This window comes from Chanos chanos, chromosome 5, assembly GCF_902362185.1.
Source record: "Chanos chanos chromosome 5, fChaCha1.1, whole genome shotgun sequence".
Lineage (NCBI taxonomy): Eukaryota > Metazoa > Chordata > Actinopteri > Gonorynchiformes > Chanidae > Chanos > Chanos chanos.
The window spans coordinates 30,439,090-30,675,751 of record NC_044499.1 but is presented as its reverse complement, the minus strand read 5'-3'; the positions used below and the strand labels follow the sequence as shown (position 1 = coordinate 30,675,751).

The 236,662-nt window shown below is 41.3% G+C and overlaps 5 protein-coding genes across 8 annotated transcripts; 4 read left to right on the top strand and 1 right to left on the bottom strand.

The window, feature by feature from the left end:
- Positions 1-29,342: 29,342 nt before the first annotated feature.
- LOC115811928 (zinc finger MIZ domain-containing protein 1) lies at positions 29,343-135,807 on the top strand. 3 transcript variants are annotated; one of them, XM_030774349.1, is made up of 23 exons: positions 29,343-29,453; positions 71,985-72,057; positions 100,351-100,470; positions 104,678-104,791; positions 107,607-107,712; positions 125,847-125,982; positions 126,520-126,634; positions 127,370-127,587; positions 128,039-128,237; positions 128,750-129,016; positions 129,229-129,402; positions 129,496-129,570; positions 129,796-129,964; positions 130,696-130,837; positions 131,204-131,414; positions 131,891-131,996; positions 132,308-132,468; positions 132,813-132,880; positions 133,004-133,072; positions 133,213-133,457; positions 133,804-133,967; positions 134,149-134,436; positions 134,747-135,807. In XM_030774349.1, exons 3-23 carry the CDS (start codon positions 100,402-100,404, stop codon positions 134,852-134,854), a joined length of 3,204 nt encoding a protein of 1,067 aa, XP_030630209.1. In that variant the 5' UTR covers positions 29,343-29,453; positions 71,985-72,057; positions 100,351-100,401; the 3' UTR covers positions 134,855-135,807. The 3 variants fall into 3 exon arrangements, with proteins under 3 accessions (XP_030630209.1, XP_030630208.1, XP_030630207.1); XM_030774348.1 differs by having other exon boundaries at positions 128,732-129,016; positions 129,499-129,570; XM_030774347.1 differs by having other exon boundaries at positions 128,732-129,016.
- Positions 135,808-139,475: 3,668 nt separating this feature from the next.
- ppifb (peptidylprolyl isomerase Fb) lies at positions 139,476-142,170 on the top strand. The gene is made up of 6 exons (XM_030773649.1): positions 139,476-139,689; positions 139,970-140,000; positions 140,270-140,358; positions 140,495-140,591; positions 141,229-141,304; positions 141,597-142,170. The coding sequence occupies exons 1-6, from the start codon at positions 139,540-139,542 to the stop codon at positions 141,730-141,732; spliced, it is 579 nt and encodes a 192-aa protein (XP_030629509.1). The 5' UTR covers positions 139,476-139,539; the 3' UTR covers positions 141,733-142,170.
- Positions 142,171-146,985: 4,815 nt separating this feature from the next.
- Positions 146,986-172,100, bottom strand: LOC115813337 (zinc finger CCHC domain-containing protein 24-like). Its single transcript, XM_030775978.1, has 4 exons — positions 171,864-172,100; positions 166,871-167,071; positions 149,067-149,231; positions 146,986-147,099 (listed from the first exon to the last, which is right to left on the bottom strand). The coding sequence occupies exons 1-4, from the start codon at positions 172,098-172,100 to the stop codon at positions 146,986-146,988; spliced, it is 717 nt and encodes a 238-aa protein (XP_030631838.1).
- Positions 172,101-176,574: 4,474 nt separating this feature from the next.
- Positions 176,575-185,610, top strand: anxa11b (annexin A11b). The gene is made up of 15 exons (XM_030773438.1): positions 176,575-176,649; positions 177,976-178,300; positions 178,624-178,661; positions 179,182-179,343; positions 179,895-179,982; positions 180,433-180,527; positions 180,657-180,770; positions 181,291-181,381; positions 181,510-181,589; positions 182,032-182,088; positions 182,215-182,308; positions 182,785-182,880; positions 183,606-183,664; positions 184,013-184,135; positions 184,454-185,610. The coding sequence occupies exons 2-15, from the start codon at positions 177,985-177,987 to the stop codon at positions 184,511-184,513; spliced, it is 1,473 nt and encodes a 490-aa protein (XP_030629298.1). The 5' UTR covers positions 176,575-176,649; positions 177,976-177,984; the 3' UTR covers positions 184,514-185,610.
- Positions 185,611-188,850: 3,240 nt separating this feature from the next.
- LOC115811621 (disks large homolog 5) lies at positions 188,851-231,893 on the top strand. 2 transcript variants are annotated; one of them, XM_030773911.1, is made up of 33 exons: positions 188,851-189,173; positions 195,353-195,421; positions 196,829-196,997; positions 197,577-197,720; positions 199,513-199,696; positions 205,881-206,140; positions 206,853-207,165; positions 207,840-208,070; positions 210,784-210,965; positions 211,322-211,447; positions 211,928-212,060; positions 212,280-212,407; positions 212,507-212,682; positions 212,950-213,053; positions 213,545-213,637; positions 215,979-216,875; positions 217,105-217,225; positions 217,647-217,791; positions 218,295-218,425; positions 218,866-218,955; positions 219,047-219,215; positions 220,446-220,608; positions 220,854-220,987; positions 221,175-221,339; positions 221,525-221,705; positions 222,221-222,369; positions 222,718-222,888; positions 227,736-227,932; positions 228,449-228,592; positions 228,958-229,085; positions 229,527-229,636; positions 231,105-231,214; positions 231,694-231,893. In XM_030773911.1, exons 1-33 carry the CDS (start codon positions 188,873-188,875, stop codon positions 231,795-231,797), a joined length of 5,922 nt encoding a protein of 1,973 aa, XP_030629771.1. In that variant the 5' UTR covers positions 188,851-188,872; the 3' UTR covers positions 231,798-231,893. The 2 variants fall into 2 exon arrangements, with proteins under 2 accessions (XP_030629771.1, XP_030629770.1); XM_030773910.1 differs by having other exon boundaries at positions 210,781-210,965.
- Positions 231,894-236,662: the final 4,769 nt, after the last annotated feature.

Sequence of the window (236,662 nt, the reverse complement as noted above, 5' to 3'; positions counted from 1 at the left end):
AACCTGCATGTCTTTGGAATGTGGGAGGAAACCGAAGGTCCCAGAGGGAGAACATGCAAACTCCACACAGATAGGACCCTGGCTGCCCGACTGGGAATTGAACCCGAGACCTTCTTGCTATAAGGCAACAGTGCTACCCACTGCGCCACCGTGCTGCCCCCCTGCGACCTAAAACATTTTATTTACATTGGGCAACTACTACACAAATACAAAATGTTTTGTAGTATATTCACACCTATAACTTTTTTTATTATTATAAGTGCATTATAAGTTATTGATCATCATTAAACTGTAGAAAAGTAATTTAAAACACCATATGGGATTTATACAAAGTAGGACTCATGGAGACCAAAGGAAATTCTTGTTTAAAGCTTGTAACAGTGTTACAACAATATAATTGCAACGGTTATTACAATATAATTACAGAGATCACAATAGAAAACTTAATGCATATATTGTCCAACACAAAGCTTTGCAGATGATGACACTGGAACAAAGGATAAAATGATGAAAGTCCTGTCAACAGTTATCCCACATTCCAAAGGTTTACGGAGTCAGTGGTTATGACGTGGATCTCTGCAGACATTATCGGGGACATGCGATAAGCTTGACATCTGTGTGAAAGGCCAAGTTTTAAGACATGATCTACAAACATTTTTCCAGCCTCTTTTGAGCTTAAAACTCTCTGATGAAGAGTTGGGTCAGGCCGTGAACATCTCCATGAGCAGCACCAAGCACATCAATTCTGTTTCATTTACTTCTACAGCAGTGAGCAAACACTTAATGACTTTCACTTAATGACTTTGAAAGAACTGGACTGAGGTAAATGCCTAGACATCAGAGCATCAACATTTGAGTGAGTAAAACTAACCAATATGTAGCTATGCTAACCCTGCCATTTCAATGCATTTGACAAGTTTCAGGTCAAACTGGATGCAACATTTGTAAATAATGTTTAAGTTAGCTTGAAAAGTCACTCTTTAATAACCCTGGCCTAATCACATCTGCCTGACATGATGCTCATCTGTTCATTAGATGGCTCACAGCGGCAGAGCTGGAAATCTCCACATTAACATTCAGGGGTTCAGAGTTTGAATTCCACAGTGGTTGTCTTTTGCAAAGAGAATCCAACCAGTGGTGTCACACTTAGATTATTTCATTGCACCAGTTGTGCTCCTGGGAAAGAAAAAAAAGGCACGTCATAGATTTCTCACTTCTGCAAAAGATTTTCTTATTAAATGAATCTATTTAAAAACAAAATCTTTCCAAAGCATCTTTTTGAGTTCTCTGCAAAGCCCTGACGTGAAAGAACTGCAAAACGTTTTTCAGAGCCACCGTTTAAGAACCAGATCGATAGATTAATGCATAGACCAATGAATAACACTTTTCTTATTCATATTCATATTCATATTCATATTCATATTCACATTACCAGTGCATCTAGATCAGTCACAGGCTTCCAATCTCACTCTCTAATCAGATCTATTCCCGAAGTTTTCTGGCCAAATTGTGACATTTATCAATAATTCAAGTTCACAATTCATCTCTCACCAGACAGGTTCATATTTCAGTACCACACAGCACAACACCAGGAGCAAAACAACCCTTACTTTTGCCCTCTTCAAAAATACAAATACTGCCTATTGCATCTGTCTATCTATCTATCTATCTATCTATCTATCTATCTATCTATCTATCTATCTATCTATCTATCTGTCTATCTATCTATCTATCTATCTATCTATCTATCTATCTATCTATCTATCGTTTCCTTTTTTAGATTATTTGAACTCAAGTCAGTTTTTTGCATGCTTCATTCCAAACCTCCATGTCTGTATACCAAAAAATGGTTGTTTCTGCAAAATTCTAAGCGCAGGTCTCCTGTTTTCACACAATTGCACAGTTCACTTTTACACCACACACAGTTCTATTCATTAGGCATAGGTGTCATAGTGGCATGTGTGTGTAGCTCTAACATTCAAAATCTCAACTCCAATTATCAGTAAACAACGCTCACTTTTCCAGCTGTGAATGCCTGTTGCATGCTAAATGCCTGAAGGTTCCTTTGGCAGCCAGAGAAAAAGTATGATCCACACAGGCCTCAGGTCAGTTCTCAGTGGGTACATATGTAGAGAGGTCAGCATGGGACAAAGTGTCGTGAAGTGTGTACAGCAGTCAGTCACCTAGGGGTCCTCACAGTTAAGGCAGCATGAGTTCACACAACACAGCTCGCCTGTGCAGCTTTCTCTGATATGGGGAGGAGAAAGCAAGGTCGGCTACAGCAACTTACTTACGTCACTGGGACAATGGACAAAGTTGCGAAAAGGCGATAAAACGTTGTTGTTGCAGTTGTTACATGTTTCTGTTATTGACTAATGAGCACTGTTTGTTTTGCAGCAGCTCCTGTACTATGCACTGAAAAACTACAGTCTGTACTTGAATATTCATCACCCTATAGCATGGGTAAGTAGAAAATATGAATTTGTTTTAAATGTGTAATGTGATAAATATAATATTAAATGGAAACTTTAGAAGAGCAAAATGTAACAATGCAAGTAAAACAAAAATGGGCAGATTGTCTGCCCATATTTGAACTTGTTTCTTACAATTCTGTGTGATTGCACAATCAAGCAGACAAACAAAAAAATATGATATATCAAATAAAATATAATTTCACATTACTTCAAAGTCAAAGTTATTATACTCTCTGAAGTCTTTGTAAACAGTCTCCTGCAATGTTTGCTTAAAACATGTGTGTTTGTGTTATGATAAACGATCTTTTGGTGTGTGATTTACACATGTCAAAAGCCATTCTTGAGCTGGTTATAAAATCATATGACTGCCCAACCACTGGACTTAAGCACCAACCAAACACTTGTTCTATAAGCCAGAACAACTGAGAATATTAAAAACCAAGTCTCTCAGACCGCACATTTTATTAATGATTTTGTGACCAAAGGTAGAGTTGCACATTTGAACAACGTCTGCTGAGATGCTTCGGTTGCAATGAAATATAAGAGTTTTTACAAGAGCTGGTGAGAGTAAATTCCATGACCAGCTCACAGACTGGGAAAATCCAGCGGAAGTTTCTGGTGTTCAAATTTCCAGAAGAAGTCTGTGCTGAACACAGACTGGTGTATGTTCATGTCAGAAGAAATAGCATGATTTTTTTTTATGATATTCTAAGCTGTTATGTAAGAAACAAACAATTTTTTTTAAAAAAATCGTTTTAGGTAAAAATAGCATGATAGCATTTCGTATGAATTTTTAGTAGACTCTTTTTTCAAGGACTCAGTGTTCAGTCTAGGAAGGTTATTTCTGGGTATAAATAATTATTTTCCCTGTGTAGTCTGGCAGCATGGTTATCTGCAGCTGGTACTGATGTGCTTTGTTAAACAGCAATAGATTTTTTTAAGAAGCTCTTGTGTTTGGCCTCTGAGCACTGCTTGCAGTTATGGACTTTTTTTTTATTGGTTTTATTTCAAAGAAAATGTTTCTCCATTACAGTTTTAGACTCTTTTTTTCATCTTACTGATATTTATTCTAATCACATTTACCTTCTGATCTGTTACTACTGGCAATCAGAAGAACGAAATGTCAAATCGAACAATGGTGTTACGGAGCATGATGGGAGGGAACTGTCCACTGGGAGGGGTTGGGGGGTGGTGGGGGGCAGGTTGCTTTTGGATGGCTGCTTGGTTTGAAAATGGAGACAGAGCATGGTACCCCTGAGAGACCATCAGGTGACTGTCTCACAGTGCAGGAAAGCCTCCCACAGACAGGCTCTATGGTTCCAAGATACAGCCAATGACCCCGTGCAGAGCCAGAATCCCTCTGCCCCTCTCTGTTTGTTAGTGGTCATCATTCGCTGATAGTCACTGATTATCTATTTGTGAGTATTACCTCACACAAAGTACACTCCTCTAAGCATGGCTAATCAAAGACATTAGGAGCTCTACATGTATAAAAACACAGTGGAGGGCTGTGAATTAATCAGAGGAGGTTTGTGTCAGACTCACTGTAGCGTTGCCACATGAGAGAGGAGATTTACGAGAGTTTATGGTTGTTCCAAAAATGTTCAAATTCCAAAATTTTCCACTAAGTCACCAAGAAAACTGGGATCAATTTTTGAAATAAACAAGCCAAAGTAATATGTTACGGCATTGGCATTTCACATTGCTATGGTTGTGATGCTCTCATAGGCAATCAATTCAAGGATCAAGACAAATCATGACTCCTTAAGGTTACTGGATATGTTCCGCACTATTCTCTCAGCTGGCCCCCTGGACATTTCCTGTGTTCATAATGGTTTAACTGACGCACCACTGCATTCATCCAAAACTGGAACCAATAACTACCCTTATGCCGAAAGTCAAGTCATCACGTATTCGTTCAAATGTTTTTCACTTTTGTTGTTAAGGACTAGAGGAAATTCATAGCTTCTATTTGACTTCTTTATGTACAGTACCTTTGCACCACAGTATCAGTTTAAATACCAGTTTACACACACGCACACACACACACAATTTTCATTTTAGGTTGTATGGTCCCTTCAACGTAATACTACATAACAAATCATGTGCAATAAGGACTAACTGATTGGACTGATAGTAAACAGGGGGCGTGTCCGTATGAGGCCACACCCGGTTTTACTTTAGAATTTGTTCTGTTCATGAGAAATGAGTTACAGGAACAATTTTACCAAAAATGAAAATGGCTTCTGCTTATTTCACCCTGTCAGAGTGATGGTCACATCAAGAAACTTTTCTATGTCGTTTATGAAGCTTTTGTAAAAGACAGTCAAACAGGAGTTTAATGAGGAGCACAACTTTATGCTCTGACTGAACAACTCAGAGACTGAGAGTTTAGGTAAGTGGAATGACTACACCAACACACACACACACACTTACCGCCGACACCACCACTCTGTGCTCCAGCCTGGACATTGGCAGAAGTGTTTTTATGGCAGGGGTGCCACCCCGTGCCTCCAGCCCCTGCCCCTTTTCCCCATCCAGACACTTGCTCTTTTCCTCCTTATGAATTATTAAAGACAGGATGCGTGTCAGTGAGACTGACGTGGAGTGCCTCTCTTTTACTGAGTACGAGTTTTATTTAAACCCCAGGAATTAATGAGACCAAGAAATAAGAAAAGCCGCGTCATGTTTATTTAAACCCCAGGAATTAATGAGACCAAGAAATAAGAAAAGCCGCATCATGTTTGGGCGGTTGGGCCAAATGATGTCTCCAACATTTTCAGTTTATTTCCCGAAAAGAATAAGCAGTTGATTTTTTGGGGCTATTTTAGGCTGGAACTGAAAGGTATATTAAAGGCCTGGCTCTCAATACACAAAAACACACAAAAACACAAACAAACACTGTTTAAAGTGACTGGAAACCTCAGAATCGGGAAACTGCAGAAGCTGTAAACAAGAACATGAGTTACAAGAATTTAAATTAGAATGTCTATTTTCAAACATTCATGTTTGTTGGCTCAATTTTGGACCTGAGACAGCCTTCATACAAACATTACAAAATCATTTATTGAGTGTAATAACTTTGTTCCTGTTTTTTTTTTTTTTTATCTTCTGAGTGTATGACAGTGCTGTACAGCCAAACACAGTGTGCTGATATTAACATTTACCTGATTCAGACCTAGGATGTTCTGTGAGGTGGAGAATTTTCTGTGGTGGTGCAATAATAAGAACAACGGAAAAAATAATGAGTTGTGATATATTCTGTGCTGTTCAACGTACTAACTTAATTATCAGCTGTCCCTCTTAAAACAACAACAACAACAAAAACATGAGCATGTCTTAGACTTTTAAATGTGAGTGTGGTACAGATTTGATCAATTAGAGCTAAAGCCATTATTGTGAACTTGCCTAAGGAATGAGAAGTCATCCTGTGTGGTCATTAGATTACATTAGTCATGCACTTCCATGTGTGCCTCACGGCTAATGCCTAATTTCACACTGCCTGCTAAACCCGGGGTTGGAGGGGGTGCTGCTTATTTGAAATAAGACCCCTTAAAAGAGATAATGCACCCCCCCCCCCCAAAAAAAGGCATTTATGGCTTAGGGGGTCATTTTTGTAGGAAATTGATACAACTTTATGTTAATGGTACATCTTGTGAATTTACAAGTCAATCAACAAACGATAAACAAAATCATGTGACCAGCACAACCATTGCGTGGTTTGCTGTGTATAAGTCAAATGGTTAAAACTTTTCTTCTTATATAATGTTTGAACTGTGGCAGTCCGGGGTTTTTATGTGATGAGACAAACTAAGCTCTTCATAGCGTCTGTGTATGACATCATAATACCTGCATAAAAATTCATCTTATTCATGTTCATTTAGGTATATGTTGTCATAGCAACCGACCAATGTCAAGTCCCTAGGATACCAATATTGCATGGCTTCGGTGCTTTTTCCACGTTAGTGTCACTTGTGCAGTAGTTATGATGTATCATTGGTTTAATTCTCAGATTCATCTGACTTAAGCAAAGCGTGACTAGAATCATCCAGTGATAGGTTTACTTAGGTTGAAGTTGTTTTGGGGGCGACATTCTTCTTTAAGAGGACAGTAGACAACTGTTGTTTTATCAGTAGGAAATATTTACTATGACAGGATGGCATAAACAGCAGATAGATGTTGTTTGTTGATCATAGTATACTGAGAGAGGTGTCAGTGCCGACAGTTAATAGTATTTTAAGTGCCTGTAAAGAGAACAGAGGTGTTATGGATAATCATTTAAAATCATGGTAAGGTGTGTCACAGTCAGACAAAATGATTTGTACAATGTTGCATTAAACCTTCCAAATGGTTAAAGTAACAGTTTAGGGTGAGCTTGGCATTAATAAGGTTTTATGACTGTGTACTATTTTGTACACATTGTAACTGATGTGATATACATTAATAAAGCAATTCTCATACGGATGTTTATGATCTTAGGACAGGTTTTAGAGTTTCCAGTAAAACAGGAACGCTGATCCCTTGGCTTTTTATTTGTACTGTCTGTTACCATGCTGAGGCTGGTGACAGTCTTCTCAGCTATGGCAACTGTTAAAAAAAAAGGCATCATAATTTGCATTTGCCTGTTCTGCAGTAATTTTGCTGAACTCAGAGGATGCACTGTCCCATTACTGTCAAAAGGAGCTAATTTATGTAAATGAGACCCTCCATTTAATGAATACCGCTGCTGATTAGCATCTGTTTGACATTCCTACACTCATCTGCACTGACAGGCTGCTGTAGAAGTCATTGACTTTTCACGTGTGATTATTTTGAAATCCTTTCTCAATATATAGATTCTCACTGCAGCATTGTGTCAGCTCGATGCCTTTGGTGTGAAACTATAGCCTCCTTTACTAAAATGTCAGGTCATTACGTTATTGATCTTCAAATCATTAATAGAACACATTGGTATTAGCATTTGCCAATGGCTAACATTGCTCTGTGGCTAAAAAAAAAATGAATGCAGAAAACAGACCGCAGGGACTCTCTTTTAAAAATAGTTTTATAGTCTTTGCTGAAAATACCATTACCCAAGACAGAACTGGTTTACATCTAAGCCAGAGAGCTGTGTTAGAGGAAAAGAACGCTGGACTCACCTCTTTATGCAGTAGCCACTCATTAAATATTTCATTGGGTTCATTAGAGGTTTTTAGTGGCTTGACTAAATTAAATCCACACTCTATTCTGTGGTGATGGGTTGTCTACCAAATGAACCTGCCCAGTGCTGGCAATGCCCTCTTAGCCATTCCCCAAATCCTCTCCCCTGTCCTTCTGGTAATGTATTTGCAATGCCGCACTTCAAGGTCTTGAGTGAGGGTTGGGGGGTGGCCGGAAAGAGAGAGAGAGAGAGAGAGAGAGAGAGAGAGAGAGAGAGAGAGATGCCTACAGTCAAAATGTCAATTACAGAGGCTGATAAGAGCACGACCCAGTCTGATGATAGTCTACACCTACACCAGAGAAACTGACTGCTGATTTTCTTCCTCTTATCAGAAGAACCAGTGACCCCAAGGTTCACAGGTCTAAAATTCACTCGGTGCTATTCGATTGCATCGGCTTCCCCAGAGTGTTGAATACGCAGCTCTGTGAATTCATTATCGCGTTGAGTTATTTGACTATGAACTCCAACCTTTCTATGTTAAGGGTTAGCGGACCACTGGGCAACCTATGGCACTGTGTAGGAATACACTAGAACCTTTTTTAACGCATTCCACCTAGTTTAGAATGTGCGGCTTCCAGTACTATCGTCAGTCCCTCCCCTGCCCGTGGCATGACCCATGACCTTTGACCCATGACCAGTGTGCCAGTCTGGGATGGTGAGGAGTAATGCATGTTATCATATACTATACTTTTACAAACCCTTTTACAGGCTGCTGAATGGGAAGATGTGGAGACTGCAGCTGTTCAAGAACTCCACCTCTGCTCTGAAGTCTGATGGTGCAGGGGCAGATCTGTGCTGTCTGTGACATCCAAACCAACTGATGGTGACTCTGAGGTCATGGCCTCAGTGATGGGGTGCATTGTGTACTTTTTAATTTTTTTTTCAGGATAGAATAAATTTCATGTTTGCCCTTGTTGTGATCAAATTAGAAGCAAAGACTATGCTATGCTATGTGAGTTGCAAAATTGTCAGAAGTAGGAGAGGGTGCGAATGATTTCAGTTTCAGTTTGGTTAAGTTCCATTCAGCAGTGAGTATCAGTGAGTACATATATATATATATATATATATAGAGAGAGAGAGAGAGAGACAGATAGATAGATAGATAGATAGATAGATAGATAGATACACACACGTGTGTGTGTGTGTATATATATATATATATATATATATACATATACATATATATAACCACCACTCCTCAAGTCAATTCAATCCATCCATCCATCCGTCCATAAACCATTATCAAGATCCTGTGTGCAGCTTATGAATAAATAAACTGGATTAGGAGCCTTACTTGTGTGTCTTTCTCTCAGATTTACTCTGACCACATGTGTGAACCTGACAGAGTTTTCCCAGGGATCGGCTTCCCCACAACGAGAGGGAGCAGAGGCCGCCCAGCTCTGCCGGCGTTAATCACTGTGGCCGCTTGCTGTCTGCCAGTCTCATTTCCAAGATAAGATGCCATTTGCATGTGATGCCGAGAGAGAGGCCGACACGGAGAAAGCTTCATGCAAATCGCTTGGCAGCATCTGGACTCTCACTGGCTTACTGTGAACAACGAATCATTGCTATGCAACTGCACAAATGTAAACAAAGAGTCTGAGCAGCCATCCGCGGAATTCAGATAAACTGTTGACACTTGGATGAACTGACAAACTTGTTTCTTTCTTTCTTGTGATAATTACATGATAATGACATCTTAATTTATTTTTTCAAATGTGGACAGATTAACAGCTCCATTCCCTCACCTTCTTGCCTGTGGCCTAGAGCCTTACTAAACATGAAAGAAACAAAAAAGATTGTTCTTTCACTTAACAATGTTGATTTGTCATTGGCTGAGCCAATGCTGAGTTCAATGTTCATTTCCTCATATACATAATGTGATAGATATGGAGAGCTTGCAAGAACTGGGACCAAAGTTTTCTACCAGTCAGACAATGATGTGGACATTGTTGGCCAGTTGTGTGGTTTTTTTGTCCTGTGTCTCTTTGCAGCTTGTGTCTTTACTTTACTGTATATTTTGGCTCCAAGAAAGCAGAGCTGGCTAGTTTTGCGATTCTGTTTTTGGGCGCATATTCTGTAATTCAGTTTTGAGTGAACTGGCACCATTACTTACTGACAGGATTTTGGTGGAGATGTGTTGGTTTCCTGTTCTCCACAGCTGGTCTAAATTTTCCCAGAATCCACTACAAAGTTATCCTGTCAACACTGTAGCACCTCTACTATCTGACTATCAAAACACAGCATGGAATTCAACTAATCCTCTTTGAAGCCAATGCTTCAGGTTGCAGTCTACAGCAAACTTTTCTTCTCTACAGAACATTATATAAACGACTCAGAGTGAAATAAAACTTGAGCTCTGACCTGGCACAGACTAAAAAAATTCTAAATATACATGGAAGTTATGAGAAGAAATTGAGCAGTCTGATATTTTCATTAGTCTCTTTCTTCTCACAGCATGGTTTTGAATTGATTTCTCTGGATTTCTGCAGCCAGTTTATTTTCAGGTGACCTGAAACAAGCATTCCTAACTCTACTTAAAAATTTCACTGTTTCAAAATCAGAAAATTACAATATCAGCAAATCAGCAAATGCAATATCCATTACAAGGAAATGTGATCTTAAAGATCCCATAAGCTCTGTGGGTTTAACACTGCGTTTAACAGTGTTGGCAGCAATGGTGCCAGTCATTTGGATGCAATTTTATCTTGTCTCTCATATTATCTTGGCAGAAATTGCAGCAGTGTTGTGATTGTGGGCTGAATACTTCTTCATCTACCAAACAGAGATGACGAGCAAATGAGCTGGTAACACAGCCGTGTTGCTGATCGACGCTGCGCTACTTAGAGCATGACGGCGTAACAGTATGAGAATGAAGAGACTGACTGGAGAGTCACGGCTGCTGAAATAGTCTAGATGATTCTATAGCTTGGTTAAATCTTATGTATCCACTCCTGGAGGCTTAGTAAAACCTGTGCCATTTACACTACTGTCTGTTATTGGCATAATAGAATGGAAACATTGATGTGAATACAGGGTCCAAAATTAGCACCCGACACTCGCAAAATGCGTAAAAATCTATGTTGGCGAATAAAATAAATGAGGTCAGTCGCCATTGGCAGGTGACTGAAACAGGCCTACTTCACTACAAACTTTCATCACTACAACACATTGACTACGTTTCGCAATTCTTTGATTGGCCCTCGTTGTCCACCGTCCACCTGGTAATTACATTGTTTTTAATGACATCATACCCAGTTGCGTAGCCAGAAATTTATTTTTGGACGGGCTTCAGTAAAAGTGAGCAGGCACGACTTTCACTCACAGTCCATCACTAGTCTACACATTCTATATAACCTACTGCTGAACTGAATGACAGGTCAGACACCCCGTATCGCAACTGTAGCATACTCAATAACCAAGCCAGTCCAGTCTTTCATTCTTTTTTTGCACTGAAACGAAATATGTAGTAAACCACAAAATACTGCCGCATTTTCAGGCTATTATTCAAGTGTACTTTAACCAGAAGTGGTGTAAAAGGCATGCCCCATCACAACAAAAGTACAATATGATGCTGTCACAACACTAGCTGGGTTTCCATACAACTGTTTACAATACAAATCAATGCTTAAACTTCGCATCAAACCTTTTAAGTCACATAATAAATTTATTCACTGGAAAGAGGTAATTAGCATAAGGTAAAATGATACTGGTTGATGGAAACAGGTTTAGTCACATCAGCAAGGGGTTTGTTGCAATTTTATTACGTATTTCCGTTAAAATTGCCCTAGACAAGATTTAAACCCACAGCTGTTCACAACTCCTCCTACCATGACGAGAGTGTACATTTTTAATCCACATAACACAGCTGATAGAATCTCCTTAGCCGAGTTTTCGTGAATGCGATTAAAATATGCGAATGTATTGGGTGGAAAACCAGTTGCTATGGCCTGTTGAAGGTTTACATTGCTGGAACTATTGTTAACTGGCTAGTACAGATGTCAGTCAAATCCATCAAGCATTAGGCTATACAAATAAAAAAATAGAACACATTTTCTTTATTTCAGGAGCATTTGTGAGGATATTTTAGTTATGTTGCCAACAAATTTAACAAACAATAACACATTACTTTTTTAGTATTAAATATGTCCATCCTAACTCAAGGGGCCTATGTATCTTTTGGGCGGCCTAGCCCTGTCAAGCCCATCCATTGGCTACGTGCCTGATTGTATCTGCACCTGATTGCAGTTCTGTGGCCTGTTGAAAAATATTTTGGCTGGTAAATGTTTTCAGTTTACCAGCCATTGGCAGACAGACCAAAAGGTTAATTTTGGACCCTTTGTGAATATATATAGCAATCTACATTGCAACAGAAGTATGTGCAGGGCATCTTGTATAATATAATGAGAGCAAATATCTGCAAATGGCATTTTATATAAGGAAATGAAAGTAAAATACCTTTTGGATTAAGTAATATATCTTTTCTGTAGCTTTCCATCATTTGCAGATAAACTGTAGTGTGTTCACTCAGACAGCCAACAGAGGGCAATGATCAGTCTATCCCTCTGCCCATGTTCACACAACATAGCCGCCCTGACACATAAGAGAACACAATTAGATGGTTATGTCTCCGTAAGTTCAATAGCACATGGTAACAGTGTTGTTGTTGCTGCTGCTTTAATTAATTTATTTATTATTACTTTGATAACAGTGATACCTGCCCACGTAACATCTTTGAAGGTTGACTAAGCTTGAAAACTGACTAAGAGTGAAAATTCAGCCAGAAAAGAAAGTACTGGAATGAGAGCACCTCACCTGAAATCTCACAGTATTTCAAACATGCATAGAACATCTACTAGATTACAGATAAATTCACTGTAATGACAGTGTTGTTATTCAAATCTTTGCCATCTCTCTGCATGTTTTGAGGATGTTGTATTCATAAAATATCAACTACGATAACATTACTCACACTGTTCAAACCTTTTTTCTTTTGCTGGCCAGTTATTTAAAACACTGTTGATAATCTGTAATTACTGCACTGTTATACTGTTAAACAAGAGAGGAAGGAGAAGACGTAGTATTGTGTATTCACCTCATGTTAAATTAGCTCCTCTTTGGTTTCCTGTCTGAGTGTTATCAGGGATTCTGAGATGACACACTGATGAGAGATTTTAATGCCGTTCTCCAGGAGAGAGAGACAAGCTACGTCCAATGATTTATGAGGAAGAGAGAGTGTCCTGTGTGTGGGCTTAAACCCAAGAGTTATCATTATCTCCACGTCTTTCACTCTTTCACTCTCTCTGCTCTCTCTCGTGCATCCCCCCCTCTTTCTCTCTCTCTCTCTCTCTCGCTTTCAATCTTACTAACCCTCTCCCCTCTTCAGCCTCCCTCTTTTCCTCTCTCTCTCTCTCTCTCCACCTCTCTCTCTCTCTATTTCTGGAGTGGTGCGGATGTGGCTCTGCAGGACCCCGCTGAATCCTGTGGGAGACTTTCCTGATTCACACACTCCTGTGCCAACATACTGTCTGCTTTAGCACAGACCACCAGACCACATCTAGCATGCTACTGTAGGTACACAAAGCTCCTGTTGGACCCAGCAGGCAAACACATATAAAAGCTCGTTTAAACTGAGTGCTCACTCGCATACACACAGAAAGAGAGAGAGAGAGAGAGAGAGAGAGAGAGAGAAAGAGAAAGAGAAAGAGAGAGGGAGAGAGAGAGAGTAGCTTCTTTGGTAGCTGCAGTAGCTTTACCCTTGTTTTCCCCCCTCTATCGTGACGGTGTGAGACAAATTGCCATGTTGTATTAGCAGTACTGTAAAAGATGAAAGTGCAGGGAGGCAGGCAAACAGCCACCCCATTACAGCTGCCACTTAGACACCAAACACATCTATTACACCAGGAGTGCCTGGCTCCTGGCAGATGAGAGAGAGAGAGACAGAGAGAGAGAGAGAGAGAGAGAGAGAGAGAGACCTATAAGCTGCTTTGCAAGGCCATGAAAGCAAAATATTAATGCAACCCTTCTTACAAAACTGCGTCTGTATATGAATGGACTTCAACCCTGTATGGATTTAACTTAGGGGATTTATCAGTGGACTTGAGCCTATTTGTTATTTAGTGATATTAATGATTTGATTCGTTATGAATGGATGTGAAACATGATATGTCTGAGTTGTATTGTGATAAATGAAGGGGAGCCTGTCAGACCTACATATCTCCAAACCCAAGTATTCTATATTCAGTGGAACTCAGCTCTCCATCTAAAGTGACTACAGTCCAGTCGCATTTGCGTGTTCTGTCAGAGAGCCTTTGCGTTAATGGTCGTGTATTTTTAGTCTCTGTGATGGAAGAACGCTCTTTGTTACTCACTGTCATTCACAACATCACGTCAGCAGTGCAAGATTCTACTAGAATCACACATATGCTGGTGGCACGGTTGATTCAGTGTACACTCACTTTCGTCTCTGACTCTCTGCCTGCTTCACCCGCTGTTTTTTTTTCCCTCTTCTTTTCAGCACTGGCTTGAAGTTTTTCCTCAGGGCCACGGCAGACAGGGGTTGAGTAGCGTTTCAGGCGACAGACAACAGGCGTGGATGTAATATTCTCTTTCTCTCAAATCACACTAATTACTTTAGTTTCAAATCCTTTTGTTGTCATGGCAATTGGGTTAGGGGCTTCACCAGCCATTAACACATAAATGGCTTCATGCTACTGAGAGTGATGAACAAATGAGGTTTTTTGATTGGCTAAGAATTATTTCAGTTAGCAGTTATCACATGCATATGAGTTTACTGGAGTAACACAATTGTTGTGTGTGTGTGTGTGTGTGTGTGTGTGTGTGTGTGTGTGTGTGTGTGTGCCTGTGTGTGCACATGATAAAATATCAATTCTTGGTGAAGGATGGAATTGAGAGAGGGTATTTTTTATGTTCAAATCCATTAGAAGGACTCTTAACCCTAATCCAGATAATCTTATTTAATCATTATGAGGTCAAGTTACACATTCGGACGTGATCTGACTTTGACTTTTCACACGGCTACACAATGTTTATATTATTTAGGCAAAATGTACCATTTTCTTTATTTCCTTTTTTCTGTGTTTCCTCAGAAAAAAAAACCCAGCCAGGATTGAGCAGTTTAATATGACTCAATAAACCGTATCTGATGCGGAAAATCTTACTACATCCTTCAAATTATATTTTGACATATATATCAAAACCGTCAAACAATATTTTTACGTTTTTACAAGACTACCTTCATAGAGTATGTTTATACTTATGGCTCCACCCTCATGCAGTATTTTCACATTTTATAACCTCAACCTTCAACTGGTATTTATTTCTACATCTTCATCTTAAGACACATTCACATTCTTCTCTGCTTTGTGAATAATGCAGATAACATGGAACATCTTTCACCTTATGTTGATGACCTCCTTATATAACTTTGTATCTCTTAAAGTGTGTTCCTTCGTTTATTTCAAGAAGCTGGCTTCAAATAAAAGGGCTTGTTGATCACACGGATCCGTCTCGCCATCCACCCAAAGCCTAGACTGAGAACCCAAGAGCCTCCCAGCCCCTCCCTCTATCAGTCAGAGGAATGTCAAGGGCAGTCATATTGGTATTACAGACTGTGGTTTTATATCTACATGGTCATTGTGGCTCTGTGTGTCCTCTCTAAGACCAGAGGTTGACTCCATACAATATAAGTGATGGAGGATTTAGTAAACGTTGCTCCGTTACTCTGAGTCGTGCCAGAGCGCCGAAGCATAGAGGCCTGCTCACATGACGGGCTAGAGCAGAGTAATGGATGTGCTGGGTTCAAGGAGAGGTCAGGAGAAAAAAAAATAACATGAGCGACTGCCTATGTCAAACAAAACATAAAGCATGAGAAAGGCAAGGTTGTAAAAGAGCTTTTATCGCTTCAAAACTGGCAGTGCAGCAGAAAAAAAGGGGCTGTGTGTCAGAGTGCTGGGTCATCATTACAGGGGGGAAAACTCCTTTGAATATGAATCTATAATATACTCAACTCGGTCTACCATCCCAAGGCCTCTGCGTTCATTAGTGCTGAGTGTGTGTGTGTGTGTGTGTGTGTGTGTGTTTGCTTGTCGCAGTGCCCTTAGGATGTCCTTGTATCCTGAAGTCAGGCCTGTGAATTTGAGTAAACTGAAGCTGAGTCTGTGCTCTCAGGCAGTCTGCTTGCTGTCATAATTTTGCACTGGTAATTGGGTCTGACATTAATTTATAAATGTAAGACGTTGTAAAAACTCTACATTATGGGGAAGATGCCTCATCCTGGCATCCTCAACCTCACTGCCAGCAACACAGCAATGATCAGAGCTTCATTAGAGATGTTCTACCTCTACATTTCCAAATAAACACTGTTAATACGCTCACTCTCTCTCTCTCACACGCACACACACACACGCACACACACACACACACACACACACACACAAACACAAACACACATTAACACAGACAAAAAGCATTGCCAGTCATGCTGATTCAGCACGCGCATGCACATAGACACACACACGAAAAACAATTATCACCTGTGCAAATTAACAAGAATTCCCTTAATATAATCAAACACCTCTATAAAATTATGTAATTGCAGAGCTGTTCATTCATTTCTGCTGACACAGTTATCTGATAATCGCAAACACTGTGCTTCTGAAAACCATCAGTCAAATCTAGTTAAAATTTACTTTGAGTATATGTCATTATGTTTCAGTTTAACATTTCAAAACAGCAGATGCAAGAAATTGTTGAACAAATTAATTTAACCTAAAGACATTGGGAATAATTTCCATATTCATTAATTTTCAACTCAGTTTTTGTTTCAACCCAAGTTTTGCGATACTGTTAACCTCAGACATACCTTGAATTTGAGATTAAACCCATTGTGTGTGAGTGTGTGTGTGTTGGGGGAAGGTTTTTTTGCCTTTATGTCATTCATTTGTATGTTTGGAGAACAAGTCATTCTGATAAAGCTTAGATGATCTGCTAAACATCCAGGACATAAAACAATGCACTAAAAATACTTGTGAAAATAGTACAAATGCTTTTGAAAACAGTGAAAATTGTATTTCACCTGTCATAGTTAGTCTTTCGTTTCTTAACATTGCCGTCAGTAGACATACGGACATTGACATTAACTGCATGACCATGCAGACGTCTTTATGACACTTGTGATCAAGTCGACGCCTCTGTGACTACCTCGGCTAAGTGGGGTCTCATCTACTAAACACCAATAAGAGAGAGCTGTACAAACACGCAGCAGCTGCCTGGAATCAGTGTTCAGACTGCTCTCCAGTCAAGCATTCACAACAGATGAAGCTTTGCTCTGGGAAGTTTGTTCACACTCAAGAATATTTTGAAGCTAAAAAACATCTCCATGGCAATCAGCAAATAAACACTAAAATTTTTATGTTCAGGAGGCAGGATATTTTTTTTCTCCCCAAGCGTTACATATAATATTACATGGAGCTAAATAAAGCATTGAGGTAAAACTAACCTCGAAATAGCGACCCCAGTGACTGTCCTCAGGAGTTATTCAATGGCAGTTTATAAGCTGTCAAAGGGCTGAAAAACAGGGACGAGAGAGGTGAAAGAGCAGCTCCTAAAACTGATCATTAGCAACAAGCACGGATTAGCTACAGATCATCGATTTTTGCTCGACCATAATGAGCTTAGGAAAAGAACTTTAGAAAAACTTCTGCTTTCCCACATTTTGCTGTTATATATTCTAGTCTTAAAACTTCAGCATGAGGGACATTTACTGCTGTGTATAGCTATATTCACCAACAGTTAACATGCTAATGCAAAATCACACAATATGAGTTTGCTTTGCCAATACAGTAGAAATGAAGAAAGATATGAAACAGTAACTGCAACTGAAAGTTTTATTGATGTGGACAGGAAAAGAATTCTTGGTTTGAGGAAAGTCGAGGAGTCTTTTCCTAAATGTTGCTGTTGCTGGTCTGATGACCTTAATGGTGCCTTCTCCTAAAAGCAGTGATGGTCCTCCTCATGAGTGAATGTTCCTGTGACTGTTTTTTTGGCAACCCTTGTTCTGCATGCCTCACAGGCTGAAGCCTCAGTGATCTCATAACTCTCAGATCCTGACGCCCCCGTGAAGTCAATTTTAAAATTTTTGTTTCTTAATAACGATTACAAGTATTAAAATAATACAGAGAATGACACAGACAATACCTTTGTAATCACTGAATTATAGAGTTGCAGTGGGGAAAAGGAGAACTACGTCTTACCTTTTTGCTGCTAATGCAACAGCTTAAATCAGTCTCGTAAATATGCTCACTGGGTCCTTTTTGATCTCCTTTGGAGGCGGAGGAGAACTTTAAGTTGCCTCCTCCCCAGCTTCAGCAATACAATCCAACAGGGAGTTTGCATTGCCTGTGTCAATACTGATCACACCACCCATGTCAAAAACTGTCTTCCTGACCACAGGAGATTTTTGACAGACAGGCCACTCTTTCAGGATGGGTGTGCCAGGGAAAGCACAGGATTTGACCAAGAAACTCTCAGTGGATGACTCTTTAGTTGTAGATAAGCCTTCTGCATGAGCCAAAGTGTCCACAACATTTCATCAGCAACAGGTCTATAGTGCTGCCTCTCCCGCTTGAATTTGCTCCTCTGCTTCCTCTGCAAGGCTATGGTCTTATACTTCTGGGGAGATACTGCAGACAGGACTCTCTGTGGAGACAACTGCCTCTAGGATTTTGGCAGGTTATGCAAAGAAACTCTCTTTGGATGATCTTGAACTTGCTGTGTACACAATAATCTCCTCAACAGGAGAACTCTCTGATTTCTTCTTCTGTCTGTACTTCCTCTTTCAGGCAGACGTCACAGATGTCACCAAGCGCCTTGCTCATGCAAGTGTTCAGAATCTGTGCATGGTTGTCTTTGTTCTCTCCTTTGACCGGGGAGCCTGGTCTTGGCACCTAATTCACACTTGAACCTGGACATCGAGTTACACATGGTCTGCACCATCTTATCAGCTGCCTTGGCACAGACGTCAGTGTTGCTGGAAATCTTTGGTGCTTTTTCCCCAGTGGCCACTGCAATGGCCACTTCTCCCCAACAGCACTTATCTGGTACACCACCTCAGCGTTCTGAGGCTAGAACAGGACCTATGATCCCACAATCTCACAGCAATGTGTAATTTTGAACTGAGCAACAAACTCCCTCGCAGTTCTTTTGATGGTCTCCTGCATCTTGATGCTTCTGGGTCAGCTGAAAAAGAAACTCCAGGGGTGGCATCTCCAGTCTGTTTTCAACTCCAGCTTCACCTTCAGTTACACATGCATAAATTGTGTACTTATTTTGGATCAAATACACACAAAATAGTCAACCTTCAGTAAGAATGTATAATGTTTAACTGTGTATTAAACCCAATGGAAAGAAACCTCTCTGTGCTCTACTTCTCCAAAAAACTTCAGCACTGTAACGTACTGACCCTAATCTGGATTCAAATGACAAACATCAGCAGTAGGCTGTGGATACCCTCAAGGCACCTGAACACATGAACAAATAATCCAACTGCCTAGACATCCTCTGTAGGACAGTTTTTCCTGTGACACTGTCCTCAGCAGGTTCAGTGCCCCAACACTCACCCTCTTAATCCTCAAGTGTTTAACAGTGGTTGTGTGTCCTCATCACTCTTAACTGGTTCAGACTGGTGCTTTTGTCAACAGATTACTCAGTTCCCACTGCACTAGACTGCCGGTTCACACAACTGAAGCTGTTTTTTCTCCCTGCAATTTCAGGTAATGCAAGCTGCAGGCAAGCAGACATTCACAACAAGAGGACTTCCAATGCATTTCATGTGCACAATTCATATGATGAAAAAAAACTGATGCATTTGTAAAAACAATTCGAAGTGAAAAGAACAGCCTTTTAATTATTTGCAGTATTATTCGACTCAATTGTTTTACGTAAATGTGATAAGAACTAAACTGTTTCCTTTTGGGCCACCATCACAGTGTTGACTGTGATCAAGTCCATAACAGTGTAACAGTAGAAAACTACCTAACATTATGAGCAAGTTGGAATTTGCATGTTGGAATTTGTAATACTGGCTAAGTTACAATGATGATTTGCTCAATGTAGCTACTCCTAACCTTAATGCTTTGCTAGTTATGTTAGTTTAACCAAAAAGTAACTTACTTTTGTTCTTTCACAGAGGTTATATCTTCCTGCACAAAATGCTCCAAAAAAGTCCATTTATGATTCTTATCTTTGCAACTTTATGTGGGCTAAGTTTAAGCTAATTCATTCTGGCTACATATCTCCAGAGGAGCAGAAGGGTTTCACAGAAAGCAGCTGGAATTGCCATGATTGGTTGATACTGATGGAAGGGGGGTATGCCTAATATGTAGCAGGCTGCTTAGAATTCAATGCTTAGGGCTCAAAACACCACTTACCATTTCACCTTTTGATTGACCAAATAAGTAGCTAAATTAGTACAGGCATTGTTTGGGATAATTAACAAGAATGGTTCTCCTATAAATGCCAATGAAAATGGCATGAACAGGTTCTGTTGCTATTACACTTTGATGAACACTAATGGCTGAAGTGAGGAAACACCAGTGACATGCAGGGACAACTGGTGATGAATATATCTATAGTGTATCAGTGAGGTGTTTTATAAAGTTCCATTTTGGCTAAAATGCTGTCTACCCAGGCAGCTGTCTATGTAGGTAGTAAGGACAAAAGCAGCGCACGATGTAATGAGAAACAACCATTGTTTCCTCTATAGCTTTTATCAAACGACTACAATCTAGGCAGTTTTAGAATAAATAAACACATGAACAGTTAAGCTAACTTTTCTCAGATAAAAAACTTTTTTCATATATTTCCTCCTCTATGTCTCCCCCCCCCCTTCTTTAGGCTTTATTTGTTAAATATTTGCAGGACACTCAGGGGGCGACGACGAGCCGAGGTGGTTTGCAGCGCAGGCTCCAGCTGTCTAATGTGGTTTTTACAGGACGTACAGTGATTGGATCAGCTAGAGCCAAACAACAGTTGAACTCTTCGATCTAGCTCATTGAATTATGGGAGCATTTATGTATAGTGTTTTGTGAATCATCATTTATTTGAATTGCTCTATTTATTATGGAATAAGTTTTTTATTAATAAAATGGAGTTGTTATAATGTCACAACCTGCACCGCCATTTTGGACTTTTGTTTGACATGTCTTTGTGCTCCTGTTCTCTGTCTGTCTCCGCCCCTCACCTGTACCTGTTTGTCTAATTATTACCTTGTTAATTTGATCCAATCCTGTTTTGCCCTGTTTAGTTCTCCCTTGTATTTAAGTCCTAGTGTTTGCCTTGTCCATTGTCTATCGTTGTTTGTGTTTTAGTGCACACTGTCTTGCTGCACCTTTTTGTTATCGGGTTTTGTTATCAGTTCGCACTTGTATTTTAAGTTTCAGTAGAGTCTTCCGTTTTGGTCACCTTCATCATCGTGTCTTTGCACTTGGGTCCTGCACCACACCACCAGCGTGACATATAATAAGAGTTGCACAATTAAAATATTATAAACAGTATATTTTATTAAGTTTGTAATCTACGTAGGCTATGTTTTTTGTTTGTTTTAAAGATCTGCAATATTTCGAACATTGTTAGTATAATTGTTATAAACTGAAAGCACTTTAAGTTGAAATGTTTAACTTTTAAATTTTGAATTGTATTTGACTGTCAAACGATGCAGGTGTGCATATGTTCCTAGATGGGGTCGGATCAGGTGTGCAGGCGTTTGGTCTCTCTCGCTCTCTCTCTGCTGAAAACACAACACCCTGATAAAGATGTTTTCTAAACAGAGGACCTGCACGGTGGTCCCCTTCAAATCGTTTCACAATATTACAAACAACCTGATAAACTTTATAAAGTAGCCTATATGTTGTCCATCTAATGACAGACTGCCGAAGACGATAAATAGGACAGTCTTCCAAACCAATAACAGTCACTAGGGGAATCAAATTACAGTAATTCTGATTAAGTGTCATCGTAACCACTAACTCTTGAACAATATAACAGCATGCTGTAATTATTCGGAAAGCATTGAGAAAACACGTAACCTGTTTTGATATTTTTTGTTTCAGTAATTGTGCGCGTGAGGCTTGGGGAGCACGATGAAACCTACCCGCAGAGTCTCTTAGCCTACCATTATTAGAGAATAAGTATTTTTATCTAATTAGATCAGTTTAGATTTAGGTTTAAACTACAATTCCTAAAATATGAGCCATGAGTGTTCTCGGTGCATTCCTGAAAATGATCAGTTACGATGATAAGAATACCTTGGTATAAGTACCCTGATATTTCTGGACACCGTTATTACCCAATCACGTTTTATGCAATGAACTGTGTACGAATACACTCTCAGCCCCCATTTAACGGCTTTGCTCTCTGTACCTGCATCTCTGCTCCTGGACCAGTGGCAGAAAATCCATATCTCCCTACAGAAGGAGAACTTCCATTAGATAATAGATATGAAATCTGTCTTTATTCTGGACTCTGTCCTCGGTGAGTGCAGATCAATAAAAAGGCACCCTGGACTGCTTACAGTAACAATACACCCAAAGGATAAGAGGGAGAAGACTCCGAAAAATAACACACTGCCAACACAAAGAGAGTGTGTGTGTGTGTGTGCCCCAGTAGGCCTCAGTCATTCATGACACAAACTGCTGATTGTATTTAAACGAGGATTACTGAAGGTGTGTGAGCTGGTGTTGGAAGGTACACTGCGTCCAATTCGTAACGAACATAAAGCAAAGCACTGACGGTAAATGGAGCTTGTTAGCAGAGGAAGCTAATGAGTGGTGTTTGCATGTTATCAGTTGAGTTAATGCTAGCTCTCTGTGTGGTTTACTTGGACTCGCCTTGCAAATATAATCTGATTAGAATCTCAGATTGACGTACGATAATGCGTTTGCTTTTAAACAAGCGTACATTTCAGAGTGATGGATATGTAACCGCGGCACTCTCGATTAAAACTATCCAAATAGGTTTCTAAAAGTGGACATAAAATGCAAATCCCTGACACGGGAAAGAACGTACTAGGAGGAAATTGACATCTGAATGAATGAACGTTCATAACTTCCAGTGAGGTTTATCAGGGAAAGAGAAAGGGAGGGAGAGACAGAGAGAAAGAGAGGAAGAGAGATTTGCTGTGTAGCATTCAGTCAAAGAGAGAGGAGGCTGAGATTATGTGCCTGCATGAGCAGAGAATTGACAGTCTTTGCTCACATTTCGCTTCCAATTAACAATTTATTTTGTCCACATCACAGAGCTGAGTGTTGAAATTGCATAGTTCAGGACGATAAAAAAATATATGTCCAATAGCCTGATTTCTCCAAGTGTCCCTTTAGACACACCTATGTTCAGGCAATGTGACTTAAAAGCAAACCTGCTATGGTGAAAATGTGTCTCCACACCCACTGGATTCCAAACTATTACACCATGATATAGGTATTCCTTTTCCTTTTCACCTGATTTTGTGAATGATTTTGAATGATTTTGTGAATGATTTTGTGAATGATTTTGAATGATTTTGTGAATGATTTTGAATGATTTTGAATGATTTTACACTCAGAGACCCCTCCAACATTACACCATGGGTTTGACTGAAGTCTCTGTTCTTTCTAAAGATTCAGGAGGTGAGTTAGCAGGACTCTGGTCTCAGGTCTGTTCTATCATCTGTGTTGGCCAGTATTTATCTCGGGACTGGTTTAGTGACTGTGCTAGTCAGGTTTTGCGGCAGGTCAGTCTTACTGGTTGTGTTAGCAGTGGTATGTAGCAGGACTGTCTAACTGGATTTGTCCCAGAGCTACATTACTGGCTGTATTAGTCAGGGTGTGTGGTATGGCTGTCTTACCGGTTGTGAAGGCAGCGGTCTGGAGTGTGGCTGGCTGCAGTCAACCTGAACAGGACATGTCTCTGGGGAGGACAGTGGAGGCGTGAGGAGAGAGATGCAGAGGGAGGAAGATGGTGTCCATTTATTCACTGAACCACATCATGCTCCAAGAAAGCTCTTAAGGAGCTCGCTTTTAGAGTTCATCAAACACACACACACACACACACACCTCACAGCCCCATATCAGCCTTGTGTTTCTTGGAGACCTCAGACCCCTTTCAGGGTGATATGGCACCGACAGCTCTCTGACCATCTCAGTATCTCTCGCTCTCTCTCTCTCCCTCTCTCACTCACTCACTCACTCACTCACTGGGTGCTTTCAGACCAAACTAGGGACTCATTGAGAGGAACTATCCACTGGGGACCTCCCCCAAGAATTACATACCTTCAAGGGCTTTTTTTGGGTTGCATTCGCACCGCCAGTAGGGATACTGAAGTAACGTAAGCCGGCCGACAGTTGGTATAGCAGCACTTTGGTTGGTGTGGTCTTTTATTTTCTTGCAATCCCGTTTCAGCCTCTTAAGTTTCCCTCTACATTGCTTTACTGTGTGGTGGATGCCTACCCTAACAAGTTGAGAGGAAATGCTAGCAAAGATTTTTATATGTCTCTTAGAATTGATGTACATCTCACTTCTTCGCATATAGGCTCAGTAAAGCCAGGACTTCACTGTCAGTCCATTTGTCTGTGTTTTTTTTTTTTTTCATTTTTAATACTAAGAGCTGTTGTTTACACGGCAAACATTTTACACAGATTTTTAAAAATGGTGGTTGTAATACACGTTGCAGTACAATTATGTCTGGACCAATCACTGTATACTTACATCATTTATGGTTCCTCTTATGCTGGGAGAGTACCTACCCTGAAGCAGGAGCTAAAAAAGTCCCTCAAAATGGCATTCTAAGGACTATGATCATCCTCAGTTCCTGCAGTGTGGACACACAAAAAAGGGGGTACTTCCTCCAACAGTTCAGTATTTCCTGCGGTCCGAAAGCACCTACTCTCTCTGTGTCTCTCTCCCCCACTGTTCACATTGTATAAGTTATGACATTCAAACTGAAAATGAAAGTTTTGTTAGAAATGGTGCTTGTCAATAATACTTGATATATCAGAATAAATATCTGATATCATTTTGTGTGATCAGCAGTATTTACAGAGAATTTGACTATAACTACACAAAAATAAAATATTTATAAACATTTCAGTTAACACCACAGTTTACATTTTCAAGCTGTTTTATCAGCCAATCAGTCTGACTCACAGAGGGACAGATGATTGGATCAAGAGGAAGAACACACACTCTTCCTGAACAGTGACGTGAACGGGTCAGTGTCTTTTTCTGTTTGTTTTGATGTGAATGTCTAACTTGTAATTATACACCACATCGACCTGTCTTCAGCTTCAAATTCAGTTTTGTGTGGTTGCTTCACTGTTACCTAGGACATTCGGCACTGGCCTGTACCAATATCCAATCATAATTTACCATTTCAGTAATGACCCCTCACTCTCTAACTCTCACTCTCTGCCCATGTGAGTGTAATAACAGCACTAGAAATAGCTAGTTAATCTTCTGTCCAGTACTACAGAGACAGAGGGAGAGAAGGAGGGAGAGAGATAAAGAGGAAGAGAGAGAGAGTGTATGTACTGTAAGTTTTTTTTTTTTTTTTTTACCAAATAGCTTTGAGCTGCTTCTGAGTCAGATAAAAAGTTAAGAGTGATGGTTAGGTGGAAGTCTTATTAAATGATTATATTTAATGACCCCTCATGGGGAGCAGAATCTTATGCAGACCTAAAGCATAGAGGTGTTATGTGTAGAACAACTTTATTTATGTATAACATGGAGCACACACACACACACTGACAGTAAAAGGCTACTTATTATAATCTTAAATGTTTCAGTGAGTCAAGATGTAATTTTTCATATCTTAATATAAAAACATGCTTCAGAATTTTCAATATTATGGTTTTCTGTCTACCTCTCACTTAGGCATTGTTCCTCTCTCCTTCTCTCTCTTCTTCTTCTCTCTCTCTCTCTCTCTCTCTTTATCTATTGCCTTTCCTCTCTGTGGCCTAAGGGAGCATTTGGTTTTCTGAGTATTCTTCCTCCTTTGTGAACTGTCATTGATTGGCTCACCAGTCTGTAAAACAAAGCAACACAGGACTGAAGCAGTGGGCCAGAGCTGGTCTAGCTCACCCCACTCTCTTGTTAATTGAAAACAAGGCAGCATGGATGGGGGAGCATGCATGGGTCCCCCCCCCCCTCCTCTAAACTGTCCCATGGCACTGAAAACACATCTGCTCTCTCGTTTTCACCTGCTGCACTGTAGAGAATCTACAGAGCTTCAGTTACACGCCCTCTTGCCTTGTTTTCTATGTTTTTTATTGACTCTTCTTTCAAAACCCTTGTTGACAGGACTGTGATGTCTGGCTCAGCTTCCGTTTGTTTCTGTTTCCCATAAGAATGATGTTATTATGGAGAAATAAATTAACACTATGATTATCTGCCGTTACATGTGTCATCTTATTATCTTTATAAATCCGCTAAGTCTAATATTGCACTGACTAATCTAATCATCAAAGTGTTCATATGAGATTCCCACTCTGACCTCAAATCACACCAAAACATTTTGGGGGGGAAAAAAACCAACAATATTTTATTCCCTTGCATCACTCTGAGGTCTAGTTTTGACATAAAGCCATGAGTGAAAAATAAGGATCAATATGAACACTCTCCCTATTTACTGTCTTCTCTGCCATAAAAAAGTGTCTTTTAAAGGAGCAGGAGCCCTGCAGTGTGCTGGTAAGTATGTACAGAACCTCTGGAACTGGAAGGCAGCCAATGACAAATGCACAGAGGATGTGGGCTCCCTTCCCAGGCATGCTGAGGCTCATTCATACACCAGGTGGGCCCTGTAAGAGGCAACACACACACACGTCCCTCTCGTTTGTCTCTCCCTCTCTCTCTCTCTGTCTCTCTCCCTCTCTGTCTCTTTCTTGTTCTCAGGACTGACGTTCTGCTCTGAAGTTAACTTAGCTACATTATAGAATACTCTTCTCAGGATCTCACATCATAAACACTACTGTCTGACACAGTGATAATCACTGACATTGTTTTGAACAATGAAGTGAAATGATTTTTCTAGAAAGTGGGTTGTGTGTTTTTCAGCTTCGTTCTGAGTAACACTCTACCACTGCCATCCCCCACAACACACACACATACACACAAAATACTAAAACAACAAAAACAAAAGGGAATACAAAAAACATTAAGAAATACATCTAAAGAAAAAGAGGCAGGTTTCAAATCCATCATCCCTGGATTTGATGCCATTAATCAAGCAGTCATGTATATATAGACCCACTGAAAAGTGCTCAGTATTATAATTGCAGAGGAGCGATAAATCATAAATGAAAAAAAAAAAAAAAAAAAACTATACCGGCATCCTGTAGAATGTCTGCCTCCCAACAACACTGAGGTTTTGAACCCAAGGTTTCATTTTTCTGCACCTGTTTTTATAATGTTATACATGAACTCAGTCAAGCTGAAGTTGCCCTCTCCGTACACCATCCATCTTCCTGGCAGGCATCTGGCTCTGGGTCCCTGTTTTCGGGGGGGGGGGGGGGGGCAAACCTGGGGCCTACTGATGCTTTATAGACCAGGCTAAGAACACACACACACACACACTCTCTCTCTCACACACACATTACTCCCCTGTGTGTTCTATTTTACAGCAGAGCTCTCAAAATGATTTTAAAACACTAAAAAGGACTTTTAAATAGTAAGTACTGTGCTGTGTGATAAATATTGCGATTATTAATTAGGTCGCTCAAGCATGTTTGGTAGCTCCCCTGCCCCCAATCCCCCAGGGCAATCAACTCAGCATAAATATAATTTTACATTGCATTTAACGTTGTAGTTGTAGTTGTATATACTATATTGTATGTTCTTATGTACAGCGCAAAACATAAATATGTTGAGTGTAACAGCCATTAGCACGTGACCCATATACACTTTACAACTGCATCCAGAAAAGTGCCAGAGTCGGTCCCATCTTCATGAGTTACTACTTAAATTACGCACTAAAAGCCTTAATGCCTGATTTTAGGGGGCATCTGACTTGGGTGTCATTGAGTATCATCGGTTACTTCATAACAGTGCAATTACATTCACCGTCACCACGGTGATACAAATGGCTCCTGACTTAATGGAGATTCCCACCTATTTATTTTCTTTACAGGAAACCCCACAATTAGCATTAAAAAACACAAACACACATTTATTTAACCTATTCACTTCATTTGAAAATTAAATGTATTAAATGGGCAGTTCCACTTAATCAGACTTCAGTTTCTTAAATATATACATGTCAAATTATTTTGGGATCTTAATGAAGTTAAATATGATTTGAACGTGTGGAACTGTTAAAAAAAGAAAGGAAAAAAAAAGGAAAAACGCATGACTGTTTCTAGTATCCAGTTTCCATTCCATGACACGCAGGGACAAAAATAAATTCTTTATTTGCTTGTGTGGAGATTGTAGAAATGCTTGTCTCTCCAGATAAGTAGAAGCGGGCAGAAATCAATGCAGCCTGTCACCTTTAGCACGACAAATGGCGCCTATTGTTCAGTTTAGCCTCCCCCCAACTTTAAACTGCCAAAGAGCAGGCTTTCAGACAGAGGGTTAAGAGACCAGCATCAGGCCAGTGCAGTGCCGTACGGCTAATTAACCCTTCTAAAGCACTGAAAATAATACGTTGATTCTCAATACTGGGGTCATACAGTAAACTGTATTTCTATCCCTACGTGACACTTATCAAGCTTCCGATGCGTTACGTTAGCTTTCCTTCAAAAAAATAAAACCATTTCAATTCAAGTGCTTTTTAAGCGTTTGTACGTGTACGTGTGCGCTTGTGTGTGTGCGCGTGTGTGTGCGTGCGTGTGTGCGGAGAGCATGGAACAGTCACAGTTCCTTGACGTCACCGCCTGAGCCAAACCTGCCGCTGCTGTTGCCTGTGCCGCCGCTGCCGTCTCAAACATGTCTTTGTTATGCAGAGCTTTCCACTGGCGACTGGCTTACTGCAAAACATGGAGAGCGTCGTTTCCCTTGGTCGGGGAGAGGGCCACTCAGCGAACATGATAATAACGACCGTCATAGCATATATATGACCACACGATAGTCATCTATATGATAATTAGGCCTATATGAGGGAACTAACAGAAAGCTGGGAAAGTTTCACGCTTAACGGATATAGTATTGTTGGTATTTATGAAATAAGTGTGTTGTGTACGCTCGTAGGTGTATTTGTTAAATCGCTCTCTGATTCCACGGTGAACTCCAATATAACTAAACATCAGACAGATCTATCTAAGCTTCCTAAGTACTAAAGTGCATTTGGTACAAGTCGGATAAAGAACGCGGTTATATGGTGTATTATATGGTGAAGCTGGTATATATATGCGTGAATATATGGGACACCCACTGGACACTGAGTCTCAGCATTTTTGTTTTTCCATACATCATATCAACATTTGTCGCTGTCGGTTCGTGAACACCGGCTGTATTCCACTCCATTTCCCCTGCCTGACTGGCTCGTCCCACTAAAATCCAGGACACATTTTACTCCCAACCACAATGCATGACCCTGTGGTAATAGAATAGCCAATGTAATTCGACACTTCAACTTACTGTGCTCTCGCCTAGTTGATTCAGTTACTCACCCTCTGACGTCTCGCTCATTCTTAATTCTTGTGACGAGAGAAGGGAAGATATTTCAAAACAAGACGGGAACGAACACAGAGGACTTGATCCTATTATTATTTCTGGTCGCTCGGCTTAAATCGGTAAGTAAGTTCTATTTTTGTTTCCGTGTTGACTCTCGCACCTTTTGACCGGGATGGTTTTGTTCTCACTTGGATGAGATTGTGTTCCAACAATGGGGTAAGCACTTGAAGAAACATTTAAAGAGCTTTCGGTGTGATTTAGTCACGGGTATTTTTTAAACGCGCATTTCCCCGGGTGCGCCAGATTGTCGGAAATCTGGTACAGGGTTTTCATCTCGACACCAACAGATCCGGCGGTCCAGCTCTCAGCGGCGATCTCACATTGTGCAGGTCTTGGTCGTGGAATAAATCAGGACACAATCTAGCAATATATGTGTGGTATATCTGCTGCGGTCACTTCTGGGAGATAGCATTGGTTTGCGCTTACGGGACGCAAGGATTGTGTCAGACGTGCAACAAGGCATTTAAACCATTTGTATGCCATTCATAAATTTTAGTGCAATAGACTGAACATCGGCTCTGGGTGCATCTTTAAACGGCGTGTATGTTTTCTAAAAGGGCATTTTTTCAATATTTGATTTATTCAGTGATCGTTTTGTTTCGGAACCATCCTGTGGTTGTTAGAATAGAAAACTTTTGGGTGAAATCCGCGTGAGTGGAGATTTCTGTGAAAGCGATATGCAGCGGTAATAGGTGTTTCACGAATTGTCACGCGGAATTGTGTGCATGTGTATATGACTCTAGTCGTGGCTTTCTCTCGTACAGGACGAGGTTTCCTTTCATGGCCGTACATCTGTCCAGGAAGCAAAAGAACAGCCGAGTGGGGGAAAAATGCCAAACAGAGCGGTCTGCCTAGACTGCTTTGCTTTCTAACCGTTGTCAGTGTATGTGTGTGTGTGAGGGAGAGATAGAGTCAGAGAGAGAGAGAGAGAGAGAGACAGAGACAGATACAGAGAGAGAGAAAGACACAGAGACAGAGAGCAGCCGGTGGTATAACTCACATTACTGAGAGAGCTGTAGTTTTAATGAGTCAATACTATGACTTTTAAAACTTTTACTGTAACTCTAATTTCTTTTTAAACAAAATGGTATTCAAGGTCTTCATCTTATGTCTTCTTTTAAAAAAACTTAATTTGTGGCTGAATATTATAATAAGGAATCTTGTGAATCAACACATGTTGCAATAAAATACTGACACACTACAACATCATCAACACTGTTTATTTTATGTTCCTGCCAGATTTAACAGTGAGATTATTATATTCCTGTCTTTCTCAAAAAATTGATCTGAGTACAGTCACTCCTACCACAGACTGATTACACAGCCCCCAGACTAACTCACTTAGTGCATGACAAGAAGACCTCTCCCTCTCTCTTTCCCGCTCTTGCATTTCCCCATCTTTACTGTGACCCAAGTTGTACTGAACTTGAACATGTTGAAATGTGTGGTATCAAGCACTTGACTCATTGAAAATGATATCAGCTGTACAGCGCATGCGACAGAATGCTGAAGAGGTGATGCTGAATTATCCTATGTAATAACTTCACTATCCACTGGTGTTAATGCATCGCATCCATGGTCATACATGTGACGTGTGATTTTGCATAATTTTGATGAACCATTCCTGTCTGTTAGGCTCACAGTAAGGCAGGACCCACCTTCAAGCCTCCAAAGCAGTCTGGAAAGTGGGACTAAATGCAGGAAATCAGTGTGTTAACATTGTGGCTGGTTCAGTGTGTCAGTCCTCCACAGCAGTGCTGGTGTGGGCTGTGCTTGGATGACTGTGCTTGACTTTCAAGGGAACAGTATGTGGTCTCAGCTCTGTGAGTGAGCACTGAAGGAGGGGGACTTCAGTCCTGGATCTCAGGCTTATGTGGGGTGGATGTGGATTAACATGGTGAACTTGTATTTGTACAAGGTGGTTTTTTTTCCCCGCTTCTCTCCATTCTGTTAGGTGAATCACATGGGTGGAAGTTGGAAATTACTCCACTGCATGGGAAACGACAAAGATCAGAGAGAGAGAGAGAGAGAGAGAGAGAGATACAGAGAGTCAGTATGATTCACCAGCTGCTATTTCAGAGTTGAGCTTACTTTGACACTAGGTCTCCCAGGTCAAGATTACACTGAATGAAAATACATGAATGAATTTATCTTACAGTCAGTATATCACACACTAAGGATGTCCCTTTGCATTTAATATTTCAGTTTTAATATGAAAAAAAAGTCTTAGCATAGGTGATATTGTGCTATGAGATGATGAACAACATGAAAGGGGCTTTAATAAAGATTTTAGACTGCTGCGTATCTCTCTCTCTCTCTCTCTCTCTTGCTCTCTCTCTGATATTGTTTGCTGGCAATGAAAACAGCAGGTAGAACACATATAAATCGTCCCATGACTCTCCTCATGACATATGCCCATCAGTGGCAGAACATGCTACAGATTTGCCAGTAAATCTCATGCACACACACACACACACACACATGCAAGTTTTGCTATCCATGTTAGGAGACACTGCCTTGTGCAACAGAGCACGGGATGGGACTGATTAAAAACAGTCTCTAGTAAGATTAAGCTTTTGCTTTTAAAATATGGTTTAGAATTATTGTACTGTTGCTCAGAGCACAAATGTCTTTCGATCGTTTCATGTGTTGATATTTGAACACATTCATACAAAGGATATATCATTGTATTGACATGTAGTGACTGGGTTATTTCTAAGATAGAAAAAAAATGCTTAGCACCTTTTTAGCATGGGCATTGGTTTTTAAAGGGCAAATTCCGTATAACATTTCATGCTGAAATTGTGCCAAGAAAACATTCTTTTCTTTTAAGGGAAGAAAAAAAAAGCAAAGTAGGAAAACATTCATAAACGGTTCACATAGGGGAAAGAAAATCAGCCCGGGGAATAGTTGCATAATTGCTGATATTATCGAAGTCTTCATCTGTGTGTAAGGAGATGGGTTCTGGCTGCAGTAGGCAAGGACTGGCCAGTCTATTGCCTGCTCTGAAGTATTGTGTTGGTTTTGGATCCAGGGGGAAGACACAGCCTCTGCGTGTCAGAGTAATCGAGCCAACCTCCACTCTGCACCTGGACCCCCCTCCCAGGGGTCTCCCTTACCCCCCTCAACCCCTCAACTCCTCCTCCCTGCCTGAGAGAACAAGGCATATATGAAGAGATGGAAAAGATAGACAGACAAAGAGAAAGATGGAGGAGAAAGAGGGAAGGGTAATGACTGGTACATAAGTCATGCCATTTAATTTGTTATTGCTTTGCCTTTTTTTCTAAGAGAGAGAGAGAGAGTGAGAAGGAGGAAGGGATGGCCGAACCCTCGACCACAGGGCATTTAATCATATTAGGGCATGCAACCACTCTCTGTGTGTTCTGGGTGTAGCTGCTAACGGAGTTGCTCTGGTGGGTTGTAAACAATGTAATGAACAATGCAAAGGCAGTGCGTGTGCGGCAGAATATACAGTGTCTCTCATTTTATTTGAGAACATGTTGTTTATTAATATATCTTGTTTTGCAGATATTACAGAGACTGGGCTTATGTACACACTATACAGTACAACCTTCATGTTAGGGAGATTTTGAAGTGAAGCACGATGTTGTAGTAGCAGAAAAACAGATCAGAGTATTGTGTCAAAAACATTTTGTATGTCTCAGGAATCAGTGGAGTCTGATGTCTGAAAAAAAGCCATTCGCTCATTTAAGAATGTCCGAACAATAATTTTCCCTCAGTAGGAAACGACATCATATTCAGTTTGTTAGTGCTGGATTTAAAGTTTTTTATCCCAAATCCACACTGTTTACTTATCATGTAAGTGTTGCACTTGTTTTAACTTTTTTTGTTGTTGTTGTTGTTTTTCTAAGAAAATCTCCAAACCCTATAATCTCTCTCGAACTAATCTGTCCTCTTCTCATAAACTGGCAGAGGCGGTTTTTCTAAGAGCGGTCAAACACAGCTTGTGTGCGAGAAAGCAAGGGACCGCTGCGTCACTTAGCGTTCCCTGACGTCTCGCGTGTGAATACATCCGAACTGAAGCGGAATCAAGCTGCAGCACAATCACTTTTAAGTGTGTCGAATAGATTAAATAACTGAGAATATTTTCATTGGTCCCATTGCCAAAGGGAAAATAAGCAGTAATATTGAATTACTGTTTTTAAAGAGACACTCAAATAGTACCAAAGACCTTTGTCTAAACAGCACTCTGTATGGGTACTCTGTGCGAATTTATGTTGGAATTAAATAACAACTTGGATGCAGATGGTGTCTGGAAGCACAAATTTTACATTTTAACTTGAAAGGTACGATAAATTTTGACAGGTTAATATACAGTGCACGTAACCATACCAGTAGCCTACACATTTACATTACATAAAGGCTATTAGACGGTCTCATTTTAGACTTTTGTTCAATACTTAAGGTAGACCTATTTTAGGTTCAGGGCGTGTCAGTATGCCTTTTTAAATTCACAGTCATGGACATTGCTGTTTGGTCTCTTCTGCGTTCACGGTAGGCCACACATGGCAAAAATTCACAGTAGCATTGGGATTGATTCACACCACTTGATTGGTGAAGTCTTCATATCAAAGCTTGACAGTGAAGCTTCGCATGATACTGGTCTTTTAAAAATGGAGTAGACTAGTGCCAGAATCTATGTGTAAGACTATCAATTCCTTCTGGTGAATGAGTAAAGTATGGAGAATCTGAGCCGCATGTGTGCTACGGGTAATGGGAACGCCCCTAAAGGCCTTGCCAGTACCAAACTTGGCGTTTTTTTTTTTTTTTTAATTGTATTTTTGCCGAAAATATGAAGGATGTAGTGTTATATAGAAGCCTAGTACATTCCTATGTCCTCTTATCTGATATCTGCGGAAATGCTCGTAAGCCTACGGGATGTCAGTTGTAGGGGAAGTTGGAAATAGCATCACGGCAGAACTTGGCCAAATCTTTTCGAAGTGTCGTATCATCAATATCATTTTTAGCTGGATGATGTTTGTTACACACTTCGCACCTGCATATGGCTTTGATTTTGCTGTTAAAAGTAAAAGAGGCATTGAACCATCGTTTATGGAGCAATGCGCTTTTAAATTATGAAAGATTTTAACCATGCTCTCGATATCCGTGCGGGGAATGCTTTAGATGACTTTATAGCAGGAAGATCTTTTGGCGCTGTCGCTGTTCAGTCTAAAACCCTTAACCTAAGGACATGGTGATTTACCGGCTTCTTCAGAGGTCTTGGGCATGACAACCTGGTCTCTCTTTGAGTAAACAGTGAGGTGGGGCTGAAAAAGACACTCGCTGCAAGTGCTGGTCCGTGACAGCTTTGTAATAGCGTTAAAAACATTTTAAAACAAAAAGAGAATTAAAAAAAGAGAGAATTGCTACATTTCTTATCAAACATTTATTAGGGCACTTATTTAAAGATATAGTGAGTAGCGTTCATCATTATTGATACTACACAGAAATTTTACAGAACGGTGAGAAGCTAGCCTTGGTGCTGTTCCTGGGTCAGTTTGCTTTTGTTCCAGTATCTTTTCTACACAGTGGTAAAGGCTTCGCTGGTAGTGCCAGAATTTTATTGGTTGGTGACTGTGGGTTGGTGCAGCTCACTGGTCTCTGATAGGCTATATTAACTGGGATTTACTAATGACCAGAGAATTTAGTCTCTGCTCTGCCTGTACCACCCCCGCAGTGTTCTGTTGCCCCAGCAACACTTGGTCATAGGATCATAAACGAGACCAAAGTAGAGGTTGTAATAACAGTAATAGTATAATAGCCATAATAACTCTATATGCATCATGGTGTTAATAGTAACATCACACGAAGTTAATTGTGATTAATGATATCTGTTATAGTAAGAGTGGAGTTTGTTAAACAGAAGAGGTAGATTAAGAGTTGTAAAGCCACTGTAAGCTGGAGCTGTGGTAACACAGTTAATGGTTGTAGTATGTGAGTGTTAAGACTGACAGCGTCGGTCCTGTTGTAGCAGGAGCGAGCGTGAGGGTTCAGGTTGGGTGTGGAGAGTGGGGTTGTTTGCTCATGTGGTGTTTATTGTCATGCTGGTTTTGCCTTCCTGCTGCAGCTCAGGTGCAGTGTGTGCATCGGTCTCACACAGTCTCTGCTCTACTGCAGTCACATCTGTACATGAACACCAAGACAGTAATGGAAGTCTCAGTGCTTGATAGAGCATGATGAATCGAGAGAGAGGGAGAGAGAGAGAGAGAGAGAGAGAGAGAGAGAGAGAGAGAGTGTGTGATTAAGAACAGGGACACTGTCATACAAATGCCTTAGCCACTGTTTTTGGCGTGAGTTGTAGCCATGCTCTTTAAATAACTGCTCCATAAACAAGCTCCTGATGTCCACTTCCTCCAACACCATCCGGTGATCGTCTCTTTGTTACCACAGATTTCATCAATGCTAACAAAGTTTTCCTAAAGGGATTACACCTCTCTGACCCCCCCCCCCCCCCCCCCCACACACACACACAATTACACACTCAAATATACACACCCACGAGCGCACACACACACACGCGCACACACAAAAGGGACGGATATAAAAGACGTTTTCAGTTTGCAGGTGTTGCGGAGTTTTGTTTGACATTTCGCGATGACAGTCCAGCTACACTCACAGTGCACTACAGTCATAGTGCAAAATGTAGTGATCATATGACTGTAATGTTTTTAGTAGAGAAGAACAAAGCTGCTGATGGCTGTTCTAAAGAAAGCCTTTTTTTCCTTTTTGTTTGCAAAATGTGTAATAGCACTCTACTGTCCAAAAGCTTTTTAAATATCTCAGCAGATCAATTTGAGTATGTCCTTATTCAGTCCAGACCCATCTGTTGCCTAGATGTATTAGCTAATCTAGTAATTATGGAATATGTAACAATTTGACGCTCATAATTCTCATATGGATAGTTTAACTGTATTACAAACTGGACAGAGTCTTGCCTTCTGCAATTTTTCTCATTTCACTTAGGGTATAGATTGTTTTATGCAGACTACATAAGTGTAGTGCATTTTTTTAATTCATTTTAAAACACTTTTCAATACCTTTATGAAAGTACAGTGTGTAACTCTGTTTTTTGTCACATTTATTCAATGTCACACAGCAACAAGCTGTAACTGATCATCTTAAACACACACACACACACCTCTCTCACACACACATCCCTCTCACACCTCTGTACATTCTTGGCAAACACTTGGTTGCCTGCTGAGGTCTGCTCTGCAGCTTACAAAAACATTGACAGCGATGGCTATTTTTGCCCTCATGTTCTAGAAGCAGGGCACAAGTGAGTCAGTGACTCTGTGAAGCAGGACAGGGGAAAGGGGGAGAGTCCAGCGTACCACGTCAGCCTGTCTCTTGTCACTTAGAATCAGACCCAGAGGCTCTAATAGAGAATGCGTGGATAAAGACTTTGCCAGGGCCTGTAAGACACATTGGTGTGGTGTGGAAGTTATGGAAGCTGCCTTAAAGATGGATCGATATGGGGTGATGGTTAAAGTCATTGGTGATGTAATGGTTGGATTTAGTCTTTAAACATTTTTGGTTTCAGTCAGCCTGCCTCCAAAATGACTCTCGCACGTTCGAACACCAGGATGTCGCCTTTCATCTCCTCACTTTTCTCCCACTGAGACTCAGAGAGAGAAGAAAGGGAGAGAAAGAGAGAGAGGAGACCCTGTAGGTCCAGCTCTGTCTGAGGAGAAACTGCTGTCGTCTGTTGGTTGATTGGGGAACATCAGCTGTGATGAAATTTGGATCTCAGCTGTGTCAGATTCTCTGGAGCAATACAAAATCAACTGGAGGATGTGTTTATGTGCTCAGCTCAGGAGAGTGAGAATGTATACACACACACTCACACACACACGTGTGTGCGCGCGCATATATATATGTGTGTGTGTGTGTGTGTGTATATATGTGTATATATATGTGTGTGTGTGTGTGTGTGTGTGTGTATAGCTGAAAAGTGCAGCATGGGAGTGGAGCTTCAGGAAACATAAAATGTCTGTCTTTTTTGTTGCCTTTTTTGTGTAAATTGTGTGTGTATGTGTGTGTACATGTAAACCTGTTGCACAGAGTTGTGGATTGTTGTTGGTGTGGGTTCAGAATCAGTCTTTAATAATCAGTTTACAACTCGGTCCTGGGATTAAGAACGAAACAGCAGATTGATTGTCACCTTTTAAAAGTGATAGAGCGAGAGAGTGGAAAGGACTTGTTTTTTTCCTAAGAACTTATGTTCTTTCGTGCCTCCATTTGCAGTGAGGAATGTGTGTGTGAAACCAAATCTGTGATGATGTCTGGGGGTTGGGTATGGTGGTTCTGGTGTGTGTGTGTGTGTCTGTGTGTGAGAGAGAGAGAGAGACGTGTGCCTTCCTTTATTCATCAAATGCTCTTGTGTGACATTTGGTGACAACATTGGTTACTATTCTCCCATTCACTGCCATTTACCAGTGGGCACCCACCCACAGAAAAGGAACTGAATTAAACACTTCACTGCTATCTCAGGGAATCACCACATCCTGTCACTGACTGACTAAAACAAGACATTCCCATCCAATAAAGGGCTGGGCGTCGCCAGCAATGTACAGGAGACTGACTTGCACCTGGCCACATTCAGGTGAACCATTTGTTCATGACATGTTCTTGATTTCTTGCCATTTTTTTGTTCTCATAAAAAAGTGATTGTGTATCCTCCACCCATTTTGGCAGCGTCTCATCTCCACGAGCCAGTTGGGGAAAAAAAAAGCTGATTAGCGGAGTACTGTTCTATTGTGTGACGTTTGTGGCATGTGCAGGACAATCACGTGGGTGGTAAATTCATTTATGCTGGTGGCCCAGACTGTCACAGTCAATATGTTTTACTTGTCACTTTGTAAACCATTACCAAGGATTAAAATGTGTCACTGACTCAGAGGACAAGCAAGAGGAGCTAGCTATGTCCCCTGTAATCATATAGAGATTGCTGCTGTGAGAATGTTAGTCCACCATATTGATGGAATGTGGGTTTTTTTTGTTTGTTTGTTTTGTTTTGTTTTGATGAGTTTTAAGAGACTTGGTTATCTCATCGACATGTGATCGGACTAGATTTCAAAGGCTTGGGCACGCTTCCAAGAGTGAAGTTACACATCAGAAGAACACATGACAACTGATTCTCGACAACTTTTCTTTTTTTGTTCTTCATAATTTTTTTTTTTTGATGTTTCAGGATCAAAGCAAAGAATGATAGTATCTCAGTCATCAGCCAAAATAACACAAACAGTAGCACTTCACAGCAATGTTAGAAATGTTTTAATTCAAATTTTGGACATAAATTATTAAGCAATGAAAACTCTTTGCATTTTAGGCACACATCTCCTATTTATTTTCCACTGTGTAATCAAGTATTAGAACATGTATTTACACTTTTGTTTAAGCCTCTCAGGGCACACATCATTAAACAGGCCCTCATCAAGACTGTAATTATTTCTCTTTAATCTTCTGAGTCTGTACTGAAATGAAACTTGATCCACTGCACTTAGTAAAAATCAATTCTTCCCTCTGAAGAGAGTGAGTACACAGGAAAAAAACCCAAAACAAAACAAAAAAAGCCGTCTGTAACCATCAAGCTGTTAGTGTGTGAACGCAAATACTGGTCTAGGATCAGTTTGGATTTCACTAACTCCAACCTCAGAGAGGAAGAAAAGAAGAGGAAAAGTGGTTAACATCTTTGGATGACATCCGCCGGTGTTGAAATCTTCTAGAAATTTGGACTATTGAGACTTAGAGTTTTCGGGTGTTGTTGTCAGGAATTTTCATTTAGAAGGCATTTGTAGTCCAGGAAAAGTCCTAATCCTTGCCTAAAACACTACCTATTTTCGTGCAAAACTGGACAACTGAATTTTGTTTAAAGTGATGTCTTGTGCTTTGTATAGCTTATTTATATTTCACTTGATGTGCTGATTTGGGCCATGGATTTGAAATCAAGGATTTAATGCAGTAGTTTTAAGTCCAGTCTGTGGAGCCCACGAGACAGGACATTTTCATTGAAGCTCTTTGTTAACATAAACACTCATTTAACTAATTAAGGGTGTGCTTAATTAGTTAAATGAGTGTAACTAAGAGAAGTTGTCTGAGGTTTGTTAGTGATGGATCTGTCCAAGGAGTCCTTGAGGCTGGATTTTAAAATCACTGCTCTAATTTATACTGCAGAATGTGTATAAATAATTTGCAGAGGTTGTATGAGAAGCTCCTTTGGAGGATTTGCTCTGTTGATAATAAGTGCTATGTCAAGGGTAGGAATTAAACGTAACTTTTTTCAGAGAGGCTGTGGAGTTAAGAGCAATAAGAGATGCTTTACTGAGAGCATTATGCATTTTCAGTACTTTTCAGTGGAGTAACTGGCATCTCTTAGCATGATTAGTAGTAAATTCTTTTTAAAAATGTCTTAGTTCTAAATCATTTCTCTTAAAATCTGCGTTTAAATCTCTGAAGGGACAGAGTCTCTCATTTATGTAGTTTCATATTTGTCTCCTTTGCCCTTGTAAACAAACTCATAAATGGGGTTATAATTACATTACATTATAATTACATTTTTCTCTAAAGTTGAAAGCCAAACTATTATTTTGCTCTGCTTTTTGAGACTATTCTTGGTCTGGATGAGAAAGATCGAAAGATATTTAAACACAGCCTGCTGACCTGTGATATCATCCCGATATCACATTCGGACCGTAGGGTTTGTTGGGTTTGTTGTTTGAGATCAAATAGGCCTACAGCACATATCTGAATATATATGGGATTCTTAGGGTATTGGAAACTTGCCTAATTTACGACTTAATTGTGTAAATGAATGATGGCAGATCTGGTATGCTTTAGAAAGCCTCTATCAGCCGAAAACCCCACAGGCAAAAAAAAAAAAGAAAGGAAAAAAAAAGTTTCTTCAGAGAGGCAGGCTCAGCTACACGCTCGAGAGCTCTCGTGCATGCATATTTATAACAGCTACACTTTAACTTGCCTTGTAAAAACTCAGAGGACCCCTTCAATATAGGGAAATCTGTGCTGTCTATGGCAAACTACTGTGGGGGTAAATCGCTCCTTTATCAGCACAACGCGGTCTGATGATTATTCGTTGGGCAAATGGCAAAAATAAATACGTGGTTTTATGTCATTAGTAATTCTGTTCCCAGGACACAAGGAATGGGTGTCGCTGTCTGTTTTTGCCCGGTAAGCACCATGTTCTACAGCGCACGGCTGCTGATGCCCGAAAACATGTCCGTCTAAATTGAAAATGCTTCATTTTGACACTTCCTCGATGCACTCAGCAAAATGGATTTGATACACTTAATCCGTTTGGCAAATTGACCAGCCTCAGAGTGGCAATATCTTCACTATGTGCATCAATTTCAGCTAATGGGGTTCCAGAGAAAACCTAGTGGAACTTGCTCATAAGTGCACTGTCAAGAGCCTCAGTCACATTGTGCGAATTGAACACGTTGGCTCCTTTCAGCTGGGTTTATTCGCCACATTAATACTGGGAGTATATGTTAATTTTACACTCTGCCCTCATCCTTGTTTTCCCACTTAATAACTGAACCAGCAGCCAGTCAATTTTAAGAACAATATTACAGAAGCAATTCGGCTAACGCAGCCTGTTCTTGAAACATTAGGCCTACTCAGCGCTTGGTTGTCATTGCTTTTTTCCTCTTTCTTCATGGTTTATCTCGCACTGTTATGTTTTGTTTGACCACAGTGAATACGGATCATATATTTTGGTTAAAACCCAAAAAATTGTCACAATCATCAGTTTGGCCAGTCAGAACATGATGATGTCATTTTTGGCAGGCTGTGGGAAAAATCTGATATAATGTAGGAATTTGAATAAGAGGACGACTGCTGCTCAAAGTTCACATCTTCTGTAAACATACAGTTATTCAGCACGCTGTTAGCTCGTGAGGGCAAGAAGAGGACTCAGGGCCTGAATACAAATATATTGTGCCGAAGGAAAACTCGCGCCACCGTACCAGATGGAGTGTCATTATTGCTTCATGGGAGTGTTTTGTAGGTGTTTTGTTTGAGAGCCAATGATGGCATCATGGATGATTTTATCTAATGAACACCCTCAGAGGCAACACTGGTAATCTATGACTTTTGTGTGGACTATGTGAGCAGACCAGGTTTTCTGTTCAACCATGATTTTAATTGCATTTTATCTGTACTTGTACCCACTTCTTAGTTCTTATGATACCTTTACTGAAACTGTTCAGTTAACTTACAGTATGTTCAAGGATATGTATACACTAGACACAAAGAAACATGTGCACTAACAAAATCCCTCTGTACATTTTGCTCAGTGTGATTGTCCTGATTTGGAATCACAAGGGTTTCGTTCCCACCATGGTTCAAAATCACAAGGGTTTTGTTCCTGCCATGGTTCAAAACCTAGTTAAAGGAAGGTAAAAATGTGTCTTCGACACAAGAAGAAGCTCATACTTTAATCACAGAGCTTCCCTGCAAACGGTAATAAACATCTAATTTCTGTTTGGGTGCTGTCAAAGGCAAGGGGAATTACACATCTCATTACATGACTCCCTTCCACAGTTACAGCTCTCGTGTTTTGTTTTGTTTTTGCTTTTTTCCACTGACTGCTTTTTCGCACTGGCAGAGTGATTTGAATAGTGTTTTCCATTTTTCTGTTCACTTGCCTAGGTGGGTAAGAGAGGGAGCTGTGTACTGTTGACAGCATTTGTTTGTCTGGGTATTTACTTTTGTCGTGCCTTAGCGCTCTCATTTGCCCTCTGTGTTTGACCAAATGAAAAACTCAGAGACATGAAGGAGTAGTGTTTGCCTGTCCACAGACACAGTTGCTTTCTTTCTTTCTTTCTTTCCCCTGCCCTCCCTCTGAGGTGGCTGTGTAAGAAACTTTTTTTTCCTCTCTGGTTCTCCCCACAGGCGGACACACAGATTTTGTGCCTTCCTTTCTCTCTCTCTCTCTCTCTCTCTCTCTCTCTCTCTCTCTCTCTCTCTCTCTCTCTCTCTTTCAGGCTCCCCGACTGCCAACTATACATTTCTCTCTAGAGCTTCCTTTTGTCATGTGAAACTCACACATTTCCATCATTTCCCATTTCACAGCAATAGCACAGAATCATGCACATTACAGATACACAGTCCAGCACACACACACACACACACACACACACACATGCTGTTCAGATCAGTGCATATGGATACCTCTTTTGTCTGAGGAAGACTTGGTATGGAGATAAGGCAGTAATTGTAAAGTTATGGGACGGATGATTCTACTCCTCTCAGCTGAGAGAAATCTTAGTGATTCATTGACCAGAGAGCATGAATCTTTTGCTTATCACCGCATGGAGTCTAAATTTGTATTCTTAGTAATTACTATAATCTAGCCGTCTTTTAAATGAAATACACTTTGGTAGTATGGGCTATACTCCTTTTAACACCACACTTTAACCAATAATACAAGCCTAATCCTCCTAATGATAAAATGGGCTTTCTGTTGTGCAACAGAGGCCTTTCTAATAAAATATTGTCACAATGGCTCCAGTTGATCCATTTAGCTAAGACATGCATTTAAATGCTTACATTACATGAGTTACATATGGAGTATATCACATGATTACTGTTATTATAATGTGTTTTCATATTATTATGCAAAATGTCATGAACAGGCAGTTCATTATAAATGAATATTATCACTGTTGCTTATTAATTGTTAATTAAGGTATTAGTTCATAATTAAACGGTATAGTCAATTTGGTTATGCGTCTGGTCTAAGACACACTTAGAATAATGTAGCTCTATCTAGAAACACTTTATAGGCCTCATTCTTGGGCTTCTGCTTCTGTTTTGCTGTGTCATTTTCTCTTCTCCCCTCAACAGATAGAGAGATGATAGACACACAGTCTGTCTGATTGATTTGTGGTCACTAGAAACATACAGTAACACCAGAGGTCCTCAGAAAGGCACAAAATAGAGGACACACACACACACACACACACACACACACACACACACAGACTGGAGGACCAGATTATTGGTTATATCGTTCAGCCAAAGACCAGCACACACAGATTACTGCAGACATCATAGCATAGCTCAGTGATGCAGTGTCAGTGATGTGGGCTACAAGTAGAGGCAGTGTCAGTGGTGTGTGTGTAACAGGGTTTGTACGGTCATGAAAAACCTGGAAAAGTCATGGAATTTGAAAATAGCAATTTCGAGGCCTGAAGTTGTGGAAAAATAAATAAATAAACCCAGAACGTTTTGGAAAAGTCATGGAAATTTCCATCACAGATACCTGTTTAATGGAATATATGTGGTTCAGTAGGGCTGTGTCGAATGCCACTTTTTGCCAATAGAATTTTAGCCAAGCTTTTTTGAAGCTTCAAATGTCTGTGACGTGACGTCATCGTTTTGGCCTGTTGTTTCGGAATACTCCACTCTCTACTCAGTAGTATGAAAAAAGAAATGATGAATATGAGGAGATTCAAGTCACACTTTTTTAAAAGTGTAACACTCTTTAATTGACATTATTTACATCATCTGATCCAGAGTTCACTGTCTTCGCATTGTCGACGGTTGGCATTCCTTCCACAGCTGAGGATGCCTAAACATTCAGAAATAATACAGTGATTATCTGTGCAGTAAGATAAACTAAACTTAGGTGTAACTAATGATATTGTAGACCTTAATTTACTAAGATAGACATTTTACGAATTCAGAAATAAACATACACTTTTCAGATGGTTTCCCAGATTTGTTGTTGAGTGATGGTCCATGAATGTTATCTTGCATATCTGGCACTCTGCTTTTTTTTTAAATCATCATCAATAAGCTTGAGATGCTTCCAAACCAGGGATTTTATTTAACTTCTTTTTTTTGTCCAGGACTGAGAATTACGAATGAACATTATTCCTATTTTATGCTCGAATTTATGAGGCCTTGATAGGGAGCAACACAAGGCTTTCGTTGCTGAAATTCAAAAAGTGCAAATGTGTTTACTGGCAAAATTGTTTGTTAAATGATAATAAAAGTAGGCCACTTTGACATCTAAATTTCTTGTATTACAGTATTAATAACCGTAAAACTGCAACCGAGCACACATCCTAATCATAGAGGGCTTAATTTCAATCAAATGCCAGTTCAATGAACAAAGCTTCAAATTTTTCAGTACAACCCTATGGTACGGTTAAGATTGACTGAGAAAGATCTATATTGGTTAAACAATACTTTAATATTCGAGCAGATCAGTCACATCACTTTACTTTATGTTGTTCTCTGTATAGGGTAGCGTCAGACTCTGACATAAGTTTCAGCTTGTACTTTAACGAAATGTAAATTCGCACAATGCCAGGAAAAGGGTGATTTAATCATGTCTGGCTTCAAACCGCACAGCTTGTCATTAATTGTAGTTAAAATATACTGTGTTAAATTTTGACATGGATTTTTTCTTATTTTTCATGTATACACAGACTTTTCAGAGAATGTATGGTCATGAAATTTTGCCTCAAAGTCATGGAATAGTCATGGAAAAATCATGCAAGTTTATTGGTAAAAATGTGTATGAACCCAGGTGTAAGTAGAGGCAGTGTCAGTGGGGTGTAAGTAGAGGCAGTGTCAGTGTGCTGTAAGTAGAGGCAGTGTCTGTGGGGTGTGGATTGGGCTGTAAGTAGAGGCAGAGTCAGTGGGGTGTGGTTTGGGCTGTTAGTAGAGGCAGTGTCAGTGCGCTGTAAGTAGAGGCAGTGTCTGTGGGGTGTGGTTTGGACTGTAAGTAGAGGCAGTGTCTGTGGGGTGTGGTTTGGGCTGTTAGTAGAGGCAGTGTCAGTGGGGTGTAAGAAGAGGCAGTGTCTGTGGGGTGTGGTTTAGGCTGTAAGAAGAGGCAGTGTCAGTGGGGTGTGGTTTGGGCTGTAAGAAGAGGCAGTGTCAGTGGGGTGTAAGTAGAGGCCGTGTCAGTGCGCTGTAAGAAGAGGCAGTGTCAGTGCGCTGTAAGTAGAGGCAGTGTCAGTGGGCTGTAAGTAGAGGCAGTGTCAGTGCGCTGTAAGTAGAGGCAGTGTCAGTGCGCTGTAAGTAGAGGCAGTGTCTGTGGGGTGTGGTTTGGGCTGTTAGTAGAGGCAGAGTCAGTGGGGTGTGGTTTGGGCTGTTAGTAGAGGCAGTGTCAGTGGGTTGTAAGTAGAGGCAGTGTCAGTGGGGTGTAAGTAGAGGCAGTGTCAGTGCGCTGTAAGTAGAGGCAGTGTCAGTGGGGTGTAAGTAGAGGCAGTGTCAGTGGGATGTGGTTTGGGCTGTTAGTAGAGGCAGAGTCAGTGGGGTGTGGTTTGGGCTGTTAGTAGAGGCAGTGTCAGTGGGTTGTAAGTAGAGGCAGTGTCAGTGGGGTGTGGTTTGGGCTGTAAGTAGAGGCAGTATCAGTGGGGTGTGGTTTGGGCTGTTAGTAGAGGCAGTGTCAGTGGGGTGTAAGTAGAGGCAGTGTCAGTGGGGTGTGGTTTGGGCTGTTAGTAGAGGCAGAGTCAGTGGGGTGTGGTTTGGGCTGTTAGTAGAGGCAGTGTCAGTGTGCTGTAAGTAGAGGCAGTGTCTGTGGGGTGTGGTTTGGGCTGTAAGTAGAGGCAGTGTCAGTGGGGTGTGGTTTGGGCTGTAAGTAGTAAGCAGTAAGGTAGCTGTTAGGTGAACAGGTCCAAAGTGCACTTGTCCTCTGTGCACAGCGACAGTGGAGCATTTGTGTAAATGAAGCCATTGCATGCCCTGACCCACTCGCTTATCAGGAAACAGTGCAGTCTCTCTCTCTATCTCTGTGTGTTTGTATGTGTGTGTGTGTGCGTGTGTGTGTGTATGTGTTTGAGAAGTAAGCAGTGTGAGTGGACCAACAGTGCTCCTTACTTGATTATGTAAGTGGGGTCTAGGGGGGGACTCACTGATGACTTCCTTCTCTCTCTCTTTCTCTCTCTCACTCTTTCTTTTACACAAACACACACAAAAGAATTGTGAAACTTCCGTTCACTTTGAAAATATGTTTTCAGTTTTTCCTCATTCTTTTTAGCAACACACACACATAGTGAAAGAGAGAGAGAGAGAGAAGGCTGGAGAGAGTGAGGGACGGGGAGAGAGCTGGCAGAGGCAGTCAGGTAAAGGCAGGGTCAATATTGACTGAGTGACTGAGCAGTACTGGAACAGGTGAGTCTTCACAAACATCTGTGTCGTGACGTCAGGCTAACAGCAAAGGGCCAGACTCTAACAGGGTGGGATGGTCATGCATTCTCTCTCTCGCTCACATACATACACACATATTGTTTGTGTATGAGCTTAGGGGCCAATGTGTGTGTATATCCTATTCCCTTACCAGTGTGGGCCACAGACTCAAGCACATTGATACACACACAAACACACACTCCTACTTACATTAGCTTTTTTTCTTTTAACTTTTGCTTTCTTTCCCTGTCTCTCTCTGTCTTTTCTTTACCTCTCTCTCTAACAAACCCGCACACACACAATCTTGTCGCTCCGTTTCAACTTTCTCTTGTCCTCACCCACACAAAGAAATGTGTAAAGCAGAAGGAGCGGTGAGTGAGCGTTTACATTGCATATATTTGCCATTTTGGGAGCTGATTTTCCTGTCTTTGCACTAATGTATGCGCAGCTTAGTTACCCCCATGCAGTTGAGTGTGTCCCACTTCTTTCTTCTTCTGTTCCTCTGAGACACGCACACATGCACACACATACACACACGCACACACACATACTCAAATAAACCACTCTGAAGGCGCTTGTGTGTCAGACCTAAGATGGAGCTCCCTTAGCGGGTAAATATTTAGAGAGCAAACATTTGGATACTAGTGGTTGGTAAAAGAGGACGCCAGGGAGATGTCTCTCTCTCTCAGGATATGTAGATTGAAGCCTGCTCTTTGAATGGTCACGTCAGTTGTGGATAACAACCTTAGACACCGTGCGCTGTAAGAGTACCAACGCCTAGTTTCAGCTCCAGACTCTCTGTGTGTTCCACAGCAGGATATGATCAGTGCGTTATCCTATATGATAATGGGTCAATTTCATAATGAAAGAGACAGTGCACTAACATAGATATGATTAGTACTAGTGATAGGAGCAGTTGTAGTGATAGCTTTACTGGTACTAACAGTAATGCTATTTATGGTACCGGTCGTGGTTCCAGTAGTAGTGGGCTACCAGTGGTAGTAACAGTAATAATAAATATTATTAGTGTCCTTGGTGGTAATGGTATTGGTAGTGTTATTGTTATTATTATTATCATTATTATTATTTCATTTTCATTTCAGTTATCGGGTAAAGCTGCTGGTACAACAGTAGTTTCACAGCATTGTGGTGATTCCAGTGTAATTGTTGTTTGTGTGTTTATTTGTTTGTTTTATAACAGGGTGAAAATTAAATCCTTTGGTTAAAAATAGTGGGAGAAGCCTTGATTTTCCATGTGTTAAAAAGGCTCTGCACATCCAGCCTACTTTTGCTTTTGGTGTTGTTGACAGCTGTTGGATGTGCGTGTGGTTGCCAAAGGAAGATGTAAAACATGCCGTGTGCTACCTGCTTCATTTAGCAGATCACTGAATATTCATCACACACACACACACACACAGAGTCCTATAACCTCTGACACCCCCACCCCTTCCCATTCCACTTACTGGTTTAGAGCACTTTCACCCAGTCATGCAAAAAAAAAGTGATGCTGACTTAAATGAATACACACACACACACACGCACACGCACACACACACACACACAGAATAATTCACAGTCTGAATTCTCTCCTCTTTCTTTATCTCCCGGTGAAATAACTGAAAAATGTACATTGTTTGGTTGACTTTCTGTATGTGTGTACATATGGAGATGACTGTGCACGTGACACGTGTTTGTGTCAGATTTGCTTCTCTCAAAAGCTTGAGTAAAGTCATTCAGGAAAAAGATAGAGACTGAACCCAAGAGAGAAGGAGGGAATAAAAGGCCGTGGAGGAGAGGTGTGTAGAAGAGTAGAGTGTAAAACCCAATACTCAATGTTTGTAAGCCTTCACTTCACTTAGTCACCTTCTTCCTCACCAGTTCCCCTGTGTCTCTGTGCTCAGGCTGTGGTGAGTTGTTTCTGTGTTGGGTGAGGCTTCAGGTTTGGACTTTTCTCAACTGATGTGACTCAAGTCTTGTAATAGTAAGAACACCGTGGGCCTTACCATGTTTACTACAGCAGCTTGAGTAAAGAGAAGGGAAAAAAAAAAACATTCCCTATCTCCTCTCTGCTGTGGTCCAGAGGACCCCCCGCCCCATGCAAACACACACACACACACACACACACACGGAGCTCTGAACTCTGGTGAACTCAGTGATGCAGACGGTTAATATTTTGCTAAAGGTTGAAATGAAATATCCATCATTTAGAGCAGAAGAACAGTGGATGGAGGGCTGTAGTGTCTATGTCAACTCACATCAGCTCTGGCTACTCACAAGATTTATAAGCCACTGCAGGGGGAAATCAGCCTTTCAGCTGTGAAGCTGGGACACTTTGTCTTTTTTGTCCTATCTGGACTCAAACACATCTAATCCAACCACTCAAAGTCTTAACTCCAGTGTAATTAGCAAAACCAAATATATGAGAGAAGGACTAGAAGAGAATCCTGGATCCCGAAGACACCTTTTCAGGTCCAGGTTTGGCTTTTCTCGCCCTTCAACAGTATACGTGATTCATTTTAACAGAGCGGCTGAAATTAGAGGGACTCAGGTGTGCAAGTGGTCGGCAAGGTGAAAAAATAGCAGCTAAGGGAACTAGAAAAGACAGAGCTCCCAGGCTGTCTTCGCTATGGATTGAGATTTAATATCCTGTCCAACTGCTGGGAACGCACAGCTACGTTAGATTACTATTGATTGCCAGACAACCTGGCTACTAGACCAGAGGTTAAATCTAGGGACTCATTCTTGTTTTGGCAAGTCAATTGAGTGTTTCGTTGATTTGTTTGTGTGAGTGTACGTGTGTGTGTGTATGCGTGTGTGTTGTCAATTTTGTGAGGTCTTGTGTGAGAGCTCCAAACCACAAGGCGGTGGAAAAAGTTTCACTGCAAAAGAATTACAACATTTCTCAACAGACACCTCTGTTTTCAACAGAAATAGAAACCCAATGTATAGCTGTATGTGAAGCTTAACTGTAGAGAAAGAAGGCAAGAGGAACAGAGGGAAGAGGAAAGGAAAAAGAAAAGAAGAAAAAAAGAGAGACAGTAGCCATGGTCTGACGGTTAGGCAGTGAAAAACAGCTTGCACCTGTGGTTTTTGTAACACACCCGATCTTTTCCCAGACAAATCCAGGAATTTGCTGGGGCTTCAAGGAGGACTCTCCTCCCCCCCACCCCCCAGACCTTCCCATGCCACACACTGATGACATGCTTGGCTTTCTAGCTGTGGGAGAAGGGGGGGCAGTGGGAGGGGCAAGGGGGAATTGAGGGCAGCATGACTGTCCTGATGACTGGGAAGAGGTTCCAGTATAGTGATTGTTCACCAGTCCGAACGTAATGGGAGACTGCCGCCAAAGAGACCCCCAACACAAAATGCCTCTCCAGGCCAGAGGTTAGTACATAAGAGGAATTAACCGGAATATGGTTTCTTGGTATGGAACTCTCCAGCTTCATCCAACTGGTTGTGTAAGAGCAGGGTTTCCTCTGTATGGACATTGCATAGGTATTGTATAACACGGTGGAAAGGATTTCCTCATGTGGATTTACACAGGTCATTGTTTACTTTATATAAGCCTATAGAGATCACATTAGCTTAACAAATACGTCTAACTCTTTGTCTTCTTTCCTTTGCATGTGTGAGGTGATACTACTAGTCTGAGGAGTTTTCAATGGAAAAGGCCATTAATGATTGATAAACCCAGCAAAGCTGCCTACAGCCTCACAGCTCAGAACCCATCAATGATTCAGAGCACTTTCAGTATCAGCGTGCTTCTCACAATGGTGGTGAAGCAGCACCTCCACCCCAGTCTGGCCCCAAAGGGCATTTTTACACTGCTCCCACCACAGGAATGCTTATTGGACCTTTTTGATACCATAACTCAAAGCAGATGGGTAGACTGACTCTGTATTTTGACTCCAGATTAATTAATCTCACAGTTGCCCTTTTGGTCGTACGACAGCTAAGAAACTGACTTAAGATGTTCCATAGGTCGGTCCCAGTCAGTCTGCAATGCATTGTCGCATTTTAGAAACTACACATAAAATGTTTGATAATGAATAAAAGATATCCATATCTATAGGGATTTGTTGTTGAGCTGAAATTCGAATCAGAGTTTTGCTCAATGTTTGTCTGAGTCTTTGAAAGCTTTATCAAATATAAGAAACATTTGGAATGATGTGAGATTGGCGGCTTCCTGCTCTGTGTATGCGTCAGTTTGTAGCACTCAAATTAGTATCAGTTCATGTGTGTATATATGAAATTGACACAAGGTGAGAGAGAGAGAGAGAGAGAGAGAGAGAGACGGAAAGAGCTTTATAGAAAGACAGAGAGAGAGAGAATGTGATTTTCAGGCCATGCATTTTTTTTTTTTAAAAAGTGCATGCTTCGCTGTGTTTCTGAAAAAGGGTGTGCTTCTGCAAGTTCCAAAACCATCTTGAGTGCTGGTCTGTGAATCATCATTGACAGAGGTGCCAAAACACATAAAAGATGAGGGGAAGAGGAAAAAGGAGGAGTGTATGAGTTTTTCTTCTCTGCCATGTTGTTTTTTTGTATTATTTTCTCTCTATCTTTTTTTTTTTGAAGAGGCATATTTTTCTTCTTGGCAGAGCAGATCCGGTTGCCGAAGCTGGTTGTCAGGTCAGTGTGTCATCCTGTCATTGTTGTATGCTGAAATGATTCCAGACTGTCATTGTTCTACACACAAGCTCTCTCTCTCTCTCCCTCCCTCCCCTCTGCCTCATACATGGAACACGGTTTCTGTCATTTGTCAAGTTAGCAGAATCCAGCGGTCTCTCACCCGATGTCATCTGTCAACACACAGTGTTTTAGGATCTGCTGATTCCCCACATGCCTCCTTGGTAAAACAGCAGTGTTTTAATGGAAGGAAAAATAGGCTGTTCCGAGGGATGTATCGACCACAAGGTCTCTGCATTTGATCCCTTAGATTTGTCCTTTTTTTTCCCTGTACACTAACCTTGCTCCTTCAGAGTGTACACCTGCTCAAACCAAGTCTAGTGTGTTCGTGCCTTCCTGTACCAGGTGTTTTGTATGTTTTGTAGATGTTTGATTTTTGAAACATGTGAATGTTATGTTATTTATTTATTAAACATTATGAACTGCTTTCAGTAGCGCTGGTCATGCTGTATCCATGTGTTTTATCCAAGATGTTTTCAGATGTTTTTTTATTTTGTGTGGGTTTCTTGAGGCATTATGTGAAACCAAGTGCTGGTACATAAGCTTGAATCAGAAAATAGTCCATGTGAAGTCCAGTACCATGACTAATGTTTCTCTGGCTCTCAGCAGGATACAAGGGGTGTGGTAGCAGAGAAATGTGTGTGTGTGTGTCAGCATGTGCATGTCTGTCTGTGTATGTGTGTTTCTGTTAAAAAGGAACAGTCTATCATTGATCAGAGAGTACTCTCCCTCTCTCTGTCTCTCAGTGTATATCAGCTCCATGCTGGCATGGAGGCTGTCACGAGAACACAGCTGGGGATGGAGGTGGAGGGGGTGGGGATGGAGGTGTAGGGGTGATGGTGGTCTCTGTCACTGCTCTGAAAACACTGCCAGGCAGTCGTGACATTTGCCATTTTAGAGACTCAGTGGCACTGTCACATTTACACTGAACAGCTGACCGAGAGCTGGGGACCGTGTGTGTGTCTTTCCTCTGTCAGTAACGCTGTTAGCCGTTTGAAAAACAGACATGGATACACTTAACTGTTCCAGAGTGGAGTAGTTCTGGATGGTCCATTTGAAAGTTTACAGTCTGTTACAATACAGCCTGTCTGATTGTTTATGAATAAGTAATGCTATTGGATAGTAATCACTGTTAAAAATCACGTAATAACCATATGTGGATTTACACGAAGCTCTAGATATGACCGAGAACTGACTTGACTGAGGCTCACAAACAAAAGTGAAGCTTGCTGTTTAACAACATAAATTAGTGCATTAGCCTAAACATCAGTGTTTGTGTTTAGCCGTCCCAGTCAACATCGTAGAGAAGCGTCCTTTTTGCAATATGAATCGCTTTTTAATATGTTTTTGGCACAAATTGTCTTAAGCCTTAAATGAAATGATTCTTGATTTCTTAAGAAAACCAACAATTTTGAACTATTATTAATTCGTTATGCTCTCTCTCTCTCTCGCTCTCTCTCTCTGTAACATCACTGCCACATAAACCGTTCAAGGGGCGCTTTAGCGCCTCCAATCAATCCGCCGACGAGGCGCGATTCAAATGTAATCATCCAAAATTAATTGAATCTTTAATTTACCCTTGATTGATGCCGGGGAGATGGAAGCATATGGTCGCGCTGCCGTTAATGGATTCTCACTTAGAAAGTTGTGCCTCAGCAAGCCGCTGGCCATTTTCCGCCGCTGATCATTTCTCAGAATTTGGGGATAGCAAAGATACCTGCGCCACACTGTGAAGCTTAACCCACGCTGTCCTCCCCTCCCCTTGTCTACACGTCAGGAATATTGTCAGTGCAGCTATTAAGACTAATGGCGTTATTGTTGGCGGTGGTAAACGCAGTTAGAGGGATTCATGACCCCGTTGTGCGAGGGCTGGATGGATTATATCCACTTGTGTGTTTTTCTGTCGTGGCCCTTCATTTTTTATCTTGGTCACACTCGTTTGATGGGCAAAACCGGAGAGAGAAAGCGAGAAAGACAGAAAGATAAATACGCTATAACAGTGTGCGAAAGTTTTAAAAGAAAACCGCGTGAGAGAGAGAGTTCACGAAATGTGAGGGCAGTGCAAATTTGGCTTCACGCTGTAATTACCCCTGCCGATGTAAGTGAATGACAGACACCTATTTAACAGGGTCATGTAAGTTAGTAGCCTATTTGCAAAGACGGCTAGGACGAGTCGGTAGCAGAATGTATGCGCAAGGTTACATTCACCGTGAAGTTTGGTTTCCCTCCCTACGAAGCTTCACGAAAATGCAATCGATAGGATCGAGTTCACACTTTCATTGTGACTTGATTTTTCTCTTCCTTTCTCTCTCTCTCCCTCCCTCTCTCCCTCCTACCCTCTTTTCATTAAGCGTAAAATATCCAGTTGTATGCCACTTCATCAGCAATAGTGCGATTTGTTGAAGGCCCCTTTACCGCGTGTACTTTAGGGGGTTATGAATCCCACTGCCACTCTGCCCTCATCTGAACAACCTGCTTCATGCATTGAAATGCTTGACCATTATTTACATAGAGGATAAAGAAAGAGTCACACAGAATTGATGGAGTAATCCACTTCCACACTCATTAGTCACTGAGAATCCAGGCAAAGCAAGTAGGGTTTGATGCTTACCCGTCTGAAGGAGCTAATGGAGGTAGCTTGTCATTAGGAAGCTCTACTCCATGACTCTGGAGACCATTTTGAGGATGGGTAATTGATTATTGTGAGTTCTGGTCATGGACTAAGGACTGCAGAATCTCTTTTCTGTTTGTTCGTGTAAGAGATTTTAAAGTCATTTAATTAGAACTGAGTGAAAAGCCAAGTCACAGCAATTGTCTCTCTGGAGTGATTTTTGTTTTTCTGCTTGTGGGGAGTGGATTGTGAGTTATGGCTGTTCTAATTAACTTCAGGGTTTTGCCTCCTTGTGTTTGTAAAGTAGTTGTTAATGCATGCTTTTCAGGACATACAATGTTATTCTGCTCTTCAAGCGGACATCTTGCTCTATAACAACTAAGATTTTCAAAATGAAATCAATAAAAAATAACAAATACAACTGTATTAAAACCTGTTTTAAGTCCGCAAGAATGTACTCCGCATATTTGCCTTGGTATTTATAACATGTGTGTATGGCATTGATATATATTTATTTAAAACATCTTTAAATCATTGTTAAACCCATTGTTAAACAGAGTTTTCATGCATTACTCACAAATTCTTTTTTGCAATTGTAATGTGTCATTTTTAGGTCAGTTGTTAGTTACAAGCTCTTTTTGCCAGAAACCTAAAAAATATTTTTCAGTAACAAAAAATTATTTGAATATATTCTATAAGAAGCAAAAGCAATATATCTGGAGACATTTTGTGATTCCACCGGACATTAAATATGTTTTAAGTTTAAATTTATGGTTACACCATCTGCCCACACCCTATTGCCCTGCTAGACATTTGGATACAGTAACTGATATTTACAGATTAATTAGATGTCTTTCACTGGTTTCATTTGGCTTTTCCTAGACAGAAAGAGAGCTATTCAGCAGGTAAAGGGTAAACAGAAATCGTGTTCTCTATAATTCATGTTTTATTTGGCTGTATCTCTTTCTTTCTCTCTCTCTTTCTTCCTTCTCCCTCCCTCTCCTTTTCTTCATGCTGTGGGGTTGAGTGGGGGGTATGCTAATGCTGGTGGTCTATAAGTCTCTGTGGTAGTGTTGGCCTTGGTACCATGCTCACCTCTCCGCTGTAATTGGCTGATAATAAGCTTAGTCTTCGCTCCCCCCCCCCCCCCCCCTCTTTCTCACACACGCATCCTGGTTCTTGCTCTTTGTCTCTGGTCAGTCAGCCAATCCCTCCAGTGCTAATGGAGAATAGACAGGTGGCTGGAGCTACGTGGCCATAGCCGCAGGACACTCATTTGCTTTGCAGATCAAGCGAGTCACTGAGCTTCTGGAAATGTACGCCTCACAGAACAATATCACCCTCTACAATAAACCTGACGTCTGCGCTCCAGCCTCTATTCCAAACCCATGTCTGTGCTCCACACTCTACATTGAACAGATGTCTGTGCTTCTGCCCTTACCTGAGCTTTGCTGAGTTCTTTAACTGTTCTATAATCTGTTACTGTTTTATTCTGACACTTCTCTCTCTTGCTTATTTGGCCTAATACATTCTTACCTGTTAGATAATGTTCCCTTTGCTATGCTCCTAAATATGCTTTGCTGTTACTCCGACATATGTTTTGGCTGCTTTGACCTGCTGTACCTGTATCTGCCTGTTAGATAAATTTGCTTTCATATACACCTTTACCTTATGTCTTCCTGAGCAACATTCTTAACCATGCTATTATCCTCACTCATACCATATTCCTGCCTGTTGTAGACTTGGCTATTCTACTGTATATGCCTTCACACATTCCTTATTTCTGGAATGCTTCTGCCTGCATTAGACTCAATCTCATGTCATTGATTATATTAATGTCTTAATGTCTGTTTTTCACCATGGTAAAAATGTACAGCTATTGCAGGACGGGAGTTTGTCGTACGCAGTTTCTGCTCTAGAGATTGCTTGACCTGATCCAGGTTAATCTAATTGTCAGATTTCGATGGAGGATCCTTGTCTAATACATAAGTAGGCGGATGAGCCCAGAGGGAGCACGCCAAAGTTCTTGGAAGCATTGGATGATGGTTTCAGAGAAGTGAAAGACTGGTGTGGTTGACATGGTGTTGGGAAGCCAGGTTATAAACAAATTTACACAGTTATTGTGTAACCAAGAAGTGACAGGCGTTTGAGATTGTTCGATGTCTTACACAGACATTTGAGTATGGATGTGAAGAGCACAGAGCACAGGATTTAAACAGCAGAAAGCTAACGCCACAGAAATTTTCACAGACCTTCCTTTTTCACCGCTCATTCTCTAGGCGCTTTCGCACCGGAGGAACTTTTCATAGTTCTTAGAACTGTTGGAGAAAGTACCCCCTTTTTGGCGTGTTCGCACCGCAGGAACTTAGAACGATTTTAGTTCTAAGAACGCCGTTTTGAGGGGCTTTTTTAGCCCCTACTCCAGGGTAGGTACTTTTGCAGCACAATAGGAACCTTGTGACGTAGGTGTACAGCCATTGGTCCAGACGCAGGTATACGATGATTGCAACCGCCATTTTTAAAGATCCGTGCAAAATATAAAGTCTTAGAACGTATTTCATTTAGCTTTTGATATTCATGTCTCAAAATGTCTGGAATTGTAGGAGGGGGCACATGGTTTTTATGTTTTATTTTACCGGTATTTTATATCCCCCAACAATGACCATTTTGCAACGTCCAATGTATATTTGTACATTGAAGAGGTAGCGTACACTCCGCTTCGGTAGGTGCTTGTGTGTCCGCTTGTGTGGCTGTGATCCGCATTTTAACGTAAAATAAGAATGTGTTTATCCAGTTTACGATTTTAGGGCTGCGGCGGGGAAAAAAAAACACGATGCCGCGAGCAAGGGTCAGGCATAAGCGCTATGCTAGCACCCGAAAAGTACTATGCCCATCAAGTCATTCACTGCTACTGCGGTGGTAAATGCATTGGGAAATTATTTTCTCCATTGGACTGGGTCTATCGCCATACAGTTTTATTTTCGTTAATGAGAAGGCAGTTATAGGTTATCTAATGTGCAATCAATATTTCTGTCATTCAAATTCAATAAAACTCATTGCGTATACTGTAGTCTAGTTTGTCGATTTCTTTTGCCGCAGTAATGGTTCTTTTTTTCCTTTTGGAGGTATTTAAAAGGTCTTAAAAGTCATTAAATTTGTACTTCAAAATGTGCAGCTATCCTGGTTAGTCATAAACAACAGCTCTTAGCTGCTATACCGTCGGCTGGCTTACGTCACTTCAGCGTTCCTACTGGCGGTGCGAAAGCAAACAGAAAAAAGGCCCTAGAACGAATGTAGTTCTAGGGGAAGCTCCACAGGGGGTAGTTCCTATCAAATTAGACCCTAGAACTGTTCGGTGCGAAAGCGCCTTCTCTCTCGCTCTTTTTCCCTCTGGCATACAAAACTATCAAACCACAATCAAACTGAGAGAGCTTAAAAGACGATATTTTATTAAAGCACACTGAAGGGTTGATGAATGCAAATCAAATTAATTGGATTAACGTAGAGGTACATGAATCACTTTTTTTTTGGTTATGGCGCTAGTGAAGGATGTATGTTACTCACATACTTGCTCTGTGAGTAACAAGCACATATCTAGCCACTACATCTTCAGAGATATGCGTTACAGAGATAATGAAGGAACTCTCCGATCTTTACCCAATGTAAAATTTCACTCAACTACAGAATGTGACTGCAGAAACAGCGTCAAATGCACGAGACGCTTGTCAGCTCATGCTAACAACTGACCATCGAGAGTGCCTTTCCTGTCGAGAAAGGTCTGCTAGTTTGTATCTGGGATACAGCCTACGCGTAACCTCTCGCATTCCTCTCCCCATGTGTTTGCTTGCACGGTTATCCTTGTTGTAATGAGAGCTGATTGTGGATGTCAGCTTGAGAGAATGTGTATGTCAAAGGCTCAGTGGCAATGTATACACTCTGACCTCCTCATTCTCTACAAGTGAAAGGACTCTAACCTCCGCGGCTTCCTCGGATCACGTGTTACTTGTTCACAGCAGTAGTTTGCCGTCTTGTACTCAGCTCCTTTCGATTCGTGCGTCCCACGTCGTCCAGCAGAGAGCCAAAAATTTGACTCAGTTGAGCGTATTTGGATTTTCGTTTTAAAGCAGCAGTTTAGTGAGGTCAGCATGACCATGTTGAGTACTGTATGGGATTACGAATTCCCGTATGAATGGAGCAAAGTTCTTACAGCTTTGTACCAAAACTAATGGAAACAGGATGACCCGATCCTCAGCAAAAGAGTCTTCAAGGCCAAAGACAGAGACACCATGATTTTATTTGAATAAATATATTTTATTATTCTACCCCTGTGACTTTTAAGAGAGTGAAAATGTTCCGCTTTGCCGTTGTTATTCTCATATGTCGAATAAGACAGATGATGTGATACATCCTTGATTTCTTCTCACTTTTTGCATTGAAGTAAGAGTGAGTGCCTATTGCCGCAACAGTGAGGACATGACGCTGGGCACTGCGTGTCCCCATGCAAATGAACATGGTTTGCAGCTGCTGACGAGGGAAGGTGAAAGGATGTGAGCATTAGCAAACAAAAACCTAGATTAGCCACTTCCCTTTATGTGTGAGCCTGGTTCTGCACGCTGGTTTTTGGGGTGTAGGTTAAGTAATTGTCCTGCTAGAGTTATGGGGGATTTTGCTGGGACTAGGGGCCTAATCTGGTCAAACAGCCTTTTAACTGACATATTTACCTTTCCATTCGAACACGAGAAAGCGACACCCGCACCCTCGTTTCCTGCGCAGACCATGATCTGTCCAATAGCTAAACTAAAAATTTACATTTTTTTCCCCTAGTTATGGTCATTCACTTAGACAGGTGAAGTTTCACTTAGAGTTTTTGATTGAATGCCTTTGCACCATAGCAAGAGGCCTCATGTTGTCAGGCTTCATGAGAATGAGGCGGGTGGGGGGGGGGGGGGGTGTTAAGAGAAAGATTAAAGGCCCTTCTCCAGCCTCTAGCTGTTTGTCTTTTGGTGAAACCCTTAGCTAGCCAGTACAGCATGAGCCTGCATCCACTGAGGGGTTTCAAGACTCCATGAGGACCCAATTAAGCCTGGGAGGCCCTTTCTGAAGTAGTAATACCAATGATAAATGCATTCCGGTGCAGGCTCCAGAAAGATTTTGAGACGTGTTTTATTGTCTTGGCCTGCCTTACACGATTTAATGTTCCCTCCTCTTTTTTTGCCGTATCAGGAAGATTTTCAAGGCATCACCTCATATAACTTTTTTTTTTCACTTGAAGGTTGCTGTTATCTCTGGAACGTTCTGATGACTTGGCAGTACATGAGAAACTGGCAGAAATGTGATTATGTGCTCGTGGAATTGGTGCGGCTGCCAAAAAACCCCGAGAGCGCTGTTTGAGATTAGACTGGTGTGGGTATTGTTGTTTATATGTGTCGGTTGGTTAGGAAGAAATTGTTCTCGCCAGATGTTGGAAAACATTATAGTTGCCATGAGGGAAAGCTACCAGTTTCTTTTTCAAAAAATGTTTTTTTCTTTGCTACCTTTTTATTATACAGTTTTCTGTTAGAAGGCACTTGAGTAAATCTAGTCAGATCATGAGATTAAGATGTCTTTGAGAATTGCCGCTTAGATACTGCCACAGGAGTCAGTCTCTCTCTCTCTCTCTCTCTCTCTCTCTCTCCCTCTCCCCATTATTGCATTTTTGACTCAGTTGTCACCCTCTTCCATATCAGATGCTTTTGGATGGCATTTCTCTACAGTGTATTGACGCACAATTGACTTGACCATCGGCGTTGGCAAACACTGTTGATCGTCTTTTTTTTTCAGTTAGCAGGCAATTTATCAAGTACTGCTTGTGGCTTGGTTCCTGCCTCTCAGACTTTGCCTGGCTGGCTGACAGAGGCTCGGCTGTGCCCGCCTGCCTGCCGCAGAGCCGAGTTATTGTACTTAAACAAATCAATTCTGTTGCAGCTGAGATTTTTCCTCTCTCTCTCTCTCTCTCTCTCCTCTTGTCATTATGAGCTGTTTTCAGTGCAGAGCTCATTGATTTTCTGCAGGCCAAGAAAGGCTGTTGATGAATAGCATGGAGTTATCTGAAGGGAAGAATCTTTTTTGGAAATAGAGGTACACGGTTTTCCAACCCCTCTTTTACCCCCCCCTCCAGTTCTTTTTTTTTTGGAGAGAGAGAGAGAGAGAGAGCATTCCTGCTTTTCCACCTTATCCCTGAACACAAGTGTTGAAAAGAGGATTTCAATAATGGTAAGCATAGTGGTGGATTGTGATTTCCCACATTACACCTTGAGGTTGGAAGCAATTTACAGAGTACGTTTAATCCTGTGCTGGAAACACAAACAAGTCCTGAACTTGTTTTGAACAAAGTGGAATTCCAGTGGGGGCTGAAACAGCTAACATGTACTGTGCTTGCTTTAGACTGGTCGATAAAAACGGGCACGTCGTTACAGCACACAGACCAGGCAATGAAGATGGAACTGATTGTTAGATCATGGTTGGTAGGTCTTTTATATCAGCCTACCAATAGTCTCCAATGATCAGGGCTGCATTAGATCAGAGATGGAACCAGATTCTGGATCAAATAAGTAAAAACGCTTTTCTACTGTCGCGGTGCCGGTGCCTAATCTAGAACGCATTTCCAGCGAAAAAAGACTGGCACCAGCACGGCTCCCAAAAATTGCTGGTCCAAAAGTTTGAACCGCTGACATCAGTGACTATGCAAATGAGAACCACTCAGTTCTGCATGTGATGTGTTTGGTGCGTCATGTTCTCTAGAGAGGCAGGAGTAACAAAATAAGTCTGACCAAGATGGCGGAGGCTAAAGGCTACATGTAGCATGAAAACATGAATACGATTAAAAGATGTGTGGGCAACCGTTTGTGTCTACATCAACACAGGTTGTTTTTCACGTTACATGAATGTAGCCGGTTGTCAAACCTGTCGAAATGTGGACTGGTTCTCAAAAGGCACCAAGGCTCCACACCGGCACCGGCATCCTGGTGGAAAAGAGTATTATTTTAACTGGACTGGGTCTGGTTCTGATTCTCTTCAGTGCTCCCTTTTTCTGCTCTTGGTCTCTTAGTGAACAGAAAGTAGATGGGAGTTTTGATGAAGACTTTATATGGCATTCTTGAGATGATTGTTTTGGTGTTGATTCAACAGACTCTGACCTCTTAAAACTGCAGTAACGTAAGTAGAAAAGGATGTAAGCTAAAGGAGTTATGTAGGAGCATTGGGACAGGGCCCAGTCAGTCAAATACCTCAGATACCTGCACGATCCAGGTCTGAATGGAACGACATTCTCATTCCTTTATAAAGGTTAAAAACGTCCTTCGAGGGTTTTTTTTTTTTTTAAGGTTATTTCTGCTCCATATCTGGCAAGTTACCAGAACTCAATGGCATATTTAAAAAAAAAAATCTATGAACCATCTACTCCATTACAAAAACAAGATTTTCTGATGCTATTGTAGGCCCTGCTCACATTGCACAAGATTTGTTTCAGTCATTTTTGTGGAAGTAACGTGCATGTGCTCTGGTTAGCTGGCTGTGGCAGTGAGTCTTTCCCTCGGTGAGCGTTTGCAGTTCTCAGGCGATCACGTGGTGCGACGTGGCCGCCCTGTGTCCCCTCCTCTGGAGGCAACGGTGTGTGAAGGAGTTCATTCAAGCAGAAAAAAGAAGAGAATCATATTAACCACAGCTCACATGGAGTTGAGAATGTAGATATTTATGAACAGTAATGATTTATTGATTAACCATAACTAAAGGGAACGACCTCAAGATTAGCGCTGGTTGCGTAAAGGAAATGAAACCCTCTCTCTCCCTCTCTCACGCACACACACACACACAGTCTCCCTCTCTCTCTTTCTTTCTTTCTGTTCTTTGCTAAAAGACCACTTAAGAGGGAAACACCACCTGAGCCCAGACTAATGTCTAAACATGGATTCGTCCCACCATCATTAGCAGGGTTATGAGAGCTCTAACTTGTAGCACTACATGAGAACTATATGTATGTCTGATATTTTCCTGCATAGAACCGTAACACAAGAAAGATTTTGATCACAGGGAACGTGGCTTGTTTTATTTTGAACCTTTAAGTGATAAAATAAAGATGGTTTGAAATTAAGTGCTAAGATGCCGCTGTGTTCTCATTACAGCTTAATCTATGTTCAAAACTGCTAAGTGTGTTTGAAATATCAGGATTGATCCTTGAACCAAGATGATTCTGCAGTGCTCTAAAACTACACTCTGACGTCTGAAAAATAACATGTCTTCTCTCAGAGGGATTTAAATAAATATGTCTTGTGACTGGGTCATTGTGAGATATATGTCATTCTTTGTGTGATTCAAGAGCAGTTTTGCCAGGTGATTGGTGTGGTAGACTTGATGGTGTGGATTGCAGGCGTAAAGAATGGATAGAGATGGTGCTTATGTTTGTGACAGAGGGATTAATCCGCATAAGATGTGAGTGAATATGCACTCTCCCTTGGAAACACAAATGAGAACTCTATCTGTTAAAAATAATTGTGTAAACAAACAAAATAAACAGCATAAACTCATTTTTGTTATTCAGCTGTTGGACTTAAAAGTCATATATTGTCTTGATGGCTACACAAGGTGTAGTAGCTGTTGAAAAAAAAAACTATTTAGATGAACACACACATTAAAATACTTCTGAGGTAGGCCGTGTGTTGAGATGGGCAGTGGCTTTTGTGCAGGTTACCTTTGCTCTGGTTTTAATAATGTTTTGGACTGCTGTGACGGGCTTCCCTCTCTCTGGCTTAGGCAGAGTTTGAGGGTAAACCCAAATCAGAGTTGGTTCATTTTGACCAATACAGGGCTCAGATGGCAAGCTGCTTAGCCAATCACGGGCACATATCCAGCCACATATAAAATGCACTTTTCCGTCGCTGACGTTTAACAGACCAGTAAAAATCTTTTGGGCCACCAGCTCTCTTTTGGGTCACCTTAGCAGGTTTTACATAAGACATCATTTGAACGTTTTTAACAATTTATCTGTGTCGCTTTATCCAGCTGAGGATTTTGAATGAGTTCTTTTTTTTTTTTTTTTTAAGTGGATTGGTCTTATGCAAGTTTATTTTAAATCTGGAGGAATTAGGACATCCTGGGCCAGACTGAACCAGATGAGTGGTTTAATCTCGATTAGCACTGTGTGAAAGCTGAGAAACACAGGAGCCCGAGGAACATCTGTCTCTCTCTCTCTCTCTCTCTCTCTCTCTCTCCCTCTCTCCCTAACACACACACACACACACACACATAGCCAGAGGGGCTGAGCAGACAGATTATCATGGAGAAGTCAGGCAGGAGAAAAAGAGAGAGAGACAGAACTGTAGCAGTGCAATGCATTTGCACATGTTAGCATCCATTGAATAATAGCTGATTCTGTCTAACATCATTAAAGAAAGGTCACACAGTCTTGTGGCTATGAGTAGTAAAATGTACACTGTTTTTTACACAGTGCAGAGCAGTTTGGTTTGGTTAACAGTCTGATAGACAATTTGATGTGTTTTGAGTAAAAAAAAAAAGGGGGGGGGGGGGAGAAAAGGAGAGTGAAGAAAAGAAGGACAGGACAGAGAAAGTATTCTGTCAGCTGTCCTCTCACTCACGTTTCTTCTCAGCCCAGAGCGCAACATTTTCCTATGGAATCAAAACGGATTTTCTTATCAAATCCATCTCAGTGGCAGAATCGCTGCTTACCCCTGATAACACACATGTTTTGTTGTTAATTTAACAGCAGTTCTAAAGTCATATGAGACTGAGAATGTCTCGCGTAAGTGAAAACTCACAGTGCGTGAGAGAAGATATGTCATTAGTGAAGTGAGAAAACAAAACAATTATCCAAAAGCCCTAATATCTTTCTATTATTTCTGAAGTTCCTGTATCACTACAATGTTTTTTTATTACTTAGTAAAATGTATCTATCATGTGATTCATTTTAGTGTGAGCAGATGATGGTGATGATGGTGATGAAGATGTCAGTGTTAGTCCTGGCACTTTGCCTCCCTTCAGTATTTAATTACCGAAGGCAAGCTGTTTTTCCAAGGCTTTAGTCCAGTTGTGCTCTTTTTGTTGGTCAGAGGGGCCTGAGTTCGGCACAGGCATTCACAGTTAACTCTGCTTAAGGAAATGAGGAAAAAAAGCTCTTCCTGTCAATAGCCTCTCTGTCTGGAAGATCTGGAACTGATAAACCCAAGAGCTCAGAGTAAGTGAACAGGAAAGCCAGAGTCCCGGTCTGATGACTGAAAATACATACACACATACACACACACACACACACACGCCCGTGCGCATGCATGCACGCATGTGCACGCGCACACACACACGCACACGCACACACACACACACAGACAAAATTTCACAAACACAACACTCATGAATGTATGGCCTAACATATACAAGTGTTCATACACTTACAAACACTAACCCTAACCCTAACCCTAATTCAAACTGAGGTGAAATTATTGTCACTCTTTTTGAGAGAGAGATTATATATTTATGTCTTCCACGGTCTTTTTCGTGTTGATTTGGTAAGACAGAGGAGGAACCAGCGTCATGTGTGAAAATGGCTAGGCCCAGCAGGAAACAGATGTATTGTATTTTGTACAACCTCATCAGATATGGGGTGGGCTGTCCCTCCGAGTGAAAGTTCTCAATGTTCAGGTCACACACCAACAATATGGACTGACGCTGTTGTGAGGCTGATAGAAATATGCATGTGTAATATTAAAACACCTCTTTGAAAGACCTTTTGGAAAATACCATACCTTTCGGTCAGTTAGACAAAATCCATCCTGTTTGTTGGAACTTGAGCATTTGATTATGTAAATAGTAGACCTGGTAGACCTTTTTTTTCTGCATGCGACTTCTGCACTTCACTACACGACCAGTGTGTGCATAAGAACTGTTGCATCTGAGAGTGTCAACAATGCATGTGGATAAATATTACACAATGATAGTAACCCTGGTGTGTGTGTGTGTGTGTGTGTGTCTGTGTGTGTGCGTGTGTACATGTGTATGCTTGTCTGTCTGTCTCTGTGTGAGCGTGTAATTCTGTCTGTCTCTATGTGTCTGTATATGTGTGACTGTATGTTTCTGCGTGTGTTGTGGACTGTTTCTGTGCCCACCTGCATTGATTGCACACAGAAAACTTTAGTTCCTGGATAAACCAGACTTTTAGCTGAGGCATTTTTACCAGGAAAGCTCCCGTTACTGTTAGAGTCAAACGCAAAAACGCAGGTCACGTAAACAAAGCTCAGAGCAGACGCAACAGGGTTTGGTCAAGGGCAAACCATCTGTGCACCGGGTTGTGTGCTATGTTTGTCTTCTTTCATGTGCGAGATGTTTTATGGCTTCCCTCAAAACGCTTATGTGAGTGCTCCATGTTGATTGGAATAGTTCAAGACTGTTGTCCTTTTACTGTTGTATTTTCAAGTCATTTATCACGGCTTTGAACTTGCTTAAAATGAACTTAAAAGTGATGTTGGTTTGGCGTTACTAGCCACAAAGAAGTATAGAATTTCCCTCTGGATTGTTCACGCGAGGCGCACATAGGCCATCGGACATGTCTGATGAGTCTTTGTTTAGTCTCTTTGGTGAGTCATGACATGTGTGTTGTGAATATCTAAGTCATCTTGTTTTCCTCATAAGGAATTACTGGAGACATACTGTACTCCGACAATAGCTGGAACACCGTGACCCATTGGATTAACTAGTGAAAGGCTTGACTGTGTTATGAATGCGTTAGTGTCTTGTCTTGCATTTTCTTACGCATGTGACTAATTGTCCGCCAGTGTCATCATATTGTGTTTCCCTGGTCATGTATTCCCCTCCGCAGTGTTACCAGTCTTTCCTGTATCTTTTTCGGGTTTTCCCGTGGCTTTTTGGCAGAGGGTTCACGGCATCACAAGTGTTTCATGTGACCACCGAAGACGCTGCAGTAGAGATGACGCGTAGCGTTACTGGTCAGTTAGTCATAAACGGAGATGTAAAAACACAACATCTGCTGCCAGACCAGCAGCCTCCGCCGCCTACCCCCCATTTTTGTCTCCGCTCTCCTCCGCACAGCTGTGACCAAACGCTTCTGCCTAATGTGGTTTGCCTCTGGTGGGAGAGCCGGAGGTTGAGGAGAGGGTCAGAGATCTGGATGGACAGAGTGCAAGCTGTCTTGTGTTAAAGAGGTTTCCGACATTGCTGCCACAGTCACCTGACAGGGTGTCCTCAGACTTCACAGAGACGGGAAGGTTGGGTGACGCTAGGCTGTTCTCCTCTATAAATAGACTCATGTCTTCGCTCCTACCAAGTGAGAACCAAGCTTTGGGTCAGCCAGAGAGGCTGTAGCCTCAAACAGTCCGTTCTTGACTTGCTATGTTCTCTTGGCCTTCTTGTGGCTTGGTCTTTGCTGTTGTGAAGGGTATTGGCTGGTTTTCATCAGCGCCTGGGAAGAGCGGCGCTCAGGCCTGTTTAGAATGTATCGAGTGTTCTGTCCCGGTGACTGCTGGTCCTTAGGCACGTGAACCGCGCGGATTGTTATTGATTGTAACGTGATATGAGCACAGTCTCTCTGGAGATTACACTGTGTGAGTACAACCTTGTTCAGTGGCAAAATGTTTTGAGAGAATAATGACATAATGGATAGCGTCTATTTTGCAACCCAACAAACCCTTTTTTCAGTGGATCATTTTGCTGAAGAATTACAGTGGTATTACAGACAAAATAAAGGAAACTCCCAATAGTGTGTACTTTTGACTAACCAATAAGGAGCTTTATCACTGTTTGCATTCAGAGCAGCTTCAGTCTCTTGGAAAACAGACCCTCTACTATCTCTAGTGCAATATTAGTCCATGGCTTCGCAACGAAAGGCTCCACCTCTCTAAGAGATGGAACGGAGGGAATCTGCACCATGTTCTGTACTCCAGAATGTCCCATAAAGTTCAGGGGTGTGTAGACCTGGAGAGGGGGTAGACTGTGGAAAGGATTTGTCTTCATACTGGTGTGCATGAAACTGCCCTTGAGCAAGTTTAGCAGTGTGATTTGGGGACATTATCTTCTCAGAACAAGAGAACATCCTGAGGAAACAAAGTTTGCTCTAAAAAAGGGGGCTACATATTGCTTGGCGGTAATCCTACCATGTAGAATGATAATCAAATCCAGTGACTCCCACGAGATGGCTGCCCATACCATACCAGATATCCCAGCATGTTTAACAGTTGGGAACAGGCAGTGGGAGTTAAAGTCTTCTTCTGGCTTTTCTCAAAACATGAACCCATCCATATGTGTGGAAAAAACCCCCCACTAAAATCCAAGTCATCAGAACATATTACTTTCTTTTGCTCGGTAGTACAGGTATTGATCTCGTTAGACCAATGTAAACAGCCGTGTTGCCCACTTGACCTTCGTCACAAGCGGTTTTCAAAAGGTACTCCAACCATGAATATGAGATTCATCATGCTTATGACAAAATCCTTTCATTGAGGCCAAACCACACTGCAGGATGTAGATTGAGTTCCGTGGTTATTTTAAAGCAGTTGTTTTGGCGTTTCTAGCAGTTAACCTGTCAGTGTCTTGTCTGTATGCCTCTACTTGTGATATGTGTTTTTTTCTGTTACTGTTTCTGTTCTGCTTCTCTTGCCTTTTTCCCTTTTTTAGCACATACCTTTTAACAGTCTTCCCCTTGACACATGTGGCAATTTTGTCCTATCTGTGACATGTGCACGCGCAGTTTGGATGCCAACTATTTGACCTTAATGCCAGATATTCTGTGTTGCATCATTAACACACGTTTTGAATTTCTGATTAACAGCTGACAAATGTCCTTAATTGATTTTATATAAAAAATATCATTTCTAATTGTATGTTTCCCCTTTTGTCTTCCCTCTGTTGATTTTTCTATGTGTGTGTGTGTGTGTGATTTGTGCCAGGGTGTGGTATATAATATATAGGATTACCAAGAAAAAGATATATAAGTGGGTTTTCAAAGTCATGAAATTAATGCTTATTTGAAATGAGAAAAAATGTCTGATTGGTTGTCAGATTTGTTCCCCTTCCTGTGATTAATGAGCATAATATTCTATGCTTCACCAGTCATCAAATTAATTACTGGCCCTCCATAATGTTTTAAAAACACTGTCGGCATGGATAAACCAGGGGCTGCTGATCAAACCGGTGCCCTGCTGTGTGTGCTTTTCGCTGCCCGTTCACAGAGGAGAGATGTGTGTTCACATAAGTGACGTTACCAGTTCTCTGCCAGCTGAATGGCTCTTCCGCAGCTTCACCAGCGCACACACTGTTTTTACACACATACACACACGCACACACTGCTCATTTTTCACTGCTAAACTATCTGTTAGTCTGTGTGAAAAAATATGTTTAGCTGATCTGCATAAGCAATTGATGATTTCTCAGTGATTAATTCATGCGTTGAACAAGCTTCAGTTGAGGGAAATTTACCTGACTCATTTCATTGGACTGATGCTAGTATCACTGCACCTTTTTCACTTTCCTTTGTCAATCTGCACCAGTTATATCAGTTTCACTCATGTAAAGCTGCAGCAGAAAGCGGAGATTGGTTTGAACTATGGATGGGCACACGCAGTGGAACAAGGGGATGGTGGCAGTTTAGTAGAGGTCTTATTAACTTCTCATTCATCTGAGAGAAATTCTCATCATTCTCTCTCTTTGTTGAAATTTAAAGGACAAATGATGTAGTGCACAGCTGTATAACTCAATGAGAGTAATGATGAAGATGGAGATATTCTGTGTCAACACAAAGCAACAGATTGAAATGGTAGATTGGGATGTTTGACGAGAGGTACTGTTCAAGTAGGCTATCAGCTGGTACAGTCATCTAAAGGCAGCGTGTCCTTCACAGAGAGAGAGAGAGAGAGAGACTAAAAGGAAGAGAAAGCACCTGAATGAAAAAAGAGGCATTTCTGATGTAGGATATTTTGAGATAAGAATTCTCCTCTTGGTCTCAATTGCACCATTGCACCTTCAAGATCACATTTTTATGCCGCTGCAAGAGAGAAAGCTGAATGCAAAAGAAATTCAAACTGCGGAAAAATCTGAATGTTTGTGATGAAACTCTGCAAGGGCTCTAATGAGTGGAGTTTGCATTTTGACTTTAGATTTCATCACAAAAAAGACACTTTCTGGTGCATTCTGAGCCGACAGAAGTAAGAAAGTTGTGGTGTATATTGGAAACCACTGCATACTGTGGATTCAAAAATGTTTAGGTGTATGTTGGCAAAGACCACTGTTTTTAAATGCTTTTTTCAGCTGATCATCCACTGTCATGTAGCAATGATGCTTCATTTGAGATAATCTAAAAAAAACAAGCATATAAAATAAACTAATTTAAATCTGCACACACTGGGCAGACCAAACTGGTCTTTTGCTCATATTGATTCAAACAAAACAGTTACTGCCTCAAGCTACTTACCATTGAAGCTTGGCAAAGATCTTACAGCAGCAGGATATGACTAGTTCCCACTGCTTTGCTCCCCCCCCCCCCCAGCCAAAAAACATCTGAGGCCCTCCTAGCACAACAGAACACCCCTCTGCAACCAGCACAGCACAGCACACACTCGCGCACTGACAGAACAGTTGCTTTTAAGAACTCCCAAAAAGCTGACCCCAGTGACTCCTGTAAGACTAGAAGAGAATGTACGAAAGAGAGGAGAAAGATAGAAGGGGGTAGAGAGAGAGAGAGAGAGCGAGAAAGAGAGAGAGAGAGCACAACATTTAGACAGCTGCACGTGTGGTGTCAAGAATCTTTGTCTGACAGGCAACTTTAAACTGGAGGCTGGTTTGTATTTTTATCTCCTCTGCGAAAGCCTACAGAATACTGCCAGACGACAGCCCCTTTATCATGACCATCTCATCTCTCCCCCAGAGATAAAGGTTGCCCCGGTCTCTGTACAAAACAGGACTAGCTGATGCATTCTAATTGTACACCAACCATACAATATTAGATACTAGACTGATTTACAGAGTTTTTATCATGAATATCATTTAATATCATGAAAATGCCTGTAGATGTCATAGTATTGAACAGATAGACTGAAAAAAAGAATAATACCCTCTTATACAATCTACAGTTTTGATGTAAACACAATGTTGTTGCAAGTGACAATGTAATTGACATTAGAAAAAAACATGTCCTGTGGTAATTCTCTGGTTGGTTATAACACAACAACACATGGTCGATGTCTGAAGTTCTGCCCACCGTGGCAAAACGGGACTGAGCCACAACCCTCTTGGCAAGTCTGTCTCTCTGACCTGATTCTTGACTTGATCCCAACTACAGCTCTGCTCTATGGCTGGGTCTGTTCAAGTTGGCTCTGACCTGCTCATATGATTTTGTGTCACATGATGACTGTTGAAACACTCAATGACTTCTGGTCTCTCAATTCTTCACTGACCTACCCAGTAGACAATGAACAATCTCAGATCACTAAGTTTGTTCTTATCAAAATATTGACAATTGTATATGTCCTATCCAGACAGTAGCTCCTTTGTCTTCTCCGAGTACAGAATTTGAGGCTCGAACAGCAGTTTCTAATTGGATAATAGACTTTGTTGTTCTCCTTGACCTTTAGTTTGCCAGTCATAATGTGCATCTGAGTGTGTTTCATTGGGAAATGTGGTCCCTGAGGCTCGGTGGTTGGAATTGATTATTCAGAACTGCCTGTTGCATGACTTGTTGGCTGTTGTGTTTAATGACATCAGAGATGGCATCTGTTCCAGATCTAATCCTGATGGGAGACAATCGCAGCACATGAGACTGTGTGTGTGCGTGTGTGTGTGTGTGTGTGTGTGTGTGTATGTGTATGTGTGTGTGATGATTCCCTCCCTGTCTTTGTGTGTGAAAGAGTGAGAGAAAGTGTGAACAGGAGAAAGGGTGGTATTCTCAGTAGCTTTCCTATGGAGGAGAGCGAGTGAGAGAGAGAGAGAGAGAGAGAGAGCCTGTTGGTTTGGCAAGCAAAAAAAGGTTCATTTATGGGTTGGTCTACATCATAGATTTGTCATTTGTCTTTAGTGTTGGTTCTTGATTGTGTTACACAACGTGATAAATAAGTATGCTATTTAGTCTAAGGTTTGACATAGAGACAAAACTGTAAAAACTATGTCAATCCGAAAGCCGCAAGTAAGCAATTCTACACATCAAAACGTTCAAGGAAACATGCTGTTGCATAAACAACGTTTGTAGTAACTTAACCAGTAGATGCCATTGTGTGGAGTATACTTGTCCACTCGGTTGAGTTTGTTGGAAAAGTATTTATTTACACCAATTTTCAGATCCTGCCAAACCACTGTTGCTTCACTAATAAGAATAGCCGGGATGATTGGACTTCTCAAAGAAGATCAAGACGTGCATGACAAATACGTCATCATTACATGTAGATTGAGGAGACAGCCTTGTCTTGACTACACACAGAATGTTACTGAGAAGATATGTGGAGCTACAAGAGTAGACGCAGATATGTTGCAAAGGCCATAACCATTAAACATTGAATTAGTAATCTGGACATGAATATCTTATAAGGAAATTTGCAGATTAGAGCAATCCAAAGGACTGACTTCACATGCTCATACCTAATTATGGCCTTCACAGAGTTCAAAGGCTAATAAATCTTCAAGTGACATTTTATTAAGAGTCAACTACAGGCCTCAAATTGAATTTGTTTGCATCACAGGCATGGTTAATCGCTGCCTTTAAAAGTTTGTGACTCCATTAGTTACGGGTTGGTGGTTGTTCCTTAGCTGTTTGCTGCAATTCCTTTCAGAACGCACACAGAAAAGAGTTTTAGAGTGGTGTATTGATGTAGTAGTTTACGGCAGTGTGTTTCTGTTTCATAATCTCAGCGGAAAATCGTCTTTTCTCTCACTGATGTCTAACGCGAAGAGATGTTGGTAATATTGGAGATATTGCATCATTAAAAAGATCAATTGTGAATGCAGACCTTATTTAATTTTCCTTAGGGCATGTACTACATAACGCCTTGTTCTGTACACCTTGTTTTGATATTTCAAGATATCAGAGATTTCTTTTTGGTCTAAATCATGCTTCTTGTTCTTATTGTTTTAGGTGAAACTTGTGATCGATGGAGATTTAAACACTGAGCTGCTGACTGCCCTTGAAAACAAGACAGAGAACACAGGTAAGAGATATATATGTTGTTTAATATTGTGAGAACAGGCGAGAGGAGCTTATGCACGTATCTGTGTGCACTTCCATTTGTTTAACTAACTTGGGCGTCGTAAGGTGATGGTCCACACTGCCTTGGATAGTAAGCAGTAGATTGAAACAGACTGGACTGTATACCTTGAAATGCAGAATAAATCCAAAAGAGCAGGGTCTCTGTCTCTGTAACTTTGGGTTATTGTAGTGTTTGCTGCTGTAATCTGTAGAAAGCTCCCTAGGAGCATAATTACCAAGGAAAAGTACCCGCTAGACTGGGAACCCTTTGTCTTGGAGTAGATCATCCTGAAACTACACTTTTTCTTGGCTGAACAATCAGTGTCTTCTCTCTCTATTCTTTCATAGGTCCTTTATTGCACATATTACACTTTTATCTGTCCGAGTCTGGCAGAGCTGAACTTTATCAGGAGGCGGCTTTGAGAAACACAGTCATGTAAGTGCTACAGGGCGGTATAAATTATGAAGTTAGCACTGAAATACGAGGTGTTATTTTGTAGTTAATTTTATGGAGTATGAATTTTGATACAGCCGTGAGACAGAGAGTTTGAAGCTTGTGTTGTGGCAAGCTAGGCAAAATATTAATCTTGGGTGACCGAGTCCTGCATGAATTTGAAATAATTGATTTGAATAGTGCTGAGCAGCGCAAAGGTGAGCGATTTCGGTTGCATTCGCAATATGCTAATGAGCACAGGAAGCTCAGGGACTGAGAAGGGGGATTTGCTCGAGGACGTTAAGAACGACCATCACGCTCGATAACTATGTGTTCAGAGATTTACGGTGAAATCGCGGGGAAGGGTTTGATAAGAGGCGCCATCATCATGGTGCTGGTTCTCGTTAGCAGAATGTTATTTATTGTGGTCTGTGAGAATACATGCCTACAGTTGGACCGGTGTGTGTTTCCAGTCAACTAGGGCCAGTAGAGATGCGGAGACAGAATGCTTGTTGTGGTATTTCCTGAGGGTTAGTAAACACACACACGAATACATAACACTCACAGCAGAGAGAGAGAGAGAGAGCACAGCACACACTGGTATGCATAAAGGATTTCCACATTTAAGATTAGACATTGTCTGTAATTCATAATCGTATGCTTGTTTGTGCCGTGCAGTGTGTTTATGCCGCACACTGTCGGGTGGGATATGCTGTGTATTGTTGTGTGGACAGTGATCTGAAGTGTAAATGGTTCTATCCGGTCTGTGGTTTGGCCCGAGATCTGAACAACAAACAAAACTGACTGGATTGATGATGTAAAGGTTTTCTTCCCTGGACCTCCTCCTCCCCCTCCCTTTCTACACGAGTCCTTGTCTTTGAAACGTTTCTGTTGCATTTGATAAATAATTGCCCTCGAAGCAGTGTTATTTTCATTTCAAATCACATTATTATCAGTCAGATGCAGAAAATGAATATAAAGACCTAATCTTAATCATTTCTGGTGGAAGGCTGCAGTTCATTTGTCTGTGACCTTTAAGATTTTTTTTTCAGGTTTCCTGCTCTACATTTTAATGTAAATTGTTATCACGGGCGCACAAGTGTGTTTCATACATTTTGTGCCTGTTCCTTAAATTTGAAGAGTTTGTGTTATTACTTGTTAAAACTGTGCTTGAAGGAGTTCTTGGTTTACTGCTTTAGCCTGTAAATCTGTGTGCCATTCAGTACATTGCATTGAGGCGTCCGTGCCTGATCTAAAACTCAGTAACTGAACATGGTTGGAACATGGATTATTTGAAGTCTCCGCAGGGGATGTAGGTCAGCTGGAAGAGTCCATCTCCTCTAATGGTGTAATCCTCATTTGTGCTGCCTTTTTGCCAGAAACACAGCGTAGGGCTTCGTGTCAGAGCGCCGTGCCCCTAGAATGACACTCACTCGCAATATCCCTCGTGGTATGATCAGTCTTTCTGTTTTCGAATGGCGTTCTCATGCTAGTCTACATTGCGTCTTGTAAAGAAAGGTTCAAGCTTTATTGCTTTGGCCGTTATCTGGTGACTGTCATGCTAAGCTGTGGTCTTTATTGATAGATGTATAATTGAAGGGTTTTTTCCTCTTTGTTTCGGCTGAATGATGACCTAGGGAACTGAGTCAGAGGAGCAGGTAGACACACACGAACTGAGAAAGAGGGAGAGAGAGAGAGAGAGCCCTCTTTGCTCTGTGGAGAAGGAAGTCATTCATTGGCTTTCTCCTGTCTCAGCGACAGGCTGAGTTGAAGTAATGATAGCTATGGTGACAGACGGCGGGAGTTTAGATCTCTGCGACTCTGCATTGCCTACGGAGTCTCACTCTACCCCAGTCATATCATTCACTTCACTCTATCACAAACTATTGAAAGATCACTTATTCTCAACAATAGACCTGAAAATTACCCCTCTGTGAACAGAGAACCTCCACTGAAGGCTCAAAGAAGCTGAACGTTCTCTCTCTCTCTCTCTCTCTCTCTCTCTCTCTCTCTCTCTCTCACTGTGTGTGTGTGTGTGTGGCTCTGGCTGTATGCTAGGACCTCTTACATGGTGGAGTAGAAACATCCGTTTTCCATCTTAGGAAAAAAAACAGAAACAGGATTGGAAAAACACCATCAATTCTGAGTAGTCAAATGCAGATAGTTTGATGATCAGTGTCTTGAAATTCAGGCTTTGCTCAGCCTGGCAGACATAGAACCACCTTTTGTCATTAAATGTAATGTAGTTAGTGTGTATGGTGTCATTCAGATGAAATTGATGGGTCTCCCAGTTTTAGAGGCACCAATGAAAACCTCCTACTCTTATGCCCTCGATAAAAGGGAAGTGTAACAGTGGCTGAACAACTCTGACGCTCAGGTCTTTAGCCATGAAGGTGACAGGTTTAGACCTGAGTATCGTGTTGTTTAGTACTGTTTCTCAGCTGAATGTCAGCTTACGTTGACTAGGCTTTTTCGCCGCTTTAGGATCCACTGGTCTGAATCCGGGGATGCAGAGCGGCGTTAACCACATTTGATTTCTGATCTCTGAGTTCTAGACATGCAGGCTTATAGACGGAGCAGCTGAGTACCACGTGGACTGAACCATCAGACAACAAGTCCATCATTAATTAGCCTCTTCCTCTGTCTGCATTCCTTTGTCATCACACTGCACTCCACAGACAAGTACTGTCTGGGTTCCTCTTTCTGTACCCCCCCCCCCCTCTCTCTCACACACACACACACCCACACACACACACCACACACGCACATACACACACACACACGCACACGTGTTCTCTCTCTCTCACACACACACACACCCACACACACGCACCACACACGCACATACACACACACGCACACACGTGTTCTCTCTAACTCACACACACACATGTTCTCTCTAACACATGCACACACACACACACACACACACACACACACACACACACACAGACACATTGTTCACTGTTCATCCTCTCTTATGGCTGTTTGCTGCTCCCACAGACCAGAGAGCTATTCTCAACCCACGTGATTTGTGACATTAATATAAAAACATAAACATTGTTTCATGTAAACTAAGAGCTTTTCTGTTGCTCTCATACTCTATGTACAGTCAAAACAGCTTCCTCAATGTACTGGTGTGACATTGCATGTGTTACTGCCTTATTAAATACAAACCTAAGTGCATTGGCTAAGTGGCTAAATACATAAAATTGCAAATTAACTCTTGATCCATATTTCTGAGAGGCTTGTTTTCTTTAATAAGATCTTATCCTTTGTTGATAAAGTGAGACAGAGGTATGTCAGTATCCAGTGCAGAAAAGCAAGCATGACTCCATCCTGTTTGTATGAGGGCAGGAGGAAGAGAGAGAGGGAGAGGTTGAAAGAGAGGAGAGGGAGAGAGAGGTGAGGGTGGCCTGTAAATAGCCCACCCTGGTGTTAGAGGAGGAACGTGGAGTAGCAGCTCTCATGTGTGGTGGAGCAGGAGAGACTGTGGTACTCGTCTCTTCACGTCATACAGCCTTATCCAGGTCAAGTCTGCACAGGGACTGTGATGTTAATGTATAGAGAAGGTCTTTCTCTCTCTCTCTTTTTTTCTCTGCTCTCGTCTTCTGTCTGCTCATATCCCTCCAGCCCGTCCTGTTTCTCTCTCTCTCTCTATCTCTCTCTCACACACACACACACACACACACACACACACACACACACACACAGGCTGAAACCTGAAAAAGAGAAATTCACAGACTGAAGAAAAAGAAATGAGGTTGTCTAATTTAGATTTTTTATAAAATATAATATATAGTCTAACTTAGGACATAAGGGTGCAGTACTGTGTGTGTGTGTGTGTCTGTGTGTGTGTCTGTGTGTGTGTATGAGAGATAGAGAGTGAGTGAGTGCGTGTGTGTGAGTGTGTGTGTGCGTGTGTGTCTGTGTGGGTGAGAGAGTCTCTCTGTGTGTGTGTGTGTGTGTGTGTGTGTGTGCGTGCGCACTATGGAAGTAGGTCATTGATTGGGATCTTGGACACTGATTCCTGGCTGGCCTAGAAAATGCGCCATAATCAGAACACTTTCACGGCAAAACAGCTTTTTAAAGTAGCAGTCATTTCAAGGTTAGGATTAATGGAGTCATCAGAGAGCATTTCCCACTGTATTCAGTGGAAATCCAAATAAGTTCTCTCAGAATACAAACACAGCTTTAAACTCAGATAAACATGGCTGCTTTTGATTGACACAGTGGACAACAAGAGCTGTTAGTGTTTTTATTACAGTAATTACACACAGAGACAAAACGCGTGCTGTGTTGTTATGATGAACATTTATTCATGATATTTATTTTATAAAGTTGTTACAAATGTGACAGAATGTGTGCCAAGGCAAACAAGGTTTGCAGTATCACAAGTCAGCATAAAAGTGTATCATACATCAGAATATGTAATCAAAGTTAACATTAGACTCTAGAAGACAAGTTTGGATTGTACATCCATCTCTGCTCTTACACGTATGATTAATATATATGATTAATATTCATGGTTCTCATTCTCTCTCTCTCTCTCTGTCTTTCACACACACACGCACACAGCATTCTGAAGCATTCGGAATTAACGCTATCTTCTCAATTACGCCCTCCAGAGACAGACAGGGAAGGAGAGAGAGACAGTCTCCACCACACAGAAATGACAGTGCTGTCTGTCAGCTTACCAGCATGTCTCTCTCTATCTCTCTCTCTCTCCCTCCCGCTCTTTCTCTCTTTGTGATGGAGGAAGGAAAGGGGTGTGACAGTGTTGTGTGTTGACTGGAGCATCTCCCCAGGTGGATAATGTTTGTGAGAGAAAGCTGATCAGACATGCACTGGAATCTGGGGTGGCAGCAGTGTGTTTGTGTGTATGTGTGTGTGTGTCTGTGTTTTGATTGGCTTTTCCTGGTTGTTGTCGTTGTTGTTTTTGTTTGGAAGGGAAGAGCTGTTATTTTGCTGCTGCCTTGTGCTGTGTCTGAATGAATGAAGCAGTCAGAAGAACTACTGTGGACAACAAATGGATAGATGTAGCATTAAATAATAGGTCTTCACTATTGTGGAGAAAAAAGGCATTTGTTTAAATAAGCTCCCTCCAGTGCTATTTAATTGGACATTTGTGTAAAAAGTGTTCTTTGTGTGTGTGTGTGTGTGTGTGTGTGTGTGTGTGTGTGCATAAGCCCACGGTGAGATCCTGACATCTTTCCTGAAAGAGTAGCAATTAGGCAATTGTTCATTAACTGGTGGAACGCAGACACATACACACACACACACACACACACACATACATGCACACACACACACACACACACACAAAAAGGGAGATAAGTTCGCACAGTAGTATATAAGTAGTGTTTTAGAAGCCCTCAGTCCTCCAGTGGAGTTGCATTGTGAGGTGGGATGTGGAGTATATGGTGAACCCACAGTATGCTCTCTATGGTATGGAAAAGACACACATCTGTTGGCTGATGTGTTTGCATGTGTGCACTGTGAAATGCAGAGCTCACACACCGCAGAATCCTTCCCTTCTCAGCACCTCACTCCGTATCGCTCACCTCGCATGAGGGAACACCAAGAGTGTGGGCAGTCACCACGTTTGCATTCGTTCCTCCTCTGGAGAGAGAGAGAGAGAGAGAGAGAGAGAGAGAGAGAGAGAGAGAGGGATGTAGGAAGAGATGGAAAAGGCTATGGGAGATGACATCATCTGAAACAGCTGCAGGCTGGGCGTGGGGATGGGAGGGCGGGGAAGGGGAAACGGTCGACCAGAAGCGACAGAGAGAATGAGAGGTGACCTGATTGCTCAGATGGCCAAGAGATGAAGGGATGTAGAGGAGGAGAGAGAGAGAGAGAAAAAGAAAGAGAGGATCCTGTGTGTTCCATCATGATCTGCACACTGGAGCATGTCACGCCTCACAGTAGCTGTTATGAGTGATACACATACACACTCACATACACATACACACACACATACACACACACACACACACACACACACACACACACACACACACACGCACAGCAGTAACTGCTCAAGCTGGTTTTTTGCACTAATGCTTTGGCTGCGGTATTCCCCTTAACCAAGAATCCATTTTGGCAACACAAAGCATTCTCATATCTGTCATCGCCAAAAAAAGAATTACAGTTGTTTTAGTAATTGTATTCTGCATAAAAATATAAAAAGACGCATGGGATATCCTTAGTCAATGAAGAAATCAGTTCTAAAAAATGAAATGAAATGAACAAATAATAGTAAAGTTAATAAGCCTTGTGTCTCAGTGTGACCCTGTCAGAGAGAACACCAGAGGGAAAGGGAGATTCTAACCATGAGCCTGTGTTCCATTTGCATACCTCTACTGCGTGTTTTTGTGGAGAGACTTTATCAAGCCCCTGAGGCACTCCTGTAGAGAGAGAGAGAGAGAGAGAGAGAGAGAGAGAGAGAGAGAGAGAGAGAGTGTGTGTGTGTGTGTGTGTGTGCGCGTGTGTTAGTTGCTGAAAAAGACACACTCAACCACCTGGTTGACATGGCGACTGTGTGCAGTTATGACTGCAGTATTTGTCAGATCATTATATACTTCTAAATGATTAAAAGCCATAACTCTTGGTCTGATATTTTGAATGTGTAGAGCCCTTAAATACCTAAATCATTTACTTCATTATATTATTATATCATAAATTAGGCAGTTACACTTTTCTCTCCATCAGAAGCTTAAACACATACTGACCATATACTCAGTGTTATTACTTTAAGACTGAGTTTGTGCTCTGTTCAGTGTTGGCCTCAGAACTGGCTCCGCTGCTCTAGTGATGTGCATCCATGTGCTAGTCAAACACGTGGTCAAGACAGATGTTAACCTCGCCGCAGATCCGTACATGTCAACCAGTAATGGCTCCTCTCCCACTGATTGGCACTTAACACGCAAATCTTTAACTACCACATATAGCTAAAGATTACTGACAGGCTTGTACCACACCATGGTTGGCTATTACTCATTCTCTCTCTTTCTCCCTCCCTTTCTCTTTCATCCTCTTTTCTCTTTGCAGTTGTTTATGTCAGAACCCCATTCATTGCTACATGACCGTAGCTTTTTTGATTTTCTCTCTCTGAGGTAATTGAAAGAGAATTTCCATGGCGTAAGTCACCACTCTTTCAAATCTTTTTGTGTGCGTAATAGACTTTTCCAGAAAAGGATTTTTCGGCTCAGTAGGCTTGAGGACCCGTGTTTTTGGCGTAGATGTAGTTTGGTGTGCGTTTTATTCTTTCATGGAATATTAGGCTGCGCTCCTCAGAGACACCAGGGATTTCATGTAGAGATTGGTAAACATTGGTTTTCAGTCATCCAGTGAATGAAGCGATGTAGAACAGAGGTTGAGAGAAGAAGGGAGTGAGAGAGAGAGGGAGAGGAAGAGAGAGAGAGAGAGAGAGAGAGAGAGAGAGAACGAAATGGAAATATGGAATATCACAGATGTTGGTCTGTTTCAGTGTTGGTCTGTTTCAGTCAGAGTATGAAAGACAAAGAGAGAGAGAGAGAGAGAGAGAGAGAGAGAGAGATTAGTCACGCTTGCGGTGCTCTCTCAGCAGTGCTTTTGAAGTGTCTTTTTGGAAGCTGGAGTTCTTCCTACACTGAAAGGACTCCACCGGTCCTGCATAAGAGTGACTTTTGTTACAATGGCAGCTGCCTTCACTAATATAATCTTTCTTGAAAATGAGCATTCAGCCACGAAATGTGTCTCTTCACATTCCTGTAGTTACAATGAGTACAAGTGCCCTGAGTCCAGTGTTCAAATTCAATTAGACTTGTGGCCAGTAAGTCAAAAGCGCACTGTGATTATTTCACTTGTGGAATTGGTTCACAGCCTGAACCTCACAAACCTTTTCTGCTGACCATCATAGCATCAAGATGTTTGTATGCGCTCTCTCTCGCTCCCTCTCTCTCTTTCTGTGTGTGTGTGTTTGCGTATGTGTACATTTGTCAGTTAGGGGGAGAATGTGTGTGTGCCAGCTTATGTGCATACCTCTGTGTGTGTATGTGTTTGTGTCTATGTGTGGTTTGTAGGCCACATGCCCACGGGCTAGTTGTTGTTTTTCGATGAGGAGGAAAGGCTAGAGAGAGGCTCTGGTTTCTCCCTGTGCCACCAACCAACCTGTCTAACCGGCAGCTGCCTCGTAGGTCACACTTGAGGCATGCCTTAATCCACACTTGTTTGGGGCCTCTTTTTCACACTCTCTCCATCATCTGCATCCCCTCACTTGGGAAAGCTATTTATATAATCTACATTCTGCTAAACCAAAACCTTTACAATGCAGAATTTTTTTAACATGACATGTGTTCTCTGATTTACTTTGGGACCACTACAGATCAGGTCCCCCAGCAACCCAGCATTTACTATTTAATGTAATACTGTATACTGTAAGTACTATAGGTAAATATTGTAACATTGTGTCTGTATGAATGGTATATTTTACATAAATATTGTAACATTCTATCTGTATGAGTGGTATAATGTAACTTTTGTCTGTAAATAGTGTTACATTGTGTCTGTATCAGGGGTGGGTACAGTGTAAATTTTTGAGGTAAATATCGTAAGATTGTGTCTCTAATGAATCTGCTGTGAGGGCATATTGTTATATTGTGTCTATTCAGGTCCTGAAACCAGGCTTGTGTTTTGGCCCAACCCTCTTGAGCTCCTCTCTGATGCAGGTGTGTGGGAATGTGGTTGTGATGACTAGCTGGAAACGTAGGATTCTGATTATTTTTACTTGTCTCTGTTTCCTGTCTTAGACGTAGCAGGACATCTCAGAGAGAAGTCTCATGCTCCCATATGTCCAGACATAACGCTGACCCTTCAGGTGCCCTTAGCTTTGTACAAAGGAGTCTAAATTACATAACGACCTAAAGATTTAAACAAGATGAACTTCCAGGACACTCTCTTTGCCCTTTGAGAGTTTTGATAGATGTTCACTCTAACATTTAATTGGCTACCATTACTGGAAGACCTTAGAAAAACTTATCACCTTGAATAACCAAATAAAATGTTACTCCCTTAATTCAGTGAAGTTTTCATGGCTGAACATGGCTTAAACTGTTCAATTGTTCTTAAGCTTCTCAGCCACGTAACTGTTCACCCACGTAACCTTTCCACGACTCGGTGAAGGCAGTTAATTGGGCATCAGTGATTTCCAGTTTACATACATTTTTACTGTGGCTATTGCTATCTTGAGTTGTTTGATGGACCCAGTTGAACCCTTTTGAGAATTACAAATCAGACAGGTCCAGAAGAACTATTCTGACATTCTGTTTTCTAGATCTTCTCTAATTTTCATGCAATGTTTGGTGGATGTAGCGGAACCATTTTCAGTTTTTTAAAGGTAGTAAGTAAGACTGTTTTGAGATGTTAATTGCTCTGTAAATCCAGTCATCAGTGCATTGGTGAATAGCTCTTTTAATTTTATCCAAAGCAAGGTGCTACATGCCTTAGTCACTGCGGAGACTGGGCTGTTGGGAGAGCAGAACAACTAAGGATAAGCTTTTAAATAACATTTAGAGTTAGCAGAGAGAGGTCAGCCCTCAAAGTGAGCTTTATGCAACCAAATGGAAATCTTATGAAAAATGGATGCACATCTGAGGAAAATTATATTTTGTTTTCAGTTGGTTGTGTCAGAAAAAACTGATGTAGGTGCATGTAAAAAAAAAAAAAAGATTTGAATAATGAGATCCTCCAACACAGAATTAGCTAGAAACTCAGAGCTGGGACTGAAAACCAACTTTAAACGAATGTATTTCATTAAAAACAGAACAGGACTTAAAATCAGCGAGCTTCGTGACGTGACAGAGAGTTAGACCCAGAGCAGAGTCGGAGAAATTTTTTTGATCTCTCTCTTGGTCCCCCCTTCTTCTCTGTTCTTTCTTTCTTTTCTTTTCTGGGAGGGCTGGGGTTGTGGTTGTGAAAGTCTCTGGTGTGCTTGTGGTGGCCTCTCTCACCTCTTTCCCTTCCCCTAACAGGAAGTGGCTAATTTCCTGAACTTGATCTTCCATCAGGGCTGTGCTGGGGAAACATCTGAGCAAAAAAAAAAAAAAAAGAAAGAAAGAAAGAAAAGGAAAAAAACACAAAGAAAAGGGGAAAAAAGTTAGAGAATTTCTCCTGTTTAAAAAGTGTAATGATGGCAGCCAAGACTCGGCAGTGCTGCTAGTTTTAACGTTTTACAGGTGTTGGAATATAACCCCACTCTTTCTTTTTTTTCCCCTTTTTGAGACAATTGGAATACCTCAAGATTTGGGGGTAAATTTGAAACCTCCAACTGGGTTTTCCTCAGCTTTCTCTTTCAAATCTATGTTGTCTATTTTCCCTACATTTTACCTGTCAAACTGCCTCTTGAGACCATAACAGAGGGTGTACCCAAGTGACACCCCTAGTCAAGACACTGGTTGACAAGGTGTCCTACATTTGGGATTGGCTGTAAGGATCCCAGCAGCGCCACCCTTGCCAACTGTGGTCGGGGAGTCCAAAAGAAGACAATTGACTGTGGCCCTTGGGTGGCTGACTCAGCGGGGATCAATCTGCCACTCTTTCTCAGCAGTGATCACTCCGGCAGTCTGGCTCTGTTCTCCAAGCCTGTTACATCACCTGACAATACTGTACCCACTCATAGTGTGGAAAGACCAGGGACTTTCATTCAGTAACATTTTGCCTCCTCTTCTTTTTTTTTGGACGGCGGAGGGGGGGGGGGGCAGCTAGTTAGATCCCAGATAGTTAAGTAATCTATATGGTGATGGTGTGTATGTGTGTGTGTGTGGGGGGGGGGTGTTAATTAAATTTGACAGGTATATTGTTTGTCTCTGTAATATTTCGTTTCCTGAGACTTGATTGAAGAAGAATTTCTCGGTAAGTGTTTCTTTTGTAATGATATTGAATGTAAGGGCAGTCATTACCTTTCCTCACACTCTTCCTCTCTCTCTCTCTCTCTCTCTCTCTCTTCAGTTGACTGAGTGATGAGGGACCTTCTCTTGACTGCCGTGCTTGTTTTGGCAGAACACTCCACAGTGGCCACAGAGAGCATCTGCTACTCTGCTAAATTGTGCTCCTGGCCAAATCATTTCCCTCAGTGTGCTGGTCAGTGAGTGTGTGTGTGTGTGTGTGTGTGTGTGTGTGTGTGTGTGTGTGTGAGAGAGAGAGAGAGAGAGAAAGAGAGAGAGAGAGGGTCCCCTGGGTTTTTTTTTTTTTTTTTTGGTTCTCTGCAGGTCATTACTCACTCAGGCTGAAGGCCAGCCTCGTAACTGACCCTTACACTGCTGAGAGGGGCTTTCGCACTGACTGCTTCCCATTGATTCAGTCCTGCTCTAGCACACACCACGTTTCACCTTTCTCATTCAAAATAACCCCCCTATGCCACTGATAGATTTGTGCCTGTAACCAGGCAGTTTTATTTACGTCAGTGTTTAAGGTTTGCACAATGTGTGTGTGTGTGTGGCATTGCTTGTTTCTGAGTTTGCTTGTCTGTGTTGTGTTTTTTAAGTTTGGTTTGCGCACGTATGTGTTTGTGATTATTTGATTACAAGGGGTAGTAATAACAAAATGATAATTTCCAGACCACACTCAAGCTTCCTGCACAGACATTAGAGCAGGGTATTGATCTGGTTCCATGGCTGCATCAGGGGCAATGGGCTAAAATCAATGCTTGATTTTCTCCCAGGCAAGTCTGTGTGTGCGTGTTTTCTTCTCTTCATACATTTCAAGCAACCCATGCATCCATCTATATGTCGCGTCTTTCTATCGCCTGGGAAACGCTGTAAGACAAAAGACAGTCTTGCTCTCCGTCCTCTTGTCTGATCCCGTATTCGCTTGCTACCGCATCTCCAGCGGACGCATCAAAGGCAGCACGCTCTACTGTCCACATTGCCTAACGTGTCTCCTCAGACGTCCAAAGATGATGTCACAGTGTTTCTACGATACCAGAGTTCATGATGTGATGTAATGTGTTGTTTTAATGTTCTTAAGGTAACATTTCTATGAAAAGTCAAACCGTGTCCGAACAAGCGGCGCGTGCATGGAATAATGAAATGCGCCCTTGTTAACAATTCAAACATAGCACTCATGCTGCTCGTGTTTAGTTTGAGCAAATTAACTTTTGTAGAGTGAGAAAGATGTACTTGAACCGGTCAAATCAAAGTTTTTGTGTGTCCAATAATTAGATTTTATAGCGTAGGCTACTTCTTGTTCTGAACGTGGGGCATTTTTTAATTGTTATATTTGCAGTCATTGCGTTACACAATGTTCTTATGGTATATGCAAGCATTATATACGAAGGGAACTGGTGAGGACGTAACAATCGTGTATTCCGGGGTTAATTTAAAATAACAAGATGTGGAGAGGTTACGAAGTGTGTTATGACTGTTGACAAGGTGGCTTGTAGGCTACGCCAAGCTGTCACGCTAACGAGATCTGTTGAGTACTGAGGTTCATATTTTCCTTTTATTTCTCTTTCCTTCTCACTTTTTTTTTTAAATCTCACCTCGTTCTCTGCCAAGTCTCACTGTCGGCTTAGACTAGGGAGGGAGCGAGACTGCCGAACCACTAGCCTGATCTATCAGTTCTAGCACTGTTGTGCACTGTTACGTAACACTTCTCAATTCCACCGTCGCCATTCTCACCTCGTACTCAATACAGATTGTGTTAAAATTCTATTACAAACCGGAAGGGAGATGAAACAAAAAGAGAGAACAGTCTGTCTGTCCCTGTTCAGAGTTAAGTGCACATAAGCCAGCTCAGATGTACACTATCTCACAGTTACTCACACACACACCACACACTCAAAAAGACACCAGCGTAAGCTCTCTAAACTCGCACATTGTGAATCGCCAATTGCATCTTCGTAAAATTATCCAGGAAATTGTTTTCGCTGCTTTGATAACATAGGTGTTTATATGATAATGGGGTGTGGAAGGAGAATAAAGCAGAAGCAGTAAAAGCGTTAGAGCATTATAAGATTAAATGAATTCATGCCTGTCCATTCTGTTGTACTGTAGTGTGCTGAACTCTGTCACTCTCCGTGTTTATCGTCTCCGTATGCATTCGCTGTTTGTTAACAGGGCTGCTTTGATTGTGGATGTGTTAGGTAGATTTGTGTTTCACCCAGAAGACAACTAACACTTGAGACAAGCATATCAAAACAAATCGAGGAGTGAGAAATAGACAATGCAGTTCTCACATGTTATTCATAGAAACTTGGGCGTAGTTTCGTACTGTGCAGGTTAAGTGACTTCTCCTCAGCACTCTTCTGAACAGGTGATTATTGATGAAATTGTGTGAAATTGATTAAGTCTCAGAGCATGAAAATGAAAGACTGGGCAACATGCATAACAAATACCCATATGTTTCATGTTTATTTTCTCAATTTTAAGTGGCATATTTATTTCTAATAATTTTATCTAAGTTACGTACGTATATATGTATGGACGTATCATACGTATGTATATATGTATGTATATTTGTATCTATGTGTGTGTGTATGTATGTATGTCTTCTTTTTAACATGACAAAAACAAAGTACAGGGATACATTGCAGGGTGGGGCAGGGTTGGGAATGAGTTTGCCTTGGAAGAGGGTGGGGAAGCAGGACGGACAATTACAAAAATTCCCAGAGTCTTTTTTGATGTCGGAGTCAATGAGGGGAAAAGATACAGGAGTCTCAGCGTAGTTCCGACTTCAGAGTTCATTAATGAATTAGTTCAGTGATCTACTGGCTAACACATCTGCATCCTAGAGAAATGTCACCCCTCTGCTTGCTACACCTCTTTGTCAAGTCATTTTTGAGCAAATGTGAAAGCTTCAAGGAATGAGAAAACCCAGACCATTGCTGTGCTACTGAAGCTGATATGTTATTTGTATGAAGATTGAGACATGGTTACCAAGTTGCATAGCTTTCACACTCAGTGTCTGCTCGGAAAGCCTAAGGGTTGGCAAAAAATAAAATCAAATAAAAACATACATCAGAGTATTATTTACAATGTCAGAAATATTTTCAGCCTTGAATGATGTCACCGAGTCTGGCTGTATGCACAAATAGCAAACCTCCATATATTTATCCCTGTAAACTAAAGATTTCAGACTACACTTAGTATTGTTTTATTTTGTTCTATTTTATTTTATTATGTACCTTGAAGACTTCAAACAGTTTTGTTTCTTCAACTCTCTCTGACTTCACTCAACACCATTGTCTGGTGTTGTGATGAACCTTTGAGGTTTCTGTGGTTTTTCCAGTGTTGTTAGTGAAGGAGTCAAAGCTCTGTCAGATAAAACTGACGTCCTAAGAATGAATGACAAAATCCTCGTATCGGTCTAAAACAGCTTAGTCATATGCGGCTTTGTTTACCGCTGCAGTTCCCAGGCTGTAGTTGTATTGTGCTACAGTTGCTCATGTGTTGTTAAGGAAGCGTTTTGGGAAATGATTTGTGCTTGAAGTTCTTTTTAAAAGTCTCAGAGTGCTTACGCTGTGATCATAATCTGTGTTGACTTTGCATGTGGCTTTTTTTTATCCAGTCAGGAATCAAATCTGAGTTTGTGGTTCTTTTGTGTTAAAATTGAATGCAAAAACTGTGACTGGTCGATGACAAGGACAGATGTTTGAGATATGATCAGTGGGTTTGTTTAGATTATCTGTCTCAACTCAAACCCCCTTTTCTAATTCTGATGGTTTCCCTTGTCAAAAAAAAAACAAAACAGCAACTTTAGTCAGTCATTTTAGGGACAGTCTATTTGGTTTTAGCCAATCGGAACACAAATGTGACTACAAAAAAACTGTAAAACATGCAGGCTTGTAAAAGTAAAAGCTTCGTGTTCCCTGCCTGTTGATTTGGTAAGAAGTTGGCTTTAATTTCAGTCTCGGAAAACTTACTTTCCTCTGAGGAAGGGTCAGTTCTGCTTCTCCTGTTGTAAACAGTGGAAAAGAAAGGACAGAAAGGAACACCTCCAGAGGTTTTTTTTCCATCTCGGAAAATGCACTTTTTGGCCTGTTTCTTGTTACATGCACATATACAACCATCAGTCACCAGTACTTTCGGGACCACGTGTTGTTCAATTCTCAATCCAAGTCATGTAGTTGTTTTTTGTCAAGGGAATTACAATACTTTTTATTAGCAAAGTGTCTGTCAACTACAGTAAACATTGCATCTCACTGCGACTGAATTCTCTTTTAAAGTCTATTGTTTTCACATTGGCCGGATGTTAACACTGGGCCCCAGTAAGAACGAGACATTAATTTTATTTCTTTGGCTCCCAGCACGCATTTGTTAATCTGCTGGCCCACAACCAGCTGCAGAGGGAACCACCTCTCCATTTCGCAGCTAATGGACAAGTCAAGATGGACTCGCATCTTGTGCTGTAGGTTTTGTCTAAATGGAAAACACATTGTCTCCAGTTTGTTTGTTTGTTTGTTTGTTTTTCTATTTTGGAGTGTGTGTGTTTGTGCGTGTGTGTAAAAGGAGCAGTGTTGCTGTAGCAACAGGCCAAAGGCTAGCCCTCTAAGTCAGGAGAAGGCCCAACATACCACCCTCCAGTATCAAAATACAAACTTATGGGTACAGTCTCCATCGACTTACGAGTGAAACGTGTTCCTGAAAAACCTCCACGTTAGGCAAATTCTTGTAACTTGAAAATGTAATTGCCAGTCATTTCAATGGGAAAAGTTTTTATGTGTTCCTAAGCCCCCCAAAACTGACACTCAGAATCAACATTAAATCACATGAAATGGACACAGTTACTTAAATAGTAATATAATTTATCATAACACAAGCTAACAGGTCATTTTCCCTTTATTAAAACCTGTATAATATGGATGTTGACCTTCTTTCGGTAGTTTTTTTCCCCACAGCATTTACACACTGTCCACTTAAGACCCTGGGGCTCGTCACAGTGTGCACTGCAGCTGTGTGTCAATTCTTGTACACTGTCTTGTCATCGTTACTGCATTTACTTTGTCCTGTAATGAGAACATTGTCCTGTCCACCAGAACAATGTGTATTTTGCTTACCAGTGTCCATGTAGAGGCCATGATAATATACTGCTCTGAGAGAGCAAACTTTCTCTACTGTTGTTTTTCTTCTGAGTTGCTATAACATGTGACGCTATAATATATTTACTATTTCAGCTGTTTGAAGAGCACCGGTAGTTAAAATCTGTTGGTGGCTCATACTAATGAGGCAAAGTAAATGCAAATTTGTCCACATTAGTTTAAAAAAAAAACTCCATTAACCAAAGTAAGGGTATTAAATGAAAGTCCTAAAGTTGAATTCTTGTAACTCAAAAGGGCATGTCTGGGAGGAAAACTGTTTATTGGAGAGTTCAAAGAGGCAACAGATATAGCAGTTCTCTCTGAAACCATTGTATTATTCTTTTACCTCTCAAGATGTTCATTGTTGTTAATTGTTAATTTCATTCACAATTAAGCCTATGTGTAAAGGGACACGGAAGAGGGGTTTTTTTTTCAGTACTCTTCTTATGGTATGTGGACTATGTAGTCAAAGCGAGTAGACGATGAATTTGTGAAACTATTCTTTCACAAATTGACTCTTGAAAGCAAACCTTTCCTTATCATCACGCTAGAGACTTTTTTCAACAAGTACTTTGCTTTTTACTGACACTGAGTTTTGAGAAGGTAATTCATTCCAGGGAATATAATCCTGTTGGACTAGACAATATGCAAATAAGACATACAGTATATTTAAAATGCTCTATGTCAGAAGCTCTGCTGTCCCCAGACATGAAAGCTGGGAAAAGTCTGTCATTTTAAACTGGCCAATTCCCTTACCCATTGCTACACCATTACTGCCTCTTGTAATGTGTTTGTTGCAACGTGGTTTAGCAAGTGATCAGTGATTAATGCTCACTGATAATGGGGTTTACCAAAACTGTCGCCATTCCATAGTTTGCTATTTAACATGTTCTAGTCTTCAAACTACAATATGAGGGATATGCATTCATATATAGGGCACAGACAATTAACATGTCAAGGGGAACCACATAATATTACTTTGATTTGCCATCACAGGATATAAAGCAGTAAATTAAGATGAAAGAAAATCTTTTGTCTGAGGGGACTGGTAACTGTTGCTTTTCCCAGAGCAAGTGACGATTTCATAAGAGAATGTTTCTGAGGCAACTGTCTGGCATCCCTGATGGTACATGCATCCTTAATATTTCTGTCTTTATATTGAGGGAAAAAAAGAGTGAGTTTGTCTTTTTTCCTTCAACAGGACAGCCATAAGTTCACAAATGGAGCAAGATATCAAGTATTAAAAGCTGATAATATCTCTGTAATCATACAAATATAGAAATCCAGTGGAGGACAGAAGATGGAGATCTACTCAACGTTTTGTTGATCCCATAGTGGTTGAAGGGGTTGTTGCATATGCTCCCTCAGCTCTCTCTCTCACCTTTTCATCTGAGAAGCACTTAGATTTGTCTCCTTCTCAGTTTCAGAAATGCATTCTGACAGTGAGATGGAATCATCCATATCTATAATGATCTGCATGACAGTGGGAGATTTGTTGCAGGCAGTTCTACCCTTTGGGGATGTCTGTGTCAAAGATTGCACTGGGTTGGGCCGAGAAACTCTCCGTGGATGATGTCGATGCCGAAGGTAACATTTCTTTCGGCAGACGACATCTCCACAATAGTCTGCGCGGTAAGAAAAGTCCCTGGTGTTGTTTCTCCCCCCAGCAACTGCTCTTCCATTTCCTCTGCCTGGGGTATAGGCCACAGAGGTTTCTGGGGGCTGGTTCTGGTCAGACCACTCTGAGAGGATGGGCGTACACAGAGTTCTACAAACCGGGTTCTGCAAAGAAACTCCACAGATGATTTTGAACTTGAAGCTGATGTTTCTTCAAGAGCCGAAATGTCCACAGCGGTCTACTCAGCAGGAGAAATCTATGATATTGTTTCTCCTTCAGGATGTTGCTCCTTTACCTCCACTGCCAGGTAGAAGTCAACAATACCTCTGAGTGCCCTCAAGCAGCTGGAGCCAGTGCATGCCGGTTTTCAGTTCCGACCCTCTCTCCTTCTTCAGAGGAGTTACCATAATTGAGTATGTCCCAGATGGTCTGCACCGTCAGATCAGCTGACTTGGCATGGTACTCGTTAGTGTGGTGTTAAGTCTTTTGTGCGTCCTTTCCCATGGCCGCTGCGATAACAGAGTTAATCTGGTACTCCAGAAATGAGACCAATACCAGGGAGCCCACGGTCCCAAGGTGATAAGATGTTTTGAAGGCACTAATGACTTCCTTTGCATGTTTGTGATGTCCTCCTGAACATATGAACAGAGATCATACCCATTAGTCTTACTCTCCAAGGAGCTCAGGATGACAGGAGAGAACTTCACGTTTGAAGACAAAATGCAACGGTCTTTTCCCGTCTTTCTGCTATGCAATAGCCGTGGTGAAGGCTGACAGATACAACTGAAAAGTACAACACAATCAAATTATATTTATAACCCATTAATTTCAGTTGTCATAATTGGCAGTTACGGTTCACCTAAGCGTGGCTTTTGCCCCCATGTCAGCTTTTGTAAGGACAAACTCTTATTGTGGAAAAACAAGATGTTCCTTTATGTCTAATTTCAGTCTTTGTCTTGTTGGCACGCATGGTCCTGCTTGTATGTTCAGCAAAAGTTCTGATGTTGCCATGGCCACCCTGAGCAAGATTTGAACCTCTGTAGATTTTTTAGTGAGCAAGTTAAAGGCTCAAATGGACAGCCCAATCAGGAGAACATAGTCTGCGAGAGGAAGTCTTTGCCACTGCATCACCCTGTCCCCAAAACTTACCCCCTTAAACTTCTCACCCAACAGAGATTTATGGCACCAAAACAATACATTCATCCCTAAACAAGTAAACATTTCCAACGTGGCAGAAGGTAGTCAGACATCCTTGGAAGTGAACTAAGTGCTAAGAATGATAGCTCAATGCGCTGTCAGACGCCTCATTATTTTCCTCTTTCATGTTTCTGGTAAAGAGTCATTGCAGACTTGGTCAGTCGTAGAATGCCTTGACCAAGGGAAATGACCTACATGTACACGCTGCTGTTATTACAATACCATTTGCATTACATTTACATTTATTTCTTTACATTTATTCAATTAGCCAACACTTTTATCCAGTGTGACTTCTGAGACAGAATACAAGCCAAGCATGAAAATCAGTACAGTTTTAGCCAAAAAATGTGACTTTGTACTCTTAAATTAAGCCTGTGACTCAACAACATAGATCTAACTAATACACCCGTTGGTGTACTCCTTGCAAAGAAGAGACAATGAACAATAAAAAACTTAAACTATCTAATGGCTTTTAATAATTACAGCACAAAAATGAAAGCATGAGAGGTCCGTGACTTGTTCTTGACTTTTGCCTAATGTTGTTAGAGAAGACAGCACAGACTGTTGTGTTTGTGGTGTTTAGACTACTGTGCAGATCCAGGGTGATGAGAGGCGGTAGATACTGTACTAACCCCTATGGTTTATTCAATAACCATAGACAATCAAGCTCATACACATGTACTCCTCAGCAGTGCAAAGAGCATGGGCCACCCATAATTATAGACAGCCATTCTGTTAGAAAAGGTTTTTCATTTTTTTTCCCCTCCTCATTGCTCTTAATTAATCATTTTAATTAAGCGACTCCTCTGTCTCTGCTTTCCAGTGGCTGTGCTAATTAGCTGATCAGGACTTTTTTACAGCACGGGGCATTCCTTCTCACGGCGCCAAACCTGTGTGTATCCTGTTATTGATAGCTCCACTTCAGTTTTTTTCCTTCTCTTTCTCTTTTCTGTTTTCTTTTAAGCTTTTTAGTTGTCGAAGCGCTTTCTAGATAATACAAATAAAATACAAAAATGTTATTCCAGGATAGCAGATTCAAAATGAATTTGGTGCACTGTACCTATTACACGCTGTCAACCAGCCAAAAAATTAGCTGTTATTAGCAGTTGGCGCAAATAGCAGATCTGTAGCCAAGAGTGTAATGTTAGCCAACTGGGCAATTCATAGACCCTAATTGCTGACGTTTCCTGCAAGATTAGCAACTTTTTCGTTTCAAGGCCAGGACTGTTAATGATAGAGCATACAAAACAATAGACCTATCAGAATACTTCTGACATATACCCAGGGTGGTTATCCTGCCAAAAAAAAGTGGTTTTTCTGCATTTTTTTTTCTGACACAGTAGGTGCATAGGATTTTCCAGCCTGTCCAGACTACCGTGGCATATGCACACAGGTTTATCTGGACTGTGACAGTCTGGTTTTAAACTGTACCATTCCACAAACTGGTATGACTTGCACTGGATGGGAATCTCCACACAAACCATATGTCAGCCTTATTATAGATCACTGAGTATCGATCATACATGTGGCCAATTCAAATATATGAAGTGTCAAATGCATGTACACTAGGCCAGACATTTGTGTCTGAGTAAAGATGAAAACGAAAGTCTTTACTTTGAAATGTAAACAATGCTGTGTCTGGATGGGGCTGTGTCATTTAAAGCATCCTGCAATTTATGACATCATCACGGACGTGGAACAGAATGACATCATCAAAGGGTCTCCACAGAAAAGATGCCTGTGATAATGATTCTGTGTGGATCTGGAGAGAGTGTGTGTCTGAGAAGGCTGTGCTTCTTCACATGTGCACTTGTGTGTGTGTGTGTGTGTGTGTGTGTGTGAAGTAAAATTTTCACTTACATAACACTACAAAACTGCCTCCTCTGTCCCCCTCAGCATACAATATTCATCAGTTGCTATTTATGGCCCAGGCTAGCTTATATAAAATGAGACACACTTTCTCGTGAAACATGTGATCCGTATTACAGGGGCCACTCTGGAAGCCTGGTACAGATCCTTTGACCTCATTCTGTGCTTAGAGCTATAATGATTCCCTCACAGTCTTACAAAACAGCCAGGACTACAGAGCAGCACAGGGACATACACTGTAGAGGTCTGTGTTAAAAATCATAATGTTTTTTCTCGTTGAGCAGTGTGACTTCAAATCTTGATGCCTTTGCGCTGTGTTTGAGTTTATTTTTTAAAAAATTGTGTTAAAATATATTTGCTCGAAAAAATCATAGTTATAATTAAAAACACATTTCAAACTTTTAATCTGCACATTTTTTTTTCTTTAACAGACTGCCAGTTATATTTGTGTGTGTATGTGTGTGTGTGTGTGTGTGTGTGTGTGTGCCTGTCTGTCTGTGTAGCCTTCTAGCCTGTGAAATATCAAAACAGTAGCATCATTGATTTGTATTTTAAACCAGCTTGTGAAAGAAAACAAGTTAACATACAGTCTGTGGGCGTAATTCACTGATGCAGAGGTGTGTTACTCAGAAGCACAGAAGTATCAACAAACACAACAGACATGCATAGAAAAAAAATATGACCAGTATGACAGAGACTAAAAACTGAATGTGGAAAGGTACAAATGGCATCTTTGAAGCCCGGTGGGACATTTAAAAAAAATTACTAACTTATTTATATTTGTTTTTATTTACTTATTTACACACTCTCAGGTTATAGCAAGTGGTACTTGGGGCAGAGTAAGAATCAGTGCAGCTCTTCTGTGGCCTGGCATTCGTCAGATGCTTTTGTGACACCCACACCCTCCTGCCTGTGCCTTGATAAGAGAGATTTGTACAGTGGATTTATAGTGACTTTACGCCTTTCTACTCCCTAAATCTGCCCCTCTCCTCTCCTCTCTCCTCTCTGCTCCCCTCCTCTCTTGGCCAAAGCTCCCTGGACTGTCCCAGGGCAGAGGGAGTCAGTTGAAGAGCAGACTGTCCCCTAACACTAATGACGTACTTCTGAGGAGTAAAGGGTATGTGTGAAAGCCTATCTAAAAAATCCCTGGAACATGTTTTTTGTTTTTGTTTTGTTTTGTTGACTGTTTGGTATAAGGAGAAAGCATTCGATGTAATTTGATAAAGCAATGTTTTTATCGTATGAATATTTTTCTTACACAGTATTTCATTTCCTGTAGAAATGTTTAATCCCTCATAGACTCAACTGAGTACCCAAAAAAACAGGCAAATGCATATGAACAGAGCCCCAAACCCCCTCCACACATACTTATGTTCTCCTCTCAACCTCTTTTGAATTCCTTCTCCGGTATCTGTCTGCCTGCCTGTCACTCCCCCTCCCTCCATTATCTCTCTCTCTCTCTCTCTCTCTCTCTCCCCCTCTCTCCCTCTCCCTCACTCCCTCTCTCTTTCTCCCTCACTCCCTCTCTCTCTCTCTGTGGGTTGGATTAAGACTGGTATGTGGGAAATGAACAGAGACTCACACACCATCCGAATACATTATCAACCTACTGACTGGCAGCGACACACACACACACACACACAGAGAGGGCTGCTGCCTCGGTATGGTTCAAACGCAGGGCCTTGGTTTGGCAGGGAAATTCTGAAGTACCTTTTACTGTGTTAGTAATCTGAGAGAAGAAGCCTTGAGGGGGTGGTTTGATCTGTTAACAGTATGTAAGCTGTTAAAACAAGTCAGACAAGGATGAACAACATCACTGAATGAATATTTGAGAATTAAATCAATAATTAAGTCAATTCTTAAGTAGTAAGTGTGTGTACTCTCTCTATCTCTCTCTCTCTCTCTCTCAAACACACACACACACTCACACACACACACACAGTGTCCCTCCAGCTGCTTCCTTCTCTCTGTCTCTCTGCAAATGGCCTATTGGGACAGTGTGTGTATATATATTTATATGTATATATGTGATGAGTGACTGTGTATGTGTGTGTGTGTGTGTGTGTGTGTGTATATATGTGTGTGTGATGAGTGGCTGTGTGTGTATGTGTGTGTGTGTGTGTTAAGAGGGCCGGTCAGCAGTGCTGGCGGGTAGAGTAACACAGGGACAGTGGCTGTTGGCTGGGCAGAGGCAGCAGGGTTCAGAGTGGAGGGGGTTATTGGACAGGAGACACTGTCATGTGGCTCATTTGTGCTCTTCTGCTTCCTCTGCTCAGGGAAATCAACTCCCCTCTGCTCTCTCTCTCTCTCTCTCACTCTCACACACTCAGGCACACACACACGCGCACACATGCACACGCGTGTATCAACTCTCCACTGCTATTAGTACAGACAGAGAAAAGGAGAGGAGAAGCCATGTGGCAGGGGTCACAGAGTTAAAGGAACACACATACACACACACACACACACACACACACAGAGCCTAGCTGCACTGATGCACTTTGGGTTAGCCAACAACAGGGGTGGGTGGTAGTAGCATTTGCTGTCTCTGGAATGAGGGAGTAGTTTAAAGGGGACCAGTAGGGCACAGACCAACACTTGTATCAGCCACACTACACTGCCTGAAAGAAGAAAAAGAAAAAGAGGAGAGAATTCATTTCCCTCTCTCTCCTTTCTCTTTTGCTCTGCTTTCGACTTCTTGTTTAAGTTGCCTGTGATGGGCTACAGAGCAGAAAGGCGTTGTGGGTTGTTACACTCCATCAGAGGTAACACATTGCTTAGTGGGTCCCGCCTCTATGATTAAGATGGTGCCTCTCTTATGGTTCTCTCTCTCTCTCTCTCTCTCTCTCTCTCTCTCTGTCTCGCTCTGTCTTTCTTTCTCTCTTTGTTTTTTCTGCCACACTTCTCTAATCCCACTGCAGATGTGCTTGATGGCTGAATGCAGTGTGTGTGTGTGTGTGTGTGTGGCTCTGACAAGAATCCAGCCAGTTCACTTACATGAGCTGTCAGAGAGAGAAAAGGGGGGAAAAAGTGTGAGGGCAGAGAGAGAGGAAGGGGAGATTGGAGAAGGGAGAGGTGAAAGAGGAGATGGAGGTAGAGAGGGAGCGTGATGGAGAGAGAGGAGGGGGAGAGGAAGAGATATTGAGGGCTTTGAACAGAGTGAAGTCAGTGAAGCGTTTTGATTGGCTTGTGTGAGAGCGCCTGACACAACTGCTTGGGGTTAGAGCTTGAATCACAGAGCAAACCACTTGAAATATAAGAAAACTATTCCCAAGTATGTTGAAGAGCCACATGGGGAGGACCATGTGTGTGTGTGTGGTGAGGTGCATGTGTGTGAAGGGAGATGGTGGGGGGTGAAGGAGTCACTGATAGAAAGAGCACAGAAAGAGAGGGGGGGGGGGGGCAGTAGATGGGATAGGTCACTCTTATATCCAGATTTACTACTGGGATGCTGTGGGGACCTATGGCTGTGTGTGCCTTGTTTTGGTTTTTTTTGGTGTTGCTGGGGTTTTTTGTGTGTGTGAGCTAACAATGAAGAGATGGGGAGAATGTGTTTCCTGCCTGCTCCATTCTCAACCAGACCTTTGTCCTGTGATCCTGATCTCAGAACAGCACCTGGACCTCTCCCGCTGCTCCCACAAAATAAGCTGTAACCACAATAAAACGCTGTTTCCTCCCCACCAGCATTTAGACTAATTAAAACTAGGCCTGTCCCTTGCCACCCCTAAACACGACACCCTTTAAGAGGGACGCGGGGGAAGAGAGAGAGAGGGGGGGGAGGCGATGTGTGTGCATGTGTTGGGTAGGGGGCTGGCTTGTTTTGCTGTAGTGGTTCATGAGTTCATTTCCTACATGGTTTACACCTGATGTGGTGCTGAGGGAGTTACTGCTGTCTCTGTTCCATTGATGGAATGAATGCACAGGAGTTTCTTCACATTGTGTGTTACCTTGAGTTGAGCTTTCAACTTGATCCTCCTTCATCTTATCTGTGACATGCTGTTTTTGTGATGTGATCAGAAAAGTACAGCTTTTTGATTGAATGGTTTGTGTGTGTGTGTGTGTGTGTGTGTCTGTGTGTTTGTGCAGACACATTGTCACATGGGCTGTCATTGCTTCAAGAGTTTGTGATGGTATTATGACATCACACCAAAATGTCCCACCTTTTCCAGGAGGACAGCTATGTTTATGTCTTTATACCTTTATACTTTTTCTCCTTTCTGCCCTCCCAAGCCTTTCTCCTCCCGCTGCTCCAGAGTTCATGTCAGCATACTGTCTTAGTTTGGCTGTACACATTAAGACCAATCCCAAATTCGTCTTTTTATTCAATTCAGGATGTTTGTCATTTCTCTGACCAGTTCTGTTGTTAATTATTTTCCTGGTGTCTGGTTCCTGTTCATATAATTCTAATATGAAATTTGAAATGACATTTCACTGATATTGTAAATCAGCAATATGACACAACAGCCCTCCCTGCACAATTACATATCTGTTTTTAATATGCACAAACCACCGAAAAATGATCCATCATGTATAGAGAAGACAGTCGCTCTCCGTTGTGTTTAACCAGATTTAGGACAAGTTCATGAAGAATACCATCTGTGAGAAAATAGAAGCGTTTGTTTTGAAATGTTTGTGTTTGAAAGCAGTAAAGTGCCAGCTCGTTTCTTGACTCTGTTCTGTGTGTTTTTGGGCGGTGAGAGAGGCAGCCATGCAGGTAACCTCTCTTCATAAAAACAGCGATTTCATCTGGCTCCCCCCTGAGGCTTTCTCCTCTGCTCCCCTCACCGCTTTTCTCGTTTTTGTTAGCTAGCCTTGAACAGGATCTGAATCGCTCAGGTACTTTTTCCCTGGACGTGTGGTCACATCCTGTTCTTTTGCTTGTTCTGTTAGGAAAGATTCGCTTTATTAATCAGCTAAAAGTCCACAAATGTTGGAACAGTTGGCGTGGGTTTCCTGATGAAATAGCAATTTGACACCTCATGGGTACACCCTTTCACACACATGTTAACAGCCAACAGCACATGAACAAAAATAAAGTGCATGTAACAAACAGTGGGGTTGGTGATGACATAAAATCATCCCCTACGTGTTAAAGCCCTAATTGGCTGTTTAATTTGAGATTTCAAGTTCGTGTTTAATTGTCATGACTAAGAATGAAGAAAACCTCTTAACTCACTGACTTGCATTCTGTCTTAGTGCTTATCGTTGTAAGAGAGATCTATGGTAAACCAAAAGGATCAAAAATCATGTGGCTTCACATGCCTGCTTTTATGGGAACAGACAACACACACCTGCACTTTCACAGAAAAAAAAATCACCTCTGTGTTCTCAGAAAACAGGATTGACTGAACAGGAGTTGAACTTTAGTTTCTAGTCCAATACTGGTTCATAAGTCCAGTTCTCCACCCACTGTTTTGTTCATTTTCTCCACTGAGAAGTTCATTTAGTGGCCATAGGCCTCTTTTTTAAAACCTGCACCTATCTGAACATCTCCATTTATACTGACGAACTGTTCTCTTTTACAGGCTGCTGACAGACTTGATGGGTGTTTAATGATGTTTTACACAGTGATCCTGTTTGGAGTTAAACTAGTTCACATCAGTTGGCCAATCCCTAGAGACAAAGTTTATTCACTTACATTTTCAGGATCATATCTGTCTTGAGCAGGTAAGAAATAATTACAGATAGACAAAGTGTTTCTTCACTTTCTCTTGCTTTTGTGGTTTTAATATCCAGATAGAGCACATTTGTACCTTTGGAGTGGCTTCAAAGCAAAAAGTGTCATTGCAGGTGAAATTCGTACACCCAAGGCAAAGTCACATTCAAGGCTGTGAAATAGAGAGATAAAGAGAGAGAAAGAGAGAGAGAGAGAGAGACTGATGGAATAAATGAAGTGTTAAATAGAGGAGTGAGATGAGGAATCCAGAGAGAGAGATAAAAAAAAAGGAGCTATAGAGACAGATAAAGTCTAGGAATGAAAGAGAGGTGGTGTCCAGTATCTACCTATTCATTTTTTTTTTGTCATTCCTTCTTTCCAAACCAGCAGGTCACTTTGAGTTATGGCTAGGATATTGGCTGGGATATTTATTTGACGTTGAATGTGACGATAAATCAGTTTCCCTGTGAGCTGAAAAGATAACCTTCAGTGTAGGCCGTAATACTTTTCCAGTCCACAGAGGGCTGTGAATCCTGTCAAATTGCTATGTAGGCTTTTGGGTTTTTTTGTTTTATTTTCTAATGAATGGTTCACTGAGAGAAAGCTCTGCTTTGTGTTTTTCCTCGATCAGCGGTGTGTTTTCATCACTCATTGCTGTTGAGAGAGATAGAGTGAAACAGAGAGAGTGAGAGAGCGATATGTTGAACGTGTCTGGGCGTCTGAGGATTACAGATAATTGTTAACTCAAGGATTACATAATGGTGGAGAAATGTCAACATGGAGCACATGCTGGTATAGTGTTCTCACTGTAAAGAGGGAGTGTTCCCTTTCTCTCTCTCTCTCTCTCTCTCTCTCTCTCTCTCTCTCTCTCATACCAGCAGACCCAGGATAATTCACTGAGCGTAGTGTGTTGTAAAATACCCCAGGCTATGTCAGATACCCTATTACACTATGAACTACGACTCTCCTTCTTCTTCTTCCTCTTCTTCTTCTTCACTTTTTTCTGTACTATTTTGTACCCTCCATGAGTTTTTCTTCTTAGTCCTCTTCCTCTTTTTCTTTTTTTAACACCAGGAGATACTCTTGACTCTTGTTGGAGGGCCACTCAGGGACATGTTTGTATCTAGTTTAGCCACAGTTCCAGGCTCTCTGTGTTAGACTGTCAGTCAGTGTGGTTAGAGCCAAACGCTTCGACTTCTTAAGAGTGCAGCCATGTCATGGGGGAATGTCATTCAGTCAAACCACTGAAGCACTTGTCACCTACCAAATCAATAATTCTCCCTCCCCTCTCCTTCCTCCTCTCTCTCTCTCGCTCTCTCTCCTGTCTGTCTTTAGGCTGTGGTGGGGTTTAGCCTTCGCTGCCAACCCCCCCTGGGGAGAAGAGTTGTCCTCTAATGTCTGTCTCTTTTGTCTCTTTCCTGCCTGCAGAGAGCCTGAGTTTGATGGAAGGCAGGTAGAAGCTTGAGGTTGACCAGCAGAATGAATTCGATTCCGTCCATGGACAGACACATACAGCAGACCAATGACAGACTGCTCTGCATCAAACAGGTAAGAACAAAGAACGTTTCAGAAAGCTCTCTCTCAGTGATTTGTTTGTTCAGGCTTGGTTTTCATTACAGCTATGGTTTTGAGGTGAACTTTGTTTTCCTTGTGGTTCGTTTCTCTCTCTCTCTCTCTCTCTCTCTCTGGCTGTTTACACATGAGCATTTGGATGAAAGTTTGTCCTGAATGGTGGCAGAGGTGATATGGGTGGAGTTGCGTTCCGTGTTTCAAAACATTTATAAGCTGTAGTAAAACTTAATTATCTGGTCATAGCCAGCCAAGTGAATTATATTTTTTATCTCTGTATATGCCACTGTGGAAAGTGAACTTCATCTTAGGAAGAGTTGTCCTACCACACAAAGCTTAGCCCTTCCATTTGTGTGCAGACAGTGTGTTTGTGTGATGTAGTGTCTGGGAGGTACAGCTTCTTTGAATGAATGGTGTTTGTGTGTAATCACCTTCTGGTTCTGTCAGTGAGTTAGACCTGTAATATGTTCACCTCCTTTCTGAACCAACTGGTCTTGGCCTTCAGAAGACCAATCCCTTATATACCATTAGCAGTTATGAAGAGAGAGGGAGGGAAAGACAGGAAGGGAGTGAGAGAGAGATTCTCCATTTCTTGTGTTGTTTCATCACGAATTTGAAATATCCTGATTAACGCATTTCTCTCAAAAATACTGAAATCATGCTTCACTGTTACTTCTCTAAAATGTTAATGCTGTTCTTAAGCGTGTCTCTGACACAGAAACCTATTCGCCAAGCATTCACACACAAACGCAAACAGTTTCATCCGTTGGTGTATTGTCATAATGAGATTTTCTACTGTTTAGTACAGACATTGACAGCTGGGTCAAAACTATTAACCGCGCAATTCGAAACATAAAGAAACTCGTCTCTGCCATTGACGTTGATATTGGCTAAACATGTCAATTAGCGTGGTCCAACCCTACTTGTTAGTTGAGTGGACCTTGTAAACGGTTAAACTGAATTCATCCAGTGAGTCTGTGCTAGGCTAATAGAGGCGCCTTTGTGTGACTGACAATCAGGGCCTGGCACCGGGCATAATACGTAGCATTTATGCCTTGCCAATTACACTACCAGTCACCCTATTCAAGCTCCAGTTCGCTTCCCTCAGTGCTCGGAAAGATGATTATCAGGGTACATTAGAACAATTAGCTCCCTCTTCTCTTCCCCTCAACACCATATCACAATCGAGGATCTGCCGTAATTAAGGAAATATTGTTCGTCAATCCAGCTGCATGCTTCAGTCTTAAGCAGGCTTATTCAGCGATGAAAATTTTCAATGAGAGACGTTATCCATCCACCTCGTCGTTATGTCTCTGTCTGGGTGGTCCGAGTTCGTTCAATCGACTTATTGATTTTGCATGTTTTTGCGATTTTGCAGTCTGATGTTTTGTTTGATCATGATGTGATTTCGAGGCAGGGTCGAAACTTCTAGACGATGGAATGCTCTTGTTTCGTTATGAAAAGCGAAACGTAACATATAGTTTAAAATGTCTGTATGCCCTCAAATAGCCTACCACCGAAGTCTTTGTCGTCAATTTACTTCAGCGAAGTTACAGCAAGTGTCCAACTGCTCCCACCACGAATTAAGCCTCGCTTTAATTACATGATGATGCTAATGTGTTACGGCGCGAATTCTGATTAGTGTCTGTTGAGTTTCACTCATTTTGGATCAGTAGCTACTAAATGGCTCTCTCTCTCTCTCTCTCTCTCTCTCTCTCTCTTTCTCTCTTTCTCAAACCACAACCATCCCCAAGGTTTTAGATGCTGAGATTATGTATCACTGCTGGTACTGTATTGTATTGTTACATCAGTTAATATGTAAGCTTGCATAAGAGTGCTATAACCAGTTCCTGAAGGTCACCAATACTCAGCACTGAATTTTACCTGAAACATAAAATTTGCTGTGCTGAAGGTGTACAACAATAATTCTATAAATTCAGCATGGTCTTACGATGAGCTGTTGTGCTAATCAGTATGAATTGGCCTTGGTGAGTACCCTTTGGTCTCGAGGAGATTCTCGGTGGTCTGCCTGTTCATGTTTGTGTTTTTGTGTCTGTAATTGGCCTTGGCTGTACAGGGAGGTTTGTCCATATGGGTGTATGTTATAGGGATCACTTTTGCTCAGAGGGTGGGTGGGCACACATCTGATGCCCACCACTGGGATGTGATTGGTGGTTAGACTTGGCCAGCGAGTGGGTAACATCTGCGGTGTGACACTGCCAACCGCTCTGTCTGAAAGGCACCCTGGGAAATAATTGTTCTTAGTACAAGGAGCAGTAATCATTTCAACGAGGCATGGTGGAGTTGTGCTTTTTTTATTCTCCTCTCCTCTCCTCTCCTCTCCTCTCCTCTCCACTGTCTAACACTCACACTCTGTCACTCTCTGCCCCCACCCCCTCCACCACCCCCAGACTCTTCACCCTTAGTACACATATTGCATGGTTGTTTGGCTCTCAGAGACATCTAAATTTAGCCTGTCTGTGTGTGAGGTCATCATCCACACATTACCAAACAGCAGAGTACACAAAGCTAAACATATACCTAGATACACACACCCACGCACGCACACACACACACACACACACACACGCTGATCCCTGTTGCAGATGAATTACCCGGGGCCAGCTCCAGAAATGAACTGGACTGGTTTCATCCAGCCCTTGTCAGTGGCTGCCTCTGTAAATTGATATGAGAGCTTGGCTAATCAAATGCTAACCTCTGCTGCCCCCTAAAGAAGACTGACAGGAAGCTTCTCCTGGGTGCCTGCTCTCACAGCTCTGCCCTGGGCTCTGTGTGGCGCGGAGGAAAAAAAAAAAAAAAAAAGAAAAATCAAAGTAGATGGAGATGCAGCCTTTAGACGTGTAACACACCTCTGCTCAGACACGTGATACATCTCTGCTCTTCTCCTCAGACATGTAACACATCTCTGCTCTTCTCCTTAGACATGTAACACATCTCTGGAAAGCCTCTGTTATTTGTGTCATATTGCAACATGCAGAAAATGTAAATATCCCAGACATATCCATTTTCAAAGAAACACATCCAAAAAAACTTTTAAACCATCTTGGTTTTTTTGTCTGAATGGGTTTAGTAATTTCCTACAGCGTAAGCAAAACACACAGGACACTGAATATATTAGAAATGTTATTCTTATATTAAGTGGTAATAGAGGATTCTATAATTGCAATAATGATCATAATTACAGTGCTTAAAGTGGACTTAAATGTAGAGCACAATAACATTGCTCTAGATAGCATTTTCTAACTTGATATCACTTCAGCGTTCTTCAGACTGAATTAATGCAAGTGGACCTGCTGGGACATTCAGTAACAGCACCCTCATTTGTGTCCTGTCATTGGATATACTCTCTTGGTTTTATCCTCCCTGTGAATGGCTGGCGGTTGACTGTACCCAGCTTTGTACCGTGAGGGACTCAGTTTGAGAGAGGACTCTCAGAGAGGTTGAGAGAGAGTGAAAGAGAAACCTTGAAGGTCACAGCTCCTATTGTCTGACGGAGGGTTTACTCTCCAATGGCTTAGGGTTAGTGCTGCTATAAAGGGGGGTTGGGGGGGGGGGGGCTCCTCCACCGTTACCCACAAGGCTGCCTGGGCCATTCAGGAGATTTATGGTTGAGTGTTAGATGTTGGCGCCACCACTGTGGGCTAGACCAGCCAGAGAGCTGAGCGGTGCTTCCGTGGAGAGAGGAGGAGGAGGAGGTGTAAAGGGAGGGGGGGTGGAGGAGGCGAGCCCTCAGGGTAGTAGAGCACCCTGGGGCAATGTATTTCCTGGGACATGTTTTTTTCCTCCTCTTCCTTTAATTAAAAACAAAACAAAAAAAGCTGTGATATTTTGTTATCTGGCAAGTACTTTTTAGCCTAGTTAGGTATCTGTCATTTTTATTGTTCATTGCATTGAAACAACATGAGCTGATTGTGAATTTGTATTTCTTAGTAATAGGAGCTGTCTAGCCAAAATACATTAATGTGACATGGTACTTTGATAAACTGCATTGTTACTGGACCATTAAACGGACATAATTTATTTAGATAACATAAAGTGAACTTTGCTATGACTAATAAGGAGATACTATAACAAGTAACAGGACCTACAATGACTCTACATTAGACTCTTCAGTCTTTGATCTAATGTGTTTGTCTCTTGCTTATTTATTTTGTTTGTTTTCCAGCACTTACAAAATCCTGCTAATTTCCAGACAGCGGCCACAGAGTTGCTGGACTGGTGTGGCGACCCGCGAGCCTTCCAGCGACCTTTTGAGCAAAGCCTGATGGGATGTCTAACGGTAAGGGGTGTCACTAGGTCCTGCGAGATTGTGTTTTACCTCCAGCGTTAGCCCCTGAGGGAGAGACTAATCCTAGACCAAAGAGTCCGGTCATATACCAAAGTCCAGAGGAGATACCATCTGCTTTGAAGCCTATCCTTCTGTAACTCAACAAGTTCTCACTGGCAGTGTGCTCTCAGCTGGACTGGATTTATCTATCAGAGTTAGAGAACCATTGTATTAGACTTCAGTATCAGAGTACCACATATCCTTTTCACTTCACATACATAGCTTCACCAGTGAGAAATCTTATGGTCTCTTCCCAGGAAGTTGGAGAATCATTACCATAAACTGGATTTTTAGTTTTCTCCTATTGTTGCACGTGAACATTTAAACACTGTCCATACAAGGTCAGTTAAAACTTCCTTATGGGTTTGAGATGTAGGAGAGTCAGCAGACATGAACATGTGTTTTGTGGAAGCTATTTTAGACTGCTCTGTGGTCAGCTTTGAATGTCATTTTCATGACATTATAACAGAAAGCAGCTCACTGTTATTTCTAGTGCTATAGGAATCAAGAGAGGAGGAAGTCTGGTCAAACCACAGAACAGTAAATGCTCTTTAAGTTAACAGGAGTTTTGAAGTGTCCAAATCCCCTGTTTGAACGCCATTCTCCCCCATGCTGCAGAGTGCCCCTAATAGCATTTGTCCAGATTGGAGAAGTAAATTACTGGAGACTCAATAGTGTTCCAGCACCATTTGATTTTAAGTTTATGGTATCGAGTTTTGCATGTAGATGTCAGGATTTGGTAATTAACTAGATAGCAGTAAGATCAAATGCTCTGCTTACTCGTTTCAACAGATGGTATTGTTCAAAGAGGCTTCTGGAAATTGGAGATTCGTTATATAGTTGACATTAGACGATGAAGAACCTTCCACCACCAAAGAGTCCTACAGGATATGTAGCTTACACTCAGAGGTTGTCTCCGGACACTAAATCTCAGTTTCACTCCAACCGTTAATTACATCTCCTCCAAGCGACCTCAGTTCCAACCTCAGTGACAATGAAATATTGATCAAATACAGTCTCAGCAACGCTCATATCCACGTCTCTCATCGCCTTTGAAAATGTAGTCCCATCTTGTTCAAATACCAGTTCTTCAGTTTGTTTTATTTATTTATTTATTTATTCACTTTATTTTTTGTTCTAAATCTGATGCTTTTGCTGATTTTGAACAGTACATTATTTCTCTGAATAATGTGACTATTCATGTGTAAAATGTCTGAGCTTTTTTTCTGCAGTGTCACTGTTAGACTGTCCCTTATACTCAAAGAGCACTTGAAGTTTAGTGTGAAGAACTGCCACACAGATATCCAGATCTGTGTACATTCCTGTATAATACTATTCAACCAAGTCTCTAACCCTGTTTAAGGGGGAAAAATGGCTTGGCTGACGCATTACATTAAAAAAAAACATGTCCATCAGAAACTCTCTGCCTAACTATTAAAAGTGTCGTTTCCTTTGAACATAAACCATCTCAAAATGTAACCTCAGTTCTGTTAACAGAACCATTCTTTGTGTTTTCAGCGCTGAGTCAGTCACACAGCCTTGCATGCTGGTGAATGATAGGTGTTCTGCTAGAGCTAATGCCTTGCTCTGCCCACTTCACAATCTTTGGTATATATATATGTGTGTGTGTGTGTGTATATATATATATATATATATATATACACACACACACCCCATAGAGACACAGTATGGAAATATCACTGTGTCCCGAGCGGTGGAATTCGCTCCATCAATACGCTGTAAATCTTATCAGTTCTTTAAAAGAAATGAGACAGAGGCTTAACCGTGCATCCAAAACCACGGCTGTTCCACCAAAACCATCTATACAATTAAAGCACCGAATTAAGAACCGTGTGTTGTTTTGGCTTCGTGTAGGATTACAGTTAAAATGCAGCATCCCTCACATGTGAAGATTTTAATTAGGCGACTTCGGCACATATATCTTCATCTTAATATGCATTTGCTATAAATGTGGACAGAGATGTGCCCCGATCTTTTTTTGGTGTCAGAAAACAGCAAAGCTATACTTATACAAAAAGTATAATGACAAGCTTTCAGAGAGAAGTGTTCAGAGCTGTTGAAAGAAACTGCCGGGGCAGTGACGTAAAAGTGTGGTCAAATGCGTGTGTGTGTGTGTGTGTGTGTGTGTGTGTGTGTATGTTTAAGAAGGTCAAAGAAGCAGAAAGTGGTCTCCTTTGCTGATAATGGAGAAGACAAATCAAAGGGATGTTTTACCATCTAACTCTGATTTACTATACCTCCTGTGGTAAGGAGGCTTTTCACTTAAGGCTCTCTCTCAGTAGGTATCAGAACTCTATGGCGTCAGTGGCCTCTTTTCAAAGAGTCTCCAAATGTCAACTGCTTTTGAATTTATTAGCATACTTCTCTCTGAATCATTTTTTCTCTGAGCAGTGACTCTTGCCAAATGGTGCACAGTCATTTTAAAGCTCATGAAATCTGTTGTGTCATAGCTGAGGGAGGAGAAGACTGTATGTGCTCATGTTTGTGATATTAGACATCAAAGATTACACCCCCACCCACCCCCCAGGCTCCACTCTAATGCACTTTACATTAGTAACTGTGAGACTCTATTCTCAAACTAGCATCCTTATTTTTCCATTTACTGTAGACTTGAAGCTCCCCCATTCTCATCTCTCTCTCTGTCTCTCTCTCTCTTTCTGTCTCTCTCTCTTTCTCTCTCTCTCCCTCTCTCTGTTGCTCTCCCTCCCTCTCTCTCCCTCTCTCTCTCTCTCTGTCTTTCACTCAGGTGGTTAGCAGAGTGGCTGCACAGCAAGGGTTTGATTTGGAGCTGGGTTATCGGCTCCTGGCTGTATGTGCGGCTAACAGAGACAAATTCACCCCCAAGTCAGCCGGTAAGATTTTAATTCTGTTCCATGTTTTCAGGCTCTATCTTTGTGCTCTCTGACTCTTGGCTTTTCTCTGACTGACCAAAACACTCAGTACAATCATCTGAAATATACTGAACTTTTTAAATGACTGTCCTGTGCTCATAATGATGCTGATTTGTATTAGTTTTAGTTGATTTGAATGGCCACTTTTTGATTATTTAGGGATCAGTTTGATCACCAAAATGCTAAGATTCATGTGCATGCTTGCGTGCGTGCGTGTGTGTGTGTGTGTGTGTCTTAAAAGCATGGGAACATTGTAGGAGCATATTGAGACATATGGAGGAGATATATTGAGGTGAAGTGTGTGCCCTGGTAACTCGAGGACAGGATCCTTAGCCCAGGCAGGCATTCTCATTCTGTCTATCCTGTTCCTATTCTGTCTGTCCTGTATCATTTTGTCTTTACTAGATACATTTAGTATTGTGTGGCCCATTATGGATTATGGCACTGTAAATGATCAGAAAACAAAACCTGACTAATTCTACACTTTCTGTGCCAAGACCATGCAGATATGCTGTTGTCTTCTTTTTTTTGGGGGGGGGGGGGGCGCTTTTGCTCACAGTGATTTTTTCCCCCTGTCTAAGCCTGTAATGATGAAATCTAGTGGAAGGAAGATAATGAGAGTGTTTGCAGCAGTAATGGAAATGGTCTCATCTTATTGTCTGAGAATGCTCTTCACCAACCTTTGAACTCACTCACTCCTGGAGCGCTGCAGACGCAATATGTGGATATGATATGTTTTGACAAGTAGAAATTGTTTTGTTATAATTACATTGAAAGGAGAACATGTCTATTAGAAGTTATATGGAAAATTCCCATTGTCTCAATATCTATGAGCTGCCTTGATTCCTGCACCCTATACTGGTAGCTCCCTGGGGAGGGAGTATTTTAACCAAAATGGAACCCTACCAGACAACTTATTGAGATACTCCAGTTATACAGCAATTACACTGGTTGTTCACACTCCCTGCACACAACCAATCTTTGCTCACCTCAGCTATCAGCAGTACTCAGAGTATAATAGCAATGGAAACTGTTCTTGATATTTTCACTGGCATTTACAGGAGTACCAATGAGTCCCCATAAGTCTTGCTAATTGTAGTTCTTAACAGCTTACTGCTAGCTAGCTAAGCTAACAGTTTGGTAAGCCAGTTGGCCTAAAAACAATAGCCTGAGACAGCAGAGCTAACTAGCATGCATTTCTACAAATATTCAAAAAATACAGAATGACCATTGAGATAACACAAGTTACACAGCTCAACAGGTATTGAGACACACTCTGCGTGTTACTATGGCATCAGTACTTACAACTAACATGGACAAATTTCGGAATATTCCACTGTGTTCCCCCACCAAAAAAGCATAAACACAGTTGTGGTTCTTGCACATTTGTAGACTGAGGGAGGAAAAAACAGTACTATTATAAAGTGTTGAGCGCAGCCTGACAGAAGGTTCAATAAAGCAGAAAGCGAATAAAGATGTGGGGCAGTGAAAGGCAGTGGGTATGGAGCAGGCTATGCTGAGGCCGCTAGGGGGAAAAAAAAGAAAGAAAGGGTGATTTGTTGCTATCGCCTGTCTTGATTTAAGAGGAAAATCCACTGGCAGCCACGGGAAATAGGACTGTGTATGGAACACTGAATGGCAGCATGCAGACAAGGCCAGAGGCTTTGGAACTACGTCAGAATCTTTGTTTTAGAACATCCCTGGTTCTTACCTTCTACTTCTGATATAACATAATGGAGTAGCCATTAACAAATGAACAATTGTGAACATTAACAATTATTCATTGAGTGAATGGTTAAGTTTTCAACAGTTTTCCTCTTCTTTCAGCATTAGTTCAGATGCTATGAATCTTTCACTACACAGCCCCATCTATCCACCCCGTGTATGAAGCTCCTACTCCATCTTTTACACCCTACACCTTTATTGGCTGTCAGCTCTTCGCCTTTCTCTTTTATGGGTTTGTGAAAGATAATCCGTTGGGCTGCAATAATTTCCCGCTCCAGCAATCACTGGGAAAGTAGTGAACAAGATCTGAGTTCAGACAGCACCCAAGCTGCATTTCATACCTAATTATGCACATGAACGAGTATTCTGAATGGTTAAATCGAGAGACTTTTTTTCTCTCTCGCTCTTTCTCTCTCTTCCTGTCTGTTCTGGACAATGTCCAGAATTCCTCTGCAAGAGCTGTACTCAACTTGCTCTCGAAGACTTCTGGAACATCAGCTCCAGAACAGCAGCCATACTCTGCTTAGGGTGGAGTCCCGGTAGTTCTCTTGCAAAGAGGGACTGAGTCACATGACTGACATGGGATGAAGACATGGTGTTTGCTGATTCTCAGAGAACTCTGATAGTCATTATTTTCAATTCGGTGGTTTGATTTTAAATCTGATTCTCCAGACAAGCAAATCAGCATGTGGACAAAACCAGTCACACAGACTAGTCAGGAACAATGAAGGTTTGGCAGTGCTTGGTGCTGGACTGAACTGTTTGATTAAAAGTCCTCAGGGATGTTAACTGTGTTTGCCAGCTGTCTTGAGAATGACACAAAATGGACAAGTTTAGTGACAGTTCAGGTCAGTGGAGCTCTGAGAGTGTGTGTGTGTGTGTGTGTGTGTGTGTGTGTGTGTGTGTTTCACACTGTTTACCCCATGGTAGAGGAGACTGATCTGAATGGAAATGTTATACATCTAAAGACTTAATCAAATCTGGAAAACTGTCACAGCATACAAAAAAACAATCATCAAGTGGGTCTCATATGATGTGTTCTTTTCAAAGTAATTTATAAGCTGTGAAGTCTTGAGCTGTGTATCTAAATGGTACATTTGTGTGTGTGTGTGTGTGTGTGTGTGTGTGTGTGTGTGCGTGTGTGTGTCTGTGTGTGTTTGCATATGGCACTGTTGTCAAAGCAGAACATTTTTGGTTCCTTCAGGGCAAAGTGTCATCTGCTGCCCCCACCCGAAAAAAAAACATTGGCCATCCTCTATTAATGGACATGTCCATTTACCCCTCTGATAGAATTATGGTACAGTCTACCATGACTGTTAGCCTTCCACTGCTTTAATCATGGCTTTTCCTCTGTGGGGTGGAGTGGCACATTCCAGATCACTTATGCTTCAGTAAAAACACAGAATTCCTCTGTAGTTCCTGTGGGGAAACTTCATTTGTTTAGGACAGACAATAGGTAATGATCAGAGTTCTCTTGTGAAAGTTTTCAGACTAATAAAATATGTAAATCTTAAATGTGTAAATCTTTATCTTAAATGATTTCAGTCATTTTATGCAGCCAAAATCAGTGATACATCTCCAGCCCAATGCACAAGGCTGCTACCTACTTGAGAAGCATGTATGTGTTCTTGTTATTTGTTTGATTTAAACTGATTTTAGAGTATTGCTAAAGGAAAAAAAGTCTCACATGGTTTTCAACTAGTTGAAGCATGAGCAGGTGCTGAGGAATGTGAAACGTCTGCTGCTGCTGTCTCTCTCTCTCTCTCTCTCTCTCTCTCTCTCTCTCTCTGCAAATGAGAAGCAATTCATTAGTCAGGAAAGAGCGGAAAAGCTATTCTTCAAGGACTCTTAAAAGTGTGTTTTTGACATGCTGCAAAGGATGGAACACTCAGGCATTTCAGCAACTTTTTTTTCCTCTGGACAACGTGTTTGCTTTTCTAGTGATATGTAGTGGTCTTTCTAGTTTCCCAGTACGTGATGTAACAAACACTTATGAAAATTAAAAGTGCAGTGCACATCAGAAGCTCTTTGACATCGGTTTAGGTTTAATTGCCTTAGACTCAACTGTTGAGCCAGACTGAAATTGTTTCTTTTTCTACACGAACAACAGACATTTTTTTTTGGATGGCCTTTTGGATTCCAAAGGTAGATGTTTAAATATGAATTTTCATCTGACATTTTATTCATTAAATGCTTCTTAGATACTTGGCTATTTTTTGAACTGGCAGTGAAGGGACGCTTGGTGCTCATTTTGTCAGTTCTCAGACCTTACATACACACACATTTGTTTGTGTTTTCAATCACAAAATAGGAATACTTTTGTGCTGGTCGTAAACTCGCAGACGGACATGCTGTCAGTGAACTGCAGAGAAGAATCTAATCGTGCACAGAGCAGCCAAATCCACACACAAAACCTCCAAGTCTGTCATTTTCCCCAAGAGCTTTCCCCCACCACGCTCCCTATGCTCTCTCTCTCACTCTCCCTCTCTCTCTCTCTGTCTCTCTCACTCTCCCTCTCTCTCTCTCTCCGCTGCTCTCTCTCTCTCTCTGTCTCTCTCACTCTCCCTCTCTCTCTCTCTCCGCTGCTCTCTCTTTCTCTTCGTCTTTCTGAGAAGTAACTGATAGTTTAGTTGTGGCTTTTCCCTAAATCGAAAATAACATGGAGGTCGACAAACATTGTTGGTGGCCTAGCCCAAATGTGAGCCTCACTCAAGGATTTGGCCGCAGTTCAACAGACTGTCTGTGTGCACAAAGCTCCACTTAGCATGGGGCGGACACTGAGAGAGAGAGAGTCTGTCATAGGCCACGAACAACTGAAGTGGCCTGAGAATGAGAAAAGGCTTGCGGTGCTGTCTCTATGCTCTTGGTCGCTTTGTCTGGGCAAAATATGGATTTTTTTTTATTTGTTTAGTATTATTGTTTATATCTTAAAAAAGCTACAAAAAATTCGCCTTGTGATTGTGGACGATGATCTGTTAATCATGATGGGGAAATTATTTTGCTTGGTGTTGGATTTTTAGATTTACTCAAGAATCTCTAGTGGTTTTAATTTTTATAGTTTGGGTTTGATTACTGTGCAACAGAGTGCAGGCTGTCTCTCTCATTTTTTGCTGGGGGGGGGGGGTGTGATTTGTTTCTCCTGAAAAGGTAGCCAAGTCACTGACTGTAATTATTTCATTACAAGGAGACTTATTAGAGTACATTTGAACACTCTAAAATACAACACTGTCTGCAAACATGGTCAGTCGCATTACAACAGGGCTCACTTTGATGAAAAATGATTATCTCTTAAGTGTCAGCAGATCATTTGTCATGGAAACTGTGGTGTTGTGAAATCGCCCACCATCCCCTACCCCCCACCCCTCACTTCCCAACACCTTCCCCTCTCAGTGCGGAGAGAAGCTCTGCTGTGGTGGGGAGGCCTGCGTCTGCCTGGGACAGGAATGCTGTGGACAGGTTGTAAATACAATGTTGGCCGGTCTGGTTTTTGCCAGCTCTGCTCACTCTCACACACAGGCTGCAGAGTGCCCCACAGTCAGCAGTGACAGATGACTACTGATCATAAACTATAAATCACTCGCTCGCCGCGCTCTGGCCTGTGCCGTTACACGTCCTGACAGAAGGGGTCAGGTAGACGGGCAGGCCACATTAGACACGTTCAGTCCTGTCTGGAGGCTTGGGAGTCCTTGGATTTGTCTGTCTGGCTCAGTTCCCTCTTCCGTGGTCCCTGTACTGTGTGTACTGTGGGTGTATTAATTGATAACTGGGATTAATTTAAAAAACACTGCTGAATGAAGAAACCACAGTCCTCTTCATAAGAAATGCATTACAGACAATTCATTTAAAACTCTTCATTTATATGTGCCTCTTAATAATAATAATAATCATAACATTATTATTATTATTGATGTTGTTGTTGTTGTGGTGGTGGTGGTGGTTATTGCTGTTGATGTTCCTTAGCAAATGATTTCATAGATATGGTAGAAAATAGGTTATGACTGTTAATATGAGTAAGAAGCTTATTAAAAGCCTAATTATAGTTCTTAATACAACAGTTACATTGTCATTATAAACACAGCTGTTAATTGTGAAGGCGGTAGGTCTTGCTTACTAGCCAGTTGATTTAATTGATATCTGCCAGCTAATTTTTGTTCTTTTACTCCGCTAATGAAAGCATAATATTGACTTGCCCTTAGGGCTGGTAGGCCTTCTGTTTGACATTATTTATGTAATGATACTAGCTCCTCTTAGCAAGAGACAAATGTGCCCTAATGTCCAGAGCACGCACACACACACACATACACACACACACACACATACACACATACACACATACACATGCACACATACTCACACACATACACACACAGGCAAACACATCCTCCTCGCAGTCTTCCTAGACCCTTTAATTAGCATGGCTAGTTTGATGGATTAAGTCACCGGTCAGTGTAGACACTGGGGTAAAATTAGCGCTTTATCCAGCGACACGGAGCTCTGTCTGTCCCAGGTTTTTTTTTTTTTTTTTCCCTGGGCTTGCTGTAGTGTCGTCACTGAACAGATTGTGGTCTGAGAATGAACAGCTATCAGGGTCTTCTTTTCTCTGCTAACATGGGCTGGAGCCAAAACCCAAGCACATTAGACACCTCCCCTCTCCTCTCAAAGTTTGAAATGTGAGCCGCCTGCCTTTGCTTCTGTCTTTCTTTCTTTTTTCTGTTTTCCCTCCTCCTTCCTCCCTCCCTCCCTCCCTCCCTCCCTCCCTCCCTCCCTCTTCTCCCTTCTGGCAAAGTGGCTTTGCTTGCTTGTGTGTGTGTATGTCTCTGTGTGATGTGTTTATTGGGAGTTCAGGCAATGGATCACTAAACTGAAATAGACGATACATCAATAACGAAACTGCCGACTTTCAGAGGTGAGAAGATAAGCATTTGATATTCTGTCTGTTTCCCCTCCCCTCTCTCTCTCTCTTTCTTCTTCTCCACCCACCTCTCACTCTCTCTCTCCCTCTCTTTTTTCATTTGAACCGGGGCACTCCAGAGGCATGGCTTTATGTTTTGTTGCACAGACGTTTGTGACAAGAGTTGCCTCTCTCACTCCTCTCTCCTGCCTGTTACTGGCGTGTGAAGTCTGTTTTCCCTTTATCTAAAGCTCAGCTGCTCTTTCTTTCTCTCTCTCTCTCTCTCTCTCTCTGTGTCTCCTGAGCTTTCTCTGCCTGAGTGCATGGAGGCCGGTGGCAAGTGCTGTGTGAGCCCATTAGCGATGAATCCATCTGCGATTGGTCTGGCCTGAGAAACCCCAAGATCTGCCGTGAATAATTGATGTTCATTGTGCAGTCACTGGACAAGCAGGCATTAGGGGAGAGGAGAAAAACAAGCAAGGGTAGCTGGAGAGAGGGAGAGAGAGAGAGAGAGATGGAATAGCTAGCAGCTTGCAGTGCTTGACTGATGACTGTCACCATTTGCTGTGTTTTTTCTCCTGCGTGACAGATCTCTCTTCAGTAATGGGTGTTGAGACACGTGAGCTCATTTTGAGCCGTGCAGAGACAGAGATGAGACCAACTGAGACAGAGTCAGACTGACAGGAACATAAATGAGATGGGGGTGACATTTTGGGGGGAAAATAAGATAAAGAGTTGCTAGGTTGCTCTGCATTGCCATGAATAGAAGCAGGCTGTAAGCCATCAAACAGGGGCAGACAGAACAGACACTGGGGTGGGGAGGGGGGTGGGAGGGGGATGATGGGAGTTGTAGTGAATTCACACTGTGGGAGACTGGAGTAGTTTTTTTTTTTTTTCTTTTTTTAACGGGGTGAAAGAGTTGGGCAACTCGACTGGTGTCTCGTTTCGCTTCAGATGACAGAGTTGTAATAGCTCACTTCACTCCTGACCCAGTTATAAGAATCAAGTCACAGAGCTGACCTACCTGAAGCAACATTTCCACTCTCTTCAATGAGCCATGTCCCATAAGCCAACATCTTGGCCACACAGTGGTGTCTACTCGCCAAAGTGTCTCTCTGGATTCTTCAGGAACAGAAAAGCCCTTCAAAAAGCATTGCAAGTGCCACTGCTGTTTGTCAATGGACAATCTGTGTGAAAAGTCGTCGACTAATGCTTACAGGCTGACGACAGGGAGGCGTCTCTGAGGAGGGAGGTATAGAAGCGCGTTCTCTGTCTGAGTAAGTTTTCTGCAGGAGTGCAAAATTTTTACCAGCTTTATATCAAGGGCCATGTGTATTAGGGCCAATGGAATGCTTGAAAATTCCTCTCCACAGGAAATCCACCTAGCTGTCTGTGAAGAAGAGCAGAACAGGTGGTTAAAAAGAAAAGAGGGTGAAATATCTCTAGCCAAAATGCCATTAGTGTGGCCTTACACAATAGAGCACTGCCGTAACACCCCCCCACCCCACCCCATGAGCATGGATCTTTGCTTTTGTAATTCCACAGCACACACTCCTCTAATTGGTGTTTTTGGAAGTCATTCTCTCTCTCTCTCTCTCTCTCTCTCTCTCTCGCTTACTTCTGTTTTGCAGAGTAAGTGGACATGCTAAGACAAGACGTTTATACTCAGCTATGACACCACACTGTGTGGTTGCACCCTTTTCATTAATATGTTTTGTTTGAGATATGAATGAAATGATTGTTGTCTCTGTTCAGATGTTTCTCTTTTTTCTTTTTCTTCTTCTTTTTTTTTCTTTCGGAGTTCCACGCACGCCCTTCAGCCTGTCCTCTTCAGAAACTCATGATTCAATTCACAACAAATAAACAAGAAAAAGAAAAAAAAATTATCAGTCATCATATGTTGATACCCTGTGAAGGTGGGGTTTCCATTTTGTGGTTCTTTTGAGATTGTGTTAATCTGGAAGCCTTTCTCATGCTGCTAGGCATCAGAGACTGAACCTTCTACCCTCCGTCACTCAGTCTGTCACAGGATGACACAAATGTCTCCCACTTCACTAGAGTACCTCACTTAAGCTCCTGAAGAGAAAAGCAACACTGTTCACAAAACTCTGCAATGGTTCCCCCTGTGACGCTGGTCTGCAGATCCTCTTAGGAGAATTGTTCTGTGGAGAAAAGCGGTGCTGCATGCTTGCTTTGTAAGGCAACACAGCTAATGTGAAGGCCATTTACTGTATGTGTTTGATCATCAACAGGATAATTAAATGAATCACTCTGGTTTCAGAAAACATGTTAGATTTGTTTGATATGCAGTGCAAGAGAACAGAAGAATTGGCAGATTTGTACGGTGACATGATAAAACATTCACATTCTGTGATGAGGTGCTGGGATTATATTGTAGTTGTTTTACCAAAAAAATACATATTTTTTACCCCGTTTGCTAAATTAGGTTAGCAAACACATGTCAAACGGAGGAACTCCACTAAATTTGTCAATAGTTTAATGTACCACTAGGTTCTCCTCAGTCGTTTTTTTTAATGATCGTGTTTGGGCTTGCTCGTCTGTGTAGCCTGTTGTCTCTGCAATAACTTAACGTTGGTCCCCAACGTGTAAAAACTTGAATTGATCTAGACCGGCTGTTGAATCATCCTACACAGGCCCACAATGGGTTTGGCAATTTTCCCCTCCAAAAATCACTTCATCTTTTCATCACAGAGAATTAAGCAACACGATTAGAGTATTGTGTAGTGTGTTGATGAGCATCTTTTTAGCTAATCTCATGTCTGATTAACCTAAACTTAGCCCGTGATGGATAGTTTGGAATATGGCTTCTTTTTTATAGCACGAATCATTCATTCAATTACGCTCAACCAAAACAAACAAAAAAACCCTCTTCATTAGCTGTTGGAGTGTGTTTACTTTAGCCTAGTTTGGTTGGGAAAACCCCTGCTTGTCTTTTTTTTTTTTCTCTCTCTCTGGGCGTTTATTAGGGTGCATGGGCTGCGCTTGCCAGTTTGACAGATCCTTTTTGGCTTGGCTTGTACAACAGAATGTCAAATCAATATCTTATGTTGAATGGAAGTGATGTAGGTGGTTTAATAGTGTTATGTTGGCAGCTTGACAGAGCTGCTTGACACTTGCTTGTGCTTAAGTGGAGAGGTTGTTGCTACTTGCCGGTCAGCGTTAAAGCTTTAGCATTAGCGATGTTAGCTAGTCATGCAGAGCACTCATGTAGAGTCAGAGCTCTGTTCGTCAAGCGAGAGAGCTCTTTTACTGTTTCTAATCATATTCCCCAAGCCCAGGCTTACTGGTTAGCAGTCACACATGTAGGTGTTTGTGAGGGTGAAGCACAGGGGCACCGTAAGGCGGGGAGAGTTAGGCCAATTCCAAGGGCCCAGCACTAACGGGGGCCTTCATAGAACACCGTTAATAACACTATTAAGGTTTGGGGGGTCCAATATTATATTCTCTCATAGGGCCCAAAATTTTCAGCGGTGCCCCTGGTGTCAGATGACAGTTCATGTCTTGCTCAAACGTTCAAAAGCAGAAATACATCTAAATAGTAGCTTAAGGGTATTATTCTTAATGAAACCTGAAGGATGTGGACAATGGTCTTTATGAAGTTTTTCGGTTCTTTGCATTCAAGTATTCTCTAGGTACATAGTGTAGAGGTATCTGTGATTACAGCTGTTAGTATCCTTATCAGCTCCCAACAAACTATTAACGGACTCAGTGTGAAATGTTGTGTTGTCGCTCTGTAATGAAGTCTTTCTTTATTAACAAAAGTCCTCAGTGTTTCTCAGTGCTCGAATTAGTGTAGCTCTCTCTCTCTCTCTCTCTCTCTCTCCCTCTCTCTCTCTCTCCCCGTGCCATTTCACACTTTTATCCAGATACACATTCGCTGTGGCCAGTCCTACAGTAAGATTCACTAACACCAAACACATCCCAACACCTGGGCTACTCCTGGGCTGCATGTCATGTGTTTGGCTTTTATTTTACCTCTGACTTATTTAACTATATATATCACACACACACACACAAAAATCTGTTCTCATACATACATACATACATACATATATATATATATCAAGAACAAACCTACACTCAGGCAAAAAGACTGACCGGGTCATCTGAGTCTCTCTGTATCTGTCTCTCTCTTTCTTTCTCTCTGTCTCTGTCTATCTCCTTCTCTCTCTTTCTTTCTCTCTGTCTCTCTCTTCAGCCACCCCTCCGCCTCTCTCCTCTCTCAGACTGCCTGACCCTCCTCCCCACTGGTACTGCTCTGAGAAAGAGAGAGAGAGAGAAAAAAAAACAACAGGCAGTTTTCCTGGAAGTGGTATGTGAGGTCAGGCGCACATTACAGGGTGGACACGCTGAGACAGACTGCTGTGCCCTGCACTTAAAACAGCAAACAATGCAGTTTAAACATAGTTTATGTACACATAGGTGAAAGGATTTCTTCTGAATCCTATGATCTGCTAGGAAGTGTTTGATAGATAGATAAATAAAATGCACAGTAAATCTAAACAGAAAGAAAGAAAGACAGACAGACAGATAGATAGATAGATAGATAGATAGATAGATAGATAGATAGATAGATAGATAGATAGATAGATAGATAGATGGATATTGGTTTCACTCTGTGATATTTATTAGTTTCACTCTGTGGTAGTTTTTGCTGATACTGTTGTCAGCATAAGGAGTCTGAGAAGACCTTGTCTCCAGACACTGTTTTTTCTACATTAGTAATACTCCTTCTGGGAGATGTCACCCTCAGGGATGTCACATAACTTTGACTCCTTCACAAATGTGTGTGTGTGCGCGACACCATTTGACTGTGTCAGTGAGCCCCTCCTCATTGCGTGTGGTGTGTGTGTTTGTTGTTGTCCTGCAGTGTATCTGAAGCGCTGTAATTAGTATTAGTGTAGACTGGAGCTTTAAGCCCTGTGCTTGTCTACTGATGCCTGTTGCTCGGGGTAACGGCCCGGGCTTCCTTAAGTGACCCTCCCATAAAATGCTAACACCAGTAAGCTGAACATGCAAACACACATACAAACAAACATATTTGCACACACTCTGAGACATGAGACACCCAGTTCACATAACACACACACACACGTACACACATAAACACACACACACACACAAACACAAACACACACACACTTATTAGAGCCTAGGTACTTAGGTACTTATTCAGTTCTATAACATATAATAAAGGTTTCAGAACTCGTCACCTAAATGGGATGTGGAGGAAGTACTTCTTCTCTTCTTAAGGTAGTTGAAACATGTCTCCTAAGAGCATTGATTAGGTAAAGTAAAATGGTTTAGATAAAATTCAAAACAGTTTTATCTGAAACATTTTGTGTTTATGTCATTTAAACACTCATGTGAGAGAGCAGGAGGGAGTCCAGATTCTAAATCAGCTTACAACACATACAGGGCAAGATGTTCATGAACAGACTGAAGACTGAATTTAGGTTTGGGAGTGGGGGTAGGGGTGGGAGATTTTGGACTGTGGAGGGAATTAAATCTCTATGGGAGGGAGGCAGGGGGAGTGGTTGGAGTTTTTGGAGTGTTTCACCTGCTGGCTTGAAAGGAGCACTGTGTTGAATCCTGTCCAGAGTGTGGTTAGTGAAGTGCTTTACAGTGCGTTTGCCAATGGCAGCTTGTTTGGTCACTGCCCCGGCCTACATGCTGTGAGGGCATGAGAGGGTGAGACGTACACTGACCTACTTGGGACGGTTCAGTCAAACAGATAATGGCCCTCTTATCTACAGTGGAGAACATATACACACTGCATTTCTTTTGTTTCTTCTCATCTGTTTTAACAGGAAACAGGACATAACATTATGTTCATCAGAATAACTAATAAAACAACAGTATGAGGTAAAATGAAAGTAATTGTGTGTGTGTGTGTGTGTGTGTGTGTGTGTGTGTGTGTGTGTGTGTGTGTGTGAGTGAGTGTGTGTGTGTGTGTGTGTGTGTGTGTGTGTGTGTGTGTGTGTGAGATGAAACTTGGAATATTGGGATGAAATTTGCTAGTCTAAAAGTGATTGAAATGAGGTCACTCTTATCTGTAATAGACCGCTCCCATCAGTACAGAAATGTTTCACTACAGGAAAGGAAGTGATTCCTCTAAATGGTTTTGTATTCAGTGGCATTATTACTGTTTTGAGAGAATAGAAACCATGCCAGGGAGGTGTACCCCACACCACAACGGAGCAGCCAGAACCCGTCGCCGTGGGAACCGAGCGCCCATGACTGTGGCTCACCTCTGGCATGTGCCACATATGCCAGCGTTTGCTTTTCCAGGACAGGGTGAAAGATGACTCACTGGACCGTATGACTTCCTCTGCCTGGTTCTGGAGACCACTGCCTGTGTTCTTTTGCACCACTTTGCTCACAAACATGTGTTTTTTTTGGGGTGCAATAGAAAGTCTATATACTGCAACCTGACCGCAGTGCTTCTCTCGCAGTGCTTCTCTCGTCAGATTGGCCTTGATGAAACTGCTTCCTCATGCCCTAAATTGATATTTGCATTTGACTGATTCAGAGTTGCTCATGTGTTTTGCGTCGGATATTTAACCAGTAACCTTGGAAACCAAAATGTAGGTTGATTAGGCCTACGCAGCATATTTATAGGTAACCCTAATCACAATGGGACATAAATTGCTTAATTAACTCAAGAGCCGCACCTGCTTTCAATATACTTTGCCTGCTTGTGTTTCCTTTATTTTGGTGGCTACCTGTCCAGACGCTGTCCTGTTTTTTTTTTTTAATGAGCGTGTGATCCACAGCACTGAATTAACACTCTGACACAAGCCTCACCGCAGCTCATCTCACCGCCATCTGTCAGGCCGTGACGTTCAACACGGGACGTTAAAACGGCAACCAACATCCGGCAAATCCTGCCCTTTTTTTTTTTTTTTTTTCTTTTCTCCCCCTGCAGCGTTCGTTTGCTCTGCTGCATATGCCGCGGGCTGCGGTCAGCGCGTCCTGGCGCCGGTCCAGGTCCAGTTCTCCGGCCAGATCGTCGTACCATGACACTGCGGCTGTGTGGGCAGGAAAAGGCTGCGTTTAAGACCAGCCACACTGAAATGACCCAGAAACACTGCCACACTGCCAGACTTCTAAGTGCTTACAGAGAGAGAGTGAGAGAGAGAGAGAGAGAGAGACAGGGAGAGAGTTAAGACTATGTCTTTGAAGGATATACACACACACACACACAAATATACAGACACCCACAAACGGGCACACACTCTTCAGAGCACCTTGTAGTTCTTGTGGAACAGGACAAAATGTTTTCAAAAGCTCTTTTTTTTCAGTGCATGCTGGTCCCAAACCCTCAGCAGAGAGTAAAACGAGTGTTGCAGTGTGAGTGGGAGCAGATGGACAGTGGTGGATAACATAGATTGACTGATATTGACATTGGGTAGATATTGATTGAGTGTGCGGACTGTAGCAGGTTTAGCCTTCATTAGCCATGCAAGCTAATCTTAAGCATTGGCCAAAATCACAAATCACACGCTGTATGGTGTAGTACACAACAATGTACTCAGGAGAGAGAGAGAAAAAGCCAAGAGAACATGTGTAGGGTATAGTGGTGGACGACACACACGCACACGCACACACACACACACACAGGGCTCAAACCACACCCATCACACTTCTTATATTCTCGAATTGGCACAGACAGATTATGTGTGGCATCTGGCTAAAGACAAAGAGGCTTTTGATGCCAAGCAGGAGGGCATGTGTGCCAAGGCTGTGCCTGCCAGAGAGATGCCACCGAGGCCGGGTTGATTTATGAGCTCCTGCCTGGGCTGCTATATCCATCCTGTTTTCTACTTCTTTTTTTTGTTTTTTTTTTTGTGGAGGAAGATGTGTTGCAGCAAGTACGGTAGTCAGGGGGATATGAGGTGTTGGAATTTTTTTCTTTATAAATTTTCTGTGTGCTGGTTGCATAAGAACAGGACTCTCTAGAAACTGCTTAAACAAATAAGAGAATTTTGAAGAATGCTGTGCTAAGGTGCTGTAAGTTGCCATGGCGATGGCTTGACAGACAAGTACTCTGTAAGTGTTGTTTTGAATGACATGTGGCCTGCAGGATACCTCTGACACAGCAGTACAGACGACCATGTCCTGATTCTTTGTGTTCTTTTGGCTTTAAAATAACTAATGTTATACCACTGACCAGAGGTCCTCAGAAGCCTACTGGTCTAAGATTGATATCACCTTCTTCAATGAACAAACAAACAAAAAACAAACAAACAAAAAAACCCCACAAATTCATGAGTTTTTTAGTCAGGTAAGTCAGCTGTTTATTGCCGTGAGAGCAAGGGTGTGTGGGTGTGTGTGTGTGTGTGTGTGTCCAGTGGACTGAGACCATAAAGGAGCAGGTGCCTGTTAAAAAGAAGAACAGGAGGGTAGGGGTAGAGATTGTGAGAGAGAGGGAAAACAGAATCCCTTAGCATCTGCCATACCTGCTGCTACGCAAAATCAGCCAGTGTACAAAGACAGTGTGTGTGTGTGTGTGTGTGTGTGTGTGTATCTGGATGTACTGTCTCCGAGGAACATTCACTGAATACTTTAACCCTTCTGGCTCTCAACACACACACACATACACAACAACTAGCAATATTTATATCTATAACTATCACACACTCTGTCAATGCACAGCTGGAGAATGTCAAGTTAACACAGAAAAGAACACTCTATCTGTCTATCTGTCTATCTATCTATCTATCTATCTATCTATCTATCTATCTATCTATCTATCTATCTATCTATCTATCTGTCTGTCTGTCTATCTGACTGTCCCTGAGCTGACTGCCTCTCTGGTGACATAACTGTGTCTCTGACATGACTGTGTATATGGTGGATGTGTTTCTGAGCTGACTTTTTCTCTGACGTGACTGTCTCTGAACTGACTGTATCTCTGACATGACTGTGTCTCTGACATGACTGTCTATGGTGGATGTGTCTCTGACGTGACTGTCCCTGAGCTGACTGTGTCTCTGGTGACATGACTGTGTCTTCGACGTGACTGTCTCTGAGCTGACTGTGTCTACAATGGCTTTCTCTTTGCTGTGACTGTGTCTCTGGTGACTGTGTGTCTGTGGTGACTGTTTCTCTGACATGACTGTGTGTCTGAGGTGACTGTTTCTGACATGGCTGTGTCTCTGACATGACTGTCTCTAAGGTAACTATGTCTCTGAGGTGACTTTGTCTGCAATGGCTTTCTCTTTGCTGTGACTGTGTCTCTGGTGACTGTGTCCCTGAGGTGAATGTGACTATGGTGGCTTTCTCTTTGCTGTGACTGTGTCTCTGAGATGACTGTGTCTGGAGGGAACACTGTTTTAATGAGGGGATAGGCTGTTGTGTATGGTAGAACAGGGTGGAATCAATTTCCCCCGAAATTGTCTGCCTCACTCTGTTGTTATTCACACACAGAACTGGCATTTCTCTCTCTCTCTCTCTCTCTCTCTCTCTCTCTCTCTCTCTCTCTCTCTCTCTCTCTATCTCTCTCTCTCTCTCTCTCTCCCTCTCTCTGTGCTGTGCATTGGCAGTGTTGGCTCTGTCTCCATGGGCAGTGTGCAGAGCTGTGAGAGTGTGAAATGTTGATGTAGTGCTGCTTGCTGATCATTCAGAGTTCTACCCTGTGGACACTGAGCAGATAAACTGTCCAAGGCACCCCATGTTTGTGTTGCTGTGTGTGTGTGTGTGTGTGCGTGCGTGCATGTGTGTGTGTGAGAGTGAGAGTGCATGTGCATGAGTGTATTCATGCCCATATGTGTGCCCATGCAACAGACAGAGAAAGATTGCAGCACACAGTCAAACACAGGATTACAGAGTCTGTTTGTAATTGTCTGTGTCTGTGTATGTAACACACTCCCCATTGGACAGAAGCACATCATACAAATATCAGTCCTAATTGAGCTGTACTTGGCTCCAGGCTCCAGACAGAAAAGAGCGAAGTCTCCATTAGTCAGATAGTGTTTTATCAGGGCTGGAGAGCCCTCAGACGCAGCGTGGAGCAACAACGGGGTCTTTCCATTAGTTCTGATGGGGGCTGGAAAGATCTCTCATCTTTGTAGTGAAGGGTATGCGAGACAGAGCTGGTCAGTCGTGTAACTGGAGTCAGTCTCCCTCATCCAAGTCTAATCAGTTCCCTGAAGTGCAGCACAGCATGTGAATGTGTGTGTGTGTGTGTGTGTGTGTGTGTGTGTGTGTGTGTGTGTGTGTGTGTGTGTGTGCGCGTCTGTGTCTGTGTCTGTGTGTTGGCACCTGTTATGCTAACGCAGAGAATGAAAGGTTTAGGTTCACTGTCTGTGTTCATTTGTTTTTTAAAGATAGAGAGAAAGAGAGGGATTTAGGGGGAGAGAGAGAGAAAAAAGAGAGGGAGAGAGAGCCAGGAGGGAGAGATGGAAGTGGAGGGAGAGAAAAGAGAAAAGGAGGGGGAATACTCCTACCATCTGTACAGTTCTTTTGTATTCTGCTGCTTGTCCTCTCTGGGAGGGAGTCTGCTGTGCTCAGTGTTCAAATGAAATCGAGAACAGCCTTCTGGGCCAAGATGTTCCACCTTCAGGAGCTCTAATGTGTGTGTGTGTGTGTATGTGTGTGTGTGTGTGTGTGTGTGCGCGCGCGTGTGTCACTGTCAGTTTTATGGTGAGTGTGCACATTTGTCTGTGTGTGTGTGTGTGTGTGTGTGTGTGTGAGAGAGAGAGAGAGAGAGAGAGAGAGTCTGTATGTGTGAGTCTGTGTATGTATTTTGATGTATGTTGTACCTGTATGTGTACATGGCACAGCCATGCCAGAGATACATCTGTGTAGCCTTTTTATCTCCTCCTTCCTCACAGTGAAAAAGTGTGTTTTTTTCTGTTTTTCCATTTATCAGACAATATACCTCTTCTCCCTGCTCTCACTCCCTCTCCGACTCTCACCATCTTCCCTCACTGAGTAAATGGGAATGTTACTGTTGGTCAGTTTAGTTAATACATTGGTACTCTGCAGATAAAGGAATTCTTTACTCAGACTCCATCTGAAAGGTCAGAGTGAACTCTAGTGGTCAAATGAGAGTATTGCAATATGTCTATTGGTCAGTTAAGAACAATTTGGAGTATCTGGACAACTGACTGACTTTTGTTTTTGTCTGTCCAGACAAGTAGTGGTGCTGTGTGTTTGTGTGTGTGTCTGTATGTGTGTCCCTCTGTGTGTGTGTGTGTGTGTGTGTGTGTGTGTGTGTGTGTGTGTGTGTGTGTGTGTGTGTGTGTGTTGAGACACACAGAGACAAGCACTACAATCTTTATGTGGAAACCTTAGACTCTTATTGATGTATATTCAGATGTGTGTTTTTTCATTCTGTTAATGTGTGTGTGTGTGTGTGTGTGTGTGTGTGTGCGTGTGTGTGTGCATGCGTGCACGCATGCGTGTGTGCATGTGGTTCTGTGTCTGTGTGTGTGTCTGTGTGTGTGTGCAGCTCTCCTATCGTCTTGGTGTGAGGAGCTAGGCCGTCTTCTCCTGTTACGTCATCAGAAGAACCGACAGGGTGAAGCACCTGGCAAAGTCCCCATGCAGCCACCAATCAATTCTATGAAACCTTCACTCTCCCATGGGTCAGTATACACACATTCCGCATATACACACACCGATGCACACCAAACACACAAACTCACACACACACACACACACACACACACACACACACACAGAAAACTCACACTCCAACAAATATAACATGCATACAGCTCACAACACACAGACCACACACTCAGACACACAGCGACACACATCTCATACACACAGCATATACCATAAATCAGGCCTGTTTTCCTACTTGGCCCAGTGTGACTTTCTTGCTGCATCAAAAATAGCTCCAGTGTTTGTAAGCCACAGGTAACCAGCACATGCAATCCGGTGTTTCCCAACCCAACACTCAGAAAAGCATGTGAATCTTTCAGTATCCACATACTTCCCTCTGGTGGTTGTGTATTCTAAGCTGACTGACTGTGTCCTGGTTTATGAAACACTGTTTAACTGACACGTGTCCAGAACTGGGTTGGGTGCCACTTCTGTTGAACGATGTAATATAATATATTCATCTTACTTTTTTTTTTCTTCTTTAATTTTGAACGTTCTCTCTCTCTCTATAGTGATGGTTCTTTCCCTTATGACTCGGTACCATGGCAACAAAACACTAACCAAACACCTGGGTCGTTATCTGTGGTCACGACAGTCTGGGGTGTGACCAACACATCTCAGAGTCAGGTAAAGACACATACACACACACACATGCACAGACACACACACAAATTCACACGCATGTGCATATACACAGGCACACGCACATAGACACACTCACAGAGACACAGACACACACACACACGCATGCACATACAGACACGCACACTCACTCACATATAGTAGTCCGGCCTGTCTTGGCAGGGATTAAATGGTATTTGCTTTTCCTGCTTGGGGATAATGCATATGTTTTTCTGTCACCTCTTAAATTGTGTCATTTAGTAGACTATGATTACTCTACACTGTAAAAACCTATTTTCAATTTTTCCAACCTAAAGGTTTTGTAACCCATGCTACAAACTGAAAATAACTGTCTCTGTTCACAGTCGTAAGACTATGTGCATTCTACACCTTTCTTCTGCTTCCTTTCTTTCTTTCTCTCTCTCTCTCCCTTTCTTTCATTCTTTCTTCTCACACTGTCTTTATTTTTAATGTTTGTAATGTTTTTTTACATTAACCCTAATTGTCTAAATAGTGGTTGCTGGTTGCCTTGGTAACAGTAAATCATTAATCTGTTGACAGAACAAACAGTAAACTTCTGCATCATCGTGCCTCTTTTACTGAAATTCTGTGTAGACACTCTTCATTTAGTTTTGAACAAAAGCCATTACATACATGCATGTTTGAGTTCACTTCTTACAGATCAGTCAGAACCATTTTCTTATCCCCTGAACTGTCTGGGCTCTGTGTTTTTGCGGGCAGGTGCTGGGTAACCCCATGGCCAACGCCAACAACCATATGAACCCCAGTGGTAACCCCATGGCTCCAGGCATGTCTGCAGGAAACCCGGGTATGAACTCAGGCCAGTTTCCCGGCCAGCAGCAGCAGTTCGCATCCAAAGGGAATACCAACCAGCCCTATATGCAGCAAGGCGTGTATGGACGGCCCAGCTACCCCGGGGGAGGGGGCTACGGGAACAGGTCAGTGTCCCTGATGGACCTCATTGTGACTACCATCACACTCACGTTTAAACTCGGACAAATGAGGACTCTCTCTCTGGTGGTCTGATACATGGTCACTATATTTTGATAAGCCACTCAGTGGATGTGACTTTACTCTCAACGTGTGCATTAAACCCTGTAGGTTAGAATGGGGAAAGGAAGCCTCGCCCACTGAAGCATTTCTTCACTAAATTTCTAGTGTGCTTAAGCGTTGGCCCTCACAGACCATAATTTTAACCTCTCATTTATACAAAGAATTCAACCCTACTTTCAGTTCATGAACAAGAGCCTGTGTGCTCAGTAAAACAAATATTTGAGTCAGTTGAGTCATTAGTCCTGTACGGTCCTGTAACTGTGTATTTGCTGTATGTCTGTGTTTTATTTTAATGTAATGGTGTATTTACTGTATGTTTCTGTTTGGCTCGACCAGTTACCCCGGGGGTCCAAACACGCCCGGCGGCATGGGTATCCCTCCCCAATCCCGCCCCCCTTCCGATTTCAGCCAACCAGCCGCTGCCGCCGCCGCCGCAGCTGTTGCTGCGGCTGCTGCCACGGCAACTGCCACCGCCACGGCAACAGTGGCTGCCCTGCAGGAGACCCAGAACAAGGATATGAACCAGTATGGACCGGTAAGCCTTCTATAAGACCCATTAACTTGACCCACTGACCTATCCATCTAGTATACAAACATATACACAACGTTGGTTTTAGTATTGCCTTTTCTTTTCCAAGTTTCTGTGCTTTGATATTCATTTTAGTAAAATAGATGTTTACACATTCTTTAAAATTTACATAAATTGTATTAATGCTGTTAATTAGATAAATCTTTTAAGGAAATGTAATTACGATAATGAACATTTACACCACACCATCACTATCTGGCTGCTTTTGTTTATTTGCATAAAAATTGAATAAAAATGACGATCACATATATAATGGTTGTTAATTAGTTACTGGTAGTTCCTGTAATATTTAGCTGATTTATTGGTAAACATAGTTAATTTAGTGAGCGTTTTGCTCCCAGCGTTCGAGTCACAGGGATGGAGTCCCTCACTCAGGGCGGTACCAGTCATTCCCAGCATGCCTCACCAGGGCTAACCTGGCCTTGCCTTCTCTCTTACAGATGTGTTCCTCTTTCCAGATGGGACCAAACCAGCCGTATGGAGGCCAGTTCATGAACCAAGGCCCAAGGGGTCCACCTGCCCTCCCGGGAAACATGAACCCAGGCAACATGGGCGGGGGCATGAACGCGCCCAACATGACTGGCCCCATGGGTATGAACCAGCCCCGGGCCCAGGGGATGGGTCCGTTTGGGCCCCACGGACAGCGGATGCCCCAGCAGGGTTACCCTGGCCCCAGGCCTCAGTCCATGCCCATGCAGGGCATGAAAAGGTCCTATCCAGGGGAGGTGAGTGGAACTCCTACACTCACAAACTGCCAATAAAGCCCCCAACTCAGCATTCCCAGTGGGAATCGATTAAACGTTTAGGCTATTTGATAGAATTAACCTCCGATAAAAGAATAATAAATATTACAAATAAATAAATAAACTGTATATAAACTATATAGCATTGATAGATTCTTCTAGAACCTCACATCATGTCCTTTTCTTCTCCGCAGCCTACCTATGGAGGCCAGCAGTATGGACCAAACGGCCAGTTCCCCAACCAGCAGGGGGGACAGTACCCCAACCCCAATGCCTCAAGACCCCTTCCCTCTCCCAACTACCCTGGTCCAAGAATGCCAACCCAGCAGAACCCTGGCCAGTACCCGCCCATGGGCCAGTACTACAAGGTAAGTGTCTGTTGTCTAAATGCACGTGTCACATTCGCAGCTGCTGTTCTGATTGGATGAACTCACGACAGGCCTCGTATACTGTCTATCCAGCAGGAGCCTTTCAATGGGCAAAGTAATAACTTCTCTGGCGGTGGCTTCCAGTATAACCAAGGCAATATGAATGGGGTATGTATCTGCTGGAGCTTAGACGCCACAAAATAAGTTAGGAAGACCCTTACCAAATGTTGCTTTATGTGTGCGTTTTGTACAGTTTTCGGTTTGTGGCGTTGGGTTTTGTACGTGCTGACATTTCCTTTGCATCTTTGAGTTGTTGTCTGGGTTGTTTGTGCGTATTGTAATTTCCTTATACTATAAAATGTAATTATATTTGTATAACTGACTTTATTTCAGCCCCCCCGGCCGGTTGGTAACTACCCCCACTCTCCTGTGCCTGGCAACCCCACACCACCTATGACCCCAGGAAGTAGTATTCCACCATATCTGTCCCCAAACCAGGATGTCAAACCGCCCTTTCCACCAGACATCAAGCCAAACATGACTGCTCTTCCTCCACCTCCAGGTATGTCGGATTAAATTCATTCCAAAGTCTCCAGAGACAAGCCTGACTGGAGGAATTCCTGTTTGTTTATTTGTTTGTTTATTTGTTTGTTTAAATTAATGCTTTTTGCCTAAAGAAGTCTCATTAGTCTAGCTCAGAACCATTAGAAATCATACAGTTCTTTATGTTATTTTAAATATAATATAAAATATCACATAAGATCAAATTTATCATATGAAATAAAATGATATAAAATACTATTATCTAAAAATACATATATTAAATGTAGTTGATGTGAACTGGAGCATATTAGAATGGCCATCACAGTCTCTGTGGTTCTGCGTATAACCAAACCACTTAGCAAAAATATTTTTTTTTTGATGTGCACTTTATTGGTTTTCGATTCTGACATTTCACGATTCTTCCATCAAATTGTCTACTGGGATTTTTGTCTGTACGGACTGTTTTGGTGTTAACTGCGTAAGCGTGTGTCCTGAATGACTGTGAGTTTGACACACAGTCCTACTCCAGAGCTCCTGAATGACTCTCAAACTGACGGTAAAGAGCCTCTCACAGGCTTGTCTGACGTCTGTGTCCTCGTGTCGTCTGATTACTCATAGTGTCCACACAACATGTCAGCCGTCACAGCTCTTAAAATCAAAACATTACTCAGCAACTCCTTGCTGATAGTGAGCCATGTCCTCACCCCCTGTGTGTGTGTGTGTGTGTGTGTGTGTGTGTGTGTGTGACAGGTAACCCTAATGAGGAGCTGCGGCTGACCTTCCCTGTGAGGGACGGGGTGGTCCTGGAACCCTTCCGGCTGGAGCATAACCTGGCCGTCAGCAACCACGTCTTCCACTTACGGCCCTCCGTCCACCAGACCCTCATGTGGAGGTAGGGTCAGACCCCCCCTGACATGGCTACCAAACTCACTGAGTCAGAGGTGGTCGAATTACCTGACGTGTGGAGTTCAGTCTTAGCCAAAGAGCTCTGTTTAAAAAAGTGTTTCATGTTTTTCATTTTCCATTTTATTCACCCATGTGAAGATATTGTAGTTCAGCCACTAAATGAGGCTGACAAACTAGTATATGTTCATATTGCATCTTGAATATGAGCGTGTCATCATGAGAAGATATTTATTATAGTTTTTAGTATTATTTGACAATATTTTCATATATTTGTGTGGTTGTTGTTGGAGGGTGGTCCCTAAGAGTCCAGGGTTTAGGTGTAATGGGCATTGTGTCCTCTTCTGATTGGCAGGTCTGATCTGGAGCTCCAGTTTAAATGCTATCACCATGAAGACAGGCAGATGAGCACTAATTGGCCAGCCTCAGTGCAGGTCAGCGTCAATGCCACGCCCCTCACCATTGAGAGAGGAGACAATAAGACATCCCACAAGCCCCTTCACCTGAAACACGTCTGTCAGCCGGGGAGGAACACCATTCAAATTACTGTCACGGCCTGCTGCTGCGTGAGTACACACACACACCCACACACACACCTCAGAGAGCAGTCACTTTACACTTCAGTCAATAAAACATCCGTCCACAAGATGCTTGTAAGTCTCACTTTTGTGGCCTTTAAAGAGGCAGTCTTGGTCATACTGGAAAATGCCAGAAACTATCAAAGATGTTGTCAGCTATGCCACAGATAAATTATTGCAATGAAGAGACACTGGTGTTTGGATCAGACATAAAACTCCTTTTTTCTGCGTTAGTAGCTGATTGAGAGCTTGTGGTGATAACATAAAACTGTAAAGTTACTGAAGTTGTTTTCCTAAACAACACTTTGAGATGCTAACGGCAGCTTATTCGTCATTTCACATTCATGATGTGGTGTTGACATAGCAATGTATGACTCACTTTTAGGTCAGTGTTTGATTAATATAATGCTTGATGTCTCTCTCTCTCTCTCTCTCTCTCTCTCTCTCTGTCTTCTCCTGCGCAGTCACATCTGTTTGTGCTACAGCTGGTGCACAGGCCGTCTGTGCGCTCTGTTCTTCAGGGCCTGCTGAAGAAGAGGCTGCTGCCAGCAGAGCACTGCATCACCAAAGGTGCGCTCTTTCATCTCATACTTCTTCTTCTCCTCTACGCGGGTCATCTTCTTTTTCTCTCCCCCTCTGGGGTCTCCATGCCCCACTCTTTTCATCTTTTTATAGGTCACTTCATATGGATCAGTCCTCCTGCTTTAAGCTCCAGCGCTGTTTTCTTTCCTTTATCATTTCTCCAGCGGCCTCCTTTTTTGCCTCCTTTTTTGACCTATGTTATCCTTACTTTATTTCTTTTCCTCCTCCACCTCTTCACCTCACCATCTCTCTCTCTCTCTCTCTCTCTCTCTCTCTCTCTCTCTCTCTCTGTCCTACAGTGAAGAGGAATTTCAGCAGTGTGGCAGCGTCCTCTGGGAATGCCACTCTGAACAGTGAGGATGGAGTGGAGCAGACAGCCATTAAAGTTTCTCTCAAATGTCCCATCACCTTCCGCCGGATCCAGCTCCCAGCGCGGGGTCACGACTGTAAACATGTCCAGGTCAGGGCTCTGCCGTTGCCCAGAGTTTCCTCAGCCACATCATCTCATCAGAAACACAATCAGTTATAAACTATTAATTAATATTCAATTACTGACTGCAAATGAACTAACCACTAACATAATCAATTACTGTAACAATGAGAAGTCAACTCTATAGCCTAATCACAGTAAGGGGAAATATGGAACTATTAAGACATCAGTGCATTATCTGGAGAACTTATACAACCATACAAACACAGACATAGTTCTTTTTGAAGTAAAGAAAGGAAAAATAAGTAAATAAATAAATGTAATATTTTGTTTATTTACCAAGACGCTGACCATATATGGTGTTATATTTACAGTGCTTTGATTTGGAATCATATTTACAACTGAACTGTGAACGAGGAACGTGGCGATGTCCAGTATGCAAGTATGTAAAAATGATTTTTGTCATATTCCTTTATGAATAGCCCTCTGCCTGTTTCCACTTATTTATACTTTACTCTCTCTCTCACTCTCTCTCTCTTCTCTCTCTCTCTCTCTCTCTCCTCAGTAAAACAGCGTTATTAGAGGGATTGGAAGTTGACCAGTACATGTGGGGTATTTTGAATGCCATTCAAAAGTAAGTCGGCCAATAACAACCCACTACCAGTTCATATTTTTTAATGTTTCCCTTTTTGTCTCTCCCTCAGAGACACTGATGGACATCTGCATTATCTGGGACTGACTCTACAAGTGTTTTTTTTTATCTTCTTCTCTCAGCTCAGAGTTTGAGGAGGTGACCATTGATCCGACGTGTAGTTGGAGACCTGTACCAATCAAATCAGAGCTCCATATTAAGGAGGACCCAGACGGGCCACTGGCAAAGAGATTTAAAACCATGAGTCCCAGTCAAATGATCATGCCCAACGTGATGGAGATGATCGCCCAGTTAGGGCCTGGACCCTCCCCCTACCCAAACCTCCCCTCCCAGCAAGGCGCCAGCAACAATGAATACAGCAACCAAGGTACTGCCCTGTCTGCTCTCTCCCCTCTAGATGTGCGTTTCAAATAGTTTTTCAGTTATTGCATATGTACTCATTGTTATATGAGGATTTTATCATTAAGAATATACCAAATATCTAAAATATTCATATCTAAGTGACATCTGGTCAAATGAATATGGAGCATTCCATAGATATGATGGAGTAACTATGGCAGTGTAAGATGTCTGAACTGCCTGATGAAATATTTTTTCATAATCTGTTGCTCTTTTACATGTTATTGCTAATAGTTTTCAGTGTAGCCTCCTCATTGCAAGTTTTTCTATGTTGCTTCTCACGCCTACAGTTACAACTTTGATTCTCTTCCTAGGCAACAACTACCAGGGTCATGGAAACTTTGATTTTCCCCATGCTAACTCGGGCGGAGCCTCCATGAATGACTTTATGCATGGCCCCCAGTTGTCCCACCCGCCGGGCATGCCTAATAACCTCCTGACCCCCGACAAACCCCTCTCTCACAACATGCCTGACACAGTAAGTCAACACCAGCTTCCACAAAACTGTACTGTTTTTTTGGTATATGTTACTTAACTTTGTGTGCTGTAGTATACCATTATACTTATTTTATTTTCTAAGCGAAGGGATAGGTCGTATGTTTCCAGTCCTTCATTGTGTTGAGCAGAAGGTCTGAGGAGGTTTTTTCCATGTCTCTCAGGTACCTCATCATGTCAACACTGACCAGTCCCATAACCCCTTGCAGCACAGCTTACATGGGCCTCCTAACCCAGGCAACCAATCAGGACAGCCATTGCATCATGGCAGCCAATCACAGCAGCCTGCTAGACCAACCCCACCCCAGCAACAGCAGCCTCCACAGCTGCAACAGCAACAAGCCACTCCCAACAGCCACCTGCACACAGATCTACCCTTCAACCCCTCCACCAGCTTAGACGGCCAGGCCGGGGGACAAGGAGCATCGGACATGCCCGAGCCTTCCCTGGATGTGAGTTTAACTGTTAACGTATCTCAACACCTGACTAGACAGATAGACAGACAGATAGACAGACAGACAGACAGGTAGATAGATAGATAGATAGATAGATAGATAGATAGATAGATAGATAGATAGAGAGATAGATAGATAGATAGAGTGTTCTTTTCAATTGGTGTGTGGGTATACGGATCTTTACTGATGTTGGTGCGTGTATATGGATCTTTATTAATTGTTCATAATATATTCTTGACTTTTGGACTCGCTGAGGAAACATTTGCAAATAAATAAACAAAATAAAATGTTTTTCTTTCTCTCTCAGCTTATTCCAGAGTTAGCAAACCCCGATGACCTGTTGTCCTACCTGGATCCCCCGGATCTGCCCAGCAATAGCAACGACGACCTTCTCTCCCTCTTTGAGAACAACTGAGGAGGAGGTGGGGGAGAGGTGCTGGAGGAGGAGCACTGGACCCATGGAGGTCTGACCCTCACAACCTGAGACTTTTTTTTTCAGTACTTGACAAACACAAAGATGCACTCCCTCTCTCTTCTTCCTCTTGTACAGATTTAAAAAAAAACCAGCGCTGGCTTTGACTGAACCTTCTGGGCAACACACACACATACACACACACACACACACACACACTCTGCCTTCACCCTGGTGGTCGTGTAGTGATTCAAAAATGAAAAAAAGAAAAGTGTGCAGCTATATTCGGTTTTGTTTTACAAGTCGCACAAAAACACATGTGGACATTAGGAAATGTGTAGTAGCATTTTTCTACTCTGTTTTGTTTCATTTTGATAAGAAATAACAACAAACAAACAAAAAAAAAAAAAAGGGAAAAAGAAAAAAAAACCTGTCCAATCTGGCCGGCGTCTGTAATCCCATTCTGTGTTGATGTTCCAATCTCTGACGGCCCAAACCACAGGCACTTCTCCAGAAAGACCAATAGCACTGTTTTTTTATCAGCATCTGAGCAGTATTGAAAAGCACAAGAGATTACGGTAATACAATCAGAATCACCTTAAAGGGAACACCTCTCACAACACAGTCACTAACACAGATGGAAACGTACTTTTTAACCAGTTACTTGTCAAAAAAAACAAAAACAAAAACGGTTTGTGTGCGTTCAAAGAAGTTTCACAGATTTCCGTCCAATCTAAAAATGCATGGATGTTGATAAGGGATTTTTTTTCATAGTCTTTTCATATTATCGTGTTTTTAATTTAGGCTGGGGAAACGAACGATGTCAGGCCAAACCTCACTGGTTTTTAGCAGGGAAAAAGAATCACCTTGGTAAAGTGAATGAATGAAAAGAGGGGAAATGTGATGGAAATTTGTGACCATGTTTGATATAAACTTAATGTATTCAACACTAAATTGACCCCCCCCCCTCCCATATCCACCCTGACCAAAAATGAAATGAAATGAAATGCAATGAAAAGAAAAAAATGGAATTGAACGGAATGAGAGAAAAATGGAATGTGGATTTTTTTTTTTCTTGAATGAATGTGTCTGCAGGCCTGTGGGTCTTTTCATGCATGGGCTTCTTGTCGTTCATATTCAGATTAGGAATAATAAATCATAATCTCTCTTTAATGAGCTATGTAAATCAAGTCTTACACAGGACATGCATGTGTGCCAATCTTAATCCCCCTGTCTAGTGATATTCCAAGATAAAAGAGCTATGCTGATTTTTTTGTTGTTGTTATTGTTGTTGTTGTTGTTATTGTTGTTGTTTCCCCCTTATTTTGTCCCAAGTTTTTGCTAATCAAACTATAGATTTTTCTCCTGTACTTGCTACACACAGACCCATGTCAAAACTGTCATTCATTTTTCGTTCATAATAGACTACCAGTCCTATTCTTCACTCCAAAATACTTACCATTTCACTACCACTGGGAAACTGCTTCCTATCACCAAAGTTTGGAAGGCGTATTTGGGGGGTATGTGTATATTTTGTTAGGGACGATTCTGGAAAAGGGGTTGAGGTTAAATTGGAAGGGAGAGATTAAGATTCAGATTAAGAACACAACCTTTGAATTTGTCTGTCCCGATATCTGAAATACCGAGGCTCACATCTTGCCGTCTTGTCTTTCAAGTACACTATATAAGTAGCGTGCGGTTTCGTATGCAAATGTATTATTATTGTTGTTATTATTAATAATATTATTATTACTGTTATTATTATTATTTTTGAAGAAGAAAAAAGAATAGCTATTGTAAATATCTCTGTGAATATTTTTGTATTGTCTTTGTGTTCGTTTTTTTGTCCTTTTCATATTCCGGTTGTTCATGTGTCGCTCGTTCTTACGGATGCCCTTTATGCACGTATGTAAAAGGTTGTATCCTGATGTCACACGCGTGATCAAAGCGTCAGACCTAAATATCTCACTCTAAACGTCCATTAGCCGTCAGTGGAAGCTTTAGTGTGCTCATATAGCTACCACACATTCATCTCGCGTCAGTCTACTGACAAGGTCTAACGACAAGTAAACGTAACCAAACCCTCTTGTCTCTTAATAAGCTAGTTACTGTAAGGCTTCTTGCCATTTGCTCACAGAGTTATAAAAGTCTAAATTGCAAAGGAAGGTGTTTTGGCCTAGTAAACTGTGTTAAATATTTTACAAATCGGATTAAGCAATATTCTACCTAAATTATGAATTTGGTCCTCTTGCCTCGAATATCAGTACTGTTATTGATTGTGGAGAACCGTGTGAATATCCAAATTATTGTTATATGTCAATATGTACAAGTGATACTTTGGAAAGTATATCACAGCCTTACATTGAATAAATATATATGATGTTGTTTTTATTTTTGTTATGGAAAGAGTACAGCTTTTGTAAAAGCTAAGGAACATTTAAATTTGTATCCCATTTTAAATATTGTTTCATGTTTTTCTGTTGGTGTTTTCTTTCTTTCTTTTGGTAAATTATTTTATATTGGTTTTCATTTCTTTAAAAAAATATGTATGTGTAGAATTGTCATTTCATTTTAAAAGTTTGTAAGCCATGAACTGACTAAAACATGGAAAAGTCTTTTTTTTCTTTTTTTTCAAAATTGGTCACATTTCAGAGATCTGCAGACTGTTTTTTTGTCTCAGAAAGACTGAAACATATTCAAGTGATAGATTACCATTACTGATATATCTAATCAATCAAACAAACAGTCATTTTTTTCTATAATTTCCATGAAACAAATTATGTGTCGAAAATGCACTGTCATGTTATTAGAATAATTTTATCTGAATATAAAATCCTGCTTTGGAATATATCATTGCATACTCTTTTGGGGCTATTTTTTTTAATAACACAGTGGACCCTAGATTCTGTAGTTGCACAGACATTCCAAGAGAATGGTGTTTGTGCAGGAGAACATAATCGTGAAAAGGATAGTAGTGTTAGTGTACTTTATGGCTATAGGACCCAACAGGGCCGGAGCAGGTAAACACCCAAACATAGCCTGTATATATGTACATGAGTTTAAAGATTTGTTAACGGACATGTATTCATCTTCCCTGGGAATGTGCATTGTTTCCTTTCAAATAACAATAAAAAAAGAAGAAGAAAAAAGCTTGCAAGCCCTCTATCAGAATTGACTGAACACCGAAAGAGAAATTTGTTGATTTGCGTTTGTGGAAGAACTCTTGCGATTGGATCCTTGTATGCAACATGACCAGAAGAATTTGTTGGGGGGAGGGGGTTGTCTTTTATCAACATGTAACATTTAAACTATAACGGACTTGTTCTTCGCCGGCATAAATCTTACGGTGCTACAGAAACATTTTTTAAAAAATGTATAAAATTATAAAGAAATTATTTGACAGTACCTGAGAGGGAGTGAAAGGTATCTGAAAGATTGTCACCAAATTCATAGTTTGTACACATTTTTATAAAATCATGATCTGATATGAATATTAGGCAACAGACTCTAAGGTGATTCATGATTTAAAATAAAAACAGCCATTGTCTCTTTCTGTTTTGTACATTGTATGTACAATCGTGTCACCTTTTAAGAACTGGTCAGAAAGTAAAGATGACAATTGTGATTTCTAGTCTTGCAGATCTGTATGTGGGTAGATGATGTGACAACCTAATATTTATGTAATAAATATGTATTCAGATCATATCTGTTCAACAGAGCGTGGTCATGTCATTTTTCGGGTGCGTTTAGGGTAAAAGCCACTAATTCATGATTTTATAATAACGTGCAATTCATCAACCATGTCAAGCAACTAGTCTATTTGTTTATTCTGTCAAAATCATTTTGTTTTATTCACCCCTATACGGCAATCAAAATGAAATCTTTTTCAAAAAGTTGTATTAATTTACAAAAGTGAAAAAATTTGTCTGAGTTGTCCTGTTCTTTAAATTCAGAACCACCTGCTGTCAGTTTCTACTGTGTATCACCAACTAATAACATTTCAAACGGTAAGAGAAGATAAAGTGAAATAAAAATAATCTGGGATTGAGAAGATGTAATTTATGTGAATTACTCTTAATTTCTCTAAATGCCCATTCATGCTCAGATCACTGTGTCAACGCTGGTAATGAGGGGTGGAAGTAACAAACAATAAATAAATAAATAAACAAACAAACAAATCTGATTTAATCAATACAGAACTTCAAACGAAAACCTAAAAGGTTACTGTCGATTTGAGTGAAACACAACGCTTACACCACAGAATATAAAGCAAATTTCAACAGTAATCGTCGTTGTTTCTAGTTCACCGAGGCAAGTATCATTTTAACTGAAAATTTTTAGGAAATATTATGAAATGTGTCTTTATCATTAAACGTTGTCTATTGACCAAATCTGCAGCTATTAAGTACATCAGCTCTTCATTTATCATGCATGCAGCTATAACTTAATCTGTTCATTCACTTACTGCACTTGCATTGACGTCACCATTATATAATCAGTATTTTTCCCAACCAGCTCTTAACACTGAATGGTAACATGTGACGAATGCCAACCAAAATGGGGGAAGACTGTAGTGACAGACTACAGAAAGCTACTTCTTCCGAGTGCTGCCGATGAACTTCCTGTGCCAGTGAGGTCGGGGTTTGCGTTACTTGAATTACGGCGTACTGCAAATTAGCGGTGTAACAATGTTATTCCTCAGTAATCGTGTTAAGGTTTGTTCTTTGGCGTTTACCGCCGCTCGAATGTTTGTCACTGGACCTCAAGCCAACAACAACCCCGTCGTATATTTTGACATTGCTGCAGACAACCAGCCGTTAGGAAGAGTAACCTTCGAGGTGAGAGCAGCAATGAACTTTGATCCACGATACGCGGCTTGACAAGCGTGTAACCAGTTGCTTTAGCTAACCTGCTAGTACTTCACTGAATGTACAAGTGGTGTTCGTTATGAAGACAAATTTCTGTGACAACCAGAAATCTTTACGGACTTTTAATTAAACTGTGATAATACCGTCGCCCTTTGCTTAGACTTTTGCATGACTTTTGCGAGCGGACTGTCTGTTCTTTCGGTTGGTGCATGTTAGATAACATCATTCTCTGTTCTCGTTTTTCTGCAAGCTCAACGCCGACGTGGTTCCAAAAACAGCAGGTAGGGCGCGAGCTGCTTTGTTTGAGTAACTTGCTGATGTGTAGAGACAGAGGAGTGATCTTACAACATGGACTTACTATATGAATAGAGCGTTTTTCATGATTACGTGTAAAGTCGTAATAGGAGCAGTCCTTGTACACTCAGTTTCTTCAGATTCCCTCGTTCACTTAATGGAAACACACACAGGCCCTGGGAAATCATTTGGACAGAGGATTGTATGCATTGTTCTGATGCCCAGCTGTGTTCTCCTCTTCTCCGTGTCTCCTTAGAAAACTTCAGGGCCCTGTGCACTGGAGAGCATGGCTTCGGCTACAAAGGATCTACCTTCCACCGGGTGATCCCACAGTTCATGTGCCAGGTAGACTGTCTGACAGTCTATTTCAGCTCCATGGAAATAAGAACAGGGCTAGACATGCCTTCATTCAATTAGTGTGTTTGTGCTGAGTTCACAGTTCACTTTCATAAAGACATATTTCCCTCTCATTGGAATGCAGGGTGGAGACTTCACCAACCACAATGGCACTGGGGGAAAATCGATTTATGGACCCAGGTTCCCTGATGAGAACTTCAAACTGAAGCACACAGGACCTGGTAACAACACCCACCTCCCTTCTTTCTTTGTTTAGATACCTGGAGCTTGTTTTATCATTCTTCTGTGTAGTTATATTGATTTAAAGAGAATTACTAGAGATTCTGATTTTTGAAACATGTTGAAAATGTTTTCGATTTGTTATGGTAAATGAAGATCTGTGTAGTGTATGCTGCTCCCCTTTAGGACCACTAGATGGAGATGTTGTATCAAACATTAAGATGAAACGTTGAATTTGGGATTAATTTTCATGACCTACTTTTTAACATCACCACAGGGAATGGGTTTAAGAGGAAAAACTTTGGTTAGTTCTCATATGACTCTGTTTAAAGCGTATTTATCCCCCTCATGAGTTTTTTCTGTGCTTTCCTGTCTGTAATCATGGACCATTATGAAAGCAGACAGAGTCCTTGTGTTATGTAACCAAGGTTGGAACTCTTTGACTCTGCTGCTATGGTTGCCTGGGGTTTGGGTTTTTTTTTTGTCCCACAGATTTTTACGCAAATTTAAATAACGCTGACTGTTGGGCATCATCTTTCATTAGGAAACTTAAGTTGTTTTCCTTTTTATATTTTTAAGTAATTTGAAAAAAAAAAAAAAAAAGTAATTTGTAGCCATGCTGTGTGACTGTGTGTTTAGGAATCCTGTCAATGGCCAATGCTGGGCCCAACACCAACGGTTCCCAGTTCTTCATCTGCACTGTTAAAACAGAGTGGTACGTTTTAAAGTACAAGTTACTTTAGCTTGTGTGTGAGTGTGCGCACAAGTGTGAGGATGTGTGTACACATGTATGTACCCTCTCTCTCAGTGCGAGCATACATGTTGGGGTGTTTTTGCAGACATATGAACCTAAGTGTAGCGGTATGTATGTGTGTTTGTGTTTTTGCAGACACATGAACCTGTGTGTGTGTGTGTGTGTTTGTAGACACATGAACTTAAGTGTGTGTTATGTATAGTACGACGGGCAAACACATTAACATTCATCCTTGTCCACGTTTGTCTGTCAGGCTGGATGGTAGACATGTGGTGTTCGGCAGTGTGAAGGAAGGGATGGACGTGATAAAGAAAGTGGAAGCACTGGGGTCACGCTCAGGACGTACGGCTAAGAGAATCACTGTCACGGACTGTGGCGAACTGAAATAGTGCACACGTCCACAGCAGCAGCAGTTCTCTCTCTCTCACATACACACACACTCCCTGACAGTGTCTGAGTTCAGGCTTGAGTGGATGGAACCTCCTATTTACATTTCATAGACTGAGAGAAAAGCTTTTCTTTGTTGTGTTATTGCGTGGCACTTTGCTGTTCTGGAAAATCCGGCAAGGTTTGGAAACATTTGTGGTGATGATGGACATGGACGTGGTGAGCCAGTGTGTATCGTAGCAATACGTCCAGCTGTTGACATGTCTTTTTAAAATGCTTACCTCATGAGAAAATGTGTTTTGATTATGAGATTACTGTGAAAAACTCATGGGCAGAGGGTGGGTGTCTCTGTGAATTTCAACGTTGTCTCAGGGTTTATCCTGACAAGACTACTGTAGGATGGACCACAGCCATATCTCCAATAAAAACATTTACATGAACTTGCTTTGTTTTGATATTTGATATTTATACATTGTCTCCAGTAGTGTAAAAAAAAAAAAGACCATATCACTGAAACTGAATTTACTCTTTGAGATTTTGCATACCAGCCTACATAAAACAATGACAAATACACAATATAGATGTTAAAATGTTTTCTGTGGGTCAGTTCTTATTTTAATTTGTCTTAATAGCTATTCACAAACATCTGTTATTGCTGTCCTCTTGAGGAAATGTTTTTACATGTTAATGACCCTGGTGTGATTCATCATATCATCAGCTGAAGTGGTCTGGATGAAAGAGTGCGGAGTGATTTGGTACCAGATGTGCGCTTCCAATGATGGCAGAAAGAGTTCACCCTGTACTCAAAGGCCAAACCACCAATAAAATAACTATTTCACTATCTGTCCATTACTGCACTAAGAAACCAAGCGACAACTCACATCTTAAAATTCACTGTGTGTGTGGTCTCCTGAGTGACAACTAACTGAAATCTGGGTGTCGTGCCCCTCCCCCCCAACACACACACACACACACACACCCCTTTTCCATCAAACCATGAAATATTTCTGTGTTAACTGATCAGTTGCGTCTGTTCTGAGTTACTCACATCTGTAAGCAACCACACACTTTTAAGAAATGAATCAAATCTGTAAAGGTGTTTCTCACATGAATATGGGCACAGATTTTAACAGTGATAATTGTTCCACGGGGTTCTGTGGAATTTGATTCATCTAGAATGAATTTGTACACACACCAAGGCTTTTAACCGGTTCAAGAACCGAAAACGAAAACCAGAAACAATCGATATGTCGCTAGGAACAAAAACAAAACCAGAAACTTTATATTTTTAATATTCGGGAACAGAAACGTTTATTTGAAATAATGGTAACCGGTTAATAACGTTATTTTTTTCGTTCTTTTATTTATTGCAACAAATCAAATATTTTTTGCTTGCAATAACGTTGGCGCGGAGTTTACTTCGCTGTCTTCCTCTGAGCGTCACTATCGCCTTCGGATAGCGGATATAAATTTACCGGTGGCAGTCGGTGATATAGCGTGAAAGTGAAATGTGGTGTGGTTTCCCTATTTGCAACCAGAAGAGGTAAATATTATGCTATACATCTTAAAAAATGTTTGTCTTCGACATCAGCTTCATCAGTGTTTGATAGACAGACTACTAATGTTGGAAATAGCTACCTAGCTCCAGTTTGGCTAAACATGATGTGCCCCACATAGTTTATAAGCAAGCTTGTTAACTGCGTCGTTAAAATGACATAGTTTCTCATGGCCGGGAAGCCGCAGTAGATTTCGGCCCGCGGACCGATTGTACAGCGCTTAGTTGCGCAGTGCGTGGTTGTAATGTTTTGTGACAATAGCGATAGAGGCTATAGAGTAAAACATCTATCAATAGACATTTTTATAGTGGTATCTTTCTGTCCGAAAGATACATATTGTCATGTCACACAGCCTTGCATGGAACGTTATCAACCGGTATTTCATTTAATTTCAAGGTGGAACGCAAAACCGGAAACGTTAAAATACCGATTCTGCTCAGAACGAACCGACTGAAATAAAATTCTGGTTTGAAGCCCTGATACAAACTCAACAATTAACCAAGGTACTATTTTATAAGCTCTCTCACTGGGTTAGTAAGACTAACATGTGACACGCTATAAGCAAGTAAAAACTGTGTCTTATGAAGTGAGCATTCTCCACACCTTGCGCTATTCGCTGACTACTTCAAATGGAAATCACATTTTCCGCCATGTCATACGACACACAGAAGATATGATGAAGTAAGTATTCTGCACTGATAACTATAGGCAAATGGCTTTAAATCACGGATGTGGAACAAAAGCTTGTCACATTTTTAAGTTTTTGTGTTTTCTTCGGGCTCCTAAAGGTAGGCCATAGCTCATTCTTCAGCTTTATCTTTCAAAAGTGTCCTGACTGCCATTTAAAACATCCTTTAATACAGAATACAAGAAAACATTAGAGATGCATAGAAAAAAGACAAAAACTGTGATTCAGTTGAAAACGACTCCAGTTTTATGCCAAATATTTCCAAGTGTAAATACAAAATTCTCAAAAAAAAGGCCCAAAACACACATGCACATGCAACATCTTCTGTTAGGATCAAATATTCTTCATTACGAAGTCGTTACATAGTTTAACATGGAACTTTTCAGTCAATACATAAAAAGCAGTCACAGTACACTCCTGACAAATCAAAGGTCACTTATTGATTGTAAGGCTAGTTTCCATTACTACTGCTAGAAACCATTCATTAGATTGACACAACCCACAGTAGGTCAGTATCAGGGGGTTAGTGTTAGTGATACTTTTGTGAATAACATTTTTGACAGATGAAACCTCCTTCAAAATACACACACACACACAAACACAGTCATACATATATTCTTTGATAAACATATGCATTTGAATAATATAACTGGTATTTTTTTATACTGATATTATATTCTTCAACATAATACATAAAACAATAGAGAATGAAAAACGTAGGATAATTTTGAAAATTATGTACTAATCTTGTTTGATATACATTTCCATATTTTATACAGATGAAAAAAAAGTCTCCTTTAAATATAATCATTAAAATCATACCTTCAGACAGAGTGTGATGAAAAAAAAAACTGTTTCTCATTCTGGAACAAAAGCCTTTCAACAGGCTAATACTACAACAGCTTATTAAATGTCCTTAAAAAAGTAAACAGAATTCAACTATCAACTATCAGTACAAATTTTTATGATAAAATTATTTGCAGGGGAAAAAATGCCAACAGTTCCATCGGCTGAATTTCAACAAACACAAACATTTTAACCTTTTTGGAAACTACCAATCAAAAGCAAACCCTTTATGACACTTTGCATATTTTATATATTTTTTAAGTTTAACTGTTAACTGTGACATGAAAACCCACTGTTGGCAATGTCTGACTTCCTGCAATCAAACAGTTATCCAAAAGGCTTATGGAATATGTCATTTAATTATGTAAGACTTTGGCCTAAACAAGTCCTATCCTTTATCCAAAAGACGAATGAGATGAAGGGTTCTGTTATTTGTGATGTACATTAAAATGATCAGTATCAGATAATGCTAACACAAGCCAGTGAATGTAAACCCTTTCACAGTCTTACCAGATAGATGTGTAGCTAACCTGAGATCAAAGACATTTGCTTGTTTTTCTGTTTTTTTCTGTTTTGTTTTGTTTTTTTTTAACAAACAAAACACTTCAAATTTAATACCAAATGGTGCACTAACAGTATACAAAATTTATAATGCAAATCATTTTGCAGCAGAAATGACCATATTTCATTTAAAAAGAAGTTTTCGTTTTGTTTAAAGTATAGCGGGAATGAACATCTAGCCCTCTTCCAGGAAACGTCATAAAACAGTCGATTACATTTTTCTGATTTCAGTAGAGCATTATTTATCTTCTTCTTGTTGTCATGGTGGTTGTTTACATATTCAAACTTATATAGTACATACATTTGTAACTTTCATTGACTGAAAAAAGTAGCTTAAAGACCAGATGTGAAAAATATAGTCTCCTCCTGCAAGAACAAATAAAAACATTATCAACCAGTTGACATATAATATGAATATTCTTGTGCTGGCTACATCCGTGAAAGGCACAGTTAATATGTGCAGTTTTAGGTCACTGCAGAAGAGTTTTATATTTTTTTGATGAAAATGACAAAAACTAAAAAATCTGAGAGACAGATTAAAAAAAATGTCTGAGGTACCAGATAAACACTCAGATAAGTGTTTGAATGAGCCCTTAATTCAAAAAGGGTGAAATTCCCTTTAAGATATTGCACACGAACCTGAACTGAACTTAGTATAGCTCTCCAAATGCATGGAACTGGCAGTAAACAAAGCTTATGTCATCTGAACTCACAAGGAATTGGTATCAAATACATTTTCCTTTTTCCCTTTTGCTCTGCCTCTAAAAACCTTCCAAAAGCTGGTCAGAATGTCTCACGTCTGCACCTTTACTCTGTTTGTTACGCCTATAAACTATTTGAAAGTGATTAGTGTTGCATCAGAATCTGTAGTAGTTCCCACAAGCCAAAAACAATAATTACAACAGCTACACAATCTTTCTGAAACAGCCCATACAATTACATGGTACTAAAATCTTTTTTAATCTTGGCGCAAAATACAGCTTTTTCTGCCTGAATCAATAAATACTTCAAAATGAGACGTGTACATTAGGTAGTTGTACATTACGTTATTGTTTGTTCGTTAATTCACAGCTAATAAATGTGCTACTGAACTGATGTATACGATAACACGTAACAAGAATTAATAATGTATGATGCACAGTATCTATTCACAACAATAGGAAAGGCAGTGAGGGAATTGTATGAACACACACACACACCCTGCACAGACAATACTGTAAGTAATATCACCATAAAAACACAAGGCACAATTCAGGGTCTTCAGTCCTGTGCACTTACCTATAGAGTACACAAGAGGGCGCTCCAATGTACAACATTTACTGTTTTAAAGCTGTTTCTGAGCTGCTCTCTTGTGCAAGCAGGGACTTTCAGTACTTTTGGATTTAAGACTGGCATTGATGCACCCATGGTGTTGGCTACAGAAAACCATCTTTTTGCACAGGTGTATTTCAGAGTGAATGCATTTTGAGACCTGTAGAGCCACTAAAATATAACTGAAGGCCAGTTTCATATCTGTCTAAAGCGCTCTAAGGATCAACGGTAAAGCCTGAACATGTGTTTGTTGTGTCTGTGGGTCTGCTGGGCTGATCTTTTAGAGAGGAGCATCACTGCACTCTCCTGCAGTAATATCCCAGGACCTTGCATTTCTCACACAGATGCTGCGGATGCTCCTTACTCTGGTCCGAAACGTCCAGCCCGTCCGGTTTTTCCAAAGGCCTCTAAGGGAGCACAAAAAGAACAAACATGGATCATCAAAAGGAGGTCATATGAATGCAATTCAGCGCTGTTATTGTTCAGACTGTATCAGTCCTTTTAAGACTTAAGATTCAGACTTACTACTACTCACATCTTCTGACTCTATTTCTTTTCTTTTTTTTTCTTTTACTGTTTTTTTCACGTTATTAGGCCTTTTCCTGGCGGTAGCAGAAAAGAGCCATGTTGATGGACTTTTTAAAAACCCAAACCACAGTGCAGTTATCAGGGGCCGTATAAACGGGGCCATTTTAGGGCCTGGCTTGAGCCTGTTCCACTTTGTAGAAGCCCAGACTGGACTTATCGTGGAACGACAGGCCACTGTAGGACAAGGCAAAGACACAACACTGCTAATGTTAGCTGAAAATCCAGAGACAGCCAGTGTGTCATAAAGTATGTTTAAAATTGATTAGTAAAGATTCTGATGAAAAATATCTGTTCCCTGCTTAAAATGAATACCCATGAAAGGAAGGGGCACTAATGACTAGACAGCTTTTTTGCTAAGCGTAGGGTACACTGACTCCTCGTCTTCTCACCAAGATGATTTTTTTGTTTGTTTGTTTGTTTGTTTGTTTTCCCCCTTTAAACAGTTCTGTAAATGGGAGTCTGGTGTGTTCCATTGACTGTCACAGTAGAGAGCAGGGAGGCTATCATCAGCATTCTCAGCTGGAGACAACAAGAGTGCATGGGGCCAAGATTTCATACCAATATCACCAAGAACATGGTGGTATAAACATGAAAAGTGAGCGAAGCCTTCCTTTAATATGATTAACGTATATTTCCCTCTGAAAAATCAGTATGTTATCTGTGTCACCATCTTTTAGTCATCTGTGAATTATTTAAGGTGAACATATTTGAGTCATACAAGGCCCTCTGCTACCCTCTCCGCATATGCTGCTCTGTCTGTTTAAAGCAGTGTATGGGCCAAGCTGTCTTAATCACCTACTCTATTCTGCTTTTATTTCCTAAGCATTTCCATGCCTTCCCCTATAGGTTCCATATTGTCTGTTTTTATAACAGCCCAGACAAATATTCTATGGCCTATATTTTACTGTTCTTTTGAAAGGGTTGTATTTCTTTCTTTATTTTTTTGGTTGGTACAGAGAAGTACAAGTGATACCAGTTTACAAGAGTCAGGCACGAGGCTGAATTGCATCCATTCCATGTGAATTCAAACAAAACATTATCATCAAGGCTACTAATAATTCATGTTGACATTTCAAAGAAGTGAGATTCCTTTAAGATGACATGTTTTTTTTCATCTTAGATGATGAACTAAGGGTTTTGTCCTTCTGCAGGACTGTGTAAGAAATCTCCACACATCTGAAGATCATATTAGCATTCAGAACATATTCTGTAATGTCATCAGTGCCACCATACACTCTTACTCTGTCTGCATAAACACAACCTGTCACACAACTAACCACCAAAGTAAAGGAAAAACCAACTGAACGTTCACTTCAAAAGGCAGTGAGTCACCATGAGCTGCCAAAACTGTTTGTCTCTCTCGCATGTTGTCACGTTATTATAAGTTGTCTGCATGTTACTTGATGAAAACTTTTCATTTCTTCAAGCTCTCTGGGAGAGAACTGCCAATGTTCAGCTTCTACACTGTCCAAACCACAAGTTCAAACTTCCTGTACTAATAAATATGTATAGCCAATAATACATTAATCTTGTTAGATTAATAGCCACAGTGATTACTCCTGACTGAATGGGATGAGACAAATCCTTCCATGTTCATCTGACATCAAATTAAGACTCAGTAACATACCACTCAACAACAAATGGATTACTACCAAAATGAATTATTAGCATCACTGTGTTCTCTAATACCCAGAGGTCTGAATCAAGCACATGCCTGTGTCCAGTGTATCAATATATATTATTACCCATCAGCTATCACTTCTGGACTGAGCGCCACACAGCGTACCTGTTTGTGGGGGTAAACGTTGATGTGGCATTTGATGCATTCCTGTCCCATATTCGCCCACGAGTTGCCACTCATCCATTTTCTCTTGCATTTGGGACATTTGTATTCTCCAAAGCACCTTTTCTTCCCCTGGTAAGGTGTCAGCCCCTCTCCTTTAGGCCGAGCCTGAAATAACATTAGACCAGCGAATGAACACTGTCTTAAAAGCATCATATTAAGATATCTAAGTAATTAGAAATGACAAAAATGTTTGATGCTGCTAAAAATTTGTTGACTGGCTCCTTAGAGAGCATACATCACAGGATATACTCAGTAAGTACAGGAACTGATTTTACAGTCACAATAACCTGCCTGTGAAATGTTATTTGTAAGACTGTGACCTGCAAAGGTATAAGGAAATGTCCTTTCATCCACTGGCTGTGAGTCTCTTACTTCAGTCTGTATAGATTTATCAAGGTGTCTTCCTTCACTTTGTGACCAACGGGAATCAAGCTTGCTTGGAGTACACACTCTCACGCACTGTCACATTCACACGCACGCACGCACACACACACACACACACACACGCACTCAGAGTCTGCTTCCAATTAAAAATCTACCCTGATTTGTTTTGATTGAGTTTAAGTTCTGTGTAATTTAAGCCAAACATAAATACCTCCGTTTGATTTTCCAATATGGTTTGAAAAAAAAAAGAAAAATCAAGATCAGACGGTACAGCATACAACGACACAGCACATCTGGAACCTTCTAATACGTTCCCACATGTTTTTCATTCAACCAGAGACTCTCCTCTTTGTGTACATGAGAACAGACTTGATGAGAATGGTTTGCTGGCTAATGCACGGCTTAGCGTAACCACACAACCCACTTGCCGCGATGAAGGTCGTGCCAGCTGGTTCAAACACTGCTGTCTCCAAAGGCTCAAATATCGCAGAACGCACTGCGTTTCAAAGGGTTTTGGTTTCTTCGTTTTAAAACTGAGTAAACGAAAGCCCCTCCCTTCTGAAATTGATAGGCCTCGCTCTTCTAACAATGCTGTGCCTCAAACCAGCTCCAGACACTTCGTGAATGGGAAAGAGGCCAGAGATTGGCGGGTAATTAATGACACTGTTTAGTGTGTGTGACTTAAGTCGGCTTTAATGTCACCACATCTGTTTCAATCGCTCGACCAAGGAGATGAGCAGTACACTCTCTGGACGTATAGATAAGTTTAAAGATTAAAGATTAAGATTAAGATTAAATCTCTGTGATCACACACACAACCACTAAGCACAGGAGCAGTGGGCAGCACACATGTGCCCAGGGGGTAGTTGGGGGTTAAGTGCCTTGCCCAAGGGCACATCAGCCATGGATGTTCTCCTGCGAATCAAACTGGTGACCGGTCAGTCACAAGCCCGCTTCTCTAACCCTTAGGCCACTGGCTGTATATAAGTTTAGTGTATTAACTTATAAGGTATTATGGATGTGTCTTTATGAAATGAACACCCCCTATTCATTCCTTTTTTTTTTTCAGTATAATGGCAGTCAACGGAGGCTCACCGGACACGTGCACATTTTCCTACATCTGTGTGGGAACTGAACCTGGATCCTTGCAGCTGAGAGCCCAAGACCAAACAGAGATGCTAGATGGACGTGTGTGAAGCCCACAAAGCTCACACGTATCACTCAATCATTGTTGACTGCGGTGCTGGTTCTGCAAACCTGCCATTCGTCCACAACACTATAGCACAAAATAGCTGAATCCATCTCAAAATTTCTTGACAAATCCTACACAAACCTTTGGGCATTGAACGCTCGGGGGCGGACTGGGGGCGCAGAGTCATAAGGCAATGTCATCGCAACATACTGCTTTTCCACTTGGGGACAGGGTTCACATAAAGACAAGACAGGACAACAGCTTTCAATAAATGCATCTGAGTTTCTTCCATGCTTATGTATTTACTCCACAAGTTTTCATGAGGACAGTGATTATTACATAGTGTTAGCCTGAGTGTTCACCATCCAGGGGAGCCTGATTGTGCTGTCGCACTACAAGGGAGCACTTTAACTATAACTACCTCTTCAAGCCAAAAAATGACCTATTGCTCAAAATCAGTTTTGTGTGTTCAGACAGAACTGTTAATCCAGGTGCATATGGACTGTTGGTGTGTCCATATCTATATATATATATAAACAAAAAAAAAGAGCGAAGACAAAAGATGGAAGCGACTTTGAACGGGATGTGGTTGTAGGCAGCAGACTGGCCAGTTGTCTACCCGTATGTCCGAGAGACTAACCCTCCTGCGGTTTTCACGCTCAACAGGGTCACAGGTGTATTGAGGATGAAACCCTGCATCTATCCTCTCAAAAGAACCACAAATACATTGAATAAACCTGAGAATACAAATAAAAAACAATTAGCCGGGCGGTGGCTTTCTGTGATCCTACGGTGAAAACTAGCTCTTTGGTGAAGGAGGCGAATGTGTTTTTTGTGGATACCAGATGGGCTACACCTGTATAAGAGCTTCATAAAACGGGGCTTTTGGACATTTTTTCATCAGTTCTGTGGTCGGATGACCAAAAGCTTTCTTCTTGTCCAGGTGAGCTTTTGCAAAGGTTATGCAAACTTTTGTGTGCCTGTCTTGGAGAAGTGGAGTCTTCCTTGGTCGGCATCCATATAGACCAGCCTCGTGCAGTGTCCGCTGGAGTGTCTGCCTTGAGATGTTGGCACCAGCATTGCTCAGATTCTTCAGGATGGCCTTGGTGGTTCTGCTTGGCCTCTCGCACTGCCATTCTCCCCAGCGCAGGGTCACTTTTGGCTTCCTACACCCGCCCTTTGAGATTTTTCACAATGTGGAACTCCTTGTACTTTTAGATTATGCTTTGCACTGTGGCCACTGGCACTTGAAAACACTTGGATATGGCTTTACAGCCTTTCTCCATCTTCTGAGCAACAACAATGCACAACTGTAGATCCTCACTAAGCTCTTTGGTTTTATCCACGACTTGCAGTTGACTGACTAGAGAACTACTTCATCAGCTGCTCTTAATTTATAGTTGATTAGAATGCTCTAGAACACGGTGGAAATGATCAAGACTATTTGGAATTATGGTATGGAAGCTTGCATTTTCTCAAAAATTTGCGACAATTTCAAGAGGTATGAATAATTTTGGACATTTTTAGTAAAAAGGTCAAAAACAGAACAAAACAAAAACAAAACATATAAATAGTTCAAATTTATCATTAACATCTCTGACACAACGTCTTACCGTCTTTTGTCACTTGTTTATGTAATTTCCAGCCAAATGAAACCTATTGGTCAAATAAAAATTCACTATAAATCAAAATTTGGCATGGGTATGAATAATTTTGGGCTTAACTATAGCACTGTTTCAGCTCTAGTAGCAACATGTAGATCTGCTTCTTACTATACATGCTCAATAAAAACATTTAGGAAACGATAAACATTCAATAAAAACATTCAGTGAATTCTCACACTTCTCTGAGCATTCTAAGCGCAATGTTCTGACTTCATAACACAAGAGATATTTTTTTGTATGAGCTATTTGAACACAGATGTTCCCTGGGCTGTTCTGGGAAATGGAGAGAACAAAAAGAGGCACAGTTGAGTCATAATGCTACTTAATGAATATCAAAACTGTGGTAAGTGAGGAAATATTAGTCATTTATACATTATATCATTTTTAAGAGAAACGTGCTTCTTGGACTGCTATGTCTTCAAACTGTGCATGTTAGGGGGAAAAAAAGATATGAACTAGCACTCATTTTCATTCTCTCTCTTGCTATAGGAGAACAGTATCCCTAGATGGCAAAAGTATCATCATTCAAGGTCCACAGAAAGAGGATACTTCATCTAATTTCCTAAATACTTAATGCTGTCACAGCGCAAAATTGAATTAAAAAGCAAATGATTTAACAGCTGAAAAGTGATATCATCGGTGCTCTTGCCAGCGTGTGTTTAAAAACACTGGAGACGCCCTGTGTTTTTAAATCTCTAATGAGCCAAGCCTCAGGAAAAAGCCCTGAATGATGGCCAAAAAGACTCACAAAGGAAAATGTGCACCACATTCACTAATGTCTGACAGGTTACGAGGTTGGCACCTCCTGTCTCCCAACCAGTAAATCTTTATTTTCATGATATGTGGGAGAGACACACAGAGAGAGAGAGAGAGAGAGAGAGTGTGAGTGAGAAAGAGAGAGAGGAAGAAAGAGTGAGGGAGAAAGAGAGAGAGTCAGAGAGAGAGAGAGAGAAGGGGACGGGGGGCTATTGCTCTCAAACTTTCATTTCCAAATGAAAAAAAGCTTCATGCCTCCATCTGTGATCCCAGAGGAACGTGAAAGGGGCCCAGGCCTTCTGATAACCAACCAATAGGAATGGACCAAGGCCTATAGGACACATACCTCAACAGGGTAGTCATCCCACCCAGCTGGACTAGCTTTTGGCTGGGCTCCACCAATCAGAGCTCAGAGTACAGTCAGGACCTGTAAATCAAGCCCAGATGAAGTCCACACTGGTCTCCAACATGAGAAAACACTCAAGCCATCATCCAAACGTATGAAGGAAGAAAAAAAAATGTATGAGGAAAGAAAAAAAAATCTGCCCCAATTCTCTGCTTCGCATTAAAGGCCTGTTTTGACAAAGTTGGACGGGGTTTGAGTATCAAATTGCTGCCATCAGCTGAAATGTATTGAGTTTTACTTTTTTTTTTATCATGCTGTAAAGCTAGGTTGTGTAATTTGAAGATGAACACCTCTTTGACTGTGCCTTTAAATGAGTTACAGATCTGGGACACCGTGATAGTGTGCAAACCTAATATTTGTTTATTGGTATTTTTGTTCTTTGTAGGTAAGTTGTAAGTGGTAAGTGGAGACGAAGACAAAAAGGAGCATGTTTCTGCTTCATATCCGTGAAGCAGATTCTGACTTTGAAAGGTTATTGAGAACTGAAATGAATCACTGTTCTACACTTTTTTTGGATAAGCAATTTCAGGGATTCACCACAAGGAGGTGCTGTAGCAAAAAACAAAGACAGGTAACAGGTCACTGTCAACTGTCCATTGCCAGCTCTCTCTTTCTTTTTCTCACAGTCTTTCTGTCTCACACATGCACACCCTCACACACACACACACACACACACACACACACACACACACACACAAAGACACCAAAAGGCCAAGAGCATCATTTTCCTGCTAAAGGAAATGATTTTGACTTTGCCGCACATGAAAAACACAATTCTCGTCTCAGCAGAAGCAACAGGCCTGGATGGCTCATAGTTTACACACACACCAGTATATCCATACACTCAGTTCCCTGATATTACACAGCACACTCATGTGACCACACAGGATGGATGGCAGTTCGAATGGAAAGATGTGATTTGATAAATTCCATTATGACATAAGCAGACTGTGTTAAGATTAGGCTATAAAATTCCAAAGCTGGTTGTCAAAATTTTAATGTGCTGTGCAAATGATTCTGACTATAATGATTTTATCGAGTGGATCTGGACTCTCTTCACAACAGCCTTAACTGTGAGAACATTCAGGCAGGAGAGGAAAAAAACCCTCTGAGGCCAGCACAGAGATGAATAGGACACATCTAATTCAGGAGGTTTCTATGCCGGGACCAGGACAGCAAATCTCTTATTTAACTTTCCAAACATGCATTTGTGCTCTCGTATCACACTGACTTCATTTCTCTCATTGTTCCAAGGAATTTTCGCCTTCATCCTGAAATATTAGTCAACTCTGCTCCTACACACCATAGTCTCATTGCTCTCTGAGCAGGTCTGGACATGAACCATGAGGTAAGAGAAGCAGGGCATTACAACCATTAAATAAACATCTCTAGATTTCATACCTCTCTAACAACATTTACAAAATATTTACCAAAAACAACATTTACAGAATATTTACCAAAAACCCTCTTCAAACAATATTTACTGAATATTTACCTAAACCTTTTTCAAATTATATTTAGACAATATGTATTCAAAACCTTCCTCAAGTAACATTTACAGAATATTTACCATTAACCCTCTTCAGACAACATTTACAGAATATTTAACAAGGGCTTAAAATGTTCTGTTTGTGGTTGTTGCACTGCATTACCACTAGCTGAGTTTTTTTTTCCCTCCAGCATTCCTGATAGGCCTGGACAACTTTTTCAGATCTCAGTGTGAAGGGTTTGGGAGGCTGGCCATCACCACCTCCCACCCCTCTCCTGCCAGCATCTGGAAACCATCAGAATAAACAATGGAGTTCTCCGAGCTGGAACACCCCGCTACACCCCCCCCCCCCCCCCCCACACACACACACACACACGCACACACATACACACAGACACACACACACTCCTAGGCTCCCGTGGGACTCCCATCCCAGAGAAGAGGGGAACAGGGAAATAGCCATGCGGTCTATTACTCCACACTAACAAACCTGAGTCTCTTTCCTCTGGTCTGTTTGGCTTGGCCAAACTCAGCCTGTCCAGCCGAGAAGCCCAGCTGTTAGTAAAAGGACAACACATAATGAATGGACAGGAGAGAGCGATGTTCACAGAGATAGGCCTTTACTGGAATTACACAGATTTGGAATGGAAAAGGAACACTAAATGATACATGGCAGAATGCAGAGGGGGTTTTTCTTCTATAAACCATTATTTTTTAATACTGCGGAAAATGTATTTTGATTACTGAAAATACTGATGCAAATCTTTAAACCATTTACCAAGCTTATTAGATGCACAGTCTATGTGTATGACTATGTGTTAACACACACAAAGATAGAGCTGAACTCTTGATTTCTTCATTCAGATTTTACGGGGAGATTTTTGCACCATTTCACTGTTTGCGTGAATGAACTACTGTACCCATGGTACGTTGCAGGAGAGAACTGCCCTTTCTGCGAGCCACCCTGGAGACTCAGGGCATCCTGTAAAAGTGATGTTGCTCTTGTGGTCTGCGGCTGAACATATAGTGGCAGTTTTAGAATTTCCAAGTACCATTAAAAAAGCCCCAAGTAAATATCCACTTTGACTTCAGCGCGTCAGGCATGATGTAGATGCTATATAAAATTTAGCATATGTGAGTCCCCCATAGTTTAATGTACCATATTTAACCGTATTTTAAACTCAGATTCAACTACATCACAGGACAGATGTTAACAGTTTTCATAATTACAAGACTGCGACCGAGTAACCGCTGCTATGTCGTATTTAGTCACATCAAACATCTCTGGCAAATTTACTCTCAAGCAATTAACAAAACCGTTAACATTTGTTCCATGTTCGCCAAGATTAACAAAGCACTAACCTCTTAATACTTAAGCAAAGACATCAAGACTACACGGGCATATACATAACTGAATGAAAACCACGTATTTTAGCAGTGGACGTTAAAGCACTCAGGGGTGTATGAAATAACACAGGATCTTGTATAGGTCTCCTCTAGACTGTACAGAGTCTGCTGCTGATCCCTCACCAGTGCAGCTGCTCTGGCTTGATGATAAATGCTGAGGTAAGCATTCCTGTTCGGTGTGGTAGTCGTCCTATTAAAACTCTGCCATGACACAATCTGATTAGTGCCATTCTTTTATCTTGATCACTGCTTTCTGAACGCAGATAATAAAAGCTTCATCACTTGTTTATTAGAGCTGTAATTTGGCTTTGCTGCTATTTCAATTGTGTAGAACAGTTTCCACATTTCTAAAAGCCCATAGAGTATATATATTTAGTAAACTTGATTTTGGAAGTTTGCCCATGGACTGGGTCATGTGGATCCTAAAATAGGTGCTTCAACACACTTCACATGGGTGTGTGTGTGGAGGGTGTGTTGGGGGGGGGGGGGGGCTATTAATGCTAAAACAAACAGCAGTTGCTCTAGAGACCAGTTATATCCAATGTGTCTTCACTCTTCAATAACTTAATGAGTACACCATCACTGCCATAGTGTAAGCATTACAACTTAGTTAGGCTGTCTGTTTAAAGAGAAACGTTATACCGACCTCAAAAATTTCAGTCAGACACAGTTACACCAATAATTATGTCTTACTTTTGTGTCTAGTAAACAGTCAAATACTGAGTCTTAATAGTAAAATGAAGTTGCCTTGATATGACATGCAGTGTATAGAATAATACAGTGCTGTGTTAATGAGCAGAGACAGAAGCCTGGCCCAAGGCCAGCTGTAATGGGGAGGGTGGGGAAGGGGGGTTGTTTGGAAATGCTTTTTTCCCCTGCTAAGCCTTGTCTGCTTGGTTTGGCTGTTCTCCCCCCTCTCTCTTCAAGACTTCATGAAGACAACTGATCTAAAGTATAACCTACAGTGCATTCATAACTGAACCTGAACACCTTCACTGGCCTCTCTCTCTCTCTCTCTCTCTCTTTTTCTTCCTCCCCTTCCCCCTTCATCCATCTCCCTCCCGCGGAAACAACTTTCACCCTAGTTCCCATGGAACAGAGTGAAAGGCAGAACCATTTGTCACATCGGAGACAGAAATACATTTTTAAAGTACGATATGGTTAATTTGAACTGGAAATATAAATCCTTATTGGTGCATTGAATAATCGTTCAACAGTACACATATATATGAACGGAAACGGTGTGTTAGAACCATGATGGCAATATTGTTTTACGGTTTGCCTACAGCCGTGGTCTAAAGGTTAGGGAACCGGGCTTGTGACTGGAGGATTGCCAGTTTGATTCCCAGGCCCAACATCCACGGCTGTGTGCCCTTGAGCAAGGCACTTAACCCTAATATGCTCCCCGGGTGCAAGGAATGCTGCCCACTGCTCCTGCATTTGTTGTGTGTGTTCACTACTGGTGTGTTGGATGGGTTAAATGCAGAAACAAGTTCACAGTGTGTGTGCAATCACAGAGATTTACTTTTTTTTTTTTTTTACAGTGGTAAGTATGACCATGTTCCACTAACATTTACAGACCGTGAGAGCTGTTCTCAGATCATTAATAACAATGCTCAAAGGGAAAAAAACACAGTTTGTTTGTTCTTCTCAGTTACTCTCTCTCTCTCTCTCTCTCTCTCTCTCTCGCTCTCCCTCATTCTCTCTTTGTAAACTAAAGACAGCTGTGACACATTCACTAGTCTAGCAAATCCCTGATGCTGTGTGTGACATGGTTCTTCTTCCCAGCAGAATAACCACATGTCTGTCACACTGGGCAATGAGTCACAGAGGCCTCCCGCTCTAGACCAATCAGAACAGGGTTTTGGGCCCATGCTATTTCCTCTATGTTAGTAGGTATCAGTGTGGTAAGAGAGAGGAAACAGCAAGGTTAGTTTGGTTTGGGATCGGGCTCTTGGGACTGACAGGATGTGGTTTTGAGAGAAGTGTTTTAATATGATACGTCACTAGTAAGCCAGTGGAAGCTTCTGGGGTCAACCAGAGTCACCTTGCGGTCAGCAGCAGGCAGAGGGACGACAGACTGCTGTTTGTAATTACAGCTCATCCTTCATGCATGTTACTCTGCTGAATACATGACCATGTGTAAACTGGAGGGATTAAAATGAAAACAAGAAGTTTTATTCACTGTTCTCATTTCAGTATAGGCAGCATAGGACTCCTCTAAATGAAGTGACAATTTCTTCAAAATGACGTTGCGCAAGACATCCAAATATTGTCCTGCATTTGATGTTGAATGAGGTTTGTGACCATTTTGTCATGGATCCTCTTGCTAAGTAGCAAACCATGCGGTCACAGAGCAGACAATAAGATACTTTCTCGGGATTATATGTTATGTAAAAATAATACATTTAATGAAAGACCACACTGGAATGCATTATCCATGCTGACTTTGAGGAAAGTGATTCCTAATCGCCTTTGCAAATCTTGAGGAATATCTGACAGGTGTCTGCAGCTATAGTCCAGAGAGCTAGTCATTTTTAGAGGAAATTAAATAAGACAGAGCTGAAGTGGAAATAGAAAACCCCAGCACACATGTGTAATCAAATGTGCTGTCTTAGAAACATAAGCTTTATCAGGCTCTGTATGTGCAGGGATTCCACAATCTGGCCTGTCAACACCAACATCTGCCCACAAGTGTCATGTTACACTCTGGGATTCTGTCTCTTTAACCAAGTTCTAGTGCTCTCTCTGTGAGCCAGCCATAGAGTTTGGAGAATGAAACTTGAATTCTCTTAAAACTGGTCAAGTCATTTGTAATCAGCCAGTTCATTTCTGAGCACTTATACTTTTATTCAAGTTCAGTTCTGTGGGAATATTGTGCTTCTGAGTGTACAGCATTTCTCACACTATTCTCAAAATATCATCACTTCCTCAATTTGAGGTTGAATGCTGTTTAAATCAGCGATACTGAGTTCTGAGTCAAAAGTATAATATGTTCAAAAACTATTTTTATTTTGTACTATAAAATGTACCTAAGTACATTTTATAACCAAATACATTTTACAACTAAATACATTTTAAGCGCACTTAACAATACTGTACTAAAGAGTTCACAATTTGTGTCCACCCTGTGACAAAAGTCCTTTAGCCATAATAGCCTTTAAAGCATAACAGGTTTATTACATACGCAACGATAAAGTCGGTCACCAGAGGAGTTTAATTTGCTACCATGCCAAAGGCTGTGAAGAAAAGATTAAGCTACAGTTTTACTCTAGCTGAGGTTGGACAGTCCACAGTGTTCCTCAGTGTTTCATCAGAGAGGACAAAAAGGTAAACTTCATCTCTGGAATTGAAGACAACGGGGTCGTAACTGAGGACACATGCTGGGAGAAGCACGCTGCCCAGATCCTCTGTCAGATGAGGTGCTCTTACTGCGGTCGAACAAACTTTATTTTAGCGCTGTCTTAGGTTGACTGCAAAAACCATGGTAGAGTGCATGTGTAGTCTGCCTCAGGTGTACCTGTCATCTGGAGGAGAACACAAGACGTGCACGACCTACATAGGGATCAAACACAATTGGAGATCAGTGAGGGATCAAACACAATTGGTTTCAAGATTCCTTTTGGGTACATCTGTTAATCAGAGATGCACTTGGCACTAGCTCTGGTAACGGGAAACTCTTCAACACGCAAAGGTATTTTTCTGTCAATGAGTGCTTATCCTCATAAATCGGGGTGATAAAAGATACTTGTGGTACCAATGATTGACTGCTAGGAGCTGTGGAGAGTAAGTGATGCCTCCCCAATCCCCCTTTCCACCCTCATGCCCTTGTATTTACGATGTTGTCAAACAGCGAGATTGCTTTGAAGGTTCGTAACACAAGAATCAATCACACACCATTTACAGGATCTCCACAATTCCCATTATGAATTTAGCAGACACGACTTTCTAATGTTGTCCCAGAGCCTAAGGTCACAGTTATTCTTGTACTTAAGGGATAAATAACGTTGCAGATGACCTTGCAAAAGGATAGCGATACTTTCCAATAAAAACATAGAGAGTAAAGGAGTCCTTTTCCATTTCGGTATTCAGAGAGCATAGTAGTGTTTTATTATCACTCCTGGACAAATTACCTTTGAGTGCTGATTCCTTTGTCTACAAACATACCCTTTTTACGGACCGTCTATAGTGATTAACAGTTTGGTGACAGTTCAGTGAAAGTTCAGCAGAGTCATAAAAGTCACCAGCTTTCCTGTGTGTCCAGACCTTCCCAACATTAAAAGTTTTCAGGCCCTATCATTTGTTAAAGAGGCAGGCCAAAGCTTCTGTGGGTACAGTATTATTGATGTTAAATGGTGTTTGCCCTATATATGTCAAAAGCTAGAGGATCAGCGATAGGTCGGATCATAATCCAATGGGAGCCCTGGTCTTGTCTAGGTTCAGGCCAGTGACTTGTACAGCTGTGCACCAGCATTAAGTTTCAGAGGGGAAGAAATGACAAGGACAGGTGGGTTAGTGAGTGTAAACAACCACACAAAACGTCTGTGCAAAAACATTCTCAGCTTATTCCAAAACACTGTATGGTGAGACTTACACAGGCGTAACACAAATTCCACTGCCAGAGATATGGTGGTACAGAGTGCATATGTGATATAACACATCGATATATGGTTCCCTCAGCTGTTTGGGTAACTTGGCCGAGTGTTTTCTAATAGTCATTCAACATATTGTTCACAGTTGGACTCTCCTCTAGTGACTGTCAAAAGAAAACATGAGTTGGTTTCAGTTCAGTGTGATTCTATTTGTGACACGGTGCCTGCGGATGAAAGTAAATCTAATTCTGAAGCTGGATGGCACTTTAGGAAATTGTGACTGTATGTGTGTGTGTGTGTGTGTGTGTGTGTGTGTGTGTGTGTGTGTGTGTGTGTGTGTGTGTGAGTGTGTGTGTGTGTTCGTGTATGTGTCTGTATGTGTGTGTGTGTGTGTGTGTGTGTCTGTGTGTGTGTAAGACAATGATAAACAAGATAAAACCTTGTCCTCTGAAAGGCAAAGCCCCCTCCCTCTGTCATTTCCTAATCCTGCTTAGTAGGAACACGGAAAGAGTCACTTCATCACTGGAACCTTTCACATTTGCTTCCACCCAGGCAGAAAGGCCTTCTAATCTACCCATGTGCAGCTTGTGCACACAACATACATGAGGCAGTTGCCATGGTAAACAGCCATGGCCCAATCACAATCCCACAGGACTATCATAGACCACTGTATTGGCCAGTCATTTGACACGCCTTTTGGACATGAGGCCCACAATAATGTCCATTCTTCCACATTATTCAAAGAAGGCTTTTTGTAAGTAGTCTTTTCCTGTTTCCAAAGACTGCTCAAGGACCACTTGAGACACTCAAAACATTCCGACAAACCCACGGCTTTAGTGCATTCTCATCAAGGCCATGATGGCATGATGCTTTCTGCTCAAAAAGAAAAAAAAAAACAACGGAAAAATCTACAGTTAAAGGCTTTTTTTTTACTGCCTTTTGAGAATAAACTGGACAATGTGTCAATGTGTGACATACTGTAGCTTCTCTCTGTTGTTCCTAGCTCCAAACCATGTAAGGGACACACCCTTAAATCTTATCAGATAATAAAACACCAGATGAGGACGAAAACAGTTACGATCATTTATTAAGGAGACTTTTGAGTCAAAACTGGGCCATATGTTCAACATATACCTGTGTCTGATGTGTATTTTCTCTTCTGACCAAAGGGTTACTGCTGATTATTACTTCATACTTAGTTCACCCTAAAGTGTCACCAGATACCAAACCACAAAATGAGCTAAGGGTCCTTATCTTATGTCAAAGAGTTTATATATCTGCACCTTATCTGGATGTGCAGTGCATCACACCGTCTCAACATATGGCTCCATGTATTAAGTTTCAGGCTGGACAGGACACCTTAATGCCAAAGAAGCGCAGATATGAGGAGGGAAAGGCAGAATTAAAAGAGTGATGACATCAGAGACGGAGCACAACAAGTCTAGGAGTTCAACAACTCAAGAAGAGGACATTTCTCCAGGAAATGACTTTGGACTGTGGGTCAAAGCATCCATTGATTTCAGTGAAGCTGAACATTCTGTTGACTCCCATGTGAGGTTCCATTGTCTGTGCTGTGACATCACTGCTCTGTCCTTCATGCTACTCTCCTAGGCAGCATCAGTCAGGTTCCCGTGGAGGGAACAATGCACCCTGACTCCCTGACCTCTTACTCTATGGCCGACTAAAAGACAAACAATACCACCCTTATTTGGCTTCAGCCATTCCCACCACCACTACCTCCACTCTCTGCACACTGTCAGTGACTAAAGAATTTTACAGTTTCAGAAGTTCAGCAGCTTAGCTGAGGAAATGACAGTGGCAAAGAATGCAAAATGTCAACTAAATAATATGAACAGGTCCAGTGTGACAGTAGGCAAGATGCACTGAAGATGTATGTGAATACAGGATGCATAAAGAGCAACTGCATAAGCCAAGCTGCAAAATACCTCCCCTTTGACTTCTGATAACCAGATCAGTTGTCCTGAAGAATCACATTTACAATTATTCGTTTAGCAGACACTTTCATGCAAAGACAGGCAGAATACAAACCAAGCATATAGCCATTAACGAGTTGTCTGTGCCACTACTAAGTTCAGTATTGGACCAGATACAAAGAAAAGAATGTTGAAGGAAAATAAGAGAGCGGACTACAAGTGGGTCAGTAGCCCCATAATATAAACTATAGAGTATCTCCAGCAATGAGTTACGCTAACCACAATTAAGTACTAAGTACTACCAGTCAGAGGGGGGAGGAAATCCGCATCATAAAAATGCATACAGAACAGTGAAAACATCAAAATCTTATGACTCTGGTTAGACTCAAACCCACGACATTTGAATTACCACATTAATGGCTTCTTAGCAGTCCAGTGCACTATCAGTTGCACCACAGAGCCATAAAAATTAGCACACCTGAAACAACTCATCAAGGCCTCTTGTTAACTCGTTAAGGCTTGATTTTAGCAATTGAATTAGTTGTGTCTGTGTGGGTTCCCTCCGGGAGCTCCAGTTTCCTCCCACAGTCCAAAGACATGCAGGTTAGGCAAATTGGAGACACTAAATTGCCCCTAGGTATGAATGTGTGTGTTAGTGTGTTTGTCTGTGTGTCTGCCCTGAAGTGGACTGGCGACTTGTCCAGGGTGTTTTCCTGCCTTCCGCCCTATGAGCGCTGGGATAGGCTCCAGCACCCCCTGCGACGCTAATTAGGATAAGCTGCTTTGAAAATGAGTGAGTGAGTGAGAATTAGTCGTGGTGGTTTTTGAGTTGATGTCCAATCTTGAAAGTCTGCAAAGACACTGCTGGGATCCACAGCACTGTGCGTTCTCCACATTTGAAGATTGATTTTCAAGAGAGAGATTTTTTTTTAATTGATTGCATTTCTGCAAGCACATGTTTATTGGTTCAGTCTCGCTGCCATATAAACTCTAATCCTTAGACACTGAATGATGAACCAGAATCTGAATTCAGTGTGGTAGCTGTGTTCAGTAGCTGTGTTCAGTAGCAGGCGAATAAAAGCGGCTCTTCTCCAGCACATCAGTGCCTGCTCATCTCAGGTTCCTTGACTGTAAATCTCCCAGATGAGAACAAAAACCCATTTGTCTTCTTCCTGCTGTTATACATCATTCAGAGGGATTTACTGATGTCTGTTCAAAGAACTGAAGAACATCTTTTGTTTGCCATCGTTTTCTTGGTTCTCCTTAGATCAGGCTCAAAATGCAGCAACACATGATGTTGTGATCTGACATCACTCATATTACTGAGTAAATGCATCATTAGCCAAGCCCAAATGCATCCCAGACCCTTTGACATTAACAGAGGCAAAACTTTACAAAGACTCCGTAAACATGGCTTTCTCACTGCTATTCACTGTCAACGTGTATTAAATAAGTTTATCCACATTGTGTTGCGCTATACTTACAAAAACTCTACAGAATATAGCACTTAAATGAATGCGTACATTTTGTGTATTGTATTTGGTGCATGAAATTGATCCTGTACTTTTAGTTTGATAGCCAGGCCAAAAGATTGAGCTTTTTTTGTTGTTTTTTCCCAGTATTGGATGCTTTGCCACTTTTTTTCAGGAACCACTCCTAACTAGAATTCTATCACAGCATTAACTTCAACTTCACCTGATGACTTCTTGTTAGAAAATATATTTCATGAAGCAACATGTGCGCACAAAACGCTTTTCTATACCCTTTTGGTTGCATCCAGAAAAGTGCAGCCCAAAATTCTGAAATACAATGCAAGTGTCTCCCAAGATATCATGGCTTTCATCCAGGGTTAGTAAGCACAGAATGTTCTGCTTCACCAGCCTATATGTGTGAGGGAACAGGGCTCTCCATCAGTGCAGCTTCATGGCCTCTTTGTTGATATGGCTCTCAAATCCCCTGCACAGATGCAATGACGCTAATTTAAAAAAAAAAAAAAAAAGAAATAATTTACAGAGCATGCAGAACTGAGTTTGAGTTTATGTGGTTGTGTGAAGCAGCTTTCAGGCCTTTGGAAGATAAAGCATAAAAGAATATTTCTTTTTACATAGAAGCTTTGGGGACATTCTATTACCCATTAGTTATATAATCATCCATAGCCATGGCTCTTCAGTGAAAAGTGAGCTCTCCAACTAGGGCATTTTGTTTCAGACGAAGAAGATTTCAGTGAAATCACCAAGCCAGGAATACACTCACACGCACACATGCCCCCCCAGCCCCCCGTCTCTTCCCACACTTCCTGTGTAGCTGTGCTGTTTTTATTGGGTCACGACATTCTTTGATTCCTCTAGACCTGCAGTCTGATCCAGATCACCCACGGGGGGGCGAGGGGTGCTGGAAAAGCCATTCCAGATATACAAACCCTACAGAGGCAGAGCTGTACATCCACCAACGTACGTACACACACACACACACACACACACACACACACACACCCCTGCCCTCCTCCCTTAGTACTGTGTGCCAACTAACTATAGTTCAGGTGGGAAAAAAAACTTGAGTGTCGACTGTGATAATCAGCAAGAGAACTCTACTAATCTCTCCATCTCTTCATTAAAGTTGTGGATGTGTAAGGAGAGCTGTCCTCCTGCTGTTACTCTCATTTTTAAACTCCTGTGTTACTCCTTTACTCAGTCCTGGATGGTAATTGAAGACAGACTGCAGGTCCACCCCCACTAAGGAACTTGCTGCGAATGTGTATATCACTGGAAGTCATTCTGTATAGGAAGCCTGGTGGGGGGAGGGGGGGGAGCAAAAATGAATCTTCCTCTAGAATAATATAACTGTGTAATGTCTGTTCAGTGTTTATGCATGTCTGAACCACATTAACTATTCCTCTGTTTTCACCATTTTGATTCATTTTTGCTTTGCTCATTTTAAATTTAATTTTAATGGATTCATTCTTTGAACTATTTATTAATCTAAATCATTTGGATATGCTTTGTACTAGTGCATAAGAATCTTATTTTTTGACCTGACTTTATTATAATAAAGCTAGTTTAAACAAGCAAATTAGAAACAGTCAAGGATTTTTTTTATTTTGCTTTGTTTTTTGTTGTTTTTTTTGGGGGGGGGGAATTAAGGGAAGTAGTTGAAACTTCTGTCCATCTGTAAATGAAGACAGGCCCATTCAGATCTATTGATCTCCCTTATCAGCAGTTGATACAGTATTTCTAATGTTCAATCTTTGCATGCCTAGAGAATCACTGACCTAATCCTTCATGCAGTTTGTATGGAGAACCTAAGCAATGCTAAATAAACACCAGGTGCTGGGTGAGTGGGTGGGTGGGGGTACTCCTGTCACAGAAAAATGAACGAATGAACTGAAATATCATAATTCAGTTAATACGCTAACCGGAAACACCATAAAACAAAGTCATGACATTGGCCAGTTTTTCTAGCTGACCATACATTTTGACTCAATACCATTCTGTAATTATTGGAATGCCTGAGGTCAGTCTTTCACATAACAGATGATTCTTACACACTGCTCAGTATTTATATAGAATGCAATCTGTGTGCATGGCTGCTATTTTTAAGACACAACTCTAAATAACCACCTTAGGAACCACATGCTAGTTTTTCTCTTTGACAAATGGTTTGTGCGATAAAGAAAAAGCTTTTTTTACTTTACACTGATTATTCATCTGTTTCCTGTCTTTAAAAACATGTTAAGCAATAAATGAGGTTTAATATTATGTAAACAAGGTGTAAACAAGGATTTAAAAAAAAAAAAAAACAGGGAAAAACGGGGTTACCAAACAGCAAAAAGGAGAACTGGAGAGAGAGAGAGAGAGAGAGAGAGAGAGAGAGAGAGAGAGAGAGAGAGAGGGGCAGTAGTATAGTTTTTCCAAAGGCCTAACCTGAGGGCAGTCTTTAATGTAGTGTCCTTTGTTAAAGCAGAGGTGACACAGATAGTTGGGTGGGGGTCTCTTGCTGGGCTTGCGTGGCTCAGATGACAGCGACAGGTCAGAGAAGTGGTCTGTTAGAGAGTTTAACCCCTCCACTATGTTGTTGAGGGATCCATAAGGAGGGGAACCTTTATACAAGCCATTAGTCAGGGCCTGTGTAAGAAAACAAAACCAAGAAAAGAATCAGAGTAGAAAGCATTCAAAAGTTCTTGAAAAACAATTTCCATTTGCTTACATCAAGTTCAAGACCTTCATGTTATGAAGATAAAGATATATAGATAAAGTCAAAGATAAAGTCTAAATATAATTCATCTCTTTATATTTTGGACCCCTTTGACTTTTACTTTGTAATTTCACTCTGTAACAGAATCAACACTTATGTGACAACTTATCAACTTGTGTGACACATGTCCATTCACAGCAGAAACACGCAGCCCTGAGCAAAAGAGTCATCTTTTACACTAAGAATACTCCAGGTCAGTCCCTAACACACTCTGTTTGGCCAGTTCTGCAAAGTTTAGGCACAGTTAAATATAATTTGCTCTGGGTGCGGATACAACACCTGTTGTGTAACGTGGTTTATCTGTATCTGAAAACAACTTGGTACTGATTTCTGAATTTTTTTTTTTTTTTTTGCAGTGCTCTCCTCACATTGGAAAAATGATTGTTTGTTTCCTAGTGCACTATCATGTCAACACAAAGAAGGCCATCATTTGGTGTGAGTCACTGTCCAGTCTTTTACCATTTCTACACTGACAGCTTGGTGACAATGTCTGTAAGTCAGGGATCTTTTGATTCACTGGCTTTTTGCCAGTTTCCGCCTTTTCCATAACAGAAGTGAGCATTATTCCCAATCCACAGATGTTTCGTGCTCTTTGTGCGAGGGAAACGCTCATTTTCCTCGGGAAGACTGCCAGCCATTGTCACACAACTTTTTTTTTTCCAATTCTCATTTCTCACTGTTTTGAAGGATACAAACAATGCTGTTGTACTGATGGTAACGGGTACTGTGGTACCACTAGGATACTGTGTGACAGGCCACAATCAGAACAACAAGAACCAAAACACAGGGGGGGCAAAAACATCTGCAGGTTTAGTGCATAGGGGAATCAACGTCAAATCTTTGCAACACACTCCTCATGTACGTGTTCCAAAACGATCAGGAAAATACATTTCAGAATTCCATCTTCTCCAAAAAAAAAAAAAAGGAAAGGAAAAAAAAGCAGAGACAAATGTTTTTCCATATACCATTTGATGTTGTCTCCAAATGCCTAATGAGGACTCCAAGTCAATTTATTCTCCAAAATGTTTGTTTCAACGGCTGTTGCTCTGAGCTTCGCCATATGTAAGAAGTCAGTCACCACAGAGAGGTGTGTGTGTGTGTGTGTGTGTGTGTGTGTGTGTGTGTGTGTGAAAGAGAGAGAGAGAAAGAGTAAGTAAGAAGCCATGTTCAAGCCAAAATCTGCTGACTAATTTTACACTGGCAAAGCATGTTAGCTCTCTTAGCACAGACAAACTGCACAGACAAAAACCTGCTGACCTGCAGGTGGCTTTAGTTGGAGTTCTCCAGCCTTTACTGGCACTTCCTTGTCCCAGCAGGACACGCAAACGTTCTCTCATTCATAATTAAAGACAGCACATTGAAGTAGAAATGCAGAAACTCAACTTGTGAACTTCGAATGAACCCCGATCATCGCTCACGTAGATAAAACACTTTAAGGACACAGTCAGGACGTTTATGTTAACATCCATGACCTTGTCTTGAATTGCATCAGCCTGATATATGACAACCATTCCATCACTGATCAAGTCACCTCTAACTCTCTGACTGACTTCTCCTAAAATCTCTCTCCAGTTCAAATTTACCCATTATTACATCTACAGCCAGCAGTAAGAAACTGCAGAAATGTACAATCTCACCTCTTCACAAATGACTATGAAAGAGAGTCTAAGGATGTAAAGGCACTATTTTCTCAGGGGTTTTTCTCTCATTTTAGTGAGTTAGTTAACTACATCCAGTTCCACCGGCCTGTGTCAAATGCATGCTGGTTGCTCTGTAAGGTTTGCTTGCTGTACAATTCATTGAGCAGCGAGGCACTGTGCCATGCTGAAACCTTGCATTCAAGCTTCTCAAAACTCAGCGAGGGGCCATTGCCTACCTGCACGTCCTCCATGGTCACCCCCTGACATCAGGAAACGGCGTGTAAACACACACACTGCCACCCTATCATCACACAAGGAGTGTCTATTCAGTCACCAGTGTACCACAATGACTCCCTCCAAGGACACAGAGCAAGGCTAAGACAGAAGAGTACTGTGTGTGTGTGTGTGCGCGCATGCGTGTGTGTTAAAGGTTCCAAAATCTTTTTACCTTTTCATCTCTCAAGATTCAAATTAAACATCTTAAAACAGGGCCTCTCTCTGTCTGTCTGTCTGTCTGTCTCTCTCTCTCTCTCTCTCTCTCTCTCTTTATCAAGCAAGAGAAAGACTGTTTGCTGTCTGAATAATCAAAAAGGCTGTGCATGTTTTGTGCTCAACAAGATTTTGGATCAAAGTTATATACAGCTGAACAGGACAGGATAGATGAAGAAATTTTGTCTAAATTACTGAGTCATAGATCAAAAAATGCACAAATCTGCAAAGACAACAGATTCATCTGAGCTCCAAGAAGCTTTCCTGGCAAAAGCTTTTCTGCTTATATTTTTTACTTGAATGTTCCTAAGGTTTGTGTTTTCTTCTATTTAAACCAGTAACTTGGGAGATTAAATTATAACTCTCATTATAATTGTCCAGATATATAATAAGAGCAGAAGCGTTTGGATTCAGCAAAGACTCATTATAGTAGCAACACAGCACACAGTAATTACCTCAGCCAAGCGATGTAAGAATTTTACTGCTTCTGAGAAGCAAAACTTCTGAAAGTATTTGACAGATTTAGATAAGATAGACCAAAAGTTACATTTTCAGTTAGAAATGCAATTTAGGACAGAAAGTTATAAGAGCATGTTTGTAAGTGCCTAACTCCAGTTCAAACTGGTTTCACACTGGAAAGGCAAAGCAACGTTTTTCTTGTTCACAGAACTTGTTGTGAAGTCTTATAACACATTATCGTTTTTTTCATATTAACTGAGTGCTCATTTTCTACCTCAAAAGTCACTTCCAGTATTGTTGTTACACTTTCGCACATACTTTAGTCTTTAAGCACTGGTTAAAGACTTAAAAGATCTTTATTCTGCCAAGTTCAAAGTGTAATTTACTTTCTAGGCCAGAGAGTGAGGGAGACAAACAAACACATAAGGTCAAAGCCCAATTCGATTAACAATAATCCAGAAAATTCTGTGTCATTCACAAACAAAATCACAGTAAACACGGAAACTCGAACTTAGTGTGAAGAATTTGCATAGAAACAGACTGTTTTAATAAAATATGGAAAAACAAGGTCTTTAAATCCAACCAGATGAGAAACTGTACCAGAGAGACTAACACCTCATGCTTTGGGGCGTTGTGCACTTTGCCACATTAGCTCATTATGGTTAGCACAGTGGGGGGGGGTATGAATGGCTTTGATTTAAAGTATCTATCTCACTGTTTCTATTCTCTCAAATGACATCCACAACACATTTAAAATGCTTTGGGCCAAACTCAGTCTGACAATTGATTTGTTTGGCCTTCTTGTCCTGTCATTTTGTTTACATATTCTGATCAGTCGGTTTGTTTTGTAACAGATTGTGAACACAAGTTGTGTGAGTGCCTGTTTGTGTTTTTTCCTTTTTTAAATCTGGTTCACCCTCCAGAGGAGGCATTGACTGACACCTGCTCCTTATCTGGGGCCTTGAGGAGGGATATGGCACCAGAAAACAAAAATGTGTCATCCAAACTCAGCAAGATGCTTTGGGACAGTGCATTTAACGTAAAGAACTGAATGTATAAAAATGAACTTATATGATAAAAGTGGTTTCTCTCTCTCTGTCTCACAGACCAACTCATGCACATAGGAATCTATCCAGTGGGAAAATATTTCATGCCCTCATGGGAAACTTGCTTCCATGGTCCCCTATTTAACTAATTTTGACAAGACATTAAAAACAAGGCTTCATGCATATGTGGATCTTTGACAAATTTAAGCAAACAGCAGTAACGACTGTACAATCTTAAATTCACCACATCTGCAAATTTTCTGTTAGTATTGCCAAACACATAACCTTTTTGGCTTTGGGTTTCTGAAGTCACTGTTCCGTGCCCAGACGCAGCAACGCACTCCAGTGTTTGACAACGCAACAGAGACTCTGTAAACAGTACTCATTCACTCCCATGCACTTAAGATATACGGCTATAAACAGTCAGACAGACTAGTGGGAGTGTAGATGGTGAGCATATTCAAGTCTGTAATGAGTGCTGTTACTGTAGTCTGTATATGAAGCACCGAGCACATTCACACACACATGTGTATATATAAATATATATATATATATATATACACACACACACACACACACACACACACACACACATATATATATATATATATATATATATATATATATATATATATATACACACACACACACACACACACACACACACACACATACATACATACATATATGTGTGTGTGTGTGTGTGTGTGTGTGTGTGAAGTATGAAATTATAAATGAAACTGTTCTTAGTAAGAATGTAATAGTAAAGTTGTTGCTGTTCATACAATTATGTCATATAGTACTGATAGCATTAAGAGCGAATTATTCACACCTAAACCGAGGTAACAGTTGAAGATTGCCCCAATCCAGGCTACACGTCAAAAGCTGAGCCAGCAAAATGACTTTTGTAGAAGCAAGACACTAAAAAAATGGCATTTACCTGTATTTCAACGAGCAGCTGGCTGTGCTATATTGAGAGAGAAAGAGGGAGCGAGATATATAGTGAATGCATTCAAAAAGCCGCTAACCTCATTCCTTTGCTGCTGCAAAAAGTTGTTGAGATAGTTGGAGTTGAGTGGCGAATTCACATCGGCAGCGGTTGACTTGTTGTAATTCAGATCCGACTGGGACGAGTTGGACTCGGGTCTAAACGCCTCGAAAGCGCTGGTGTTGTGAGTTTCTTGTAAGGAAAGATAAACCCAGTTCAAAAGCTGGGCTGGTTGATAAACGGAGGCGCTGGTGTCTATGGCAGACATCAAGCTCATCTTGGGTGCTGTTCCCTGTATGGATCTCCACTGTTATTTCACAGCAAAATCCTAAAATCATTTAGAGAGAGAGAAAGAGAGAGAGAGAGAGAGAGAGAGAGAGAGAGAGAGAGAGAGAGAGAGAGAGAGAGAGATCCCGTTCCTGGGGTTGGATTTCCTTTCCCTTCTAAAACTCTCAGGATCCGTTTTGGACCCCGAACCCTGGTGTTGAGTTACACAAAAGTCATAGCTGTAAAGTGACAGCTTGAAAATTGGTGCCAGTCTGTGTACTCCCGGCAATCCGTGCGCACAGTCCAGGCGTAAGTGTGAGCCTACATATTCGCTCGAGACAGGCGTGCGTCACGAGTGCAAGCGAATAGGGGAGAAGTATTTTTGGCATACCAAGAAAGCTGAATTAATTGATATTTGATTACACTAAGTGACAGGCTGTTTTTGTTTAACCTGATGACAGTGTAATCTCTGCACAAATATCGTTATTGTCTACGTTCTTTATCCTTTCTGTTCTGTGATCGAGAATATTTCTAAGTGCATGCTCGGCAGTCATAACTAATATTTATATAAAAGAACTTGTTAATTTACCACGAATGATCATAACTGCATGCATCCATCGAACACCCCTCCGCCTCCCCTCACACACATACAAATAATTACTGGTTCTGGCGAGTCTTATCGTCGCCCGGGGATGCCCGAGTTAAATTACTTCACATTCTGTCACGTCTGTTACTGTCATCTCAAAGCCCAAAGAAAACAAGATATAAGAAAAGATTCAGGGAAGACTGACCAGCCTAGTCGATTGCTAGTATTCACAAAATGATTACGAAAACATAAAAGATTTTCGTGTTCTCACAAAGTTCTCGGTTATTTACCACAGTTTCGCTCCTCTGAATGCTCGCTTCTGCATTAACCAAATTTGGTCTTTTTGCAAAGCCATAGTTGGATTTCGATTGAACACTTGCACTAATGTTCACTCAAGAGTACAAACTGGCCTCAGACACTGTGCTGTTTTCTGTATGTCCGGTATTGTGTAAGCTATTGCATTTGCATCTGTTTTGTGTGTAGAATTAATCAAGATGTTTGTCTTATGAATATATTGTGGGAGGAGATGGAGTAGTAAATGTTTGTGTGGATGTGCAATTGTTGTTTCTTTTCTCCTGTCCCACACAGAGAGAGAGAGAGAGGGGAGAGGAGAGAGAGGACAGAGAGAGGGAAAGAGAAAGAGAGAGAGAGAGAGAGAGAGAGAGCATTCATGACTATGTAAATAAATCTTGCAAAAGTCAAACATTTTTGTGTGCCTCCTCTGCTCAAAAAAGCTTCTAAAACTAAACTTTAAAATTTTTTTCTTAAGTCTTTTGGGAGAAAAGAATAGTTTAAGCTTTTGCCTGGTGTGTGTGTATGTGTGGATAACCTTGAGGGTGACCTCTAAAATCACTGGAAACCACTGAAATATTGCCATTCCCAGGAAATACCATGCTTTTGAATACTGAGGATGTTGTCCTCTGTTCTCTTACAAAAAAAACTGTACATTTTTCATTTACAATACATACAAAGAGAGAATATTGTTTATTCATCACAGTTTAAACGGAAAACAATAGTTTAAATCCACTAGTGCTGGGTGTAAAAGGTACTTTTGCTCATTTGACCTCCATCACAACCCAGAGGTCCTTAGAATGAAAGAGACAATTATACTACATAGAAATATTGGCAAACCTTAATCTGACACTAATCTTCAAACTCACTCAACAAACAAACAACCAATTGCACAGTGTCGTGTTGCTTTTAAAATGATTTACCCGCACCATCACATCATTTACACAACTATAAACCGACAACCATTGCCACATGGGGGCAGGTAAACTCACTCACCTCTCTAGGATGTACTAAATACCCCTCATTCTGATACTGCTTTCATGGCGAAAAAAATCTCAGTTTGCAATGGTTGTTTACTTTTCAAAATATTCAAGAATGTTTGGGGAGCTAAAACTAGGTAGCTCTAAATTCTGCAAACAGACTTTCAAGGCACATAGAATTTGAAACTGAAAATTCATCTTCTCGTCAGAACTGAACAATACCTCGTCGTTTTTCCAAAAGTCTCACGTTTAAAATCTTGATGACTCTTACATCGCAAGTTTCCAAATCCATTGACTACCGTATCAAATTCTGACATGGCTTAAATTAATCATGGTTATCGTGCGCCATCTGCTGGTACTTCGAAAAATCACAGTCTTCTCAAGAAAGTAATGGTTCTGTGCTTAACATTTTTTGATGTACACCATTGTTGGCCCGTAATATAAAAACTTACTTTAAAAGTCTTTGAATCTGGAAAGGAACTAATATTTGTTGTTGTTGTTGTTGTTGTTGTTGTTGTTGTTGTTGTTGTTTTTGTCAGAGACCAAAACTGAGTGTTGTTTTGTGCAAACTTAACAGCATGTGGTTTTTGCATAAGATGTTGAGAGTAACTTCATCTCTTCAGAGATTCAGATTATCTAGCAGTTAAATACAGAAGCCACGACAAAAAAGCAATGACAAACAACATCAGCAACAACAACAACAACAACAACAACAACAACAACAACAACAACAACAACAAACTGTTCCCTTAACCAGAAATCTGACACTTGGCAGCAAATAGATCATTCAGAGAAATACTTCAGACCATCCCTCAAAATCAAACTAGAAGTGGTTGACTAACCTCAAAAGTGGTTCATTCAACCAACATTACTGTATTCCCTTATCTGTGGTTTTACCTCAGGATAGCCGCTCAGAAAGACAGACAAAAAGATCGAACGGATACTGAGAGAGTCTGTAAAAAGACCTCGCTCTGAATGAATGAATGGTTAAAACACTGCAAAATGTCACTGTGCTGTACTGTACTTAGCTCAGTAGAGTTTTGCACATATATAACCCTGAGAGTGATTAAATCAACAGACTAAAAGCAGAATTCAAACAAACAGACTAAAACAGATGAGTGTCTGTCAATATGTGGAAGTGTAGATGAAACCACGATAAAGCGGCTACAGTTGTATAAAAAAGCAATGACACGGTCCTCTCAAAATCTGGATGACTCATTAGACTCACACATTTGACCACAGATGTAAACACTGATGATGAGGTTGACAGTCATAGGCCTGTGTCCCTGAGTCCTATATCTACTGCTGGAGATTCACTACCAACATTTACACATATCTGCATATGCAAAGCCAGTCTGAGATGGCCAATGGTTTGGACGCAGAATGTTTGCATTGAAAATCACATTTATAGCATGTGTCTTTGTACTCCAGGACAGAGCTACAAAACGGGTACCAGTAGCATAGTTTCATGAGGTTTTTCCTCCTCCTAGGGCCAGATGTGACACCATGACTATTCTAATTAAAGACAAGGTAAAGTTTTGGTTGTCTCTGTCCCTATTTCTCTGACACAAACTTATCACCAATTACACACAGATTCCGAAGTGTCTGTCTTTGGGGCAAATAGGTGAAGAGGGGCCATGGGCGTGTCCGCCTAACCAGAGTACGACACTATCAGTGGGGTGTGTTAAAGGAAAAATATATATGACCATTGTGCAACTGTCACCCATGAAAGCATAAAGTTTTAGCATTAAATGGAATTTGTACCTTGAGAAGATTTTTGTGTGTGTGTATGTGTGTGTGTGCTTGTGTGTTAGTGTGTGTGTTTGACTTGAGTTCCATGACATACACAATTAAAATGACTCACTCCATGAAGTGACAAAATGTTTGGAAATTAATTTTCCACAACAAGTTTTAAAAGTCTGTTTTAGTTTCCAGAATCCATGATCATGACTCATTTATGAACCTCCTGTTAAGAGTTAAGAAGAATATAAATACCTGACCTCTGTCAACTACATGCCAGATTTCTTAACTGCTGCACTTTAACGTATTTACCATTTAACTTCTTTACTTTTCTTTTTGGCTTTGACATGGGATACATACACTTAAAAAATAAATTTCTTGGTTAAGGCTGACACCACAAAGAGATTAAAGGGTAAAAGGACAAACATGGACTTAGTCTTTTTTTTTGTAATAACTTTTTTGTAAAAGAAAAAACTACATCTCAGTGAAAAAATAAACTACACATTAAAACGTTAGTGTGTAGTTTATTTTTTATTTTTTCCCTGAGATGTAGTTAAAATTCCAGAGTGCTCTGACGACGCAGGATCTGCTCCAGCTGATAGACAACATTATTCGTTCGCCACCTTGGGATAAGTGACTCTGGTCGGAAGGGGTCCGTCTATTTACATTGGAGGGTAAGCAGCATGTAAACTTTTTCATAAATCCAAGTTATACCTTTTCAAATAGCTGTGTTCTTACTATATTGTCAAGTTTGCTGTTGCCATGTATCCAGTCTATCAGTCTTCTTTTTTGAACGATGCGTATGATGTGTTCGATACGAATCCAAATTTTTATGTTGATTTGTTTAGCTGTTCTCTTCAGCGGAGGTTAAAGAACAGGACACACCCGCTGTAAAAGAGCAATCACCGCGCACTTCCTGATTTTCATTCTCATTCTGTGGACAGCTCTAGAATCCAAGCCAAGTAAGTGTGTGATTCAGTTTTGATATCGCTTCTAAATACATCTGTGCCACAGGCAAACAGCGTATGAGTCTGCGTTCAGCATGTATGTTGCACTATGAAGGCTCTTCACCAATTTACATAATCTATACATTTTTTAATGAACAGGCAGGAGTTCAGTCTGGTTAGTAGCTTAGCCTTCTGCTAAAGTAATTAGCTGTCATTTTTTCTATTTGTCTTCTAAAAATTAGAATTTGTCGGTGTGTTATCATTGTAGTTTTCTACGCAGAATTGTTATTTCTTTTAGTGTGCTTAGCCTCTTTTCATGAATTCCTCTGTTACAATGGCTTATGTAACTCGTGTGTACCGTAATCTCCGCTACTCAGGGGAATAAGTGGTTGCCATTTTTGAACAGGAACCTCGGACGTGAAGTTGCTCAGTCTTTCTGAAAATTAAATACGAGGCTGCACAGTTATTACATCCTTGCATCACAATTCCACAGGCATATTAAACGCTGTTTTTATTTTTTTAAATCCTCATCACGTGATGCTTTAGTGACAAGACTGAAATTAATTCGAGGCCCTAGTTAGGCTACTATGCTAAAGCAGTGTCTATGCTAGTTAAGTTTTAGTTGTTGTGTTTGCCGCAAGTGTTTACGCAGGTGACAGTTGTAAATATATTTAAATTTGGAGGTTGTAACACCCTATCACAAGATGCTGTTACTGACAAAAAACTTATAATCACGACGCACAACGTGCAAACTGTAGGCATGTCAATATTAACTGCTTTCAATAAAGTGCCACTGTATTTTTAGCATGTTGGATTACTGGTTAAAACCAATTGTGACAACAGATGGGGGCTAGCGAACGAGTGGAAAGAGTGGAGGGGCGGGGTTTAGAATAGCTTGCGGACGTTGAAGGCATGATCACAGTGAACAGTATAGGTGTTGGTATGTTTTGCTTCCTCAGCAGACCTTCTGTCTATAGCCTAGTACCAACAAAACTCTAACTCTGACTCTAATCCCACCTTCAACTGTGTAGATTAGCGAGCACCAAAAATAGCGTTTTCTGATTAGTAAGATATGTTGTCATCACAAAGGTCAAAAGCATGTACACACTGGTTCAAACAGGCTTTGAACAAGTACTTTTAACTCAAAACTTGCTTATTGATTTAGAGACACACACCTGCAAGTAGTAAAATGAAAAAGAAGCTTTGCTCTTCTACTATAGAGGCTGAAAACAAAAACAAAACAACCCCACTCTAAAATCCACACTCCTGAAAATGACTGTGAGGTTCACAGTGCAGTTTATCCACAGTCAGTTATTTCTTGTCTGATGACCTCTCTTACAGAGTCCTAAAATGAGTTATCCTGGATATCCACCCCCCTCTGGTGGCTATCCACCCCAGGGTGGAGGCTATCCCCCTCAGCAAGGTGCTTACCCCCCACAACCAGGAGCGTACCCACCACAAGCTGGAGGATACCCACCCCAGCCTGGAGCTTACCCCCCAGGTGGTGGATACCCACCTCCAGCTGGGGGATACCCCCAGGCACCTGGAGGCTATCCTGCACCTCCGGGAGGAGGTTATCCTACTCAGGGTGGAGGTTACCCACCCCAAGCCGGGGGCTACCCTCCTCCTGGCCAGCCCGGGGGCTATCCTTCCGTGCCCCCTGCAAGTGAGTGGATGAAATCATGACAGGAACATCTTTGTTATTGAAGACACCTGATTACATGCAACCCTGTTTTACTTGTAATTTCCCCAATGAATATAGTAGTTTTCTAAAGAATATTAGTCCTTTGCTTCATGAATGTTTAATTCTGGATCTAAACGGAAAGAGAACATACATTGTACAAAACATGAAACATTGAATATAATGTCAGAAATGAGACCACGACATTCTTTTCTGTATAAATAACAGAAGTAATACCAGGCTGTGGACTGGCACTGTGTTTGAAGAGATTGTAACATAAAAATGAATGAATCTCTGTTTCTGTGTAGGTGGATGGGGTGGTGGACCTGGCCCTGGTTACGGGGCAGTAAGTTTCATCTCATTTCCATTTTAATATTCTCATTTCTGCATTACTCTAGAAATAGTTCAGCTGCCACACTTTGAGAACCACAAACCACAGATAGAAGGAGGAAATTCACAGTTGCGCAGAATGTTCAATGCTGTGTTCATGCATTGAAACACAAATGTTAGTTCTCTCTGGGGGGTTTGATGCCACCAGTTACAGGGTCTCATATATAGGTATGTGTTATCCTCATCAATCCACAATACCATTTTCCATAAGGCTAACCCCCCTAGTTCCTTACATACAGGACTACATTGTAATTACTACACAGATTTGCACTAATACAGCTCATGGCATGTATGTATGTAAAGCTGTTAGCAGTGAGTGACGACAGAGTTCTGTGAGACTTAAAGTATGTAATGTCCTACACAGATGTCTTAGTCATGCATGGGTGTTAGAGGCTTTAATGTAAAGTGGAGCTGTCTTTCTCTGTGTTAAATGAGTCACAGCCTATATGAGCTCTATTCATAATTTGTGTCTGTAGCCAGGAGGGGGAATGCCTCAGGGTTACCCCGGAGGCCCCGCCCCAGGGCAGCAGCCAATGCCAGCGTATCCAGGTGGGGCACCTGCGCCCAGCCCTTCCATGCCGGGCTATGGGGGCGGAGCCCCAGCTGGTCCTGCCGGTCCCGCAGTACCTGCTGTGAACGTGAGTATTCCTAGAAAGCTGTTCGTTTTGGAGTTTAACTAAAGTAGCAGGGTTTATTTGTCATAGAAGTATACAAAAAAAACCCATGACGAATGTAATGAGGGGACGGAAGAACGGTATGAAAAGAGACACTGGCTGGCAGAAACAAATTCTATAAGAGTGTGTTTAATGCCATGCATGCACATTCCTGTTCACAAAAGGTGGATCACACACAAACATTAAACACAGAGGGCTGATGGACCACAGTCAGCTTAGAAAACCTCAGCTGGTCATGTAGACAGTTCCTTAAGTAAATACCAAAAAAATGCCCCTTTGTCTGTATCTGAGCAAATGACAATGTGGACTAAAATACAGCTGAGAATCGACATGAATACAGTAACATTAATTAGACAGTAATTAATACAGTAATAAAAAGTTTGTTTTATGTTTTCTTTCCCCTTTCTGAAACTGCAGTGCCACTATGAACGTCACTTTGTCATTTTATCTGTATTGTTTGATCATGATGTGTGAATGAGGAAACTAAGATGTTATTTTTAATTTGGCCCTGTTAGAGAGGTTACCGTGGCTCCATTAGTGATTACCCTGGAGCCGACCCCCTGAGAGACGTGGAGGTCCTCCGCAAGGCTATGAAGGGATTTGGTGAGTGTTAAGCCAAAAAAGACAAAGGAATACAGCCAATAGAGCCATAGATTCAATAAGAAGTTAACAAACCAGTTCACCAGTTCTAAACGAGTTACGCTGTGTAGCACAACAGAAACAGATTCAGTGGGCTGTGTGGTTTTATATGCATGTAATGTAATTAGATAAATAAACCTTAGTATTGTATATAGTGCATTCAACATCATCTGCACAAAGAGCAGGCCAATGCTAGGAAAGATTATGATAATAATTAAAAAAAAAACCATTAAACATTTTAAAAAAGAATAGGGATTCATGTGTGGTACTGTTGAAATGGTTCAAAGACTTTCTGCAGCTCATTTTAGACAGATAACCCATCATTTCCTGTCAGGTCCAAATACGGTTCAGACCTTTTCAAAATCTCCATATGTTCTCCATTTACATTGTATTGAATGGTTTGTTCATCTACAGGCACGGATGAGAATGCCATCATCGAACTGCTGGGGAGTCGGACCAATAAGCAGAGAGTGCCCTTGGTCGCAGCTTACAAAACCACTTATGGAAAGGTTAATATTCTTCGTCCTCACTCTTCCTCTATAGTGACAATATGCTTATATGAATCTGTATGGTATTTGATGCTCAGTGTGTGTGGAACGGCTACCCTGACAACCCTCATTATCCTCCTTCCTCTCTAGGATCTCGTTAAGGATTTGAAATCTGAGCTGACTGGAAACTTTGAGAGACTTGCTCTAGTGATGTTGAAGACACCTGCTCAGTTTGATGCCTACGAACTAAAGGAGGCCATTCAGGTGTCATTCAGTTCTGCTTGACTTAGCTTTTAGCTCCTGTTTGTACTGGAGCCATACAAGTTGATTAGTTCTGCCTGGTTTAGCTTTACTTTTACTTCACTTTTTATTAAAGGCATACGAGTATAGATTAGTGATGCCTGGCTCTTGTTTGTTGTAGCGAGTCTTTTGTGCAGCAGGCACATTAAGCACAGTAAAGGTCAAACACGCCTGATCTTGAATTACACTGGAGAATTACCCAGCACAACACTGCCATTAGACAGTAGTGTAGCTAGAAGACAGACAGTCATTAGACAGTAGTGTCTGACTGTAAAATTCTGTCTTTTCAATGTGTTCTTAAAGTATGTGGGACAAAAGGTGGGAAGGGAATAAGGACAGATTATGATAGTGTTTATTCATGGTTCCTTTGAGCAAAATTATAAAATGAAATTGGAGAAATCTGAAGGGAGAGAGCGCGAAAGAGAGAGAGAGAGAGAGAGAGAGAAATGACTTTTCTTGAAAAGATGACGTTTGTCTTTGACAGGGTGCAGGAACTGACGAGGCCTGTCTGATCGAGATCCTGGCCTCTCGTGATAATGCCGAGATAAGAGAGATCAACCGAATTTACAAAGAAGGTGCTGAGCTGTCCCCTTAAATCACTCTCTTCTTCCTCCTCCTTTTTTTTTTGTAATAAACAATTGAAATGGGAAGCTGCGTTTTGGTTGTCAGAAGGCTAATGTGAATGTTACTGTGTGTTTGACAGAGAATGGGAAGACACTAGAGGATGCCATTAGCAGCGACACCTCTGGGCATTTTCGCCGGCTCCTCATATCTTTGTCTCAGGTAACCTGACCCCTACATTCACAGCCGAACTCACAGCTTTGGCGCCAAGCCACAGGAAGACTTCACAGTTCAACTGAACTAGTGTTGTGAAACAATATCATTTACACCTCTTTCATTTTTTTATTTATTTTTTTAACGGTCTCTGTTCTGAATACATCATTCCTTTGCTGGTTCAGGTTCAGACATTGAGCTTTAAATATTACCACAGCAGTCTTTCCTGTCAGCTAAATCCAGTAGTGAACGGAAACAGTATTAGCTACAAGTGTCTTCAAAATCAGAATACTAAACAGCTGTGTCCAGTTCCCCTTTTTAAAAAGGCAGAAGTCAATCATACTATTTTAAAGAAATATCTGTGTCTGATTTAGAAATGAATCTTGTCTTTTCACAGTATTTTAAATAATGTTCCCACAAGTAATAAATAATTACGTGTAATTGTTTCCAGGGTAATCGAGATGAACGAGAGAATGTGGACGTTTCTTTGGCCAAACAGGATGCACAGGTAAGCTCAAAAACACATTCATGCTTATATGACACAAACTTAACCCACTTCCATATGTCACATTGACACCTGGCAGCATGTACAGTGGTTGGACTACAGACGGTTCAGCTGTTTTCTGTCTGGTAGAAACTCTATGCTGCTGGCGAGAATAAAGTGGGCACGGATGAGTCCCAGTTCAATGCCATTCTGTGTGCCCGGAGTAAACCACATCTCAGACAAGGTAAGAACAGCCAGACCAGGAGCTGCAATGGGCAACTAGTCAGAACTAACCGTCACACACACAGCTGATGCATACAGGAATCATATGGAATTATGCATCAGGACAGTACACACACGGTGAAGAATGATATTCACACACATGAATATGAAAAAAATCAGAGTAACTTGTATAAATAGTCTATAGGAGAGCGTAAAAGTGGCTTAATGTGATTGTGTGTGTGTTTATTTATGTCTGTATGTCTACAGGATGTGTATATATATATGTGTGTGTGTGTGTGTGTGTGTGTGTTTATTTATGTCTGTATGTCTACAGAATGTATATTATATATATATATATATATGTGTGTGTGTGTGTGTATATGTATATATATATACACACACACACACACACACACACACACAATACACATGCATACACACACTTTCTTATTGGAGCTATATAAATATGGATTGTGATGTCTTGTACCGTCTTTGCAGTGTTTTATGAATACCAGCAGATGTGTGGCCGAGACATAGAGAAAAGCATCTGCAGAGAGATGTCTGGGGACGTGGAGAGTGGAATGGTGGCTGTAGGTGAGTATTAGGGCTTCACTGGATAAAGCACATGTCTTTATTGTAGCATTATTTTATAGTATTATCATATATACCGTTACTGTGGTGTGAGACTAACTTTGATTTTTTAAGTAATTCATTTGTGCATATTCAATTATACAAAGTTAGGATGACTGAATTTTGGCATGTTGTGGTCTATTAAACAGTACCACTCCCCCTTCACACAAGTTTTATCCACTCATTGGCTCTTCATTTATCCATATGTGTGTGAATGAATTGATCTCTCACCAATGCATAAACAGACGTAGAAAACAGGTGTGTAGGAATATGGCTCAGTTCAAGTGAAAACCCTCTGTGATTTGTTTTTTTTTTTCCCCTCCCACCTCTGCTTGAATGTGTGACTTATAAATAACTCTGTTCACGGACTTCAAGTAAAGAGAGCAATAATGGAATGTCTTAAACTCTGTGTAGTTCTGTTCCGTGTAATCAATGGCTAAAGGATGAATTTGGTCTCTTTGCACCTCATCCCACCCTGTGTTCCTTTTCTGTTTACTTTGTAATGATTATGTAACGTTTCCATGGAGACCATATGTTTTGTGTGTGGTTTGTACACAGACTACAGCACACTGAAAGCAGAATCAGAGGATGCTGGACTTTCATCCCAGTTTCTTCATAGCTTTGCTCTGTCTGCTTCACGGCGAACTAAACAATCCTTTCTTTTTTCTTCTTTATTTTTATGTTTCTAGTAAAGTGTATTAAGAACACACCCGCCTACTTCGCTGAGAGACTCCACAAAGCCATGAAGGTAAAATGATTTGTTTATGTTTGTTTATACTGGGACACATATTAAGCCCCTCACACAGTGCTACCATCGGTAAATAGTTAAGTTAGTCTGAAAACTCTGCTCCATGGTACCGTATAGTGGGTACCAGTTGTCACTCACATAAGTGCCATGTGTTAATGAACTTAAATCAGGATGCGTCATTATTGTTCTGCTGGTCACTGCTTAAACAAATCTAAAATTCATTTAAGAGCCTTTTGTTCATTGTCCATATGACATAATGTTCTGTGGTCATTATGTGTTGTGTATTTTGTATGTATGTATTTTATACGTCTATTTTTTGCTGACTGTCTGTGGTGTCATTGGTGTCAGGGGGCGGGCACCAAGGACAGAACTCTGATCCGGATCATGGTGTCCCGTTCGGAGGTGGACATGCTGGACATTAGACAGGAGTTTGTGCGTCAGTACGGCAAGTCCCTGTACACCAGCATCTCTGTGAGTACTGTCTTGCTCCTCCTCATAGCCAACACGTTCGACTAGGGTACAAAAGGCTCAAGAGGTGTCGATCTAGTTCTCCAAAATATTTCCACTACCTCTAACCACTTCATGTCAAAATTATCCACGGTTTAAGTTTACGAAATCTGTGCATGGTATGAAATTAAATGTCAGTACTCAGGGGTGATCAAATGTCAGTACTCAGGGGTGACTCTTTTGTTATTTTTTGTTTTGTCTTGTTCTGTTTGGTTTTAGCTGATAGAGTGTAAAAGTGTGTTTGCGTTGTGATGAGCCTGGTTGTGTGCTGTTTCTCTGTAGGAGGACACCTCTGGAGACTACAAGAAGCTGCTGCTGAAGCTGTGTGGAGGAAACGACTGAGAGAAAACTTAAAAATGCAAATGAAACCAGAAAACCTGGAAAACCTGGCAATCTATACAACAATCTATCTATATATGTATTTTTACAGCACTAGGCCAATATCGACAGTCTAATATCACGTTATAATAATTGCTTTGCTATGCTGAGTTTTTTTTTAAAATTTTATTATTGTTATTATTTACTTCACAGCACATTTCTTTTTGATATAGATACACACATTTTAGTTCTCCTATTTTAAAGAAGTTTGAATTAGAGGTATTATATGTGGCATATGTTCTACTATTTTATGCAGATTTTTCTAGAATGATTCGGGTATAATAATGTGTTTAATCCATGTCCCGCCAAGTATATTGTTTGAAATGATCATCTTTTTCTACATACACAGGTTTAATTTTATATCTTTAATACATTCGCTGACAACCAAAAACCATAATACTTTTATCAATATATCATGTTTACTGTTCTCATTGCCTTCAGGACTCATGCACTCTGGTGACTTGAAACGATATATTTCACCTTTTTTTTTTAAATGTGTGTGCACTAATAACAATAATGTATAAACAAATTCATTGATAACTAACTAAACAGTGAATAATAGTAGCGCTCAATATCAAGTGAGGGTCCATGTCATTTTTGCTGTATCTGTTCAACATACCAGAACTCTCATAAAGAAGTTAATGTATTATCATTGATAGATCTACCAAAGCTTAACTGTAATCTAACACCATTATTCAATAAGTGGCATATAAAAGTTGTCTGACCATATCATAACTTGTTGTCCTATTACTGTACTGTTGTTTTAATCACAAATGAATTGAATGTATGTTGAAGTGCCAGTAGATGGCAGCTTAAACCCCTAGAAGAAATCCAGGATGTTAACTTTATACAACTCAATGGCCCTGCATCTGAAATGCAAGACTATAGTTGTTGAATATCTTGGATCATTTTACTAATATGTGCTTGTTTTTACTGACTGTTTCGCTTTACTAATTCAACTAATCATGTCTTGAAATTTATCCGCTTTTGTCCATAAATTGCCGGTGCCTGAACTAATGTTGGTCACAGAAATGATTCAGAATAAAGGAAACAAAGCATGACTGGAGCTTACCGTAACTGTACAGTGTATACCCTGTGTTCCACCAACTCAGTCCCTCATCAAATGTATCTGCCGAATTACCACACTGTATTACTGTCATTTCCAACCTTCTTTCTTCTTTCACTGGCTACAGTGCCACAGACGAAGAAGCAGAGTACAGCAGTGTGGGGATTTTAGGGTTGGTTACAGGCTGTTTTCACTACATTAAGGGAAATCTGTACTATAAGCTGTTTTGTCTTGTCTGGTAGATAGAAGACAAATCTGGGTTTTGAAGGTATATTTTTTGCCCATGTTATCAGCACCAGCAACCTATGCAAAGCAAAGATATTGGCACAACGTCGATTTGCATTTCAAAGGTTTGTCTCATCAGCGCCTCGTTGAACTGGTAACTGTATGTTTAATTCAGAGCTGGACTTGACTGATACTTCCCTAAGACCCACCTGCCTTTGAAGGAGATAATCTGTTTCACATAAGAGCGCCCTGTCTGTCTGTGAGTTTCATTTTCTTATCAGAATATAAAAATCCTTCTTTCTCAGCTCATCAGTACTGTGCAGTGTCATAACACAGTCGCTCCAGCAACTGCTAATAGGCTGCTATAAATAGATCTCCTGCAAGCTTCCAAGTGTTTATTTTACAACATATGCACTATGGCAAGGGTTTCCCCATTACTGTCCTTTTCAGTCCGTGATGTTTCACAACAGTCACTGAATGGTGTTTTATGACAGGTGCTTGTTTTTGGTTGATTAGTCTGTTGGTGTATTTGACAGTCATGTCTGGCCTCAAAGAGTGTTGGTCTTTGCTGGGGGAAGTGAAACAGCAGACAATGAGAATAATTTCCCTCTGTCTGGTGGAGGGAACACATAGCATTGCTGATTGACATTGATCAATATCTTCCCTGAAACAGATGTCATCTGAAATGGTGCTAGAGTTGAAGCAGCAAGAGACAGACACAGTAGGTTTATATCCTGAGGCAAGATGCTGTCTGCAGTCCTATTTCTGGCTAAAAAGCGGTTTAGGGGACTATTGTGTGTGTTTGTGTGTGTGTGTGTGTGTGGACGCGTGTGCGTGCGTGTATGTTGGAGTTAGATTAACTAACTAGAGCACAATTGTTTGTACATGCAGTGCCAATAATATGACTAATCACTAATAGTATTCAAAGTTTGCACATACTGAAAAAAAAACTACTGCACTTGCAACAGACCCCAGCGACATTTAATCTCTATTGTAAGTGTCTTTGGCTGAATATCTACCTTATTCATTATTTCGAATATCAGTGTGCAGTATAGGGACCTTACTGTTGTATTCAACATTACTCGAACGAAGCCCATGTTATCTTGCAGACACTTAAGTTTCCATGTTTGCATGGAAATGACTGAGAGTGGGTATTCGCATCCATAAGGAACCGGTTGTCCTCTGATCCCAGAGTGGGACAGTGGTATTTGACATGCTTGTTGAATCGCCTTCGGCATACAACTGCAGAGTCTCGACTATGGATCCAAATACTGTCAATCCTATAGGATTTACCGTTTAAGCCCTCTGATCAAATCGGATTGCAACCTTGCTATGATGATGATGGTTATTCTATGTAAAAGATCGAGGATACTTAGAGTTAACTCGGATTCAGTGAAAATCCATGGCAGCGTACTTTAAGTGAAAATATTACACTTTTCATTGTATGAACATATGTACCCCCCTCCCCCAACCTAACTCGCTGTTTCAAGTTAAGCCTTACAAAACCCGATAAATACAATGTCAAGAGAACAGAAATGTCACGAAATCGTGAGGACATGAGTTCGGTTTGCATTACTGTATGCAGGGTTCCTCAGTGGAAATATTCTTCTATAGGTCTTCTAAATCACGATTTCACAGTTCCACAGAGTTTGTCGGGTGTCCGGATGAAATCAGGTCTCCGCAGTCTAAAAACCCCAGCTGGTAGCCAAGGGCCCCTATGGATTTTTGCACATTTAAAATGACATGGCTTTGAGGTTACGTAATCTACTGTATTGTAAAAGCTGTTTAAATCCAAGTAGGACAACGTATAGCGCAATGTGTACATTCACCTCTGCGCCGAGGTCGTTGTCTCATAACGATAGGGTCTGCAGGACCCAGCGACGAAAATTAAACCCTTAATTCCCCCTCATATTTAATGTACATTCTTCTGCCATTAGCTCAGCACCATTACCTTGAATCTGACTAACTGGACACACGATTCGACACTGACTAATATGATCGCACATTTTCCTTTTGCTTTATCATTTTGCATAGTGACCTAGAAAACTGTATTTACACATGAACTCCGATAATCCATGGTAACAAGCGTGTAGCTACAAACTGGGGTTCTGCGTTTTAAATACAATGTGTCTTAAGACACAAGACAACGTGCAGTTTGCTATTTTCCTGTCCTATTTGAAATAGGCTATAAGAATACAACATAAGAGGGCAAACATTAACGATAAACATTTTGGACATAATAAGCAAATGTTAAATAAATATACTGGTTAGCATTGATACCCAGCATAACATACGAACTGTATTGTACTTATTGTATTGTATTGTTTATGTTTTTTCTACCATTAAAACGTTAAACTGTTATACAAAACTAGTATAATGTATTACGAGACGAAAATGATTAAAGACGTAAGACTGAAGTCCTACAAAATGATAATATTGTGTTTAAAATGAGTTTTCCTTTACATTTGGCTATGAACCAAAAATACATTTTCACATACGAATCCAAGTATATTCAAAATCTAAACACCCAGGTGTGTCTGTCGGAAGCTCCGCCCCGTTTTACTTTACTTGGTCATTACACAAAGTTTTGATTGACAGTCAGTTGCAGCTGCTGAGTTGCTGAGACATGGCGGAGCTTACTGGGTTTCGTGAGAATACTTAAGGAGTTTCACTACTTTACAACTGCTCGGATGAGACATATACGGCTCTGAAGAACGGCGTAAAGGTTAAAATGCTATACAACACGTTTCGTCATATTCGATAAAGAAAACAGAGAGGGCGAAAGACTTTTCGACACCGAAAAAATGCATTTCGGTTTCTCAGCAAAGTCAACAGTCTTAGGCAACAAATATGGCTACTTGTGTCTCTCTCATTACGAGATGAAAAGGTACTTAACTCAGTCGTTACAATGGCCATAGTGTCGTTTTTCTCTTAGTGATCATCCGGAAGAAGTTATCTCGCTGCGAGCTTGTTTTGTTCGGAATTCCAAGGGATTCTATGAACGAAAAAAGCGCCGAACTACGCTAGCTGGGATGGAGCCTAAGCACAAAGAGTTGTTAGATCAGTGCCACCAGAACTTATCGGAATCCATTACAGATGTTGAGCGGGTCGTGGAGTTTTTGAGCAAACTGGGTAGTCTGACCCAAGTGGAGCGTTATGAATTGGAGAAAAACTGCTCGACGAGTGCAGAGAAAGTTGATCTCCTTCTTAAGATGCTCATGAACAAGGAGCGAGACCATTTCCAAGACCTCTGCCTGGCTCTGGAGAAAACCCACCCACACCTGTACAATGCCCTTATCGTTAACGGTGTTGGACCTGTGGACCATACCACAGGTAAGAGACTCGTAGAAACTGGTTAGTTCAAAACAACGCTAAACTTGGGTAAGTGGGTCAACATTTCATGCAAATAGCGTGCGGATCTTCTCAAGCTCCTAATTGCTTTACTCAGACATGCTGATGTATGTGAAAGCTTTGTCGCGTTAGTGTTAGATGTTAGAAACCACCCTTTTACTTCTTATTAAACTGTAACAAGTCTTGCATGCTTGTTCACATGACAGCAATACTGTAATACAATGCTTCTTGGGCAGGGTGAACTTCGTGTTTTGCTGCAGCTATTCATTACTGATGATTATTAATGATTACCATTATTATTATGCCCCAGCGAGATAATAACCTCACAAGCTGTAAGATTCTTTGACCATTCATTATAGGCAACCATTGACTATAACGTAATACGATGGGTAATAAATGCCCTGTAAGTTTGGTTCAACAGTTAATTTCCATAATAACTCCAAATCCCACACCCCAAAATATGCATTTATGTGACTTTGTGTAGTCCGTAGTCCAACCGTTTTGATTTGAAACGGTTGGCTATAATCGGTTTCATCCGTTTCAGAGTCGTTTCATGCAAAGGGCAAATCCATAAAAATGAGACAGATTACCCTTTTCCTTGTCCCATCCTTCAGTTTTTCAGCGTGATGGGGCTGCCATTTTGAGATGAAGGCTTTTGACCAAAGATATGCCTCTCTAAATGTAAATACAAGTGAAAAGTTAAAAGCAACCCCAGCAGAGCAAGGCTACTTTTCAAATGGATGCAATACAAGATGTTGTGGCAGACTGTATGGGCAGCCAAGTGCCATGCTGTCCTCTTGCAACAATAACCACTCTAAAATAGCATATTTATGTGTGTGTGTGTGTGTGTGTGTGTTTGGAGTGAATGCATTGCTTTTGTAACTTAAGGAAAGTTACCAAAAGGTTCCTGGATTTGCTAGTGACCTAAAAATAGCTATATGTAATAATACAGCTTAAATCCCTGTGCAATAGCAGTGCGTCTGATTTCCATCAAAGCCAGAATTACAGTTATCTTGTGGAAGGCTGGATAAACTGCTTGACATTTATGTTATCCTGTGTGAAAGGCTTGAATGCACAGTGAAACCCTCCTTTAGGCAGATGAAGAGTGAAAACACTGAAACAGAGAGTAACAGTCAGGCACCTTAACATAAAGTTTCAAAAAACAATAAAAAAAGGACAATCAGTAAACTCCTGGGCCTGAAACATTTGCTCTGTTTATCAATACCCATCGAATTAGAGGTCAGTGGTGTTTTGTCGATTGTCACATATCCAGCAGGATAGTGGCGTGAAACAGACAGCAGATGTTTTCCAGCCGAGCACTTAGCCTATATTTCTGTGTGCTACAGCTGCAGGGACTTTTCAGTACAGCTCTGAACAGATACCGGGCCCTGATTGAAGCTAACCGTGGAAAACTAGCCTACTGTGGCAAAGCTAATTGAGTATATACTCCATGAAGGAAACACAGTTATCCTGCATGGTAGCGTGGTGCTGAGATCAATGGTAAGGCAGCATTTGGCGTTAGAATAGTTTGGGAATCACACCAGGAAAAAAAGATCTGTGCTAAAAACATAACACCACAAAACCTTAAATGTGTTTGTTAAGTTGGTAAAGCTGAACCACTAGAACATGCACAAGGAGACTTAGACTGCATTTTTGTACAGTATATGACTTTACTGGGACTGCTTGCTGATGGCTTGGTTCAAATTTGCTTTTGGGAGAGCGGCTTACCCCATCGCTTGATTCGTTCATGGATTGACTTCATTTTTAAAGATTAACATTGAAATAAAATAAAAGATACAAAACAAAATCTTTTTCTTTTTTTTTTTGCATTGCTCATCTTCTTAGTCCATTTGAGTTCATTATCACTGGAGTATGTGTGGAAGGACACTGAAAGTGGTTCGTTCTCTAGGTAACAGAATTTGGTGATGCCTGGCCAGGTTTTTTTGGGCATGGCCATGTCGGATCCTGCACGGCTGCTGTTTGCCAGCTGTCGGAGTTAGGCCCTGCTCATCTCCTTTCCCCTGCTTGGCTCCATGCAACAACAAAAAAAAATCCTTTGAACTGAATGCCAGCTGACAGGACAAGGCAATACACCTTGGCTCCCCTACATTTACCCTCAGAGAGATTCAGCTCTCTGTCTTTATGGCTCCGGACTTGGGTTTCAACAATAACCATAAAAAAAGAAAAAAAAAAACCCTCTGTCCTTTTTTTGTGCCTTTAGGTCTATGAGAGGATTTTGTAACATCTTTTTCTTTTGTGCGTAAGGATATCTTCTTTCGCAGAGAGTTTTTGTAGCTTTGCGTTCTGGGGAAGAGCTGAGAGAAGCTACTGAACGTCAAGGCCAACACTACCTTATGTAACGGGGAACCTCTGCCAATGGAGTGCTTACAACTGCGATTTGGATAAGGAGAGGAATTGTCGCTCAGATTATGTTATGGCCATTTGTGTAGCCTGCGACATAAATCATGTTCTGAGAAGGTTTCATGGTGTCTTGTTTTACTCTATGAGAGAGTAATTGAATGGAGAGAGGATAAAGTTGTCAGAAAGATTCCTAGGTTGCTGGATTTGTCGACTCTGCATTTTATTGTCTAATTAGGCACAGTGAGCTGTGTAAACGTTGGGGAAAATGACTGCTCTGCTTTCTTGTGCTGCTTAACTCTTGCTAGCTGATTTATCATATTCCGCACCCAACTGCTGCATAAACGTTTCCATGGAGACAAAGTTAGCGGATTAAAGTTAAGTTCAGTGTTAAGCATAAATTAAGGATCGCTCACTGTCCTCGCTATGCATAAATGATTTCACAAAATAAACAGTGTAAATAATCGGGGTGGATTTTCCCCTTTTAATCACAGTGTTTTTTTGTTTTTTTACGTGATTGAAAAGTCACCTGGAAACACTTTCTAATTTATTAGTGAATTTGTGTTAGATCCAGACCAACAAGGATCTTTGGAGTGCAGCTTCATTCATACTAAAATTGTAAGACTGTTAAGAGCATCACGTCTTCTTCATATTAACATCAGTAATTCTGTGGGTTTGTAATCTTATGGCTTTTGGCCATTACGTATTGGATATTGGACGTGCCATGTCTGTTTCATTGTTGTCACAAGTTTCATCAGTCTTTTCTCTCACACTTTTGTTGATTCTGACCCATTTGGGTGAGGTTCAGATTGGAAGAGTTATGCTCATTACACATATACAGGTAAAAAAAAAATATTTTCTATGTATTACATTGTGTGTCTAAACCCACTGGGATCACTGGGTCCCTTCAGTGGGTCCTCCACTGGGCTGCCCAAACAAATGCCTGTCCAAGAACAACTCCTGCACTGATCCCCTGTCGTGACACTGTTACTACAGTGTTCTATCTGTATTCTATCTGTACAGTATTCTATCTGCAGGGCATATCAGCTATCATCCCCCAGTGAATGTAATCAGGCTGCAGGGATCTCAATGCTAAAGGAAAAAAAAACAACAACAACCAAAAACAAAACAAACACCCCCCCCCCCCCCCCCCCCCCCCAAACTACAACCCACTTATTTCACAAAAAATGGTCTCACTTTCTCTGGTCCCTAAACAGCTCTAATGCTGTTCCACAGCAGTATCCAGTCAAGATGGTCACCCTGTCAAGAAGTGAGGGATAGCAATGACCAGTGAGTCTACAGGAGTCCTCTGTTAGGCATTATCTGATCTTTATAATGCATGTTTGCAGACAGACACATGGGTGTAGAACAGGTACAAGTAAAGTTGGGATGATTGTTAGAAGTAGTTGGGAAGATCATTTTGTAATAGAGCTTCAAAAGTTGAATCGATTCTTGTTTTGTTCCATGTTGCACACTCTCACAGCTCTCCCATAGAGCCTAGTCCAGGGAACTGTTAAGCTAATGTATGTCTTAACCTGTTTGTCAAGCATAGGCTAATTTGTATTTCAAAGGAAAATAGCCTATCATTTGCAAAGCCTTTTTCTTCGTTACAGATTATTGAGTTCACAGTCATTAGTGCTTCATCGTTGTTGAAGTCTTGGTTTTTGTTGAAATGTGAGACAGACTGTGGTCTTATGTAACGTCTATTTTCCAGGAAACAGAACATATATTCAGTCAGTGTATGTGGAGAGCAACTTGCCTGGTGTTTTTCAGCTGAACTGTGTGTGGTAAAGCATAATGACTGTCTGCACTGTATCTATAACGACAGTCAAATGAGCGACATCCTCTCTATCTGGGAGAATGCTGGGAACAAGACGGCAGTGATGTCATAATAGAGCTTCGGAACCTTCCATGATAGAATCTCAGAATCTGTCTCCTCCTCCTTCAGTTGCTATGCTGCAAAGCTCTCTGTGCATCAAAGTAGGATTAGGAAAAGGATATGACTATAAATTCTAATTTGAGCTACATTCTGCTGATTCATATTTTGAGGTTTGGTGCTGAAAAAAACGATGACTAACTTGCAGCAGCAGCAGCCCTGCTCCTTCTGCTGTAGTTGGCATGGATCTGTTACAAAGCCTTGTGATTCAAATGTTCATAACAACAAAATGCAAGCATTTGGGAAGAGGCCAGTGTATCCATATAATAAAAGTGATGTTGCAAGCGCATGTTAGGAACAACCCTCGTTTTCTTAAGACAACATCCTGGTAGTGTGGGATATATTGACCCTGTGAGAGTTGTAAAGATTATTGGAGCAGCCCTTTGTCATATTAGCCAATCATAAGCCTTCATTTGTACAAATGACAGCTCTACAGATGGTCATCTGAATCAAAATATTAGGTCAAGTAAAATGTGAAGGTCTATCAGTGTGTGTGAGACATTGTGGGAATAATAACATAAGTGACCCAGAGAAAGCCCAGCCTCTGGTAGCCTAATAGACACAGTATAGCTCTTGTTTTATGGCTTTATGGCATGGCTTGTGTTATTACTTTATGCAAGTCTAATTTAGGGTTATGATCTATTTGAGAAAGTGAAGTCATCAGATGGCAGTTAGCCGCTCTTCAGATACATGGTGATGGTTTCATGGAAAGGTTTTTTCTGGAGTACATTTTCATATCTCCTTACATTATAGAGTGTGTGTACGAGCTAAAGCAAAGTTAGTGTCATCTAGTCATCCATCCACACCAAGCCCAAATGAGATCAAGCTCTGGTCACATGACTTCCAGGAACAGGAGAGTGGGGGTGTGTGTGTGTGTGAGAGAGAGAGAGAGAGAGAGAGAGAGAGTGAGAGAGCCACTGCTGTGAACCCTGTTCATTGTCACACTGTCTGCCCTACTAGAGGCCTGGGAAACCACGGCTCCGCAGAACAAAAGACTGACTGCCTGCTCCAGCCTATTCCATCACTCCTGAGGCACCACTCTCTCTCTCTCTCTCACACACACACACACACACACACTCACACAGTTGATCTTTCTAACTCCCTTACTGTCTGTCTCTCTTCTTTCTTCCACCCTCTCTCCCTCTTTCTCTCCTCCCTACTTCACCTCCTCCCCCTTCTCTCTCATTCTCTCTTCCTCCTCTCCTCTGAATCAAACCACCCAGACTGCTCTAGTCAGAGGGAGCAGTGCCAGAGCAGGGGGCCGATGCAGAAGCCAGGGATTGTGGGTAAACAGAGTTGTTTGTCAGGCCCTCTGCTCTGGGCCTGAGAGAGCAGGAGCTCACATCTCATGCACAAGTTGTTGAATAAAAAAAAAAAGAAAGAAAGAAGAGAAAGCATGAGCTGGGGTGTCAGCTGCTTTAAGGTGTGCTACTGTGCTGAGGTCAATGAAATCCATAAAAGCAATAGGGTGGGTGTCGCCTGTGTCTCCTGCCCTTTTTCGTCCACTGGGAAAAAGATGAAGTCCTGGTTCATGCCCAGGACATTAAACAAAAACAAACATGCTCTCTGCTGACTAATTTGGTTAGCAGAAAAAAGGGGATTGGGGGGAATCAAGCTGATGTTCTCTTTTTTTTTATTTTTGACAATACTTTCAGTTTTGACAATAATTTCAGTTGATAGAGGAAAATTAAGTTATGTAGCTCATTTGAAAATAGAGATCATTAACTACCACTGTTGTGCTGTACTGTTTAAGAGAGAGAATGTAAATGTCATTTTTTCTCCCTCCAGCCTCCAGCTTGTGTCTTGTTTCAGAGTGAATGTAAAAGGTGTTTTTTTTTTTCTTTCGCTTTTCTCTCCCTCTCTGCAGGGTCCACATACAGTGTGCTTTCCACCATGCCCTCAGACTCAGAGAGCAGCAGTTCTCTCAGCAGCTTAGGTGGGTTTGGGATGTGTGTATGTGTGTGAATATGTTTTCTTATGTTTAGTCAATGGTCTCACATCTGAACCAAGCTCAGAGCCCTGTAACATACATTCTAAGACAACTTAGTAAATGATGACAGGGAGGGAGAGCGAGAGAGAGAGCACTAATATAATTTGGGACACTTTTATTATTGCAGTGACAAACTGCTGAATGTGAGAAACTGATTTCCATATACAGACATAGGCATACACAGTAAGGCTATGTGTTGCAACAAGATACGGTGATGCATAGACGGTAAGAGCGTATGAGAATGTATAAGAGCACACTCAGAAGGTGTGGATTGCTTCAGTTGCCTTCTGAGGGCTGTTACCTATCTGCGAAGGCCCTGGACTTTGCCAAACTGGTGCTTGGCATGACTTGGGCAGACAAAACACAGACACTACCTCATGAAAAGTGTATGGCCTTAAGAAGCAGTCTCTCACTCCCAGAAGAAACATACTGGCCTCACTGTCCATTAAAGTTTATAAAAGAGATGACTTTGTTGTCGTCGTCCACTATCTAGACAGAATAAAAGAAAAAAGGCATTGCTTATTCATGACCCTTCCATAAAAAAAAATCTAGAAGTTTCCTTGGAAACTGAATGGAAGAAAAAGGATAAATGCTGAACTGACAATTTCTGGTCCAAAAATACGATGAAACAAAAATTAAAAAAAAAAAGTAGGTCAAGGGAACATAAAAGACAAATATTCATCTGTTTAGCGACAAAATTGGATAAGAACATATTCTGTGCAAAGGAAATTCGGTGGTTTTTAACATTGTTTTTTCCCCTCAGGCGACAGGGTCACGGTTGCTGCGGTACATTTAGCCACACAGCATATATTCGATAAACCTCCAAGGATGGTCAAAGCGCTGTAATCTTAAAATCCAAAATATTTAACTGGTTTTTTTTAACTGACCGGTTGAAATATGTTGGCAAGTTGTCTGGATGCTAAGCTAGCAGTCTAGCAAAGCTCATTTTACATTATATTCAGTTATTTGGCAGACGCTTTTCAGCATAGCGACTTATAAAAGAGCATAGCCAATAGGTTTATATTAACACATATGAGGACGCAAAAGCTAGAACCGCAATGTCTTCATGGATATTAGAATACCAGAATGATGGTTAGCATTAGTAGTACTTTTTATTACTATAGCGTCTTGTTTTCATTGTCATTTGTAAAAGCATTAGGTTTTCATGTAACCAGACAGTTGCACGAGATTCTTGTTAGAGTTGGTGTTGGTGCAGATTGAGTATATTCGCAGTAAATCCGTATTAGCCATACCATAATATTCAGCATTGGTTAGCAGGTTTAGTATCTTGAGTATTGAGTCAAACTGTACACGGGAGAATCTGTGTTATCAGTGACGTGTCGACTGCCACAGGTTCGCCCGCGAAAGCTTCGTCACCGCCGCCCGTGCACGTGGAGAACCGGCACATCAGCGAGAAGCTGGAGACGGTGCTGTTCCAGCTGAGACAGGTCACACGGGAACGGGACGAACTCCGCAAAAGGCTCGCCCTCTCTTCACCTGGAACCACTTTTGACGACTGCCGGTACGCTCCTATCCTTTGCTCCTCTTTCTGTCTCCTCTCCCCAGCGGAACTTCCACCGCGCCATTAGCGCAGAGCAGTCACGTGCAGTTTATTTACAGCATGCGTGAGAATTCAGGAAATAAACACTGCATGTTTTCTCCCATTGATAAATCATAAATGAATCATTCTTCTTGCTCCTCGCTTACCTCTCGTTTAAATCTGGCCTTCCTGCTATCACCCTTTGACTGAACCAACTGCACTTAGTCATGATATGTAACAGATTTTTTTCCCCCAATCTGAGATATTTGACTTATTAGCCTTGTGCTGTTGGTGAAGGACATTACTATGATTTGCTACACACATGCATAAATCCTCTTACATATCAGCTTGGGTCAGATATTTGAGTTCAGTTGACATATTTCGCATTAAAATATCTAAATTTGTGAAGCACAAGTGAGTCTATCAAGCATGCTGGAACAAGAAATAGCTCTCTGTGAGACTAGACACAATCCACTCTGTCTGTAAAATGAAGAATGTACAGTGTCTCCAGTTCTCTGTAACTTTCCTTCACTCTGTCTGTCTTTTCTGTGGGTTGTGAAGACCGAACGTGAAGCCAGGCCATGACTACGAGCGTCTGAAGTCTCAGTGTATGAAAGCCATGGCAGATCTCCAGTCTCTGCAGAACCAGCACACTAAGACCCTGAAGAGATGTGAGGAGGCAGTGAAGGAGGCAGACTTCTACCAGTGAGTTTCACCCATCAATATTTCAGCTTCCATTTGTGCGTTTAGTGTTGTGTTTTGGTCGTGCCCACGCCCTCCCCCCAGGACACCCACTGCGTTTTAACCTGTATTTGTCCCCTTAGCAGAAATGAACACCAGAAAGATTTGGGTATGTGGCTTTGTTTTTTTTTTTCTATTTTTTACATTGCACCTCTTTTTTTTTTTCTCTCCCAGCAGGAAAAAACCTTTTTTTTTTGTTAAACCCAGAAGCCTTGTATGCAGTACTAGAAGCTGTGGAGTTAAGCCACTAATCCCCCGATGTGCATGTGTTCTTTTTTATTTATTTATTTATTTATTATTTATTTTTTTTCCAACAATGTGTGTTCATTTCGTAATTGAGATGGCATTGCTATTTTTTTTTCTCTGAAAGCACTGCCTGTCATCAGTAAATCATTCATGCATTTTCATTATTGTGTTTGCAAGGATTTTTTTCTTTGGTGGAAAGCTTTGCAGCTTTTCAGGCATCAACACATTTGAATTCTGATTGGATGTATCTGAAACACAATCAGACAGGATTAATCTAACCAGCCTGTTTATTTTTCAAAAGCTGTCGATAGTATATTATCATTTGAAATGACCTGTTATGTCATAAAAGTTAAATTGCAAGGAGGTCCCTCAAATGTCTATGTGCTGATTTTTTTTCTTTTTTAATTAATTTTGGGGACCTCTGAAGAGTTTCTTTGCCAGTCACACATGACGTGCAAAAAACATTAGCCTTACATTCATGCACACTGCTGTCCTCTGACCACAGCACGCTCATCCGAATTAGGGGTATGGATTAATCTGAAATACGGAGACCTAAAATATTTAGGCTAAAGATAACAGCAGCGAAGACTAGACTATAAATACATGACAGTGGGCAAGTTAGGAGACCAGAGTGTTTTGCAGTGTTGTGTAAGATGTGAGGGTATAGCCCATCAGCAGTGTTTCCTGTAAGAGTCTTTATCTCCCCCTTCATGGACAGTCTGAATGGGTTTTCTGTGGGAGGATTTGTCAACAGAAGGACTTGGCCATTTGTCTAATTTCCTGATGGCATTCTGTTTCCATAGTAAGGAAAGGCAACAGCTGGCTGCAATGCAAACACATGGACAAAGGATTATGGGCATGTTTAAATCTCATCCTTCAGGGCGCTCTGTGCATCTGTCCAATCAGAATACTCTGTGTTTTCAACCTTAAAGATAGTTTCTGCCATGCTACATTCATTATGGTTGAGTAACAGTTTTGTCTTTTTAAGATGTCTGTCTTCTGAGTTTACAATGCATTCTTCATTAGACTCTGATTTGCTTATGCCAGCCTGTTCTAGCCTAGCTGCTTTAGCCTGTGTCTGAATTGAGTGGAGAACATGTAAGGTCCTACAGACATCTTGTTCTAGAATTGTGTGATGTTCTGGAATCCATGTTGGTTCTCAAACAATATTTATCCTGCATGTTGTTCTCTGTTCCCTTCATAGCACTGTTATTTGTTTGAAATAGCATTATCAGCCCTAAAACAGACAGTTTCTGCTGTAATCCTGGGCTGAAGGACTGTACACACATCAAACCAGTGAAATCTAGTCCATCCCCTTCTTATGTCAGGGTTATGTCGGACAGTTGGCTAGCCTGTCTCACTCCTTGTGTGTGTGTCTGTGTGTGTGTATTAATGTATATATATATGTGTGTGTGTGTTTATTAATGTGTATGTGTGTTTGTATGTGTGTGTGTCTATCTTCCCGCCTGTGTGTGTGTGTGTGTGTGTGTCTGTGTCTATGTGTATACAGCACATTGCATGGCCGTGTGGCCGGGGAGCAGGCCCAGCTGAAGGAGGAGATGGAGGCCGTGAGACAGGACTACTCGCAGCTCCTACGTGAGCACAACCACCTGCAGCAGACCTGCGACGAGCTGCGCCGTCTCCACGACAACGACCAGAGAGAGGTGGCTGACATGAGGCTGCAGCAGCAACAGGTGATTGTGCAGAAGATACCAAGCACAAGCCAAACTGTGCTCAGATTCAAACCAAAAGACACAATAACAAATGTTACCTATTTCAGTCCGACTGCAAAGCAGTGTGGTACCACACGTACTGATATACACAGCTATGAACACTAAAGACAATAAAGTACTGTTAGTGGGAGAAAGTTCAGAGAAGTTTTAGTGAACTTCGGGGTGAAAACACTAGTTTCTCGTGGAGAAACATGTTGTTGAAGCAGAATGTGCATTATTGTAAATGTGTGGTGACATGTTAAAGAGCACTGCACATTTGTGTTAGTACCACATGCTAGTGCCACAATGACTAGCATAGAACTTGTTTAAACACATCAAATGTGGCACTCTTTCCCTTCTGAATCTGAATCCTTGATTTTTTTATATATAAACTTATTTAGTGACGTGTGGTGAGGTCAGTGGCTGGGTAGGCAGTGGGCATTCTTAAATCCAAATTACATCCTTTTGTGCTCAGAGTTTAATTTAACATTGCCACTAGCATAAAAATGCAAAATCAGTGGCTTACCTTCTGTTATTCAGGAAAGCATAAATAGTGCGATGGAAACAGATACTTCTACCCAAAGTTGCTCATTATTATTCGGGGGAAAAAAACATGATTGACGTCTACCTGTCAGTCATTAAATTTCTTAAAATCGATTCATATCATTGTGGATGGCCACAAGATAAAAATGCCCATTATTTTTGCAACAAAGGAGTCTTCACGAAGTACTTGTTTCATTTACATTACTGAAAAGTGATTGCTGTTCTGTAGTCACTGCCAGCAGGTGCGGGAGCTAGCTAGACAAAAGCCTGGTGTGGCAGCTGGTTTACCCCTGCAACCTGTAGTTTTAACTGTATGTGTTTATTTCCTCCATTTAAAAATACTAAACATTATTGAAAAGTGATCACTATGTTCTGTAGTTGCCCCCCCTCCCCTGCGACAGCGCAAAAACTGTTGTAATTCACGTTGCCCTAGCGAACAGTAGTAACGTTAACACATCAAGAATCGCAAATGCAGCATCACTGGAATTTAAGATTATTCCCCTCAATTGAAGGATATTTTTCTATATGTATTAACTGTAAATAGTTTCTGTTTCCAATGCAAAACAGAATCTTTTGATTTATAAAACATTTTTGCAGTTTCTGATTGTTCTGTATCCCCCAGTTATCGGGGTGGTGGTGGTGAGGTTCAGGCAGTTCATGAAACTTAGTTTAGTTAAAAATAAAAAAAGAGAGAGAGATGAAAAGTACCGTATGAGTATGTGGAAATATATTTCATAATTAATTATATGCCAATATTGAATTAATTTGATGCTTTGAAGGCACAAAATTTGCCAGTGAATATTAGGTTAGAAAATTCAACATTTGCCTGATTTTAACGTGCCTTCCGGTATAAACCACGCCCACATACAATGTACTATCCGAATACAGATACAGAAACAGATCGTTTTGTTGGTTGAACAGATACAGATAATGACGTCTCTGTACACCTCTATTACCTTCACTTGAAGCCGGTGTAGGCCTGCCTTGCTTGATGACAAGTAATTTTTGCTGGCAATCCAGTTTATGAAAACTCTGAAGACGTTTGATGGTGAACATTATTGATTTCACTCTGAAGTGTAGCTAAGCTGCTCAAATTCAAATGAGCTAGTTTGCTTTATTGATAGCACAAATATCTATGACATTGTAGGAATTTAACACCTTGATGGCTCTGATTTGCTTGCACTCCCACTGTAAACAGTGCCTTTCCTCGTTCACTGATTTCGCCTCAAGCTACACAATATGCATACGCAGACTCTGAAATTCACAATGTTAAAGGCAATCATGAAAAAAGCAGAGCCTCCCAGGGTTGCCAGATGTATGATAATTATCGTATTTATATGATAATTTTGCCCTCTGTTCGATGTATGATCAATAATGCCAAAAGTCCCATAACGTAAAATGATTTGATCATTTTGTGACACTTACTGTTAGTGGTTTCAATCAGTCTTGGCTATCTCATTTTAATTCATTTCCCAACACGATCAGGATAGTAAAATATGGAGCCCATCGCTGTGTCCGAAATCACTCCCTACTCACTACCCCCTACTCACTATATAGTGTTTGGCACATAGAACACTCACTAGGGCATACGGGCAGACAGCTGTTGATACATTTCGGACACTATTTGAATGTTACGCTGCTACATAATTATGCGCCGGATATTCGTATTGTTTTATCTCTGCCACATAAACAGACGCCAGAACATCTGTATCTGATTGGTCTGTAAAGACTTGCCTGATTTCACAACACAGGCCGCAATGCATGAAGGTCTTAGTCGATCGTTTGTGGGATACTTTCAGTGAACTATATAGGGTATAACAATTCTCACTATATATTCGGACAGCACTACGAAATGGCGGACTCGCTATATAGTGCCCTATATAGTGAATAGTGAGCAGTTTCGGACACATCGTATGTCTGTGTTTACGCGTCTCTTGTCATGTGATGTCTTTCCAGCCAGTCATACTTGTTGTGATGATGAGTGTGACTGCACTTACTATTATAGCCTTTAATTTATTTAACAGCTATGCTTTTGTTTTCAATGTGGAGACATTTTTATTTGAGTGAGTCCCGCAAGACTACCTCCTTCCATGCATCATTATAACTACGTCAGCATTTTTAATTTTTTTTAAACAGTGTGGCTAGATTTGTAGGCGGTGTCAAAAAGTCGTTCGTCTCAATAAATACGTGTTTTCTGAAATTGCACATTTACGCCTGTTTGTTCTCTTGGTTATGACACGCTTACGATAATTTCCCACAAAATATGATCATTTTAACCCTCTGTAACGATACTTTAACATTTCCCATCTGGCAACACTGGAGCCTTTCCTTGCCATTGAAAAAGTAGGCGAGCTTGTGCGCTATGCAGCATTTTGCTCCTAGAAGTTTAAGGACTTAAAAAGGAAAAGACATGAAAATCTCATTAAAAATACGCTACAACACATCAGACTTGTAACTAGAGTGAGATTTTGATATGTTGTTATGAGTTTGTAGTGCGAATGTTTTGATTAAATGATCACAGGGTAGTCACTAAGAGTGTAACGATTCACTGATGCGAATCGGAAAGCGGTTTTAACGTTAAAGATGCGACTGCATCTATAAGCAGACCCCTGGATCGGTCTAAATGTACCATGACCCGTTCGATGGCCCGATTCTAAAGTTACGAACCGGTGACTGAAGCTTTGCTGCTAATTCTACTTAACTGTTTAGCTGCTGCGAAAGACTCACTTATGTGAAGTTACTAGTCATGTTACTTTCAAAATAATGACTGCCTCTCATTTGTTAATAGATCTGCACAGCGTCTCACGTTGACCCTTCACCTTTTACAAGAGTAACGTTAGTCTCGCTTGGTAAGAACAGCACGGCCGAAAGTGCTTACACGGTTTACAGTGCACCATCAAATCTAAAATTTAAAGTTTGGAGTACATTTGGATTTTAGAAGAAGGAAGGAAAATTGGATAAAAGTCTGGCCATTTGTAAGGTCCATAGAACAGCGATTCAGTAGCACGACAAATCTTACCACTTACCTGGTGAGACGGCATGGTAGAACCTATGCGGGCAACGAGGGATCTGTGGATGCTAGTGCAGCTAGCACAAGCAAGAACAGGTAATACAAAGACACGGATATTAAACACACTCTGGTATGTTGTATAATGCCCTTGTAAAGCACTTTGTGACTTATGTCTGTGAAAAGTGCTATACAAATAAAGTTTACTCACTTACTTACTTACTGTACTTACTTCGTCCAGCCACAATTCAGTGAGGTCTAAGGTAACCACGGCATAGACCGTCTTATTGCTAAGGACTTAAAATGTTTGTTCAGTTAGTAATTTTTATCTGTGTCTACTGGGAAAGTAATAAACACAATAACGTAATTCTGAAATGATTTGTCTTCCATTTTTTTCCGTGCCGGAAAGTAACAAAAATACTTGGGATGCCTTGATCCTTTATGAAATGTATGTATTTGAAGGCAAGCTATGCCACTTTTATAAAATTGGCTTATTTCAATTTATAATGGAAAATGTCTACATTAAACTAACGTTAAGAACTGTATCAGATTGCATCGTATGGAATCGCGCCGAATTGAATCGCACCGCAGCGAATCGCACAGAATCATTCCGTATTACAATGTATCGTCCCTGAATCGTATCGTGGCCCATGTATCTAGATACGTATCGGATCATCTTATAAGTGAGAGATACACACCCCTAGTGGGCCCTGTCTGCCCTGCCTACCCTGACCGCACGTGTCTGATCATACTGATACTTTGAATAGGCCATAATGTAAGATGCCCATAATATTCAGTCTAATTCCGTGCTTCCTGTCAAAGGTCCAAGTGAACAGTTGTTATTAAGGCTTGTTTTTCCTTTCTGTTTATATGACCAGATTCCGTTTTCAAATTGGAACAGTCATTTGTGAGGGGTCTCTACTTTATAATGGGTAGAGATTACCCATCACTCTGTGGGTTATCAGAGATGACATATATTCTGTCAAATGGAAGATAAAAAACCTTTGTTCGTTCTTTCCTTTCTCTGGCAGCTATCTATTTTTAGCCATGTTATTTTTGAGCCATTGGTCAGGATAATAAATGTTGTCTTCATAGCCAACAAGTTCATGAGGAATGTGTGTGGCTCCATTTTTGATTTGCTTCCTACAGGCATATGAGTTCTTACCCTCATTTGTTTTGTCCCCCTCATTTTCTTTCTTTCTTTCTTTCTTTCTTTCTTTTTTTTTTAATAAGGTCATGCCAGTATTGTAAAAAAAAAAAAGTATTGGTCCACCTCGTCTTTAAAATTCCTTTAATTGACCGAGTAATTTTGTCTCTTATTAGACTGTAGCTGTGAATATTTTTGAAGCATGTGTTTTTTTAAGGAGATAACGCTATTAACAGTGGAGCAGTCATTCAACACTGCATGTACTAACACTGTTCTCCTTTTTCAGAGTTCAATTTGTTTTTCTCTGTGGTTTTCTGTCATTTATTGACCAAAAAAAATCAGTACAAGCCAAGGGTTTGGTTTGTGTGCTTTTAAAGTTTGGCTGCTGTGTTTTGTGTTTTTTTTTTTTGGAGGAGAAAGGGGTGTCTAAAGCCCTTTGTGGTACACTTAATGGCCTGGCATTTGTGACGTTGGAGTGTGACACTCTAATGAGTATCCTCAGCGTGTTTGTTTGGTTGGGGCTAAAGGACGCAGCAACTGATGAGTCACTGTGCTCAGTCATCTGAGTGAGTCAGGAAGTTCAGGGAATGAATGACTCCTCTCTGACTCGTCTCCCAGCCTGCAGAGAAGCAGCACACTGCACTGCATCTTTAATGACTTTAAAAGTTCACTACAGGGAAAGAGAGAGAGAGAGAGAGGAACAAACACTGAGCCTGATCTGATCTCTCTCAGGATTGTAGATGAAAGTACATTGTTGAATGTCCTGTTTGAATGCTGAGATTACATGGTGGTTGGTACACTGTTACAAGGCAGGGTGATGGGAATCGATCAATAGCTGAGGAACTGTGTAAAAGAAAAAAAAAGACTACCGCAGGGGGTTTTTATTTTGCTCAAACTCACTTGGAGCTTAGAGACAAGAACAAGTTTCATTTGGTTACTTAATGTAGAAGTCTGTAACCTTTGAAAGAATGTAAGCTGCTTTGAATTGTATTACCCAAAAACAGTTAGAGTTTTTTTAACCCTGGTTCTGACTGTCACAGTTTTTAAGCAGTTCTACGTGCTGAAGCTTTAGCTCTGTTTCAAAGTTTTTTTGTCTCTCTATTTGCTGTAGCCTTTTGCTCTTAATTTTCTTCCCTCTCTATATGTAGTCTTTACAGAAGGGCTTTGCCTTGTCACTACAGGACTACTGAAGCTTCTCATAGACAGTAACTAGCACTTGTCCTGTTTGCAGCGAGTCTGGGTAAATGTCTCACGAACCTTCACCAGTGTCCTCAGTGTGAAACAGCGTTTAGTTAACACACTGGCACAGTAGTGCCACCTGCTGGTGTAACAGTGACGGTGCGGGTTAGATGCGGTCGATCAGTGTGAGGTGGTGTGTGTGTGTATGTGTGTGTGTGTGTGTGTGTGTGTGTGTGCAGACGTGTCACGCCCCAGCTGTCATGTGTTGACAGATGAGTTTTCCCTTTCAGGTAATGAGAGAGAATGGCTCGTCTGACATCCTGAACAAACTTTACGACACAGCCATGGACAAACTGGAGGGTATGAAGAAAGAGTACGACACACTGAGGAAACGCTACAATGAGAAGACAGCCAGCCACAATGCCGACCTGAGCCGTCTGGAACAGGCAGAGGAGGAGAACAGACGGCTGCAGAAACAGATGGACATGCTGCTGAAACAGAGAGACTCAGCCCTTCATTACCAACAGCAGTACTCTACATCAATGCGCAGGTATGAAGGAACAGAGTCTGCTAAGATCAGTTGTTTCCCACAGACAGGAGCCGGTTTGACTTTATACACTCAACAGTTAGCAAGAGTCACACTTAGCTCTGAGCTGTGACAGCTGTCCGGTCTGCCCATACCAGCTGTACCCAGCCTCTCTCAGGACACACAGTTCTTTAATCATAGACTTTACTTATTCTCACCCAGAGAGAGTGTGTGTGCGTCTGATACCAGCAGTGTGCATCCTCATCCTCATCTGCACTCAGTGGAATCCATCTGACCGCACGGTCAAATAAGTGTTTGAAGTATTTGAATGAATGACTGGGCCCTGTTCCAATACTCTTCGGTGCTTCCTTTCCTTGTGACCTTGTAAGGAGTTTAGGAGACCTTTTTCCTGGCATTCCTGCTACATACTAAGTCCTATTAGAATTTTGGTGACTTTGATGGAAAAGGACACAAGGTGAAGGAGTCACAGAGTAGTACTGGGACACAGCCAGGACATTCAGACACTTAAAATGCTTATTTGACTCAGGTCTGGGATTTATCTTTAGTGAAACTGGTCAGTTTTGAATCCATCCTTGATGAGATTAGTCAAGTGTGGCGCTCCATCATAATTAACACCAGTTCTCAGCCTTACTGTGAAGCCGTTAGTCTTCTGTTCATCTTAAGTGAGCAGCCACCTGTCACACTGTTGAGTCCTCTCTCCTGCGCTCCTATCTAGGTTTGATGCTCTACAGCAGGAGCTGAACAAGGCGGCGGCGCAGAACAAGGAGCTCCAGAGGGAGGTGGAGAGGCTACAGACGGAGAATACGCGCTATAAAACACTCCAGCTGAAGGCTGCCAGGGAGGCGGAGAAGTACAAAGAGGAGCGGGATTCCGTGTTTAACGAGTACAGGCTGATCATGAGTGAGAGAGACCAGGTCATCAAAGAGGTGGACAAACTGCAGACAGGCCTAGAGGTCGCCGAGGCCAAACTGAAAAACACGTCGTCAGAGAGGAGGGTGGCCAGTGAGGAGATGGAGGCACTCAGACAGGTTAGAGAATCACAAACTTTCTATCTCTCTTTCTATCTTTCTTTCTCTTTCTCTCGGTCTCACTCTCTCGCTATCTCTCTCTCTCTCGCTCTCTCTCACTCTGCTTCAGAAAAGAAATACACGAAGGAATGATTTGATTTCAAAGTTTTAAAAGTTTGGATTTTAGAGGGAATTTTTAGGTATGAATAATCATAAATTCCTGAAGTTCTTTTTAGAGACATCTATTTTATGCCAAGGTAAATTACAGAACATCTCAAAACATCATTGTGCGTTACTGTGTTTTTGCTTGTGTGTTTGTGTGTGTGCGTGTGTGTCTTAGGTAAAGCTAGCTTACTGGGGGTCGCGCCCTGACTGCACACTCGTGGTGTGGTGCTCAAAGTCAATGTGGGGCACAAAATGTTGTTTCCTACTAAGTGAACCGTATGTTTTTCTAAAGTATATAGTTATTGGTAAGCCAAAAATATCAAAACATTTCTTTGGTTAGAGTTAAGGTTAGGGTTAAGGTGAGGGTTAGGGATAGGTTAGTATTCTGTAGTTATAGGAAACTGGGGTTAGGGTTAGGGGAATTCTCCACTGAGATATGAATACAAATTGTGTATGTGTGTGTGTGTGTGTGTGTGTGTGTGTGTTTGTGTGCGTGCGCGCGTGTGTGTGTGTTTGTGTGTGACGTTAAGGAACTGGGCTCTGCTCTTCTGGACCGGGATCGTGCGATCTGTGAGAGGACGGAGCTGCTGGAGAAGTACAGCCATGAGGTGAAGGATAAGACGGAGGCTCAGAAGGAGCTGGACCAGATATGCAGAGACATGGAGTCAGTGCGTGAGGAGAGAGACGTGGCCAGGAAAGAGAGAACAGAGGCCATCATCCAGAGAGACCAGCTACTGCGGGAGTACTACCAGGCCAGACAGGTACCACGCCACTGGACCTCTCTATAATAATAATAATAATAATAATGATAATAATAATATCTCTCACTATCTCTGTAATATCACTTTATTCTATGGGCAATGCCAGTCTCATGGATACTGAATATGACCAGGGAACATTTTGTCAGTTTCTGCCAACACTTGCTGTATAAAGTGTTATTAAGTTCAGCATGCACTGTTGTATGGTATTAATATAGTGTAAAATAGTTTATGCACTGTATTATGGTATTAATATAGTGTATAATAGTTTATGCACTGTATTGTGGTGTTAATATAGTCTATAATTGTTTATGCACTGTATTGTGGTGTTAATATAGTGTATAATAGTTTATGCACTGTATTGTGGTGTTAATATAGTGTATAATAGTTTATGCTCTGTATTATAGTGTTAATATAGTGTATAATTGTTTATGCTCTGTATTATAGTGTTAATATAGTGTATAATAATTGTGGTAGTGGTTGTGGTGTTAATATAGTGTATAATTGTTTATGCACTGTATTATAGTGTTAATATAGTATATAATTGTTTATGCACTGTGTTGTGGTGTTAATATAGTGTATAATAGTTTATGCACTGTATTGTGGTGTTAATATAGTGTATAATAGTTGTGGTAGTGGTTGTGGTAATATAGTATTAATAATTTATTCACCGTCTGCATTGGTAGTCTAATGTTAGTTTCTGTGGGGTATATAGTAATAATACAGCATGCATAGTTTATGTGCTGTATGTAGTAGTAATATTGAGGGAATAATACACAACACGTAGCAGTAATATACTGGGAAAAGGTTTTACCCTCAGCATTATCAGGCCTGATATTGAAAGTGACATAACAGACAGTTTGTTCAGCCTGTGTTTACCTCCTCGGTATCAGGTTGGACAGAGGTGACTAATACAGTGTTATGAGGAAAGCAAGTTATGCCACAGTGTGGTAATGGAGTGAAGCAAAATTAGCTCTTCTCTGACACATTTCCCCTCTGTAACAGAGCCTAAGGAGTACATCCTAAGATATAAATGACCATACTGAATGCGGACTTCCCCCAGGTTCTGCCTGGTTCTGAATGGACTGTTTGTGGAAGGCTTAGCACACTGCTCTTTTATCTGTTAGGATTGGGCGGTATCAAGGTATTCCGGTATACCAGGGTATTCAGAAATACCGAAGGTATGAGTTCCAGTACCGTCAAAAATACAGACGTTTATCTTTTTCTGTATCCTGATGCAGAGATGCTGTATTGAGGTGAGGTATTGTAGTGCACAGCAGGCGCCACCAGAGGTCAGTCTACTGGCAACAAAGATGGCAACTGCGAGTGGTCGAGATAACGTAGGGCTAGTAAAACAGAAAAATGCTCCTGTCCCTTTTTTGGGAGTATTTTGGGGTTTTGTCCCGATGATAAAGGTGAGCCAGCCAATCCGGACGAAGCTGTGTGTACTATTTTCTGTTTTTACAAAAATATAAAATGAAATGAATTTCTATTGGCTAACTAGGAAGTTAGCCAATAGAAAAATTATTTGTGGTGACCACTTGCACACAGGACTGATATTTAATATAAGTCATGGTAGACTCGCCCATGATTTTATGTGTTTACATTCATGTTGCTGTTAGTAGATTGGTTAACTACGTTTCCCATAACACCCTAGGGGGTGATTACGTTGTGTGTTCTGCGTGGAGTGGTGTTGAAACAAACGAAGAGTGATCTTTCTAACTCTTCAAAAAGGAGTTGTCTCTGCGTTTCCCTAGCGCTCAGCTTTCACACTGGTGACCCCGTTCACGCTTGGACAATTCCTGAGTTAACAGTGCATGATGGTTGACGCAGTTTCACTCAAATTTCTCCTAGCTTATCAATTAAATATGGCCAGTTATGGAATCATGAAAATATTGCCAAATACAAACTTCATCATCACATGACTTCTTCCAACTGCAAAACCAGTTTGTTAGCCACATGATTTTATTCAGTTGCCAGTCTGCCAGCACCAGCCGCACATCATCTCTGGTCAGCCCACTGATCGGTATCTGCCGCGGCAGTCTCATCGGGTCCTCCGGCAGGGTATGCTGAATCTATGGAAGAAGGCGCTTATTTCCTATCTATTCATTATTCTATGTGCTATAAGTATTTAAACCCAGCAAGTCTTGTCTAAGTAGGCTAATTGCATATTAAACACACAGCATTGTAGGCTAGACAATGTCGTACATGTTACGACTTCTATCAGCAGCAGCCGTTTTTTTTTCTTTTTTAATATCACAAATGCCATCATATACCGTAAAATGTCAGGAAGGTATGAAAAAATGGATACTGCCCAAGCCTATTACTGCAGTGCCTTGACTTATTAGCGGGTCACCTCTTCACAGTTTGACTTACTCATATCCACACATAAAACAGAGAAGGGAGGAAAGAACTGTGTCATGGACATTGGATAGCATCTTAGGGGAATTTCCTTTACAGCTAAGTTAGTATAATTGTTTAATCGAATGTATCTTATATCTGAGATACAAACAAGCTCCAGAGACATCACCACAAAACGTTTAACTCATTTGGCCTCTTAGAGTCACAACATTAAAACAAGCTTTGCACACAAACACACCTACAAACAGCTCAATTAATAAGTACAATAACTTTCCCTGATACACTCTGACTTCTTTATGTGTGTGTGTGTGTGTGTGTGTGTGTGCATGTGGGCCCATTTTGGTCGGCACAGAAGCAGGACACAGCGACGCTGGATGTGGAGAGAGCGACCAAAGAGGTGGAGGTGCTGAGGAAGCAGTGTGAGGCGGTGTCTCAGGAGCTGAAGGAGGCGGTGCAGGAGGCAGAGGTGGCAAAGTGTCGCAGGGACTGGGCCTTCCAGGAGAGAGACAAGATCGTCGCAGAGAGGGAAAGTATTCGGTAGGGCACGGACTCCTGTTTCAGCATCAGATTCAATATTAAATGTTTGTGTGCTCGCATATTAAATTGATGTTATATTAAAACCCATGTCATAACAGAGCAAAAAAGTTATTACTGAGAAGAATCTCTGTAATACCATAAGATTAATCAGATGGAGCATACAGTGGGTAGTGTTGAATGGTTTTGAACAGTGTTTCACAGAATGTGATATAGTAGCGCCTGAGTACTCAATGTTGTGTGTGTGTGTGTGTGTGCGCGCGCGCGCATGTGTGCGTGTATGTGTGTCTGCGCGTGTGTGCGTGTATGTGTGTGTGCACGTGCGTGTGTGTGTATGTGTGTGTGTGTGTGTGTATCAGGACATTGTGTGATAATCTGAGGAGAGAGAGGGATCGGGCAGTGAGTGATCTGGCTGATGCACTGCGTAACCTGGACGACATGAGGAAGCAGAAGAATGACGCGTCACGGGAACTGAAAGAGCTCAAGTGAGTCGCTCTCTCTCTCTCTCTCTCTTTCTGTCTATTTCTCTCTCTCTCTGTTACGCACAGACACACACAGTCACTTTCACACTCTGTCTCTCCTCTTTCTCTGCCTCATAAATAAGGTATATGACATAACTTTCATTTCTTCAGAGTAAATAGTTTTTAAAAGAGAAGATCACATGCCACCTAGTGGATGAACTGTGTAACAGCTCTTGAAGAGATATTGCTTGTGTGAAAAACTACTGGGTGTCAGCATGCAGAAAAGTTTTTTTTGTTTGTTTGTTTGTTTTTTGTTGTTGTTGTTTGTTTTTTTCTTTTAAGTTTGAACAAAGCTTTAGGACGTCTAGTCTTTGACAGTGTAACATTTCCTGTTTCCTTCATTTTCCAGACATGTTCCATGACTTATTGCGTGTCGTTAATGTCTCTTTTGTTTCTGTTCTCTAATGGTCTGTAATGACATTTTTGTGGCTCTCTCGCTGTCAGAGAGAAGATGGAAGATCAGCTGGAGAAGGAGGCACGGTTTCGTCAGCTCATGGCACACAACTCCCATGACTCAGCCATTGACACAGACTCACTGGAGTGGGAGACAGAGGTGGTGGAGTTTGAGAGGGACAGAGTGAGTCACCTGCTTACAAACAGACAGGAAAACAACACAGTATATCAAGAGACAACTGGTCATATTAGGCATGAGATATCCAAACACTGCTCATTTTCATTGTGGAAATGGTAAAGGGTTGTATTAAGATGTAATAGAGTGATAAGATATTTTTGGTTTTGCGGGCAGTATCCTAAATGTGCTCTGCTGATGGTATTTGTCTGCTTGTTTTGTGTTTAGGAGGACATGGATTTGAAAGCACTGGGGTTTGATGTAGCAGAGGGGGTTAATGATCCATATGTACCAGGAGACTGTGGGATATTTGTGACAAAGGTGGACAAAGGAAGTATTGCAGATGGAAGACTCAGGTAAAGAAAAAGAAAAACCCCTCTGTAGGATTCTCACTTACCTCACTGAAGTTGGGAATCTGCTTTGCATGTAAATTGCTAATACTTTTCTCACCACAGAGTGAATGATTGGTTGTTGAAGATAAACGATGTGGACTTGGCCAATAAGGACAGAAAGCAAGTCATCAAAGCCGTGCTAAATGGAGGTGGAGTCATCAACATGGTTGTTCGGAGAAGGAAATCTCTAGGGGGCAGAATAGTGACTCCTGTTCATTTAAATCTTGTGGGACACAAGGGTTTGTTTTCATTTCCTCTTTTGTCTTTCAGTTGTGTTAATCTGTCTATCCTCTTGACTCCATCACACTAACCAAAACTGATATATAATTTTGACCAGTTTTCAAGTTTTCTCTAGAAAGTTGCAACGCCACTGCAGTATCGTCTGCATAAACCCAAAACTCAGTTAACTTTTTGGTCAGAAGGCTTAACAAGAGAAATGCTTATTATATGGTCAGTCTTGTCAGGTTTTTCTGAGTAAACTCTCTCTCTCTCTCTCTCTGGTGCAGACAGTGGAATTGGACTGGAGACTGGGGTTTTTGTAGCTGCCATTGTCCCTGGCAGTCCTGCAGCCAGGGAGGGCTCTCTGACCATCGGAGACCGCCTCCTCGCCGTATGTTTTTACTAAACCACCCGAAAACACATGAAACCACTCACGCACTGTCACTGTAAACCCTACATATGCTTCAAGAATATCCCAGATTCTCATTTCCACTGTTTAATGGGGAGTAGAATCACATTCATATATTTTTCCCCTGTTATTAATGTCCCTTCAAGTCTGTTGACTTAATGACTTTTGTTGGCTCAGCTCATCTCATAAAATCACTGTTTATCTAATACGTTGCGGTAATATCCTCCGTTTGCATTGTATTTGGAATTCATGTGAGGAGCAGAGTCACATCTATCTAATTGTAACACTGGGCACTGATTAAATTAATAGTCATTCAGTCTGTCCATCTGCATGTATATTGCTTCATTGAGAGAGGGAAGTGTTTCAGAGGAGGGAAGTTAACTGCTTGTGTGTGTGTGTGTGTGTGTGTGTGTGTGTTTGTCTGTCCTTTCTTGACATTGTGAAGTACTGAATTCATTTCTCTTCTCTGGCAGATAAATGGAATTGCACTAGACAACAAATCTCTAAATGAGTGTGAAGCACTGCTGAGGAACTGTAGGGAGTCCCTCTCTCTCTCTCTCATGAAGGTGAGTCCCACTGGGACTGTAGTCAGTCAGCAGCCAATCAGTACTCATATTTATGGTGACATATGACTACCAATTGGTTTATAGTTTGTCAGTCACTTTATTCTGTAATATGTGAACTGTGATCTGTTACATGAAATATTATGATATATTTGTGATATTTTGAACTGCTGAGATTTAATTACAGACACAGGGTTCCTACGCAGTATGGAATTAGTATGGAATAAGTATGGAATTAGATTTTAGTCATTTCCAGGTCTGGATAAGTATGGAAAAAAGAAAAGAGAGTATGGAAAAATATTTGTGTTTCCAGACTGTTGCCCCTATTCTGTCTTCTAAAACATAAAATTCAGAGTTTCTAAAAATAAATGGACCATACAAGAGAGTGTTTTTCATGGCAGGCAGACAGCACAGCCAAAAGCCCAGCAAAAGGGATTTATAGCGCTTTTCCACTGACGGGGGCCGGTTCCAGTGCCTAATCTAGAACCGGCTCCATGCATTTCCACCGAAAAAGACAGCTCCTCAAAATTGCTTGTCCAAAAGTTGGAACCACTGACATCAGTGGCTATACAAATGAGAACCATACAAGAACCAATCAGTTTAGTGTGTGATGTGTTTGGTACATGATGTTCTCTAGAGAAGTGGGAGTAACAAAAGAGGTCTGACCAAGATGGTGGAGGTTAAAGGCTACATGAAGAATGAAAACGTGTATGACTAAAAGACGTATGGACAACGATTTGTGTCTGCATCAACACTGGCTGTTGTTGTATGTTACATGAATGTAGTAGGGCCAGAGTGGTAGAAAAAACTCTCTCTTGGCGGCTCTGGTCGGAGCAAATAGGCCACTGTAGCTTCATTCAAGCACTTGAACTTTTGAGCTAGGTGACAGGCTTACTGTTTTCGTGAATTGCGCCCCCAGAGCGACAAGTGGTAGGGAGAAATTTGCGAGGTGTTTCGCTGGGCAGAAGCCTAGCATAAAAGTAAATTTATAAAAAGCAAGCAAAGCTACATAACGTCTGGTTCTCAAACCTGTTGAAATGCGAACTGGTTCTCAAAAAGCACCAAGGCAGAACTGGTTCCGCACCGGCAATGAAAAGAAGTGGAAAAGAAGTATTAAACAAATTTCTCTGGCCCCCTGGTAATACAAATTACTGAATGACTCCTAAATTTAAAAATAGATCAACACTTCAGGCTGTGGAACTCAGGGGGAACTCCCTGGGCTTCTCTCTTGTTTCTTGGGGGCAAACAGGTCAAAAGAGACAAATATCTCTTTTATTTAAGAATATATCTTTTATTTATTTAAGAAATAATTAATGTACCAGGCTTTGGAGCTCAGGGCAGCTCCCTGGCCTTCTCCCCAAACATTTGGGGGTATATTGGTGTCTCATGCTTCCTGGTGTACAGTTATTTAAATTTACATGACAAAAACTGAATAACATTGCACTGTTTTAGCATTCCAGCTGTACACTGAACTTGTCTGGTTTTGCTGTTAATTGATTTGTGTGAGCTACAGTACCTAGCTGAAATCCTCTGGCAATTATTTGGCAACATACAGTAATAGCATACGCAAGCAGAATGTAACATACATGTTATCACTTGCATTTTAAAACCATTTATTTGCATAATAAACATCTAGCTATTTGTCCTCAGATGTCAAATATGGTCTGAAAAATCGACCAAGAGGTCTGGAAATTTGAGTCTGGAAAAGTATGGAATTTTGAAATGGGAAATGTGTAGGAACCCTGCAGACAGCACAATACTGACATGGTGACATTCATGATGTGCAGCCGTGATTGGTTTAATGTGTGTCAGTTGTCATTGGTCAATGATGTAATTTTTCGAAATTTGATGTGTCGATAAAACGAAATATTTTTTTTTTGCTGAAATGGTTAATTGTGCTGTCAAGACATAAATTCGGACTTTTGTCCGATTCTTTTGTGGTATGTTATTGAAGTATGGTGACAATAATGTATGAAAAATTGTATGTAGTGTCTTAAGACGCACAACATGGTCAATCTAATGTATCGGCTGATTAGTTGATTGGTTTACTCTCTGTCATAATCATGGTTTTATTAATGTAATATTTCATATATGATTTGTTGTATAAAATGTACAATAATATATTTTTGAAGAAATTGTTTACTTGAGTTACAGAGATGGAATTATAGATGGTTGATTGATTTAGTGAATCAGAGGTATTGTGTTTGTGTTTTTGTCTGTTTGTAATATGATCGTGTTTTTGTCTGTTACTAATATGTTTGTGTGTTTTTGTCTGTTATTAATATGTTTGTGTGTTTGTCTGTTAGTAATATGTTTGTGTTTTTGTCTGTTATTGCTCTAACAGTTCCTCCCTCAGAGTATCTCTGGTCAGAACCTCTACGACAGCCTGCGAGACTCTGACAAAAGCTCAAATGGCAAACTCCACTCATCTGACATCCACATGCGCAACTGCAGGAACCTCCGTCACAACAGCTCCACGCAAACGGACATCTACAGTCCCGAAGGAGAGGGCGAACGACCCCACTGCCCTGGCCCCTTTACCACTGACCCCTACCAGCAGATCTGCTACCAACGTCCAGACCCCAACAAGCGACCTTTGACCTTTCACCCTGTTGCCCCCGCCGAAGCCATCACCATGGAAACCACACTGGAGAAAGGCCAGGGGATGCAGAAGCATAGTGGAGGCACCTGGCCTAAAATGATGGCAGGCCAAGTGACCCCCGAGAGCGCACCCCTTTCCATCTTTAAGAAACCCAAGTCGAGGAAGTCGATTTTTGACGCTGACACATTCAAACGACCCGACACGCCCTCCAAGCTGGACTACCTGTCACTCTCTCAGCTTCCCAAACACTCCCCGCAAAACTCCAAATCTGATGGCGGTCCCCAAAGCCCCCCAACTCCCCCCACTCGCAGCGACTCCTTTAAATTTAAGCATAAGCAGCAGGGAAGCTCCGCCTCTGACTCCACCATCACCACTGGCTCTCCACCCACCACACCAGTCCAGACTGCCAGCACCCCGGTGGGGAAACAGGAGAGTGCCTTAGAGGGCCGGGACCGCAATGGGAACCTCCTGCACAGGGAGGGGTCGGGAGAAAACCGCCCGCCCACACCACGGAGGTCATGTGATGAAGAGATGCCACGGCCGGGGGCAGACGAGCTGGAGATGAAGAGAGGCAGGCCGAACTCCGCCCCTGCTCAGCGACGCGGTCTGACCCCTCTCAAAATCCCCATCCCACTGCAGGTATTCAATACACGCCACCAAACAGTGCCCTGCAAGACCTGCCCCCTCAGTTAGACTTCCTTGTCAGTTTGCCTTCACTACTAAGCATATTCTTTATTCTGTTATCCTGTTATAGATTTTTTTTAAGTCTGTAACAGTTTTCTGTAAAACTTTGTTCTGTTTCCTATTGCATTTATTATCGCTAATGTTTCAGTGCTTTCTTTCTGTTTTCTTTCCTTCTTTCCCCTAGAGTTTTTCGCATGACGAGCAGTCTCCTGAGCCCGTGGACGCGATGCGGTTCTCTCCACAGCGGTCTCATCGCCATAGCACAGGGTTCTTCCCCCCTGCTTACAACTCCTCAGTACCACCACGTGAGTCCAGACCCACTGTGCCATGCGGAGGGCACAAGGCTTTTCACACAAGTGAAAGACGGGGTGAAAAGTGCTGTGCATGTTAAAAAGAATGACTTCTAATTACACTTAACTACGCTTTATGTCACTCTGTTTTTCTTTTTCAGTTGTTTCATTTGTTTATCTGTGTTTTCTGAGTTTCCATGGCTAAAATATCAGAGATGCATTTTTTTGAGCATAAATCCCATCGCATTGTGTTGACTAAATAGATAGGCCGTCATATATGAAAGCAGACACAAAAAGCAGACTTTTATAAAACACAGCTTTTTCCTCTCATCTTTTTCTCCATCACTGCATGTTGTGTTTCTGACTGATACCCTTTGGCTGCATATGAGTCTAATAGCATTTGTAATGATCACCGACTGCTCCCTGTTGAATCCAGACTCCACCCACCGAGGACTGTCTCCGTGCCCTGCAGTCACCGCGGTGATGAGAAACCCTGTGTATACAGCATGGAGCCACTGGGTGAACACCAGTAACTGCCCCACTGTCCCAGGACAAGTGTGTCACCCGCACTCAAACCCAAGGTAGGCGACAGCTTGAAAACATGGGAAACATGGGACGTTTGTATTCAGTGTATCATATGAGAAATATGTTTTCCCTGTTTAAGCTATTATCAGTACTGGAAAATGTAAGAGTTGACTAGTGCTGATTTATGAGAAACTCATTCTAACCAGGATACTTCTCTTGAGCAACTGTGTCTTTAGCATGGAATTGTGTTGTGTTGTATTATATCATGGAATTGTGTTGTGTTGTATTATATCATGGAATTGTGTTGTGTTGTATTATATCATGTAGTTCTGTTGGTTTTTCAGTCTCTTAGCATGTTTTAAGTTTGCTGACCTCACTCGTGTTGTATCAGTGGATATCAGTTAAACAGCACTGACCAAAAGATTGTCACTGCCTGCTGGAGGATGAAATTTAGAATCTATTCAGAGAACAGTCTCAGTCTTGAATGTGTCATACAGCAGATCTGTAGATAGTAACTTGTTGGATGTAGTTCAACCTTGTGTTTGTGTGTGAAACGCAGTCCTCAGCATCAAGGTCGCTTGAGTCTGGATTTGAGTCATAAACGCTCCAGCGAACTCTCTGACCCCTCCTCTTCCTCCCGGGGTAGAATCCAACACAACACCAACTCTCTCCCGTCCAGTGCTCGGCAAGGTCTGTCTTTTCACCATCCTGTTTTTCTCAGCCTCCCCCCTCTGGGACCGTCACCTCCTCAGAACTTGTCTCACTTAGACATGCAGTCACACAGCTGTGAGCACTAATATGAACTGCCTGATAATCAGTCCACAAGGCAGAACAAATTTGATGCAGCAATGTGACAATTCTTATATAAGTTGGTTGGACTTTTTTGTGGAGAAGTTTGAAAAATATTGCTCAAAAAAGACATCTCCCACCATCCTGCAAGGAGTCCACCCATTTTGAGGATTAGTTTGTCTTATTTTTGATATGCCACATTTTTGATATACTTCACAATATCAGCGAAGCACCCATTAACTGTTAAACCACTTTTGCAGGCCTTTTAAGGCAAATGATGCTTACATGTTTGCAGTGAAAGTACTTAATTTCTTACTGTTTGATGTGTTTGGTAATGGCAGGTTCGTCCAGTAGTTCTCAGTACCGAACAGAGCGTATAAAGATTCCGTCGACTCCTCGATATGTAAGGTCTGCTCAGGGCTCTGAGAGAGGTATGTTTTCTCTCATACACCACTGACCTAAGCTTTGAAGTGTGCAAATGTTTTGGGGGGGGCTCTTTAGCTTGTTTCTCGTCTCTTTCAGGCTCCTTGTCTCACTCAGATTGCAGCAGCCCTAGTTTGATCACGCCCCCACTCTCTCCCCTCAACCTGGATGCCACCTCCTTCACCAGCAGCCAATCACAGAGCTCCATTTCCACTCAGCCCCGGCTGTCAGTCAGCCCTGCACCAATCGCAGATAGGAGGAAGGACAGGTATACAGATGCTATAACAATCCAATCCAGATGGATTTTCTTGACTTTTCTGTAACTGCAGTCTCTGGTCTATGTTTTGTTGATTGGATATTTTAACCCAGGCTCCCCTGGTGGTCTGTCTTCATTTTCTAGTAATGATACTGTCTTGAGGTTGATGTTTGGTTAATGCAGTGTGAACATCTCTGACTTTCAATGATCTGCTCTGGTTCTCTTTACATTTCCTGGTTTTCTCATTTCATGCTAATCCATCTCTTATACCTCCCTTTTTCATTCCTCTAGTCTGTGTGCTTTTCAGATCCTCCCATCCCTTCTCTCTCTCCACTCTCTGTCTCAATCTTTCAGATCTCTGTTGTGTAACAGGTCTTATCTCAGACTTCCTAGGCCTGCTAGGCCCAGGTTCTCCTCTTTAAGGAACCTGAGGTTTGTTTCATTTCACTCATAGAAAAAGCCCCCACCCCCCAAAACAAAAACGCAAAAGCGCATGAACTCCTCAACTCCAAAAGCCATGCCGTGTCCAGCAATATTTACTAACAGTGCATTTGTTCAGTAAGCCTGGTCCATTGTGGTGAGGTCTTAACACTTGTCTCTTGGATTTGTTTGTTCGCTGTTGTCTTTCTGTGAGTATGGTTGTATCCCTCTGCCATTCCATTGTTATCCCTTATTCTTTCAGTGCCTTGACTGAAAACCATTTTTTCATACTAAGATCTATATCACATCAGGTCCTCATAGCTGGAGTAAATGTTTGACAGGATGTTTGCTGTGCTAACTGAATGGTTTTCAGTCATTTGGTGGTGTTGCATGTCTCCTCTTGTGAACCTTATATATTTGGACAACTTGACACTGATGATGAAGCCTGGAATACCATATTCCCACGTAATTAAATATCATTGTTCAGTCAAGGACTTTGATCCTGCATGACCATCCTCCTTTACTGTATATGTCTTCGGGACGTTAGTTTCAGGGTGGCTTCTTTGTTTGTTGCGCAAATAGAAGGCCACACCTGAGTTCTAAGTGTTGTTTTTTTATTGAGGGCCATACCTGAGTGATGAGCGTTTTTTGTTTGTTTCTGAGAAGTCATACCTCAGTGAAGAGTGTTGCTTGTTGTTTGTTTATGAAAGGCTGGGTTATGAGCATTGTTTGTTTATGGAAGGGCATATCTGATTTATGAGTGTTGTTTGTTTATAGAAGGCTGTATCTGGGTGATAAGTGTTGTTTGTTTGTTTATGGAAGGCCATATCTGGAAGAGCCACGGAGTGTCACTATACCCAAAGGTTCAGAACCCTTGGGTATCTCTATTGTGGGCGGAGAGAACGGAGGAATCTTTGTTTCCAAGGTGACAGGAGGCAGCATCGCTCAGCAGTATCATCTGGAGTTTGGTGACCAGCTTCTTGAGGTAAATTGACTTGGCCTAGCTCATCTCTCTACTGGTCAGTTATCTGCCCAGCGCTTAATGAAAAGACAAGTCATGAGTCTGTTATATCACTGCGCAGAAGAGCACAAAGAATTAAATCTACATGAAAACTCTAACATTTCTCTTTGCACGCTCATTGCAGACATGTATACATACATGTGACACCTCTCTCTCTCTCTCTCTCCCTCTCTCCCTCTCTCCCTCTCCCTCTCTATCTCTCTCTGTAGTTTAACGGTATTAACCTACGCAATGCCACAGAACAGCAGGCTCGGCTTATCATTGGCCAGCAGTGTGACACCATCACCATTCTGGCCCAGTATAACCCTCACATGTACCAGTTAGGAAACCACTCCCGCTCCAGGTAATGAGGAGATTTGGCTCCTCAGAAGTCATTCAGCCAGTATGGCTAATAAACAAACCTGCTAGTTCTTTTCTATCCAAAAATAGTAAAAAAGTCTGAACTAACAAGGCAAAGTACTATCTTTATAGATCTGTCTTTTTTGCAGTTACTGACCTATATGGGTTTTGATGTGACATTTTCCCCTCAGCTCCAGGATGGAGGTGGTTAGTAGCCAGCTGACACCACAGGGCAGCGGTGCCACGACCCCAGACACCCACTCCACCATCGACACGCTCAGTGAACAGGACGAGGGCACTGTGACACCCCCATCTAAACAGACCACACCCACAACCAGCCCCCGCAGCTCCATCAGGTAACTACTCTTTGTCCTGTATCTGCCCATCTGTCTCTGTCCTTCAGTCTCTTTCTTCCTCTGCAGGCATGGCTTTACGTCTGTCCCTCTGGTCCTGGACTGCTGGTGTGGTCAGTGTTTAAGAGCTCAGAGTGACACTCTAGAGTAACTGTCAGGGATTAAGAATATCAAAAATGTTTCCTCAGGTGTTCAAACGACAGACGGAAGGTTCCAGAACCAAGGCTGGTCGTCATGAAAAGGACCCAGGCTGATCTTGGCGTGCATATCTGTGGAGGGAACTTGCAGGGCATCTATGTGGAGAGCCTGGAGGATGACAGCCCGGCCAGTTGTCCTGATGGCCTGCAGCCTGGAGACCTTATTCTGGAGGTAGTTAAAATGACTTCTCTTCCAATCACTGGCCTCTATGGGCCAGAGAAATCCAAACCTCCATTTACAAAGAGGGAGGGTAGAGAGGGAGAGTGCAGTTTTAAGGATAATGTCCTGGATTTACGGTCCAGTCTGTGTCGTCTTCTGTTGGTGTCCTCACTTTGCCATCCATTATCGTGGTATTTTCAAGGAATTGTCTGGCAAAAATACAGGGCTCTGTCACTGCTCTGCTGCCAAGTAAATTTGTTGGCCTCTTCCAAATCACTGTCCCCTCACACTCTGTGAAGAGAAACTGCCCAGTGGAGAAAAAGTCTTCTCCTCATGACAGATCAAAACGACGTCCGCTGAATCTTAAACCAATCAGATCTCTACTAATCTATGTGTCCTCAATACTGAAAGACTTCAGTTTTGAGCTTCATAAGTAACTTCTGTTGTGACTGAATTTGCTCAGTGATCGTATTAGCATTGATTTGGTTAACGTGCGGTGATCTCTGTGTCTTTGTGTGTCCGTACAGTACTGCTCTGTAAGCATGAGGAACAGGACTGCAGAGGAGGCTTATTTAGAAATGCTGAAGCCGGCAGAGACCGTCACCGTGAGAGTGCAGCATCGTTTGGAGGACTTCTCCAGAATCAAAGGAACCCCTGGAGACGGATTTTATATCAGGTAAATACACTGACACAGCATGAGCTTTGTTCACTCGCTCTTTTGCCTCTCTAGAGCAACTGTTGTCATCACTCAGAGGTCTCACAGGAATCAGTCAATCAATCAATCAATTAATCAATTAATCAATCAATCAGTCAGTCAGTCAGTCACTACAGGTGTGACCTCCACACATACATATTTGAAAGATAAAGGTTTAACATAGCTGGGCTGTGGGTGCCAGTAGGATCTAACCAAATATCAAGTCTCCCTAGTATTGCACGCATGTTCTACGTGATGTAAGACGGGGAAACAGTCACTTAGGTGTGTAGTTTAAAACTAGAGTGATTCAGTTCCCTTTCTCTCTTTAAGGGCTCTGTATGACAGGGTTGGGGAAGGAGAACAGGAGCTAAGCTTTAAGAAGGATGATATTCTGTATGTGGATGAGACATTGCCAAAGGGCATGCTGGGCTGCTGGATGGCCTGGAGACTGGACGAGAGTGCTCAGAAACTGGAGAGAGGACAGATCCCCAGCAAGTACATGTAAGGCTCATTATTCAGTTCATTTACCAGAGAACTTTCACTTATTTACCGTATATTTGGTGTTTACTTTTCGTGTATGTGTTGCAGCTAACGAATTGAACCCAAATGCAGAACACAGATTCTAAATAAAGTTTTGAAGGGGTTTTATTGAGAAAATGGGAAAGTGACAGGCAGATGAGAACACACAGAAATTGCAGCAGAAGAGATGGTTGATGACAGGTGACTGGGTCAGGACGCATTGCGGATGAGTAGCCGGGAATGACAGACGAGAAGAAGGCAGGCATATGGCGGGTGAGAGGCACGCAAGAGCTGAACAGGCGGCGCATGTTCTCCCTGTGTCTGTGTGGGTTTCCTGTGGGAGCTCTGGTTTCCTCCCACAGTCCAAAGACATACAGGTTAGGTGAATTGGTGACGCTAAATTGCCCCTAGGTATGAATGAATGTGTGAGTGTGCTTGTCTGTGTCTGCCCTGCGATGGACTGGCGACCTGTCCAGGGTGTTTTTCCGCCTTTCGCCCTATGAGCGCTGGGATAGGCCCCAGCACCCCCCGCAACCCTGATTAGGATAAGCGGCTTAGTGAGTGAGAGGTATGAGGTATAGCTTATACATTGTACTCACAGTTAAAGAGTGCTGCTCAAAATGATTAATAGGCTGGTGTTCTCGAGTTGGGATCCAGGTGACACATATGTTCATACTGAAGTCAGACTGAATTGTTTTAGGCATTGCCTCATGATACTATTGTCTGAATCAGTGGATCAGGGTTACTACAAACCAGCTATGAGTGGATCACTGGTTTTAAGACTCAAGGATCCTGACAAATAAGCTCAGGTACGTATGTCTTATAAATCACAGACAGTGAAATTTCAGTGCAGCCCCCTTGGTGTATGGAGAATGCTCAGGTTCTGCAAAACCTTCCTCAACACTGCAAAGTGAAGTGTAGCCAGCTTGCTGTAGTAATGTTCATTGCCTTCACCAAGGCGTGGCCTCTATTTCTAAATAATTCATTCTGTGGGTTCAATGGTAATGTGGTGAGAGTCAGTCAGAGGGTCCAAACCTAGGCATCCACATTGGATTATTTGTTAAGCAGGGGTATGCTGTTCAACCTTACTCTGGCTAACCTCATCCAGACCTTTTAAACACTTGGCTATGGATGCAGTATGTGTGGTTAGAACGTGACAACTCTGGTATTTGCAGATGGTTATGTGATTGTGAGTGGGTCTTGGCAGAGCATGGCCTATAACCTGAAGATCCTGGAATCCTTCCGAGCACCCTTTGGCTTTAGGGTTTAGGATAAGAAGTAGCAGGGATCGAGTTCTCTTCTTCATCTTAATGGACGAATTGTAGGATTTTTCACGGTTCAAGGTTATCACTTGGTTGTGCATTGAAAAACCTGAGCATATTCCTCAATTCATAGTTGGTTCAGCAGGATGGTAAGGGTACCACTTAAACTTTTTCAGAAGGTTCACGTCTAGGGCTGGGTACCGAACTTCGATACTTTTATGGCACAGACCGAATTGCTTCGATACTGTCGAGTATCGAAAAATGCCATGTCACCAAATTTCGAGACCTAAGGAGTAAATTTCAGCAGCGTCAGTGAGCCAGTAGCATGCGGCATGCTTGTACCAAGATCTAATAATGCTGGTGATTAGCTGTCTAAAGTAATGTTACACAAACAAGTCGTAGAGGCATGCAGTAAAAGCACTACAGTATGCCTGGAGATGGGGCTCTTGTGTATGTGTGTTGTCTTATTTTGAGTGGCTTGACTACTGTTGCATAGTAGGTGTGAAAATGTCTAAGGGTGTGTTCACATACAGCGTCTTTCTTTTTTTTTAAATGAGAAAAGCAGGCCAGAGCGTTTTTTCAGGTAGGTAGAAAAAAAATGCCGTAACAACAAGAGCTAACCGTCTAGTTTTGCTAACAACAAGCAGTAAACAGAAACATTTACCAGAAACCCTAAGGATCCGTCCAATTTGACTCCAAACAGTCTCTTTATGCTGAATTTAATGATACAGTTTAACTGTCATGTCGTACACTTCACTGTGGTCAGAAACCAGCACAATTAACATCTCCATCACTACCTTTTCCATTTTTGGTGGTTGTTGTGGGAAACGACAGGGCTCACTACTCCGCTTGTGATTGGTCAGCTGTCAAGATGTAGAGTGCTTGACGTAGAGTGCTTTGTACTCTAATATTTTTTGTTATGGTAGCAGTGGTTCAGGAGGTACAGCAGTTGTCTGGTAATCTGACAGTTCCCAGTTAGATTTTTATACATTTTTATTTATTGATATTATGTTAATAGACAACTTCAAACTGTGGTACATAATTTTTTGTTATGCTGCAAAACTGCTTTGTTTTGCCCTGACATATTGCAAACTACCATGGTGCTGAAACATAAAACTAAAGAGTTGAAACATACAAGTTCAACCACATTATGGTAAATAGGCTTATATTTTTTATGTTATGAAATTGTTTTGAGTGTAAAAAGGCCAAGGAGCTGAAAAATTAAACTAAAGATTTGTACCGTAATGTGTACTGTAAGGTGTAATGTTAAGGCAGGGACAGCTAGCCGCGACACACTGTTCTCATTGATAGTGGGGATAGTTTGTGATGTCCTTGACTAGTAAAATATAGGACAAATAAACATGCATAATAGTCTCTCCAAAACAACTAGCAGTTAGTTTAATTAACTGCACTAGATTGATCTATATCTATTAAGATTTTTTTTTTTTTTAATGCACGTCTGTGGATCACACATTATTGTTTTATATATTTAGAAAATACTAGTAAATACTAAAGACCATTTACTTTGTGAATGTTCAGATAACACTTAAAAGAATAAAAATATTTTTGTTATCTGAACATTTGACCTCTTTTTCTCACCATTTTGGAACTGGAATGGGGAATCGATAAGAACTGGAATCAACAAGCAGAATCGGAACTGGAATCGATAAAGTTCAAACAATACCCAACCCTAGATGTGACTGAGATCCAGGAGCACTCCCAGAGATCTGCCTGAAGTCAGAGAAGGGCATTGTGTGAAATGTCAAAGACCCTGCCAAATCTACCATTCCAAGAGGTAGAGGTACTGGGATTCTGTGAGTCAAAGGAAAACATGACTTGCCAACTCTCAGGTTCTTCACCAGCAAAACTGCATCGCTGTACAGGGTTCCCACGGGTCATGGAATTTCTTGAATATCATGGAATTTTAAAAAGTCTGTCCAGACATGGAAAGTCAGGGGATTTCATAATTCTTTGGGCCAAGTCATTGAATATCAGGGAATTTTGTTTGTAACATGTTTAAATGTTATTTGCCATTTATCAAAATATATTTTCCATGCATTTTTTTTCTTTATTGGGTTATATCACACGTTTCCCTTATTGCGTGAGTGGCTGTTACGGTTACTTGATTTTTCACCACCCATTTATCCCCTTCCTGCTCATCAACAACTGGCACTTCAGCCAAGATATGCAGTCTCCTGTACCTGCTAACAAAGGCAAATGTGCCACAAAACATACATTTCAAGAGACTTCAAAGACTGGGTGTTAAGAGTAGATGACAGAAAAGCTAAATGGAAAGTTTTTGAAACTACGATCGATCTATCAAATATGGGAGAGGGAACCCTTCGCAGCCACACGAATATTTTGCTCAAAGTTTGTCGCATAAGGGCCAGTTTGTGTATAGGCCTAGTCGTATGTGATCGCAATTGTGCAATATTTTGAAGCAGTGAAAACTTTCATTTTTGTACTGAAAACGTCTGTGAACTACTAAATAAAGTTCACAGGCTGATGGGTTTAAAATACTGTGGCTGGTTTTTGTCTGCTCAGCACAAAGGCAGCCTGTTTTTCTGTTCATTATAGGTCATGGAAATTCAGCTTTTTAGTCAGTGAATGTCAGGGAAATGTCAGGGAATTTGACATTTGACTTAGAGTGGGAACCCTGGCTGTACCTCAGATCCCTGCTCCCGTATACTCCATCCATGAGTTCTGGAGCAGGGGACAAGCAAGATTTTGGCTACCTGTTTGTTTTGCCCTGACATATTGCAATCCTGTTCGTAGGACACATATTATGTATGTCCCCTGGGGGTAGGTATCTCATATTGATAGGCACTGTGAAATAGGTGACCTGTTTGTTGCTTGAGCCCAGACCACTGGTTTGGCAGTCCATCAGGAGAAGTTTTCGGGACATGAGACCAGGTTTCATACACATCTTTGATGATGTGGTCTTGGTGTTTCACTTAACAGACCAGTTTGGGTATCTGTGTGACACACTTACAAAGGCCCAGGCAGATGAAGCCAACTCTTAATGGCCTCTGGTTGACCAGATACCTGAGTTACTGTACTTCGCCTTCTCATGTTTCCTAATTGGGGCCCTAGATATATGGGCTTAGACACAGTTACTGCGTTTTGTCAGTTCTAGGTCACTCCAAGTCTAGGTCAGAGGCCTCTGCAGTGATCTAGAGGATGAAGATGATGCATAGACTAGACTGATCAAGCATATTACTTGCATTGGAGGCATGGTTTTATGGTATTCTCTCTATTTACCGTGCAAATCCAAAGGCAATGCCAGAATAAACTGTCACAAAGGTGGCCAGCAAGCATCTGAATAAGTTGACCAGGTGAGGGGGGCAAACTGTATCGATAGGTTAACGCAGCGAGTATTTACAAGAAATTGTAGGTTGGACATCTGAAACATGTCAAGGGCACAGTGGACATGCAGGAGATTTACCATTCCAACCCAAGTCTGCTTTCTGAGGTGATACTAATATGTAAATTTGAATGGCAAAAACAACACCATCTCCATCTTTTGCCATGATACATCTCTAAATCATGGTCTCTGTCCCGCTTTAGACTGGATCAGGAGTTCCAACGGAGATACAGTGCGTCTGACGTGAAGGACGAGAGCAGTTCTGGTAAAACGCTCTCTGCTGCTGCACGTCGCTCCTTCTTCCGCAGGAAACACAAACATAAACGCAGTGGCTCCAAAGACGGGAAAGACATGCCAGCTCTGGACTCCATCAGCACTGACTCCATCCCTTATATGGAAGGTGGGTAACCCTAACCCAGACTATAACAGCACTTAGTCCATTGACTCTATATGGAGACTAGGCTGCTCGAACCCCTTCTGTCACAGCACCAACATCATTGATTTTATGAAGATTAAGTTCTACTAACTTGTACTCTAATCTCTTCTCTGTCGGCTGTATATGGACAGTAGGTCAGTCCAATTCCTGGTGTAACAGTGCTGACGTTCCCTTATATGGAGTTTAGGTCAATGTAACAGAATTAACTCTGGCTCTTATGTGGTGGGTAGATGAATCTAACCTTTGTAAAAGGACAAATGAGAAATAAATAATGAAATTTAAGGGTTAATGTCCAGTACAGATCACTTAATCTAGTGGGAAAAAGCTGTATCAGAATCTAGGTGTGGAGTCTGTTTGGGTTTTCTTCCTGTGTTTTCCTTTTTTTAGCTCACTTTTTCAAACACATTTTCAGTATGTATATATTTATTTGAGTATTTATGTATCTAAATGTGTGTGTATGAAATATATATGTGCTGACAGACTGCCTAAGCCTGGCCTATCAGAAGGTGCAGAAGGTGGAAAGCTCTCAGCGGAGGCCTGTGCTCATTCTCGGCCCGTTGGTGGAGCCCGTTAAAGACCTTTTGGTCAGAGAGGCTCCTGGGAAATTCTGCCGGTGTCTTCTCGGTAAGACCTTTGACTGTTCCACGCACAGGGACTGAACTTTCAGTATGTATCTTAATGAGGTGCTCTGATTCAAATGGAAAAATGACGAAATGATGAAATGCTTGCATGCGTGTCTGAATCATGTGTTCCTTTATGTAATGCCTTGTTTGCCATTTCAATCTCTGTCAGTTCAATTTTGACTGGGTCCCACTAGATCTCATCATTTCTCATCTATATGTATATTTTGTATTAATACTGTTCGGTTCATGAATTGAGTCAGCAAAGCTGAGTTTGTGAAGTGAGATTAAATGGAACAGAAAGTCCCCTGGCTGTCATTGTATTGTCACTGTTAGTAATCGTCTGGTGCTGTCTCTCTGCTGTTTCAGAGGTGATGAAGGCGTCCCAGCAGGCTATTGAGCGTGGTGTTAAAGACTGCCTCTTTATCGACTACAAACGCCGCAGTGGTCACTTTGATGTGACCACTGTAGCCTCCATAAAGGAGATCACTGAGAAGGTCAGTCCACGATGAAGTGAAATTCTTATTATTATTGTTATTATTATTGTTGTTGTTGTTATTGAAATTATTTTTCAATGGAAAAGGTCTGATTTTATTTGGGTTATATCTGGGCTTTATTTCACCAAAAAGCGAACATTTTGAAAGGGGATGGTGAGTTTCTGTTTCATTAGCACACTAATAGAGCTGTTGGGGCATATTGAAATGTATTTTTTTATTAGATTTTATTTAGTTTAAGATCCTACTGTGAGTTTTTTTCGTCCATCAAATGATGAAATGTATGTCTGTGCTCTGTGTGAATATTTAGAGGGCTGTGTGAAATCTGCAGTGTGCAGTAACTCTGTTATATGGTACATTGCAACGGCATTGCACTCTCTGGTGCCTTTAAGTCATTGTGTCATTCACTCCCACACTGAGCCATGCTGTCATTCTCTTTCTCAGGACTGTCACTGTCTCCTCGACATTTCTCCTCACGCCATTGAACGCCTGCATGGTGTTCACATTTACCCAATCATCATATTCATACGCTACAAAAATGCTAAGCAGATCAAGTAAGTAACCTTGCCCCTCTGCCAAAGCATCGGGGTGTGTGTGTGTGTGTATGAAAGGTCTGTTTGAATTCCAGGAAGACAAGACGACTCTCTTAATCACTTTCTAATCTGCATAACCTCATTTTTATGTTCCTGGTAAAACAGGCCATCTGCATGCATACAACATTTTTGACTTGTTCAGATGTGGAAGTGTTTTTTCTGTATTTTGTAATTGAGAGACATCAAGGTTTTTTAGTTTTTTTGGAAGATGTTAATTTGTTTTGTGTTTGTGTAGATTAGAAATCAAAGATTGAAGATTGAGATTTCAACTGCATTTTGTTGCCACATTTTCATCCAAACGATCAGAGCCAAAAGTATTACAGTTTTAATATTTGTACATATGAGACCCACAGGAAAAATAAGATAGATTTAGCAGTAGAGAGTCACATGGATAGATTGAATGGCTAGTGGTACTTTTAATTGGATGAGCTTTTTGTGTCTATTCAAGCATATGCATAGTCCATTTTGGAACCCCATTAGCCTTTGTCTTATAGGGAAAATGGGAGCACGGGGTGGACTGCCTGACCTTAAAGCCCTTTGTCTTATGACGTCCTTCAGAAAAGATTATGGGCTGATTGCATTTGTCTTCTCATGATGGCTAAACAAAAACCAATTAATTACATTGATCAGAGGGAGATTAATGTGGATGATGCATCAGAGGTTGACCGAATCTTCTCACGCTGGTGTGATTATAAATGACTGATGGTAGATTTCGTCTGGCATGTGGAAAGATTAACCCAACTTTGACCCCCCCCCCCCCCCCCCCCCCCCCCTCTCTCTCTCTCTCTCTCTCTGTCTGTCTCTTTCTCTCTCTTTGTCTTTTTCTCTCTATATATATCACTCTCATTTCCCTAACACACACACATAACCAGACAGATACTACCACACATAAAAAGATAGACACACTCATTCACACAAACACTTATTCTCACTCAGTGCAGAGACTTAGGCAGGACATGGTTTTGACAGCTGTGTTCATATGTTATTAGGATCATAGGCACTTCTCTTCGTGTACATGGTGTCATTACTAGGAGTTTGTTTTTTCAACATTGACCAATCAGTTGTCGATATGGACAAATCGGATTGAACAGGGTGTTTGTTGACAAGCACAGTAGGACCCCTATTGAACACAGTGATGCATGTTAAATTGATTGATCTATTGTCAGGAAAACAGGACTTTTGTCAGGACTGTCAGGAGCGTAGAAATTTCACCAAGTACCAACAGTGGACTGATCTTCATTTAACTGTTTCACTGTATGGGTAGTTAACATTGTACTAAGTTTGTATTTCATCTTCTTGTTTCTTCTGATCTCTTAAGTGGCATAACTGATCATTTCTTGTCGTTTGTGAACTTTGTCCGTGTAGTGTGTTTCTGTGAGGTTCACCATCGTGGGTTTAACACAGGTGGATTTGTTTTTGTTTTTCTAAGGGAACAAAAGGATCCTGTGTATTTACGTGATAAAGTCTCTCAGAAACATTCCAAGGAGCAGTTTGAAGCAGCCCAGAAAACGGAACAGGAGTACAGCAAATACTTCACAGGTCTGACGATCACATACTGCACCTCACAATTTATCATTTCTGTATTTCAGTCCAACTTAAGACTGCTTTACTGACAGCTTTTCTCTCTCACTGACCATCGAGTAGAAATACTGTAATAGTAACACTCGTTGTCTTGTCATTGCTAAATTGATTATAATCACTAAAGTTCTATTTAAAACTATTACATAGAACCCACTAAGTGCAGTTCTTTTCATTGGGCTGGTCAATGTTTCTTATAACGTTAACTCAGATTAGCCTTGTATATTGGCAGGATCTTGTGGTCAGGATCTATTGGTACGCACAAAAGACTGGACTTGACAAGCTGCGTTCAGATTTCATTTATTTCCTCTGTATGAGGAATCCCTCAGAATCCCTGAGACCTTGCCAAGCTAGTCATAGCTACAGACCTGAGTGTAGTGAGTGCAGTTCTTCACGAGTAATGGAACAGCAGGGAACTGATGATTTTCTTTGTTTTCCAGGTGTCGTTCAGGGAGGGAGCCTTTCCTACATCAGCACTCAGATTATGACCATTGTTGAACAGGAACAGAGCAAAGTTCTCTGGGTACCTGATGGCTCCATGTAGAAGCTTTTACCAGAATTTACCATAATATCCTAGCACAACTACACAAAAAACACACACTAAAAACTTTACCAAGGATTACACTACGTCAATCAATGTGAGCTCAGTAGCAGTAAAGCTTGTTCTGAATTATAGTACTGTGGTAACTGTAACTTATGACTTTTTTTTTTTTTTTTTTAATATTGTGTAATCGTGTAATGGGACAGTTCAACTACAGTAGAGATGCTGCATTTCCTTCGTTTACATCCTGGGTATTTCTGTTTTTGTAATGTTTACTTGAATGTGTTTAATTTTTGTCTGAACCACCCTAACCCTCCTGCTCTCATAACCTGATCAAACATGTCAGAGGTCAAAGTCAGGACACACAGCAGACGCCTGAACATCCAACAGCACTAAAAAAGCACTAAAAAACAATCAGGCCACAGCCATGATAAATCTCACACTCTGCCAGTCTAGTCACTTCTCTAGTCAGTAAAGGTAAAACTCAATGACAGATGTAGTTAAATGTAGCAGCGTGGAATGCCTCTATAAAAAAATCACCTTTTACTTATGTCTATCTTATTTTAAATTTATCTATTTAAATGAAAAATATGGATGCAGTTTTATAGCATGATCATTTAACCCTTTTTCAGTTGTAGTTTTTGTTTTATTTAAGATGATTTTGTAATTCATGTATGAGGCACTATGATATGAGTGAACATTTGAATACTGTGTCTTAATTTGGCTTGCCCACCCTTTCTCTCTGATTTCACATTGTGCCAAAACTTTACGTATCCTTCCTTTTTGCCTCTGTTTTTGCACTTGTCAGTTTGTGGACGTTTTGTGTAGTAACACTCAAGAGACCCAATATCTTTGCTGTAAAACTCTAAGTACATTTGTAGTACTGATCAAGCTAATGGAAATGTGAGTATAACCATATGTTCTTGACATTTCAATAGATAAGCTGTATTGACAGTGAGGTACAGTGTGCTGAATTGCAGCATGAAGCATTGAAACACTCCTTTGACTTTAAAAGTTAATCACAGGCATTTATCACTTGGCTGTTCGTGGTGTTGCTAACACAGTGTTTGTGTGTCTACACAGGAGTCAAGCCAGTGTCAAAGTGTGATGCTGGTTTGGATCTGGACTTCTGGCATACTAGGCATTTTTACTTACTGTCTGGAATCTTATGTTTCATTACAGCTTTAATAATGCAGGAACTGTCTCATGCAATTTTATAGGAAAAAACAAAACAACATTAGATACCTGAGAGTATCACTGTTTCACAATTGGTTTCATAATTAACATGCAAACATTTTGTCGTTTTGTTCATTTGATACAGTCTTAGTCAGGGAGGGGGTTTGCAGCGGTGTTTTTAACCCAGATAAGATTTCGTGATATCTGTTGGTGTGTGGATGGGTTGATCACTTAAAAGACCCTGCTCTGTAGAAGTTAAAAAAACCCAATGTGACATCTTAAACACAAACACTGATGTGTACCTTCCCACCAATGCCAAATAGCACACTGTGCTAATGCTAAAATGCCTATTACACACACACACACACACACACATACAGGCCTCCCTCTCATAGGCTTACTTAAATTGAGAAGTTGAAAAAGGGATTTTTCTCAAGCATGTTTTCTTACAGAGAAAATGTCCTGTAGTGGTAACATCAATGTAAGAAATAAGAAATATCTTATTTAGAAGTAGATGTATATTCAGTGAATATTGCTGAACTGCCAGATCTCTACTTGATTACTCCATTTTTAGGAATGTGTGGATTATGTCATACGGATAAACATGCAACTGACAGGTACGGTTATAATTGGGACGTCCCAAATGAAAAGATATGATTTTGTACATGTTAAATTAATAAACTAAATTCTATAGTGAAGTGTCCCATCTTTCCACTGTTGATTGTGACATAGTTATACATATAAATTCTGTTCGGTATGTTCTGCTTATAAGAATGTGTGGGATTCCTGCAGAGGCTTTCCTATAGTGGGAAGATGTATGAAGGTAAATACAAAGGCACGTTTCTGTGCCCCAGTTTTGGGATGTGACATGATGTGCCATGGAATATGTTAACTTATTATCTTGCAGTTGCGACCAAAACGTTGACATTGCAACATGATAAATCGAAACTAGACTTGTGTCTTATACACATTCACACTAAAATGTCTCAAAACTCCAACACTGCAGTTATGAAATAATATTTCAGCATCAAAGCGTAATATAGCAGGATTTTGACTTCGAACTGCAGAATTCTGTAACACAAAACTACGACACAATGTCTCAGATTTTATTTTAGAGTAGTTCACAACTGCCAGTTAGTATGTTGTGATTATGATTTAATATCTAAAAAAAGTGACAGTCAACAGATCCAAGTCATGATAGCCACCAAATGTGTAATTCAGGTTGTGGCCTACCCAAAAATTGTATTTGTTCGCTAGAAATGGATATAAGGATGAGCTAGAGATTGCCTATTGGCGCGTCTTTGCGCTGCTAATTGGCATTGCCTATTGGGGTTGTGAAAACTGAAGATGAATTAATAAAAAAAAACAAGGGTGGTTTGAAATAAATTTGCATTCCATCTCTTCTTGTAGCTCAGCCTCTAACCTGTTTTACTGGCAAGTGATTAACAAAATTCAGAGCTCTAGCTCTCAGTATGATCCTCCATTCTTTCCCCATATATCTTTCTTTCATAAACTTATCGTCTGAAAGATTTGTAATGCATCATTTTATGATAAAAAGAAAAAGATTATCCAATGAGAAGATATTAACTGTAGATCGACCGACTTACTCAGGTGCACATCAGCAGTGAGTTGTCGCTAAGGCCACTGAATCCTCAACAATCCAATTACCAGAGGAATCCCCTCACCTTAAGTTATACCATTACTGCTCATAGCAACATGTTTACTGCAGTTTCATGAACTGCCACAAGCATGACTTGTCCATCAGCAATTTCTAATTAGTTACAATACACTTAGGCTGAGACTTTAAAAAACTCTTGCTAACATAACTTAAATGTTATGTTCTAGTCTTGAAACTACAACATGAGGGACATTTACTGTTTTACTGTTGTGTATAGCTATATTCATCAACAGTTAATATGGTAATGTGAAACCACACAATATGAGTAATTTGCTGACACAGCAGAAAAGAACAAAGATATGAAACCATAAATGCAATTGAAAGTTTTATTGACGTTCCAAAAAAAATCTTGGTTTGAGGACAGGAGCGGTGCCTTTTCTTGTTTTGGAGAGAGTAGAAGTTTTTGTTGTGGCTGGTCTCAGGACATTAACAGTGCTTCCTGGTAAAGGTAGCGATGATCCTCCTCATGAGGGAAGGTTTCAGAGGCTGTTTTTTGGTAAGCCTCTCTCTGCTTGGCTCACAGATTGCACGGGCTCCATATTTTTCAAATGCTGCAGCCTCTGAGATTATATATCTCTGTTGATAAAGAAAAAAGGGGGTCAAATGTTTTTTTTTCCTCCATTCAACATGATTGTCATATCTGTATAATAGAACTGGATATAAAGTAAATACTAAATGCAGTGGGGGAAAAAAAAAGAACTACCTCTTACCTTTTTGCGGCTCATGCAGCAGCTGAACAGTCTCAACATGCTCACCCGGTCCTTCTTTATTCTTTCTGCTGGAGGCGCAGGCGGTGACGGAGGTGGAGGAGGGGTAATTTGACTTATCTCCTCGACAGGTTCAGCGACACTATCCGACATGGACTTTGTAATGTCCATGCCATTCACGGAAATGTCATCCATGTCAATAATGATTTCCCGGACAATGGGCGCTTTTTTGCAGACAGGCCACTCTTTTGTGAAGGGTGTGCCAGGGATCGCACCAGGTTTGGCCAAAAAACTCTCTGTGGATGACTCTGAGGTTGTAGAGGAATCATCTCCAAGAGTTACCGTGTCCTCATCACTTTCGTCGGCAACAATAGTGTCGGGAGTTTTCTCTCCTGCCTCCGTTTGTCTTTCCACTTCCTCTGCTAGGCCCAGCTCACTTATATCTGGAGCCACATTACTGTCAGGAATCTCTGTGGAGACAGGAGTGTCATGGAATTTGGCAGTGTCCTCAAAGAAATTCTCTGTGGACGATACTGAACTTGCATCGTCCAGAGTGATCTCCTCAACAAGAGAAGTCTCTGATGTTTCTACTCCTGTTTCTATTTCCTCCACTTTCTCTTTCAGGTAGAGACTACATATGTCAAGTAACCCCTTCCTCATGCAAGCATTCAAAACCTGCACATTGCTTTCTTTGTTCTCTCCTTTGACCGGGGAGCCTGGTCTTGATGAAACCTGACTGACCATGAACCTGGACATCAGGTCACACATGGTCTGCACCATCTGATTAGCTGCTTTGGTACGGATATACTCAGTATCGCTGGAGATCTTTGGTGTTTCCTTCCCCATGGCCTGTGCGATGACACAGTTTATCTGGTACACCACCTCAGCGATCAGAAACGAGGCCAGAACAGAGGGTTCCCTCGCCATTTTTTGGATGGTGTCCTGGATGTCGTCATGAATTTTCTCCACGGTCAGTCCGAAGAGAAACTCCAGGGGCACTAGCTCCAGTTGGTTGTCATCTTCAGATTCAGACCTTCAGTAAAACATACACAGAGCATTCATTTCTTCCTACATTTCAACAGTCCCTTCCCTCATCTTCCCTAATTTACATTAATTCACATTCACAGTCTTTTGTTTGCAGTTCTTATTGATAACAGTCAGCCACTGGTAATTTTCAATCAATTACATTATCAGTTACATCAGTAGACAGAACGTATAGTGCAAATTGTTATATTGAAACAATTGTAAATGATCACTGAATATCTAAGTTTCAAGATCATTTTGCCTGCATAATGTCATATTTTGTA

Bases quoted from the DNA above. Each gene is read 5' to 3' on its own strand.
- LOC115811928 (XM_030774347.1), top strand. From the start codon at position 100,402: ATGAATTCGATTCCGTCCATGGACAGACACATACAGCAGACCAATGAC. The intron at 100,471-104,677 runs GTAAGAACAAAG...TTTGTTTTCCAG, and splicing joins GACTGCTCTGCATCAAACAG to CACTTACAAAATCCTGCTAA. The intron at 129,571-129,795 runs GTATGTATCTGC...ACTTTATTTCAG, and splicing joins ACCAAGGCAATATGAATGGG to CCCCCCCGGCCGGTTGGTAA.
- LOC115811621 (XM_030773910.1), top strand. From the start codon at position 188,873: ATGGAGCCTAAGCACAAAGAGTTGTTAGATCAGTGCCACCAGAACTTA. The intron at 218,426-218,865 runs GTCTGTCTTTTC...TGGTAATGGCAG, and splicing joins CCCGTCCAGTGCTCGGCAAG to GTTCGTCCAGTAGTTCTCAG. The intron at 221,340-221,524 runs GTAACTACTCTT...ATGTTTCCTCAG, and splicing joins AGCCCCCGCAGCTCCATCAG to GTGTTCAAACGACAGACGGA.
- LOC115813337 (XM_030775978.1), bottom strand. From the start codon at position 172,100: ATGAGCTTGATGTCTGCCATAGACACCAGCGCCTCCGTTTATCAACCA. The intron at 167,072-171,863 runs GTTAGCGGCTTT...TTTCTTACACAG, and splicing joins TGCAGCAGCAAAGGAATGAG to GCCCTGACTAATGGCTTGTA. The intron at 147,100-149,066 runs GTACGCTGTGTG...GTGCTCCCTTAG, and splicing joins ACGTTTACCCCCACAAACAG to AGGCCTTTGGAAAAACCGGA.
- ppifb (XM_030773649.1), top strand. From the start codon at position 139,540: ATGTTATTCCTCAGTAATCGTGTTAAGGTTTGTTCTTTGGCGTTTACC. The intron at 140,359-140,494 runs GTAGACTGTCTG...ATTGGAATGCAG, and splicing joins TCCCACAGTTCATGTGCCAG to GGTGGAGACTTCACCAACCA. The intron at 140,592-141,228 runs GTAACAACACCC...CTGTGTGTTTAG, and splicing joins ACTGAAGCACACAGGACCTG to GAATCCTGTCAATGGCCAAT.
- anxa11b (XM_030773438.1), top strand. From the start codon at position 177,985: ATGAGTTATCCTGGATATCCACCCCCCTCTGGTGGCTATCCACCCCAG. The intron at 178,301-178,623 runs GTGAGTGGATGA...GTTTCTGTGTAG, and splicing joins TCCTTCCGTGCCCCCTGCAA to GTGGATGGGGTGGTGGACCT. The intron at 181,590-182,031 runs GTAACCTGACCC...AATTGTTTCCAG, and splicing joins TCCTCATATCTTTGTCTCAG to GGTAATCGAGATGAACGAGA.